The following is a 282,293-nucleotide window of genomic DNA, read 5'->3' on the forward strand; positions in this document are numbered from 1 at the left end:
CATGCTCTCTACTCAGATTCACTTCCCCAGCCCTGACCTCTACCCTCAACTCGTAGACCTGCATTTCCGCCTGACTGCTCAATGGCTTACCTTGAATGGCCAATAGACATCTCAGACTCGACATGGCCAGCTCTACAACCTTGACGTGCTTAGGCAAGGAGACCCCTCTGTGAGAACACATGACCTGTGCAGCAGAGGATTGGGAGCTTCAGAGCGGGGGCATCGGCCTGCGGGACAGAAGGAAGCCCAGGTTTGTGTACGGGGACCTACTGGGCACGGAAACCTCCAAGAGCATTAGGGTCTGTGGGGGTGAGGGGAGCTGCTGGGGGGGCTTTCGGGTCCTGTGGACACCCCGAGAGGAGTGTTAGTGCCCAGAGGCTGCGGAAGCCACTGGAAGTGGGGAGGGCCCACTGGGCAGAGGAAACATCTGGGAAGTGTGAGGACACCACAGGTCAGGGAGGCCTCCGGCCAGGGTTGAACCCCAGTAGCCGGGAAAGCCTCGGGGCAGCGTGAGGGACGGTGGGAAGGCTTGGGAGGGACGAGGTGAGGACTGAGGACACAACGAGTGCAGCTGAGAGGGCGTCAGGGCCTGCTGGGCAGCGGGGAGCCTCGAGTGGGGCTGTGGAACCTAACAGTCAGGGAGGAGTCTTCCGGGCAGCCCTCAGTCCTAGAAGAGCTGAGAGGGGGACTTTTCCAGGGAGCGTTAGGCCCAGGGAACAGAGGAAGGCTCTGGAGGAGCATGAGGGCCCTGCGGAGGGGAAAGCGGTGGGGACTGTGGAGGCTTAGGGGCCAGGCGGAAGCCATCCTGGAGGGATGATAGATCCTACTGCCATAGGGGAGCCTCTGGAGGGAGAATCTGAGGGCCCAGCGGGCAGGGAGGAGCATCTGGGCTCACCGAGGATATAGGGAGCCTCTTGGAGAATGTGAGGGTCTCCTGGGTGGGGGGTGAGCCTCTGGAGGGAGAATCTGAGGGCCCAGCGGGCAGGGAGGAGCATCTGGGCTCACCGAGGATATAGGGAGCCTCTTGGAGAATGTGAGGGTCTCCTGGGTGGGGGGTGAGCCTCTGGAGGGAGAATCTGAGGGCCCAGCGGGCAGGGAGGAGCATCTGGGCTCACTGAGGATATAGGGAGCCTCTTGGAGAATGTGAGGGTCTCCTGGGTGGGGGATGAGCCTCTGGGGCAAAATGAGAACTAGGGAACAGGGGGCGCTTCCGGAGGAGGTGGGACAAAGGGAACAAGGCAGTGCGGTGGGTGTGAGGCCTGTTGGACGGGGAGTACGCTTGCAGGGATGACCTGTGCCTCCTGGAAAGAGGAAGTCTGTGGGGGTGTTGGGGCCAATGGGGACGGGGAAGCTTCTGGGGAAATGATGGGGCCTTGTAGACAGTAGAAGCTTCTGGGAGGAGAGGGAGGGGTGGGGCGGTGTTAAGGCCCCAGAGTATCAAGAACAGGAATTGTCAGAAAGTAATGAAGGCAGAGAGGCTGTTAAACCAGGCCTGTTCTCTCTGCCTCTCCGTTTGTCCGCTTTGATGTTCACTGGGTCAGGCAATCAATGGCATTCTCCCTTCAGGAGCCTATCTGACATTGTCCATGGGCCAGGCAGATTGAATTAAGGTTAGGTTTCAGATTAGGATCAGTTGCAAAGGACAGGACCCCCAAATAGCGGGGTCTCCAGCTAGCTAAGAGGCTTATTTCTCTCCCATGTGAAATTTCCAGGGTTGGTGGTTGGGGTTTGGCTTGGCACTCCTCAAACTCAGTGTCAGGGACCCTTGCACCTTCTGCCTTGTTGCCTTCACCATCACTGCATCATTCAAGATGGCTGCTGGAGCTCCAGTCTTTATGCACAGTTCCCGCGTGCGGGAAGGAAGAAGATGTAAGAAAGTGCCCCTAGTAAGGGCACTCTCCAGAAGTTACACGTACCACTTCCACATATGCCCACCAGCCAGAATATAGTCACATGATCACACTCAGTTGCAGGGGAAGCTGGACAATGTATGTCCTAGGCAGCCAAGTATCCATTTAAAAGTTAGGGGTCTCTTTATGAAGGGAGAGCTGAAAATACGAGTTAAGGGAAATAAGGGAAATCTGCCACCCAGACTGAGTAAGCTGACCTGGGACACTCCAGAGAGCTTTGGGACCAGTTTACATGGTGTGTTAGTTATCTATCACTGCACAACAACTCACTCCCAAACTTAGCAGCTTGGAACAACAGGTGTGTTATCTCACATGGCTTCTGAGGGTCAGGAATCCAGAAGCGGCTTCGCTGGGTGGTTCTGGGCCCCTCACAAGGCTGCACTCGAGCTGGGGCTGCTGCCATCTGAAGGTTCAGCTGGGGCTGGAGAATCTTCTTCAAGACTTCCTCACACGGCTGCTGGCAGGCCCCAGTTTCTTACCGGCTGTTGGCTGGAGGCTTCAGTCCCTCGCCATGTGAGTCTCTCCATAGCGCTGCTCACAACATAGCAGCTTGCTTTCTCCAGAGCAAGAGATCCAAGGGAGAGAAGGGAGGCGTGGGGAGGAGAGCAAGCACCCAAGATGGAAGCCACAGTCTTTTATTTTCCATTCTCAGAAGAGACACACCATCAATTCTGCCATTTTCTTTTACTCACGTGGACCAACCGTGGGGTGATGAGAGAGAGGACTACACAAGGTATGAATGTCAGGAGGTGGGATCCCTATGAGCCATTTAAAAGGGTGGCACTAACCATGAGTAGGTAAATGAGAGCCAGGAGCTGGACACACATCATCAGTAAAGCCGGGAAGACTGCACAAGCTCAGGAAGGCTGGCTGGCTGTGGACAGCAGTGGGTCAAAGGTTAAGGAGTGCGAGAGAATGTTCCTGTGATTGCCTCCTGTCCTATCCAATCACCCTAAGGGACAAACCTTTCTCCCAACTGAGGTTTTCCTAGCATGTAGTAATCAGCATTATCCCCGTAGTATATCCAGCTCAAGCCTCCCCAGATGTGGGGCCAAGACCACAGAGTACAGACTGAGTACGGACACAGGGCACAGAGGGAAGCGAACACACAGAGGGCTTGGCCAGCTTCTCGCAGACCATGCCCGTCTTGTGAAGTCTCTGATGCAAGCAAGCTGGTCATTCCGGAGACTGACAGTCTCCGCCAGCCTGTTAGCTAAAACCGGGGACCCAATACCATGTGGATGTTCTGAGTCATTATAAATACAATTAAATATGCCACAGCCAGATGCTGACGTATAGGCCTTTGTGTGTGGATAACTTAGCTCTTTCATCAGGGAAAAAATCTTCAGTCTTATTTTCTCCCAAGCGTAGGGGTTACTCAGGAAGCCAGCTTCGGTGACTTGTACAAGAGGCTAATTTGTATATCCATCGGCCAAAACTAGGGGGGACAGTGGCATGCAAAGCACATTGCTAGAGACAGGCAGCCATTGAATTTGATCTTAGTATTCTAGTCCACGAGCCAGCAGTTGCACTAGAGCCTGGTTTAAAAAAAAAAAAAGGCAGAAAAAACCCACACACATTCTTTCAATTTCTAAAGGGAAATTTGACTCGAGCTGTAGAACAAAGGACGAAGAAATAGAAGTAAAAGAAAATCAAAGAAAAAGTGATTTGGATTCAAGGGGATCAGATGTTTCATTTATTGCAGGTTGGAGACCTTCAATCAGTCAAATGAAAGGAACGTTTGTATTAAAATCCTGCGAGGCAGAGAGCGAGCCTTGATCGGGCGCGGGAGAGTTAAGTTACAGCAACCTTGCTGAGGGACCCGAACCCACCTTCCAGGCTATCTGTTCCCAATATTGAAGGTTTTCTGTGTTATGAACCTGAGATGAAAGGTAGTTGTTTTGACGTCTGGGTCTGGAAGCCAGACGCTGAAATTAGCAGCCTTCTCGAAGTGTATGCTGCAGGGGTGGGGAGCCCAGGATGGGGTGAAAATGAAGCTGCTTTATTAACATGAAAAGATGTCAATGTAACACTGAGGGCCCAAGTCACCCATGCGGGCAGGGTGTGTGTGGGGATTGGGAAGGGATCCCAGATTCCCTTACGAGATGGGCAGGGGCAGGGAAGGGGCACTAGACGAGAATCAGGGGGCCTGGAGTACCGTCCATCCTCTGCGCCTCGGATCGTAGAGTCTTGGCCCATCTGGTTCACAATGCCAGGCATATAGGAGGTGATGGAGAGAGAGATGATAAACGAATGCATGAATGAGTCAATGAATGTGACCTTGGGTAAAGCCTTCTCTTCGGGCCTAAGTCTTGTAAAATGGGGGAGTTTGACTAGCTGAGGACTTCCCCAATGGGATGGATTCCATGATGGTTGGGTACCATATGATGGGTTTGGGTGATACACATACACATGGCGTTAAGTCCTGACGCACAGAGGGAGAAGGCTGTCACTTTGGAACTCTCTTTCAAGCTTTCCGATTCCCTCTGAGAGAAAGCTCAGTCCAAAGCTACTGTGGCCCCTCTCTTTAGCACCTCTCCCGCGCTCCTCAACCTCACTTCACAATGATAGGAGGCGAGGTCTCAGGCGCCCATCCCGCCTCAGACAACAGCGTCCAACTAAACTTAATAACATGATTTCTTTCCTTTGTACTTATGTTTATAGTTATTGACTTAGGGCAAGTGGTAGTAGTTTTTCCCATACAGAACTGATTTTTTTAAGGTCTCTTTGCCAGACAAATGAATATAAGTAGACATGAATTGACACACAAAAAAATATCAGTTCAAGAGGGATGTAGATAAAGCAAACACCTTGACGAGACCCAAATGCCTTTGGGTTGGGAAAGACTGCCCCCGCTGAGCTCCAGGTCCTTTCTAGAAACACTGACCATGTGAGTCTAGGGTCGCACACCTCTGGTCTGTGTGGAGCAGAGCAGCTGTCTCCAGCAAAGAGGCAGCTGTAGCCTGAACTTTATGGAGATGGGCCCATCATCCATCCACTCATCATTCTTTCAGTAAATATTTATCGAGAGCATACTATGTGCTCACTGCGGTTCCAGGTACTGGGGATACAGCAGGGGGAAAAAATAGACCAAAAAAAAAAAAAAATCCCTGCCCTCAGGGAGTTTCTATTCTAATGGTTTGAGGCAGGGCAGAGACTAGGTGAGGCAAACGAGGCACCAGGGTACAGAATTTAAGGTGGTACCCATGGTTAGGGTCATGCACAGCCTGGCCCGGCTTGAGGACAGTGCCCCATCCTCACCATAATTTGGTCATCACTATGTCAGCCATGGACTCTGCCTCCAGTGGTAATGGTGGTTGGTCTTGGGTGGGCCCCCAGAATCAGTATTTTGCCAGAGTTCTCCAGATGATTCCATGCACATCATGAATGAGAACCACTAGAGCAGGAAACCTCTAAAATTTATAATTTGGCATTTTTCAAAGGCCTCTAACTTCTTAATCAATAAATGTTTACCAAACCAATCAACCAGCACGTGAATAAGTCAATATGTTGCCACCACTCACTGTAATGACAACAGTAGCTCCTTTCTCTGTGTATTTACTAGGTATCAGGTGCTGCTTTGAGCTTTCACACTTCTTGACTCAATCAACCTTCACAACCACCAACAGGATGGGTATGATTGTCATTATGCCCCCATTTTGCAGATGAGGAAACGAAGGCAGAGAGAGTTTAAGAAACTTGCCCAAGGTCACCCAGAAAGCTATGCTTCTAACCACTGTGCCCAACTGCTTCTGTGGGATGGGCCTTGATGCCTGGGTCCTCAGGCGCAGGAGTCATGGGGAGAATTAGTGAAGTAGGGGGTCATTTTCACCTTAAAGAAAGCACATAGGAACAGTCATTACTTCCACCAAAAAATATGTCCTCTGTCGTTCTCCAAACATGAGGCCCACTCCAGTTTCATTTTGCTTCAACGTTTGTTAAAGCCATGACCATATAATAATGTTGTTCTATGTAGGAAAAACACAACAGTGCAAATGCAATACTACCTAGCATCTGTCCTCCCATGCTAGTGTTGGGGCAATCTTGGGGAATGGTGGGGAGTGTGGAAAATCGAGAAGAGGAGCCTGTCCAGTGTCTCCAGATCTTTGGACTTATCAAAGGAAACTTACTGCACACAAAAAATTGTGAAGTCTCCCAATTTCCACATGGGCTCTAACTTATAAATAACCATGTGGGGCAAATACGTGTTTTGTAAAACTTGATTGCAAAGTCTCCTGGGAAACGCAAAGCTGGAGAAAAGTTCCTCAGGATCGGGTCTAAGATCACTGTGTGATCTGGGACATGCATGCGGGTTTCTCTGGGCCTTGAATCTAAAGCTGTAAGAAGGATATAAAAAATATTTATTTGTTCTTCAACTTTTAGTGACAATTTCTATATATTAAACACTGTGCCAGATGGCGGATTTAAAGATTAAATCAATATGCTTATCATTAGAGAGAGAGAGAGAGAGGGACACACACAGGAAGAGTGAACTCTAGGCCCCCAGGGTAAGGGCTGCTGTGAAATAGGACCTGGGAGCGCAAAGGAAAGTCGGTGGTTCTACCTGGAAGAGAGGACATCTCAGCCAGGCCTGGAGGCTAAACGCGAGTCTCCCGGCAGCAAGGGCAGAAAGAACACGGCTTTCCTTGATCCCAAGTGCTCTGCATACCAACACGGCACGAATCTCTTATGAGTTCAGAAAACATGCACACTCATAAATGGTTTGTAGAATGTGCAAACTGATACTACAAACCCAAAAATGCATCTCTCTTTTGCATATTACTTATCTACATGTGAAAACAGACCCATTGGTTTTCCCCTGAGCTGCTCCCCCTCCTTCATCTTACTGGAGTCACCAGGGTCCAGGAGCCCAGGTGAGGCCTTTTGGTGTCATTCATCTCCAACCCTTTCCTCTTTGTCTTCCTCCACATGCAACCTGGAGAAGTGTCCGTCAAATCATGGGTGTCCTCGCTCACCGCCCGCAGCCACGCTGCCACCACCCAGCTCAGCTGTTTGTCTCCTGTGTGGACTCTTGGCTGTTGTCTTCTCTCTGATTCTCTTGTCTCTCTTCCAGGCTGTTTCCAAAACCCAGCTCTGACCTCATTGTTCTCTGCCTTTAAACCCCCAATGGCTGCCACTGACCTCAGGACAAAGCCCAGCATGGCATCCTCGGTCCTCACCCTCTGGGCCCCACCTACTCCTCCTTCCTTACCATCCCGTGGTCAGCACTCCCCTGAAGCAGATGTTCACAGGCGCCTTACATCCCTGCCCACCAGATGCTCCCCGGAACCTGCCTGGCATTGCCTCAGTGGCCTGCACAGCCTCTTCTCCCCTCCTGGCACGGCTTTCCTGCTGTGTTTAGCTTAGACCCAGGGCCATGCTCAAGCATTCTCTCCCCTGGAAGACTTCTCTGGCTGTCACCCCCACGCCAAGTCCCCTGCTGCCCCCACTGGAGCACAGCAAGCCGGGGATACAGCTGGAGAGTTAAGATGGGCGAGGTGGGCGGGGTCTTGAAAGTCTGGGAGGGAAAAGCCTTTCTGAAGTCATTTTTGCAAAAGCCTCAACCCAAAAAGTCATGTTTACAAAAGCCTCAATCTCCAGAATCGTCTCAGCAAGCCTGGAGATGCACCGCAGAAAGAAAGAGAAAGCCGTTTCATACATTGGAAAAAGGCCGGGGGCAGAAGAAATGAAAAGCCACTAGTTGGCAGTAGGTGCTACAGAGGTTGAGCAGGAAACCCAGATCAAATGAGAGGTTGGGATGTTTCTGGGAAGCATATGGGGCCCAGCCCTCTGCAGGCTGACAGTGGCTTCTGAGGGGCGGGGCAGCCAGTCCCCCAAAGGGCTCAGCCAGCCATGTGTCCTCAGGCCTAGTTCAAGGCCAATGAGGGGGAGGGGACGCAGGCAAGGCGGGCAGGCTGAGGACTTTAAGGCAGAGCAGGCTCATGACTGTGTCTGCGCCAGTCACCAAGGAGTTGAGCACTGCTTCCAAAAGGACGTCTCCCTTTCTGCCTTGAACATCCAGACATTCTCCTTGTAAAGCAAAGTCTCAGACTCAACCAACCGGGCCGGGCAGGAGACAAGACAGACTAACGTCACTTAGTAGGGACTAGGATGAGCAAACTGCGGCCATGAGGCAGGAGCCCTCTGCGCAGCTCCAGCCGGTTGTCACTAGCTCTGCTGACTTTTCCAGACATATCCGATATTGGAATTTTCATGGGAAATCTTCTATTATTAAAATGTTTGCTTAGTTTTAAAAAATACTGCATAGTGCAAAAGAAAGAAGGCCCCCAGTGTCTGAACTCTGATATACAGGTTCAGGTCAAGCTCCTTAACTCGGAGCAAATAAACACAGCCTTTCCGTCTGCATGCCTCCACCTCTGGCCGATCCTTGAGAGTCTGTCACTGAGTTGGACTTTTCTTAATATCTAGGTATTTGGCCTTGCAGCGACGAGGCTTCAGGACGTAATAATATTCACGATATCTCTCTGCATTCCCTGTGTATCTGTAATTTCATATGAGACTAGAGTCCGTATCTTTGTTTTTTTCTTTAATTTTAAGAGCAAGAAGAGTTCTTAGACATCGGCCGGACTTGCCTCTCCTCCACAATTTCACAGTTCAGGAAACTGAGGCCCGGGAAGGAGACAAGCTCGTTCGGGCCCAAAGGGCACGTTGGAACATCCTCTCCCAGCTCCACCCCTCCGGGGTCTTCGTGCAGCTTGGGCGTATTTACACAGCGTGCACACCCATCCGCGGCCGGGTGCGTGTTTTCCTGGTCCTGAGGAGGAGCCCGCCAGCAGGCTGCCAGATGTGCCGAGCTCAAGGCAGCCCGAGGAAGCGGTTTGCCAGCGGTTTGCCAGCGATGAGAAGCCCGGCCTGGGGTGTAATCTGGCCTTCCCATCAGCCTTCCGCCCACAGGCGGCGCCGGGAGGCCAGACCGGAGGAAGGCCGGCACCCAGTCACGAGCCCAGGAGTGGCTTTCTTTGCCTTCTTCCCCCCACAGGCATTGGCCGGCCTCCCCTCCCTCTCCTGGGCTCCGGCGAAGCCCCAGGACCCCCAGCCCACTTGTGAGGGAGAGGCATCCACTCTGGTAGTTCAGTCCCTTCCCCCTTCCGTCCATTTTTCGGGCTCTCCTCTTTCCTGGGGTTTGTGTTGAAGGAAAGCCCGCGAAGCATGCGTTTCTGCTATATGTGTCAGCTCTTGCATTTGTGAGAGAACCTGCAGTGGACAGGCCAGGCCCAACTCGAAGGCTTGGGGTTCTAATGCTGGAAGGACAGCTGTTCGGCTGTTTGGCTGAGAGGGACTTCCTGGTACATGTCACATGACCCCTCTGGAGGGACCCCTTACTCCAGCTCTGGTAAGGTGGCCCTCAGGCTCCAGGGGGCTCTATCTGCCTGTGCCTTCCTTGGCCCATGAGTCCCATTTATTTTCACGTCACTGCAGACTTTGGCTACTAGCACTGTATTTCTATATGTGTGCATTTGTGCGGATGTGTAACAGAGAGGGGAGAGCAGGGAAGGAGGGGAGGGGAGGCGAGGGGAGGAGAGTGGAGCACCCACATACCCTCCTAACAGTCACCCATCCTGTGAAGTAGGTTTCATTAAACTCATTTTCTGGGTGAAGCCCCGAGGCTCCTCCCTCCTCTCTCCCCCTCGCTTTCACTTCCTTCCCCTCCTCTCCGTTCCCCCTTTCCCCGCATCAGTGTTGTCTTCACTGGCTAAGTCCCGGTTGGTTCCAGTGTTGCTGGCACACGTGTGCAGGGCTGCAGGCCTGGAGTGCCTCCCCCCTGGGGTCTGTACAGCGGGGTTTCTGCTGGGATGGACATCTAGACTCAGAAGGTCGTGGGGATTCACGGGATGCTGTGGCCACGGAACAGAACACCACTGTGGTCAGGCAGCCCGGAGGACAGGAGCCCCAACTCTGGAGTCAAAGAGAGCCGGAGTGCCCCTTCTGGCTGTGCTACCTCAGGCTGATGGAGCAGCCTCTCTGTACCCATCAAATGAGGTAGTACTAACTAGTACTACTATTAACTAGTACTAGTACTAACAGTATAGGGTGGTTGGGAGGATGAACTAAGATAATGGAGTGTTTGGAGATTTACAGAGACCACAGATGATACTTAGAATGATTTTCCATGATGCTCAGACAAGACGTTCACTAGCAACCTTTTCTAACTCTCTGTGGACCCTTCTAGTTACATCAAGAAAGTCCCCATTTGAAACTGGTGTGTCCTTAACACCTAACATGTCCTGATTATTTTTATTGTTTTCTTTGTGTTTTTGAACAAAGAGAGAGATGTTTTCAGGCTCAGAGCCTGCTCCAGGCGGCAATACCGAGGCAGAATTTAAGAAACATTTTCTTTTTACCAAAGTAATTTGTATGGTTACCAGTTTTCTATTTACAATAGTGATATAAAATTTTCTGTGGAAGTCCATGGGTTTAAGTTTTTAAAGCAGGTCCATTTAAAGGGAAAAAAACCCAGATAAGCTTTAATAAGATTTCAATAAGTTTCTAAGGGGGGCCTGCAAGTGATAGAAGTTCTGGAATAATCCACGTCAAGGGGTTAGCACAGTGATTTTGATGGCTGTTTGGGTGTCAACTCGGGGGGTGCCATGGGTCCTGAGAGGCAGGACATGTTCCACATCCAGACCCTCTCCTCCGCTCCCCCCATCACAGGACCCAGATTGAAGAAGCCAAAGTTTGCACAATGTGGGCAAGGTCAGAAGTTGCACCAGCACTCCAGCAGGTGCTAGGGCCCTGGGGCACAGGAGCTCTGGCCTCAGCCCTGCTGCCTGCCCTCTCTGTGCCTCAGTTTCCTCGTGTAAAGCGGGTGGGACAAACTGGATGGCCCTTCCAACTCGGAGGACCTGCCAGTCTTTGCTTGTTCAGTCCCTGGTTTTTCTCTGTCGTGTTCAAAGCTTCATCCTTCACGAGGAAGTGCTCGTCCCACGCCGCCCTGGGATTCTCCCAAGGAACATCGCTACAGGAGGACATTTGATGCAAAAATTCTCTGGGGTCAGACAAGTGCACCTTTCTGAGGCTCACGCCTCGTCTGCAAAATGCTGGTCCTGATGGGACGAACCTCGCGGGGTCTGTAGATTCAATCAGATTACGTAATGTCTCACAAACCGTGGGAAGGCTGCCCTGAGATGTGTGTGGATGGTGCATGGACAAAGCATTAACTAGCACAGACTCATATGGCACATTTTCCTATCGCACCAAGGAGGGAGTCTCAGCTGGGTACTAACATGGTTTGAGCATTTCCCTGACACGTGCCGCTTAACCCTTTGCTTAGCAGAGAGCAAGGCGTCAGGCTCTTGGCGGGCAGCAGGGTCCAGCTGGAATGCTAGAAGGGTCCTCAGGGACAGAGTGTTTGCGCTGGGCCTTGGAGAAGGAGAAAGCTTCCTCCAGGCAGAGCAGGCCTGGAAGGATGTACACTCAGGAGGAAGGGCGATCCCCCAGAATCGGGGGGCCCTAGCCTGCTTTGCGACAGGGACCCCTCCAGGGAGGCCTGTGAAACCCTTTACAAAATGATGTTATTTTTTTAAATGTGGTACAAAAAATAACTTATTATTCCCATGGATTTTTAAAAACTGTGATAAAATATATATAACACAAAATTTACCATTCTAACCATTTTTAAGTGTACATTTCAGTGGCCTTAAGCATACACTGTCATGCAGCCATCACCACCATCCATCTCCAGAACTTCTTCCATCTACCCAAACTGAAACTCCACGCTCCTTAAACACCAGACCCCCCGCCCCGGCACCCACCCTTCTACCCTCTGTCCCTATGAATGTGACACGTCTGGGAAACTCCTATAAGTGGAATCACACAGTATTTGTCCTTTGTGACTGGCCTATTTCACTTAGCATAAAGTCTTCAGGATTTATTACAGGATAATGTTTTTACAGACATAAAATAAAAATAGGACTAAAAGAAAACAAATTATACTAAATGACAGTCATCCAAACAATTTCAAAAGATAGTTATTCATGTGTTTTTATTAACCTTTAAATTACCAGAGAGGTGCATCCAATAGTTATTATAATTTCAAGATAGTAATGAGTCTATTTCAAGATATCCTTTAACAAATCTAATGTGACATTAAATATCTGTGATTTCGATTGACGACAAAGGCACAAAGGCACATGTAGTGCTGATACAATTGGGGTTTGTTGCCTACGTGCAGAATGAAAGGAAATGCTAACTTTCAGTTAGAAATTAGCAAAATAAGTGTGTGTGTGCGCGTATAAATGTTTCCCATCCAAGCTCACAGACTCCCTGACTTCTCCCCGCTGGATCCTTCAGGGGGCTTCTGCTCCATGGAACCCAAGTTAAGGAGCCCCACCCCAGAGAAGGGATGTTTTCATTCTCCACCAGCTTTTTTCTATCTTGGCTCAGAGGTGGGGCAAATGCCAGATTCTCCCAGCTTCCACCTGGCCCCCAAAATGGACCCATTGGCGTGGACAGTGGGCTGCTGTCTGGATACCGAGCAACCTTCATTAGCCGCTCATCCCCGCCCCAGGCTTCGTGTTTGGGCGGCAGCCTGTGGAGGGCAGTGATTAAGCAGAAGACAGGTGTCTTCACTCTGAAAGCCCTTCCGTTTGGCGTCGTGGCTCATTCCATTTGCTGTGCAACAAAGGGCTGCATGAAAATGAGGGGATGGCCTGAAACACAGGAGACTCTCAGCGCGTGTAGACAGGGGTGTTCTGACCGGCAGAGGAGACGCACAGCCCAGTTCTTAGTAGCTGTTTGATTTTTCTCATCTGCAAACAGGCTTTGGATCGCCAACCTTTAATTAAGATGCAGTTTTCCTTTCAAAAGCAGTGTGTTGTAATAAATACCATCTGAGCTGGGGTGGGGGTGCTACAGAAGTTATAAGTGCTGCTGAAGACCATGCGACTTGCAGCAGGCTAAGCAGGAAGGCTTCTGGAGGGAATAGTTTCCATGTGCCTCGGAGAGCAGGGTGCGCCTCATGGACCATGTTCCTCAGCTTCAAAGCCAAGCCCCCATGCCGTGGGTTCTGCCTTGTTGTGTGGAGGGACCACAGGAAGAAGCAGGGCACTGGCCCTGATGACCTTGGCCCTGGCATTTGATGACTTTAGCATCAAGAAAGCACAGGGATGAGGTTGGAATTATTCTTTCTGAAGCTGAGACCCGTCAGCTTGGGAGAAGGGAGTTCCTGAAAAAAAAGCACGTCTGCAGACTGAAGTGTCTTAGTGTCCCTGTGGCTCCCTTGTCACCCCCTGCTTAGGGTGGCCAGATGAAATGCAAGATGTCAGTTACATTTGAATTTTAGATAAATAATGAATAATTCTTTGGTACAGGTATATCGTGTGCATATGGAGGTCGGCTTAGCAACATCTCTACAGTCAGCACAATGCTCAAGAATGAGGACTTTGGAGTCTTAAGAGACTTAAAGTGGCTTCCAACTCAAGCCTGTCACTGCCTAGTGGGTTGACCTTGAGAAGGTTATTTTCCCTCCCAGAGTCTCATCTTTGTCCTCTGCAGAATGGGGAGACTGAAAGGCAGGGCTGGTGTTCAGCGCTTCCCAGGCCAGTTGTTCAATAGCCTCCTAAGCCCCCCTCCATCTTGCCAGCCCCCGTTGCTCCTCTTTGACCTCCCCCCACCCCCACCTATCTTGGTCTTGTAACAATGCCTGGCCCGGACGAGGACATCCTGCTGGGCCCTGCGTCCTTTCTGATTGGCAGGTATTGTGATTTGATAGTTAAATAAATTGACTATCACTCCTTTTAAGAAGACCGACCTCAAAAGGTTGTTTAAGGGTTAAATGAAATGATGGAGAAGAGCTGTGTGATACAGGACCTGGCCCAGAGATCTCTCTCCCACACACACACACACACACACACACACAACCGCACGCGCGTGCACATGCAACGAATGAATGAATAAATGAATCCATACGCTACTGATAAGGAAGAGCCTTGGTTTTCTTTGTACATAGCAAAGTTCTCTCTCTCTCTCTCTACATAGATGTGTATGTGTGTGAGAATCACTAATTATACCGGCTTTAAGAAATCTTAAAGATCATTCTGGTCCTAGTTCAGCTCCTTCCACTTTTCACAGAGGAAAACCGAGATGTGTCTCAATTTACTGGCTTATCTAAACAAGGCCATCTCTACGCACTGGAGGGGAATTGTTTCCAGGGATCGTTGGAAAGATTTTTTGCTCAAAAATATCCCTTTCATCCAACTGCCAAAAGGCCTGAAATCCTGCCATTAGCATTTTAGCCATCTTTTAAAATTGAGCTAAGGCTTCTCAAGGTCCTCTCAAAGCCTGCTCTCTTTACGCTAGAAATGACCCAGGGTCATCCTGAGAGACAAGCGCTGAGCGGGTGGGGGTGGTAGAAAGGAGATTCTGAAAGAAGACCTAAGACTTGCCAAAGACACATATGGCCAACGTTAAAACTTTGCGACAGGCGGGCAATGCATGAAATTATCCCACTGTGACAGTGGTACATTTGTGCTGTTGCATAAAACAGAAGGACAAAACGCATAAATACTAACTGATCATTTTATTCAAAAGAGCTCCGACAGGAAAGCCAGGCCCCTTGATGCTGGCTTATGCTAAACAAAGCTAAAAGTCTTTCTTACATTGTTGGTCAAGGGTTTTTCAACTGGGTGCCTGGAAATGTTTTCCACAGATCACAAAGCCCGGGTGGTAAAACAAAGCTTCAAAATAACCCGGGGCCAAAACGAAGCTGGGACGGTATCTGTTCATACACACAAATTGGTCCCACCACTTGGGTTGACGTTAACTGTTGGAAGTCAGCATCCCTCACGTCTGAGTGTCTTCATCTGCTGTCGGTTGAGTTCAGTCCACCTACACTATCTTAGGGACAGTTGGTGAGAGCTAAACAGTTGCTGTTACAGACTAGACTGTTTTCTCCAAAACATCATAAACACCAACTCCCACTCCCATAATTCACTTAGTTTGGATGATCAGGTCCAAGGAAAAGAAGAAAGAAACTTCTAGAAAAACAAGGGTTAAAATTCTGGCATTTTTTTCCAATATCAATATTTGTGACTTATTAATTACCAATGGGCGATCACTACACGAGGCAGGAATTTTCCCATCAGAGTCTAATTAGTTTCATTGTCTTTTCTCTGAATTCTATTGTATTCCACTCTTCCCTTCGGCTGCCTGTTTTAATTAATTTCGCCCTGCATTCAAAGGTTTGGCTTTGGTGCCTCTCTGTTTGATTTAAATTCCTTTTTGCAAATAAATAAATAAATAAATAACTATCAAAGCTAATGAGACTCTGAAGATTTGAGATGTAAATACCATATGCAGATTCTTTTTTTGGGTCCCAGCTCAGCAGAAGACCAAAAATAACGCTTGGAAGTTTGATTAAGAAATCTCAGGCTCCCCCTTCCGTGCCTCCCTCCAGGCAGTCTTTCCGCTGGCAATTTCAGTTATTTGACAAAAAAACCATGCCCCACACACTCGAAACCCCAGGAGCAAGTTCCTTTCAAGAACAGCTCAGATGGGCATAAGATGATGCCGAGCTGCTATTGGAGATCTCTTTCCAGCCGACCGATTCGTGTCTCCCCTGAGAGGCTTCCTTCTGTGTGGGTGTCTGTGTGCACACTCACAACTCACACTCAGACAGACTCACACCTCCTCTACACACAGATACATGCACCACCACACACGGATTCATAGACACGTTCTGTGTATACACACTGTCACACCATACATACACAAACGCGCATGCACAACACATTCACATACACACAATCCTACACAGTCACACACACAAACTCACCCATATTCATATATACAGAGTCTCACACACATACATTCTTTAGGTTCCAGTCTCCTAAAACCAAACTCACAACACACATGTGCACACAAACTCCCACGCACATACACACACACGTTCATCTACACACGCACATAGTCGTATGCAAACCCATACACATGCACATACTCTCTCACACGCCCAACACGTGGATCTGGCTTTGCACACAAGTCGAACAATGCCTCCAGCATCCTCCCGGAAGACATCTCTGTGAGACGTCCAGGGACCCCATCCTTGGAGGTGTATCATGAGGCTGCCCGGCCCCAGTTATTAACCTGTATCTGCAGAGCTGTGACGTTGTGCAATCTGCTTTTGCCCAGGATATTTGTATCCTTTACTGAGAAAGTCTGATTCATTTCCCAGAAATGTTCATCTGCTATTAATCTTTCAGGATATAGTTAGTGTTGTGATATTTTCAGATATTGTTTTCGGGGGGCAGGGGGAGGGGAGGGCAGGTCTCACGTGGCTGTCCCCTGGCAGTTTCTGAGATTACTCAGTGCTTATAAGCAGCTCAGAATTGTGTGACAGCATTCCATGCAAGGGACTTACAATCATGTTTCATTAATTCGACGTGAATGAAGCCTCATTTCTGGCCTTGAGGAGCTTAAGATTTATGTGAAATTAATAACAGAACAGATGTCTTCACAATTTGGTTCCTCTGGAAAAAAAAAAAAAGGAACCTGATTACTTTGAAAACTTCAATGCTTGAAAATGCCGACCCGGGGAGTGTTTACTCCAGGGTAAAGAGTTATGCCTTGATATCATCCACATCTCAGAACTAAGTGGGATTTAAATGTCAGATTTATATTAAATAGTCATATTCCCCATTATGACATATAATAAACAACAGCTTATTACTCTCATTAATAAGATGTGTTGGACATTTAAAGTAAAGCTTCCGAGATAAAGCCAGCACCTCATAAGCAGGAGGCACTGGGGAGCCGTGCGGGAATACAAAGCAGCCTGGTTTTTAGCTTGGTTTCTGATAATTTAATCATTGAGTCCTGCTAGGATAACAAAATACATCTGTGCCCACACAGAACGCGCCACTTTCTAAAGCAGTTGAGTCATCTTCCGTGGATGTGTGCGCCAGGAGCCACATGCTCTCCATTTCACAGGACGCTTTAAGTCTTGCCTCTTTATTTTATTTTGTCCTCTTGTCTGAAATCCTTCCCTTTATCTAGGCTTCCGGCGCACTAGCTGCCTCTCCAGCTGAATCTTAACACTCCTCCGGGCTCAAGTGTGGCTGCCCGCCAGTGGGGGCTGGGTTTTTACTCCTTAAAGTCCGAAGAGGGAAAGTGTCCTGGAAAGATGACCCACAGGCCATGTTGTTCTGGAAGAGGGGCTGAGAGAACAGAGACCCCCAGGCTCCAGCCAGGGGCACCCCCCCCCCCCCGACAAAGCAAGTCAACGAAGTCATAGTGGGTCGGGGGCGTTAAGTGGCAAACCCTAGAGTTAAGGTTCGAGGATAGGGTCCCTACAACCACCCTGATGATCCTTTTTTTCTATTCCAAACTTACTGTGTGTCCTTGAACTTGTCACTTTCTTGCTATCCCCATGGAGAAAACAAGAGCATCGAACCAAGTCATCTGAAAGCTCCTTACTCGAACATTCTCCATCTACACTAATTTTTGGCTTCCTTGACACTTTTTCTCTTCTCTCTGTATCTCCCTTCTTTCAAAACTGGACCAGGTTGGGGGTCCCACACTCCAGGCACTTCTGCTGGCTGATCCATAGATGATGGTCAAGAGACGCTCTCTAGGGACGGCGCCCATCCCCAGCACTTCCTACGGTTGTGGCCTTGGGCAAGACATAGGGCGTGTTGGACCCTCTGTCTCCTCATCTGAAAGGGGACAGAATAACCCCCACCCAGGGCTGTTGTGACAGTGAGATGAACTGATTCACAGAGGGCGCTCGGGACCAAGGAGCTACCGTCAGTATTTCACAGCTCCTGGGGGATGAGAATCACTGGGCCTTAGGGAGACAGAGGTATCCAGGAGAGACTTGAAACTCTGCAGGCTGCCGCAGTCTCCACGCCCCCACTGAAAGAGGATGGAACAAGTCCTCTCTACTCTTGCCTCCTATCAGGTTGCAAGTGCACAGCAGTGGGGACCAGGCTGGAATGCAGAGGGCAGGCCCCGTCTAAGTGGGCAGGGCTTCTCAGAGTCAGGCACTTGTCACCCGGGGGTGTACACCAATAGCACCGTGGGGCAGCCGCAGACCTTTTCACCTCTGAAGAAGCCAGAAATGTGGAATTTTATGTGAAAACTTCCAGGTTTTGAGTAGAGGTCACTACAGGGCCACAAATCCTCATCTGAAACTGTTGGGGCCAGATGTGTTTCAGTATTCAGAAATTCTCAGACTCAAAAAGATTACACAATGCAACAATGTAATAACCTGACACTCCTGAGTGGGGCCTGGGGCAGCACATCACAGTCAACTGATCAATATCTCTGCATCATAGGACTTTCCATCACTCCCTTCTCCCCAGAGGGCAACAAGGCAGGCCCCCTCCATGCTGGCAGAAGCTGGAAAGTGGATGATCCCCCTGGTTGAGTCTTCTGGTGCAGTGGGACGGCGTGGTTGAGGCCTTGCGACCCAGTTTCCTACAGCCAGCCCCGCTCACTCTAGAGAGGCTCATAGGAGTACAAAGCTTTGGGATTCCTGAACTGAAAGGCCAATGATGACACTCAGCTCTAAGTGACGGAAACCCAAATCAAATAAGCTTGAGCAAATAATCACCATAACAGTGAAGGTTACTAGTTCATATAACATAAAAGTACAGAGGTGTCTGGCCTGGATCACCTGGATTCAGGTGATTTAACAATATCCCTAAGACTCAGTTTCTCCTGTCTCTCTACTTCACTTCTGATTGTCTTGGTTCCATTCTCAAACAGATGCTTTCCTCATGGTAGCAAAATGGCTGCCAGAAGCTCCAGCAACACATGTTTCTGAGGTTGGGTCCTATGGGAAACAGCATCTACTTCTGCCCAGAAGTCATGACAAAAGCCACTGGGCCTCTCCATGGCTCTGATGGGGTCACTTGCCCATCCTGGAGCCAATCACAGTGGCCAAGGTTGCATGTCCACCTGGAACTGGGGATTGACTCCCCTTGGGCCAGTCTTCTTGGACTTGAGAGTGGAGTCTTCTGAATGGAAGCCCAGGGCAGGGGCAAAACCATAGATGTCTATTACAATGGTGACCCAGCTGGAGCTCATTTCAGCAGAGGGGATGGTGGAACTAAGTGAGGAGGGGAGGCCTGGCCAGGATCACACCGGAAGGCCCCAGCAAAGCCAAAACTCTTAGGAATCCCTTTACCACACCCCAAGGGCTGCCAGAATAGGTGGTGGGTGGGACTGAGCACCTGGGGGCCCCCACCACCCCAGGCTGCTCAAGGGGGCCTGCTCCCCACTTCCCACATCTCCTCACCTCTCAGGCTGTGCTGACGGAGGAAGAGGTAAGGGGAGCCAATACTCGAACAAGCACGCACATGCACACAGCACAAATAAGGGGCAGAGCCCTCCATCAACTGGTTTATGCTGGAGGAGCCACCGCTTATCTTTTCTTCTTCTCTTGTATCTTCCAGGCCTCAGGACAGGCCTCTGCTGAGATCGGCACACTTACAGCTCAATACGTATCACCATTGTTATTATTATTATTCTTTCTAGTACCATTATTTATTCTTACCCACACTCTCCTTGGCCAAACCTCTTCCTTTGCCCTGAGGTACAAACGATTAAGAGCAGAGGGAGCGTGGACAGCCAAGCAGAAGAACCAGAGAATTGCATTTTTAGCAGGAGCCAAGGCCTGAATTCATCAAAAGGCATGAAAACCCTCATGACGACGAATGTGCACAGCTCTTCCCACTTTCTCATCCGTTACCTCCCTTGGCTCTTAAAAAACATAACCGAAAAACAACTCTGGGAGTGAAATCAGGGTGAAAAATCACCTCCATTTACAAATGAAATAACTGAGCCCCTCCTGCCCAAGGAAACATTTATCTAAGGTTTCTCAGGTCCTAAATAGTAGGATTTACATAGAACCTGACTCCCAGTTCAGAAGTTTCTCTACTAACTACGTGTGTATGTGTGTGACACACACACATCTCCATGCACACTCGTACTGTTAGAACTCAGAGATAGAGACACAAAATGCCTACAAAGTCGCAAACATTCATAGGGTCTCACATTCCCGAAAAAGTATCAAAAACTCCCTGGACCTAAGCCCTGTGTGAGGTGCCCCGCCCTCCCTATCTACATCCAGTATTTCTACTCTCTGCTTTCCTTTCGTCACCCATCCTAGGACCACCACACTGACCCCTTCCCCTACCTCTGCCTTTATTTATCTCAATTGTGACCAAGAGGTCTCTCGCCCCTTTGCTAATAAGAACTTGACTCAATTCAATTAGCATTTACTGCTCCCCTAAGAGGGAGATATTATTATCTCCATTTTACTGCCCAGGAAACAGAGACCCAAAGACTTGAAGTCACGCGCCTGACATTGTACAGCTAGATCCAACCATCTTGTCATCCTCTGTCCCAGGTGGCCTGTCATTTGATTCCACCCAACTTTCCTCTTTGCGAAACAGAGAAGACAGGGTGTTCAGGCCCTACCCTTGAAAGGAGTGGGAAGAAAGTGGTCCCTTCTGGTCCACCTTCAGGCTGAGTCCTGTACATTCATTCATTCAATGATATTTACTGAGTTCCTACTAGGAGTTACTGTCTTAGGCCTGAGGTCGTGAGGGGTTTGGAGGGCAGAGGAGGAAGGAGAAGGGAGAACAATCCTTGTTCATTAAAGTATAAATTGGTTCCAAAATGTTTGTTCTTGCGCTAGAGCCTATACTGGCAATCATGGATGGAAGAGGGAGTTCAAGCATCAAGCCAGCTGTATGTACGTGTAGAAGCAGATGTAGATGCAGATGCAGATGCAGATGTGGATGCAGTTATAGATGCAGATGGAGATGCAGATGCAGATGTGGATGCAGTTATAGATGGAGATGCAGATGCAGATGCAGATGTGGATGCAGTTATAGATGGAGATGCAGATGCAGATGTGGATGCAGTTACAGATGGAGATGCAGATGCAGATGTGGATGCAGTTACAGATGGAGATGCAGATGCAGATGTGGATGCAGGTGTAGATGGAGATGCAGATGCAGATGTGGATGCAATCATAGATGGAGATGCAGATGCAGATGTGGATGCAATCATAGATGGAGATGCAGATGCAGATGTGGATGCAGTTGTAGATGGAGATGCAGATGCAGATGTGGATGCAGTTGTAGATGGAGATGCAGATGCAGATGTGGATGCAGTTATAGATGGAGATGCAGATGCAGATGTGGATGCAGTCATAGATGGAGATGCAGATGCAGATGTGGATGCAGTTACAGATGGAGATGCAGATGCAGATGTGGATGCAGTTACAGATGGAGATGCAGATGCAGATGCGGATGCAGTCGTAGATGGAGATGCAGATGCAGATGTGGATGCAGTCATAGATGGAGATGCAGATGCAGATGTGGATGCAGTTATAGATGGAGATGCAGATGCAGATGCAGATGTGGATGCAGTTACAGATGGAGATGCAGATGCAGATGTGGATGCAGTTGTAGATGGAGATGCAGATGCAGATGTGGATGCAGGTGTAGATGGAGATGCAGATGCAGATGTGGATGCAGTTGTAGATGGAGATGCAGATGCAGATGTGGATGCAGTTATAGATGGAGATGCAGATGCAGATGTGGATGCAGATGCAGATGTGGCTGCCATCATAGATGTAGATGCAGGTGCAGGTGTCGTTGCAGCAGTAGATGTGGATGTGAATGCAGATGTGGATCTTCTATTTTAGTAGGTGATACATACATCTGGTAAAAAAATTTTAAGCTATGAAAAGCACCTCTCACATACATCACCCACCCACCTAGCTTCTCCCTTTAGCTACAATGACTTTAGTTTCTCATAAGTCCATCCAGAGAAGGCAAAGCATGTATCAGTGAGACTACTTATTTCTCCAGAACCTCCCCAAAACAATGTATTATCAAACTTTGTGATATTTGCCACTCTGATCAATGACAGACATTATTCCATTTGTCTTGACATGCCTCTTCAGTCTTGGAACAGTTTCCTGTTTAGTTGTTTGACTTTTTCTTATTCATTTATAGGAACTCTTTATATATTCAGTAAATTTATCATTATATGATATGAGCTACAAACATTTTTCTGTGTTTAAGTTGCTTTTAATGTTTATGTTTTTTGGTATGCAGCCTTGAAAATATTTCGTTGTAGGCAAATTGATCAATGTTTTCTTTTATGGCTGCTGGTGTTTCAGTCATATTTTGAAAACTCTTACTCACTTAGAGATTATTTTTAAATTTCCCCATATTTTCTTCCAAATGTTTTATCGAGTGTATAAAAACATGGATTCATCTGGAATTTATTGTGGGGTAAGTTATGAGGTAAGGATGAAACTTTATATTTTTTCCACATGAGTACCCAGTTATTCCAAAGAATAACATTTATTAAATAAGCCATCTTTTCCCCCACTGATTTGAAATTCCCAAATCTTGGTAGCAGCTGCTATTTCAGCATTTCTCATTTATTTCATTGTTTGGAGGCTAGATAATTATTTCAGACTCATAATAGCACTCATAATGCTTATGAGAGTCATTTTGCACCCAATTTAGGTGGCACAGATTTTTTTTTGGCTGAGGAAGACTGGCCCTGACCTAAGATCTGTGCCAATCATCCTCCACTTTATATATGGGATGCTGCCACAGCATGGTTGACAAGTGGTGTAGGTCATCACCTGGGATCTGAACCCAGGCTGCCAAAGCAGAAGGTGCCGAACTTAACCACTATGCCATGGGGCCGACCCTGATAAGACAATTTTGATAAGGCACAAGGGCTGTAAGCTTACCCCAACTGGAGAGCTACATCAAACTGATGCTATGAATAAAAGCATGGTGGGAATACTTCATATCATGAAGCTCTGATTGTGTTCAGGTTTCAGCCACGAAGAGGAAAACTTTGAATACCAACCCAGGTCATAAAAGTACGCAGCTCTGTGGACAAAAACTTGTGACGCGACGGCTGAGAAGGTTCTCACGTGGGATGCAATTCCTGGTCCACGCAGGCTCACCCCCAGCTAGGACAGCTTCTGGAACACGCTGTTAAGTTAAGGCTGTGATGTGACAGCCACGACCGCACAACTGCCTCCTCCTGGGATCCCACCTCACCCTTAGCTGCAACAACTTTGACTCCCAGGGCCGGCCTTAAGCTTGAGGTGACCCTGGGACCTCCTTCCCATGGGGGAAGGCCTGGGTGCCCTTTAATCTTCTTAGAGCAAAATCCACTGAGCAAAATTATAATTTGCTATGGCTGCACTTAGCCAATAGAAACTCGTAAACCGTCTTAACATAATACATCGTGAAAAAGAATTGCTAAGTACCATGAAGCATGTGAGAACCCCAGGCCTCCATTCATCTCTAGCTTTGTGCTAGGCAGCATATTAAAGTGATTTCAGCTCCAGAGCAGAGCTCCCCAAAGAGCGCTTCAGTCTTAATTAAAATGTCAATGAAATACAAAAGTGCATGAGGGACATTTCCAGAGATCATCCCCTTTTACTTCCAGCTGGCTGGCTGCTCCTTCCTGCAAGTCTGCCTGCTTGTCCACTCAGCACACACACTCAACCCCCTTCTTCTCTGCCCGGGGGCAGCCCTTGTCCAGACCCTTCACCATCCCCTTGGGAGACGGGAGGGGCATGGACTGCAGAGGCCCTGCTTGAGGCGTCTCTGTGTCTTGAGCTGCTGGAGTGAGAAGGCATGGATTAGCACCACCTGGGTGCACAGCCCGGCACTGTAGAGTGAAGGGTCGGGTGGGAGGGTAGGGGGAAGTAAGAGGAGAAAACCCCAGCCTCACACTGGCTGGGTGCAGCGTCAGTGAACTGAGGGACATAGACATTTTTTTTAACTCAGGAGTTGAAAATGCAGATACCTAATGGGGACAGACAAGTGACATCACTGAGGATGTGGGAGAGGTTCAGGGTAGTAGGGAGTGGTGGGGATTGTGGTGAACTAGAAATCATTCTCCCCTCAAAAGGGGCAGTTGCTACTCAGCTTCAAAACTGTTTACATGTGGGAATGTAAGCCTGGTGTCACGATGTCTTCTATTTTTTTTCCAGAGATCTGCATTTTTTTAAAATATGAAATCTCCTGATTTTGTATTGGCTACTTATTAAATATTTAAAACCCTTGTGTGAGTCAAGTCAATGACCAAAGTAAAACCTGTGTAGATGAACTCTGGCCTTCGGTCTTGGGAGGGGACTATTAGGCCTCAGCCTTGTCCCTTCCTTAATTTCAATATCCATCCATCCATCCATCCTTCCATCCATTTATTCATCCATCCATCCATCCATTTATTCATCCATCCATCCATCCATCCATCCATCTGTGTCTCCATCCATCCATTGAATATTCATTAATGCCTCCAGGTGCGAGGGAATGTGATAGAAACAAGAATGAGTCTAACCCCAAGTCTATTCTTGTCTCCAGCCTCATTCTGGTCGTATCTTGACTTTACAGAGGAAGGCAGCCAGATACAGTTTTTAAATAATATTGTGTGTTTGTGTTTTAAGCACAGACTCGGGGTCAAAAGTCAAGATCTTTAGAGCTGCCATGTCCTCTAAGTTGCATGTGACCTTGGGCTATGCTATCCTTCTTCAGGCTTCTCTTTTCCCACAGCACAGACTGGAGAAGCTTTCAGGAGACTTTAGGGTGCCATGGTGACCCTTTTGGGGCTGGTTCTCATTTCAGGCCCCAGGCCCGTGCTAACCTTTGTGCTGACATCACCTCTGCCCGGTGAGCTGATCTTAGCAGGCTCATCTGCCTGAATGATTTCCTCCCTGGGCCCTGCCTGGACCATAACCACAAGAAATGCCACCATAATTGCTGAAATTGCTGCACTTTATGGTTTTAGCCAAAGGGGAACATAGGAAAGGGCATCCAGTGTCTCCTCAGCCAGGGCTGCAGGCAGCAGAGCTCCTGCTGAGAGGGGAGCTCCTCCTGGGTCCACTGGCCCTCCTGCCTGTCCTGTGTGTGTAGGCGGGGGTGGGGGAGTGAGTCTTTTAATAACACGTGCAAGGCAGTCCTGCCTCATAGGTAGTGGCCTTCCTTGTGCACGTAAGGGCCCTGGGAAGACATCAGTCCTAAATTATCTCCACCTGATGCCACTGATACCCTCTGAGGGCAGAGACCTTGACCTCTCACTTCTGTATCCTCATCTAGCACAGAAACTGCACACAGTAGGTGCAACATCTGCAGATTAGCTGACCCACTGGGGAAAAAATCGTTTTGCTTGGGGGGGAATCAAGGACCAGAGAAGAGAAGAGACCGGCCTGAGAGCTGTTCCTCTCTTCTCCCTCTCACTATTCATTCACGGACACACACACACATACTCAGATACCAGACCTACATACACGCATCCACATCCAGACAGACACACACACTCACACAGAAACATGCGCACCCACACTCAGGCTCCAGACATACACATATAGATACACATGCACACACAAACACATGCTTACACACACACACACGTACACTTAGACACATGGTCATAAACAGACACAGATGCACACATACAAACACATATTCATGCACGGACCTGTGCAGACAGACACACAGCCACACACAGACACATGTATGCACTCGCACATGCAGAGACACCGAGACACACACGTACTGACGCGCACATACTTGCTCCCTAACTGTGGCTCCCAGAAGCCTCGACTGCAGCAATTCACTCAGGCCTCCTGCTCAAATTCACTGTCCCCAGTGAAGAGCCGTCCTTCTCTCACACCTCTGTCAAAAGGTACCCAGGTTCACGCTGAACCTCTGACTCCTTCAAGTTGCCCCTCTCAGGAAAAGTTACCACCTCAGTAGGCACCTCCTGGCCTCAGGCAGAGGACCAAACCCGGGAGGACGTTTCTGCTGATGGGGAGAAAATTCCCCGTCGTTCTCGAAATCTCATCTTTGAGGGAGCGTGACTTCTCTTGAGGCACGAGGAGGGAGCACACCCACTCCTGGTGCATCCAGCCTTGACCTTGGGCTGGGTAACAAAACATTAGCTCATTTATGTCTAGAGATGCAAAACTGCAACATGCTTGTAGACTATTCTTTATTAAAAGCTCAAGATGGTGCTGGGGACCATGAGTCCTGCTCGCTCTGTGTCTGTTTCTCTGAGTTCAAGCCTTCCACGTTCTTTATCTGCTTATCTTTTCCTTTGTCTCTTAGGTCGTGGGTCTGTATATGTCTCCTGCATGTATTACTAATTTGGGGCCTTTTAGGGCCTGCTTTCTGATCTTCCAGCCTTGCGCCTTCATTCAATTGCTTTTCAAAATGTATGGGTCTGCATCTTCTCCAGCAGACAGTTTGCCCATAATTTAACATTTATGTTTTTTCAACTATTTCCAACATTCTTCTTTCCCGGAGCTCGCTGCCCTTTGGGGAGGCAAAGATTGGGGAGACAGACTTAGGTTTGCTCTGTCTTTGAGTCTGTTCCTGAGAAATAGTGTATATATTGGCCGTCTTATCTGTCTGTCCAGCCTTTCATCAATAGCAGGGTGTGTGTTTCTTATATAAGAACTCACCAAATTTATTCAACATTAATTTACCTTATTGACATCGTATGAACAGATAATCCAGAAAAGAAAAACCACTTTGGATTTCTTACAAGTGAATTTAATTATGAACAGTAGTGTATGCTGGAGAATTATAATTATGAAAACTCATGTTCTCTAAGTCTGAAATGACAGATTATATTTCAAAGGCTTTACTGCAGAGGAATTAAAGGACCCAATTTATTCGTTGTAAATGTATGATTATTGCAGCTTTGCTTAGAAAAACCCCACACACGATCACAGCACATTCTAGCTGGATTTAGGGTGTCTAATCCTTTCGACAAGAAGTGTATTTTGCACCAAAAGCTGCCACTCGATTAATTTGTCTGTGAGACAGAGACGGGCAACTAATCTCTGTCTTCTGACCCCCAAATGGCAATGATTTCAAGTACTTTGTGGACATGTTTTGCATCCCTCTCTCTCGTCCTCGTAAAGTGATTCAGACGTGGACATGGATCAAAGAACAGAAGTAGTGTTGTCAGGAAGGAAATGGAGTGGGTCTCGTGGATGCTGGCAGGAAGGGTGGGGTGGGAGGTGTAGAGATGGCGAAAGACCTGGGCTGGCCTAGACGTACTCACGCAACAAATATTCGCTAAGCATCTACTAGGTCCCAGGCGCTGTACTAAGCATAATCTATGTGTTGCCTCAATTAAGCCTCTCAGAACAACCCCTTAGAGGAAGACACATTGTGAATTTCTTTTACAGATGGGGAAACTGAGGCTCAGAGAGCTGCTTAAGCAGCTTGCCCAGGGTACTGAGCTCCTGAGTGGTGGAGCCAGCGCGTCAGTGGAGGTCTGGCTGGCCGGAAGCCTCTCCACTCCTCACCCTGATGTGCCTCACAGGGCGTGAGAAGAGAGAAAGAGGGCAGGCAGCGGGCGTGTCCGCAGTAGCACCAAGTGGGCTGAGAGGGCTGTGTTGGTAGCACTCTTGCAGACAGAGGAGGGGAGGAAGAATTAGTGGTGCTGGGTCAGGATGGGGAGTGGTATAGGGGAGGCCCAAAAGGATCAGGCAAGACCTTGCAGACATGACATTGAGCTGGGCCCTGAAGGACGAGTAGGTTTCCGCAGGCAGAGGAAAAGCATTCCCAGCAAAGAAAGAGCCCGTGAAGCAGACAGATTCTGAAGTGTACACACAAAGAGTCTTGTGCTTGCAAATGTGGGATGAGGGTTTAGGGAGCACAGCGGAGAGGGATACTGAGGCAGAGGCAGGAGATGAGCCCGGAACTGTCACAATGGAGAGTCTTCAATGCCAAACTAAGGCGCTTAGACTTTCTCCCGTAGACAATGGGGAGCCATAGATGGTTAGCGAGCATGAGCTGCTGGTTGAAGGAAGAAGTTGCCAACTCACTTGGGGCCAGGTGGGTCACACGGGCCTGGAGAGATTGTATAAGTCAGAAAAGGACAGCCTGTCTAAAGGGGTAGCCAGTCCACCGTGGACAGTGGGAATCCAGACCCCCAACTTGAGAAGCCAGAAACTTGGTAGATTGGTGACAAAATCAGGCCCATCTCTTTCTTTATCCATACCCTGCCTACAGTGACTGTGGACTCCTCCCATCAGACGCGGAGTCCATTCCCCCTCAGTGAATCTGCTTTGAGCGGCCGAATGTGACAGAGAGAGTGTACCTGCCCTGACCTGGGCTTCAGGTGGCCTTGCGCTCTGTCACTGTCCCCCTGTCCCCATGAGGACGAGCTGGGCCAGCCTGCCAGAGGATCGGAGACCACGTGGCACGGAGCCACGTCATCCCAACCTGGCCCACCCCCAGCCCAGCCACCAGCTCTGCAGAAAAAAGAGGGAGCCCAGCCCAGCGCAGCAGAACCACCCAGCCAGCCTGCAGACGAATGGAAAATAAGGAATATTTGTTGTTTTAAGTGTTTCAAGCCACTAAGCTTTGGAGTCGTCTGTCAGGCAGTGATGGCTAACCAATATGGTACCTAATTCAGATTTTAAAAAACAACTCTACGCTGATGTTGTTCTCTACCCCCCTAAAAAAACGGAGGGATCAGAGACTCAACAAACAGCATTGCTGGTTCAACAGCATCAAAGTGTTCAGTTCTAAGCTGCTGGGGTGGGCGGAGGAGGGGAGGCCTAAGGACATTTCACACACTGCCACCTGGTCTGTCCTTCCCACGGGAGGTTGCACCGATGGTTGAGTCTGCTGTGCCCTCAGGATCCCTAACTCATGCAGACCACCAGGCCCACCTGCTGGCCCCTTGGACAGCCCCCAGCCTCCACCCAGCTCCTGCCTGTAGCAACTGCACTCAGTGCCCTCGCAGGCCCCCGTCTGGCCATCTCTCCCTCGGCCTGACCCCACTCCATTTGTCTGGGGCCGGGACACCCCCTATGCATTTCCATCTGGAATCTCTCCCTTCTTAGATCCGACGTGTTTTGAACACCGTGGACCAAGAGGGCTCAGGCAGGCTGCACGCGTTCCTCTGGTCCAGCATGGCTGCAGACAGAGTCCTCGCTCCAGGTCCTGCATCTGAGGCTCAGTGGACGGCGAAGGATCTGACAGCTGGATCTTCCTGTCACCGAGGCTTTGCTGCTGCAGGAATTATAAACGGTCCCTCCAGCAGACACAGCGTGGCAAGGCCTTGTCTCAGCTGGGTATAAGCCCCGCTCAAGCCCCCAGGCAGGGCCCTTGGTTCACGGTTAAACATGACACAAATTAGAACGGGGACCAGCCCAGGCTTTCCAGACCCTTGTGCCCCAGCTTGGAATGTTCTGCCCCCTCCTCAGCCTTCAGGGCTCCACGCCAGTGATGCCTCCTCTGGGAAGTCCTCCCTGATCCCCCACCCGACTGAGGCGATCGATCCTCCTGAGCCCCCTGATGCTCTGGGAGTCCCGCTCGCCGGCTACTGCCTTGTCCTGGGGGTCTCTGAGCCCTGTCACTCATTCCCAGCAGGCCGCAGTCTCCTTCACGGGCAGGGAGGGGTGCTCATCTGCGACCCATGTGGGTGACCATGGCTGTGTGGCAGGAGCCCAGGGGGAGAGGTGATGCCAGTGAAGGAAGCTGTTGGAACTCCCCCTCCCTGCCCCTTCCCCACCCCCCTACCCCCCCCCCCCACACACACACACACAGGGCCAGTGACGGGTCCTGGGGTGGGGTCCTCTGGGAATCTGAATGGGAGGAACGCAGGGACTTAGAAAGGAGGCCAGCCTCGCTCTTTGCACAGCCCGGGGTGATGTGCCTGACGAGTACTCCCTGAGGAGGCCGGGGCACTGCCCGCAGGCGCACTTCAGAACCCCCATCCCTTCCCAGGCCTCCGGGGAGCCCCTCCCAGCTGCCCGCCTGCAATTCCACCCTAAGTCACTCTCGGCTCCCGTGAGGGAGGCACTTTCCTCCCATGAGCCTCCACCAGGTGAAGGAGGGGGCAGTGGCCTACCGTCAACCCCTTAGAGCTGGTCACCCAGGGGCAAGGCAAGGACTGGCTGAGTTTGACAAGAGTGGACACAGGACGTGGGGAAAGTTCCAGGGTTGGAGACTGACTTGGGCATCACAGCTGGGGCTCTAGGAGACCCCAGATGGGAACTTATGGGTCTCTGGGCTGTGGCTGGGTGGGTGGGAGACTAAAGTCAAGCTGTGTCCGTTTTCCTTTTGAATGGAGAAGCGGGAGGGGGAAGTCGAGGCACCGGCCAGCAACAGGGAGGAGGCAAGCCGCGTCCATCGGCCAACCTGGGGGGAGGATGGGCCCTACTTACAGGAAAGGGGATTGACAGGATTCCTGGAAAAACAATAGCCGGGCTTGTTGCTGGCGCGGGAGGATTGGGGTCACCAGCTGCTGTTTGATACTGTGATTGGTTCCTGATGCTTTGGAATTCAGGGGGGACCCACTAAACCCCGGGCTCCTTTGCCCCCCGCCCCCGCCTGGGTCCCACCACATGTAGGCTGTCCTGATTGTCCGCTTGTCCTTCCTCTCACCTTACTCTTCTTTCCCTGGACTGTGCGTTGGGGTTAAAGTCTTAGAGGCATTTGTCTGCACCGTGTGGAGACCTCCTGGCACAGAAAACAGACAGACCATCTCGGAATCAAAGCCACTGGCTTCCCGCTCTTTGCCTGAGCACCCGCTGAGGGCAGCCGCCTGCCTGGCTTGGGTGGGAAGGGAGACATTTGGGACGAGGACTGCTGGAATGAAGACATCCTGCAGGCGAGAAGCCACCGACACACAATCAGGATCTCAGAAGAGCCCACAGGACGCCCCTCATCCTCAGAACACACTCCAACTCCTTAGCTGGGCCAACCAGCATGACCTGGCCCTGCTGTCACCCCAACGTCATCTTTCTTTATTCCTACACTGCATCGTTAGGGTTATCTGGGTGTAAGCAGCAGAAATAAATTCTGGCCATCTGAAGCAAATGGGGGTTATCGGAATGATAACAGGGGTGGAGGGAAAAGCTGCACACCTGGGGCAGCTGCTGAGATGAAAACCAGGCCCACAGGGCCTACAGCTGGCGTCTTGGGCTCCCAGGGTTCTGTTTCTATTTATGTCGTACAAGATTCCGTGAGCATCTCAGTGGCTGAGCCTGGATCCCAAGCCCACCCCTGCAGAGGAAGAGCCAGGCCCAAGAAGACTCCAAGGACCCGACTGGCTCCTGAAGAGGGATGGCAGGTACCCTGTTTGCCTTCCCAGCAACACTGTCCTCAGAGGGGAAGGGAGGACTTCCCCAAAGGAAGAAGGGACAGATGCTTGGTGACCAAACCCACCAACGTCCATTGTGCCTTTCACTCACTCTGCTCCAGCCAGTGGCCTTTTCTTTGTTCCTCGAATACAATAAGCTTACACCTACCACGGGGCCTTTGCACCTGCCATTCCCTCTACCTGGAACACTCTTCCCTGGTTCTGCACATGTCTGGTTTCTTTTCCTCCTTCAGGACTCAGATCTAACATCAGCTCTTCTGAAAGGCCCTCCCTCACCACTCATTCTCAAGCTGTCCCCCGCTCCGGTCATTTTGGTCCCATCCTTCACAGGTCTTCCACCGTCTAAAATGACCTTGTTTGTTAATTTGCTTTATGCTGCCTGTCTCCCCCACTGGACAGCAAGCCCCCGGAGGGCAAGGACTGTACTTACTCACAGCCGGATATGCCATGGCTGGCACAGGGCTCACTGAACACTTACCAGGGAAATCAACAAACAGGAGCAGAGAGAGGCAGGATGGGGAGCGTGGCTTGGCCAAGGATGCCCAGAGAGGAGCCTGTGAAGTCATCAAGGGCACAGATGCCAACCTTTGCCTACTCTGGGGCCCCGGGTGGCAGCTGACTTGGAGCTTGGACCTGGAGCAGGCTGCCTGGGTCAACGCTCACTAACCGTGCCTCAGTTTCCTCATACATAAAGAGATAATCACGATAAGAATACATTCTCAGGGGCTTGTTTGTAGGATCAGAGGAGCTAATACATATAAAGTGCTTAGAACAGGGCCTTATCTCTGATTGATAGGTCAGTGCTCAACCCGTCCCTACCCCAACCACGACAAGGACAGGCCAGCAAGAGAGTTAAAGTAATAATCAGACAGACAAATAAACGCAGCGTCCTAGGACCAGGTGCCAGGAGGTGTCGCCCCAGTGACTCCGACTCACCCTTGCAGAGCCCTTGACGTGTGAAGTGCAGGCACAGGTCTCCGATGGCACAGAGCCTCCTTCCTGCTCTCGCACCTGCCCCAGAGCTGGGGGACGGGGCCGCTGGCTCCCTGTGTGGTCCTGGTGAGTGACTGCCGCTCCCTGGACTTCAGTTTCCTGCCCTTTAATTGGAAATGAGAATCCCAGATGTGAAGCGGGTGGCAGTTTTGTCACTGCACAGGTGGCGAGCAGGTGCAAAGGCATCCGGAGAAGGCCCTTTAAGGTCATGCTTTGCAAACGTACAGGTTCCCCCAGTTAAGAATAACCTGGGAATTTTTTCTAAAATGCAGTTTCTAAGGATGCACCCCTTCCCCAGTTCTGATTCTGTGACTCCGAGAGGGAGTCCTGGCGTGTTTTAAGAACCTCTTCAGGGGCATTCCCCGGGCTGAGAGGTTGAGTTCGGATGCCCTGCTTCGGTGGCCTGGGGTTCTGGGGTTCTGGGTTCCGATTCTGGGCGCTCATCAAGCCGCGCTGAGGCGGCATCCCGCATGGAAGAACAAGAGAGGCTTACAACTAGGATATGCAACTATGTACTGGGGCTTTGGGGAGGAAAGAGAAAAAGAGGAAGATTTGCAAATAGAACCGCTTCGGGTGCCTCTGAGGTTGGAGCCAATGGGATGTAATTGTGCATTCGTGCCACGAGATGGAGCCACGAGCCCGGAGAATGGTCTGACCCAGGCGGCTCCGAGCCCCGACGCTGCGTCACCAAGAATGGCCACCAGATGGCGCAGCCCGCCGGCAGGAGGGGCCGCTCCCCTGGCAGGAGGTGACGCCGGGACGGCCTCGCGGTGCAGCTTCCGTGGTTCCAGCCGTACACACGTCCTTCCCTGCGAGGCGGTTCAGCCCGGAGGAGGGGCCCTGAGCCAGGGAGGCCCGGTTCTGTTTCAGGGTGACAGGCACCTGCCCCCCGTCACCCGTCCCCCGTCCCCGTCAGAGCCCCCTCTGTCAGTGTTCTTGGCACTTGCTGTCAGTGCAAAGGCTCTGCATTCAGCAGGCGCTCAACAAAGGCTTGACTGAACAGGTACGCACATGCACACACACACACACACAGGCCTGCTTGGTGAGCTCTGCCGGGAACACAATTATTATAAAGATAGAGGTCAATCAATTATTAAGTGCCTACTGCATGCGGGCTGTGCATCCAGGCCCCGTGTTAAGTGCCAGCCTGAGAGACGATTATTACAATTGTTGGACAAATAAGGGCAGTGGTCCTCCATGAGGCTAGGTCACCAGGGGTCACACCGGCTGTACTTGAACGTGGTTGCAGAACCAGGGCTCTGAACCAAGGAGGGCTCCCTGGAGGTGAGTTCTGAGCTGCCTTTAAAGGTTGGGTGGAGTCATGGGGGGCATTTGGAGAACATTCCTGAGCAAAGGGCAAACCAGTGAGCTGAGGACAGCCGAGGGGTAGCGGCGTGCTTGGTTGGAGTGGGGCTGGAGCGGGTGGAAGACAGTGGGGCTGGGGAGCTGGCTGACAGAGGACCCAGCAGCTGGGGAGGTAGCAGCTGCTGCGGGGGAAGAATCAATAAACAGGTTCCAGCACCACCCTTACATGCTGTGTGTCCTTGGTCAAGCTGCTTAACTCCTCTGGGCTTGCTTTTCCCCTCACATTCACAGCCTAGTCGCAGGTTCATTGGGAGGACTGACTACAGCCACCTGTGTGAAGGTGCCTGCCACAGTTGCTGGTTCAAAGGGAGCCCCTGGGGGTTGCTGGTTTTCTTCCCCCTGTCGGGTGGCCCGGGGAAATCCTTCTCCGTGCCTCAGTTTCCCCATTGCCTCAGGGCAGCCGTGTGGTGTGGTGGTTGGGTGCAAGGGCTGTGGTGGCAGAGAGCCCCCTGAGGCTGGGTGCATGAGCGTGAGCAGCTCCTCCTCTCTGTGCCTCAGTTTCCTCAACAATAAAACGGGGATGCCAACCACGCCACCTGCTTCAAAGGAAGACCGTGGCAATTCAACGACCATAACAGCCCGCATAGCCGGGCCATCTGTGCTCAGGCTCTCCCAGGGGGGCCCTCGTGGGTCAGGGAGGCGTCAGCAGACCACGTGGAGGGTGCACCCACACGCTGGGGTCCTTTGGTCAGCAGCCTCTTGCTTCTTTTTTCCTTCCTTCCCAGCCACTCCGGTCCTGTGTCCCCCATTAGTGACCTCTGCTCTGCTCCTGCTCTGGGCCTCCCTGTCCCCAGACCCGTGTGGCCTCCTCCCGTCCCGCAGGAAGGCCAGCCTACAACACAGCAAATGTGTGGGCTGTCCAAGCGCTCCCCTCCTCCGGAAAAGCATTGTCCCCACGCCCCGGGGGGACAGCGCCCTGGCCCGGGGGCCCCTCGGCTCTGTGGGGGACGGTGGCGGGATGGATGCCGGGGAAGCCCGGAGTCCGAGGTGGAAATTAGCATGAGGTCTCCTGAGACCACGACCCGTGCGGTGGGGGGGGGGGGGGGGGCGGAGTGTGGGGAGCGGGGGGATTGCGGAGACGGGGTACGCGGCGCGGGCCTCATCCAGACTCACGGGGACCTGGAAACGGGGGGACCTGCCGCTCCTGCACCGCCCGTGGAAGCGCACGCGGCCTTGGGGGGAGGCTGAGCTCCCCGCAGCAGCCGGGGGACAGGCGCTCCGGCCCAGGGGGACCCTGGCGGCACGTCACGCGCCCGCTGCAGACGTCATTGCCCCGGAGGAGTCCCCTCTTTGGCTTCTCTGGGGCGGGGCCCCCGCCGTTTGAACACCTCCAAGTACGGGGAGCTCACTGCCCGGTTTCCACCTGCCTCCCGGGAACCGCGTTTCCCGTGTCCCTCCTCCTGGGTGACGCTCTGCCACAGGGCGCCCCGAGGAAGACCCGGTCCCCGGGAGGGGAGGGAGGGGTGTTTCTCCGCCTGCACACAGACGGACTGCCGCCGTCACAGCCTGACCGTCACAGCGGTCCTTGGCACAGCCTCATCCCCTAGGGGCTCTGCCTCCCAGGCTTCGATCTGCTGCCAGAAGCAGCTCCGTGGGGGGCCTTTCGCAGTGTCACACGGATTACCCTGCTCGCTTGCAGGTACAAATGACAGAAATGCTACCCACATGCATTAAGTCTAAAAGGGCTCATCGAACTGAGAAAGCCACGAGGGCCTGGTTTCAGGTAAAGCTGGATCCGGGGTCTCAAACAGTGTCCCGGAATCAGTCTTCTGCTTTCCCCTCACTCTGAGGCCGGCGGTGCCCCCCCTCATGGACGGAAGCCGTAAGAAGCTCCTGTGCCCAAGGACTGGAGGCCCCCACTGGCTGGGCCCTGGGCCACGTGGGAGGAGGGCAGTTTTCCCAGGAGAACGGAGTGTGCTGTGGGCAGAAGAATGGAGAACGGGCCACAGGCGCAAACAACAGCCCAGCCAGAGGCCACAGTCTGGACAGATCAAAGGCTAAGAGCCCAGCAGGGTGGGGGGCGGGGAGCAGAGCCCTGCAGGAGGCAGGGACCCAGGGACTCAGAGGCCCCACGTGGGCTGGTGGAGAGAAGATGGAGGGCCAACAGGCAAGGAGGGGGGTGGCAAGGAAGGAAGCCATCGCCCTCTGTCCTTCCCAGCACAGCCAAGATCTTTAAGTGGTCTGAAGGTCCTTGTGTCCACACAACGAGTGTGGGCAGTTGTCTCAGGCCCCTTTAAAGCCTCATTCCTTCTCGTCACTGTTGGGAAGTCCTGCCTGGAAGCTACCCTAAGTTTCTCCTGCTGTTGATTATGAATCAACAACTCTGTCCTCAGGCTCCCCAGAGTTTAAAGTGGTCTCTCCTCACCTGACCTCCACATGGCAGAAAGGGAAGACCCAGGGTGGAGCCTGTTCCTTTATAGCACAAGGAAAGCCCCGGAGTTCTGTGTCATCCAAAATGACTCGTGGATACCCAGGTCAGAGCCCTCTGTGCTCATTCTGGCCTTTCCTTCTCCTCGGGGGGCCACCTTACCGTTCCCACCTCTGGTGACTCAGCCTGCCCAGCCATCTCCCCACATCTAGGGGAGACCATTAATTTGTTCAACCATTTATTCAACCAATTATTGAGTACCTACTATGTGCAAAACCATTCTAGGTACTGGGGCCACAGCTGACATTCTGGAGGAATGGCCCGAGTCAATAAACAAACAAGAAACTAAAGTAACAAGATTGTTTCAAGACAGTTGTAGCTGCCCTGGAAGAAATAACACAGGGAGCAGATCATTTTGGGAGATGGTCAATCAAGGAAGGCTTCCCTGAGGAGGCGCCATTTGAGACCTAACAGATGAGAAGCTTTACATGCCAAGGGTACAGGTGTGTCTGTTGGGTCCTCCAGGAAGCACATTCTGAGATGGTGTGAGGAGTTCTGCTGGCTCCTCCAGAGGGCGCTCCACCTCCCAGCGGCCCTGGCACAGCTTTGGGCCGGGGGCGCCCAGCGAGGGATCAGAGGGCCGGAGGAGCCAGGATCGGCGGGATTTAGTCCTGATCTCTCCCCAGGAGGTCTCTTGGGCTGGTTGCTTTGTTCGAGGCACCTGTTCCATGCAATGCTCTCCCCTTGGGTTCCCGTATCTGCCCTGTCCTGTCAAGCCTCTGGGCCCGTGATGGTCACCGTCCTGGAGCTTCTGGCCCAGGTTTCTGCGCGGGGACTGGCTCCCCTTAGCCCACACGCTTTGGACTTAATCCCTTTGTCAATAAGCTTTCCTGGCATTATCCTTGTCCGGGAGCACCATCTGCTCCCCGCCGGGCTCCGGACTGTTCCGGGAGGTCACGGCAGGTCAGGGGGGTGCTGCGGGCCGCGGCGAGGAAGTGGGGTTTATCCTAAGAGTGGGCTGAAGTTGGCAAGCGGTTTTAGGCAGGGAGTAGCCAGGCTGCTGTGCCTGGGCCTGGGTCCCGGCAGGAAGCTCAAAGGTCCCTCGTTCCCCTGGCCCCAGAGAAGGTCCCACCTCTGCTCCTCTGGGACTCCGAGTGCTGGCACATGTGTGCCCCTCCGAGTGCTCCTCAGGGCTCCACGAGATGAGAGGCAGACTACTCGAGGGAGGGCGTGCCCTCAGCAGAGGCTGACTGGTCCTGGCTTCTCAGCTGCGTCTTTCACCACATCAGGCCGGAGGCTCAGGTTGCAGGTGACAGAAATTCAAGCCAAACAGGCTCGAGCAAGACAAACAAAACACAGAGTTGGGAGGAGGGGATGTATTGGCTCGCGAACTAAAAAGCTCAGGATGTTACGGAAACCAAGGCGGGTTCGCTCCTCGCGAGAGAAATCAGACCGTCCACCAGAAGAGGTTGTCTCACCAAGTGAAGTGTATTTGTGGCAAATAGGGGACCAGGAAGAATCATTTCCAGAGTCACGGTGTCCCCCAACAAAGGGACATTTATTTCAGATGGGGAATGAATATTCCAAAGGGAGAGGCAGGGATTCGCTTCCACATCCTCTGCAGGTGATGGTAACAAGGCCTAAGCTCCTCCTGGAAGGATCTTAGCGTTCAAAATAAGGCCAAGGTCATGGGTGGAGCACTCGTGCTGAGGCTGGTCTGATTCAGGGTGGTTGGTGGTTGCATTCCTTAACATGACAAAAGGAGAAAGAACAATTTGGAAAAACAGTTAAATGCTTCTGAACCCATCCTTGAGCTCCTGGGGCAATCAGTGGGTGACAAGGATACTCTGGCTGCAGGCAGGGCTGGATCCAGGAATTCAGCTGCCCTCGTAGGAGCTGAGTGTCGCCCTTTCTGCTCTTCTTGGTGTTGCTTCATCTCAGGAAGCCTCTGCCCTTAAGGGCAACTCCATTGACTTCGTTTATAGCTGACGGCGACGGCTGCGTCTCAGACTCCTCCAGCGAAAGTCTCGATTTTCACTGGCTCCCATGGACTCACCAGCCCATCTCTGAACCGTCACCTAGCCAGCAGCACTGGATCCGCTTCTTAGCCAGGCTTGGGTCACATGGAGCAAGGAGCCAGAAGGCAGGTCACATCCCCTGAACCTCAGGGACCAAGACCTGGGGAGAGGAGGCTCCCCAGAGGACAATTAAGGGGCAGCTACACGAGCGGGAGGGCAGGGTCCTGGGAAGCCATGGATGCCACTACCGCCCCTGGCGCCCGTCTTCTTATGCTTGGAGCCTCACCTTGTCCGCTTCCTTCCTCATCAGTACAAACTTTATCTTGATGCAGCTGTGCCCCAGCACGGGACGGTGTTCATTAAAGCTTTCCTGAATGAATGAATGAATGAATGACGGAAACGTACGCCATATCCTGGCATCTCCTAGTTGCAGCTTGTGCTCATTTCCCAGGGCTGCCGTAACAAAGGAGCACAAACGGGTGGTTTAAAACATCAGAAATGTGTCCTCTCCCAGTTCCGGAAGCTGGAAATCCAAAATCAAGGTGTCTGCAGGACCACGCCCTCTCCAGACTCCAGGGAAAATGCTTCCTCGCCTCTTCCAGCTTCTGGGGCCCCTGACAATCCGCGGCGTTCGTTCCTTGTCGTGTAGCTGCCTCCATCTGGTCTCTGCCTCTGTGGTCCCAGGGAGTTCTCGCTGTGTGTTTCTGTGCAAATTTTGCCTCTTATAAGGACACCAGTCATTGGGTTTGGGCCCACTCCCCACACCCATCCACTATGACCTCATCTCATCTTGATTCTATCAGCCGAGACTGTTTCCGCGTGAGGACACACTTACAGATACTGGTGGTTAGGACTTGAACACATCCTTTTGGGGGGGCGCGATTCTGCCCACCCCACAGACCCTTTGCCCCTGTATTAGGATGCCTAAAAGACGCGGCCGTGATGAGCGTATTTCCAAATCTCAGTGGTTTTTCAGGGAAAAGTCTAGTTTTCATTTGCAAAGTCTACCAGGGGTCTGGTTGCTTTCATTTTGTGATCCCACCACATCAACACGGGTTTCCAGGGTTACCACGGCCGGTTAGCTTGGCAGAGAGCTAAAGGGGTGCAGGGACCCTGAAGTGTGTCTCATGTGCTCACCAACAAGTCCATTACCACAAGATACTGTCTGTGCTCTCCTAGGACCTGGCACCTCTAAATGGGCACTAAGCACCCATACTGGACACTGCCGCCCTTGGAATGCCAAAGCTACACAGGTTGGGCAGAGATGCAGTCAAAGCCGCCCTCTGCCAGAGGAGCCCCAAAGAAATGTTGTGTAAGCCCCAATATCTCACAAAGGCTTTTGGGAAAAGTTTAAACCTCAAATGGGGCAAGTGATGTAAATAAGCAAAACCGGGCTGAGTCACATGCAAGGCAATAGAGTATGGTGGGGACTGTGGCAAACCAAAGTACGCGCCTCATCTGAAAGGGGCAGCTGCTATTTGGCTACAGCTAATTGTTGCCATGTGGAATCTGGCACTGAGAATTGCCAGATTTGGGGGAATTTTTAAAAGAAAACCAGAAAGTCAGATTTTTACATGAAGTTTCCCAAATTTCAAAATGCTACTCAGGCTGGATTCAGCCCACAGGCCACGAGTTTGCAAACCCTGCTTTAGTGAGACAACTTTTTCCATTTTCACTCCCAGCTCTTGGCTCTCCAACTTGGCTCTCTGGCTATCCACAGGACATGGACAGGAGCCAAATGGGGCTAAGCCAGGAGGCAACCCCCCGCCCCCCACTGACCTCAGATTCATCCTTCTCCCATCCGCCAAGGTTTCTCCCTGGGTGAGGCTAGGGGGCCCGGCTCCCTCCTGCAGGGCAAAGGCCCTCCCAAGGGGCTCCTTTCAGGCTGACTTCTGGCAGGCCAGTGCACGCCTGCCAGACAAGCCCGTACTTGTCCGAAGCCCACAGAGACCCAAGCTGCAGAGGCTTTCTCATTCTTAAGATGAAGACCAGACTCACCAGGACTCCACGGTTCTCACAGGCAGCCTGCTGCTGACCCTTTCAGCCCATGACTTTGCTCCTCAGGCTGGTCCCTGCTGACCCCCAGGCCCATCTCCTCCCCTTCCATGCGGGTCCCTGCTGACCCCCAGACCCATCTCACCCTGTCCCCACCCTTTTCAGAGAGAGGGAACCTCCTGCTCCAGTATATCCTGCCACCTTTCATCTCTGGACCTTTGTTTATGTTGTTCCCTCGACTGTGACTGAAACACCCATCTCCCTGCGACCCCCTCACCCAAACTCCTCCCCCCCAACCCTCCAATGTCTGGTAGCTCTTCAGATCTCAGCTCAGAAAGCCACTTCTTCCAGGAAGCCTTCCCTGACCATCTTTACTAGTTTAGGAGCTGAGGTCAGGTGTCCCCACAGCCTGCTGGCGTTCCCCATCACAGCGTAGCACTTAATGAATTCTGTTTCCTGAGAGAGGGAGGGAGCATTCCTCAGGGACAGGGACCGTGACTGCTGAGTTCCGATTGTGTATCTAGCACCTAGCATTATGTCTGAGGCCAGGTAAATGCTTAAATATTAGCAGAAGGAAGAAGGAAAGGAGGGAAGAGAGACAGAAGGGAGGAAGGAAGGAAGGAAAGTTTATCCACTTTGTTTCCATCTCGCTGCCTCCTGCCATTTCTGTCCATCTCTCTCATCTCTCTCCGTCTCCATCTCTAAACACCTAGAATCTCTGTCTCGGACCACTTATCCGTGCAGCTGACCACCTGGATCCGACCCTTCCTCCCCATCTCTGACCCTTCCTCCCCGAGAGTGCAGGCAGTCCTGTCCCCCAGGCGCCCCTGCAAGAACCGTGGCTCTCCAACCTCAGGACGTCAGGCGTCTGGAGTGGTCGCCCCAGATGTTTCCCGTAGGGGGTCCTTAGGCTTTGTGCCCGGACTAGGGGGTGGAGGTAGAGGTCGCGCACCGATGGTGCACGCAGAGGCCTGGAGCAGCTGGCGGCGGGGAGGGGGGAGGCTGGAAAGAGGCGGAGAAAGGAAAAGAGAGGAGAAAAGAGGAGGAGGGCGAGTGGGGGAGTGGAGCGGAGAGGGGCGGGCCTGAGTGCGCCCCCCCTCCCTCCTCGCACTGCCAGCGCCCTCCCAGCCCAGCCGGCCACATCTGGCGGCCGCCCTCCCTTGTTTCCGCTGCATCCAGACTTCCTCCGGCGGTGGCTGGAGGCTGCGCATCTGGGGCTTTAAACATACAAAGGGACTGCCAGCCCCGGCGAGAACAGGCGGCGGCGGCGCGGGCAGGGGCGCGGGGGCCGGACCATGCGCCGCTGAGCCGGGCAAAGCCGAGGCGACCGAGTCGAGCGGCCCCTTGGAGCGGCAGGCTGCGCGGCGGAGCAGGCGCCACCCAGGCGGCGACGCGGCCACACGCACCGAGCCAGCGACCCCCGGGCGACGCGCGGGGCCCGGGAGCGCAATGACCGAGGCGCGAGCGGCCCGGGGCGCGCTTGCCGGCCCTCTGCGGGCGCTCTGCGTCCTGGGCTGCCTGTTGGGCCGCGCCGCCGCCGCGCCGTCGCCCATCATCAAGTTCCCTGGAGATGTCGCCCCCAAAACGGACAAAGAGTTGGCTGTGGTGAGTAGCTAGGCTGGCCTCAACAAGCCAAGTTTAAACAAACTTTGGAGGCAGAGGATGGGGTGTCCCTGCCCCCCTCCCCCCACCCCGCGTCGGGCACACGGCGTCGGGGAGGGGCTGCAGTCAACAGCTTGGGGGGGCTTTGGCAAGAGGAAGGAGGGATCTCTTTTGCAAACCGTAGGGGAGCTTTGGTAAGAGGAGAAGGCCTTCGATAACAACTCGGCAAGTTTCGGGACGCAGGAGGGGGCGGGGACCAGCGGGGGAGGGGCGGGGGAGGGGCGGGGGGCGCTTTGGCAAACATCTGGAAAGGACCCCTCTCGTAAATAACGGGGACATTGTCTAGTACCTGGGGGATTGGGCAAGGGGGGCGCCTTTGTAAACAATTTTTGGACACATCTGGGGGTTGGCTAACAAGGCCCCTGGCAAGCGTCTTGGTACGTCTTTGGCAAAAGGCCTAGAGGGGTCTCTTGCAAATAGAGGAGGATCTTTTTAAACTCCTGTGGGACTTTGGGAAGAGGGTCCTTTGGCACACACACAGTGAACTTTTGCACACGTGAGGACGGGAGCTCTGGGCAAAGCGGGGTTGGGCAAACCTTTGGAACCTTCTGGGCACCTTTGGCGCACATCTGGAGAGGGCCCTTGGAGAAACCGCGCAAAGGAAGCTTTTGGCAAATATTTGGGGCAGGAGGGCAGTGGAGAGCGCATCTTTTCCGCCTGGCCCAATGGACAAGTTGGCCAGGAGGGTCAAAGGTTGGACCTCGGAAAGTTTCCTCGAGCTCCTCCGAGGGGATAGGAGCACAGCGGGCGAGACTGGCGGCGGGCGGGCGGGCGGGCGGGCGGAGGGAGGGGCGGTCAGCGGGGGCCGGCGCGTGGGGCGGGGGCGGACGGAGCCGGCGCAGGTCGGAGCGCGGCCAGCGAGCCCTCCCTCCTGGCCGGGCTCCGAGCTGCGGCTCAGATGTTGTTTTGCGCGAGCACGCGCGCCTGGCTCGAGGGGCGGCTGGAGGGGCGCCCTGGCCGCAGCGGTGGACAGGCGGGGCTGGGGCAGCGGAAGGGCACGGATCCTCACCCTGCAAGCGCTCTGTCTCAGGACCCCCAAGATGTTCTTTCCAGCCCACAAGGCATCTGCCCCGATTGCTTCAGCCACCCTAGAAACCCCCATTTTCCTTCAGACTGGTCCCCGACCTGCCCAGGACAGGATTCCCAGGCCCTCTGGTCACCCTGGGAACCCCTTCTCGGGATGTGACACCCACACTTTCCAGCATCCAGGCCTCTGCCTCCTCTGGATAAATGGGTTGGGAGATCTTCCATTTTTAGGGAGCTGCTTTTCTCAAGGGTCTGGAACTGGCGGGCGTGATGTGGCTGTTGGTTGGGGGTGAGAGTGGAGCTTTGGAGCACTGACAAAGCTGCCTGGGTCCCCACACGTTCTGCATGTTATGGAAGTCCAGGTTGCCCAGAGGCAGTGCAGTGGGCAGCTGGTGACCATAGACAACCCGGCTTCAACCCAGGGAGTGCACTAACCAGCTGGCCTGGTGATCTTGGGCAGGTGGCCTAATTTAGTCTCAGCTTCTTCTGCAAACTGAAGATAATAATGGGACCTGTCGCAGGGTTAAAAGGGAGGGGATCTTAGACTCTTCGAAGGTCCCTGACAAATGGTAAGCTCTCAGTAACTGTTAGGCATTATTATTATTGTTGTACCCTCTCCTACCTACCCCCCAAACAAGGTTAGGGCCCCTGGAATAAGCTCTGCTGGCTGCTTTGACCATTCCAATGCAGCACCTATCACGTATTTCAGTTAGCGTTTATTTCTGGTCCATCAGCCTCCCCACACTCGGATTTGAACCCTAGAGACTAGAAACATCTGTCGTGTTTACCAATTTATCCCCAGCACCAGCACAGGGCTTGGCACATGGCAGGTGTCAAAAAGCCTTTGTTGAACAAATAAGCATGTTGGTTGGTCCCTGACCCTCTGTGGGGGCCTGTTTGGTCTTGGCCTCGGTGTGGGCAGAGCCAGCCGTGCAGCCCCCGAAGGACAGGATCATTTTCTTTTTGGAAACGGCAGAGCCAGGATTTGAACCCAGGTCTGTCTGCTGCTGGAGCCCAAGCACATAGCCCTTGAATCTCCTTGTAAGAAAAGTGAGGAAAATAATCCCTGTGTCCTCAAGCAGTTAAGTGGATTAAAAGAGATGATGGAGGTAAAGCCGAGTGGTAGAGAGTTATACTTCCGAGCATGGGCTCTGGAGCCAGATTGCTTGGGTCCAAATCCAGCTCTGGTATTTGTGAGCTGCGTGATCTTAGGCAAGTTTCTTAATCTCTCTGTGCTTTAGTCTCTTCCTCTGTATGATGGAGATAGTAATCATATCTACATTATAGAGTTGCTTGAGTGTTAGATGAGTTAACACTTCAGTGCCTGGGCATATAGTAGGCACCCAAAATGTGCTCCTAAGCCATGCCCCCTACAGCTTTCATGTCACTCAGCTAGAGAGTGACAGCGCTCAGTTGAGAACCCGGTACTCCGCCCAGTACCCTTGGGCCCCTGCCCGCTTTGGTCAGGACTCTGCCATCTTAACACGGTTCTTGCCTCGGGTGCTCGTCTCTTCCAGCAATACCTCAACACCTTCTACGGCTGCCCCAAGGAGAGCTGCAACCTGTTTGTGCTGAAGGACACGCTGAAGAAGATGCAGAAGTTCTTCGGGCTACCCCAGACGGGTGACCTCGACCAGAGCACCATCGAGACCATGCGCAAGCCGCGCTGCGGCAACCCCGACGTGGCCAACTATAACTTCTTCCCCCGCAAGCCCAAGTGGGAGAAAACCCAGATCACATACAGGTGCCAGGGCGGGGCGGGGGAGGCGGGGGCTCTGGGCACTGGGTCTCCTGGGGCCCCAGGAGGTGTCTTGCGAGGGCTTGGCACCTTAAGGAGTTTGGAGTCAGACAGACCTGGGCTCGATTCTCGTGCTTACTAGCTGCGGGGCACTGGGCTACTTATTTTCCGGTGCTCTGAGCCTTGGCTTTCCAATCTACAAAATGGGTCCAAAACAAAGCCTTCCTCATAGGTAGGTGGGAGCTAAGCTGGATCACATCTATAAAGGGCTTTCACAGTGTCCGACACATAGTAAGAGTGCAGTAAATGCTAGTCATTATTGTTATTAGATGGGGTCACTGGGGCGGGCGGAGGAGCTTGATGAGTGGTTGCTAAGTGGCTTTTATGTCGTATTATAGAGTTGTTATCTTTGGTTGTTAATTGGGCTAAGAGCTCTGTTCTGTACAGTTCATGATGGATTCCAAAGATGGGATCTCTGGCCTGTGCCCCATAATGCACTATTTATGCCCCTGCCCACGCCCCCAGCCATGAGTGAGGGATGAGACCTGAGACGGCCTGAAGCTGTGGGCTGGTCTAGGACTCCACTCCATGGGACCTCAAGGCATTCTGGGTGGGCTGTTCTCCCAGTGAGCTCTGCTCAGCGTGCACACACATATACCTGCACATGTGTACACACTTAAATTCACACACTTGTGCACACTTCACATGTGCCTACACAAACTCATGCACTCCTCACATGATTTTGCACACTTAATGCACATACCCTTGCACACATTTGTGCATGCTCACATGCACACAGTTGCATGTACACACTTACACATGCGTACACACTCACATGCATATGCATACTCCCATTCCATTGCACACATATACACATTCACATGCATGTCTGCTACCTCCAGGATCATCGGCTACACACCTGATCTGGACCCTGAGACGGTGGATGATGCCTTCGCTCGTGCCTTCCGAGTCTGGAGTGATGTGACCCCACTACGGTTTTCTCGCATCCATGATGGAGAGGCTGACATCATGATCAACTTCGGCCGCTGGGGTAGGCAGGAGAGGGGCCAGCAGGGGGTCCGTGTAGAGACGGGGACAATCTGGCTGTCAGAGAGGCACGGGGGTCCTGGGGACAGCTTAGTAGAGTAGGAGATGTAGACGCTAGAGTGGTGTAGACGGAAGTGGATACTGAAGAGCCACCTTAATGTGGTGGCAGATGACGTGGCCCTGGGTATACCCTGGAGCAGCGTAAGCCTGAAGCCAAGTGGTCTAGCTGCGCCCTCCAACATGGTAGCTGCTGGGTACATGGGGCTGTTTAAATTTAAATTAGTTAAAGTTAAATAAAATTTAAAATTCAGTTTGTCCGTCACGCTAGCCACATTTCAGGTGCTCAGTAGCCACATAGGGCTAGTGGCTGTTGAACTGAACAGCACGAAGAACATTCCCATCATCTCAGAAAGTTCTGTTGGATAATGCTCGTAGGCCCTGGGCAACTCTAGATATGGCAGTGGATCAGAAACAATGGAGCAGTGTAGACATGAGAGTAAGTGGAATAGAATCTGGGGTCAAGGGCACCTTGTGAGTTGGTGGTATGAACACCGGCAGTAGTGTAGACATGAAGGTAGGTAGTGTAGACATTGTGAATGTTGTAGCGATGTGAGTAGATGGCAGAGGAAATGTTGAAGACATGTGAGTGGGTGGTATGGACCTGCGTGGCAAAGTAGACGTAAGGGTTAGTGTTGTGGATTTTGGTGATAATATAACATGAAGGTAGGTGATGTGGCTAAAAGGGCAGTGTGGATGTGAGGGTAGATGGTATAGACGCTGAGGACAATGAAGGTGAGTGGTGAGGATGCTGGTGTGGCAGTGTAGGTATGTGGGTAGGTGTCATGTCATCCATGGTAGTGTAGACAGTGAAGGTCAGTGGTAGAAATACTGGGGCCGTGTAGACTTGAGGGAGTAGTGTAGGCCACAGGATGTTAATTATCAAGTCAGCAACTCTCTACTCATTCGCTATGTCCCCAGTCCTGGGTAACCCCAACAGGACAGGGGAGGGGCCAGATGCTAGGTGGGCTAAAGGTCCCCAGCCTTGGATCGGGGTGTGGCTGGGTCTTAGGGCCCCACTGGGGCAGCTGGAAGCTGAGACCCAGTGTGTTTCAGAGCACGGAGATGGGTACCCCTTTGATGGCAAGGATGGGCTCCTGGCTCACGCCTTTGCCCCGGGCCCTGGTGTTGGGGGAGACTCCCACTTTGATGACGACGAGCTGTGGACCCTGGGAGAAGGGCAAGGTAAGAAAGGACCATTCGCATGCCCCACGCCTCCTCTCTCGTCCTCTGCATGCCTCCCTGCCCCCTAGCAACAAGGACTGTGGCTTCCCTGGCAACTTTGGGCACTTCCATTTGCTATGATGGTACCGGAGAGATGGGAGGGGGAGGGAGGCCACACCCCTAGGTGAGTCAGAATCCTGGTCATCAAAGAAAGGCCCAGAGAGGTTCACCTTTCCCCCTGTGTTGCTCCAAGTGGTCCGTGTGAAGTATGGCAACGCCGATGGGGAGTACTGCAAGTTCCCTTTCCTCTTCAACGGCAAGGAGTACACCAGCTGCACCGACACGGGCCGCAGCGACGGCTTCCTCTGGTGCTCCACCACCTACAACTTCGACAAGGACGGCAAATACGGCTTCTGCCCCCATGAAGGTGAGCATCCACCTGGCCCCAGGCTTTCCTCCTCAGCCTCCACCTCCCCAGACTGCCATGCCTCTGCTCTCCACGCTCCTCAGGCCTGGCACTGCCAGTCAACCAGCATCCTCCCAACTTCCTTCAGGCCCCACTGTTCCAACTGGAGCCACTGCTGTGTCCGTCTCACCTGTATACCTATTTACTTAATACTTTCATTAAATCAATTCCATTTTTTCGAAGTCTCACCATTAGCAATAACATTTGTGAAGTCACAGGTTTGATGTGCTAATTATTTTTTTCTAACATGCACTAGAATGAACTTAGAACTGTTAAAATGCCCAGTGGTTCTCGCTAGAACCACTCTCTACCCTCTGGCAGGATTAGGGGTTCAAGGGCCTGGAGAGAGGGTTGGGGATGCATCAGAAGCCAAGCAGTGGGAGGCAAGACTCAACACTGAGGCTGGTACCTGGCTTGGGGACACCGACCCCGTGAATTTCAGCCATCACTCCTGGTTCTGATGGTGACCCTGCTAGTGTGTGTGTGTCTAAGTCTGGGCATAGGGGCTGTTCCCTCTGACTTTCTTGATCTCTGTCTACCTTTTTGTCTGCAACTGTGTCTTAGCAAAGGTGTTAGGCTTAACTAGGTATTTGTGTGTGTGTTTTTGTCAATGCTTGAGAGAGAACATTTTCAGGTATTTTGAAGCCATATTGAAGGAGAAATTTAAAGGAGTAAGGGTATTGACATACACACTCCATCCTTTTTTAGTATCCTTGACACACTTCATACTCATAAATCTTAAAAAGACAGTATGTATAACTTCATACTCTGTCAAGTCATCACATTTGATGATTCTAGAGATTGAAAGCCCAGAAAATTTGGGGACAGTGGGAGACAGTCCAGAATTTTTTACAAATACTTCTTTCTTCCCCATCCCATAAAGACTCCTTGATCTATATATGCAGTCTGTCTTTTTGGCTGTAATGTTACATGTTTGTGACTCTCTCAACCCATTGCAACTGAACGTGGAGCACCAGCCATCTTGACAGAAGGAAAGAAACAAATAGCGAGTTAATTGTGTTCCTGTTTACACATCTAGTACCAAAGCTCATGTGATGCTTTGTATTAAGTAAGAATTCCAGCCATTGCCCATTAATGTCAGAAGTTTTTAAATAAAAACATCTACGTATCTTGCATTTCCCAGTAGGGATTCAGGTGGCGTTAACCCTCTGTGTCAACCCCTGTGATGAGAACAGAATGTCTTGATAATAGAGTGGAAACAGCTGTAATTCATAAGTTTGGGAAGGTTTCCCTGTATTGGACATTAGCCATCGACTTGGTCTTCAGCCAGACGCAAGTACGCACAACATGCACGTGTCTGGGTCTCGGGGCAGAGGTTCTGGTTACTCAGCCTCTCCTGACTGCTGAGTCAGTGTCTGCGTCTCCATCCTTGTTGGGGGTAGAATCTACGAGGAGATGGGGCTTCCTGGGTGCTGGAGATACCGCTCATTGGAGGCCAGAGGCGGAGGCTGACCCCCGTCCAGCTTAACACTTTGCCTTTCCCCACTCCGAGGCCACCAAAGCATCTGGCCTCAGTTTTGTGTCTTCCCTTAGTCCCATTGTTTCTGGCATTGCAGGAGAAGGTGTCTTGGTTAGGGGGAGGGGACCAGTGAGGACACAGGGCCACGAGTCCTGTCATGGGGAGCTGGGGACTGGGCTACATTCTGGCCGTGGTGGAGTTAACGGGGGCTGGTGAGGTCACCTCTGGCGCCGTTGTGCACAGATGGTCCTTGTTACGCACTTGTGGTTTTGCTAGTTGGCAACTCCAGAGACACACCATTTTGTAGCTTTGGGGTGGATGAGGGGATGGGGGAGCAGGGGCAGAATCCAGGATAGTCAAGCCCAGACTCCGAATCCCACTCTCTCCCCGAATTCCCTGGTCATGGCCCCTGTCTTGGAGAGATGAGAGTGGGGGCCCAGGGTGGGTATTAAAAGCTTCCCAAAGACACCGCCTCTCACTCTCTCCCTCCTCCTCTCTCTCCTGTGGGGACCACAGCAGGGCCATCCTGGAAGGCGCCTGGGGTTGAAAGGAGGAGAAGCTTCCTCTGTTCGTGCGTGTGTGTGTATGTGACAGAGAAAGAACAACAGAGAGGTTGAGACTAGCGTGTTTTGTAGCTTTCCGTGAAATCCGCATCCCGTTCTCCCATTTATTTGACCATGAGCAGTTCTGGAACAGCTTTCTCAGAAGCGCAGTTTCCCTGTCTGTCGACTGGAGAGACTCCTGTGGTCCTGCCCGCCGTGGATGATCTAGTCAGCAATCTGCGCGGTGTGGGCATCACCAGGCAGGGTGGAAGTGGCCTTGGGGCTGGGGTAGGCTTCTGGCTGCCCCCTGCTGTGTGCCCGGTGTTAACCGTTCATTGCTGGGAGACTCCATAAGTTTCCAGGGGAGGGATCGGGTCTCCAGGAGCTCCGAGAAGCAGCAATTTACCTACCAGAATAGATGGTTTTTAATACACGAGCAATGCTGCAGCTCTGTGCGCAGGCAGGCGCCCAGCTGATCCAGGTGGGCAGGTGGGTGGTCTCTCTCACATTCGTACCCCATCTCTCTCCACGCCCAGCCCTGTTCACCATGGGTGGCAACGCCGACGGACAGCCCTGCAAGTTCCCGTTCCGCTTCCAGGGCACATCCTACGACAGCTGCACCACCGAGGGCCGCACCGACGGCTACCGCTGGTGTGGCACCACCGAGGACTACGACCGTGACAAGAAGTACGGCTTCTGCCCCGAGACCGGTGGGTGTCACCTCCTCTCCCTGCCCCTCAGGGCCAGCACCCTGCCCTCAGATAGAAAACCCCCCAGAGCCCCGTCCCCTCCCCCTTTCCCCAGGACAGGGGTGCTAACCAGCACACTTAGCAGCTGGTCCAACGCGGGCACCAAATCGGAGCAGACGTTGGGCACCAACAGCTGTTCAGCCAAACTGGTGATGCCTAATGTCGGGCCCGCCCAGGCCCCTCTGAATGACCCACACTCTCTCAGCCTCCCTGACAATCGCTTCTCTCTCCCTCCAACTTTGAAGTCTCTCTTCCCTGCCTTTCTTTGCCCTAGTTTGTATCTCTATCTTCTGGTCTATTTTCAATAAAGACTCCTTTCCTTTCTTCTCTCCATCCTCCCTTCTTCCCTCCCTCTCTTCCTTCTTTCCTTCCTTCTCTTTCTTCCCTCCTTTCCACTCTCCTCCCTTCCTCCCTCCAGGAGGTATTTACTGCGCACCTGCTTTCTGTGTGATGGAGCTCCCAGTCTAGGGATGTGCACTGGCACCATCAGCTCGGCCTGGCCCCCTTTGCCCCTGACCCCTCTGTCCCATCCACAGGAGGCCAGTTAAAGCTCTGAAATCTGGCTGCCTGGGTCTGAATGCCAGCCCTGACACCTCCTACCAGTATTCGCTGAGACAAGTTTCGTCATCTCTCCGAGCTCCAGTTTCCCCATCCCCACGAAATGGGGTGACAGGGTCCCTACTGCACAGGGTCATTGTGGGGGCTGAGATGTGTATAAAGCACTGGATCCAGCTCCCAGGACTGGGGGAATACTCAGCAAGCGTGGTTTGTTAATGTCCTCATCGTTCCCTGGTGGTGGCCTTGCCGCCCCGTGACCCATGTCTCTACTCCCACAGCCATGTCCACCGTTGGCGGGAACTCGGAAGGTGCCCCCTGTGTCTTCCCCTTCACCTTCCTGGGCAACAAGCATGAGGGCTGCACCAGCGCGGGCCGCAGCGACGGGAAGATGTGGTGCGCGACTACAGCCAACTACGATGACGACCGAAAGTGGGGCTTCTGCCCTGACCAGGGTACGAGGCCCTGGCCCGTGAGCAGAGACACTGGCCACCCTCCCCATGTACACGTCTGGGCTGGAAACCTTCCTGAATCCTCGCCCACCTCAGGCGTAGACACCGCCCCCCAGACACTCACTTACCCTGGGAGAGATGCTGCCTCTCCATGGCAGGGACACTGCCCACTCGGGACCCACCACCCGGCAGAGATGCTGGCCATTCATGGGGGAGGCGGGTTCCTGTTTAGGCCCTGTCCATTCAGGCAGAGACGTGGCCTCCAAATAAGACCCCCTCCACTCTGGTACCTGCTTCCTGGATGGGAACCAGCTGTCTGGGTGGGGCTGTACTACCCAGAGTGTCTCAGTGCTGGGCACGGAGTACCCTGCCCCAGAGACGTGATTCTCCTAAGGGCGCGCCCCCTCCAATGGAGAGCTGCCTTCCAGGTGCTGGGTGGGTGGGAGAAGAGAGGAAAGCAGGAATCGCCGCCTCCTTGCTCCAAGCCCCCTCCACGCAGCACGGAAGACCCTTCAGAGCCCCCCTGCCCCATTGGCACCACCCTTTGCCAGGCTGTGGGTGGGAGTTCTCACCAGGGCTCCATGCTGAGGACACAGCCGGCTGGGGCAGCTCTCTGCCCCCAGGACGCCTGGGCTGGGGCCAGAGAGTGACCAGGAGACAGGCCATGCCCTCATGTGTGGTCAGTGTGGTGAGCAGGGTGCCCGGGGTGCTGTGCTGACTCCAGGCTGCAGGGCCCAGGGTCATTGGGCCCACGGATAGCCCAAGATGGCCAGATGACAGGGCTGTTCCAGGGCTGGCCAGAATTAGGTCAACCTCTCTCTCTGTTGCTTTTCTTCTTTTGTACTCATAATGAGATGGACTTTGGAGAATGCTGGCTGACAGAGCCTGGCCACAGGAGTTTTTCCTATCTATGCTAGGCCATACCCTGACTTGACCTTCTCTGCTCCAGCTTCTACCTTCAGGTAGATTCAGTGGGATTCGTCCTCTGCCTGGATGGTTTAAGGCCCAGAGCTGACGTGGAGCGCCTGGATGGATATTCTCTGAGCTCTGCCCAAACAAAGGGCCACAAACTGGGTGGCTTGAACAACAGACGTTTATTGTTTCTGGAGGCTAGAAGTCTGACGCCACGGTGTCTGTAGGACCTCCTTGCTGGTTCCCCCTGAAGGCTGCATTGCTCCACTCTCTGCCTTTATCATCCCGTGGCCTTCTCTGTTTGTCCCTCCGTATCCTGTCTTTTATAAGGACACAGTCACATTGCATCAAGGGCCCACTACTCCAGTATGACCTCATTTTAACTTACACCTTAATTACACCTGCAGAGACCCTGCTTCCAAATAAGGTCACATTCCCAGATGCTCGGGGTCAGGACTTGAACATATCTTTTAAGGGGCACAACTCAACCCCAACAGCGTGTGACACAGAGTTTACCCGCTGTCTGTGGCTGAGCCTGGCCAACCACTCCACTTGGGAATAGTTTTTACTGCTTCCCTGGGGCAGGAATGGTGGGCCCGTGGGGCCAGCCTGTCCTTTCTCTCTTACCTCCTTGGTGACCCTGTTGAGCAGCCTTCACTCCAATCTTTATAGAGAAACAGAAAAAGCCAGGAAACATGATTTTTAATAAATGGGACTTCGAGGAGGGGATTTGCAGGTGCTGCTTTTTCTCCTCGGTGGCACACATGGAGCCACCCTGAAAAGGCCAAGGGGACTTTGGCTGAACCTACTTGAAAGCAATAGGCATAGTCTATTCATTCCAGAATTCTCAGGAGAAGGAAAAATCAGTACATGCCACTTCCAGGGCTGTCTGCCCCACCATGCGGATGCCCTCAGAAGACTCCTTCACTGGGGCTGGGTCCTGACTCCTCTCCTGTCTCCCTCCCCTCCCGCTCTCGTTCTGCCCCCTCCCCTTCCTGCGGCCCTCAGGGTACAGCCTGTTCTTGGTGGCAGCCCACGAGTTTGGCCATGCGATGGGGCTGGAGCACTCACAGGACCCTGGAGCCCTGATGGCGCCCATTTACACGTACACCAAGCACTTCCGCCTGTCCCATGATGACATCAAGGGCATTCAAGAGCTCTACGGTAAGCCTCTGCTTGGGGGCTGCTGGGCTGGGGTCTGAGGAAGTCAGGCAGCCTGGGATATAGGCCCAGGGCGCAGAACCAGCAAGGTCCTATCTCTCCAGGGTTGCAGGAGACAAGGGCAGGAGGCAGGAAAATTGACCTGGTCCAGGGGTGACAAAGCAACACTCCAAGGGAACCCTTGGACAGTCTGTTTCTTTTCCAAATAACACCAGTATGCATGCCCCTCTTGGCTCCCGAGAGCCATGCTGTGAAGCAGGTGGGGCAGAAATGGACTCTCCATTTTCTGAGCAAGTAAACTGAGGCCTGGGAAAGGTAACCCTTCTGGCCCAAGGTCACTCAGTTTAATACCCAAGTTAGGCTTGGAATCCAGGAGAATTAGCTAAATAAAGGGTAGAGTTTCCCGGGGTATGGAGTGACCTTAATGATACAGGGGTGAAAATTTCTGGTTTTCATAATGATTCTTTTATTTTAATGTGTAATAGGAATAATACAAGTTGAAACCAATGATTTATTTATTAATGCTTCCAGTGAGCCTAGAGTAAGTCCATGTTTCTTTAAAAAGTAAATATATAATGGTACAGATGGTACCTGGACCAAACCAAAATAGTGACAGTGGTGCTTGAGTGACAAGGCTTGGGGACATTGGACTTGGGAAAGGACCTGAAACCGAGTGAGAGGCCCCAGGTGTCAGGGCTGCCTCCACCACTCACCGGCTGCAAGAGACTGAGGAAGCTTTTACCTCGCTGGAGTCAGTTTCTTTATCTCTAACCTGTGGCTGGTTGTCTTGAGAGTAAAGGAAGGAGTCCTTGAGAAAGTGCCACATCCCCAGTGCTCGACACTCGGGTGGCCTTCTGACTGCCCTGAGAACCTGAGCTTTGGGTTTGAACATTAAATCACTCAACCTTTCTGGGCCTCAGTTTCCTCATCTGGAAAATGGGAGTAAATAATGATGCCTGCCTCCCAGGGATATAGAGAGGACTGATGCGGCTGATGTTGGCGAAGAGCATTTATAAAAGTGCCATGGGACTCTGGCTTCTCTTCCTTCTCCTCTCGCCGTGTCCGGGCACCGTCTCCCCATCTTACCTGGGCTTGCACTAAGGCCAGAACACTGTTTCTCCTGACCCTTAGCCAGTTGGGTGGGCCGCCTTGGGGGCTCAGCATGGTGGGGAGAACCCCTGCAGCTGGGGAGAGTCTGAAGTCCGGTGTCCTCCCCCAGGGGGCTCCCCTGACACTGGCACCGGCACCGGCCCCACCCCCACGCTGGGACCTGTCACTCCTGAGATCTGCAAGCAGGACATTGTCTTTGACGGCATCTCTCAGATCCGGGGGGAGATCTTCTTCTTCAAGGACCGGTGAGTATGGCAGCCTGCTTCTTGCCCTGTGCCCTCTGCTACTTCCCTGTTATTCTTGTGCCCCCACCCCTTGCTAAAGGACCCCACTGGGGGCTTCACAGAATGGCCTGAAGGAGACCGTTTTTCCTGCTTATCAGGCAGCCTCCAGATCTCAGTGCTGACCACAAAGGGCATTTCTTTTGCTCTCTCCTAAGCTGAGGGTCTTCCAGATGTCTTGGCTTTGGACTGTAGTTTGGGTTCAAGTATGCTCTGCATGTCACTCATTCTCCTGGGATTAGCAGCTGCTTATAGAGATGACACAAGCACGAGAGGCCAAATCAAACCACGCAAGCACCTTTAAAGCCTCCTCTTGCATCATGTCTAAGAATATTCTTTTGACTGAAGCAAATCACATGGTCAAGCCCAACACCTCCTCAAGGGGGTGGTGATGGAAAGTCACATGGGAAGCCCATGGATGTATGATTCTAAAATAGGGATGGAGGGAAGAATTGGGAACATTATCCGGGCTACCGCAGGGCTTCTCCTGGAATGGTCTTGACCTCAAATGGCCAAATTGTTCTATGTAGGGGGAGCAAGTAACCATAGGATAGAGAGAGGTGGTATCCTTCATGCTATAAAGGCCCCCACTCAATCCATCAAGGTCTGAGACTCACCCAACTGCCTTAACCCTCCTGGAGAATGGCAGACAGTACCCAGGACTGCATTAAAGGGTCCATCCATCATACATACATACGTACATACATGCTTATACACATCCATCTGTCTATCCTCTATCTATCCATCCATTATCTATCCATCCATCATCCATCATCCATTCTCCATTATCAATCCATCATCATTCATTTATCATTCGTCCATCCATCCATCTATCCATCCGTCCGTCCATCCATCTGTCTATCCATCCATTCATAGACTATGGTAGTTGACAGGGTGAACTCTGAAGCCAGATTGCCTGGGTTAGAATCTTTGACCTGCTACTTATTGGTTGCATCATCATAAGAAAGCCAATTATGTACCTTCTTTCTACCTCAATTTCTTCATCTATAAAATGGGACTAATATTCCAACCATCTCATGGGGCTGTTGTAAGGATTAGATGAGCTCAGTGCTTAGAACGAGGCCTGACACAGGGTAAGTGTGTTCAAGCCTACTGGCTGTTATTATCAACAAATCATTACTTGGCCTGTACTGTTTTGCCAGGCTTTAGGAGCTGGGAGTGGGGATGGAGTGCTGGGAACAGAGGGGCTGCTTAATGCCTGGATCAGTGTTCTCAAAGAGCGGTCCCTGGACCTCCTGCCCCAGGACCACCTAGAGTGTGAGTGGTAAATATGTGGCCCTGTGACTGGAATGTCTGGGAGTAGGCCCCAGAAATCTGCATTTTAGAAAATTCCCCCAATAATCCTGATTCATGTTAATGTTTGAGCATCCCCATCCTGCTTGGGAAACAGAGGCATAGAGAACTGACAGTGTGCGTGACAGAATGAAAGAAATGTGATTGCAGACGCACTAGCAAAATGCTTTTTTGGCACATCCGAGTCAAGGAAGGCTCCACAGATAAAGCAGCACTTGAGCAGGCCCTTTATTTATTTATGTTTTTTTTTTTTTTGTGGAAGATTAGCCCTGAGCTAACATCTGCTGTCAGTCCTCCTCTTTTTGCTGGGGAAGACTGGCCTTGAGCTAACATCTGTGCCCATCTTCCTCTACTTTTTTATATGTGGGACATCTGCCACAGAGTGGCTTGCCAAGCGGTACCGTGTCCACACCCGGGATCCAAATTGGCGAACCCCAGGCCACCGAAACAGAACGTGCGAACTTAACCGCTGCACCACTGGGCCAGCTCGAGCAGGCCCTTTAAAGAAGCAGATTCAGATGGACAGCGGCGGGGCTGCCAGGTTGTGAGGGTGTTTGTGACAGGGAACTGCAAAAGCAAAGCCATAGAGATGTGAAAGTTCTTGGCTTACACTGGGAGGAACAGAGAGCCTGTTGAGGCTGGAAGACATCCCTCAAACTTATGTGAAGAGCCTCCTCTGCTGTAGGCACTGGGCTAGGGGCTGGGGGACAGATGCCAGCAGGGAGATGGCAAGAATGCAGAGAGAGATGAGACTCAAAATGCAATGACAAGTCAGATACCATCAGGCCTCGAACGCGCAAACCAGGCTGTGTAACTGTAGGTTCCGATGCTGTCCTGCAGCCCTCGTTACAGGGATGGGGGAGAGGTGAGTCAGGGGGCCCCCTTCCCTGCCACCGTCCTTAGCCTGGGGCACTTCCCACTAAGGACGCCCTGACCACACTTGCCCGTGTGAGAAGTGTAGACCCAGGAAAGGGTGCAGTGCGTGGGCCCAGGTTGGAGCCCTCCCTGGCCTGACACATCTCACTTTCTAAAGGAAGTTGATGAGTGTTTAATGGGCTCATTGAATCCATCAGTAAATGTTTAAGTACCATCCATGTGCAAAACTTGGTGCCAGGCACTTGGGGGGATGAGAAAGGCAATACAGCAAGACACCTAATCTCAGACTGTGGAGTCAAATCTGGATTCAAATCCTGGTAATACCATAACTCTCTGAGCTTCATTTGCCGAATAAGGATCTTGATACCTTCCTGTATCAGGATGTTTTGCTGCAAGTAACAGAGAACCCCAGCTCAAACCAGCGTAAACAACGGAGAGAAATTGCTTTCACGTGGTATGAAGCCTGCCTCCAGGGTCAGAAAGAGGGTCAGTGACTCATTGATATCTTTGTCCACTGCCATCCTCTGCATTGACTTTGTTCTAAGACTGGGTCCCTCATGGTCACACAGTGGCTGCCAGTGGCAAGTGGGTCTACAGGCTTCCTTGCCCACATCCAGCAGGAGAGAGAGAGAGAGATCTCCAGATGTGAAGTGCAAGTCTATCTGTTCAATGTTATTGTGTCAACAGAAGTCACAGTCGGCAGCTGCCGAATGAGTAACAGTTGCCAGCTCTGACAGGCTTACACCAGCAGTTCTCAAACTTTGGCACACATTGGCATCATCTGGAAGGCTTGTAAAAACAGAGTGCTGGGCCCCAAGCCCAGAGAGTCTGGTCCATAGATCTCAAGTGGGGCCCAATCATTTGCATTTCTGAGTTCCTAGGCGATGCTGGTGCTGCTGGTCTTGGGACCCTAAACTTTGAGACCCAGGGGCTTAAGCTAATCAGAATGGGGATTGGGTCCACCAGTGGGGAAGCAAGGATCATAAATGTGAGCGTTCTGGGAGGAAGGATGATAGGGAAATAGATAGGTAATAGATGCTGGGTGGACCGCCAAGAGTGCATGTTATAATACTGTGAGGATTACATTTTACAAGGCACATGAAGTGCTAGACACTTAGTAGGCCCTCAATAAATGACAGCTCTTACTCTTGCCAAAGTGCACAGATCCATTCCATTTCAATTCAGGGAATGCTTTTGAGTGCCATCAGCCCGTGCCTCAGTTGGCTTCTAATCTAGTCAGAGAGATAAGACATTTAAAAAACAATCAGGGGCTAGCTCCATGGCCGAGTGGTTACGTTGGCGCGCTCCGCTTCATGGCCCAGGGTTTCGCCGGTTCGGATCCTCGGCGCAGACATGGCACTGCTCATCAGGCCATGCTGAGGCGGTGTCCCACATGCCACTACTAGAAGGACCCACAACTAAAATATACAACTATGTACGGGGGCGATTTGGGGAGAAAAAGCAGAAAAAAAAAAGAAGAAGATTGGCAACAGTTGTTAGCTCAGGTGCCAAAACAAGCAAGCAAGCTCTTCCAGCTGCTCAGGGCTGATGATTTTTGACAGGCTCAGAGGAGGGAGAACACAGTATGGACAGAGGGAGTTCGGGAAGTCTTCCTGGAGGAGGGAGCAAGAGGTTGCTTCTCAGCCCCAGCATCTTGCAGAGACGGCGCTGCCCATTCTGCAGTCCTTCTCCAACCTTCCTTTGATCTTGCTTCCAGGGCTTAGAAAGGCATGTGTGGTTACAGCTGCAGAGTGACTGAAGGTGCGGTTTCCTGTGTCCCCTTCCACCCCCAGGTTCATTTGGCGGACAGTGACGCCACGTGACAAGCCCACAGGGCCCCTGCTGGTGGCCACATTCTGGCCTGAGCTCCCGGAAAAGATCGATGCTGTGTACGAGGCCCCACAGGAGGAGAAGGCTGTGTTCTTTGCAGGTGTGTGGGAACGGGTCCTGCCTGGCCCCAGGCTCCACGGGGCTCTGCACCATGATTTCTGTACACCTGTAGGTGCCCTTTCTCCTTTATGGGTCCATTCTTGAAACCATCATTTCCGAAAGCGTGGGATTCGTCTGGGAGATTGATTCAGACACTCAGCATCAGATAGCATTGACCCACAGAGTGAAGGTGCCATTTCCTTTTCTATAAGGAAAGTTACAGCTTAGTGCTGGTGTCTCTAAAATCTTTCTAATGCTAGAGCCTTTGGTAGTCAATGCTTTTAGTTAGAATTTTTTAAAAACCTGTTTGTTTTCATTTTTAATGTTTAAAATAAATTTATCTCTATAGCTTTCAAAATGAATTCCTTGACAGCAAAATATTAAGTAAATAATAGTACAAGAAGTTTCTATAAGTGGTAAAAATCACCAAGGTCGGGTCTTATGGCTCACGCTTGGGAAGCCCTGCTCATTCACCAGTTATCTGGGCACCCCCATGTACCAGGGATCCACGGCCCTGCTCCCTTGGAGTTCACAGCGGGGGCAGGGTGGAGGAGGCCATGGAAGACAAGCAGGCTGTTAGGAGGGAGAGCAGTGAGGGCTGTGATGGGGAGGGAGGACCCTCAGGTCCCTGCCATGGTCTGAGGTGGGGGCACAGGGGCAGCGTCCTAGAGAAGCTGAAGGCTCGGCCAAGACTGGGTACATGTTCCACCAGCCGGCTCCTCATCTGCTCCATCCCAGAGTAATTATGAGCTGTGGCCACGGCAGCTACTGGCCCACAGGTCACATTTGTGCAGATTAGAAAAAGATGCTGCTTCATCGCATGCGTGACACTTAGCCTACAAGGCTTGTTGAGTAGAGCAAGGGCTGGATTTGTCCCCCACTCACCTCCTTGGCCAGGCCCCTTCCATAACCAATTGTAAAACAGTGTGTGTGAGTCCCAGTTCTGGGCACCAAATCCAGAAGGGAGCAGGGACTCCCTGCTGAGTGCCTGTTGAGAATGGCCACAGGGGGGCTGCCAGCAGACGGATGATGGGAGGGACAGGCTGGCCCGGGGGATTTCCACACCGGTCACCCACACGACCTTTGCTTCCGCTGCAGGCAATGAGTATTGGGTCTACTCAGCCAGCACCCTGGAGCGAGGGTACCCCAAGCCGCTGACCAGCCTGGGGCTTCCCCCCGATGTGCAACGAGTGGATGCTGCCTTTAACTGGAGCAAGAACAAGAAGACATACATCTTTGCTGGAGACAAATTCTGGAGGTAAGGGAGGGAGGTGGGAACGAGGGCAGCACAGCTCGCCCCAGGGACATAGTGAAGACACTCTGTGGCTTCTTGCCTCCTGGGTCAAGGTCAGAATTCGGTGGGCCTTGGATGCCCCCTCTCTGGTGTCTAACCTGCCAGGGCTGCAGTCCCCTTGAAAAGCCACCAAAGAATGAACCATCCTTGTGTACACTGCTGAATAATTCTGGTTGGAACCTCCTTTCCCTTCTCAGAAGTCTTGATTGGGCCCATATTTGTCTGGTCTGGAGCCTCACATTCTGGGGTGACTCACTGAAGAAAGAGTAATAAAAATAAAGATAATGGCTGCTGTTACTGACACTATGTGTCAGACACTATTCCACAGGCTTTATGAGCTGGGTATTATTACTATTCCCATTTTACAGATGAGGAAACTTGGATTCAGAGAGGTGAAGCATCTGGCTTAAAGTCGCACAGCCAGGTCACAGCAGGTTGGGATTTGAACCCTGGAATTCTGGCTCCCAGAGAACATGCTATTCTTCATACTCTACACTGTACCTGAGATAGTGGGGTCCCAAGAGATGGAGGTGGAGGCAGGGGTGGCAGAGGGCGACATATGATGAAGACCGAGAGATGGGTGCACCAGCTGCCCACAGGAGCCAGCATCTGCATCAGGCCCCATTGGCAGCAGCAGGCACTCTGGCACGTCTGCAATAGGTCCAGTGGCTGTGGGCACAGGCTGGCAGGGGCCAGTTTGGAAACACGTAGCTCTCTGCTCCAGATCGTCTAAAAAGGGCTGAATTCTGGGGCACCATGGTCAGTGCTGAGGGCCGGGGAGCCCAGTATCCAGGTCAGCAAGCGGCAGCCCAGACCTCGAGAGTTTGATTATAATGCTTCACACTTCCCAATTGAGGAAACTGAGGGCCAAAGAAATTAAATAGCTTGTTATTTATATGTAAGCGTGTTGGTTTCAGAGCCAGGATTATAACTGCTTCTCCTGTCCTCTGACCCTGTGCCCCTCCACTGTACCCACAAGGGTCACTTGTCAGTGGGGAGGGGTAGTTGGGTGTCTTCGCCACGCTCCCTCCTAGTGCCCCATGGTCTTCCTGCGCTGCCCCTGCATCTGGCCCTTTGTCTGCCATCCCTGAAACAAGCCTGCTCCCTCCCACGGCCCCTCTCTCCTCCCCTCCCCCCATCCCCGGCCTCCCTGCATTCAGAAGCTCTGTCCCAGGCTGCCTGTGTCTGGGTGGAATTCCAGACATATTGCTAAGATACTTAGCAACTTAAGCTGATCGACGTCTCAAGCCTCCAGAAAGAAAACAGTCAGCCAGGAAACCATGGAGCAGGCTTTCCGCCCACACACTCCAGAACATTCCAGGCACACGCATGTACTGCAAAAGGCATCTCAGCATGGCAGGCACTGGAATCTCCAAATCTTAGAATCGTGCACAGTGAGAGGCACAGATTGTCAGAAAACGGGATCTTAGAATCAAAGAACCCTAGTGTCTTAGAATCATGGTGTAGACAGGACTTTCATAATCACCCTCCAATGCACCCTGTGTATGTAAACACACAGGAACAGATGTGTCCCTGTGTGAACGTGAGTGTGTGTGCATGTGCACACACACACGCACAGAGGCTGTGGCAGTGTCTTGCTGGGTTTTGGGCAGAGTTATCTGCCTCCGAGTCATTTTCTGCAACAGTCCTACCTCCCAAAGCCAGGGTCCAGGATGGACAGATTGCTTTACAGAGGAGGCTCCGTGACACTTCCTTAAAAGATGCAGAGCCGAGGGACCGGCCTGGTGGCGTAGTGGTTAAGTTTGCACGTTCTGCTCCGGTGGCGTGGGGTTCAGGTGTTCGGATCCGGGACACAGACTTACACACCACTCATCAAGCCAAGCTGTGGCAGCATCCCACATACAAGATAGAGGAAGACGGGCACAGGTGTTAGCTCAGGCACAGTCTTCCTCAAGCAAAAAGAGGAAGACACGCAACAGATGTTAGCTCAGGGCCACTCTTCCTCACCAAAAAAAAAAAAGTGGCAGAGCTGAAGGCCCAGTCAGAGGCTCTGGGCTGGGTTTTCAAAGGTGACAGATCTCTCTCCCAAGAGAGGCAGCTAATGAGCTTGAGGTGCTGGTCCTGATGTAGAGTCTGCAGAGGTTCCATAGGCCTCCTTGCTGGAGGAGAAAGAGCCCCAGAGTGATGGAGGACGAGCAGCTGCCTCCAGCCTGGGCATTCCCTAGTTTGCACCAGGGAGTGCTCAGCCCTTGCTTCTGGAAGCTTCCACTAAGCCCTCAGATATATATTCAACATCTCCTATGTGCCAGGCACTTAGCTAGGTGCTGGAGGCAGTGGTCAAGAAATAGTCACTCTTGCCTCGAGCAGCTAACGGTAGAGGCAGGGAAAGCATAGACGCATATTTGAATAAAATACTAATGGCTCTCCTGAGGGGCCCTGTACCACCTACCGGGGCTGAGGCTGTGCCTCTCACCTGTGTTTCTCACTTAAGGTACATAGTATTATTGGCCCCATTTTCCGGGTGTGAAACTGAGGCTGAAGTGCCTCAGGGACACACCCATGGAAAAGCCGGGACACAAATGTCTGTTCTTTTTTTCCCTTTTTTTGAGAAAGATTAGCCCTGAGCTAACATCCACTGCCAATCCTCCTCTTTTTGCTGAGTAAGATTGGCCCTGAGCTAACATCTATGCCCATCCTTCTCCACTTTATATGTGGGATGCCTGCCACAGCATGACCCTTATGATAAGCGGTGCATAGGTCTGCACCCGGGATCTGAACCAGTGAACCCCAGGCTGCTAAAGCAGAATGTGCGAACTTAACCACTGTGTCACCAGGCCAGCCCCATGTCTGTGTTCTTAACACCTGCTGTACACTGCAATTTCTACAGTCACAGAGGACAGAGTCACAGAGAAAGCTTTCAAAACAGTGTACCAGGGAGCGGGAAACACTATAGGAGGAGACTCTGCCCACAGGAAAATGAAGAGACGTGGTCCCCTTCAGAGGCAACATCTTCTGATGCCCTGATGCTGTGTTCTTCCTGGAGGAGAAGAACTCGGAAGCAAATTGGTTCACTTCTCTGAGCCTCAGTTTCCTCATCTATCAAATGAGGTTGATTCCCAGCCTCCCTACCTTCTGTGGGTAGAGTGAAACAGAAACGGGGGCGAGTTCAAGGACACGTAGCCCCGAGCCATCCTTACTGCAGAGGATGAGGTGTGAGTGGTCCGTGGAGGTGAGGTGGATGGAGCACTGGGATTTTGAGCTGAAACTTGCTTTTGGGACCCCAGGTCATGAGGAAGCACATTAGGTTCTGCAAGAAGAAGTCCTGGGATGGAGCTGGGATTAAGGAAGCTTCCATGCAGTTCTCAGGGTGATGGGAAGACAGAGACGACCCCTGTAGGAGGGAGCTCCTAGGAAAAGCTGTGGACGTCTAGGGTGGAGGTGGTCGGACTGGCCAGGAGGAAGAAAAGCCACTGTGAGGCACTGCAGAGGGACTTTGGCTGTCGCCAGGATGGCACTCAAACACAGACCTGTCTGGAAAATTAGTACCACGAAGGCAAGACCTTACGTTGTTTACTGCAATATCCACAGGTACATAGTGGGAGCTCATTAAATATTTATAGAATAATGAATAGGTTGAGTGTAAGTGAAGAAGCGAAGGAATCAAAATGACCCCAGCATTTAAAAAGGTGTCCCCAGGGGCCAGCCTGGTGGCATAGTGGTTAAGTTTGTGTGCTCCGCTTTGGCAGCCCAGGATTCACAGATTCAGATCCCAGGCGCAGCCCTACACACCGCTCATCAAGCCGTGCTGTGGTGGCATCCCACATACAAAGTAGAGGAAGACTGGCACAGATGTTAGCTCAGGGCCGATCTTCACACACACACAAAAAGTTCTCCCTCAAATTAAAAAGACCGAGGTATTGGCAGCAAGGAAGAAGAATATGCCAATTAATACTCAAAGTATTAAGTCGGACTATCCATGTCCTGCCAAGTTAAAGGCAGGACCGAGGATCACTATGCACCCTGAGAGCTGCAGCTGGCACTGAGGTGGCAGGAGGTCCATCCGGTGACTAGCAGGACTTGGACTCATGCGCCACCTTGCACTGTAACCTCGCTGTCCCAGCCAAGATCATCTCCCAGGATGTGGACTGTCATCTCCACTTGATGGATGAAACAGCAGCAATTTGTCCAAGCCCCCCAGTGAGAGAATGATGGGTGGGACCCCGTCCCTGGGCTCCCGGTCCAGTGCTCCTCATTCTGCAGTGTGGATCAGAGTTTGTAAGGGAAGTAATATTTCCCAAACGCCTACCAAGTACCAGATACGGGGGTGGGCACTTTGCGTATGTTATTTTATTTCATATGTACATTAATTAAACCATTAAATTAAACACAACCCCATCTTGCAGCTGGTAAAATTGAGGCTCAGAGAATCCTTGCAGCCCTGGAGCCAGGCAGGCCTGGTTGGCTGCCACTGAGGAGCTGGGTGCCCTCTTTAAGCCTCTGGTCTGTTGAGTGGGTATTATGGTAATAACTGTGTCATACGATTGTCGTAAGAGTTGAATGAGAAAGGACGCTTGTGGAAAGTGGTTGACACACTGCTTGACCGTTAGCAGTAATTGCAAGCTTTTATGAGACTCGAAGGTCACATAACTAGTGAGTAGTGCAGTTGGGATTCCGAGCCAGGTCTGATCCCTGCCCCTGCCCTCCAGCCGGCTGCCTCCCTGAAGGGCTGAGTCTGGTTGCCCAGGCCCACCCAGGAACCATCAGCCGGGCCCTCCCATCCCGGCTGGGAGGGCTGGCCGTTAGGGAGGCGTGCCAGTTTACCACGTCCGTTTCCTTGTAGATACAATGAGGTGAAGAAGAAGATGGATCCCGGCTTCCCCAAGCTCATCGCGGACGCCTGGAACGCCATCCCCGATAATCTGGACGCCGTGGTGGACCTGCAGGGTGGTGGTGAGCTGCCCAGGGCTCTGTCCGCTTTCTAGGACTCCCGCCCCCAGCCCAGGGCCCTGCTTCTCGCAAGCACACACTCCCTCTTTGTGCAGGGAGGCAGGCGGCCCCGCGGAAAACAAACCAGCCCCTTCAGCCCGGGGCTGGGAAGGCGTCCAGACCCCTGACCTCTGCTCACTCAGCCGGCTTCAGGCAGTAAGACCCAGAAAGGCCCCTCACAGCTGCAGGGCCTGGAGCCAGAAGGGGGAGGGCGGGAGGGCGGGAGGCCTGCCCGGGGCCAGGAGCCTGGGCTCTGTGCCTTGGATTCATTCTGGGGTTTGCTCCAGGCCCTTTTGGGTTCCACAGGAGGCCTTGTGACTGCCTCCCAGGAGCAGAGGGCTGGCCCCATCTGAGACAGGACCGACTCTGTCATGCCCCATCGCTGACATGGCAAAGATGCCCCACTCAACTCCTTCTGCCCTTGCTGAAGAAAACACAACCAGGATCCTCAGGGATAGAATTTGGAGTTGGAAAGCCATATTCTTGAGGAGGCTTCTGTGAGCTCTCTAGGCCCCTGGAAATGAGTCCAGTTTGGCTTTTTAGAGGAAATGTCAATGAAATTCCACAAAGACTTTTTTGAGCCCCTGTCATATGCTAAACACAAGGCCCCGACTTCCAGTGGCTGAAGGTCTTACATGTCCAAGAAAAAGCAGTTTACAATCAGGTGCTAGGTTAAGGATTATCCGCAGGAATAAACATCTATTGAGCACCTACTAGGTACCTGGGTTTTAAAGGAAGTAAATGAGCTCATGGTTGTCAGGAATCACAAATTGCAAAGCCCATAGGGGCCAGGCTGGTAGCACAAATGAGTGAAGCAGGCAAGGAAGACAATAGGGAATAGTGGGGTCTGTGGTGAGCCAGAGAACACATGGCTCATTTTCAGGGGATACTTGCTTCTCTGCTTCTGATGACTGCTGCCCTGCAAGAACAGTCCAGTGTTATTAGATATTCTAGCTGTTTTAAAAAGAGGTAAGAAATCTGTATTTTTATCTGAAATTTCTAGATGTCGACATGTTGGCAACTTAGAATTCAAAGCAAAACAAAACAAAAAACTTGTATGAGCCAAGTAAAACCCGTCTATGGGCCTGATAGGACTAGCAGCCTCCTGGTTTGCCACCTCCAGTATGTGGAAGGTGCTTGTGCTCAGCAGAGTACTGTTTATTTATATTATTAATAGTATATATTATCTAATTTAATCCTGACCACAGCCCTAAGAGGTTGGTCTCTTTATCCGCATCTTAAAGATGAAGAAGCAGGCACCTAGAGAGCTTACTTCCACAGCCATTTCCCTTCCTCCAGCCTCTGGCTTAACTCTTCTGCCCCACGGCAGGCGGAATCTCCTTGCTCCCAGGAACTTTGTGCCGTGATGTCTGAGGTTGAGGTGGTCAGAGCCTCTCCTCTTTCTCGTCCCAGGTCACAGCTACTTCTTCAAAGGTGCCTACTACCTGAAGTTGGAGAACCAAAGTCTGAAGAGCGTGAAGTTCGGAAGCATCAAAACCGACTGGCTGGGCTGCTGAGCTGGCCCCGCCTCCCACAGGCCCCGCCTCCCACAGGCCCCGCCTCTCCATCGCCTTCTGCACACCGGGCCCTGCTCACCAGGGAAGGACCCGGATGGGCCTGGCAGCCTTCAGCTCTGTTAACCGGCCTTCTCATCTCCACCTGGTAATTGAAGAATCTGGAGAGTGGCTCTGCCCTGTGCCCAAGGAAAGGTGCTGATTCGTACCCCTCCCAGGGGCCCCTTCCCCCTCCCTGTGCCAGCAGCCCTCCAGAGCCACCTGCAAAGAGATGCTTTGATACTCTCCCTGCAGCCCTGCCTTGGGCTGCCCTGGTGCTGCCACCCTTCAGGCTCTTCTCCCTCCACAACCTTCTATGGCTTACAGCACCTTCGGAGCCAACAGAGACTGTCTCAAGAGGGCACTGGTGGCCCGACAGCCTGGCCTGGCACGGGGCAGTGGGATAGGGGAGTGGCCCGATGGCCACCCCAGACACCTGGCTTCTCACTGCCGCTGCCTTAGAACCTCCCCTATGTTAGCAGTTCGCTTTGTATGCACTTTGTTCTTTTCTTCTGATCTTTGTTCTTTTCTTCTGATCTTTTTTACTTTTCCACTTTGAAACTGCATTTCCTGACCGAGGACTCAGGGCGTCCAAAGTCACTGCACGACGCCTCTCAGCCCACATCGTGAAGGTTCCCTTGTTCACTCGATTCAGTGTGTCCCCGCCCCGTCACTTCCTCCACTGGATGGAGGAGAACCAAGCCATGGCTCCCCGCTCGGCCCTCCCCTCCTCTCCCTTCAACAATTCCCCATGGGAAATGTCAACAAGTATGAATAAAGTATGCCACCAATGGAGTGGCAGTGTTTGCCGGCTGTTTGCTGAGAGCCGAGAGAGGGTGCAGCCCCCCTAGGAGAGCAAACATAAGACGGCTAAATCTCTGCACCCCGCAGGGCACAGGTCACATTTGCTGGAAAGGTCAGAGCTGCCCAAATAAACAGCAAGAGCCCTTGGGGTGGCTGAGCTGGAGTCCATCTGTCCTGTGGAAAGAGTGCGGCCAGAGCGCGAGTCCGTTACTTTAACCGCAGGGTCTTGTTCAAGGGTCCCTTCCCCTGAAACTCAGTGTCACCACTGACGATGATACCGATTCTGACGCTACTACTAATGACAATGAACCACAATAACACCCCCTTCCTTTAATAAAGTGCTGCCACGCGCCCTGCACTTTACGTGCATCACTTAATTTAAGCTTTATAGCAACCTAAAGAGGGGAGGCTATTATTAGCCCAGTTTTTATTGGTGATGACACACACCCAGAGAAAAGTGATTTGCTCAGGGTAGCAGAGCTATGGGTAACAATCTGAGTCAAGGTCAAAGATGACCTAGAGGAGGAGCTTTAGCCCGCAGCCCAGAATCGCCATCAGCAGCATTACCTGCCACCACCCACAATGCCGCCCTAAGTGAACACAGCTGGGAGAGGGGGTGTGCGCTTTCTAAGCACAGCTTCCACTAATGGGCAGGTTCCTTGCTCCTCTTCCCCCCAGAGGGCCTAATCCCCTACCCCCTCCTATAAGAAATTTCGGAGCTGCTGCAACACGCATTTAAGGTCTGGAAGTGTTTTCAGAGGCCCCTTCTGGCTCCCACGGTCTGCTGCTTCAGGCGTCTCATGGTGGAGCTGGTCAGGAAGGGGGCGAGGAGTGGACAGGACTCTCTGGAGGTGACTTTGGTGGGCCCAGAGTCATCTTTTCTCCTCCTGTGGCCTGCCCACTGTCTCAGGTCCCTGCGGACCCTGGAGAGGCAGCTTTGTGTGCAGTTTTATGGCTAAGAGCCACAAGGGTCTGCCAGCCCCGACTTGATCCATGAGGCTGGGGGAGCTTCATGGCTGTATTACACTGTCATTAAAGCGCTTTGTTCACTGATAAAATTCAGCTGCTCCACAGAGTAATAGTACCTAAAAGGTGCCATTTCTTGAGTGCTTTTCTGTGAACACTAAACACGCCTTATTTTATTTAATATCACTACAACCCTATGGGGGAGGAATTCATCTTTTCCCCTTCCTAGATGAGGATACAAGCTCAGAGAGGTTAAGCGAGTAGCTGAAGGGCACACGTCTATCTGGCAGGGTTGGCATTCTGAGATCCTACAGTGGGTAAGTTTGAAGGAGCAACTGTCCCAGGGTCCAGACGCAGATTCCCACCGTGGCCTCCAGCCCGCTGTGAGCAGTGATCAGCATCGCCATCCTCTGCTTCTCAGCCACTCAGGGCTTGACTAGTGGTCTCAGGTCCTGGGAAAATCCCTCTCCTCCCCCTGCCCAACCACCCAGATAGGTCCAGACAGGCCCTTGAAATTTCTCAGGGTGAAATGGAGCCACAGCCCAAGTTATTTCCCTTTTAGGGGCCCGGTTCCTCATCTAGGAAGGAGGGCAATAGCTGTTTTTGCCTTTTTCTAGTAATACCTGAATTTCCCTTTGGAGAACCATCTCCCCTCTGTCAATCCATGTTGTGAGCTAAACAGATTTCACTCCTGGTATCAATTTCAGCTGTAAGTGATAAACATCCAACTCAAACTGGTTTGAGCAAAAACAAAACATACGCCAGAAATCAAACACATAAAACAAAACCCACCCCGGATATATTAACTCACTTTAATGGAACAGCCTAGGGATTGCTCCTGGAGTTGCTGGATTCAGGTTCTGTTTATCCAAGTTCTGTTTATCCACGTTTTACAGAAGGGGGCAACTGAGGCTCACGGAGACAGTGATGTGGCCAACGTCACTGAGCCAGTAAAAGAGATTGGTAGTCCTGGTCGGCCTGACCCTCAGGCCGAGACTCTGCCTAAACTCTCACTGGGGGGGCGTTGCTCTGTAGCAAAGACATTCGCTTCCAAGGGGCGGAGCTATGTTGCCAAAGAGGAAGAGCCGCATACCTAAAAGGGTGGGGCCAGCGCTCAGGGGGTGGGGCCAGGGCCTGGGTTCCGAGCCGGAGGGGCGGGGCGAGACCCGGCTCTTTAGGTAACTCCGGCGCCTGCGCAGCGGCGCCTCTGCCTGGGTTCCCGGGCAGCTCCCGCTCGCGCCTGCCGCTAGCTCTGCGTTGGTCCAACGCCCGGCTTGGCCATGAGCAGGTGCGCAGAGGCGGCGGCGGTGGCCGCCACGGTGCCAGGCGCGGGCGTCGGCAACGCGGGGCTGCGGCGGCTCATGGTGCCCCGCCAGGCGTCCTTCTTCCCGCCGCCCGTGCCCAACCCCTTTGTGCAGCAGACGCGGATGGGCACGGCCAGGCGCATCCAGGTGAGGCGCGTGGGTCTGGGAGCGGAGCCAGATCCAGGTGAGGATCGTGGGTGTGAGAGAGGGGACGGATCCAGCTGAGGGGCGTGGGTCTGAGAGAGGGGACGGATCCAGCTGAGGGGCGTGGGTCTGAGAGAGGAGGCAGATCCAGGTGAGGGGCGTGGGTCTGAGAGAGGGGACGGATCCAGGTGAGGGGCGTGGGTCTGAGAGAGGAGGCGGATCCAGGAGAGGGGCGTGGGTCTGAGAGAGGAGGCAGATCCAGGAGAGGGGCGTGGGTCTGAGAGAGGAGGCAGATCCAGGAGAGGGGCGTGGGTCTGAGAGAGGAGGCAGATCCAGGAGAGGGGCGTGGGTCTGAGAGAGGAGGCACATCCAGGTGAGGCGCGTGGGTCTGGGAGCGGAGGCAGATCCAGGAGAGGGGCGTGGGTCTAACAGGGGAGGCAGATCCAGGTGAGGTGCGTGGGTCTAACAGGTGAGGCAGATCCAGGAGAGGCACATGAGTCTCACGATGGAAGCAGATCCAGTTGAGGAGCATGGGTCTGAGGAGGCAGATCCAGGGGAGGTGTGTGGGTCTGACAGAGGAGGTGGTCTGAGGGGGGCGTGAGTCTGGGAAGCAAAGGCTCTGAGGAAGGAAATGTAGATCTGAGAGGGGGGGCTCTTTTGAAGGGGCCCTGAGTCTGCAAGGGGCGCAGATGTGGGTCTGAGAGTTGAGGGCACGTGGAGGATGGTCTGAGGGTGTGTGTGAGAAGAAAAGTTGCAAAGAACATGTGGGTCTGAGAGGCGGGTCCTAATCTGGAGGGGGCTGAGCAGGCCAGTGGCAGAGGAAACATTCCCTGCTGAGAAGGGGAGTAAACGCATGAGAAGAATTTCCACTCGAGTCTCTGAGAGAACAGTGGAAGACCCATCTGCCACAGGAGAGTGGGTTTGGGAAGTCTTTTCTTAAGGAGTCAGTCTGGGATGAGAAAAGTAAGGGAGAAGGCAGAGAGCCCAGGTCTGGAATTAGAACAAGTCAGGCTGGGTTGATCTAGCTAAGCAGGGGCATCAAGGGGAGGAAACCGGAATCCGGGAAAAGGGATAATGTGGGTCAACTTAAGGTGTTTAACAGTTTTTGGTCCTGAATCAGTCTTCACCCAAACACTTCTCCTGGATTCAAGGAAGAGAGGTAGCCCAGACTTTCTTCCATTCTTCAAAATGGCTATCTGCAAAAAGGAAGTTTCTTTTCCTTTCCCTTTTCTTGTAAAGTGCTGCTTTTACCATTAGCAGTTACGTTCGTGTTTTGGACTTCCTCTTTGTGAAGTTAGTGATCAAAGAACAAGATAGACTATGCAGGCTGTGTGTGTCCTGTGTGCTCTGCATGCAAAGATGGTTTTGATGTTTTCCTGTCCATCTCACACATTTCTTTACTTTGGATTTGAAATAGTGTAATTTTTGCACAGGCTACATGTGTGTACTGAGACCATTGTCCTCTACAGTGGAGGCAGGTTAAGTGCTCGGCTAGGCAGTGTGGGGTGGTGGTTAGGGTCGTGGTAGTTGCATGTCCGGTTGAAGAAGGGTGTGAGAGAGGAAGAAGATAATGAATGTGGTAATACCTCTTTGTAAAGAAACGAGTGTTTAAAAATTTGATCTTCAGGTCTTTAAGTGGATAGATACTCCCTTTATATCTTAAAACTTCTGAAACACTTCTAAATACATTATCATCCAAGATTAATTTTCATCTGACTTAGTCCAATCAGTCATACTTAAATGAAAGTATGTCTATCAATTTGGCTTTGTATTTTGGAGGAAGGATTAAAGTGGCATATTTATAAGTATTGGACCTAGAGTAAATTAAGGTTTTTTGTAGTATGGCCATTATTGTTTAGAGAGCACTTCCAAATAGCTCTTTAAGAGCTGTGTGTTAACGGAAAGACCACTAGTCTTAGTCAGAGCACCTGCTCAGGCCCTGTTGTTTGTTACTTGTATGACTTTAGCCAAGTCATTCAACCTCTCTGAACTTGACTTTCCTCATCTATTAAGTTGGAATAATAATACATCGAAGAGTTAAAAGTAAGTGAGATAATAGGTGAAAGAATCTGGTATTGTTTGCTGATCTTATATTAATAGTTACCATGTACTATTTTTTGTCTACAAATTGTATACTGTAGTTAAAAATTCCTACTAGGATTGAATGGAATTGCATATAGTGCGGTTATTCTTTAAAAAATTAAAAATCTATATAGATCAGAAATACCAAAGGGATTTCAGTGGCTTCAATGGTCTGAGTAAGGGGAAGATTTAAATAGATATGATTGAAAAACAATGTTGTCTATATTATCCAGTTTAAATGATGGATATACTTTCATTTAAGTGTGACTTAATATGATTAATTCAGACTAAATTTAATCTTGAATGATGATCAGTGTCTTGTTTAAGGACTCTTGTCACTTTTGCACCTCATTATAGGGCTTAGCTTTGCACCTCCCCTCCTCTTCTTGACTAAGGGTCTGCTACTTAGTGGTGTGGAAAGTAATGGCCTAGGTTTCATTTTCTCAATAGAATATGGAATTGAAATGTTTGGTTGTAATTGTAGGATCATTTACCATACCAAAAATATTTGTTGAATGCCTGCTATGAGCCAGGCACAATGCCATTCTCTGGAGGTATAGCAGTGAACAAGAGAAATAAAGACCTCGCCTATCTAAGCTGATATTTCACTGAAAAAGTTAGCCAAATTCAAAAATATATAATTCCGTGTTTTAATAAGTGCTATGAGTGAAATCCAGAGAAGAGGGTAATCCTGATAGAGTGTTAAAAGAAGCCCCCCCTATAGAGATGACATATTATCAAATGGAAATACGATGGAGAATCCTCTTAAGTTATCAAAGAGTTACTCAGAATTAGTTTATTAAGTACTATTAGTTGTTGCAAACCTGGAAATGGCACAGAAAAAAAGAGTTGCCTGATATTTGACAACTTATTTAATTAAAATCCATAGAAGCTGCTCATTGTGAATATGAGTAAATCTTATAGGAATGTGTTATAGCCTAATTTCAACTCTCTCTTCAAGGTCTATGCCATGGTCGTTTCTTGCAGTCAGGATTATTTTTTGGTCATTTGCAAAGCTATCTTTATTTGACTCTCCTTGGAGCTCACCACTGCAAATGGTCTTTTCTCCAGTGGTCTTTGTCAAAAACAATCAGAGGCAAATGCCTAACATCACAGCTGTCTGAGGCAGTGAATAGTGACTGGAGCAAACAGTAAGCTAACCAAAAAGCTTACAAGAAAAATCTAGGGAATGAGATGTCCATAGGGGACTTTGGAAAACTTTGAAATATTCTTGGGAATCTAGAAGGCCATCCAAATGCATAGGCCTGTGTGCATGCCCATGGCTACACACATGCCCTGAAAAGACCCAAAGATACCCTAAGCTCTCACCTCTGGCCAACCTTTAGGCTCTGTTCAAACAGGAAGTAAAAGCTAACACAGAGTTGGGAACTTCCACCTGGCTGTGTTGAAGGTCCACCCCAGCATGTGCACAGAGACCCTTTGCAAACACTGGGAAACTTATTGGCTCCGTGAACTTAAGGAAATCTCTATCTAATCATTACCTAACTACTAAGCTATCTGATCAGAGATTTCAGTAGCCACACAGGACAAACAATACAGACTTTACGGAATTAGTTCATAAAAGTCACTAAACAAACAAATAGCAACAACAAACAGCCTGATTTTCAGTTTCTGTGTTATATTCTTTAAAATGTTCAATTTTCAACAAAAAATTGCAGGATATGCAAAGAGCAATAAAAATATCCCATATATAGGGAAAAAAGGAGTCAATACAAACTATTACTGAGGATGCCTGGATGTTGTACCTGCTAGCCAAAGACTTTAAATATGTTTAAATAACTGAAGGAGACTATGTCTAATGAACCAAAGGAAAATATGAGACAGTGTGCCACCAAATGGAGAATATCAATAGAGATAGAAATTATAAAAAAAGAACCAAAGAGAAAGTGTGGAGTTGAAAAGTAGAATAGCTGAATTGAAAAATTCACCATAGGGGCTCAATAGCAGACTCGAGCAAACAGAAGAAAGAATCAGTAAACTTAAAGATAGGTCAATTGAGATTATTTAGTCTGAGGAACAGAAAGAAAAAAGGATGAAGAGAAATAAACAGAGCCTCAGAGGCCTGTAGAACACTGTTAAGTGTACCAACATAAGCATAATGGGAATCTTGGAAGGAGAAGGGAGAGAAAGAGACAGAAAGAATATTTGAAGAAAACTTCAAACTTTTGGCTGAAAACTTGCCAATTTGATGAAAAACGTTAATCTGCATATCCAAGAAGCTCAACGAATCCAAGTAGAATAAATTCAAAGATATCTACACCTAGACATGTCATAATCATTATTGAAAACCAAAGAGAAAGAATCTTGAAAGCAGGAAGAGAAACAATTCATCATACAAGGAATCCTCAATAAGATTAATGTCTGATTGTTCATCAGGAACCAGAGAGGCCACAAGGCAGAAGGATGACATATTCAAAGTGCTAAAAGTAGAGATTGCCAACCAAGAGTTGTATAGCCAGAAAAACTATCCTTCAAAGATGAAGGAGAAATTAACAAAAGCAGAGAATTTGTCACTGGCACACATGACCTGAAAGTGATACTAAGGGGAGTCCTTCAGGCTGAAATGAAAGGACACTAGTGAGTAACTCAAATTACATGAAGAAGTAGAATACTGGTAAAGGTAACTGCATGTATAAATATGAAAGAGAGTATACATATAAATTTTTATTTGTAAATCCTTTTGTCTTCTAACTGATCTTAAAGACAGCTACAGGAACCACCTCTGTGGCCAAGTGGTTAAATTCACATGCTCCACTTCAGTGGCCCAGGGTTTCGCCAGTTCAGATCCTGGGCATGGACATGGCGTGGCTCATCAAGCCATGCTGAGGCGGTGTCCCACACAGTGCAATCAGAAGGACCTACAACTAGAATATACAACTATGTACTGGGGGGCTTTGGGGAGAAGAAGAAGAAGAAAAAAAGAGATTGGCAACAGAGGTTAGCTCAGGTGCCAATCTTTAGAATAAAAAGACGAGTACATAAAGCAATAATTATAAGTCTCTGTTGATGGACATATAATATATAAAGATGTAATTTATATGACAATAATGGCAAACAGGAGTAGGGAGGGAATGGAGCTATAGGAGCACAATTTTTCTGTACTATTACAATTAAATTGATATTAATCCAAACTGGATTATTATAAGTGAAGATGGGAACACTTAGGGCAACCGCTAAGAAAATAAATTTTAAAATATAGTAAAAGAAATGATAAGGAAATTAAAATGGTATACTAGGTAATATATATTTAACATAAAAGAATGTGGCAATGAAGAAATAGAGAAATGAAAAAGACAAGCTATACAGAAAGGAAATAGCAAAAAAACACATATAAATCTTACCTTATCAGCAATCACATTAAGTATAAATGGATTAAACTAATTAAAAGGCAGAGATTGGCAGAATGGATAAAAATACGTAATCCAATTATATGCTGTCTAAAAAAGACCTCAGATTCAAATACCCAACTAGGTTGAAAGTAAAAGGAAGGATAAGGATATGCCATACAAACAGTAACCAAGAGAGAACTGGAGGGGCTATATTAATATTAAATGAAATAGACTTTAAGACTGAAATTGGGGGCCAGCCCTGTGGCCAAGTGGTTAAGTTCGCACGCTCTGCTTTGGCAGCCCAGGGTTTCACCGGTTCAGATCCTGGGTGCAGACATGGCACCACTCAGCAGGCCATGTTGAGGCAGCGTCCCACATGCCACAACCAGAAGGACCCACAACTAAAAAATATACAACTGTGTACTAGGGGGATTTGAAGAGAAAAAGCAAGACAAAAAAAGATTTAAAAAAAGACTGAAATTGTTGCTAGAGATAAAGGAGGACATTTTATAATGATAAAAGGGTTGATTCATCAAGAAGATATAGCAATTATAACCATATGTGTACCTAACACCAAAGCCCCAAATACACAAAGCAAAACTGACAGACGGAAGGAAGAAATAGACAATTCAACAATAGTAGTTAGAGACATCAATTCCCCACTTTCAGTAGTGGTAGAACAGTGAAGCAGAATATCAACAAGGAAATAGAAGCTTGAAAAATGTTATAACCTACCATACGCAGCAGATGTAAATGAAACAGTTCACCCAAAAACAGCAGAAAACACATTCTTCTCAAGTACTCACATAACATTCTCCAAGATAGGCAATTATATTAGGCCATAGAGCAAGTCTCAATAAATGTAGACAGATTGCAGTAATACACAGTATGCTCTTCAACCACAATGGGTTGAAATTAGCAGTCAGTAACAGAAGAAACTTCACAAATATGTGGAAATTAAATCACACACTCCTAAATAACCAGGGGTTCGAAGCAGAAATCATAAGAAAAATTAGTAAATACTTTGAGATAAATGAAAATGAAGACACAACATACAAAGATATATGTGGCTAGCATTACCTGATACTAAAACCTGAAAAAGATAATATAATAAAAGGAAATTGTAGACCAATTTCCTTCACAATCACAGATATAAGAACCCTTAGCAAAATATCAACAGGTCCAATACAGCCATATGTGGAAAGGATAATATATCCTGTCCAAATTTGGTTAATCCCAGGAATACAAGGTTGGTTTAACATACAAAAAGTTCTATTTCAGTATAATTCATATTAGCAGAACATACAATAAGAAGCATACAATCATTTTAGTAGATGTAGAAATTTTGTTAACTCATTTGACAAAATTCAACATCCGTTAATGTTTAAAAAAAAAAATCTCAGTAAAATAGGAATGAAAGGAAGCTCTCTCAGTGTAATAAAGGGCATCTATGAAACACCTACAGCTAACATCATGATACTGAAATATAGAAACTGTTCCCCCAAAGGTTGGGAACAAGAGAAATATCTTGTTCACAGCTTGTATTCTACTTTGTACCAGGGGTCCTAGCCGGTGCAATGAGTTAAGAAAAAGAAATAAAAGACATACAGGTTAGAGAGGAAAAAGTATAACTGTCTTTATTCACAGATGACATGCTTGTATATGTAGAACATAATGCAATCTAAGGAATCTGCAAAACAGCTACTTACTAGATCTAATAAGTGAACTTGGCTAGGTAGTGGGACACAAGGTTAAGATTTAAAATCAATTTTATGTCTATATACTGGCAGCAAGCAATTGCAAAGTGAAATTAAGTAATCTCCTTTACAATAGCAATAAAATAACATTAAACACTTAGGAATATATTTAACCAAAAACATGTAAGACCACTACACTGAGAACAACCAAATGCTGTTGTGAGAAATTAATGGAGATTTACATTAATGGAGAGATACAACATGTTTATAAGTTGAAAGAATCAATAATGTTAAGATAATTCCTCCCAAATTGATCTGTAGATTCATTGAAATTCCCATAAAAATTCCTACAGGTTTGCTTTGTGTGTGGAAACTGGAAAAGTAGTTCAGAAATTTATGTGGAAATGCAAAGGATCTAGATTAGTCCAAAAAAGTTTGAAGAAAAAAAGTTGCAGGACACATAGTACTTGATTTCAAGACTTAATACAAGCTACAGCAGTTAAGAGACTAGGGTATCGACAGAAGGATAGATGACTAGATCAGTGGAACAGAATGGGGAGCCCACACATAAATGTTTGACTGACTTTTGACAAAGTTGCCAAGAAAATTCACTGGGGAATGTCAAGTCTTTTCAACAAATGGTGCTGAAACAACTCGATAAATCTATGGATAAAAATGAACCTTGATCCCTACTGCATACCACACACAACAAAGTAATTTAAGAGGGATTATAGATAGAAACATTAAAAACTGAAACCATACAGCTTCTACAAGAAGGAAATATTAAATACCTTCATGACCTTGAGGAAGGTAAAGATTTCTTAGAAAGGACACAGAAAACTAAACATAAAATAAAAATTGACAGATTAGTCTTCATCAGAATTAAATTCTTCTCATCCAAAGATACCATTAAGAAAATGAAAAGGCAAGCCATGGAATGGAAGAAAGTGTTTTCAATACATATACTGACAAAGGGCTTCTATATAGAACATATAAAGAAATCCTACAAATTGATAAGAAACAGACTAACAACCCAATAAAAAGGGATCAAAGACTTGAACAGATACTTAACGTAAGGAGTTAAAAGAATGACCAATAAGCACCCGGAAGATGTGCCCAAGATAATTGTTCATCAAGGAAATGTCAATTAAAGCTACAACGAGATAGCATTTTACAACCAGTTGCATGGCTACAGAGACTGACAACGTCGACTGTTGGTGAGTGTGTGGAGCAGTGGGAACTTTCACACTTTGTTGGTGAAGACATAAAATGGTACAACCACTTTGGAAAATGTTAGAAACGAAAAATCCAGCAAAGATGCTCCCAATTCATAGACATTTAATGGAATTAGTTAGAAGCAGTTTGAAGTTTCTTACAAAGTTAAGCATACCCTAACCTAACATATTCACTTCCAAGGAAATGAAAATGTGTGTCCACACAGAGACTTGAACATTAATGTTCACAGGAGCTATGTTCATAATGGCTAAGAGCTTATAATAGGACTAATGTCCATGAACGGGTGAATGGTTAAATGAATTGTGACACAGTCATACAGTGGAATAATACTCTGCAGTTAAAAAGACTTTACTACTGATACATCCAACAACATGGTTCAATCTCAAACATATTGAGTGAAAGAAGCCAGACATAAAAGAACATATACTGTGTGATTTCATTTATATGACAATCTAGAGCAGGCAAATCTATGGTGAGAGAAAGCCCATCAGTAGTTGCCAAGGGCCAGGGAGGGTGTGTTGACTGCAGAGAGGCACGAGGGAACCTTTTTGGGTGATGGAAATGTTCTATATCTTGATTGTGGTGGTGTTTGCAGAGTGGTGGTGTTTGAAAAACTCATAATTTATGTACACTTAAAATAGGTGCATCTTATTTTATGTAAATTATGCCTTAATGAAGTTGATTTTTTAAAAATACTGCCAAGACCAAACTTTGTCATGGATGTACAATGACTGAAATTCTCAGACATACACTTTAAAATGATACTTTGGAAAACTCTTTGGCAGTTTCTTATAAACTACATCTAGGACCCAGCAATTCCACTTCTAGGTATTTACCTAAGAGAAATGAAAACAAATATCCACGAAAAGGCTTCTACAAGGATGTCCGTAGTGGCTTTTTTGTAATAGCCCACAACTGGGGCCTATGTTCAGCAACAGGATAATAGATAAGCAAATTGTCATATAGTCCCCCAGCAGAATAATACTCTGCAATCAAAAAGAATGAATTACTGATCTATAAAACAACATAGTTGAATTTCAGAAACATTATGTTAAGTGGAAGAAGATAGATACAGAAGAATGCGTAAGGTATGATTCCATTTAAATGATGTTCAAGAACAGACAAAACTAACCTATGGTGATAGAAATTCAGCCTTGGTTGCCCAAGAGGGTAAGGACTGACTGGAAGAGGCACAAGGCAGCTTTCTGGGTGGTAGAAGTTTTCTGTATCTTGATTGGAGTGGTGGTTACAAGAATATACATTCATGAAAACTTGTTGAATTATACATTTAAAATTTATACATTTCCTTGTATGTAATTTTTACTTCAAACACACACACCTGCACACAAATAATTTAACAGATTAAATTATATCTGTCAATAATTTGACAGATAAGTAGAATGTTTCTGGTGTTTCTCCTAAATTATTTGATGTGCTCAGATTCATATTAAGGGCCAGTAAAGACAGAAGAAAGACAGCACTGTTTGAGTAGTGTAATTGGCCAATAGAGAAAAAAAGATAATTTGATGTACATAAGGACAGCTAATTTCACTTAAAAGCCACTTAGTAACTGTGTGATCTTATGCAGTTTAACTTAACTCTGTGCCATGCACTTTGTTGTATGTAATAAAACTTAAGGCTGTAAGAATCAAATAAGTTACTATGTACCAAGTGCTTAGATTGCCTTGTACATAGTAAGCATTCACATATTATTTGCTATTCTTATTTACTTAGTTTTCATTCTTATTCTTACTTTTTTATTATTTTTATTTTTTCCTCCCCCATAAAGGACAGGCAGGTAAATAAAATGATGCATTTACTTCTTCACACTCTAATGCCGTTATTAACACCCTCCTTCAATTTATAGCTCTCCAAAAGCTATTTGCCCCTCTTACTTTGCCAGCTTCTGCTTGTCTTTCAAGACTGTTCAGCTTCAACTCTTCCCGGAAGCTTATGCCTGACTGCTGCGTCAGACATACTTTTCTTTATCCCCCAGCATCCTCTATTCACTTTCATTGGTCAAGTTGTCTTGTAGTACTTGGTTTTCTTCAGTTTCTTTTGCTACATAGTAGACTTTATGAGGCCAGATACAAAGTCTTACTTTTCATTGTGCTCAGATCCTTGTCTGGTACAGGGTAATCCTCAGTTATCCTGGAGTGAGCGCATGAGTACCATAAAACTTTCCTCTTGCATGTTTCTGTTTGATAGCCACAGCATTAAAATAATGTCGCTTCATCTATTTTTATCAACTTTGACTTTCAGATTTTCTTTCTTGGAATTATCCTGCTTCCAATTCGTGCCTTATTGGTTGCATTAATTTTATTACTGGCATGGCCATTTGCTGCGATTTCAACAGCATGCTGTCCTGAAAAGCTGACCCACCCAGTAATTGGTTGGAGGAGGTAAGAAATAGTTATGTCTAAATATTAGGTAAATCGAGTTAAAGAAGAGTCTATCATAGTTTAGTCAGTGATCAGTAGTTTTATCTAACTGCTACCCATTCAATTTGAATCATTTATTTTTCTCAGGTGAAACTCTTCTTAATTTATCTTATGTAGAAATTACTGCCCAAGCACAGTATGATTGAAATTATAATTTCCTAATATCAAAATATTTTGTTTTCTGAGTTATTGCCAAAAAGTGGTAGATCCCTGGTTCTGAAAGACTCAATTAGTGTACCTGAAACCAGTACAGCTGAAACATACCTGGCTTTCTTTTGTCCTTCCTCAGTTTTCACATTTGATTTTGTCCCCCTATAATAGCTACATATTTTCTGCAGTGGTGTAATTAATTGGATCAATTATATAGTGATTATTAATAAAAGTTTAATTATTATTATAGCCTAGCTTTTTTTTTCTTTTTTGGTAAGGAAGATTGTCCCTGAGCTAAGATCTGTGCTAATCTTCCTCTATTTTGTATGTGGGACACCGCCACAGCATGGCTCGATGAGCAGTGTGTGGGTCTACACCCAGGATCTGAACCCACGAACCCTGGGCTGCCAAAACAGAGTTCACGAACATTAACCGCTACACCAGTGGGCTGGCCCCTAGCCCAGCTTTTTAAAATGTTAGCATTGAGGCAAAATGGAACTGCTTCTCAAGCTCTATCTAATTAGCATGGTATTAGAAAAGAGACTGATGGTGAATTAACAAAATTACTGGTAAAAGTTCATTCCTCTTTGGCAGAACCAAATTACCACCATCTGTGTGTCCTGAAAGTGTGAGCTCCTACTGTGGACTCCGTGGATTTCATAGGAATCCATCTGTGAAATCCATAGATGGGTTTTAGGGTACTGTTGAACTCTGAACTTGCACATGTTTTTTTTTCTACATAAGCATTTATTCCTTTCATCCAAACCTGAAATGAGAATATGTACTCCAAAAATTTTGAAAAACAATGTTCTAGAAACTTTTCAAGAAATATGCAGTTTGCTGTTCGATTCATGTTCTAGTAAGCAAATGTCAATATTAAACACAAGGCTGGTTTGAAGTGAAGCTGAATCTGATGCTGGTGATGACCCCCAGAGAACTAATGCCACCTCAATCCCTGAAAATCATGTTCCTTTGTTTTTTTAAAAAATAACATTCACGGTTGCATGTTATTAAAAAAAAAAAAAAAAAAAACTTCAAGGGCTGTTTTCATGACCCACCAATTCCTTTCAATTATTTCTTTGGTGTCTATTGTTAATGGGCTATGAAAACCTATGATGATGGAAGAAACAGTCTAAGAATCCAGAAAACAGATGTAACAACTGTTAGAAAAGAAAGTTCTGCTTTTGTTAATTAAGCCAGGATCTCTACCTCGTCTCAAATAGGTAACGTTGAAGTTATTATGCAGCACCAGACTTTTGGTCACTTTTTAGACATTTAAATAAAGGTGTTTATGGCCCTGAATTTGGGATACTTTGGAATGTAGTTGTTAGAAGCTACATCACTATAAATCAAAAGTAGGCGGTATGGAAATTCTGTGAAGGGGTGAGCTTTTTATTCTTACATAGAGATCTCAACTCTAAACTACAGGACAAGAAGGCGGGTGCGGTTATTTCCCTGTGCCCTCCGGAAAAGCGCTTTGGCTTTCTGTGTCTCACTTCTCCTTACTGTGAAGTAAATGTCAGGGGAACTTCCTCGGTAGTTAGTTGCTTAATAGCTCCTCCCTATATTGTGATAAGAATGTCGAGAGAATTAGATAGGAAGCCTATTTGTAAACTTCTCATTAGGTGTCTTATGGGAGATGTACGTATTTTATTTTTCATGAAAAGCTATATGCTTATTCATGTACTGAGATGTGCATCCCGTGTTTGCATTTCTACGAGTATGTTTTTGTTTCCCTTGATTGAGTTTATCAAGGACAGAGACTGGCTTTTACTTGTCCTGTGTGTCCAGCGCAGTTCCTGGCACAGTTTGATGAATGAGTTAATCCTTAATGATAGATTTCTTTTTAAAGAGTAAACGGTTAGGTTTCTGGAATTCAGTGCATCTCTGTTCTAAGAAGGCGAGTTAGCAAATTCACTTCTTAAGATTCTTGATGATATCTAAGAGCTGTAATGGTATAGATAACAAACCTTACTTTAAAAAAACTTTTTCCTCAAGTAAGTCGGAGAGAGTTTTAGCATGAGAGTTCTGAAAGTGTTTTGGGAGATAGTGCATCTTTGTTAAGTAAGTGGAGATTCCCAAGGTGACTTCTCTGAAGGGCATTACTCATTTGGGTTTCTCAGTGGGGGACATTCATTCTTGTCACTTTATAGTCACAGAATAATGGAGATATGTATTAGCCAGATGTCCCTGGGAAAATTACTTTACTTCTCTGTGCCTCAGTTTTCTCAGCCATAAAATGGGGGTAATCGTAAATAATACCTATTTCATAAAATTGGGCTGATGATTAAAGACATGAAGCACTCTAAGGTATTCAGAATAGTGTCTGGCAGCAAGAGCTGCATGTAAATGTTAGCTGTTTTTAGCTACATTTTAAAATAAAGTGTTCTGACATGTTTGTTTTGATATTGTGTTTTAGAGTGATGCCCTGCTGTTAGCTACAGTTAGCCAAGCTAATTAGGTCTTTTTTATATTTCTTTCCAAAGGAAAATTACCCAGCCGGTTTTGAAGTTCCTGGGTCGTGCCTTGTTCTTTTCAATGGGATTTATAGTTACTGTGAAAGGAAAGGTCGCAAATGCTGTGGAAGCCCCAATTTTTGTGGTTGCCCCTCACTCAACGTTCTTTGATGGGATTGCCTGTGTCATAGCTGGCTTACCGTCTATGGTGTCTCGAAATGAGAATGCACAGGCCCCTCTGGTTGGCAGTAAGTACTTGTAAGATAACATAGATAAAACATTTTCCTGCTCAGGCTTTCAATTTAAAAAATCATGTATTTCATTGGTAGACTTTTAAAAAACTTTAAAATAAAACATTTCAAACATATTTCCTTTGTTTTAATGAGGCACCATATTGAAAGAATGAATTTAATCAAAAAAGATTAGAGACTTCCCTATCTGTACCCTTATAATCTTTTTTCTTAAGTCTTCCCTTCATCAGTGAACCGTCACCTCTTTCTAGTCAGATCAGTTTTCAAACACCAAACATACTTGGTTTTTCTTTAGAGAGAGAACTGAACCAAAGAATTTTCGAAAACGCAGGTTACATGCTATTTCATGAATTTCTCTTCAGGGTATTAGGCTGATAAACAAGCTAAGTCTTTTCTCCTAACTCTGTTTTCTTCGTTATTGCCCCCAAATCTCCATGAGGGACCAGTGTGTAACTCTTTGAAAATTATGATGTGGAAGAATAAGTGCTTCCTGCCATAAAAAATAATGAAGCAGGGGAAATGTTTTTCCCACCAGATTCTTTGGTCTGTCCCTAAGGTGTTAGTTTCCAGGTAACTGCTCTGTGTTGTCCCGGGGTTACTGCAAACATCCAGCGATGAGAGAGTGGGTGTGAAAGGCCTCATGCTGCCTTGGTGCTCTGCAGAAATAATAGGAGTTCTTGCAGCTTTGTCATTCAGCTGAGAAAGACACACTCTCTCTCTCTCTCTCTCTTTTTTTTTCTGCGTAACCACTTTGCTTTGTGTAATATGGCATTTTCCTGAAAAGTAGTTAAGCACTAGATTTTTGGTGAATTGAGGTTGATTTTGCACATCCTAGGAAGTAACCTACTCACTAGACTGTTGTGCTAAAAATTTTAGTGAAATCAATATTAATTCCCGCTGCTTATGTGTACTGTGAATTCACATAATCAGTTTTCAGGATATTGCTAAAATAAAACAAGATATTCTGGTAGTATATTCCACAGGTTTAATGTCAATTGAGGAAGAAGACCCCGAGAGAGAAAATTGCCTTTGCTTCTTTTCGTATTCTTGCTGCTAACCTCTGTTAAATCAATGAAATCTTTCTAGGTGTAAATATCCACCTCTCCTTTTGAAACCGAAAGCTATGTTGTAGTAAAATTTGAATTGGAATTTTTTTTTTTTAAGTTGTCCTCTTTGATTTGCTAAATTTTAATTTGCCATAAAATTTGTTTCATGATTTATCCAGTATCATTACTGTGGTAGCTTTAGCCAAAAAGAAAAATGACTTGGGTGTGACTTTTCATTTGTTTTAAAGGACTGTTACGAGCTCTTCAACCAGTGCTGGTGTCCCGTGTTGATCCAGATTCTCGAAAGAACACAATAAATGAAATAATAAGGCGTGCCACTTCAGGAGGGGAATGGCCCCAGGTAAAAAGCAGTAGATGTTCATTTAAATATATTGAGAGTTTATTTATTTTACATTTGTAAATGTACTCATTTGGATCCACAGATAGCAATATGTGGGAACACTTATGCTAGATGCCTTTTGCATAATAGAAGCAGAAAAAATGAGTGAGTGTCAAGAAGTCCCCTTCCCATGAGATACTCCATGGACTTAAATGTATCATTCTTTTGTATTCTTCAAACCCTTGGAACCAACTTTTATTTTGTATCATGAAAAGTAATTCTCTACCTGTGCCTTCATTTGCCATTTTAAAGATGAGGTACTGAAGTGCAATATACTCGACAGTAGGGTGGGTTTATTGAAAAAGTGATTAAAACGTTATATCTTATCTGAAGTATGTTCAGATATGCTTTTTAGTTCGGGAGGTGTATCAGAATCATGTGTAGAACTCATCCAGCTTTACCATCTCACCACCCTTTCCCCTGAAATGCCTTTTGAAGATGAGGAAGGGGCAACTTTCATTGGATGGAGAAAGCCTCATGGGTGATTCTGATGTGTCCCTCTACCTGTGCCCAGGTGATGTCTAGCAGAACTAATGGTTTTGCAGTGACTTGGTCACCCATGATGATGTGTGATGTCAAAGCACCAAGAGCAGTATGACCAAGGGGTTTTGGAAACCAAAGCATATGAGGAATGATTTAAAAAGTAACTGGGAAGAAAGGACATTTGGAATAAGGGTTTGATTTCTCTCTTTGGATCCAAGTAATATATCTAGGACTGGGAGGGGAAAGTTCACAAATAGATAGATTTCACCTCATTTTACTCATCCTGAGGAACTTTCTGTCCAGAGGTAGAATGGTCTGATGTGGAATCCTTTTCTGGAATTTTCAGGCATTGGCTAAGCAGCCACTTGGGGGGGATATTGTAGAAAGAATTCAAGCATTAGAAATACTCGATGACTTTTAATGCCCCTTCTAGCTCTGAGATTTTAGGATTTACTCCCTATCCATTCCTTGTGAATAATGTAACTATGGAATTTCCACTGAATGATTTGTATTTGATACTGTATCTGATTGTGAAATCAACCCATTTTTTTAAATTCGGGAATGGAATTGCACCTATTCATAACTTTTATTTTACAGATAACTTCTTTTTATGGCAATTTAGCCTAATAATGCTTTCCCTCTCTGTTATGAAATACACTAAGTAAATACACACACTAACTACAGTGAGTGTAGGAGTTTTCTTACTTTATTTTATATACTTAGCAATTTCCTCATTGCTAAAGCCTAAAAGCTGCAGAAAATCAAGCTGCTGTTTTATTCACTTACTGGGGAAGCTAACTCTCCTGCAGTCCTTCATAGGAAAAACATGAAGGAGTATGTTAAAAGCTAAAAACGCTTCCTCAAAAAAAATTAAATTGTATTCCATATGTCAACTAATTCAAATAAGCATAAGGCCTATTGTAAGCATTTCCCCCTTTGTCCTCCATACTTCCCTAAACTATATGTTGTAGGAGTGAATAGCAGTTAGTAGGAAAACTAAAACACAGAAGTAGGGAACGATTTGGTTAAGGATGTCCAGGAGTAGAAGACAGGATTTAATGTACGCTTTGACCATCACTTAGGGTCTGTGTCCTCTTTTAAAGTTATTCAGATCATAGCATCATCATTAAGAAACATTTACTAAGTGTATTCCCTATTCAAAGTTTTAATCCATTTTCTAATTATCTTAATGACCAGACTCCACTTCTTTTAGAGGAAAACCGAATAGTCTAATTCTAGCTTTCATTAGTCAAGTGTTAGCCTTTTATGTCATTTTTGTTTTGTAAAGACTGGCAGCTATTTGTGAAATCATAAGAAAGCAAGTAAAGAGGTAATCTATTAATTAGACTGAAATGTTAAATCTTTTCCTTTTCTCCCAAGATGCTAGTTTTCCCAGAAGGTACTTGTACTAATCGTTCCTGTTTGATTACTTTTAAACCAGGTGAGAGAAATTAAATTATGTATCATGACAAAGTAGTGTGGAAGGTTTCTCAAATGATTTGACAGCAATACACACAATGACTTGTTAGTTTGCTCTGAGCTTTTCTTCTTTTCTGATTAAAAGTTTTAAATGTTGTGAATCTACTCTTTTACTTTCTCTTTTGGTATCATAACCCCTTCTTCCTTGGAGTGTCCTGGGGGGTGTGTGTGTGTTTCTGTGTGTGTGTGTGCCTGTCTGTCTGTCTGTCTGTCTGTGTCTGTTGTTTGAGCAGGAACCACTGGCAGATTTTTCTTTTCTTCCAAGGATCCCCTCACAGACAGCTGGGGTCCTGTGTCATCAAGTAGGAAACCGATTTCAGTTTTCATTATAATGCCTTCAAATGCCTTCTAGAGTTCACTCCTTTTTTTAATATTATGAAGTCATGAATTTCATAGTAATGTGTAATTTCATGGTAATTGGTGACACTTTAAGACATTTTTGTGTTGGCTGCTGGAATGCTCAGCCAAAGTTAGAACTGACTTCCAGCAAGTGTGCTAGCTCTTGCTTTAAGCACTTGGTTTCACCTAGATTTTCTTCTCCTTATTTTCCCTTTGTCTTGATTTTATCATTACTTTTTTAAAAAAAATCCTGTTGAATAATAGGAATTTGGAAAATGAAAACAAGTGGAGATGTAAACTAATAAATATTTTAAGTGACTTAGATACATTTACTATTTTGCTTACATAATTCTGAATTTTAAAAATCTCATTTTGGTAGACACTAGGGATTTACCAACATATAGCAGATTGTTTATGTGTACTCTTAAAACATTCAGTATATGTGTGCCATTTGTTATTAATGTTTTCTTTATTGTAAAACTTGTATTCATATAAAGAACATGTCATAAAATTTCTGTGTGGCTACAGGGGCCTTCATTCCAGGAGTTCCCGTTCAGCCAATCCTCCTCAGATACCCAAACAAGCTGGTAAGCATAGCACTTTACTATGGGAAGAATTGCACCATCCCAAACAGCGCAAATTCTCTAGGACATCTTTTTGTATTTGAATAAAGGTATGAATAGATAAATGGTGGAAGCAGATGGATAGACTCATTTTCTTTGCCACATTTAGTTTTCGAAAGTTTTCAAGATAGGCACATATTTGTTGATATCAATGTTACCTATTGTTTTTGCTCTTACTAAGCTACAGGAGGACATTTCCTCAGCTGCTGCTCTATTGTCACTATGATGGGATGATACAGTCTCAGACTCAGGATCTCATTAGACTGGATATTAGGAAAGTTGCATAAATTTGTGATTTTCGTTAAGCCTAGAAGGAAACGTTTCCAGATTCAATCCATGGTCATTACTGGTGGAGAAGGATTGAATTAGTAGCATAAATTTGGGATAGGCTTGGTGTTTAATTACTAGCTCAGTGCTTGCTAGCTGTGTGACTCTTGGCAAGCAGCTTAAATAAGAGACTTTCTGAAAAGAACCTAACATCCTATAGAAGAACCACAGTTGGCTCAGAGCCTCTTCTGCTCCAGCTGGCATATTGTTGTCTTCTGGATATTAATTGTGCCACCATTTTCCCAAAGAAAGCTTTTTTGGAGGATGTTTTGGTTCCAAAAGGAAACTTCTTTACTAGAGAATTTGCATAAAAAGGCAAGATGTAAATATTAATTATCTGTGTATTGAAGATTAAGACTTCTTGATCAATTCAACTTTCTGTTCAATGGCTAGTTTCTTAACCTTAGACAACTATGGCTAAAAAAAATCTATCAAACTTTTATTTGTTGTGTTTCTGCTTATGGGTTTGCATTTGTCATTTTTTCACATTCTTCCACTGTGCGCTACTTTAATCTTTTTTCCTAAATCTTTTTTTGTAAATAACTCTTTTTTTGGAGAACTGATGTCTTCTGGTTTTTGTAGGCAAATTAGTTATCCAGATATGTTCATATTAGGAGAAAAAGAGCTAAGCATGCACAATAATTTAAAAAAACAAATTCAGAGCAACTTAGTTCTGTAAAAAGATGGGTGGCTACCTAAGGAAGGTGGATCTTTGCTATGCAGATACGTAATCTGAGCATTCATAGGTCAGTTCACTGTTGTCTAACAATAGTAATATGCTTGTTTTACTTTTCAACATATTGCTTTTAATTCAGAAAAAGTGCATGAATCCCAATATTAAAATAAGGTTTTTGTATTATGGGGTAATTTTTCTCTGGACTAACAGTTTAAATACTTTTGTTATTGTAGGATACTGTGACTTGGACGTGGCAAGGATATACATTGTAAGTTGCTTATATCTGTTATCATTATATATAGATTTTATTCTAGTGGAGAAAAGTAAAGATAATTTATTTATTTACTTTTAAACCTTGTGTTTGTAAAACTAGAGATTTCTAATCAGATCCTTAAATCTTGCGACTGAGAAGTCTCTAGAGAGAGGGTAACTGTCCTGCCTGTTAACCACCAGAGTCTCTGATGTACAGAATTCGGGCTGTCTGTCATGTTCTAATGGGTCTCAAATGTTTATCTCCCAATTCTTAAGAAGCGTTCCAGTGACCCAGTTTGCATCCTGCTCAGCTTTAATTTTGCAGTTTCACTTGCATCGCAGATTCGGCATCACGCAGTGTCTCCACCGTTGTTTTACTCCTGCTTTAAGCAGGCCAGGGCAGTTGAGTCATATGGGCTGAAATAGTTGTGATTTGTCTGACTTGAGGTGAGAAAATAGCTCACTGAGCTTTCAGTTCCGTTCTTGGATTTTAAAGGCCGAAAAATCAGCAGTTTCTACAAACATTTAAGAGAGGAGAGGAATACGGTTTCACCATTAAGCCAGCTGAGGTGAAATAGGGCTTTGAAAAAACAGAACAGGTAGAATCTTGCTTTCTCTCAAGAAGGTCTTTTGTTTAGTTTCCACGGGAAAAGTCTGAGCCTGTTTGCCTTTTGGTGAGAGCCCTGTGAAGCACCGGGGTTTGAGGCTGCCCTGGGGCTCACTCACTGGTGCCTTTTGATGCTGTGATATCCAGAGTTCGGGTAACATTGTCAGTGGGTAGGTGACAACCACTTGGAAATATTTAAAAGGAAATCATTATTTGCCTTCAAGTACATTATGGGCTTCCCTCTATCCTTGTTAGACAATCCAAACAGCTTCTGAAAGTCGGATTTTTTTATACTGCGTATTTATTTTCTCCATTTTGTGTGTGTGTGAATTGCTTTGAAATAACAATTTAAATCAGGACAGGTGATTGATGGGCCCATTGCATGTGTTAATGTTTATTAACATATGAGACATTTATATTCCTGTTATGCTTTAGTCCTTGGTAATTCAAATTAAGTAAATGACACCAAAAGTAAAGAACGTACAAAGATGATGTGGATGCTATGTTATCTTTAGCTCTTCAGGAAATCAGTTTATTCATTTGGCAAGAATACATGTTGTATGTCACTGCTGATTTTGAATTCCTGGTTTTCAGCTTTTATACAAGGGAAAATTAGGAGAAAAAAAGTAGTATGAGAGCATTTTAGAAAAAGAAGTGCCTAAAAATTGGGTGGATAGTGTATTTCTATTTCCTGAGGTGTGTCGTTCATGGCGTCTTTACAAGTTAAGTTCCTTATGGAGATGGTGGCTTTGGGTTCACTGTGCAGTCAGTATGACTTTCTTTTTGGCTTTGCAGTAGTCTAGGTAGGTGTGAACGTCAAATAGGAGAAGTCTTTTCTGGAAGGGGGATCAGGGAAAGAAAATAGCGTGGTTTGGTTAATCTGGCCTTCTAACCTGGGAAGTGTGTGATAAAGGGAAAAAGAAAATAGGAGAGAGAATTCAGAAAAGAGGAAAAAAAATTTCATAGTTAAAGGTTTCTTAGGATGTATAAAGAAACACAAAATCTTCAAAGGGCCCAACTTTGTTCTGTCCAGATGCCACATTGCGTTTCCTGTGGTAACCCTCATTTCCACCTTCACCGTCTGATCTGCTTCGTGACGTGTTCAGCACTGTGTCTGTTCCTTCTAACTCAGTTTTCTCGCTTGCCCTTGCTCTCACTGCTGCTCTCCACTCCGATTCTAAGGAAGAGACTCTACACCAAAGGAGGTTTCCTCGGAGAGGAGGATAAACTTAGGAAGTAAACTTCGAGAGGGGCGGCTGTGGAAAAGCTGTTTTGTGTCAGTCGAAAAAGTGTTTGTTTTGTGTGTCATGTGGACAATGCAGGTTGAATGAGATCTTATGTGTGGTTTCATTTTTTTTTTTTTTTACAGCATTCAGAATTTACAGAACAGAATTATCTATTCAAATGCCTGAATTCCAAAGCTCAGTTTAAATAAATAAAGATTGATTTGCTTTATGGTAAATAATATGGATTGACTTGTTTGCTTGGGGTTGGTAGTGAAAGATTTTTTCCCTTTCAGATGGAAAGTTTGAGAACCAGTACTTATATGAGCAATTCATAATTAATTATGGAATTGGTAAATCTATTTCCTAAATTCTTTCCTTAAATCTCTTGTTTCAATTCCTAAATTGCTTGTCTTAGGTAAATCTCTTCAAGTAATTTTTACAGATAAATCATATTTTAATTTCTTAATAGCAAAAAAAGGTTGGTTGATTGTTTTCTTAAATATGTCATCTATTCCCGTTTGAGATTTCTGGGTCATCTGTCTAAATGAGGCTAAATAAAAATCCTACAGAAATCTTATCAGGGAGTCTAAATATATACCAAAAATCTGCAAGTAGGAACAGCTGTTCCCAAAATTATCTTTGAGGGGATTGGTTACAACCACTTGAAAGAAAGCCTTTGTCTGGCTTTACAATGAAGTTTAAAACTCTTCAGGAAATTTCCCCGTAACTAAAACATTTATTAGTAAGTGGGACAATTATGATAAAGTTTCTGCTTTTAAGGGAAGACCCACTGATTTTTTTTTTTTTTTTTGATATCAGAAAAGAGTTGAGTCATGTAATCTACTCAGGAGTTTCCTGTAAACACATTTACGTACCTTAAAATGGGGCCTTGGGTAGTTTCTCTGGGGACTTAGGCCTGTGAGTGTGAATTGTCAAGGAGATTCAAATGTGGGGTTTAGTCTGCAGCTCTGACTCACAAATACATACTTGGTATTGCGTTGGGTGGTTTAACTTTCAACTATCAGGAATGGTTGTCTGAGCCCAAGAAGTGTCATAGCTGCAGTGTAGCACCTATAAATGCAAAATGCAAATGACGTGTGACGCCGGGGTGCTTGTGCGTAAAGAAAGGATTGTTGAGTAACATTAGATGGTACTGCGTTACCGTATAAAGATGGCCTTCTCTTTTTTTCTCTTCAGCATTCAGCTTTGTATGCTTACTTTCTGCCAGCCCTTCACAAGGGTGGAAGTTGAGGTAAGTCATTCAAAATGTAGCCTTGGAACTTGAGATCTGGCTTTTCCTTTTGTTTTGAATTTCTAGTCTAGGGAGACCAGGTGTATAAAGGTTAGAAGTTAAATCCACCACATTTAACATGAGCCTGGTCTTTCACAAACTGCCTATCTGAAGCCAGGTTGTCAGGTGAAGCCCTTGGAATTATATTGGGAAACTCTTCAGAACTGCTGGGAACTTCCAGCATGTAACCGCCTGGCTGGCAGAGTAGCATCGCCTGCTCCTGTCTTTTGCTTCGTTTTATGCTGACCTCTGCCAAGCCGAGTGGTGTGCCTTCACATGCTGACAGAGGGAGCCCCACAACCCCGGGAAAAGTATGTTCTGTGAAAGCTGAGAAGTGCTACTCGGGGTTTTGAGAGAGACACCGAGCTCAGGGCCCTCACTTTTGGAATCACTCTGCACGTGGAAAGCCTGAGAAAATCATACCTGGGGGGCAGCTCGTGCCGTCCTCCACAGGGCAGTCTTCCCGTCTGAGATGCCGTGGCAGGTGGGGAGTCGGGGAGTAATTAGATCTTCCTGAAAATTCTGACCAGATTTTTAAGACTCTGAAGGCTGGTTCCAGCACGACTCTTAGATTCTAGGAATGATGCAGAATGGACCCCTGAACTCAGAATCTGGTTGGTTTTGGTAATACCCTCAGATAGCCTCTGAAGAGAGGACCAGAATAGTGGGTCCCCAGCTCTTGCTGGATTTTCCAACGGCATCCATGGATTGTGCAATGAAAACCTTAAGTCTGCATATGTGGTTCAGAGTCTTACGTGGGGGCCAGTACTCCACCTGACACAACTGTGGAATTTAAGTGACGAGAATATGATTTAATTTTGCTGAATAGCCTCGTCGTTCAGCCATTTCGAGGTTGTCAGCAATACCAAAGCACAGGAGGGCAAACTGTATTTCAGAATGAGTTTAACTTCAGTGGAATTCTTCTTGAGACTTGCAGGTTGTCTGCCTGCCTTGAAATATCTGTTTATTAATTATGTGCCACACCGCCCCACTTTTAAAACCAGCTCCGTATCTCTCAGTGTGACCAAAAGACGCTAGTTCTTGGAGTATACTTAGATATTTCTAGAGAAAAAACTCATCCACGTCCTAATCCGTTTAGGAAGTACCAAGATAAACAAAATGAATCAAATTTCTTTTCTCAAGACTTCTCAGTGCCTTTGAAATGTTTGACGACAAAACCCCCTTTTCTCTGGATATTCCTTGGAGCCAATGTTCTACAGAATACACTTCAGAAAGCCCTGTATCATATTGTTTCTAAGCACTCTGAGCACTGCAGTTCCTTCTTTGATAGCTGTTCAGATAGTCTAGCCCTGTTTCCTTTCTCTAAAAGAACAGGAAAAACCCAACTTAAAACAGCCATGCTATATCTTCTCTGCAAATTCGGAAGATTGCGTGTGTGCGTATATCTGTACAAATCCACAAAGAATGTGCGTAGACCGGTCCATAGCATGCACACAGAACTGTAATTTTTTGTCTAGCAGGTGTCTCAGTGGCCAAACTGTATTACAACAAAGGTGTGCAAATTCCTCATTTTTTTGCCCTGACTACTGTTACCACATTTCCTTCCTGTATCCAGGCTTGCTTGCTTTCTTTTTTTTCAATTACAATATTTGCATTCTCCAGCTGCTTCTTAGACCTGTTTGGATAATATTTTCTGGCAAAGAAAAGAATGTATCCTTTGTTCGATAACTTCACAAACAAAATGGCTTTGAACCACTTTGAACCAGTTTAGTGGCTGGATGCGTGGCGATCTGACGGGTTAGGGTGTGGTGCAGAGCAAGAGGATAAGTTGTGGACTTCAAATTGAGTATCCTTATTTAATTGTATTTATTTTAGATTTATGATGCTACCTGACATCCAGAGGACTGCTAACTATGTTACCATTTTTGGATCTTTTGATTCCCCACTGTTCCGATGGAACTGGAAATGCCCCAGCAGTCCTCTGGCACTAAGTCTGTGGACACCCTGGCCTGACGGGCTCAAGAGCTGGGCGCTGTGTCTGGGCCTCCAGCCTTTCCACCACGTCTGAGGGGACCCAGCCTGAGCGGCCCCACGTGTAGCTTAGTTAGAAGTCTCAGTGCACTTAGTTGCTTCAAATTCGATTATCTTGGTTGTTCACAAGCACTTTCCTCTCTTTCCTATTTCTTTAAAATTGGTGGAGAGCCTAGTTATTATTTTTAATGTATGTTTTTAGAACTTCTTGATTATTAATTAGGTAAACCTCATTCAAGATGTATTTCGGGAGACCGTGGTCTTAGTTTTATGGAGTGGATTATTAAAGTGCCCTTTAGATACTCTGCTGTCATGAGTCACAAGACATCTCAATATGTTGGCTGCAGTTTCCCTTAGTTTCGCAGCTCTCCCTTCATTAATGATGATTATCAGACTCTTGAATTCCCAGAATCATCAGATAGCTAAAATCTAGAGAATGTGATATTGTGGAATATTTCCTTAAAGCCTCTCCACCCTGCCTCTCCGTTTCCCCAATACAGAGGCTTATCTTTCGAAAGGTTATCATTTTCTTGACTCTTGGATTTAAAAAATACAATAAATTCCAAACCTCATGCCCAGTGTGATTGGTCTCCTGGCATCCTTGAATGATGATGCATGTGGGTCTGCAGAATGGTTCTACTGAAAGTTATTCTTTGAATCATAATGTGGCATCATGGGTGTCCTTAAGGAGTCTTGTAGTGATTACTTTTATCAGCCAACTATGTCACAAGTATCCTTAATAAGCATATGGTTTAAGGGCGTAGGAAATAAGATAACTAGTAGAGAACATCTCACCATATGATATAAATTAAGAGCCTGCTGGTTTATCTCATGAGAGAGAGTACATCCAGTCAGACTATGTAGCACTATGTGGGCGCAGCTAGTTTATGAATGGAAACATGGCGTGCACGTTGACTGCAGCGTCAGTTTCCTTCTTCATAGACTATAGCTCAATTTGCATTCAAAGCATGTTGACTTTAAAGCCATCTGTTATAATACAGATACATAAAAATGACTTGTCTGTAGGCATAGAGACATATTTTGCTTTAGGAAAATTCCTTTGCAAAGCTTCTAGTGAGCTTCTAGCGGCCACCATTAGACCTGCAATACTTTGTGATGGGCAATTCATTGTCTTAATAATAGAAACTTTTTAAAATTATTATTTAAAAAAATTCTGGTTTAGAAAAGGATTGTAATTAATAATGAGTGTTGTGGTCAACACCAATAGATTTATATCACTTTTAAAATCTCCAAAGAACTAATTGCTTAGGGAAGGTTCAAATACATTTATAGAGTTTATTTAAATCTCCAGAAACATTCAAATGATTTGTAGTTTTGAATCTAAAGTGAGCCTTTTAGAAAACCTCCATAGCACAAAGACACCCCCCTCCCCCACGCCTCATATGTACTTGTTCTAACAAAACTAGTTTCTCCAGGAACTTGCTAGAGTTCTGGAATTTGTAAATAGTAATCTAGAGATGGAGTGTTTGCAAAGAGGATTAGCTGGGGCTTTTGTTTCTGTTCTGCTACTACCTACCTGGATGTGCTGGAGCAGATTCCTTAAGCCTCTCTAAGCCTGTGGTCTTACTGGTAAATGGGGGGATAAGAGGACCTATTTTATAGGGCTGTGTGGGTTTCATAAGGTTACCTTTGTGCTGACACGTGGTAAGTGTTCAGGAAGCGTTAACTTTTATTTCCCTTATCATCTAGATTTTTGGGAAGGAAACAGCCAATGCCCATAAATACCTTCATTCTTTTGCATTTTCTCTTTCTGAAGACTTAAAGGGAGAATCATGGGAAGAAATGGAACTACGCATTTATTAAGATGCATCTTTTAAAATCCTTTTCTGTTACTTGGGAAAAAGAAAAGATGGATCGTAGTATCATCACTCATCAATCTTTCTCCTCATCATCACTTATTTAGTAGAAAGGAATGTGCTTGATGTGGTCAGGAAACAATGAATAAACCAGTTCTTGGTACTGTCTCCTCACGTGAAGGACTGGCTCTGGGTAATGGATAGTCTTAAACAATAGGCTGAGGAATTTTGGCTTTATCTTGTGTGCAGTCTAAGGCCCAGGAGGAGGTAGGCGGCTCTGGGACCAAAAGCACAAACAGGGGGTATTGGTGTGGGAAACACGTTAATTAGTCTCCTCTTCGGCTGGGTCAGGTCAGCATGGGGTAGGAGTAGAGAATGTTGAAGCGAGGAACAGGATGGAGCTGTGGAGCCAGGCCTGGGTGCGGTGGAAAAGGGAGTTGAAGATGTCCACGTGGGCTGTTGTAGGGACGAAAGACTTTCCTCTACCCCGCTGTGAAGTGCACTGACCACAGGCGGATCAACAGGTGAAAAGGCATACAAATTTATTAATTTTTAATATTATGTGCACCAGGGCATCACAGGAATAAAAAGGGAATACTCAAAAAAGTAGTGAGATTTGAAAGCTTATATGCCCTCTTAATGGGTGAAGGAAGGGAAGATAGAGGCCACTTAGGGGAGAGTAAATGATTTTTAGGAAAGATAGATGGGTCTTTAGGAGAACAGATGAGAGAGATGATAGTGTGTGATGAAGCTCGTCTGGGTGTAATGTCGACTTCTGGTCTGCTCTCCCCTGATAAGAGGCGGTCTTCCCTGGCTGGTGGAACTCCCCAGGAGGGTATTTGTGACTGCCGAGTTCCTTTTGAAGGATCAGACTTTAGGCGGATAAGGGGAGTTCGGAGAAAGCCTGTCCCCGCATTTGCTGTTCTTCAAGTACCTACAGCTCAAAATAATCAATATACCACACGGGCATACTTTGGGGTTGCATACCCTGAACCCCTGCATTGTCTCCTTTCTAAAGTTGAAAGCAAAGTGCCATAGAGATGAAAAGTGGAGTTGCAACCTGAGAAGCAGGGATCGTGTTTAAAACAGTCAAATATGATGCCAGCAGGCCAAAAAGGCTATAAAAGGGCTGCTGAGCAGCAGCGAGGTTCGGTTTAAGGAACTTGATCTTCGCCTGTTGCGTACACATTAAGGAAATAGACTCAGCATTAAGATCACATATTTTAGCACACCTGCACAGTTTAAAAAGACAAGGGAAGATCTTTGGCAAAAATAAAGCAAACAAAAAACTATCTATCTATCTGGAGGCAGTATGACCATCTTAGGAAGTAACATAATTTTCAAGCAGCTGTGAGGAGCCCTCTGAACGTTAACATGAATTTGTAACAGCTTCAACCAGTAAGGTTTCGTCCCTTTGTTCAGTGTCCCTCAGTGGTCTCTAACACGAGTGGGAAGGTAGGATCAGGAGAGGTGACTGAGGGTTTGGGGTCAGCACCGTGGGAGTGGCAGAAGTGAAAGATTTTAGGTGACAGGCCATATGGAAGTGTCTGACTCCCCAAGTCCAGTGGAGAGAGTCAGCCAGAGGTTGCCAGGATGGAGTGGATACAGAGAGCCCTGTAGGTCGCGGCAGTGACCATCAGGCCGTCGCAGTCTGTGCAGAACTGGGTAGGGGAGAAGTGATAGACAATGATGGAGAATGAGGGGAACTCACTGAAGAGCTTGTCAGAGGAGGAGGCTGGAGACATGTTTGCTTCCCTGGCGGGCGTGGAGGTGAGAGGACTATCTGTGGGCACACGAAGGGGCAGTGAGATCCGGATGTCAGATGGGTCATCAGTGTGGATGCTGGGGATAATGAGAGGGGATGAACGTGGAAGGGAGAACATGGGGTCCTGGACGGGGACAGTAATAGATAATGGCAATCACATTCCTCTCTCTCTGGTTGATCTTCCTTCCCCAGTAAAGGATGTGTTCCTGCTGTGAGCCTTGAATGACTTGTACAAAAGGGAAACATGGGATAGAGGTCAAGGGCTTATCCAAGGAGAGGTCACTTTTTATTAGAATTTCCACTGAATCGCTTCTCAGGAGGCCTAGGGGCTTCCAAGGGCTGTGAGTGTCAAGTCTAGGCTTTTAATTATTTTGTGCCCTCAGTGGGATTTTTTTCCTCAAGAGTAAAATGCCAAGCCAATATGAGATTATTAAAAATCTTGTCGTGGACAATATTACCTGCCCTGGAATGAACCAAACCCACAGTTCACTGGATTATGTTTGCTTAATAGTGTAGCAGCCACTTATTTTCAGGGTTTTCAGGATGTGCTTTTATGACCTACCAACCAAGTGTATTATAAATGATCATTTGGCTTCTTTTAAAAGTGAAGAATTATATGGCAATTTAAAACTTTATTATGTTATTTTGTTAGAGGTTTTCTGAACATTGATTTTCACGTGCTGTTTTCTTCCCTGGATTTCATACTCAGCAAATATAAGAGATTTTTCTAGAACAGAATGGAGGGAATTTTTAGAAATATTTATTTGCAAAGCTAGTTTATTGCTCTGGATATGTAAGTGATGTGGGGACCTCTGGTGGCTTAGTTTATTTTTCCATCTTAAAGAATAACTGGACATGAAGTGGAAAGCTAGACACAGGATTCCAGTTGGAAAGGACCTTGGAGAACATCTAGTCAAACTTTTTCATCTGCGAGGAGTGGGAACTGAGGCCCGTAAAGGCTGTGAATGACTTTCCCGGAACCACACGGCAGAGCAAGGCGGCAGCCCTGCTGAGTGCCCTTTCTGCAGCCTGCCACGGCCTCCCTGGAGAGGATGTTAGTAACAGACGTGTGGATAGTGAAGTGACATGCAGCACATCCTGCTGTCCTGCCCATCCATTTTACCCTAAAAATGCCACTTCATCCGTGCTGTCCTCCACATCCTCACTCCCTCCGTTCGTGTCTGACCGTCTCTCCTAGGCTGACTGCAATTCCCCCGCTCCTTCCTCTTTGATTTATCCACTCCCCAGCTGTGAAGTTACTACTCAAAAGCTTGGACCTGGTCACGCTACCCACTTGCTCAAACTTCGTCTCTGAGTCACCATTGCCCATAGGCTTCTTAGCATGAGTAACAAGATGTGAAAACAGGTCCATGTGAGTCCATAAGTGGTGTTATTTTTACAGACCTCTCTTTTTCTTTCAAACTGTGGCCCTGACACTTGTGTGTGGCCTTCACTCTAAGGTTTATTCCCTTCTTGCCCCTTTCTTCACCTATCAAGTGGAAATGGTAGAACTTGCTTCAAGGAATTGTTGAGACTTAATTATATAAAACACCCAGCACACAGTAGGTGCTTATGAACAGTAGCTCCTATTGATGGACTGAGCTCCTCTTGTCATAAATCTCTACCCACCCCGTGGAGAGCTCTTGAGGGCAGGGACGTCGTGGTTATGTCTTCAGGGCTTAGTGCAGTGCCTGGCACACAGTAGGAGCCTAAACAGTATTTGTCAAATGGAAATGAGCCATGAGATCTTGAGCAAGTGGTTTCACCTTTGTGACCTCCAAATCCTTATGACTAAATCGAGAGGATTAATGAAATGAAATAATGCCTATAGAGCGTCTGGCACGGCGCCTGCTTCACAGTTATAATTCAACAAATAATAGCTATTGGTGAAATCATGTTTATCCTTAAAAAGCCAAGATCGAGCATTAGCTCTTCTGTAAAACCTGTTTGGCTGCTCTTCCCTGCCCCCTGGACAAATTAATCATTTCCTCGCTGCTTCATACTCCGGGAAGGATGGTTGAGTGGGGAAAACGAGATTTTAGAATCTGGTAGACCTTGGGCTGTGACTGTGACCTGGTAAGAAGGGCAGCAGTGCTCAGTGCTTGCTGCATTGTCTGTCCTCTGGATCCTCTGTGGATCTCCTTTAGAGCAGAATAGGGGCCTGTCAGTCTTGCCTGGCGTAGAGTAGGTGCTCAAAAAATATGTACTGATTTAAAAATTACACCCAGCCTTGTTCATGTTAGCAAACTATAAATAAAAATGAGGTCAGTACAAATGAGGCATCACAGAATATCAACTGGAGAAAAAAGTAAACTTTTAAATGATAAAGCAAAACATGGTGTTAAGCAAAATCTAGAAAGCCAGTACTAAGGGTTTAAAAAAAAAGCAGAAGAAATGACAAAACAGAGTTTGATCAAATGATAAAAATGTGGCTGATATGGGAATGGATGGAGAAGACAAACTATAAAAGACAAAATAATGATAATAATAATGATATTTCACACAAAGAGGTGAAAGTAGAAAGTGCAGCTCTGAGAATAAGATCTTAGTAGCTATAGCTTTAAGCTTCCAGAATTCCAGATGTTAGCTCATTTCATCCTCACAACAGCCAGGGAAGTAGCTGATCATAGCCCTGTTTTGTTTTTGTTTTCTAGTGAGGTGCCTTTAAAATGTTTTTTAATTTATTTTTTACTTTTTTTTTTAGCAGTTGCAATGTTTATTATTAAATAATACGTTGGATGACATACGCAGTTCTTTTTAACTCATTCTGCAGGCACATGCCCCAGGATCTTTGCACTGACTATCCCACACTGTTAAATCCACTTCCCTATATGACCTAGGGATAGTAGTTCGTGGTTAGGACCCCAGGATCCCAGCCCTCTTTTTAGAGCTGAGGCAGTTCAGAAAAGTTAGAGGGCGGACCAGTTAACACACAGGCTGACCTGGGGCTTGGACACAGACTCCTGAGCCCACCCTCCATGTTCTTTCCCTGACATCATATAACCTGCACTAGAAAGGCAGGCGCTTAATATAATGATGGGTTATAAATTAATTTATTCAGCATTTAATGTTTGAGACCTAACGATTGTAATGGAAGGATATATTTGTCTTTCAGTTTATGCCAGTTCAAGTACCAAATGAAGAAGAAAGAAATGATCCGGTCCTTTTTGCCGATAGAGTCCGGAATTTAATGGCTCAGTAAGTGTCTGTATGTGATTATAATCAGTAAATAGTTTGAAAATTATTGGTAAGCGACATTTAACATAGTTTTAAGGTTTCATTGTTTTTTTTTTTTTTTCTGAGGGCCTCATTCCCCAACTCGTTTTGGTAAATACAGTAATGTGCCCAGGAACGTGGTCAGTCAGACAGTCTTGTAAATATTTCCCCAGCTGCAGCCCCAAACTAATGGACATGTGTCTTTGTTGGAAGCGGGGCCAGGAGGGTACAGTTACCTGAAGAGACCGGCCAGTGCCATCTGCGGGGCGGATTCTCCCAGGCTGGCCCATCGGCCTCAGGCAAAGCCTGGAGATGGTCTCAGCACTTCCTATTAGGGCCGCCTGCTGTCCCCTCAGCCTCCAAGCTGCCAAGGCTGGGTGTTCCGAAGGCATGGATGATTCTAGCACCAGGAAGGAGAAAGTTTGCAAGGAAATGCAATAGATGCATAGAAAAGGGAAAAAGTCACCCCCCTTAAGGGATAGCTGTCAGCTTAGGATTTAGAAACTACAAAACATAGGCAAATGTTTTCCTGCACTTAAGGGAGTTTTAACTGGCTCCTTGTCTAATTGGATAAGTCACCTCTCGTCCTGTAATGAAGGAATGTGTGTGGTACTTTCCCACCACCCAGGCAGCCCCAGCGCCCTCCAGGGGTGCCCCTCCTCCAGATACACTGCCCTCAGGCCTTCCCCATGTAGGTTTGGAGCTAATAGGCCAGCAGTAGTTAATCTCTTGTAAAAATTCAGTGGGAACTCTGCATTTAGCTTCATAGCTGAATTTGGCTGTCTAGCAAGAATATATATTTTTCACATATATGTATGCACACATATATATTCATGTTAATATATATGTATATATACAAGAATATATATATATTCACATATATACGTATATATTCGTATTCATATTTCACAGCAGAATAACTTCATTTTCAAAAAGGAATAAACGTTGAGCAAAAAAAAAAGTGTTATTACTGTGTACTTAGCTTTACTTGTTTTATCTAGTTTCTAGACCAGCGACAAAGTTTGCTTTTCTATTGTTTTCTTCCTTATGCTTTCATACTAGCTTATGTCCAAAAGCCAGGAACGAAGATAAGTAGTAGGAAGTGAGAGAATTTATATCAGATAGTTTGACTTCTCAGCTTGTGCCTAGAACCAGTGGACGGACTTGTTTGGCAGGCTTTCTCTGAGTTTGGAGGCATGGAGGTCCACGGGCCGGGGAGAGGAGTCGGAGAGGCCTCAGGGAGCTGCGCCCCACTGCACAAGCCCCTCCCAGGCTCCTTTTCCTCGTGTGCGAAGTGGGAATTGTAGTCCTTGCCTGCCTTTCTCGTGGTTGGGGTTATTCGGAGACTCACGTAGGAAAGTCCATGAGAAAAGCATTTGAAAATAGTGAGGAGCGAAGTGATGTGAGGCAGTGCTGGTCCTAGTACTGCTGAGTACTTACCAAGTGCTGTGCTAGGTCTTTTCCTCGTGTCGTCAGTCTTAGTCCTCACGGCAGCTCCTGAGGCAGGCGTGGAAACTGAGACTCAGGCGGCACGTCGTCGGCCCAAGATGGTAGCCGGGAGTGAGGGTCTGGGCTGAGACTGGAGTCCACATTTCCTGCTACCTAAGCCCAAGATCTTAACTGTTATGCTGTACGGTTTATTTAAAATTTTTATTTTCCTGAAACATTTTTAATTTTTATTTTTTTCCTATATATCCTTACAGCAAAATGTATATTTAGCAAAAGCAGCCTGATTGCAGATAGAAAAAAGTGACTTATTCTTGCGTTCATTGAGAATTTCATGTTCTCAGCAATGACTCAACGAAATCAAGTATCGTCGAAGACACAATTTTATGATTTTCACTGAATATTTCTGAATAAAAATTTAGTGGGGAAGGACCTTCAGGAAATGATTTTATGTGTCACACAGCCTTTCTTCTTGGTATTCAGTGTTTTTTCAAGTTCTTATTCATATACGTGTTTTCCAAATCTAGGTCACTATTATTAGATCTCTGAGCAGGAAGGAGGTGGAGGGGCTTATGGTCTCCTTTGAGGATGGAGGATGTTTAGGTTTGGAAGAAATATGAGCTTCTTATGGATTCTCTTCGGTATTTTTAGAAGATTGCTATGTAGCGAGAAGGTGATCCTCAGTTTTAAAAGATGTAAAAATGCAGATGGCTAGTGAGTTGAATAGATTGTTCCCTTACAGTATGTACAGACGCCATTCATCTTTTGTGACGGTACTTCCGCTGGCATTTTATAATGAGTTTGTCCTTAGAATAATCCTCTGGAGTAAGGAATTACTCCAGTGTCCACATGAGAAAAGAGGAGCTTACTTTAAATGCCAGAAGGTCCACAGCTGGTAAAGACTCCACCAGGGCTTCAACCTGAGTCTTCTCATTATTTTCCATCGACTGAAGCCAACTGTTATTATTGTTATAGTTAAAACACAACTCAAAAATGATCAGCTCACAGAAGCATGCAGACACAAGGAGATTAACGTGGCCACAGTAGGTCTGTGAAGTAGAGAAATATGTCTCTTTGGCAATAAGAAGCCAAAGCTACTGGTTTAAAAGGGAGTAAATACTTTTCCATTGACTGTTGTTTGTTGACCAGTTCGGGCCTCATGAGAAAATCATTCCCTTTTTCAAAAACATTGAATTATTTGCTTTTTCATCCTCTTAGAGCTCTGGGGATTCCAGTAACAGACCACACCTACGAGGACTGCCGACTGATGATTTCAGCAGGACAGCTCACGTTGCCCATGGAAGCTGGGCTGGTGGAATTTACCAAAATTAGCCGGAAGTTGAAGTAAGCATATTTTAAAGTCACTACACTTTCATAAAGGTGTCCAAAAGACCCCTGAAATCCTGTATGTTTATTTTCTCTGCTTTCGTTAATGCTCAGCTCTAGAACCTAGGTGGTGTTTGTTAAAGAAGCTAGGGGTGTGAATTTATCTCCCATTTAGTTCATCTGGTTTTGTCTTTTCAAGAACAGTTGACTCAGAAATATGTGTATTGGTCACAGGAGGAGACCAAGCAATAGTCAGTGTGGGTCAGCACACATCTGCCTCCCCACTCGGGAGTGTCTCGGCGTGGTCAGCCCTGCTCCCTGCGTACAGGAAGGGTGACGTCGCTGGGTCATACTGATATGTGGTGGTCACAACTGCTCACGTGAAATATGAATTGACTTGTAGAGTAGCAGTTGTGACTGTCACTGAATTTTAAACACTTAAACCCTAGATCTACCTTTATCTTCTGGGTATGTAATTTTTTTAAAAAGGTAAAAACACTCCTTTGTGCTTTTATGATCTGGTTTAAACTATTTAGAATGTTCCCTTTGAACTCTCTGGTATGAAAAGTGTAGCCCCATGTGCCCCTCTTATTGCAGTTCATTCTGTTTCACCCTGTTAGGGATTTGCAGAACCCATTGACTAATAGACCTTGGCCTCCTCTCTGGGAGGGAGCTGCAGAACCAGTTACCCTATTCAAGTTCAATATTGAAAATAGTATTTTGATAACCGATAGAGCAAATAGTAGTTATATCTTCTAGGTAACAAAAATGTTTTGCTATGTTCAGAAATGCTCCTATAGATTTGAAAAGTTTACATAGTCACTGCAATTGCATAGAGAAAGAGTATATGGCAAGCCAGCTGTTTAATGCTGTAAGACAAAGACAGGATGTGCTGTGAGCCACAGTATATTTTCCAGTGTTTTCTAATTAATATTAGAGGAAGTGTGTGTAATCTCATGAATCTCCCTATTACAACATTTTGTGAAATATGAGTTTATTATGAGCCTAAAAACTCCATGAAAGCAAGAATTGTATTTTTTTCAACAGCTTAGTAAGTACTATTGACTTACTAAGTGATATTTAGATTAAAATGTGATTTCTTATTTTCTTCTCATGAGTCATTTGTTATTCTGCCACATTGTCGTTCTTCTCAGTTACTTTTCTTTCCCTCAGATATTTGGGATAATTACAATTATGCTAGTATCCTTTAAAAAATTAGAAGCCTGTTTACATGTTCAATATGCACTTTAAAATACCCATTTTATTCTCCTCCTCAAATTTAACACTTCAAATATTTTTCTCTCAGACAAATGAATAAAACAATGTTCATAAAATGTCCATGTGGATTATACAAGCTAATGACATGTATTTATAATTCTTTGTTTGTTTAGATTAGATTGGGATGGCATTCGTAAGCATCTGGATGAATATGCAACCATTGCAAGTTCCTCAAAAGGAGGAAGAATCGGAATAGAAGAATTTGCAGAATATTTGAAGTTGCCTGTGTCAGATGTCTTGAGACAACTGTTTGCACTCTTTGACAGGGTATGTTAAAATTTAATCTTTACCATGCAAACGTTTTTGCTCTGCCGGTCCCCACAGAGCAGAAATCAATATGGCAGGCACTGGAAAAACTTGTTAGGTCACTATTAGAAGAAGCAAGAGCGAACCTGTGGCTTAATTGCATGATTTTGTTCTTTCCCCGTAATAGTTCTAATAGTAGTGGTAATAATAATAAAATAATAACAATTGTGTGTGTATGTGTGATGCAACAGTTATGATAGTGTCTATTTATTTTAAACACCTGGTCAGAAATAAATGTGGTTCTGTAACCGTGTTTATAATATGGAATTGGAAAGGTTTATATAACTGGCAAGAATTTAAGAAATTATGTCAAAATTCATACATTGATGACGTGGGTGTTACTATTCTATTCTGAAGGTTTCTGGACTTTCCCCAAAATGTGTGAAGACCAAATAGATTCTATTTTCAAATAACGTTTTATAACAAAGTTTTCAATTAAAGCTTCGCCATCTGCCATTATATTGGGGATACAGTTTTCTGCTTATGAATATGTAAGTATATCCAGTTAAATAATTGTCAAAAGTTTCCTTAGGAAAAATGTTTTAAGAGTTTAAGTTGTCTATTTTTTATTTGTTTTTTAGTATATAAAATTGACAAGAAGATTCACTCTTTTGGTTACAGTTTTATGAATTCTAACAAATGCATGGAGGATTATAACTACTACCACATGCAAGATACGCAACAGTTGCAAAAAAAAAATTCCCTGTAGCTCTCCTTTTGTAGTCAAGCCCTTCCTCCCCCAAACCCCTGGCAATCACTCCATCCATATAGCTTTGCCTTTTCCAGATGCCATATAAATGGAATCATACAGTGTCTATCCTTTTGAGAGGTTTCTTTCACTTAGTATATTGCATCTGAGATTCAGCCATGTTGTTGTGTGTATCAATAATCTGTTCCCTTTTATTGCTGACTGACATTCCCTTGTATGGATGTACTGTACTTCGTGCCTGCATTCATTCCCCAGTCGAAGAACATTTGGTTTGTGTCCACTTTGGGGCAGTTATGCATATAACTGTTCTAAGCACTCATGGATAGGTTTTTGTGTAAATGTAGCTTCTCATTTCACTTGGATAGAGACTTAGGATTGTGATCTCTTTATTTTCCCCTGTCTGAGAGTGACTATTTTGCATTCAGTCCTGAGGAATATTTTTGTTGTATATGGAATTCTGAGTTGATGGTTCTTCCCTTTCAGCAATTTAATACTGATGTCCTCCTGCCTTCAGGTCTCCGTGATTTCTCTGCCCTGCTGGGTTTCTTCAAGTTTTGGCTTTCCTCACTAATCTTCCTGCTATGGTATTTTGTCCAGAGGTAGCTGCTTTTGGTATTTTGATCAAAGTTTCTAGTTGTCATCAGAGGCAGAGATAGGCTCAACTGGCTTATTCCATCCTAGCAGGCACCGGAAGTCCTGGTTGTCTCTTAACTACTGGGAAAATAGATTTTGCAAAGTAATTATAGCTTGATGTCAGAAACCAGGACGGGGCTTTTTTTCTTTTTTACCCAGAGCACGCTAATGTTCCTAATGACCTATTCTGTGGTCTCTTAGACCGACTGTTCTTTAACATGATGCAGTCAGATAGCCTTCTTCTGGAGGGACTGCCCAGGCCTCTCTTCTAGGCTGGCTTGCAGCCTGCCAGTTATCTTTCCTTGTGCATGAAATGATACTGTGTCACTGCAGCAACACTACTATAAAGTGTAATAAAGATTTAGGGGAGGGGAGAAGTAAATTATTGGATGTAACTATGTAAGTTGGGAAAATAGAGGATCTTGTCACTTGTGCTATTACGAGTCTTTCTGTGAGATCTATGTAGCGTCTTCCAGTATGGCTCTAGAAACCACGCAAGTCATTTTAAATAAAGTTTCTATAAAAATGAACTTGGCAGACAGGGCGGAATACGGCAGGGACATACAAATAGAGACAGGAGATGGAGAAATAGGAAGTGACATGAAACAGACCGAGGAGGAAGTTTAGAGCAGACCTTAGACTTCTTGCTCACCAGGATTTCTAATCAAAATTGAAAATCGTCTCTGTAGAGTTTGCCCTGTCTTTCAGGTGTCAAACTGTCATAATTAGCAGTTACAGGATTGTTATGGCATCAGTTCTGGCTTTTGATGGGTGCCGATAACTGCCAACAGCCTCGTTGTTGCTATAGCACTGTTCACTATGGGAAGCTCTGGGTGTGGAGAAGGGAGTATAAACCAAGGATTCAAATAACTCCTAGTGAGCCCAACTGACTCACTCTGAGCCAGAGAATATGGGTGGCTCCAGGCAGTTAGGGGACCTATGAGCCTTTATAGCCAATTCGATCAATCCTCTTTCTGCATGGACTGCTTCAGTCAGCTCACCTATCACTATCACTGTGAGTTTTCTTCGCTTTTTTGTATAGTGTGACTTGTCTTTAGATATAGACCATGAGCTGTGTTTTAAGGCACTTTTTTTTTTGATTTCCAGCATACCGGGAGGTAGAGAAAGTAGTCTGGAGAATTAATGACCAGTGTGTTTGACCTTCCTTTCTTTCCTCCTTTCTTTTTTCTTCTCTCTGTCTCCTCTGTGTGTCTCTCTTTCCTTTGTGGTTTTTAACATATCTGCATCTCGGTGCCTGTGAAGATTTGCTTTGTTTGGAGAAGTTGAATGATGCAATGGCTGGCACGCTCTGTACCCATAGCCACTTCCATGCTAGGCTTGTTTTATCAGTCTCTTTAAGGGATTTAGCTGGGGATTGTTTGATGGGAAAGACAAGGAAGTTCAGTCACTTGGGTTTGTTTCTCTCAGAGTAGCTTATCTTGCTAAACTCAGTGCTTAATGAGGGTGGCGCTTTGGGGGCGGGGAGGGGGGAGGAAGGGCTGGAATGAGAAAGGGCGGGGTGTTCCTGTTGCACTTTGAGCGGCTATACAGTTTTGCAGCACAGACTGCTCCTATAAGCCCCTCCTGTGTTCCTTTCTCATTTATCTGCTCTGTCCTCTCTTACTCTCTTCCCAAGTCTAGTGCAATTGTGGTTGGTATTTGGGGAGTGGAGAAAGCCCTGAACCTCTCTCCGTATTCCTTTACTCTTTCTTCCCACATACGTTCCTGGCTAGTCTACAAAAACTTCATAATGGTTTTCGTCTCAATTTGTCCTAAAAAACAGTATATATGTTATTTCAGCTCCCTCTGATATTCTGACATGTTCTTTTAGATTCTCAGATATTTGATGGCAGGTAAGGTTCAACAGAAAGGTGGCATTTGTGCTCCAAAGCAAGGCATAGTTCACTAGTTCGGGATAATTTCCTTTGGAGAGGTCATATCTCCTTAGAAAACAAAAAAAAAAGAAAAATGCCCCTTTTCATCTTTAGGTTTAATTTAGCTTTTTTATTTTCATGAATGTATACTGAACTCTCTGGATCAGAGGTGAATTTGGGATTGGTCAAATGTCCAGAGGAGTTAGCGTTGAGGACTGAGATAATAGTTTAAAGCAGTGGCTTCTGAACATTTTTTATATTTATAATTCAGTTTGAAATACCAGATTTTTTGTCAGCACACTTGAAAGGATTTAAACACACTTAATGGGATTAGGAAACAACTTTGGCTAAATCAGAAATAATTATAACAGTCATTTTTACAGTTATAACAATGTCTCGCAGTGTCCATAACAGCATCGTTATTCATTTCGTCCTCCTTCAGCGCTGTGTTATTGTGCAGAGCTGTGAGCTACGCTGCCAGCAGTAGCTTACGTACCTGTGAGACTGGGTCCTCCACTGTGTCAGTGTGCGTGTCATCTTTATTGCTAGCTTGACAATATACCATGTTGCCTGCCTCTCGCCTCTTCCTAGTAGTGTGTCATGTCTCCTCTGCACTACATCTCATGATACATTCAGCTTACTGTTCCATCTGAGATGCATCACTTAGCAGTATGCGTCCTCACTGGCAGCAAAGCTATGTTTCAGGGGTCAGCACACTTTTTCTCTAAAGAACCAGATAGTAAATATTTTTGACTTCGTAGCACATATGGCCCCAAACTTTCAAAACAACTTATACAACTTAGTAGAAATGTTCATCTCTTGCACTCAGAAAGATTTCTGTTTATTTCCAATCACTTAAGCCATATAAGTGCCCTGTCCTAACTCTCAGCATGAGCAGAAGCTCTGCATACCACAGCATCCTACCTTCTCTAACAGGAAAGGGCAAGCAAGGGTGCTTGTTATTATTGGCACTCATGATATAACACTTGAACTAATATCAAGAACAAGGCAGACAGGAAGGACTCACGATAAAGAAGTGCATTCATTCCACATCTTGTGAAACAGTAATAAAAGATCTGCAGATGTTTACAATAGCCAAAAATGCTGGATTGTCAAACTGCTCAAGTATACACACACTTTTCCTGTCTAATAGTTAAACAAAGTACATAGTAACGCCAGAAGAACTAAGTACCAGTTACAAGGCAGAAGTGGGCAAAATCATGACAGTTTTCATGATTTTTTTTTACAGAATGAAAATAGTAACCATCTATCTAAATGTTATTAGTCTACGGTACGTGCACAATGGTATTGGTAAAAAGAGAGAGTGAGCGTATGCCAGACTATAGGTGAGAAATTAGAGATTAGTCTCATCTGTGAAGATGGAAGATAAAACCACTAATTAGAACTGTGGAGGATGTCAACAAGAGGTAGATTAGTGAAGTATAGAGATGCAGCGTGGTCCCCTTTAAATCAGATGTGGAGTATCCTACAAATTAACAATGGTCACCGTAAGCACCGACTGCAATCCTTCAATCCAGTCCTTGAACCTTACCAGCATTCTTTGTTTTCATCAGTTTAGGAAATATAGCAACGGTTGGCAAACTACAGCTGATGGACCAAACCCAGTCTGGCGCCTGTTTTGCAATAAAGTTTTATTGGGACACAGCCATGCCCATTCGTTTATGTATTGTCTATGGCCTGCTTTCTCACTACAGTGGCGGAGATGAATAGTTACAACAGTGAAGGCGTCTATCCTTTAAATTTCCAGTTTAGGTTTGATATGTATTATAGTATTTCATAGCTCATGTGAAAAGAACTCATCTTGATTCCAATCTCACTTAATCAGGATTTGTTATATGGAATCTACTCTATAACTTATATGATAGAATTTGCAGAAAAAGGCTATTACTTTCTGAGTGGGCTAGATTAATTTTTCTATTAAGTCATACAAGTTGTCTTGAAAGTTTGGTGGTTCTGTATGTCTGACTGTTTCTCTCTTCAATTCTCAGGTTGACATACCTCCCCCATTTAGTCCATCATAGTATTTTCTCTCACTGAGTGTTGTTGTACTAGAAATATCCATTTATGCATGAGAGTTATGTGCTTGAATTTTGGCTTCTCGATGCTAGTATACCAAGGAGATGCTTAGAGGAAACAGATAGGAGACTGCAACAGTTAAACCTTAACTTTTTTACTAGAGCAAATGAGCAATTATTGGCCTCCACCAAGAGCATAAGGAAGTAAAGAACAGGGCTTTGTAAAGAACAGATTGTGTCAGAACAATTTAATTTCCTCCAGTGACAGAGCGACAGCCCACGATAATAAAGAAAAAGAAATAGATGTTATCTGTATAGAAAGGCTTTTGATTTCATCCAACATGACAGTCTCATCAATAAATTAGGAAGGTCTGGTCCAGATCATGTTGCAGTTAGTGAAAGCCCCACTCGACAGAAAGGCTTCGCTCAAAGTGGGAGCTATGACTCCTTGTGTCGTGCTAGACCAGGTTCAGGCCCCCTACCTTGGAATTCTGTTCGGAGAAGCAACATGCCTGATAGGTTGCAATCCAGGGAATACTTTTGAAAACCAGATAATATGTCAAAGTGGGGATCAGGGAAAGTAAACATGGTAAAGAAAGATTGAATTAAACTAATATATAGTATAAAAAGACTTGGGCACCAGAAGGAGATTAAATGCACAGTAAGCATGATGCTGCTGTCACTGTTTCAGGGCACATGAAAATCTAGACTCACAGAATTTGAGAGCCAAAAGGACCTTTGGTGTCGGATTGCCCATCTTCCTCATTTTGCAGAGGGCTGCCGGCCCAGGAGAGGAAGTTACCTGCTCAGGCTGCACAGCTGGCTCCTTGCAGGGCTGGGACGAGAGCTCCTCGTTCAGTATTCTTGTTACTGCGAAGTGACTCTGTTGACTTTTTTTAAAAATAACTTTCTTGAGGCATACTTTACATATCATGTAATTCACCCATTTCAAGCATACAATTCAATGATTTCTTTTTAGTAGATTTACCAAGTCATGCAACCGTGACCATGAATCAGTTTTAGAAAATTTCCATCATACCAATATGACTCCTTGTGTCATGAACTGTTAATTCTTGTCATCTCTACCTCTCCCCAACCCTAGGCGACCACTACAGAGTTAAGTCCTTCTGTATCACTCTAGACCTGGTCTAGAATAGAGACTAAAGCCTTTCTGTCCCTACAGATTTGCCTTTTCTGGACATTTTGTATAAATGGCATCATACAGTATAAGGTCTCTCATATTCTTTCACTTAGCATAATATTTGTGAGGTTCACCCATGTTGTCACGTGTATCAGCATTTCATTCCTTTTTATTGCCAAATAGTACTCCTTTATATGGATGTATCGCATTTTCTTTATCCGTTCACCAGTTGATGGACATTTAAGGTTGTTTCCACTTTGGGGCTTTTATGAATAATGTTGCTAATAGCATTTATGTGTCACTGTTTACTTTTTAAGTTTAATAACTCTTTCCCCTCAAATTGGAGTTAAACTTTCCATCAGATGTAGCCTCTTTCCCTACTCTTTTTCTCCAGATCTGCACAGTAGGGTTCCCCCAGACAACAACCAAAGTTGCTATGAATGTTCTAATAAATAGCCTTAGGGGATTAGATAGTCCAGAGAGGAAAAGGCTTGTTAATCTAATGATAATCTTCTATTCTGTGATGGCTTATGAGAAACTGTTAGCCGAATGCCTTCCGTCTTCACAGAAAATAAATGAGAGGAACTGGATTTCAACCTCAGCAAAAACACTTCAGATGTGCATAAGGAGGCACATTTTATATGGCAGTGGATGCTATCAAGCTAATTTGCAATATCATAAAGACAAAGCCCATGTAATTTGCTCTGAGAGAAGCTTACATGAATGGATTTAAATCTGTCTGAGGCCGGATGGCCCCCTGTGATCCCCTAAAAGGAAGACAGTCCTTTTGTGGTGCTTCTTTTGTGAGGTTTAGGAAGACATTGGCCTTTGGAGTTCACAGAGGCCATTTCATTGTGCCCATGAGAATGGTTGTTGGAGTCACTGTGCCATAAAACCAGTCATTGGAGGGTTTTACACAAACCACTGGGTGTAGCAGAAGGAGACATTGCTCCCGTGTCCTCAACAGAGCAGTGTCCCCTAGCTGCTCTTCTCTCCCTAATAATAGCTAGAATAATCTTTATTCAGTTCTAGAATTGTGCAGTTTACAAAGTGAGTTCACATCTAATCTCCTTCTGACTTTGTATTTGAGCCTTAGCACTTCCCACAGCGACCCGTGAGACAGACTCCGTCACAGGGCAGTTCAAAGCTCTCTCCAGTCTGATTCGATCCTGTTGACCTGCCTTTATCTCCCGTCATTCCCAGCAGTGGACTCGCATCACATTGGACTATTCACCGTCTCTTGAATACCACCCGTTCCTTAGTTCCTCTGTCTCTTCACTATACTGTCCCTTCATATCCCTTGTCTGTTTGGAGACCTCTGCCTCAGCCTATAGTCGGGCCTGCATGTTATCCCTTCTGCAGGTAAATGTTTTCCCTTCTTTGCCTTAGCAGAATTTGTTGCTCCCCTTTCGGGCACCCATAATGGTTTGATAATACAATATAATGTATTGACTGTATGATCTTTAAGAAGTAGCTTAACGTCTCTGGTTTTTCTTTCCTTATTTCAAATACTTTTGTGTCTTTCAGAGGAATTCTATGAAACCTAAATACCAAAGAATATTACATAAAAATGTAATCGTTTAGTATTAATAGTAGAAATGTGAACATTGAGTTCAGATTATAATTAGAACTAGTTTTCTCTGGGTCTGCTTGATGCTTGAGCACAGCAATCCTGATGTGTTCATCTTTGTATCCTAAACACTCAGCCCCTGTCGTGATAGGTAATAAATGAGATTGGATCATTATAAAGTAGGCAGGGAAAATACTATTGTCATAATTTTGTAGACTTGAAATTGAGGCCCAAAATACTAAGTGATGTAATGACTTAATTATTATGTCTTGGCCACCTTTCCCTGAGTTCATCAATAGAACTTCCAGAGACCTCTGAAGGACTTGTACCTGGCTCTACCTAGTATCAAAGGTACGTTTTCTCAACATATTGTCTGGGACTGCCTGTCGTAGACTGACTTCTGAAGATACTTATTAAAAATACAAAATCAAATCTCACAAATGTAATTTTGAGCAAAAAAATTAAAAAAACCATACTCTTATCAGAAGTGAGAGGACAGTACTACCAATTTTACAGAACAAATATAAGAGGATACTGTGAGAAACTATGTGCCCACAAACTGGATAACTTGGACGAAATGGACAACTTCCTAGAAATGCACAACCTACCAAGACTGACTCATGAGGAAACAAAAAATCTGAACAGACCTATAAGTAGTAAGGAGATTGAATCAGTAATTTAAAAAAACCAACAAACTCCCAGCAAAGAAAAGCCTAGGATCAGATGGCTCACTAGTGAAATCCACCAAACATTTAAAGAAGAATTAATACCAACCCTTCTCAAACTCTTCCCAAAAATTGAAGAGGAGGAAACACTTCCTAACTCATTCTCTGAGGCCAGCATTATCCTGAAACCAAAGTCAGAAAAAGCTACTACATGAAAACTACACACCAATGTCCCGTATGAATATTGACGCAAAAATCCTGAACAAAATACTAGCAAACAGAATTCAACAGCACCTTAAGAAGATTTTACATCATGACTAAGTGGGATTTATTCCTGGAATGCAAGGATGGTTCAATGTATGAAAATCAATGTAATAAATTACGTTAACAGAATTAAGGAGAAAAATCACATGATCATCTCAACTGGTACAGAAAAAGCATTTGACAAAATTCAACACCTTTTCAGACAAAAACTCAGCCAACTAGGAATAAAAGGAAAGTACCTCAAAATGATAAAAGTCACATGAAAAGCTGACAGCAAACGTCATACTCAATATTATAAGACTGAAAGCCTTTCCTCTAAGATCAGGAACATGAAAAGGATGCCTGCTTTCACCACTTCTGTTCAACATAGTACTGGAAGTTCTAGCCAGAGCAGTTAGGCAAGGAAAGAAAGAAAAGGGATGCAGCTTGGAAAGGAAGAGGTAAAATTATCTCTGCTTACAGATGACTTTTATGTTAAAAAAAACTGCAGATCTTGTGCATACACACACACCCACCCCCCCACACACACACCCACACCCACCTACCTGTTAGAAATAGTAAACTAATTCAGTAAAGTTGCAGGATACAAATCAACACACAAAACTTAGTTGTATTTCTATACACTAACAATAAACAATCTGAAAAGTAAATTAAAAAAATTCTATTTACAGTAGTATTAAAAAGAATAAGATACTTAGAGGGGCCAGCCTGTGGCCGAGTGGCTAAGTTCACACACTCCGCTTCCACAGCCCAGGGTTTCCCCAGTTGGGATCCTGGGCGTGGACATGGCGCTACTCATCAGGCCATGTGAAGGTGGCATCCCACATAGCATAGCCAGAGGCACTCACAACTAGAATATACAACTGTGTACTGAGGGCTTTGGGGAGAAGAAAAACCAACAGCAAAAAAAGATTGGCAACAGATGTTAGCTCAGGTGCCAATCTTTAAAAGAAAATAATGGACAAAGGACTTGAATAGATATTTCTCTAAAGAAGATATACAAATGACCAACAGGTATGTGAAAAGATGTTCAACATCACTAATCATAGGGAAATACACATCAAAACCACAATAAGATATCATTTCACACCCACTGGGATGGCTGCTATTAAAAAAAAACCCAGAAGATAACAAGCGTCAGCTAGGCTGTGGAGAAATTGGAACCCTTGTGCATTGTTGCTGGGAATGTAAAATGGTATAGTCACCATGGAAAACAGTCTGGTGGTTCTTCAAAAACTTAAGAACAGAATTACTGTATGATCCAGGAATTCTACTTCTGGGTCTATATCCAAAACAACTGAAAGCAGAGACTCCAAGAAATACTTGTATACCCATGTTCTTAGTTAGCAGCATTGTTCACAGAAGCCAAAAGATGGGAGCAATGCAAGCATCCACCAATGGGAGAATGGATAAACAAACTGTTATATACAGACAGTGGAACGTTATTTAGCTTAAAAAGGAAATAAGTTCTGGCACAGGCTACAACACGGATGAACCTTGAAGAGATTATGCTAAGTGAAATAAGCCAGTCACGAAAGGACAAACACTGTATGATTCCACTTCTCGGAGGTTCCTAGGGCAGTCAAATTCATACATATGTAAAGTAGAATGGTGGTCACCGGGGCATCCTGGGAGGAGGGAATGAGAGTTATTGTTTGATGGGCACCGAGTTTCAGTTTTGCAAGATGAAAAATTCCTGGAGATGGATGGTGGTGATGGTTGCACAACACTGGGAATGCACTTAAAGCTGCTGAACTGCACACTTAAAAATGGTAAAGATGGGGGCCGGCCCGGTGGGGTAGTGGTTAAGTTCACGCCCTAAGCTTCGGCAGCCCGGGGTTCATGGATGTGGGGCTCAGTTATCAGGTGCAGACCTACGCACTGCTCATCAGTTCACACTGTGGCAGCATCCTACTTACAAAATAGAGCCAGGCTGGCACAGGTGTTAGCTCAGGGCCAATCTTCCTCCCCCCATCCCCCCTCAAAAAAAGTGCAGATGGTAATTCTTATGTTACATGTATTTTACAATTTAAAAAATTTTTAACTAAAAAATTTTTAAAACCACACAAAAAAGTGTATACTGTATGATTTAGTTTATTTAAGGTACAAAAAATGGATCTGTGGTGTTAGACGTCAGAATAGTGGTTACCCTTGGGAGAGGAGAGTAGCTGGAAAGAGGCGGGAGGAAGCTTCTGGGGTACTGGTGATGTTTTATTTCTTGTTCTGGGTTTTATGGCAAGGGTGTGTAGAGTTAGTGAAATTTTGGGGGTTACACACTTGTGATTTGCGTAGTTTTCCATATGAATGTTACACTTCAAAAAAGATTCCAAAAATGCCGATTATGAGCCCCATAGCAGACGACAGACTCAGAATCTCTGAGGATGGGACCTGGGGACCCCGCAATTTAAAGATTCCCCTTCCAGGTTTTTCTTAAGAACATTGGATTTGGGGAATGTTTGCTAAAGGAAGGGGATTAGGTGAAAATCCGTCCCATGCCCAAGAATTCTTCAATTCTAACCTATTAATAAATATTCCTTAGAAAAGAAATTCCTGATATACTTGAGCCATTTACCTTCTCCTATTAGGAAAATGCACGTCATCTTTCAGGTGCTGAGAAAGAGAACTAAGACATCAATGAGATTTGGAAATGTTGAGTTTAATATATTACCTTTCTTCTAATTTGTCATACATACTCTAACCTATGAACGAACATTTTGAAGCCCTCTGAAAAACGGCAGGTGCTAGGACCTGATGGCATTCAGGCAAGTTCAGAAGGAGGTGAGGGGTGACACCGCGGGGCGTGGTGCTGTATAAACAGGTACAGAAAAGCCAGTTCTTCCACATATAAGCTACTTAGACTCCATTGCAGCTCCTTGCTACCATCTCCAAGACTGTAGCAGCCTGATCACTTGCTTATTAAACCAAAACATGTTTCTTGCAAAGGCTTTATTGGAAGGAGCAAATGGAGGCCTTGGAGAAGCTCTTGGAGGCCTTCTTGGAGGAGGCGGTCAGAAAAGAGGAGGAGGAGGAAATATTGGAGCGATAGTTGGGGGAATTATGAATTTTATCAGTGAGGCTGCAGCAGCCCAGTATACCCCCGAGCCGCCGCCATCCACTCAGCAGCATTTCACCACCGTGGAGGCCAACGAAAGTGAGGAGGTGCGGCAGTTTCGGCAACAGTTTGCGCGACTGGCTGGACCCGACATGGAGGTGGGTGCCACTGACCTGATGAACATTCTCAACAAAGTCCTCGCTAAGCACAAGGATCTGAAGTCGGACGGCTTCAGTCTTGACACCTGCCGGAGCATTGTATCCGTTATGGACAGTGACACGAATGGGAAGCTGGGCTTTGAAGAATTTAAGTACTTCTGGAACAACATCAAGAAGTGGCAGTGTGTTTTCAGGCAACATGACACGGACCGTTCCGGGTCTCTGAGGAGTTCCCAGCTGAAGGGGGCTCTGCAGGCGGCAGGTTTCCAGCTAAACGAGCAGCTCTACCGAATGATCGTCCGCCGCTACGCCGATGAGAATGGAAGCATGGATTTTAACAACTTCATCAGCTGCCTGGTCCGCCTGGATGCCATGTTCCGTGCCTTCAAATCTCTGGATAGAAATGCAAGTGGCCTGATTGAGGTGTCTATCCAGGAGTGGCTGCAGCTGACCATGTACTCCTGAAGTGGGCACTGAGACGGCAGGACCCTCCCCGGATGGCAGGACTGCTGAGGACCTTGCCATGCTGTCTGCGTGATCGCTGGTCCCGCGCCCAACAGCTGCCGTTTCCTGACGAGCTCTTTCACAGCGCTGCGTGTTTTTGAACTTGTGCAGCCCTTTACTGCTTAATTAAAACAGATTTTCATGAACAGTGTTCTGAGTGGTTTGTACATTAGCTTTTTGAGATACTAGATTTATATGCACTTATATGTGTGCTGGGGGTGCTCATATGGAGCTCTAATGGAGTAGATTTTCAGAGGTCATTGCTTGTTTGGTGAATGAATTCCAGGGAGCCGGAGATTTGTTGTTAATGAGATTATGAAAAATCTTGGAATAAATCAAAAAAGCACCCAAGAGATATATTTTTCCCTTAAAAAAGTGAGGAGGAGGAAAGTTTTAAATCTGTTTTTCTCTTAATTTCACATCTGACCTTTGTATTATATTAAAAAAAATGAAAAGTGCTATCCTGGAAGTGTATTTAACTGTATAGAAACAGGTTCAGAAATGTGAAATTAAGCAATTTCTTATAGGGTAGTATTTTTTTTTTTAATGGTGGAGTGACTTGCTAAAATTCTAGAATTCTTTAGTTCCGTTTCTCTGGTGAAATAAGCATGTAGCAATTTTGTTTTGTTTGATATGTTTATAAAAAAGGTCAGGGTGTTAGGGAAGGAAAAGATGTCCCCTTAGTTCAGAATGTCTCTGGCTGCCTTTGTAAATCAAAATAATCACTCTTACATGTGTCTCAAACAAAATCAGGCATGCCCAGCTGACGTTAGCCAGCTCTTGTCATGTCTTGCCCTGCCTCGGAGCAAGGAGTATTCTTGTGTTCCTCTTTGAAAACTCACACAGGAAGATAGTAAACAAAGAAAAAAAAGGAAAAACTTCCAGAAATTGTCATGAGTTATTTGGTATATAGAGCAATATAGAGATCTGTCAATATTGCTAACTTTATTGCAGTGTTCCTCAGCCCTGGCTGCAAGTTAGAATCCTGGGGAGAGCTGTGTAGGAACGCTGATACCTGACTCCCACTGCAAATGAGTTAAATAAGCATCTTTCGAGGTGGGGCCCAGAGATGAGTGTGTGTGAAGCTCTCCAGGGCATTCTAATGAGCAGCTGAGGATGACAGCCACTGCTCTTAAGCAAGGCTCTCACTGTATTTTTCAAATTGGTCTCAGCTGAAACTGAGGCCCAGCAGGAGAGTCAGAGTGCCAATATCCAAGAGAAGGAAGGTGGGAATACAGAGAAACTGCGATGTGTCGTCCTGGTCTGGCTTTATCGTTTCGATTCAGGCGGTTATGGCTGGGCAAGCAGAATCCAGAATCCCCATGCGAGTAGACCAGCGAGAGAGGCTGCATTTCCGAGCGCTCAGTTCCCCTGCCTGCTGCTTCCCTGGTTTCTACCCCTCCTGCCTCCCTGCTTTTGAATCCATTCCCTCTCTCCCAGGCTGCTTTGGAGAATCCTCCTGAGTTTGAAGGTAAATTCTTCCTTCCTCTTCTGACTCATTTAGAGGAAAGTTTAACTGTTGCAACTGGCCTGTTAAAAGCCCTCAGCTGCCTGTGAGAAATCCCCAGTGAAATTAGGAGGGGTTGACTTCTGACCCCTGTGTTCACCATCCTCACCATCATATAATATTTATGAAACACCAGGTGCATATAATTCTGCACTGAGTCAAGCTCAAAGATCACGTCCTCGAGGGACTTGTAATTTACGCTTGTTCTGGTGTGCTGCTTAGGCCAGGTATGGCTGTGGAAGGAGGAGGCAGCTGCCAGCAAGCACACATTAATATCAGGATCCCTATTTTAGAAGAAGCCCACTAATAGGTTAGGCATGGGTGTAGGAATGTAGTCAAGAAAGGGGAAAGCTGCCAAGATGCCTTTTAAGGTCTCAGAATATTAAGTTCATCATTTAACCTTTCTGTGTGGTGCTTGTGGAAAGAACAATGTAGCCACCCTCTTTTTTTCTCACTTCATTTTAAATATTTTATGAAAGTTGGGACAATGACCTCGCACTAGGGTTGGTATTAAGCGTTTCTCTCACTCCTCAAGCTAAGGGATCCCTAGTTCTGTGATTCTCTTCCTGCTTGCACAGGGCAAAACATCCTGAAGTTACCTAAGTTTCTCTTCTGAATTTGTATACAATTTGTCCACATAACCCTAGTCGCTAGAGCGGATACCAGAAAATTCAGTCCAAACTCTGGATTTTTTCAAGTACCCAAATCTTTGGCATTATGTAGAACCAATAGCCTAATGAATGATTCAATTTCCTAGTTTTCATCCAACAGTTGATGTCTTAAGGACACATTTTTAATATAAGATATTTACCTGATAGTTTTTTTTACAATTTTGCCATTTCTACTTGGAAGACTACTTTTAGCCTAAGATGAAGATCTTTGATTCATATTACTGCATCCCATTATTTTCAAATTTCTGTCGTTAAGCAATACAATGTAGTAAGTTGAAAATAGTACTCAATGATCTAAAACAAATGTGAAATTGTACCATCTATATATTTTTTTTTTCAGGAAGATTAGCCCTGAGCTAACTACTGCCAATCCTCCTCTTTTTGCTGAGGAAGACTGGCCCTAAGCTAACATCCGTGCCCATCTTCCTCTACTTTATATTTGGGACACCCACCACAGCATGGCATGCCAAGCACTGCCATGTCTGCACCCGGGATCTGAACTGGCGAACCCCGGGCCACCAAAGCAGAACGTGCGCACTTAACCACTATGCCACTGGGCCAGCCCCCGATCTACATTTTTAAATTCAAAGTATCCCATATAATTTTGAAAAGCACTTTTATCTTGATATAATCTGTTGAATTCTGTAACTGTAACAGCAGGAAAAAGAACTGTGTGCTCTGAACCTAAGAAAAGCAAACCTCCAAAAACGTTGAAAATTTGTATCTCGTCTTAAAGGTCACCTTTTAAATATTTTTTTAGGAATGGTGCATGTGTTTTCAAAGGTTGATTTAGGGACCGACCCCATGGCGTAGTGGTTAAGTTCACTCTTTCCACTTTGAAGTTCCGCTTTGCGCTTTCCGTTCACAAGTTCGGATCCTGGGCATGGACCTAGCATTGCTCGTCAAGCCAGCTGCCGCAGCATCCCACATAAAATAGAGGAAGATTGGCATGGGTGTCAGCTCAGGAGCGATCTTCCTCACAAATAAAAAAAAAAAAGTTGATTTATATAGCAACCTCAGTCAGAAATTTCATCAGCAGTATTGCACAACTAACCTGTAGCAGGGCCTTAAAAACTATTTGTGGACGCACCTCCAGGGCCCTGATATTTAATGTGCCTGTTGATCTGGAAGAGCTTTCAGAATTACTTTTTAAAAATATTTACTTTTAATGCAAAGTGGGGTAAAACAATTTAATTTCTAGAAAATTGGTAATGCAATTATGTATGTGGGTAGAAATATGCTCTTAATAATAATATTCAGGTGAACAGATTGAATAATAATACTCCATTGGATTTGGAGAGTATCTTCAAAGACTCACTCCCTTTTTCTGTTGGCTGCTTCAAGGAAGGTTCTGTTTTCTGTAAGCATTTTTAAAGTATTTTGATGGCGTTGATTATCTCTCATTTGCAAGGATGTGTCAATGAAACACAACAAACAGAAAATAGTCCTGGTCCTTGGGACGCACCATCTCAAAACGTATTTGAAACCATTTCCTTAAATGTTGCTAGACTTAAAAAGTTGTAAAAAGTATCCGATTCCATAGGAATAAAAATGTTGAATAAACTCAACTATGAAAAACCGTAGGGAACTGATACCTGAGAATGAGACACATGAAAATCACCGTTTATCCCTTCTGGAATTTTCAATGATCCGTGTGGGAACAAGTGGCCAGGCACTTCCCGCTGGTCCTGGAAGCCAGTGTGGTGTGACTGTGGGGTGGTACCAAGCCAGCAGTGACCCCAGCCCTCCCTTCTGTGCCTTTCTGGTCCCACTGACTGCCGGGGAGGGGTGGGGCCCGCTGTCTCTGAGTTTCAGCAAGGCTGACTTACCTCTTATTTTTCTAGCAACTCACTGGAGCTCCTTGGTTCCAACTCGGGCTGTCCTGGCCTCCAGATTAGGACAGATGCTGGAGGGATGAGGGCCCCTTCCAGAAAGCTGGCTTCCTCCTTTGAAACGTAGCCCTGAAATCTTTTCAAGTCTAGATTTTTTTTTTTTTTAATTTCATAATTCTTCATGAGGAGTTCAGTGGGTTTTTAAAGGAAAGAATCATAGAGTTGAGGAATACCTTTTTATCATGGAACTGATTTGAAATTGGAAAATTAAAGGAATGTATTTTGCCATATACTTTTTTATTATCTGTTTTTGAGTGTATTTTATCAAGCTCCTTGCTTTAATTTGAGTGATTGGGAGTCAGATTACCTACATTTTAATTGTAGTTCTGGCAGTGGCGAGTTTTACAACCTCGAGTAAGACTTATGTCTCAGTTTCTTCATTAGTAAAAATGAAGAAGTTGAATAGATGATTCCAAGATTCCTTCCACTTCTGAATTTTATTATTCTGAATTTGGAAACTGAACAATGTATTTTTTTCCTAACCCAACAATATAATCTCTCAGAGTAATTTTTGTGCTGTTTTTCCTCACTTCACTAGGATGAAAATTTATCATTTCTCATGTGATTGATTATCAGGGCTCTGATGTAACATTCTTTTGTCAGTTAAAACCACTCATATATGACCGCTAATGAAAATCAGAGGTCTAGAACATTATCTTGTTTCGTGAATAGTGGTAATATCAGGTGTCCTCTGCATTTCTATTTCTCCATCTGAAAAACAGATTATACTTGACTTGTGTTATACATAAGGTTTGGTAGTAGATATAAAAATTGGATGTCTCAATAAAGATACAACAAAAATTCAAAGGAGTATTTCCAATCATTCAATCTATGACTATCTTCAGTGTCCACAGATCAATCTTATATGTATTTTCAGAGCTTCTTCTCAAGACTTGTATTTTGCTTCTTGGAGAAAACCGATTGCAGAAGAAATTTCCTGATATTGAGCAATATATTCATGGGTCAGTAAGCTGCTCAACCTCTAAAGCTAATGAAAAACAACCCTCTATAATGCATAAGAAAATTAAATGGTGGCACAAGAAACAAGTTATGTCCCTTAAAACTCTACCATCTCCGAAACTTCTGGGGTGATGAAAGTGTTGTCGATATTGATTGTGGTGTTATATATATTTGTCAAAACACATCAGGGGCCGGCCCAGCCGTGTAGTGGTTGGTTTCATGCTCTTTGCTTCCGTGGCCCAGGGTTCGCTGGTTCAGATCACGGGTGCAGACCAAGCGCCGCTTGTCAAGCCATGCTGTAGTGGCATCTCACGTAAAATAGAGGAAGATTGGCACAGATATGGGCTCAGTGACAATCTTCTTCAAGCAGAAAGAGGAGGATTGACAACAGATGTTGGCTCAGGGCCAAACTTCCTAACCCCAAAAAGAAGAAAGAAAGAAAGAAAGTCCTAGATCCTGCCTCCCAGAGGAGCTCCCATCAAGGCTGAGCTCAAGAACCCACACTGGGTGCCATAGAACCACTCTAAGTGAGCCTCAGTGATAAAATGTTTGTATTTATTGCTAAACAGAAAAAGAGTTTTCTTCCTTCTGAGTTGAGAATGGATGGGCCACTTGCGTGCTCTTCCATCTCAGAGCGAACTTTTCTCCAATAGGCTGAGCGGATGATGATGTGGAGCTGTTCAGCACTCCTGAGTTTCACCTCGTGCGCTGGGATTAATAGTACTTCAACTAGTGGCCCTGCTAATTGATTTCTCCCCTCCTCCACAGAACCATGATGGCAGTATCGACTTCCGAGAATATGTGATTGGCCTGGCTGTCTTGTGCAACCCTGCCAACACAGAAGAGATCATCCAGGTGGCATTTAAGGTACTGTCAGCCCCACTGAAAGCATCTTGGTCTGTCTCGTAAACAGGTGTTGACTCTAAGTGTATTATTTGAAAATCAGTGAATCTATTATGTGAGTTTATGGATCTGCTGTGACATGTACACGAGGATAATGTGATTAAGACAATTGCTGCTGAGAATGAAGCAAACACAGCATCAGTTTAAGCAAAAAAGCCTTTGGAAGCAGCCTAGTTAACAGCATCAAGATTGAAGAGCAGGTGATTTGACAAATTAGCTTAAAAAATTATGTCTTTCCAGCCTCCCCATTTTGAAACCTCTAAGTGAGGTTTATAAATAAGCACCACCTGTCACTAGTCATCCTAACTCACCATGCGGAAAGTTCTGATGCATCCTTATTTTCTCTCTCTGTATATCAGAGATAGTTTAAGTGGTATTTTCCTGATGGAATTTATTGTGTTGTGGTGGTGTCAGGTAAGCATCATCAAAAGATCCCTGAGTTTCCACCCTGTATGTTTTCCTGTCATATCACATTTATTTTCACTGCAATATTGAGGGGGTAGATGAATGAAAGTCCCCAGCAGAACTTGATGGAGGTTTGAATTGTGAGGACTCAGACTCCATTTATCAACTACATGCCCAAAAGAAGAGGGAAGAATACATTCCCTCAGTATGTTGTTGGTTCTTCTGAGATGGGAGGCGCTTCATCGAATTCATATTTAATTGGCATGTCCACTTTGAGTTCTAAGCTTATGGGGTCTGCTCTGAAGTAAAAGGAAAACTTAATCCCCCTCCTTGTCTTACCAAGCCGTGTATATTGACTCTTCCTGCTCAGCCGCTTGGTGATCTCTTTGCTTCCATCCACCATGACATCTGAAGACCTTCCCTATTCTTCTTTCTTACGGTTATCTCTTCCTGATTGTCTCTGAGAAGAATATCCCACTGTGACTCCAGCAAGTTGGTTTCTTTTTTTCATCTGTTACCTACAAGCACTCTCTTCCTTCACGAGTTCTTTCTCACATCCTGGATGACACCAGGGATAGCCTCAGGAATTTTCATGTGTTCTATCATTGACAGAGGAGTCCCCAGTTTTGCTCTTTATTTCAGATTGGTTTAAGCCGAGTTAACTGCTAGGCCTATAAAGAACCCTAGTGGTTGATGCATAGCAGATGGTCATAAAGCAACGGCCAGAACGTTTTCCAAGTTTAAAACATTTGGCTTTTACAGACTTATTCATCATAAAACCTAAAATTATACACGTAACGAACTTATTCCGATCCAGATATTTCTGTTTCTGTTTTGGGACTGTATGTATAATTATAAGTTTCGTTGGGCCAATGGTCACTTTTGGTTTACCAATGAAAGACCTGATAGAAAATTTGGCCCTTACTCACAGTAATTATTGTTTTTAAAGAAGTTATGAGATTTTTATCTAGCCTAGACCTTGGTTTGGGCTGGGGGAAGGAGGAAACGAGAACCTGAAACTACAATTAGCTCTTGTCGGTAAGGCTGGGGTCAGGCTTCACAGTGGTTATTTTTTCAACCTTCCGTCTTAGGTGTGTTTTATGTTTTGGGAAATATGTTAGCATACTTTTCTTTTTCATTAGGTAGTATCCTATTATATAGGATCCATTCACATCCTTTTATTGGGGTAGCACTTCACGGTTAATTTCCCGTCTTTGATCTCGTTCCATCGTCACAGTGACCTTTGGAGGTAGGACGTCAGAGAGCTGCGGCTGTAAGCAGTAGGCTCTGCGGCAGTTGTAAGCCGTGGTTGTGGGCGTGGATCCTGGCTCAGGAATTCATTGTAAGGACGGGGAGTAGGCTCAAGGGGAGACTCAAAACCGGGCAGCTGCGGAGGCCCCGGCTGCAGGATCTGTTCTCCACGCTCCCTCCCCGCAGCGAGGTGGAGCGAACTCCAGCTCTGCTCGTCCTCCACATTCCAGGGAGGCTCCAAATGGGCTTGGGCCGTGTGCTTGCCAGGAAAGACAGAGTGTTTTGATTAAGAGGCCCACAGTATTCTCTGCAATGGGGAGATGTCATTCCCTCGTTCCCAAGGGAAACCGGGGTGTTAAACTTTCCACCAGAGCCCAGATCATGAGATCCAGGAACTGTGTGCAGGGAGACTATTGAGGATGATGAGTAATTGAGGGAAATTTAGGGCTTTAGTGCGGGGAGCTATCTGGAGCAGTTGTGACAAAGGACAGATGGAGGGAGAGGAAGTAAAAGTCCCCAGCAGGGATGCGTGAAGGGAACTTAGAAGTGAGAGCCACTGAAGCACTGCGGGATGAGTTGGTGAGACTCATTGAGGAATGGAAGGCCTTGAAGAAAGCTTGGAGCTGGTGAGGAGCGGGGTGTGACTGAATCCTGGCACTTAGTTTGAAGTCCAAGGCCCAACGAGAGCCCTGGGACTGCAGGTTGTGAAAATAAATGCAAATTCACTTTTCTCTTTCCAGCTGGCTCACCTCCACTTAGGGACTGAGTGGTAGAAAATGGATTATAAGTCAGTGCTTTGTCAGCTGGGGGAAGCGACCACAACTTCAAAATACTATGTTTTCCTCCTCCCAATCCTCGTGGACCGTTAAAGCACTGTGCAATATGTGCTTGTTGTTCTTTTCCCGATCATCACACCTTATCGAAGGCCTGTTCTTTTTCTGGTTTTGATCATGTATTCGATCAGAAGTAGATACCTTAACAGCAGGAACTCTAGATATTATCTGCCTGGATTTGAATGCCAGCTCTCCCTCTTGCAAGTTGTGTGACCTTGGGAAAGTTGCCTGACGTCCTTGTGCCTGTTTTCTCGTCTGTAAGATAGGGCTAATAATGGCACCTGCCTTACGTAAGACACTTGTCAGGGTTACATGAGTTGATACATGTCGAGTGATTTGAACTCTTTTGATCAGTGCCTGCACAGTCAGTGCTTATAGCGTTACAAACTTGTAATAACCGGGAGAGGATTGAATATAGGGTATTAGTTATCTAACTGTTCCCCGTTTTGCTGCTTGACTTTCAATCTATCCCACTCCGCTGCTTTTTCCCCTCCACCGATAAACGTATTCCGTCTCTCCCTTCCGAAGGACAAGCTCCTTTTGTGCTTGGCTACTTCCCCATTTATCTCCTTTCCTTTATTACATAATTTCTTAAAAGGAGAATCCATGCTTGTTGCCCCCACTTCTCCCCTCTCTTCCTTCCTTGATCCCCATTATCATCTGGCTTCCAGGTTCCGGAAACTGTCTTTACGTCATCACTTCTTCAGGATCTCCTAACTGCCAAACCCAGCAAAGCTTTTTGCTTCTCGCTTGGCCTTTCTATAGCATTTTACTCCATTGGCCGTTACCACTGTCCAAGTCTCTTCCCCTTTCTTGAAAGCCCTCCCTTAGCTTCTAGAATGCTTGCTCTTCTTTTCTGGTTCTCCATCTCCGACTGCTGCCTCCGAGTCCTGTTTGCCGGTTCCTCCTCCCTACACACATCTCACCTCTGGCTGTTCTCAGGGCTTTGCCTTACTTTGTACATTCTCTACAGATAAGCTTCAAGTACACCCATAGTTCCAGTTCCTACCTGACTGCCTGTCACAAGCCTCATCACTCTCCTGAGTTGATATGCTGAATCAATTACTTCCTCCTGGCACCTCTGACTCAAATTTAACATCTCCGGGTCCAGCTCCTGATCTTATTGGGCACCTGTGCTCCCGCTCTTGGTGATGTAACCACTTTCACCCAGCTGTCCAAGCTAGAACACTTCAGCCATCTTTGGCTCCTTGCTTTCCATCACTACAGACCTCTAACTGATATGCAAGTCTTGTCTTGGCTTCCTTACAGATTCTGTCCCTTCCTGGCCTTCCTGCTTCTTCACCTAAGCCTCTTAATTGTTTTGCCCACCTCTTGTCTTTCCAACCTTCCACCCTCCATCCATGCTGCACACTCTGCCTCAGAGAGTTCCCTCAGTTCGCATCTGATCTCACCACGTCCCCTCTCATCCTGTCCCTGCCGGGTTAGTGGAGGCACTGTGTCTCCATCATGATCTGATTCCTGCTTGTCCTTCGGTCCTGACTTGAGCCCCCAGCAGCTCCCTGCCAGTCCTTGTACACACTGGGAATGTCTCTTCGTGTCCTGAGACGCAACTGAAATGCCAGCTCCTCCTAAAGCTCTCCTGCCCTCTCCGGGTAGGACTCATCGTGCTCTCTGCAGGACCCTCACGTCCCTTTGTACTCACTATAGTTGTGGCTCCTATTTTCACTCTGTATCTTTCCACCACTAAACTATAAGTGCAGTGAGAGTGGCGGAGACCATGCTTTCTTTACATGCGTATCCCTAGCCCCTGGCACTGTAAATGTTTGAATTAGGAAAGAACTTATTTTCCAAGATTATGCCGTACCACCATTGTTCTGAGGGAGCTAATTGTTACGTTTTGTTTTCTTTTTCCTTCAGCTCTTTGACGTGGATGAGGATGGCCACATAACGGAGGAGGAGTTCTCCACCATTCTGCAGGCTTCCCTTGGAGTGCCTGACCTTGATGTTTCTGGTCTCTTCAAGGAAATAGCTCAGGGCGATTCTGTGTCGTACGGTGAGTAGGCGGTTTGGCTCCTGATTCAGTTTACAAAGCCGGCATCCGGTCTCTGGATTGACCCTCATACAAGAGTGTTGTTTCTTCCCCTCCACTAATTACATGAATAATAGACGTAATAGCAATAATGATGATAGTAATAATAGCTAATTATTGACAACTTGCCATATGCTAAATACTCTTCTAAACATTTTATATCTGTTAACTCATTTAATCTTTAACAAGCCTTTAATCAATCCTCTTCATTATTCTTACTTTACCGAGGTGCAGAGAATTTCAGTAACTTACCTAGGATCATCCAGCTAGAGAATGGCAGAGCCGGGATTCAAACCCCAGACATCCTGGCTTTAGGGCCCACCCCATTGACCTGCACACTTAGTGCCCTCCTGGAGGGCCTTTTCCTTTCTGCTGCCAGTGTGGCCAAGCAAAACGGAGCAAGTTAACCAAACTGGCTGGTAACTGCAGTAGAAGGCTATGGACTAAGGTACCAACAATCATAATAGTGGCTAGACCTCCTGTTGATGTTTACTGCTAGCACTTAGGTAAGCTTTCACTTTCCTTATCTCATGTCGTGTTGTTGGCATCCCTGTGAGGTAGGGACTATCATGGCGGAAGACCTGGCAGCCAAGTGGCAGGTCCATCCGTCAGTGACCAAGCTTCTTCCTGCTGGCTCGAGTCCACACATCAAAACAGGCTCTGTAGGGCTGAAGGACGTACGTCACTTTCACATATTTCACAGTGCAATCGTTGGGAAACACACCACGCATCAGCAGCTGCAGAGAGGCCTATGTGACGGTTGCCCAACCTCGGCTTTGATGCGGTCATAGATGTCAAGCCGGCTTGTCTTCCCCAGCCTTTCCCCTCAGGCTGGAGGGGGAGTCCTCGCGAATGCCTTTTTCCTTAGGATCTTCAAAGAGCCCCAGCTTGTTAACTTTGCTGGGATGGGGAATTAGATCACATTACTCTCTGTTTTTAATTACTGTCATTTTGGCTGCCCTTTATTCTATTTCAGGTAATTAAGTGCCTAGGGCGCTTATACTCTAAGTTCATAAAAAAAAAAGAAATAAAGTATAAAATGAGGAAGTATTTCCTGAGATAAAATTTGTGAGTCATCAACCCCATGTGTGCTAATTCTCTGACCGTTTTTCTTTCATGAGTAAGACTCTCTGTTACTCTCAGCTACCAAATTTTGAAAAAGTACTTGGAGTAACTATTTCAATGGAAGCTAATATCAAAATTTATTTTTAGGTAGTCATAATTTAATGACTCTTAATCGAATTAATCAAATTATTAGAATTAATTTCGATTTTAATAATTTTTTTAGGCAAATCTTTGTTTTTTGCAGTTTGATCTTTTCCCTTTCAGAATACACAGGATATCTTCTTTTCCCCAATATTATGCATGTACATTTTTTTTTTGCAGGAATGTTTGAGGTACGTAAACATGATTTTATCAAAGAATAGGTATTGAAATGTATCATAAATGTGACCATTTAAATTGTTTCAATGTGATCATTTAAATTGTTTTCGTTCTTGGTTTTCTATTAGCCAAGTTAATTCCCAAATTCCACTTCTAGCCAGTTCACAGCACTTCTAGAAATGAGTTATTCTTTAATGCCACTGCCATCCCCAAAGAGAACAGAGCAAAATCTTGAAATTAAAGCTTTTGGTTTCAGTAGATCGACTCTCATGCTCACTTATCTTAGAAGTCACTTATGTCCCCTGTGTCTCCATCATTGAAATAGACTCATGCAGATGAACCTTGATTTTGGATGTTAAGAAAGAACAATTAATAACTTACCTGATTTGGAAAGACAAAATTGTCTATTAATGCTAATAATGTTGCAGTTGCAAAGAATGATTTGGGCTCAGTCTGGTGACTTCCTCATCACTAAGACCTATTTTTGTCTTCAGGAGTTGTTAGGTGGTCTAATGTACCATGAAGCAGACTCTTGGTTATCAGAGGATTTTAAAGAAATGAGTGGATAAAAATAGGATGTTGGGTTAAAATTATTCTAGAGTCAGATAGCAAGCTGAGTGCAAGACTAGGCTCCCTTTGCTCTATGAGCTCAAGAAGATTTTCTCCATCCAAACAGAAGAGGATAGAGAAGTTTCAAAACTGAGGGTAGCATCATATTTCAGGAACTCCAGGTTACTGGAAGCTTGATGTTCAAATTCTGAGGGGTAACGTGGTAAGCCTTCTGTACCTCCACCTCGGTTCCTGAAGCTGGACCCCTTGAGATGAAGAGAGATGGGCTACTCAGAGGTCTTGCAACATGATGATTATGTATTAGGCGCCCCACTTGCCTTTAATGATCATAAGTCAGGGCTCTGCTTTTCAAGACTGTATATTTCTATACCAGAGTTAAGGGTTAAAATAGTTTTAAAAGCCGGTAATAGAAATTCCTGGGTAATAGAATCTTTTAAACTTTTTATTACGAAAAACAACAAAAATACAGAAAACTGAATAAAACATAAACAGAGCATAATGCAGTTTCATAAAGTGAACATTCACATAACTACTGCTCAGATCAAGAAATAGAGCTTTATTGACCTGACTTAAAGAGGAATCTCTACCTTGCTCGACTTTGGCATTTTACCACAAAGTACACATTTTTAAATATTATGTCTTAGCTTTGCCTAAGTTTTTGAAGTTTATGTAATGGACTCGTATAATATGTGTTCTTTTGTATCTGGCTTTTCTCATTCAAGTGGCTTTAAGATTCATCCATGATGTTACAACACAGCTGTTCATTCATTTTCATTGCTGTATAGCGTTGTTCCATGAATATGCCACAATTTATTTATCCACTGCTACTGTTGACAAACGTTTGAGTTGTTTCCATTTTTTGCCTCTTATGAATAATGTGGCTGTGAACGTTCTCATACATGTCTCCCAGAACACAGTATGCACAAATTTCTGTCCTTTGGAATAGAACGAGTGGGCCCTTCTGTACGCATGTCTTCAACTTGACTGGATCACGGAAAAACTATCTTCTGAAGCAGTTGTACAATTTGTGAGGGATGAGTAATAGAATTTTGCAATAATTGTATTATTAAAGTCATATGTTAATCATCGTGCCAAAAGAAGATCCACCTCAATTTATTGGTTTTTGTTTGTTCTCTTCTTCTAGAGGAATTTAAAAGTTTTGCCCTAAAGCATCCAGAATATGCTAAGATATTTACAACATACTTAGACCTCCAGACGAGCCATGTGTTTTCACTGCCAAAAGAAGCTCAGGCAACTCCCTCATTCACAAGTAATAAAGTCAGTCCTGAAAATCGTGAAGAGAGCGCCTCAGACAAGAAGGATGACTGACAGTACATTTTCCCAGCAAAGTGAACGCGTGGCTCTTTCTTGAAATTGCAAAGACATTTATTGATAGTGTTTTAATTGTGATTGTTGAGTAGTGACGATGTTTAAGATGAAAGCTTTTTTCTTTATTAAAAATGATAGACTTTATTATTAAAATGCTTTTAGTCTCATGTGTATATCAAGTAATATTCCTTTTATATTATATTGTGCTGTCCTGATTGGTTTACTGGTGATAAATATGTTTGTATGCATTTTCCAGTTTAATTTGCATATCCAAATGAATGAAATGGTCTCACTTAGTTATTGATCAGCATTATCAACACCTAGAGCTTAAAAACTGTAAAACACTTTTTAATCTACTTCCCTCTAAAGAAATAAAGTAATATTCTGTTATCTCTAATCTTTCTCATTTCTGAAAATAAGAATCAAAAGTCTGAGGAATGTTGCAGGATTTTATACCTTTAACTTCATAGATGCACTTTTTTCTATTTACATCTCAGTTTCTTGGATCACTGACTATGGGTGCATTAGAAGGGAGAGCTCTGTTCATTACATGACACTTCTGAAAAACTTATATTCTCTTTATCATGCATACCTATTATGGATTTTCTTAACCACCTGCTAAGGAAATCATACCCTTTTGCATGACCTACAGATTTAGAACGTTGCTTTAAAGGCAATGGCTATGGCCAAAAGCCAAGTGGCAGTTGCATTATTGAAGGTAACATTGGTTGCCTAATGAGAAAATGAATTGTTTGCCACAGAGTTTAATTTGAGTTGGATAGTTCAGAATGCAGTGCTTGCCCAGTAAAGGAATTATATTTGCTCTATTTATATAATATTAGAATTAATATATTTTAGGGGGCTGGCCCAGTGGTGCAGCAGTTAAGTTCCCATGTTCCGCTTCTCGGCGGCCCGGGGTTGGCCAGTTCGGATCCCGGGTGCAGACATGACACCGCTTGGCATGCCATGCTGTGGTAGGCGTCCCACATATAAAGTAGAGGAAGATGGGCACAGATGTTAGCTCAGGGCCAGTCCTCCTCAGCAAAAAGAGGAGGATTGGCAGTAGTTAGCTCAGGGCTAATCTTCCTCAAAAAAAAAAAGGAATTAATATATTTTACCTTCTAAGTGGGTATTTTGTTAAGTGTCCTCTCGAGTTTTAGAGCTTGTCTGAAATATCTGCAGGGAAAACACAGAATGTTCCAAAATATCACTGAAAATTAGGGAATCCAAAACCTACCTTTTAATCCAAGACCACAGTGTAACCCCCAGGCGGGAATTGCACAATGACATTTTTCCTTTCGGTTAAGCAATAATTTCCCTCAAGTGCCATTTTTATTGGATGTCATGTGTGCATGCATATTGTTAATATCATTTATGTTTGAAATTTTGAACAAAGAACCAATTTATTAATATAATGTACAAAAATAGTTATTTCACATTCTGAGTTGTCTTTGAATTCAAACTCTTTGTTTTGACTGTGTGTCTGAATATATTGGTGATAGACCCTGAAGCTAGTTTTTTAAAGCCATTTTAGAAGTTGAGAAGTCTCATGAGAGGTGTCGGAGTTTATATTTAATCGAGTCATGATTTCAAACTAGTTTTACATGTTAAGTAGTTAGTATTCGAATTTAATGAGTAAATATGTATTTGGATAATTGATTACTAAAAACTTTGTGTATATAAATGTTTGCTTTTTGTATGTCTTAAAGCTATTTAGACAAAGCATTGAATGAGCTGGAAACAACTACCTAAGCAAAGTACATTTATATAATCGTGTCTGTCTTATGCAATTGAATGTATGTAATACTCAGGTACCATGATTGTTTTTTCTCATAAAAAAGCCACATATTAGTCATGAATGAAAAAGCATTGTAAAATAAAAGCTTTCTATGAGGCTCTTGAAAGTGATCCTATTGTTTTCCTGTTTTAAAGTAATATTTTATGCTCTTTAATTCCGCTTCTGCCAATGTAATGTTCCTATTCCTGTTTTACTACTTGAATAAACAAACTTGCTACATAAAATTCTTGGCAATTACAAAATTCTGGTTTTGCCATTTTGTCTCGAATGTAATATACCTTTTTAACATCGGGGTTTGAATATAAGTTTGCATATTTATGAATGTGATTAATCATTTTTGTTTATATTCAAGCTTTATGAAATGTCAGACATGACTAATGAAAAAGCCAAATTTTAGCTAAAATAGCAATAGCATTCCTAAAGAAGTTGACTTTTGACTGGTGGAGTGTGTGTAATAACGCAAGTCATGATCATCAGTATTACTACAGACTAGGCCTCTCTTTTTATGCCATCTTAACAAAGAGTTCCTTCAAAGATGAGACTTCTTAAAAACTCATATTGAATTTTTTCCTCTTAAGATTTAAAGTAAAGAATTAAATTTCATTAAATCGGTAAAACACACTGTGGTATTATATAGTAGGTTCAAAAATGTGTTACTCTTTGAAATTAGAAATATTAGATCCTAAGACGTATAAACCATAAAAATTTCAATCGGAACAGTTCTACTGAAGGATAACGACAAACCGAATGCTTCTAGACCAGGTTGCTTGCCTTATGTGTATTTAATTCTCCTCTGCCTCTGCTTTTGGAGTTTTGGAAGGCTGAGTGTGCTAGCTAGGAGTGGTACCTATAATGGATATTTGAAAGAGATTACCTCCCTGTAGAAGACACATGGTCTGCTCTCTGGACGGGGCACAGCAGTACAGGCATCTCATTCCCAGACTCGGGAGCTCCCCTTGCAGATTGTAGCAAATGCAGGGCAGTTAATTGACGCTTTATTAAACAGAGGGACATTGACTGTATTGGACCAGATGGGCTGCCTACTGCAAAAGTCCTTGTATATTTGTCTTTACAGCAATCACTAAAGAGGATAAAGACATTCTAGTAGGAAACCCATCCCGAGGAAAGCAGACACATTTACAATCTTTTTTTTCTTTTCTGTTCCCTTGGATGAACTTTTCAATTTTGTTAAGTTGTTAGACCAGAGTATTAAATAAGTGTTACCTTGTGGCTTGTTGGAGATGAGCACCCTCAGAAAGTTCTTGATATATATCCAATATGCAGTCATGAATCACTTAAGAATGGGGATACATTCTGAGAAATGTGTCGCTGGGCGATTTCATCATCGTGCAAACATCATGGAGTGTACAGAAACCTTACACAAACCTAGGTAGTATAGATTACTACATTTCTAGGCCAAATGGTACTGATCCTATGGAACCACCATCATATACGCGGTCCGTCGTTGACCAGAACGTCGTTATGCAGTACATAACTGTATGTATCATGAACTTTGGTAAATAGGATAATAACCTGAAGATCGCTTGTCCTTTTTATCCCATTTCATGTAACCTGTTTCTAGATAATTGTTCTCTCCCAACAGACTTCTCAATTGTCTATGTAAGGACCAGCATGTTAGAGCAACTTGTGTCCATTACATTTTAATGCCCAGCTTGCTGTTTTTTCTAACATGTTAACCTTAATTCCTAATCATTCTTACAAAAGAATCTATGTACATTAGAAAAGATAAAAAGAGAAAAGAATAAACATAAAAAAGTCACGTTTACTTCCACTATTCCAAATTGACCGTTATTAATTTTTTGACATTTTATTTTACCCTTTTTTCTAGATATTCTTATATTCTCAAGATAACATTGTATATGGTATTTTACATCTTACTTTTTCATTTGCAAAGTAAAATTTCGCAATGTCATTAAACCTCTCTGTAACTTTTTAAAGTGTACCTAAGATTCCAGCAGATAGCTATAATGTAGGATATGTAATCATTTTTCTTATATTGAACATCTGAGTTTGATTTTCCTTTTGGGGATATTAAAAATATCCAACCCAATACTCCATAATATCCATAATTACAAATAGTTTTCTAAGGGACTTATTTATACTTTCTGAATTCCAAAATGAAAAATTCACTAATGATTTTATAATTATTAAAATTTGTTTTGAACTAATTTTATTACAGGAAGAAAATTGAAATTATTAGAATGCATATAGAAGTTTTAACTTCATGTAGTGGTTAACCTGTTCATATCATTTAAAGATAAGGAGACTTCATCTTTTAAAAAGTATTTATCTTTCCCTTTGTAACAGTAACAATAATTATTACAATAAGTAATAATAATAATAACTACCAGTTTGGAGTGCTTGCTGTGTATCGGCATCGTGCTAAGTGATTTACGGGCATCAACTCATTTAAACCTTCAACGAAGCATAGATATCGTTGTCCCTAGTTTAGATAGTCTAAACAAAATTTAGAACTATCCTTAAGTCACTCATTAAGTGGCAGACCTTGGCATTAAGCCTAATTTTGTCGGATTGCAAAGGCCATGCTTCCAATCATTTATCTAAAGCCACATAGCTGCCTGGTTTTAGAATTTATGGATTTGGCGTCTGCTATATATTTTCCTCCTTATGGGTTCGAGAGATCAAATTTCGACTTCGTTCTTAAATGGAAGAGAGACGGAGGTGGTTCAGAATGGTGCAGAGCAGTGGTAGAGATGGGAAAAGATGCGTGAGCCACAGCCTCGCAAGGGTAACACTCCTGCTGGCCCAGAGCATGACAGCTGAAAATCCTGAAACCTTCCTATGTGAGGAATCCAAGTTACTGGCAACCACAGGCGAGGGGAACTTCAGAATACTACCGCGATCTTTGTCCTTCCTGGGCCGTCGTGGAGCGTGAATTCTCCACTTCTTATGGACCCCTCCGCTGACGTGGCCTTTTCAGCCACATCTCTGCTCTCAGAATAAAATGCATGATCAGCAGAGTTGAGGGAAGCGAGGACTACCCCAACATTGGAATATCTCAGACCTTCGTTGTAAATGTTGTGGACTGTCCTCTTTGCTGTTCTCACTGCTGATACTTCTGCTGTCTTACAAATTGTCTTGCACAGTGATCATTTCACGCATAAACCACATATCGCTTCTCCAGTTAAATTTTTTCAAAGGCTACCCATTGCAGTTTGGATAAAATCCCAAATATTCAACGTGGCCTGCAGGGCCTTACGGGGGCTGCACTTCCTGCAGTCTAGAGCCCGACTGTCCCCAATCTCCTCCCTCACTAACTCCCACCACCAGTTTTTTGTCCCCAAACGGACTGCAGCCCCTTCCAGGCTCAGAGTCTTTGTACTGCAGTTGCCTCTGGCTAGAATGCCCTTTCCCAAAGATTGTCACCTGGCTTTCTCTTCTTCATTCAGACTTTTGTAAAAAAGCAGCTTCATCGAGATATAATTCACACACCATACAATTCATCCATTTAAAGCAGACAATTTAATGTTTTTTTAGTAGATTCACAAGGCTGCACAGCCATTGCAGCTAGTCTTAGAACATTTTTTTACTTCATTCAGGTTTTAAATCAAATGTCATGTCATCAAATAGGAACACCCATCACCTAATCAAATAGCCCACTCTGTCTCTACAGACATTCTGAATCCATTACCTTTTTTGTTATTGCACATAAACTTATGCAAAATGACTTGTTTGTTTATACATTTATTGTGTGTTATTCCTCGCACTTAGGAGGTGTGCTGGACACATAGTAAACACTCAATATTTGATGAATGAATGAATGATTCATGATAACATTGTCTTTCACTTGCTGTGCTTTGTATTATATTAGAATGGAGATAATCCTTTTTTTTTTTTTGAGGAAGATTAGCCCTGAGCTAACATCTGCTGCCAATCCTCCTCTTTTTGCTGAGGAAGACTGGCCCTGAGCTAGCATACATGCTTATCTTCCTCTACTTTATATGTGGGACGCCTACCACATCATGGCTTGCCAAGCGGTGCCATGTCCACATCCGGGATCCAAACCGGTGAACCCCGGGCTGCCGAAGTGGAACGTGCAAACTTAACCGCTGCACCACTGGGCCGGCCCCAGAATGGAGATAATCTTGATAACAACTTGGAAACCTGGGATTGTGATCCCTAAAACTCATGTAGCAATTAAGGCTCAGAGAGATGTCGTCGCTTGCTCAGACTTACATAACGGTTGAGTGCCAGGGCTGGAATCCAAACCGAAGGCCGTCTGGCTCTAAACGCGGGGCCTTTTGATGAGGCCAAGGTAACCTGAATCCACAAAACAACTAGAGAATTATATGACAGGCTTCAGGGTCCAGAAACATGGAAACTAGATAATCTGAGAAACTTCTGGCCACAAAACCCCTAGAATGATGAACAAAATATCACAATCATATTTGAAATGTGTAGCTGAGCATGCAAGATACTAGGGGAAATCCCCAAAGGCCAAGCATGAAAAGGGAGCTGGAAACCAGGACGGTGTGAAGGCGTAAGAGCTACAGCTGACCTGTGGACATTCGTCGATCGACCTCATGAAGAGGCTTGTATTTTGGGGCTATGGGGAGACAAAAGACAAGGTGTTATGTGAGGTAAGATCTAGAACTGAGATCTCAGGGAAGGAAAAACAGACATTTGAAGGACTACGCTCTTAGTGAAAGAATGAACTGGAAATCTGAACAGCCCGATTACTAGTAATGAAATTAAATCAGTAATCAAAAGCTCCCAACGAACAAAAGTCCAGGACCAGACAGCTTCACAGGTGAATTCTACCAAAGATTTAAATAAGAGTTAATACCTATCCTTCATGCTCCCTGATTGCAAACTATACTACAAAACTATAATAATCAAAACCATATGGTACCGGCTCAAAAACAGACACATAGGGGCCAGCCCCGTGGCCGAGTGGTTAAGTTCATGCGCTCTGCTGCAGGCGGCTCAGTGTTTCGTTGGTTGGAATCCTGGGCGCAGACATGGCACTGCTCATCAAACCACGCTGAGGCAGCATCCCACATGCCACAACTAGAAGGACTCACAACGAAGAATATACAACTGTGTACTGGGGGGATTTGGGGAGAAAAAGGAAAAAAATAAAATCTTTAAAAAACAAACAAACAAAAACAGACACATAGATCGATGGAACGGAATAGAGATGCCAGAAATAAACCTGTGCCTATATGATCAATTAACCTATGACAAAAGAGGCAAGAACATACAAGGGGGAAAAGACAGTCTCTTCAATAAATGGTGTTGGGAAAACTGGACAGCTACATGCAAAAGAGTGAAACTGGACTACTTTCTTACACCACACACAAAAATAAACTCAGGCAGGGGCCAGCCCCATGGCATCATGGTTAAGGTCACCAGCTCCACTTTGGCAGCCTGGGGTTTGTGGGTTCAGATCCCAGGCATAGACCTACACATGGCTCATCAAGCCATGCTGCAGGGGCATCCCACTTACAAAATAGAGGAAGGTTGGCACAGATGTTAGCTCAGGGACAATCTTCCTCAAACAAAAAGAGGAAGATTGGCAACAGATGTTAGCTCAGGGCCAATCTTCCTCACCAAATAAATCAGTAAGTAAATAAACTCAAAATGGCTTAAAGACTTAAAATATAAGACCTGAAACCATAAAACTCCTGGAAGAAAACGTAGATAGTACACTCTTTGACCTTGGTCTTAGCAATAGTTTTTTGGATATGTCTCCTCAGGCAAGGGCAATAAAAGCAAAAATAAACAAATGGGACTACATCAAACTGAAAAGCTTTTGCACAGCAAAGGAAACCATCAACAGAACAAAAAGGCAACCTACTGAGTGAGAGAATATATTTGAAAATGATATATTTGATAAATGGTTAATATCCAGAATATATAAATAACTTATAAAACTCAATATCAAAAAACCAAACAATTGGATTAAAAAATGGGCAGAGGATGGGCTAGCCCTGTGGCCAAGTGGTTAAAGTTTCACACACTCTTCTTTGGCGGCCCAGGATCGCGGGTTCGGATCCCTACTCCACTCATCAGCCATGCTGTGGAGGCATCTCACATACAAAATAGAAGAAGAATGGCAGTGGTTAGCTCAGAGCCAATCTTCCACAAGGGGAAAAAGAGGAAGATTGGCAATGGATGTTAACTCAGGATGAATCTTCCTCACAAAAGAAAAAAAATGCCCAGAGGATCTAAATACACAAAGAAGACATATAGATGGCCAACAGGTACACGAAAAGGTGCTCAGCATCACTAGTCATCAGGGAAACGCAAATCAGAACTACAATGAGATATCACCTCACACCTGTCAGAATGGATATTATCAAAAAGAAAACAAATAACAAGTATACACAAGGATGAGGAGAAAGGTGAACCCTCGTGCACTATTGGTTCACATTGAGGGAATATAAATTGGTGCAACCACTATGGAAAATATTATGGAGTTGCCTCAAAAATAGAAGTACCATACCATCCAGCAATACCACTTCTGGGTATTTATCTGAAGAAAACAAGAAAACTAATTTGAAAATACATATATACTCCTATGTTCACTGCAACATTATTTACAATAGCCAAGATATGGAAGCAACCTAAGTGTCCATTAATGGATGAATGGATAAACAAGATATGGTATATATATACAATGAAATATTACTCAGCCATAAAAAAGAATGAAATCCTGCCATTTGTGACAACATGGATGGATCTGGAGGGTATTATGTCAAGTTAAATAAGCCAGACAGAGAAAAAAGAATATCATATTATTTCACTTATATGTGGAATCTAAAACAAACAAAACAAATGAATAAACAAAACCAAACAGAAACAGACTGGTCGATAGAACAAACTGGGGTCACCAGAGGGGAGGATGTAGGGAGGTGGAGGGCGAAATAAGTGAAAGAGATTAAGAGGTACAAACTTCTGGTCATAAAATAATAAAGTCATGGGGATAAAATGTGTGGATAGGGAATACAGTCAATATTATAATAACTTTGTATGATGACACATGGTTACTAGTCTTACCAGGGTGATCATTTTGTAATGTAAATAAATGTTGAATCACTATGTTGTACACCTGACACTAATACAATGTTGTATGTCAGCTATAGGTGAATAAAAAATAAAACAGTGAACTGGAATTCTGGCAGAGGAAGTCTATGAGGAATTTTCTGTCTTGGCCTGGATTCTAGGTTGGGGGAAGAAAAATTTTCGCCTAATCATTTTCTTTTTCATTTCAATTTTTTAAGATATTTTAAGACTCATTTTATGGCTCAGCCTATGTGATGATTTGATGAATGCCTCCGCATGTACTTCAAAAGATGTGTATTCTGTAATTGTCAAGTGTAATGTTCTGTAAATGTGGGTTAGATCCAGCTAGTTGATAGCGCTGTGTAAGTCCTCTCTATCCTTAATGATTTTTTTCTGTCTACTTGTTCTATTAATTATTGTAAGAGGAATGTTGAAATCTCCAACTATAATTGTGGCTTATTCAACTGTCAGTTTGTCTGAAGCTCTGCCATTCGTTTCATAATCATGTATGATTTTTATGTCATCTTGATGATTGACACTTTTATCATTATGAATTTTCCTCCTTAATTCTAGTAAAACTCATTCTGTTATTAACATAGCCCCTCCAACCACTCCAACTTTCTTATGATTAGTGTTTGGGTGATTATCTTTTTCCATCCTTTTACTTTTAACCTATCTGTGTCTTTATATTTAGTACTCATCTCTTAAATGAGTATTTTGTGGTGCGTTTGAGTCTTACTTTTTTGTCTTATCCGACAACTCTAATTGGAGCATTGAGTCCACTTCCATTTAATGTAATTATTTGTATGATTGGGTTTGAGTCTACCAACTTGCTTTTTGTTTTCTGTTTGTTCCATCTGTCCTTTGATTTATTTCCCTCCTTTCCTAACATCTTTTGGATTAATCAATTTTTTTAGTATTTTATCAGTCTATATTTTCTTTTGGCTTATTAGCTATAGTTATTTATTTTTAGTGGTCACTCCAGAACTTACAATATGCATCTTTAACTTAATATAGCCTACTTTCAAATAGTATATTTTTTCACTAACAACATATGAATCTTATACCGATATACTTCTATTCTGCCTCGATCTGTCATTTGTGTTATTGTCGTATATCTTCCATGTGTTTTAAATCCCACAACACACTTTTTATCATTTTTGTTCTAAACAGTCAAAAAATTGAGAACAAACATCTATTTATCTACAAGTTTACTGTTTGTGGCACCCTTAATTTCTCCGTGTAATTCTACGTTTCCATCATTTTCCTTTAGCCTGAAGAATGTCCTTGAACAATCCTTGTGGTGCAAGTCTCCTGACAATAAATCCTCTCAGCTTTCTTTTATCTAATTATGTCTTTATTTTGCCTTCATTTGTGAAGAATATTTTTGCTGGATACAGAATTCTAGGCGGACTTTTTTCTTCAGTACTTTAAAGATTTATTATCTTCTTCCTTTTATTGTCTCTGATGAGAAGTCAGAAGTAATTCTTTTCATAGTTCTTCTGTATATAGTGCTTTTATCATCAGGCTACTTTTAACATTTTTTCCTTAGTATTCATGTTGAGAAATTTCATTAGGATTTGTCCTGGTGTAATTTTCCCTGTGTTTATCCTTTTGGGTTTTATTACACTTCTTTGATCTGTAGGTTTAGCATTTTCATCTAAATTAGAAAAATTTCAGCCATTATTTCTTTAAACAATTGTTCTACCCCTAATCTTTCTCTTTTCTCTCCCCAATTACGCATATGTTAGACCACTTGGATTGTCCCACAAGTCGCTGAGTCTTTTTTTGTTTGTCTTCCAACCTTCCTTTCTCTGTGTGCTTCAGGTTCGGTCATTTCTGTCATTCTTCCTTCTAGTTCACCGATTGTTTCTTCTGCAATGTCTAATCCACACTGTAAATGTTTCACTTCATAGATTGTATCTTTTGCTTCTAGAATTTTCCTTTGGTTCTTTTCATAGTTTCTATTTGACTAATGAGAAATCCCTATTTGTTCCCTCATTATGTTCACAGATTTCTTGACATTATGGAATATATTTATAATAGTAATTTGAAACTCCTTGTTTCCTATTTCATCATCTCTGTCCTTCCTGGGTCTATTTGTATTGGCTGATTCTTCTCCTAGTAATGGGTCATGTTTTACTTCTTCATATGTCTTTATACAAATTGCATTGTATACAAATGTGTACCAATTATTTATATGAATAAATTGGTATTATATCCTGGACCTTATAGACGCCACTCTGTTGAGTGTCTGGATTTGGCTGTCATCCTTAAAGAATGCTGAGTTTTGTTCTGCCAGGTAGTTAATTTACTTGTAGATCATCACATGAATTTCAACCTAAACCTCACACTCTATACAAAAACAAACTCAAAAGCATCACAGACGTAAATGTAAAATGCAAAACTATAAAACTTTCGGAGAAAAATGTATGAGAAAATCTTTGGGCTCTATAGCTAAGCAAACAGTTTTAGACTTGACACCAAAAGCATAATTTCATAAGTGAAAAATTGATGAATTGGATGTCATCAAAATTAAACTCTTTTTCTTCGTGAAAAGGCAAGCTACACATTGTGAGAAAATATTTGCAAATCACATGTCTAACAAAGAAGTATCTAGAATATATAAAGAACTCCTGAAGCCTGAGAGTAAAAACAAAACGAAACAACCCAATTAGAATATGGCAAAAGATGTGAACAGGCATTTCACGACAGAGGATGTCCTGATGGTTAAAAGCATGTGAAAAGATGTTCAACATTATTAGTCATTAGGGAAATGCAAATTAAGACCACAGTGATATACAACTACACATCTATTAGAATGGCTAGAATAAAAAATAGTGACAACACCAAATAATGGCAAGGACGTGGAGAAACCAAATCACTCATTCATTGCTGGTGTGAATGTAAAATATTATACAGCTGTTGTGGAGAATAGGTTGGCAGTTTCTTTTTTTTTTTTTTTCCTGCTTTTTTGTCCCCAAACCACCCCCCACCCAGTACATAGTTGTATATTTTAGTTGTGGGTCCTTCTAGTTGTGGCATGTGGCAGTTTCTTAAAAAGAGAAACATGAATACTCTAAGACCCAGCAGTTGCACTTCTGGGCATTTACCCCAGAGAAATGGAAGCTTATGTTCACACAAAGGCCTGTGCATAAAGGTTTATAGCAGCTTTACTCATAATAATACAAAACTGGAAACAACCCAGATGTCCACCAATGAGTGAATGGTGAAACAAACTGTGGCACATCTGCATCATGGAATAAAAAGGAACAAACTCTTGATACAATCAGCAACCTGGATGAATCACTAGAAAAATATGCTGAATGAAAAGAATCAATCCCCTAAGTGCTACGTACTATACAATCCCATTTACATAATGTTCTTGAAATGACAAAACGGACATGGAGAAAAGATGAGTGGTTGTCAGAGGCTAAGGGGGAGATGGGAATAGGAGGGAAGAGGGCGTGGCTATAAGGAGCAAAACGAGGAAGGCTTACGGTGATGGAAATGTTCTGTGTCTTGACTGTATCAATGCCATTATCCTAGTTGTGATATTGTATAATAGTTTTGCAAGATGTTACCATTGGGGAAAACTGGGTATAGGGTACACAGGATCTCTCTGTGTTATTTCTCCCAACTGCCTGTGAATCTGCAATGATCTCAAAATAAAAAGATCAATTTTTAAAATCCCCTAGAAAGATTGATTAAGAGAAAAACAATTTTAGAAACCTAAAAGTGGGCCAAACTGCATATTGAAAGAGAATTTAAAAATCATAAAAGAAGACTCTGAAACACATTCTGTCAGTATATTTGAAAATTTCTATCTAATGAATATTTTTAAGAAAAATCTAACTAATAAATCTAGTTTAAGAAGAGAAATCCTGAATAGCTCTATAATTATTATAGAAATTTAATTAGCAGCTTAAAAATCAACCACCCAAAATAAACCCCAGATGGTGTTACAGACACATTTTAAATGTTGAAGAAATAGATGATCTCAATATTATGCATACTTTAACACAGAAAAATACTCTTGATAACCAAAACCCAACAAGAGCAATTTGAGAATGATCAGTAATTTTTCTGCTTTGCGTATGAATATAGTTCAATTACCAAGTGCAATCCAACAATGTATAAAAAAATTAATTCATGATCAAGCTGGATTTATTCCAGGAGTGCAAGGAGGGTCTAATATTAGAAAATATTTTTACGTAATTTAACTAATACTGTGTTACTTTTCTATTGCATCTATAACAAATTACCACTAATTAGTGGCTTAAACAATATAAATTGATTATCTTATTCCAGACATCACTGGGTCTCACAGGGCCAAAATCAAAGTGTCAGCGAGGCTGCATTCCTTCCTTCTGGAGACCTTAGGGAAGAACATTTTTCTTGCCTTTTGAAGGAGGCTACCAACATTCTTTGGCTTATGACCCCTCCATCTCAGAGCAACCAAAGACAGAATTTTTCTCACATCACGTAATTCTGATCTCCTCTTCTACTCTAAAGGGAGCACCAGGTCATCCAGGATAATCCATTTATTTTAAGGTCAACTGATTAATAACTTTAATTCCGCCTTCAATCCTAGTTCCCCTTTCCATGCAAGGCAGCATATTCACAGGTTCCAGAAACTAGGACACGGACATCTTTTTGAGAGGCCCTTATTCTGCCTACCACAAATACATTAGGAAACAAAAATCGTACTATCATCACAATAGTTTCAGAAAAGGTGTTTTATAGAATTCCGCACTTACTCATCATGACCGTCTAGGAACGGAAAGATATTTCTTTAACCTAATTATCTACCAGAAACCTCTAGCAAAAATCATACTGAATTTTGAAAGCATTCCTATAAAATCAGAAAGAAGGCAAGAATGTCTGCTCTCTCTGCTTCTAGTTTCCATTGTAGTGGAGGTCTTAGCAAGAACAGGAAAACAGGAAAAAATCAAGAAATGGAAGAAGAAAATGTAAGGTATGAACACAACTTAAGGGACCCTACAGATAAATTATCGGCATTAACAAGAAGGTTAGACTGATATCCATAAACTGCATTTTTACACACTCGTAATCAGCCATTAGAAAATGAAATACTTAAAAGAAAGATATCTGAGAATAAATCTAAAATAGATTTGTAAGAACTTTATGGAGAAAATTACAAAATATGATTAAAACATGTTAAGTAAGGGCTAAGTGAAAAGAATAGGAGGGTCTGCTTAAATTCACAGGCTGACTTGATATGATAACCATGGAAGTTTTCCTCCGATGGTTCTAGAAATTCCAAGCGATTACAGTAAACATCCCTCTGTAATGTGGGGGGAGGGGTGTGTGTATGTGTACAATCGACAAGCTGATTCTAAAAAACTTGTAAACGTGTATAGAGGTACAGAGGGTTACAAATAAGAAGAAGTTTTGAAGACAAAACAACAAATTGTATGTGTTTCATATGGAAGACTCGCCATACTTGATATAAAACCCTATTATAAAGCAATAGTCACTGATGCAAAGTGAAACCATGCAAGGATAGAGAAGCAGACGTAATAAGAAGAAGCCTGGAGAAAGATCTCTACACTTCTTACCTTCTTCATTTATTTAAATTCCTTTGACAAATATGTATTGAGCACATAATTAGTGTCAGGTTCTGATATAGATACCAGGAATACAATGGTGAACAAGACAAATAGGCCTTATCCTCCTGGGACGCATGGTCTAGTGGAGAAGACAGGTCATTAAAAAGTAGCAATCAGACATGAGATGAGGTTACAAAAGGGAAAGTTCAGGGTACTTTGGGCAGAAGTGAAAAGGGAACTGTAACCAACGTCGACAGAGGAAGTCCTCTCTGCGTCAGGAAGGATGAGCAGAAGTCAGAGCGCAGGAAGCAGTGTTTCTTCTAGAAGGAACGAGATAATGCAGGAGAAAGCAAGGCTTGTTCACGGAATTCACAGACATCTCGTTTGGTTGGCATAGAAAGAGAAGGGAGACTGTGACCTCTGAAAATTAACCTGCATCGCTTTCAGGAAGACCTCTTCTTCATTTACATTTCCTGTGCTTTACAGAAAAAAAGCATACTTCTCGCCTATTCTGAATCTTCAGATCATACCTTACCCCAGGGTGTAGGAATTTCCTGGGTATGGAACAAAGGAACCGTCTGAAAGACTGATCAAGCTATCGAGAAAGTGAATGGGAAGATAACTGGGTGACAAATGCTTGTGTAAAACAGATGGTTTTAATTATTTGCTTTCAACAACATTGAAGGGGGGTCCAATCAACTTGTTGGCTGGTGGATCATTACAAATAATCTTTAATAATAGATTACTATGTGATTGTTGGCTAATAACTTGACAGTCATTCAAATAATTTTCTATAACAAATCCTCCTGTTCCTACTCTTAAATATGTAAATTTTTTTAGGATTTACATCTATAAAAATAAAAATGGGTGTAGTACTAATGATGAACCCTGAATCCTTTTAGCAATAAGTAATACTCACAAGCAGATAATGAACTAATTAGAGAGAAGTCTACCCGTCTTATTAAAAGGTTAATATCCAATGAAATTTATATTTGATATTAATTTCCTTTTTATTTAATATTAGTAAAAACGTATAATATGTTAATTCAATATAGAAGGCATTTTAACATTTATAGGCTTAAGTCACACATAAAAATGAAGAGTATTGTGATAAGATGAGCAATAAAAGATTTTTAAGCATAAACTTGTAAAATAGAAATACAAAGAGAAAAAGAATATTATAAAATTTCTGACTATTAAGAAAAGTTTGGTCGTGCATATTTATTGTCATTTTTACATTTATTTCAAGTAAAATACATGCTCAATGAAATGCACAAATGTAAGTGGACACATTCATATAAAGCACACCCCCACCCCAAAGCTCCCTTAAGTTCCTGTACATTCAATAATCCCGTCACAACAGAGATGACTACTGTTTCAGTTTCTGTCTCCACAGATTAGCTTTGTCTGTTCTAGAAATCTATAGAAATGAAATGATATTGCATAATATACATGAGGTTTTGCATAATGTATCTGAGATTCATCTATGTTGATGAATACTATTAAAGAGTAGGATTCTATTGTAAGAATATACCTCAAATATCAATATTGTAAGAGTATATCTCAATTTATTTTTTTTATTGTTTTATTGAAGTCACTTTGGCTTATAACATTGTGTAAATTTCAGGTGTACATCATTATATTTCAGCTTCTGTATAGACTGCATCACGTTCACCACCAAAAGTCTGGTTCCCATCTGTCACCATACATATGTGCCCCTGTACCCTTTTCATTTTCCTCCACCCCCTTCCCTTATGGTTGTCACCAATCTGTTCTCTTCATCTATGTGTTTGCTTACTTTCCACATGTGAGTGAAATCATATGGTATTTGTCTTCCTCTGTCTGATTCATTTTACTTAGCGTAATACCCTCAAGGTCTATCCATGTTGCTGCAAATGGCACATTCATCTATTTTATGGCTGAGTAGTATTCCATTACGTATATATACCACATCTTTTTTATCAGTTCGTGTGTTGATGGACACTTGGGTTGTTTCCCAGTCTTGGCTATTGTGAATAATGCTGCAATGAACACAAGGGTGCATATATCTTTCTGAATTAGTGTTTTCATGTTCTTTGGCTAAGTACCCAGAAGTGGAATAGCTGGATCATATATATACCTCAATTTCTTTATCCATTCTCCTGTTGATAGACATTTGAGTTGTTTTGAGTTTTAAAATTTTTTTTGAGGAAGACTGGCTCTGAGCTAACATCTGCTGCCAATCCTTCTCTTTTTGCTGAGGAAGACTGACCCTGAGCTAACATCTGAACCGGCAAAGCCCGGGCCGCCGAAGTAGAACACGCAAACTTAACTGCTACGTCAGCAGGCCGGCCCCTGTTTTGAGTTTTTACTATTATGAATAAAGATGCTTTAAATATTCATTCACAAAGCTTCTTGTGGACACGTTTCACTTCTCTTGAACAAATACCTAGGAGGAGAATTGCTAAATCACTCATTTGAGTAGCTGTCAGTTTAGCTTTACAAGAAACTGCAGAACATTTTTCCCAGAATAGCTTCTGGGAAATCTACATTCCTATCAGCAGCGGGTAAGAGTCCTGATTGCCCTACATTCTCACTAGCATTTGATGCTATCAATACTTTTAATTCTGTAAGTTGTGGTTTTTCAAGGAAATCGTTATTTTCATCAAAGCCACTGACCTTATCACAATAAAATTGTGCATAATATCCCTTTGTTATCCTTTTGATGTCTGTACAATCTTAATGATATCCTCTCTTTTACTCCTAACATTGGTAAATTGTGTTGCCTCCTTCGTGATCAGTATTCCTAGGTTTTTTCCAAGAAAAAATGTATTATGAGAGTCAAAGATATTAATTTATCTTTATTAATAGATAAAATTTATGGGCTTATTCACTTTATTGTTTCAAAGAATCAACTTCTGACTTTGTTGATTCTAACTGTTGCTTATTTTCTTGTTGGTTGAGTTTTGCTCTCTTTGTGAGTTTCTAGCCCTAGTTTGTTTTCATTTGCTCATATTTTTCCCAGCTACTTAACACGTATTCTTTATTTTTAAATTTTAATAATATATTTTATTTAACCCAATATATCAAAAATATTATCATTTCAGCATGTAATCACTGTAAAAATTATTAATGGGATATTTTACATTATTTTTTCACACTAAGTCTTCAAGATTCAGTTTGTATTTTATTTTATTTTATTTTATTTTTTTTGTATTTACCTCCATTTCATTAGAGTTGTTACAGTTTTTAAATATATATATATTTTTTTAATTTTTATTTTTTTCGGATGTACATCATATTTTGAATTCTGTGTACATTACATCATGTTCACCACCCGAACACTAATTATAGTGCATCCCCTCACATGTGAGCCTAATCACCCCTTTTGCCCTCCCCCCTTCCCCAATGGCAACCACCAGTCCAATCTCCAATGCTATGTGTGTTTTTTTTTTGTCGTTTTTATCTTCTACTTATGAGTGAGATCATATGGTATTTGACTTTCTCCCTCTGAATTATTTCACTCAGCATTATACCCTCAAGGTCCATCCATGTTGTCACAAATGGCCGGATTTCGTCATTTCTTATGGCTGAGTAGTATTCCATCGTGTATAAATACCACAGCTTCTTTATCCATTCGTCCCTTGATGGGCACCTAGGTTGCTTCCATGTCTTAGCTATTGTGTATAATGCTGCAATGAACATAGGGATGCAAGCATCTTTATGCCTTTGTGTTTTCCAGCACGTATTCTTAAATCATTGATTTTAAGTCTTTCTTCCTTTCCCTAAATAGGCAATTAAATCTTTAATTTTCTCTCTTAACACTGCTTTAACTGCTTCCCACAAAGTTTGTATTTGTATTATAATGCATTTCTAATTTTTTGAAAAATTCTCTTACAATTTCCTCTTTGTCTCATGGGTTATTTACAAATCTATTATTTAATTTTAAAATATTTGGAACTTTTCTGTATTTTTCTTTTTTTTGATGAGGAGGATTGCCCCTGAGCTAAGATCTGTATCATCTTCCTCTATTTTGTGTGTGGGTCACCACCACAGCATAGCTGACAAGTGGTGTAGGTCTGCGCAAGGGATCTGAACCCACGAACCTGGGCTGCTGAAGCAGAGCGTGCGAACTTCACCTCAACGCCATGGGGCCAGCCCCTATAGTTCTTATTTTTAATGCTTTCTAATTTAATTCTATGTGATCACAGAACATACCGTATAAGATAGCAATCTTTAGAAATGTATATATATTTTTATGGTCCAGCAAATGGTCTATGTTGGTGAATTTTCCCATTTATACTTGAAAATAACATACATTCTCCAGTTATTTGGTATAGTCTTCTCTAAATGTCATCTAAATCAAGGTGGTTGATGGTGTCCAAACCTTCTGCACCTTTACTGACTTTTTTGTCTCAGAAATTGCTGAGAGAGGGTTATTAAAATCTTCAACTATGATAATGGATTTATCTATTTCTCCTTTTAATTTTGTCAATCTGTGCTTCACATACTTTGAGGTTCTTTTATGAGGTGAATATACACATAATTGTTAGGCCTTTCTGATGAATTAATGCTTTTATCATCGTACAGCCTGCTTTTTTGTCTCTAGTAATACTTTTCTTGAAGTCTGTCTTTTCTGAGACTAATATAGCCACTTCAGGTTTCTGATGCTTACTGGTTGCATAGTATATATTTTTCCATCATTTACATTCAACCTACTTGTATCTCTGTATTTCAAGTATGTCTCTTACAGATATCATATAACTGGGTCTCCCTTTCTTTTCCAGTCTGACATTCTCTGCCTTTTAGCTTGAGTGTTTAGTCCATTTACATTTATTATAATTATTGCTATGGGTGGATTTAGGTCTACCATTTTGCCAACTTTTTCTTTGTTATGTATTCTTCTTTTCTGTCTTCTTTTCAATTAAGTGAATATTTTTTAGGATTCCATTTTAATTCATCTATTGATTTATCTATTGATTGCATTATTTTTTGGTGGTTGCTGTGGGGCTTATATTATATAACTTATCACAGTCTACTTAGTATTGCAATACTGCATGTAAAATATAGGAAGGTTCAGCATTATAGCTCCATTTACATCCCCATTCTTTGTGCTATTATTGCCACAAATATTATATCTATATTATTGTAAACCCAGTGACTCTTCTTATAATTTTTGCTTTAAAGGGTCCTGTGCCTTCTAAATAAATTTACAGAAAAATATAAATACAGAGTTTTATACTGACTTACATAATTACTATTTCCTCTGCTCTTTATTTGTTCCTGTACATCTGAGTTACTGTCTGGTGTCATTTCTCTTCAGCCTGAAAATTTCATTTCATATTTCTTGTAATGCAGTTCTGCTTGTGAAAAATTCTCTGTATTTGTTGACCTGAAAATGTTTTTATTTAACCATCAGTTTTGAAACAGTTTCACTGAACGTAAAACTATGGATTGGGAGGTTTTTGTGCACTACTTTAAATTCATCATTCCCATTATCTCCTGGCCTCCATCGTTTCTCATGAGAAGTTAGCTGTCATTTGTATTATTGTTTCCCCTGTATGTGGTCTGTCTTTATACTCAGACTGCATTCAGTCCTGGGAGGGTGACCAGTCTAGACTATATTTCCCCTGCTCTCCTATGTCCTGTTGGGTTCAGCCAAGGTGTAGACTTGGCAGGAGATAAGAGGGAGGGAAGAGCATGAAATCAGAGTATCTATCACCCTAACTTCCTCCCCTCAGTGTTCTCCTCAGGCTGGCTACATCCCTTTGCTGAAGATCACAGCTCCTCTCTACGTGACTCTCCTACCTGGACTCTGATAACTGTTTTCTCCCCTTACTGCCTAGGGGTGCTGACAGCCTTCAGTGTTCCTCATGCCATGGTACTGCATTATCCCATGTGGTTTCTCTATATCTTGCACACACCTTTGTGAACCAGACCTTTATGAGGCCCTCCTCAAATTAGCTTAATTTGTTCCATCTGTTTTCCTCAGGGATCCTGACTGACCCACAGGTCATTTAGAATTCAAAGTAAGCTCTCAGTGCTCCAGGAACACAGAGTGATTTTACTAAATCTGGCCTCATGAGAGAGGCCTGGAATGTTTTCCTAAAAGAAGCAAAATCCAAGCTGAGTCCAGAAGCTTCATTAGCTGGGTAAAACCAAAGGAGAGCTCCAAGGGGGCTTGGAGTTCCAAGTGCTGAATACAGTTCGTCTGACTTGGAGCATAGGAGTCCAGGAGTAAGCGAGAGTCAGACATGAGAGCACGCTCGTGAAAGGCCTGTGAGCTGCGTTAAGCAGTTTTACTGAAAGCTGAGGAGAGTGAAATTTAATACTTGGTATCTAAAATAGATTGCAATTATTAACATCTCCAGGAAGCTTGGGAACTTGTATGATTTACAGGCAGAGAAATCCTATACATTCTATCATCTCAGAAAATCCTAAGAATTAATAAATGACTCTTTCTAACAAGGCAGTAGTAAGATATCCTAAAGCAATTAATGCCCTGGGATAAAGCACTACCCCTTGCATATTTGTACCCTGTTGTCAGGCCAAGGCTTATCAGGCATGGAGCCGTACTGCCCTTCTTTTGTGTGCAATGCCTTTGTGTGTGTGTGTGGTCTCCTTCTCCAGCTCTTCTATATGACTGATTCCCTAGTGTTTGGGCTGCCAGACTCTCTGTACCACCATGAGAAGGTAAGAATCTAAATGAGCACTTCAATTACCTTCTCTCTTTTCCTTCCATTTACTATAAAACCAATGCCCACATCCACTTGTTCCAGCAGCTGGAACAATCTCAAAGGCAGCCTCATGCCTAGTCCCAAGTGGCTCCAAGTGAGAGTGAGAGAAAGTGGTACCTCCTGCCTACGCCCATCCCACCCAGCAGCGTGGCTCAGCACAGTAGGAAAATGTAGTACAAAGAATATCACTTAATTAATGTGATTATCAAGTGAGTAAGGAGGGGGCACTGGCTAAACCCTCCAGGGAGAGGCCATCCCTTCCTTTCCTGTAGAGCCAAGAGTGGGAATGGGAATCAAGGAGAAGCCTTTCAGTTAATTAAGAAGATTGGACTAGAAAACATCTGGGCTGCCTTTTGATGTGGATTAAGGCTGCCCCAGCTAGAGAAGCCCAAGGTGACCTGGCCTACGTGCCAAACTATACGACCCAGTGGACTTTTTTTATGGTATAAATTAGGACCGCCCCAGGGAGAGAAGCCCAGGGCATCCTCACCTACATGCCGATCTATATGGCCAGATTCGTATCTAAAGTTATATGACCGCACAATAACCAGACCCCATCTGCACTGAAATCATTTAATGACTTTTTACATCATCTTTTCTTTTCTCCAGTAAAAATAAGTCACGTACCCATGCCTTATAAAATTAGCCCTAACCCTCAACTAGGGGCAGCAGCAGGAGCTCTGACTGCCTGTGGGTCTTGTCCCCACGCACCAGCTCTGCCTGCCCATGGGTCCTGTCCCCATGCCAGCGGGGGCAGCAGCAGCTGCTCTGCCTGCCCATGGGCCCTGTCCCCATGCCAGTGGGGGCAGCAGAAGCGGCGGCCGCAGAAGCTCTGACTGCCCATGGGTCCTGTCCCCATGCTATTCCACACTATTCTCTAAATAAAAGAGCACTACTGCCAGATCTTGCGAGTCAAAGAAATCTTTCTTTCGACTCCTCGGCTCACCGACCCCGCATCACCTTTTATCCCAGAGATTCTGTGTTTCTCAGACTGGTTTTCCCAGTAGGTGGCTTCATAAGTTGTTGCATGTGTTTTGCCATGTAGCAAGGTAAATCTTACGTATCTGATGGAGAAGCTTCAAGTGGATGAATTGAGTGATAATTTGGGGAGCTGGCAGAAACTTCCAACGCAGTTGCTTGCATTAGCATTGCTGAATCGTAATTCACTTCTATATAGTAGAAAAGCCTGAAGTTTCCCCTAAATTTATTTTACACACACACACACACGTTTTCTTCGGTGAAAAACATGCATAATATAAACTTGCAAGTTTTCCCAGATTTCTTGGATTCAGTCATCTGCTTGTCAGCGACTGCTTATCAGTTTTAAGCTAAAAGGCACTCCAAATTAAATTGAGATAATTGATGCAAAATCTCTGGGCTCGGCATAATCGTTAGGAAAAAGCAATTTCCTCTTAAAGGTAAACACAGGCCTTGTGAAGGCATGGGGGGGGGCGCCTGCTGAAATCACTTCTCACTCTATTCAGGGTAACTTTCAGATGCATAGGCTGGAGGAGAACAAAGCGTTTGTCAAAGCTCAAATAAAATGCACAGGGAAAAGTTTAGGAGGCTAAAAGGGATTTCTGATGCAGCTAATGTATTTGAACACAGGCATTTTCTCAGAAAATTGGTACAACCTCAATAAAGTGCAACAGTCGTTCCACAATCCCCCAACCCTAGCACGTTGTGTCAGCTTTGTCCTTACACATTACATCTTTTCATCCAAATTCTGCCACGTCTGTAGGCTTCATATTACCTCCTCAAGTCTGCCATGATATTTCTGGACAAATCAGTAACTGAATACTCTCAACCTCGGAGTTTCTTGGTGAAAAAACAAAACATAGAAATCCTGAAAGAGAAGTGCTGTCACTTTCCCCAGTGACAATTTGGCTCTTTGTTTATATTGTATGTAAACAGAAACCCAACCTGCTGGTAAGCTGCCTTTAAATCTGCCCAAAATGCCTCTATCCCCATCATTGCCCCGCAACGCCTGCGTCATGGACATTTCTAACAAGTTTGGCAAATGGAGAACAGTTGTGGGAACATTTAAACAGAATCCATAAATGGCTCAGAAGAGAAAGAACCAGATAATTGGTCCTGTGGTATGTTCCACGGCTCTCTGCTCCTCAGAAGACATTTTTGGAGGGTGATTTTGTTTTCTAGCTTAAGCTCCCTCGTAATACCCACAAATAGACCTCAGCTTTGTCTTCATTCATACGTTGATTCAGTAGGTTATTCAAATAATGGGGGCAGAAAGTTGTTTGGTGGTTTTTTGGGTTTTTTTTAGTAATTCTCAAAGTACTGTCAAAAAGAAGCTACCATTTTGGACCCTGGCAGTGTCTCAGAAGAAGCAATAGCCCTCTTTCACAAATGACGAAGCTGAGACTCTGTGCAGTGAAGTCACTGCTGGGCCCAGCTCTGGGGCAGAGGTCCCACGGTTCTGGGGGCAGCAGTGGCCTAGGATCCCAATCTCCTAGCTCATAGGTCAGCTCTGAATCCCACCTGCCACCACTAAGCCACTTCAATCTCTCTGAGCCTCAGTTTCATGGCTTTGTCTACGGCGCATGGCCTTGGCAGGGAGCTGATGAGACAAGAGATAGGTACTGGCTCCGGACCCTCACGAAGATACACAGAAGGATAGAAGTGGTAACATGACCTTGAATGGAAGCCCCTTGCTCTTATCCCTCACATGGCGCCCTCGAGCCACATCAAAGGCCTGTACTTCCTCAGCCATTGTCTGTGCGTTTATGGATGAGTTCCTGCGGAGGTCACCCGGCCCCAGGGCATTAACAGTAATGACGCATGGCTCCTGGGGTGGGGTCGGCGGAGAGGGGAGACTGAGTGTTCTGGGGGCGGGAGGAAGAGCCTTGTTTATTCCCAGAGAGCTTGATTGCCAGGCTTGGGGCCAGGGCTTCTGTGCACATTGGAAGCAAGGGGAGGGCTTCTGCACAGTGCAGGCGAGTCCGCAGAGAGTGGAAGCACAGAAGGAACCCAGGAGGCGCCTGACCTAGAACTCAAGACTTCCCTATCCCACCCTCCATGTTTGCCTCAGCTTGCCTTCCTCTAAGTGGGCCTGTGATGCAGAGAAAAGCATGCCAGGGCCAGGATACTTAAGTTCTAGTCCCTGTGTTCATCCACTGACTACTGTCACATCCCTTACCCTCCCTGGGACTCAGTTTCTTCATCTGTAAAATGGGGATGTTACTTCATCTACACACCATTGCTGAGATTTTGTGAGTCAGTTCAGAGCACACTCCTGTGTGTGTGTTTGTGTGTGTGAGTGTGAGTGTGCACATGAGAGAGAGACAGAGACTGAGAAAAACCAAGACAGAGAGACTGAGAAAAAACCCTGCGAAGGGTAACATCCTATGCAAATGCAACGTGTGTTCTTGAAAGCTGACATTACTGCCTGAGCTTTGGAAAACATGGAGACTTGGATGGATATAATCTGATATTTTTCTCCCAAAGATCTCAGGGCTCAGCAGAGGTCTTGCCTAGTTTGTCCTTCTGATACCCTGGGCCCCCCATTTTACAGATGTATGGAGAGAGGAAGTGGTAGGACCAGGGAGGTTGGGAGAGATGGGGTGCTCATCCTCCCAGCCACCTCCAAACGGCAGCTAAGGAGCAGCAGAATGAAGGGGCACTCTTTGACTGGTCCCAGGTATAGTCAAACGACAGCTCCTAATGCCGTGCATGGGGATGGGCGGCAGGGCGTGGGCGTGTATTAACTGCTTACTGTATGCTGGGTTCTCAGCGTCTATTGGCGACTTCTGATGAGTATAACTTGCCTCCCTCAGAACAAGTGTGCCTTCGGTCTTATCAAATGGGATACTTCAGAGAAGTGAACCAGAACTCCAAACTGGAAAAATAAACCAACTCATTTCCCAAAGCTTGAATCAAACTGGTTATTTTTCTCCCCCTGAGTTACAAAGGAAAGTGGACTTGTGGCTTCTTGCTTATCCCAACATCCGCTAATAAATCCATTCCAACAGGAATCAACTTTTTCTTTTTTTTCTATAGCTAGTGTACCAGAAAAAAATTCAAATGTCAATATATCATCTAAACTGAATGGATTTGGTCCGCGGCTGAGGTTTTGTTGCGTAAGAAAAGAAGAGCACTCCCAATTAAGATGCCACCAGAGGTCCAGGGTCCTTAATCTGAGGTCAATCAGGAGAAGCCACCAGAAAGCTTCCAGCCTACTTCTAGAATGGCTCACAATGTTCACTCTTCTTTAGGGAGAAAAAGTAAATAACAGCTCTCAAGGTCCTGAGCTTTGGAACCCAACCACATACTGCCCTGGTAGGCTGGTGCATTATGTGGCACCAGGCACGCTCCGACATCCCGGCCAGAGCAGCACCACACAGATTAAGTGGCATTAGCAAATGCCACAGACAGCATCCACATTTGTCCCTTAGTGGACCTCTGGTGGACCAGAGTAGGTGCGGGGCCCTGTTAGTCTTGGGTCATTCATAGCAGCATCTCAATTAATTTAGTCATTGATACCATCCTTCAGCCATCAGCTTGGAGATAGCAACGGGTAGAAGTGAAAGAGATTTTTAACTTCTTATGGATTGAATTATGTCCTCCAAAAAAGATACGTTGAAGTCCAAACTCCAAGTTCTCAGAGCAAACCTTATTTGGAAACGGTGTTTATAGATGCAATTAGTGGATTTAAGACGACGTCTTTAGGATAGGCCTTAATCCACTCTGACTAGCATCCTTATAAGAAGAGAGAAATTTGAACACAGACACACCCAGGGAGAAGGCAGAGATTGGAGCCGCTCAGCTCCAAGCCAAGGAACTCCAAGGACTGCCTTCGAATACCAGAAGCAGGAAGAAGCAAGGAGAGATTCTTTCTGAGAGGCTTCAGAGGGAGCAAGGCCCTGCGAACACCTTTGTTTGAGATTTCTAGCCTCCAGAACTGTGAGAGAATCAATTTCTGTTGTTGAACACCACTGGTCTGTGGCACTTTGTTATAGCGGCCCTAAGAAATTAACACATGCTTTTTCGTAAACGTATTGTTTCCAAAGATGGCACTGAACGCAATTCAGCAACAGCCCCCCAGATTCTCAGGCCTCTCCTGGAGAAGCCTGTCACCACACTTTCTGAGGGCAAACGGGCAATGCAGGTTAGACTGGCAGTCCACAGGGTCCTTCCCCACTCCCTCCTGCCTGTCCAACAGATCACTTTGTCAGGCCCAAATGTCAAATCAGGCAGTCAACAAACCAGGTTGGTGCCAGCACTGTGTTAGCGGCTGGGGATGTATCATGAACAAGACCTGGTCTTGCCCCTCAAGAAGCTTATACTCTGGCAGGGAACATGGATGTTAATTAATGGCATGTGGGATTAGCCTGTGACTAGAAGGACTGTGTGCGACAATAAGGACCAAGACATCTGACCTGGTCTGTGGGGTCAGACGAGTTGGAACAGAGACCTGAGGAAGTGGGATTTTCCAAGCAAAAAGGAGAAAGAGCTTCCAGGCAGAGGGACCAGCCTGTGAACGGTGGAGGAGCAAGGAGGACCAGTGTGGTAGGAGTGGAGGCTGTGAGGAGAGGGGAGGGTGAGAGAAGTGCCTGGAAACACAGGCAGGCCCCCAACCTGAAGGAGCCTTGTGGGCCCAGTTGGGGATTCTAGACTTTATCCTAGGTGTTGAGTGACTTTGAGAACTGACGGCTCACGACCTCTGACTTCCAGCCAAGGTCTTGACCAAGCAGAACAAGGTGTCAATTTCTGCCCCATCTTTTCTCCTTGACCAAGGTTTCATTCTTCAGGCTTTTCTCCTTGTCCTCAGCAAAGAGAAACCCTTTGCCAATTGCCCCCCTGCATCCCCCACTCTATGTGTCTCAGGGTGAGGCCAGGTTCAGCACTGTGGAAGCTTCTCCAAGGCAGCCCAGGCCTCAGGGTGATGGAGTCCCCCCAGGAAGACCTCAGCCTTGCTCCTGGCCACAGGCTAAGCAGGCAGCTAGATGGGCTGTCACTCCTGCCCAGCTGGATGGCTCAGCCCAGCCCTAAGGGTGGGAGGGCACAGTTCTCACCACCCCTTCCAAGACCTTCTTGCTGGCTGTGGTCGGGGCTGGGCTAGGGCAGGGAGTGTCCGCTGGCTCGTCACAGGCTGCCTCTCACTATGCCCAACTGTGGAGACACCTCTGAAGCTCGGCTTCACGGCCGCTCGACCTACCTCTGATTTAAGCCTCAGCCGCAGTGGAGTCCTCACCTTTTGCAGGCAGCGCACAACCTCAAGGGGGCGCAGCGCACCTTTCTGCTCTCTGCTCAGGGCCTCCTGGGATGCTGGGAGCCCTCTCGGCCTGTGGACACTCTGAAAGCGTGGGGGAGCTGATGCCCTTAGCCATAGCCTCCAATCAACAGGGGCTGAGGCCTGCTGGACAAATGTCCTGCCCTCATCCTTCAGGGGACAATGCTGGGAGCAGTCTGTACACAGAGCTTCTCAGAGGAACTGGCAGAATTCAGCCCCGCTGCTCAGCACAACCCTGGTAGCACCTCCTCATGTTGGCTTTTCTTCCCTCCCTGGGTCCCTTGTCCTGTTCTGTCACTCCTGCTTCCTGAGGTCACCTCCCAAATAAAACTGCCTGTGCGCGAATCCACATCACAGGCTGGCGAAGCAAACGATGATATCAGTTTAAGATTTTACTTTCTGAAACTATTAAAAACCCATGTCTCTTATGAGGCTTGGAGACACAATCTTTCTGATGAATCCCAAGATGGGCTCCTACATCCAACAAATCTAACCTGCTGGCCACCTGTCACCTCACCCTCTGGGCCACTGCCCCAGCTTCTTCATTCCTCAGGCTGCTGCCCTGTCTCCAGGCCTCTTTGCCCAAGCATGGAGACTACCGTTCCCTGGTTCCTCAAAGCATCGTTCACACAAGAGGCAGTGCTTAAGAAATTGTTCCTGAGGCCCTGAGGCCCCTAGGATGGAATGAGTTTGCAGAAAGCCAACACTCAAAACTGGCCCCAACCTCGCCACTCATGAGATCCTTCTGCCCTGAGGGACCACCTTTCTGGGCACAAGTGCCGGCAGCCACCGCACGGCTGTAGGGCAGCTTCTCTCCCTCAGAGAGGAGGCCCCACAACTCTCCCCTCTCCTCAGGAGCCCAGGGAGGGAGGAGGGGCATACCCCGCCCAGCTGAAAGCCACTTCCATTCCTCTCCTGGGTGGTGCATTGGAGCACCCATCTTCTTCAGGGGTGCATCCCCCGTTATCCTTCAGGGCCCAGGCGAGACAATCCCACGAGTCCCTACAGTCCCCTGAACCTGGCTCTCCCACCGTAGATGAGGCTGGGGAGCGATGCAGCAAGGCAAGTTCAGTTCCTTCGACAGCCCCGTCTTCAGCAGAGGGAGAGAGAGGGCGGGGCCTGCAGGCCCTGCTGTGTGCACCTCGGGGAGGGGGCTGCTGGGTGGGAAAGCCTTCTGCTCCTGTCCTCTGTTGTGAGCAAATACCTAAAAGCAAAAGCACCACCGCTTCTCTTCTTGCACATTTAGGAGAAAAGCAGTCAGTCTACAAGGCAAGGTCTTGTCAAGAGACACCCATTTGTGGTAATGTCTCTCAGCCTTGAACATCTGCGTTTGGGTTTCTTCACTGGTTCACCCAAGAACAATGGGTGGGACTTGCTTTCCGTCAGTCCGGAAGGCTGAGAATGGCCCAATTGTTCCCTCTGAGAGCAAAGCGTGGGTCTGGCCCCAGGAGAAATGCCAACTCCAGCCTCAGCTTGTAACCACCAAAGGGGGTCTTCTACTGGCCGCAAGACAAGCCAACAGCCCAGAGGCAAGGTGGGGGAGAGAAAGGGTCTTTTTCTTACAGCTTGCCAAAGGGGGAAGATGGCAGAGTAGTGTCCTGAAGGACTGTCTTAAAACTACAGAATTTTGAAGAAGTTATAGGGGCAAATGGGCTGAAGGGGGAGAGTGTGTCTTGGAATGTTGACCATCTGGTGTTGGAGTCCTTGAGACTCCAGATCATCCCTTTTTTTTTCTGTCACCAGTGACAGATACCAGCAGAGGGCTTTTTCCCGAAGGTTGTTACGCCCCTGGAAAAGCTGAAAGGACACAGTATTGCCTTATCGGAATAGGGAGGTCTGTGTGTAAGTCAAGGCTGCGAAGATGGCAAAGCACGTGTGGTGCTCACAAGTAGGTGCGTACTTATCTAGGCAGCGTGCAGACTGAAGCATTGCTGACAGGGAAAGGGGGTGTCTTGTGGACCGAGGTCATTTACAGTCCTAACATGTTTTTCTTCTATAAGGTGGCTTCCCTTAGGCTGACCTGTGCCAACCATGGGCTGGATTTATCTTAGTTGTTCAGGGAGCACTAACAAGCTTGGAGAAATTGCTGCTGTGGGCCCCCCAAATGGTGGAGGCCACACTTCCATGACACACATTTCTCCTCTGGCGGCATAAAGATGCTGCTGGCAGGTTTGAATTTGTCCAGTTTCCCGGCCCATGGCTCACTTGTAAAAGCTGCCTATTGCCAAGTACTCCCAAACTGTGGTCTGGGTACCCTGGGGAGGCTGTGTTTCCCAGGTCACCTGGGCTCCGAAGTGTAGAGGCCCTGGATCCTGGGCTGGGTCCCTGAGAGAGCTCACTGTGCCTGCTGGGCCTCTCCAGCCATGCTCTTCAGGAAGCAGGGTGTGCTGAGCTGGGTCAGCCCTGGTCTGGCTGCACAACCTCCAAATACCAGGCCCACCTGTGACATGCACAATGTCCCTCCCTGAGGAGGGTCACACCAGGATCTTGTTCTGGTTCGTCTAGCCTGTCTCACATTTTGTCATTTGCTTCTCTAGTTTATATTTAGGTGATATTAGAGGATACGATGGATGAATGTGCATTAAAAATCTCAAGTCCTTTAAGGGGTAACAATAGTGGTGATTTTTTTGTTGTTGTTGAGATTGGCCCTGAGCTAACATCTGTTGCCAATCTTTTTTTCTCCTTTTTCTTCTCCCCAAAGCCCCCCAGTACATAGTTCTATATTCTAGTTGTTGGTCCTTCTGGTTGTGCTATGTGGGACATCGTCTCACCATGGCCTGATGAGCTGTGCCATGTCCGCGCCCAGGATTCGAACCGGCAAAACCCTGGGCCGCCTGCAGTGGAGCGCACGAACTTAACCACTCGGCCATGGGGCTGGCCCCCCAGTGGTGTTTTATCAGAGCATAGTTTCTTCTCTTGATGTGTAGACCTGTGATCACTAAGGAGAGGTTAAGTTCTGCTGAGGACAGGGGCTGTGCTTTCTTTGCTTTGTATGTGGGAAAAATGCAAAAGGGAACCCACCTCTTGGACAAAGCTCAGGGAGGCCAGCGGAGGGAAGGCCCGCAGGGCACCTTGCTTTCAGAGAAAGGGCGTCAGTCGGAGCTGATTACGCAGCGTGGGTCTTTGTTTAGCAGACAGTGGGGTGGCGGGGGAATTACGCAGCGTGGGTCTTTGTTTAGCAGACAGTGGGGTGGCGGGGGAATTACGCAGCGTGGGTCTTTGTTTAGCAGACAGTGGGGTGGCGGGGGAATTACGCAGCGTGGATCTTTGTTTAGCAGACAGTGGGGTGGCGGGGGAATTACGCAGCGTGGATCTTTGTTTAGCAGACAATAGGGTGGCGGGGGACAGTGGGGAGGCTGCCTTAGGCAGACGGTGCAGGAGGTGCAAAGACCAGGAGGGCCAAAGGCGCTTACCTGGTCAGGAAACACCTGGCAATGCTCACATAGGTAGGTGTTCAGATGGAGGGCCAGAGAAGGCTAGGGAGGTGGGTGCAGGTGGAAAGCCCCAGGAGGCAAAGTGATCACTCTTTTGGGAAAGATCACTCTCTGGGGGCAACGCCGGTGTCAAAGAGGTCGAGTGCCGAGGGCAGGGCTTGCCAACTGTCCGACATCACAGAGTCGGCAGAAAGGCAAGTGAGTAAGGCTGTCAAGAAGTTCCAAGGAGTCTGCGGTCAGCTGGAGAGCTTGTGCCCTCTCCAAAACTCAGGGTGGCCAGGCAGACCTCCCGATGCTTTGTGAGAAGCCAGAGACTCAGATTTTTATGTGAAGTTTCCCGATTTGTAAAGCAGAGGATGGGTCAAAGGAAGCACTGAGGCCTCGAGCTGGCCCACAAAGCGCCGATTGGTGCCTCCCCATAACAGAGGTAACTCCTTCCACTATCCACCCTGACAGCTGGCTGTGCAGTGCCACCACTGCTTTAGGGACCCCTGGGCACCTTCCTGAGTGGTCACAAATGGTTACGGCCTGTCCCTGGTGCGAGAGAACAGGCAGGCCTCTCTGGGGCCATGAAATGGTGCAAATGTTTGCATTTCACTGAGATGCGATCGATACAAACCAGATCAAGGGAACCTGAGAAAGTCAATGGCTGTGGAGGGGAAGAAATGTGTCCCCGTGGCCTCTTAAGCAATTAGCTCTGATGTCCCTAGCAGCTGCTAAATTCCAAAGGCTGTTACAGGAGCCATGATTTGGAATCAGTCTCTTAGGACACACGGACAGTCTTGGGGGCCAGAGGCTTGGCCCAGAGAAGAGAAAACCCAAGGTGTGTGGGGGTGGTGATGGGGGTGGGAGAAGGAGTTGCTATTCCTGGCCTCAACATCTGCAGGGTCATTATGTAGAAGGAGGGAATCTACTTCCTTTGTGTGGTTACAAGGGCTGGCCCTAGGGCCAGCAGGTAGAAGCTATTGGGAGACAACTAAACCCAAAGGACTCCCTAACAATCAGAGAGGTCTGAAGGTGGAGCCGGTTGCCTTTGGAAGAAGTAAGCACTCCATTCTGGGAGGCAATCAAGTGCTTGTCAAATGGCCACTGTTTGGGGATAATATGGTGGAGAGAAGGGCTGCTTTAGATCAACTCCGGAGTCTCCTCTGTCCTAGAAATTTTGTGATTTATCTTACTTGCTGCAGCTTGTCATGTTCAACTGACCTGCTTTATCTGGAGTCTTTTTTCTTCTTAGAAAATATGCAGAAACTTCAAAATTCTCTTTCCACTGTAGAAATGGGACTTGGAGCTCGCAGCACAGGAAATATGACAAGTGGGAGGTAACCCAGAGCCACAGTACTTGAGAGATGAAGGTAACAGGGAGTCATTGGCAGCGGCTTAATTCGTGGCTGCCCAGGAAGAGTTAAAGTGCAAGGCAAGCTTCTGAGAAAGAGGGAGGAGAATGGGCAGATCGGCACGGGAGCCTGGAATTAATAAGAAGTCAAATGGCTGAGTCACTGAGCTAATCTCAAAGTCTGAAAGTAACAGGAAGAAATAAAAGCAAGAAAAAAGAAAATCAGACAAGTGGAAAGTAATGAAGGCTTTGCAGAGACCCCAGGTGACCAAAACAACAGGAGAAGTTGGGAAAATGTAATTCTAAACCGACATGTGAGTCCTCTGTGGCAGCCAGAACATCCTGCCCCTGGGCCTCCCCTTGCATTTGATTCCTGCCTGGTCAATGGCAGCCCCTCATCCCAGAACAAAATTAGACGGGCATGGGGCTCACCATTTGCTCACAGTGGTCTCCTTCACCCCCCATTAGAGTGCCGAAAAGTCCACCATTCATCGCGCCCTCCCAGGAAGGACATAGAACATCAGAACTGAGGTGAACATTGGGAATCATTTCACCCATTATACAGAATGGAAAGCTGAGGCCCACAGAGAGGATCCCGTGCTAAGCGCAACGGGGAAGACTGAGGTGTGTTAAGAGTCAATTCATTTTCTTTCCTGAATTAACAGAAAAAGAAGTTGATACTGCTAAAGTTAGAGATAGTGCCTCTGCTTTAGAAAACAACCTCTCTGGGAATTCATACAGGACTCTCTCCAACTCAATAACTGGCTTTTGAGGAATGGAGATTTCTCCTGTCCCACATGCTAAAAGTCAACTTCTTGTTGACAGAGTGTGGTTTGGGGATATACTGAAGAACCATCAAAATCTGTGTTCTGCCCTGTTCACAGACTCATCCAGGGGGCAGGCCCATTCCTGGGTGGTTCAGGGGCTGGCGGCCTTTGAAGCCGATCCAGTTTGTCTGACTTTGAAAGACAGAGAGAGACCCCAAGGTGGTCTCCCAGCAGGACCAGGCAAGTTAGGCAGTTTTCTGAGCCAGGGCAGTCATATCTGTAAAGAGCTAGAGGGAGCACGTCTGATGACTCTTTAAGTATTTAATATTTTTTCAGGATCAGAAAGTGTTCCCAGAATGTTCTTTTGGGGTATGCTTTAGACTGGTCTTTACAACCACCCTTTGCTTTCCTGCCTGGGAGGAAAGCCTCAACCTTTCCTCAGCTCCCTCCTCTCTCCAGGTGACTCCAGAATCTCCTGACCAGGTGCCTGCTCCACCCTGCCCACTGTTCAACACACAGCAGCCTAAAAGCCCTCAAGGCCTTTCTTACTGTGTTAGGAGTAAGCACCATCCTCCTCAGAGTGGCAGAAAGGCACCTTAAAATCAGGCCGCAGCCCACCTCTTTTCATCCTCTCCCACCAGTCCCTCCCTCTACCTGAGTCTGTGCTCCCTGCTCTCTGCAGGGCGGTGTCCTTCTCATCTTCTGGTCCCTCGGCTTGGGAGGTCTTGGAGAGAGCTTCTCTGAGCGTCCGACTAAGGACCCTTCCCAGCCTTTCTAAGCTGACCCGCCACTCTGGTATTTTCTTCAAGCGCTTGTCAATATCTACTGCTACCTTATTTGTTTATTTGTTTCTAGACTTCTTCCCCTGCTTGAGTTTAAGTTCTCAACTGTCTTGTTTACCACGATAGTCCTGGCTCATAGAACTGTTCCTGACACATAATAGTTGCTCAGGAAATACTTGTGGGAAGGAAGAAAGGAAGGAAGGAGGGGAGAGAGGAGAAAAAGAGAAAGGATGGAGGGAGGGAGGAAGTCTCTTGCATTTAAGTATTCGAGTTGGTTTTTAGCCTGAAGAGGTAACACTTAAAAGGATTAGAAGCAGCAATATTTGGGGGCCCCTAAGTCTCACCTTCCAGGCAGCCACCGATGTCACTAGGGGTAGGGACAGACACAGCTAAGGGAGCTGCCAGTGGGGCGTGATGGAATAGTTGGAGGAGGTGAGAAGTCTCCGCCCTCACAGGTTTGCAGGACCTGCCCTGCCTGGGGGACTCTTAAGGGCAACATCTGCCATTTTACGAACAGCTCCAGGGCCTGCCTTGCCCCCAAATAACCGAGAATCGATGAAAGGGTTGGTGGAATGCAAATATTTAGGCCAGAGAGCTCCTTGGAGACAACACTCGGGTCTGCTGCTGTTCTGCAAATGCAGCCTTTCCACTCAAGAATTGGCCTCGGGTTGGCGCTTCGCACACAATTGTGCAATGATAAACGATGGCAAGGGGAGGGGGTGGAAGCTCGTCCCAGGGAGCTGGGATTGCACTGGGCCCCGGTGTTCCAGACGGCAGGACTCGTGTGGGTGGACACAAGCTACACAAAAGCAGCTGCCGGCCACCCGCACAGAAATCTCTGCTGAGGGCAGACACTGGATGGCCTGCTGGGGGCGCATGAGCTCCCCACACTGAGGGGCTGAGGAGAGCAAGAAAGGCTCAAGTAGTCCGTAGGGATGGTAAGGATGGTAGTTGGGGGTCCCTGCCAGACCTCAAATTCTGTGACGCCCAGACCAGGTCCATTTCCTGCTGATGCCCATGTGGACTCTCAGAGCCATCGGGAGGTGCTCAGCTCATCAGGGAAAAGTCAGTTCCCTCGGGCTTTGACTTATAACTCTGTTTGCAGATAGCGAGCCTTTTCCGTCCGGCTCCTCATCTCCATCCTTTCTGCCCGTAACAATCACATTATTTAATTTAGACGAGTGAAGTTACCTTAGATCAATTATACTTATTTTTCCTGTGTAATTTCCAAAGCTTAATATCTCCATTCAGGCCCAGCCTGGGGGAAAGGTTGTCTAGCAGAGTCCTAAACGATGTCAGCCCCTAATTCAATTGTACTTTTACCACAGCCCGGGCAGTGAGCGTAATTCTTTTATCCCTAAGACGTCTCATTAGCAATAATCTAATAGCACATATTAAAATATAGGTCAGCGAGGTGGGCTGCCAAGTGGAAGACTTGTCATAACTTTGAAGGCTGGACAGCTGTCCTGTCCCCCCCACACCACACCGCCCCCATCCCAGGCTTAATTCCAAAACCATCAACTCAACAAAAACAGTTTACTTTCTGCACTTCAAGGTTAAGAACTAATCCTGGCTGGGAAATAGAGTTGATATCTGTTGCCGTGGGGTGGGGCGGACATTTCTTGCCAACATGACATAGTGGAAAACATCTCTGGCCTCAGGCATTTGGGGCTCATCCCAGTTGCGCGTTGACCTTGCAGAGCGACCTTGGGGTACCCCTCTTACTCTCTCTGGCCTCAGTTTCCCCACCTGTGAAAGGAGGAAGTAGTGGCCTTAGAACCCACGTTTCCTAAATTCTGGCAGCCCGTTTCCAACTTGTCTTAGAAGCATGTGATGTTTTCCTTTCAATCAACTCACTCTTCTTAATTAAATACATTTGTTTTAAAAAGGAAGTGCGAATATCAACATGGAAAAATCTCAAGGACATTTGCAGAAAGATTCTTGCAGAATGATACCATTTGTATAAACTTTAAACCTGCACAAAGTGATTCTTTCTATTGTTTCCACAGGCAAAACTAATCTATGCTGTTAGAGGTCAAGCTAGTGGTTACCTTGGAGAGGAAAGAGGAGATGCTGATCGGGAGGGGTCCAAGGGGGACTTCTGGGTGCCGGTCATTTTTTTTTATGGCTTGGGTGGTGATTATATGGGTATATTCACTATGTAAAAAGTAAATTTTTACTACGCACTATGGAAAAAAGTAAATCACTATGTAAAAAGTGCACTTGGGATTAGTGGCTTTTCCGTGTGTGTTAAGCCTCCTAGACACACGTATACATACATGTATACACACACAGATATATACACACACAGACATATACACACAGACATATACACACACAGACATATACACACACAGACATATACACACACAGATATATACACACACAGATATATACACACACAGACAGATATATACACACACAGACATATACACACAGACATATACACACACAGATATATACACACAGACATATACACACACAGATATATACACACACAGACATATACACACACAGACATATACACACACAGATATATACACACACAGACATATACACACACAGATATATACACACACAGATATATACATATATATTATAATTTTAGGAATACACACATATGGTTTTAGGAATGTATGTATGTATGTATGCACATACCCATATATATTTCTGTATATATCCATATGTATCCCTATATATAGCTATATCTCTGTATCTATCTATGTATCTGTCTATCTATCTAGTGAAAGCAGAGATGCACACTTGGGAACAATCAGCACTATGTCAGGATGGTGACTGGCCAGGGGAGGTGGGATGGAGGGGAATACAGTGGGGAGGGGTACACAGAGACTTCAATCGTATTTCTAATGTTTTTGATTCTTAATCAAGCTAGTTTTTTTGTTATATGATTGTCAATATTTTTATGAGTCTGAGATATTTCATAATTTTAAAATCGTAGAGTTAAAAGTAATAAATAATGAACAAAACTTTATATCACTATCGTAAATGGAAAACTGTATCACACGCCATAAGTAGATGGTGAGTGCACAAATAAACGCAATGAGAAGAAAGTGCTGTCACTAAGTTGTGCTCTGACACTAGAAAACTCTGACCCCAAGCCTGGCTTCCCTCTGCCGAAAGGGGGATTGGCAAATGAGAGAGCGGCGCTTCAGATGTGTTAGCCCGGGCTAAGACTGGCTCCTGCAGTAGTCAGGGTGGAAGGGCCATGGAAATGGGGTCGAACTTCCTTCCCACATGACTCAAAGTCACTTAAAGCAGGGTCTGCATGGCCCTGAGCCATCGGCCCTCTCACAGACCCGCTATGCCTCTCAGGAAGGGCGGCAAAGTCCCTCTGAGCTCTGGTCATGCTGGCTTCTAGGTGGTCTGGGGAGTAGGGGGAGGTCTTGTTAGGAGTGGGGTGGGGGATGGGGAGAAAAAAGAGGAGATACTGTTATTATTACCAAAATGATTAGCAATGACTAGGAGAATCTGGAAAACCTTGAGGAAGATCCCCCTTCCCTCCCACGGCCCCTTCCCCAGCCTCACGTCCTGGGAAACCGCCAGTCAAACAGTCCACACAGCGTGATGTCTTCTCACGCTGAGGCTCAGCCTGGAAGCCTCAGGGAGCGGGGCACTCACTCCTCGGAGGGCGCCTGTTCCATCCCTGACACAGCCCTGTAAGCTCCTCCCCATGTTCCACTGGCTGGGGTCTGACTCCATCAAGCGTACATTTATGGGCTCTGGTCCCGCTCTTGGGCCACACGGACTATATCTGCGTCTTCCCCGCTCTGACTGCAGGTCCCCGCTTAAGGCCAGCTGGTCTGCCCCTCATTCTTCTTCTGAGGCCACAAGTCCCTTCACTATCACCCCTTCTCGTGCTCCTGAGCACAGATGCACGCAGAGACGTGTGTTATATGGTGATGGGGGCTGAGCATCTGGACTGACTTCAACTCAGCAGCCCCCATCTATCCCTGGGCAGTGTTAACTGCCTCCCCAGCCTCCTCACGAGGAAAGTGGTACATTGGAAGGTTAGCGTGTGTATTTCTGTGTCCCTTGGGAAAGGCAGGGATGGCTGAATGATGACCTCTTTTCGACTCTGTCATCACCCAGAATCCCACCTGACCTGGACCCTCCTCCAGCAGGGTCTTCCCAGCCTCCTCATCTCAGCTTACCTGTCCTGTGTCTCATTCCTTCAGGCTGTGTCCACGGAGAGGACATGGCACATGGGAAAAGCCCTGGACCACATGTCAGGAGCCAGGGTATGAGTTTTCGTTCTGCCACTAACCTGTGTGACTTTGAGAGCTGGGAGGGAGGCACAGAGGCAGCGAGTGGAGGGTTCTTCCAGCTACCTGGGAGGAAGGGAAAGAAGCATGATACAGCACTAAGGAAGGGAGGATGTCATTGGCTGAAGAAGACGTGGACGGGTGGGTAGGATGGAGGGAAGGGGAGAAGAAAAATAGAAGAGAATCAGGGTGGTATTTGGGGCAGGTGCCAGAAGTGGTGGGCAGGGCAGGTATAAGGGCTTGGGGTGGGAGGATATGAGACTTGGAGAGAGAAGGACTCCAGCTCCAAGGAGAAAGGGCCAGAGAAGGTGATGGCTACAATGGACAATGCTGGGATTCAGAAATGCATCAGCCACAGCCTCCAGGTTCCCAGCCAAAAAGGCTGAGGGGCCCTGCTGACAGTGGGGAGCTGGAGTGGGGAGGAGGGAAGTGAGAGGGTGAGGAGGATGAAGTGGGTGGGGACCAAAGAGGGAGCCACTGAGCAACCAGGAGAGAACAGCGGTTAAGAGCATGTGCCCTGGAGCCAGCCTAAATCTGGGGTCAAATCCCATGGTCTGTCCCTTCCTACATGCAGCCCTGGGCAAGACATGTAATCACTTTCAGCATTAATTCTTTAATCTATACAAATGGGATAATAGTAGTAAGTGTTATATGAATTAATACTTAGCATGGTACCTGGAACCAGTAAATGTCCGATGAACGAAAGGACTGCCAAATATATAGCACATATCTACTGTGTATTTAGTATGTGCCAAACCCTGCTGAAGACTTCACAATTCGTGATGTGCACAAGTCTTAATGCACTTAAGTCTTACCATTACCCTAGGAGATGGATACTATGATGAGCCCCGTTTTAGAGAAGAGAAAACTGGGTACACCTCAGCCCAAAGTCACATAGCTGGTAAGTGACAGAGCCAGGATTTGAAGCCCCAAGCAGCTAGTGTAAAAGCTGAGTGCCACTCTGCCTGCTCGTTATATTAAGGAGGCCAAGAGGTCCAGGGCCTCCTAAGAAACCAGGAGGGGAAGGTGGAATGTGTTTACCATAAAGAGGGGCTGAGCAGAAAATCGCCACCTGAGCCTGGCTCTCTAGTTCCCTGTCCTTGCCCTAAGACCACTCAGCTTTCATCTTGGGGGTCAAGGTTACAGGAGGAGGGGGCACCAGGCTTTGCAAGGACATGCCTCAGCAGGCGTTCTCTGTGTGGTCCGCAGTGTGGACTACTGCCTGCACTGCCATCCCCAGTAAGCTCAATCTAATTGAGCTTCCTGGGCACGGGGCAGAGGAGGACCAGCCCAGACTGGGGGCAGCATCCCCCAGCCCTTTGGCTTCATTGTGGAAAACTCTGTGTAGAGGCCTCATGGCGACCCATCTGACGAGGGTGCAGTTCCACCTGCCTCCTCTGTCCCATCCCACACGCCTGCTCTGGGGTTCCCTGGCTGCTCCTGCTACTTCCAGGACTGTCCTCTAAACAGTGAGCACGAAGCAGCTTTTCTCCCTTCCGTGCCCTAGAGGGCACCCGTTTACATCTCCCAGGGAAAAAGGTAGCTCAGCCGGGAAGTGGCTGTGTGTTTTTTGCTAAGTGTGGCCAGAGCGAAGGGAGGAAGCACCAGTGCCAGGGAAAGAACGTGCTCAGGTCGGGCAGAGCAGGGTAAATCGCTCCAGGTAAAAAACCTGGGACCATGGTTGTGAAAAATGTATCCCTGACATGTACTGGAATTATCGTACTTAAACAGGAATTAAATATGTCTCAAACACGCAGACTCCTGGTTGCCACTGCAGATCCACTGATTTCAAGTTTCTGGGTTGGCGCCCAGGAGTCTGCAGTTGGAACAGTGTGCTAGACTGATGTGAGCTGGGAAAGTGGCAAAGAGGCGAAAGGCCACAAAGTGACCTTCTTGAATGAGACTGCAACTGGCATCATGGAGCCTCAATAAATGGTCCCCTCCGCTAGTATTACCAAGGTCCTTCCCGTTGGTTATCTTAGTTACAGGTGTTGTTATCTCCATTTTACCGGTGGGAAAACTAAGGCTCAGAAGCCAAAGATCACCCATTAGGTAAATGGTGAAATCAGGCTTTCAACCCAACCCAGCTTTTTTTAATTTGAATGCCACACTCATAATTGTTATACTAGCCCATATTTGCTATTTCATCCCACTCTTGGAATTTGAAGTCAGATAAACCTAATTCATAATTCTGGAGAAGATCTCTCCCTCCCACAGACAGAGAAATTAAACTTTTTGAAACAACAACAAGAAGAAGGAACATGTCTGCTGTGCCAGGCACTGTTCCAAGTGCTTTACGTGTATTTATTCCTTTAATCTTCTCAACAATTCTAGGAGCTAAGTACCATTAGCATCACCATCTTACCCATTTCACAGATGAGGAAACTGAGACACAGAGAAGCAGGAAAGCTTGGCCAAGATTCTACGGAGCCTGGATTAAAAATCAGGCAATGTAGTTCCTAAGTCCATGCTTTTGGTCACTACGCCTTTCTGCCTCTCCAGGCTGCAGAAAAAGTTAACTTGGTAAGTTTCCAGGAATAGCTATCAGAGGGCCAGTGAGACAAGCGGGAAGGTGGAGTAGGTAGCTCTAGGTGGACTTGGGTCCATATGGACTACTGGGGAAACCTTTGGAAGCGTTTCCTGAGGAAAGAGAAAAGAAAGCACAGAGACTAGCGGGTAGTGATTTTAAGAGATTCTGAGATAGATTTCGTGCAGGAATCTGCAGATGCCCTAAAACTCTATTTAAAATGCTGTGTACATTAAAGAGGACAAATACACAGACATCCGTACTGTGTCCATGGATAGGGAGATCGAATACTGTAAAAACGTCAGTTCTCCCTAAATTGATCTATATATTCAATGTTGAAATTCCAAAGGGATATTTCATGGAACTCAGCAAGATTGTTCTGAAATTTGTAGAGAAGAGCATCACCAAGACGTTTCCAAAGAAAAAGAATCAGAGAGTCTTGCCTCACCATATAGAAAAACTTAGAAAGCAATGTTGTTTGTTTGCTTGTTTTCCCGGCTTTATTGAGGTATAATTGACAAATAAAATTATATATATTTAAAGTGCACAACATGCTGATTTGGTTTATGTATACATTATAATATGATTACCATAGCTAAGTTAATTAACATATGCATCACTTCGTAGTTACCTTTTTCTGTGTGTGTGGTGAGAACACTCAAGATCTACTCTCTCAGCCAATTTCAGGTATACGGTGCAGTATCGTTAACTATGGTCACCATGTTGTCCTTGATCCCCAGAATGTATTCATCTCGTAGCTGAAGGTTTGTACCTAGAAAGCAGTGTTGTTTAAGACAATGTGGTGTTGCTCAGGCACAGACGAACAGACCAGTAGAGCAGAATGAAGAGCCCAGAAACAGACCCAAATGTACAAGCAAACTTGGTTTGCGACAGAGCATTCTCTGCCAGTCAGAGCAGAAAAGATGTAGCTAGTTAATGAATGGGCCAGGACGATCTGTTATTTGTTATTCACATGAAAAATAATGAAGTGGAGTCCCTACCTCACACCCTACGCAGAATCAACTCCATGTGGATTGAAGATGTGAATATGAAGGACAACTCCCAAATTTTAAAATACATTTGGGAAAATCTCAGGAAGGGAAGGATTTCTTTTTTTTCTTTTAAAGATTTTATTTATTTATTTTTTTCCTTTTTCTCCCCAAAGCCCCCCGGTACATAGTTGTATATTCTTCGTTGTGGGTCCTTCTAGTTGTGGCATGTGGGACGCTGCCTCAGCGTGGCTTGATGAGCAGTGCCATGTCCGCACTCAGGATTCGAACCAACAAAACACTGGGCCGCCTGCAGCGGAGCACGCGAACTTAACCACTCAGCCATGGGGTCAGCCCTGGGAAGGATTTCTTAAACTAAACATAAACACATAAACCATAAGAAAAGATTGCTACATTAAATTACATTAAACTAATAAGCTCTATTTGCCAAAATCACCACATAGAGAAAGAAGACTTACAGTACAACCAAGAAAAGATATTTGCAACACAACTGACAAAAATTCATACCCAGAATATATTAAGAATTACTGTGAATCAATAAGAAAAAGATAAACAAGCCAATAGAAAACTGCACAAATGACATGTCACCATTTCACAGAAGAAATAGAAACACCAGTGGCTTATACGCTCGTGAAAAGATGCTCAACATCACCAGCAGTCAGAGAAATGCACATTAAAAGCACACCTAAACGATTGGCAAAAATTAAAAGCCTAGATACTACTAAGGGTTGGGGGGATGTGAAGACGTCAGAAGTAAAGAAATAACACTGCTAGACAGAGTTTCAGTTGGTACAACCACTTTAGAAAATAATTTGCCATGATTTGATAAAGATGAATAAATACGTAGCCTACAAACCAACAATTCACTCCCAGGTGTAGAGGCTGGAGAAATCCGAGCACGTGTGTATAGGAGATATCGACGCAAAAGTTCATAGGCAGCACTGCTCAAAATATTAAAAAACTGGAAACAATCCAAATGTCCTTAAACAGTTCAACGAATAAATGAACTGTGAACATTCACACAATAGAATAAATGCATACAACAATGAAAATGAGTGGACTCAGCTACCTCCATCATCATGGATGAATCTCAAAAATGTTATATTCAGCCAAAGAAGTCACAGAACAACATCTGCAGTGTGATTCTTTTTACATAAAGTACATGGGGCCAGCCCTGTGGCATAGTGATTAAGTTCACGTGCTCTGCTTCAGTGGCCCAAGGTTTGCAGGTTCATATCCTGGTCGTGGACCTAGCACCATTTGTCAAGCCATGCTGTGGTGGCATCCCACATACAAAATAGTGGAAGATTGGTACAGATGTTAGCTCAGTAACAATCTTCCTCAAGCGAAAAGAGGAAGATTGGCACAGATGTTAGCTCAGGGCCAATCTTCCTTACCAAAAAAAAAAAAAAAAGTGTTCAAAGAAGGACAAAAGTTAGTTTTGCTAGGAATAGATTCATAAGTAGACATACTGTAAAGAAAAACAAAGAAATGATTATTTGCTAAATTCAGGATAGTGGTTACATTGCAGTGGGGGAGAAGAGTGAGGGGATATGCTTAGGGAGGGGCACACGGGCTTATAGGGGATTGGAAATGCTCTATTTCTCGGGGGAGGTGGTTCTTGTATGTTCATATCACTACTATTGTTTAAACTGTAGACTGTTGACGCATGTTTGTGTATTTTTTCTTATGTTTGATAAATTTCACGCTAAAATGAAAAATGCTGCGTGGATGTGCATATTTGTGGTGAGTTCACGTTTCATCAGATGCCTGACCTTCTAACAGAGTGCACGTGGGCATGAAGATGTCTCAGGTCCCGTGCTGCTCTGAAATTCCCTGAATGGACAGAGTCTGGTTATGGCTCATCCCTGTCAGCTGACCACAACCCTCCTCTGCCCCGGAGAGGGACACGAACCAGCTGTGAGTCCGCTGTCACCACAACTCACGTGACCACCTGAAGGCCAAAGGATGTCATTGGGAGCTCACGCAGAGGAGGGAGGTCCTTCTTTCCTCCCAGGAGACCGAGTCCCTCTGTCTTGAACGCCTCCTTTTCTTTCTCCCTCCTCAGCTCCTCTCCTGATATGGCTTCTGTTTGTCTTTCTGCTTCTTATGGTCCATCCCCATCTTGCTGACGGACTTGGCCATTACTGCAAAGGCCAAAAGCAGCAGGACAGGAGTCAGGGCCCAGGGCGCTGACCCCCAGCCCCGTGCTCTTTCTGCCACTTCACCTGCCATTTCTGTTCTTTTTGCCCGCAGCGCCTCGGTCCCCGCCTGATCCACTATCCCATGGGGGCCACAAGGCTTGGCCGGGCTTGTGTTGGCAAGTCCAAAAAAATATGCTTTTACTCATTCATCCATATCACCCGTGGAAGGACTTTGGACGTTATTCTGAATGAGATGGGAGCCATTGGAGAGAGCGAGGGATAGGATCTGAATTTGTTTCCGAAAGGTCTTTCTGGCGGCTATGTAGAGCTTAAACTTCAGAGAGCAAGGAGAGAGATGAGGGGGGCCATTCAGTAATCCTGGTGAGAGATGGTGTGGCCTGGACCAGGGCAGTCACTGTGGGGGTGGGGAGATGTGCTATGATTTGGAGCCAACAGAGTTTGCAGTAGGACTGGATGTGGGAGTACATGAAAGAGGAGTCAAGGCCGACTCCAAGGTCTTTGGCCTGAGGAACTAGAAGGAAGAAGACACCAGCACCTAGAATGTGGGAGACATGGAGGAGTGAGTCTGTGGGAGGTCAGGAAGGAGAGGTCAAGAATTCTGCTTTGGATATGGCAAGTTCCAGGCCCCATTTATTACCCAGGCAGAGACGTCCAGGCTGTAGTTGGATCCAGACAGAGGATGTAAGCGTGGACGTCACTGATGGATAGATGCTCCTTAATGACAGTGCTGGATGTGGTCAGTTGGAAGGAGCTCGGTAGAGAAGAGTCGAAGGACTGAGCCACATCTGGGTAGGTTGGGAGCCTCAAGGACCCCCAGAGGCCTTCAGTGGGAGGCACCGTGAAGGACACTGATTCCAGCTTGGTGGGGTCTTTTATTGAGGGGACTTACATGCTAGTTGTAAATGCAGGATAGCTTATACCAATGACCAATGACCCAGGGCAGGTCAGCTGCAAGGACACATCGGCCTAATGCTCCCTGATCCAAAACAAATGAACAAACAAGAGAAAAAAGAAAGAAAGGAAGGAAGGAAGCAAGGAATCAGGGAAAGAAGGAAGAGAAGGGAAGGAAATAAATACACAGGCAAACCACCCCTCCCCTTAGTCCCCATCAGTGCAACGGAGGCACTGGTTCTGAGAACACCCTCAGGACATGCCGGGACCCAGCCCCTTGGATTCCAAATGTCCTCCAGCCCAGCCTTTGTGTGTCAGGGCTCGGTGTCTGCAGGGAGATGGCTAGAGTGGGACTGACAGCACCAGCTGTCGCCTTGTGCCCATGGCCTGTGTCACCAAGTGCCGTGGTAAGTGGAAGTGACGCCTCCCCAGAGAGCATGCTAGCTCTGATAATCCTGTAGCCGCTGCCCACCCACTTGCCCTCAGGCCACCTGGAGGGGTAGGATGCAGGGCACAGAGAGCAGCCACATGGCCCCACAGCTCTTGGAGCTGTGGGCAGGAAGTCTGGGCCAGAGATGGGAGCGACGCCTTCCCCTTCAGCCCAGCCACAGCCTGGTGTCCTCACTGCTGTGCCCCAGGAGTCTCTGAAACCACAAGGTGGAATGCTCAGGGCTTGATGATCGGCCCTCCGACAGTGTGCACGTGTGTGTGGGTATGGGGGTTGGGGGTGCCCAGTAGCAAACACTTCCCGTGCCCCGCCCACCCCACCCCACTCACTGTGTCTGCCAGCACAGACCTGGCCCATCAGATTCCTACTGCCAGTACCTGGGACTCTGCTGGAAGCATTTTTCCGGCTACAGGAGCATGCTCAGCCCACACACCAGGCAGGCAGCAAATGCTGGGAAGTTAGCACCCTGGGGCAGCCTTAATGGGGAAAGACTCCTGCCTCCTTGCCTGGGAGTGAGACAACAGAGGCACCCTCTATGCGGTCTCCCAGAGGCTCCCAGCAGGACTGAACACCAGCTGCCCATAGCTGTAACTGCTTCCTTTTGTTTTTAATTTAAATTTTAATATGGTCCTCTTGATAAGCTCCAGGCATTTAAAGGTATGCTTTGCTTTTTTTTTTCTTTTTGGTGAGGAAGATTGGCCCTGAGTTGACATCTGTTGCTAATCTTCCTCTTTTTATTCTTCCCCAAAGCCCCATTCATAGTTGTATATCCTAGTTGTACGTCCTTCGAGTTCTTCTGTGTGGGATGCTGCCCCAGCATGGCTTGATGAGCAGTGTGTAGGTCTGCGGCCGGGAGCCAAACCTGTGAACCCTGGGCTGCTGGGGTGAACTTAACCACTCGGCCACGGGGGGCTGGCCCTGTAACTGCTTCTTAATGTCCCCTCTATTGGTTTCCTTCCCTTTTTGTGTCTCACCTCCCTGCTCCTCTACTAGTGCTTCCAGGAATTGCCTCCTAAATAAACTACTTGAATTCAAATCTTTGTTTCAGGTTCTGCTTCCGGAGGAATCTGATATAAACAACCCCAACCAAAGACATCAAATGCAACCAGCGACTGAGATCTTTCCTACTTCTGTTTTATACACATTTCCAGAGCACAAGCTATGTAACAGGATGCATCAGGCACTGACCTGGTCCTTGGTGGGGAAGTCACACAGATAACTGTACTAAACATGGAGGTGGTTATTAGGGATGGCTGTAGAGTGGAGACGACATCTGAGGTTTTGAAGGATGAATAGGAGTTCTCCAGGTGGACAAGAGGAAGATGGAAACAGCACATTTAAAAATCCAGAGGTGTAAAAAGGCACAAGGGGTCCAGGGAACCACTAGTAGTTGAGGATCTCCCATGTTGCCAGAGAATAAAGCATATTTTAGAGGTGGTAAAGGGTTTGTAGGGAGATTGAAGACAGAAGTAGAATAGCAAGAGATGTGTTTAAATAGACAGGCAGAATCTTGTCTGGACTGCTGAAGGTGTTTAGATGTTATCTTGGAAAGATTGGAGGATTTGAAGAAATCATGGGTTATCTTTTTCTGATTGCATAAGTATCAAATGCTCATTGTAGAAAAGTTGGCAGATAAAGAGAAGGATAAAGAAGGAAATACAATTACCTCCAATCCAGGGTTAATTAAATCACGTGGATGTGTTGTTGTCTCTCAGAGGAGTTTTAGGCCGAAGAGTGAGGTGATCAGACTTGAGTTTTAGAAAGCGCTCTGGCAGCTGGTGAATATCATGCGGCTGGAAAGATACTGGACATGGGGTGATCAGCTAGGAGGCCGTGGCAGGGAAAGGTGACAGGGGTCCTCCGTGGGGATGCTGCAGCAGCGGGAACACGGGCGCTCCGCAGGGTCTTTAGAGATGGGAGTCTCAGGACCAGTTGGATGGAGCCTGGGAAAGAGGGGAGGAGGGAACATGATTGCTGGGGAGGCTCTGAGTGCCTCCATCCATAAATTGGGGGAGGGGGTAGAGACGGGCAGTCAGGAGACCTTGCTTCTCATTTCACCTCGATCACTTCCAAGCTGTCAGACCTTAGACACGTGCCTTGAATCCTCAGAGCCACAGGTTCCTGACTTGAAAAATGGAAAGAGGACTTCATTCTTGCTCTCCTCACGGGCTTGTCAAGATAGTCCATGGGTCAGAGGGGATTAACGTCCTTGATGGATGGGAACCTGTGGTTCCAGCCTCTCCTCCTGAAGTCTTTGCTCAATCCTTTCCCTGACCTTCTGCCTCCAATCAGCAGCCCCCAGAGACCAGGGCAGACCCATCACCCCACTAGTTTTCCCTTCCTCTCTTCTCTGCTTCCTTCACAGAGGACACTTGTCATGCTGGTCTTTCTGGTGAAAATGCTTTAAACAACCCCATGCACCATTATTCATTCGTTCTCTTTACATACTAATTGATGCCCCAGTATGTTCCTGCTGGGAACACAGTGTTGTATAGACCATTCAAGGTCCCCAGCCTCATGGAGCTCCTCTGTCACCCAAGAGGAGACATATAACAAACAAATAAGTAAATTTGGATAGTGATGTAATGAAGGGAAGAAAAGAGTGATGTGATAGAGACTGAGGTGTCTTTTAGATCTGAGTGGTCAGGAAAGGACCACTAAACGAGATCTGAACAACTCAGGCAGAGGAAGCAGCAAGTGGAAAGGTCCTGGGGTGGGTTTGAGCTTGGAATGTTTAAAGAACAGAAAGCTCAGCTTGCTTGGGCTTATGGAAAATCCTACTCATCCTGCTTAAGTGTTGTCACCTCCCTGAAGCCTTCTTGGATCACCACCCCACTCCTTACTAGTTGATTCAGCTCCACCCAATTCCCACACTCCTGTGGTCACATCCTGACCACCTTGGGTTGTGATTGAGTCTTTACACACTGACTGTTAGCTCCTTGATGGCAGGAACTATCTCCATAGCTCCACTAGCTGGCACTATTCAGGCAAATAGCAGATGATCAGCATCTGTTTGATGAATGAATAAATTAGCCAATAGATAAATGAGTGAATGAATAAAGGAACACCAGGTCCAAATGGCTCACTCCTTTACTAGTTTAAATGTCACCTTCTCACATACCAGATAAGGTGTTTATTCATTATGTTTCTTGTTTTCCCCTGTCTTCCCCTGACAGAATGTAAGCTTCATCATGTCAGGGATTTTTGAGTGAGCCATCCACTCATGTACCCGCAAGAGCCTAGAACAGCGCCTGGCACATAGCAGGCAGGTGTAGAAACAAATGAATGAAGGAGTGAATCAATGAGCGAATGAATGAATGAATAGCGGTTCTCAGCCTCATAGAATAGAGGTCACAACTTCAAATGCCTTGCTGGCCTGCCCATAACAGAAAGGTGGGAGAACGCGCTAGGTAGTGACCTTTCAACCCAGAGCCAGCCAAACAGAACCAGCCCAAGGGCCCACCAGCATCAATTTGCCGTCCTCGATACGGAGCAGAACATCCCCACTTAGTAGACGGAGAAACTCTGGCAGGGTAGTTTAAGTGGCCTGCCGCGGACGACAGAGCTGGGATGAACCGAGTCATTCGCTCCCCGCAGTCTTTTCCGGGCCCCCTCTCGGACGCGACTCAGACCCTAGTTCTGGGCGTCTCGCTCTCTTCCCGTGGTCGGAGGTCAGAGCCTGGTGCCCCCGGGAAAGGGAATGGGCGCCCAGGTCCCGCGCGTTGCCAGGAGCGGGGCTCCCGCCGCCCCCTGAGCCCGCGCCGCGCCCCCGCCCCTGCCCATCCCCGGCCGCGCTGTCAGTCTCCATTAGTGCTAACAGGCTCCAGACGGAGCGGGCCCGGCGCTGGGTTAATGCAATCGGCGCGTTACCTGGGGCGCAGGCTACATTACCAGCCCGGCCCCCGCCCCGGCGCGGCCAGAACCAGCCAGCCCGCGCCCCGCCGGCCGCCCAGCGCCTCCAACACTCCTCGGGCCGCGCCCGAGCGCCACGCGGCGGAGCCCAGTTCCAGCCCGCGCCCCACAGCCTGCGGAGGCGAGGAGGGGTCGGGGGCAGGCAGGACGCGCGGCACCCAGGGTCCCGTCGCTGCCGGACACGTGAGTGCGCCCTGCGCGCGGGACTGGCCTAGGTGTGCCGGGGAGGCCCAAGCTGAGACGCACAGAGCTAGAGGGCCGGCGAGTTTGAAGTGCAGAGGTGTAAGTGCCCGGGGAGGCTCCTGGGGCTGTTGGAGGTGGCGCAGACCCGAGCCGGGGGTGGGGACAGCAAGCTGCACCGGGCCAGCTCACCGCCCTCAAACCTCAGCCTCGGCAGCTCGGCATGTCCAAACCCCGCCGTTTGGGGGCGAGAGGGAGCGGGCGAATGAGGGAAGCACTGTGGGGTCCCAAGCCAGATCCATAGGGCGGGCAGAGGCGGTCCCCACCTCTGAGTTCCGTCTCAGTCCGGCGCGCCGCTACCACTGTCTCCAAATTTTTCTAACAGGCGCGCGCCCTTTTCTGGGATCCCTGCGTCTGCTCAGCGCGCGTTGGCCACTGTGTCCCTGGCGCTCTCGGGAGGTCTTGGGAGGCGCAAGCAGGGCGGAATGGCCCAGTGACCACATCTTTTCCCTTATCCAAGCAGAGCCTCGGCGTGCTCCCGGGACCGCTGAAGTCCGTCTTGCCAGCCGCACCCATGCTTCTGGCGCGGATGAACTCGCAGGTGCAGCCCGAGAACAGCGGCGCGGACCCGGGTCCCGCGCAGCCTCTGCGGGCGCGCAAAGCTGCGGAGCTGTTGGTGGTGAAAGAGCGCAACGGAGTCCAGTGCCTCCTGGCGTCCCGCAGCAGCGACGAGCAGCCCCGGGAGACCTGGGGCAAGAAAATCGACTTCCTGCTGTCGGTGGTAGGCTTCGCGGTAGACCTGGCCAACGTGTGGCGCTTCCCCTACCTCTGCTACAAGAACGGCGGCGGTGAGCCCCCTAATGGGCTGGGGGTGTGGACAAGGGAGGCCACCTGTTGCAGCCGAGGCTGGGGAGAAGGCTGGGACGCAGGAGGGAGGAGAGCAGGAAGCACACGGGCATGTCTGCGGTGCAGGAAGGGACTGGACAGGGCTCTCGGAAAAGGATTGGGGTCCCCGGCAGAGGGAAATCAAGGCACGACCTTAGACATGATTGATGCATGGGTGGAAGGACAGAATCTGGGCACCAAGTTGGCTGAGGAACCCTGACCTTTCATAGGCCACAGGAAGGAAGGTGGCGATTTGGAGAGCTCTTGAAGGGGCGCCAGAAGTGCACAGGATATGACAACCAGGTGTGGCGACCCTAAATCCAGCACTCTGAGCCTGATAGAGGACTTGGGTTCCCTGAAGGCGTTGGGGAGGCCCTGCCCTCTTGGGGACAGAGACTTTGGAACAGAGACACACAAAGAAAAGCTAGCGTCAGAGAGAAGTCCACCTTAGGTTCGTGGCTGATTTGCTGGAGGGGCCAGAGTGCACAGACTGGGTGGGTTGTGTCAGTAGGGACCAAGAGCTGGCCTGTCCTTGAAGCAGGAGGCCTGGGTGACTGGGATGAAGACTCCATCTCCTGGAATCCTGGCCACATTGTGGGATGGAGTGGGAGTGGGGGCTGGAGAAGACTCTGGTGGAGTGGCCAGGCTCTCTCCCCTTCCCCCTGCTGGGTGACAGATACCTGCCCACCTAGGCTGAGAGCCTAGAAGTCAACTACAGCCCAGTCAGGGGGCAGAGCCCTGGGGAAGCAGCCCAGGGGGAAGGACACCGGGTCCTAAGGCTCCAGCTCCTTCCTGAGGGCCTTTTCTACTGGAGTGTCCAGACCACCCTCATTCTGCCTCCTTTGCTGGGAGGAGCTCAGGGATGCCCTGCAGAGAGCTGGGAAAACGACCCGGAGAAAGAAGTTAGAAAAGGGTGATGCAGCTCTGGAAACCTCTCTCACTGGGCCGTTCTGCCCAGCAGTGGCTCAGGACTCTGGGGGTCAGAGGGAGTCAGGATGAGGGTTTGGAGCTGGGTAGAGGGAAAGCTTGTGACCTCGTCCCATAGGGGCTGGAACCCCGCTGTTTGCCTCAGTGTGTACGGTGGACCTTTGCTTTGGGTGAGAAATGGGAAACAGATGATCCAGAGGTGAAACTTTTCCACATTTGGCTCCTGCAGCTTCTCGAAAGTTTCTGCTCAGGTTAAGCATTCTGGCCCCTTGGACCCGGGGAGGGAGGACATGCAGATTCTCGGTATTTTTAGCAGGCTGGGAGACGATGAATGACAGACAGACTGAGAGACCCTAGGACGCGTCATCCAGCATGTCCTCAGTGACTGTCTGAGACTGTGTGCCCATAGACAGAGGAAGGCTCCATCATCCATCAGCAATTATTTATCGGTTCCTCTCAGTGGGAGGCACAGTGCTAGGCTCTGCGGGAGTCGCCTAGATGTATTGACCACCACGTCTGTTTGCCAGGAGCTTTCGTCACCTAAGAGCTTCATTGTCACACTGCTACACATCATTTCCGTTGTTATAAGTGTTCGTTGAAACTAAAAGCACCCCAGATGGCCAGTTGGACGCATCAGCTAGATGGATATTCCGTGGCTTTCACTGACACTGTATTCTCACTTGGCGCCTGCTGTTTGCAAGGTGATATACAAGGGGTCTAGGGTACAAAACGGAGCACATTTGTCACATGTTCCAATTTTTAGACAAAGCTGGCCGGAAGCTCCCTCTCCTAGGCTTGCTTGCCCCTCACATCACCCGTCCCGAGTTGTCTGGTCTTTTGCCTCTTTGCAGGTCTGTTTCCATACCGGCCTGGGCACATTGACAGCAGAGACTGTGTTTTTTTTTATCCCTATATTTCTAATGCCCGAGATAAGGCTTAGATTCTAGAAATGTGGTAGAAGGTGCCCAACAAACTTCTCTTGAGTGAATAAATTAAAGAAATGGTCCAAGCCCTCAAAGACCTAAGGCCTATCCAGAAACAGTAGGAGCCCCTGCAGTAACTGACCAAGTGAGGCAGCGTGCGCTGGCGGTGGGTGGGGGGAGTGGGGGCGGCTGGCAGCCTAGAGATTAGGAGCCTTGACTGTGGCATTCTGGGTTCCGACTTCTAGCTGTGTGACTTTGAGCAACTCTGCAAGCCTCAGTTTCTTCATCTGTCAAATGGAATTACAGGCGTGCGCTGCATAACGACTTTTTGGTAAATGATGGACTGCATATATGACGTTGGTCCTGTAAGATCTAGTACCACGTGGCCTAGGTGTGTAGTAGGCTATCCCATCTAGGTTTGAATAAGTGCACTCTGTGATGTTTGTACGAAAGTGCCTAATGACACATTTCTCAGAACATATCCTGTTGTTAAGCGATGCGTGATTGTGATGGTGTTCAGCTCTGAGGGATATTGCAAGGACTAAAAGTGCTAATGCCTGGGGAGACCCTGGCATGGAGTATGGCCTTAGTGCAGGTAGCTGCTGCTTCTTAGTAACATCGTTATGATGACATGTGAAATAGATGGGAGAGGTGACCAGTGCTCTGAAGGCCTGAGGACTGCTGCTGAGGAAAGACTCAGAAGAGGTGGGCTGTGGTTGGAGCTCAGCTCCTCGGGACAGGAGAGGCGTGGACAAGCTTCGTGAAAGGAGGAGGTAGTCTAGCTGTGCAAGAATGCACGTGGATCATCTCAGAAACGAGGAGTGCAGCTTGGCTGAAGGGCAAGCTGGGAGAGATAAGGGTGGCGAGGCAAGTTTGGGCCGGGCTGTGGAGACCTTGAATGCCAGGCTACTGGGTGGGGATGTTCTACCGGTGAATTTCCATTTCTGGCTAGGATGTCCGTGGTTGGCATGATGGAGCATGGCAGCCCCCATCTCACGGTCCGAGGCGGCTCCTTTTCTAACTTACTCCTCATCTCTCTGAGGGCTGCTCAGCTGGCCTCTTCTGGGCTTTGTCTCTGCAGAGACTTCCTGGCCGTTCCTTGCAGATCAATTCTCATCCAGTAACTCTAAAGTCAGCCCCAGAGATGGGCAAGCGGGCTGGCAGTTACAAGGTATTCCGTAATTGTGGAAGCAGCCGAAAGAGCCGAGTTCGAATTCCAGCTCTGTGAGCCTCGGCATGTCACAGCCCCTCTGTGACCGCACATTCCCCGCGACAGCTGGAGGTAAGCTTAGATGACCCCTGAGATCCATCTGTATGCAGTGACCTGGCTCAGTACTGCACCCAAGCCAGGACTCACCCACCCTACTCTTGAACAGCCTGTACGCCTTTCTGGGGCCAGTATGAACATGGGAACCTCCAAGTCCGGCTGTTCACACTGGCTCAGGCTGGAGGATGTTATGAAATGATAAGGGTGTCAATCATTTAGGCCACTGGCTAATATTTTCTGAATGAATTACTAAGAAAGATCAGCCTGTCTGAACATCTTCCCAGAGGCCAGCTGCTGGGATGCAGGAGGGCAGGAGGCTTCGGGTGGGAAAAGCTACTCTCAGAAGTTCCAGGCCTTTGTCCACAACCTTCTCAAACAGGGAGGCAGTGCCTGGCGGTGGAGCTGTTTCCAGGCTTCTCGATTCTCCCTCTGCACCTGTGGTCTTGGGCCTGGCTTGTGCTGGTCCCCGGGGGGTATTGGGCAGATCAGCTGGGTCCCCACATCTGCCTTCCTGCCAGGCAAGGGGCCACTGTGAATTATCCTTTGCAAATGGCTACTTCTATTCGAGACATGTCCTGCTGACAACTCAGCTGTTAGAACCGTGGCCTTTAGCTTCAGACAGACCTGGGTTTGAATCCAAGCCTGAATCCAGGAAGTGTGGCCTTGGACAAGTCATTGATCTTCTCTGGGCCTCAGTTTCCTTGTGCGGAAGAGGAGAATAATGGTACCTTCCTGTGGGGTGATAGGACGTTAGAGGTCAGATGCGCATGGTACCCCACACAGTGCCTGGCACGTAGCAGGAGCTCATAAATAGAGTTTTTACTATTACTGTTGTTGTTCAATGATTTTTGACTACGGGTTAGACCCAGGAGCAGGGCGGGCTCCTGAGTTTCGAGGGAGCAAGATTGCTTCTAAGAGGACATTGATGAAGGGAAGTGAGACTAGAAATTGATCGTGCTTTGCGCCTGGGGCAGCAAGAATCCAGAGCTGGGCTTTGCCCTGTATTCTGACAGCCCAACCTCCTCTCGCTGTAGTCTCCTCACCTGGAAAATGGGGATTAACATTCCCACATGCGGTCCCAGGAGAGATGTGGTTCCGGGTCACCAATGGGGTTCCCCCCTTCCCCAAGTAAACTCGTAGTCTCAGGTACTCACAGCCCTTTGGGAACCCTCTTGGCCAAAATATCTGGGGTTCTTGAGGCCAGGTGTGAGGTGATGGCTGGAACAGAGGGCAGGAGTTTGCAAACTCAGTGCCCTCTCATCTGGCCTGGCTGTAGGGGGCTGTCTACACCCAAGCTGGCAGAGCCCGACACTGATTGTTCAGCGCAGCTGCACATGAGCCAGCCAGCTGGTGTGGCCCCCGGCTGACAAGTATGCAGGAATGAGGCACTCGCTGGGGGCTGGAGCTGAGACCTTGATCTGGGGTCACCAGCATGATTTGGCCCCTTACTCTGAGCTGGCCAAAAGGATCCAGAGGGGCTGCTTCCAAAAAGATGGGGTTTCATGGGGCTAAATGTTACATCCTGCCCTGCGGTCCAAGCCCAGCTGCCTAAGTAAGGATTAGGCCACAGCAGGAGTGGAGAAAGGCCCTGGGGCTTTCATTAGCGGCATCCGCAGTGTGAGTCACTGCTGGGATCCATTTATTTAACCAAAAAGCATTTACTAAATGCCCATCATATGCCAGGAATATAGAGTTGAGCAAAAGGCAGTCCTTGCCTGTAAGAGACTCATAGTCTATTGTAGTTATCCTAAAAGTTAATGTCATTTTGGATTCTGTTATTGGAGGTATTATGTCTGAGATGAGGGAGGTGAGCTCCGTCTCTGTTCTTTGTGGATCCTATTTCCCTCTATAATGTAGTTCTGAGCATCCAAAACGTCTAATTTGTTCCTCTTAAAGAGACCAGGATGGAGGAGATGGGAAACCAGAACTTTCAAGGAGCTATATGGAAAGTGCAGATTTATTAGTAAAAATCAAGTCCAGATCCTGCAAAGTTGAGAGCAGAGGGAGGATTGTCATGTGGGGAGGGGTCGCCCCGACACTAATTTCCCTGAATTCCACCCACATTGCCCTCCTTAGAGGGGTGGGGTTTAATCTTTTGGGGAGGGTGTGTTTCCTTGCTTGTGCTGTTCCCTGGTTTCAGAGATAAGGCCCAGATGTCAGCTGGCAGGACCCAAAGTGAAGGTGAGGGAGTGACTCTGGAGGGGCCAAGACAGCTGGCTCTCATCACTTTGTGCAGAATCCGCCCTCTCGGAGCAGCGGCACTTGCACAGGGGCTTGTCTGGCTGCTCTTTGTGGTCTCAGGGAAGCGCAGGGGAAGGGGCGAAGAGGTACAAGATCCCACGTGGGCTGAGGTCACAGGGACCCTGAGGCCACTGGGAAGGGGCCCACAGTGGTCATTGAGGGCCCCAAGGAGAAGATCAGTCTTGGGGAGGAAGACACAGAAGTTGGCACCACATGGCTCAGCTACCCTACCCCGGGACAGAGTCTCTGGGTTGACAAACTTGAGTGATCTGGGCTTGGTCTACTATAGGAACCAGAGTGTCTCCCTACAGAAATGGCCACGGAGCCAGCTGTTGAACAGGCAAAGACTTGGAGGCAGACCCTACGTCTGACACCCGGAGCTCAAAGAATTGCTTTGAGAAGATGCATTTGTTTTGCTCCCCATAGCTCTGAAGGACAGAGCGAAGGCAGCAGGTGAAGGCCGCAGCGGGCAGGATTTCGGGAAAAGGGGAGGCAGCACTGCTGGCCAGATGGAGAGGTGGGGCTGCCAGGTTCAGCAAAGCCTCAGCTGACCACAGGGACCTCTGGATCTGGGATGGCATTCTAGACTTGTCCTGAGTTGAAGTGAAGGGGCCGAGACTGCATGCCCCAGTGTCGATCAGTCATTGGATGCCCGCTGCCCTGAGAAGGGGGTGTGGCCTTGGGGTGTGGCCACCTGGCTTTCTTCAGCTAAGGCAATTTCCAAAGGCTGATGGCTGAGGCCAGAGCAGTCCCAGCTGCGGGGGGAGCAAGTCCTTCATTCCTGGAGGGGATCCGGGCAACACTGCGGAAGTCCTTTTTTGGTCATGGGGTTGGCAGTGGCCTGGAGAAGTCCTTGGCCTTGGACTTGCTTGTGGCCAGCAGTCTTGTTTGGCCACAAGAGGGAGTAGCCAGCCTCACTTGGGACAGGGACATGAGTTGCCCAAGGGACTGCCTCAAAGTCCTCCATGCTGGCGAGCCTCCAGCAGGCGTTGACGGCTGTGCTCTGTGAAGGACCCAGCCACCTGCAACCACGCTGTCCATCCTCGGCTTGTCTGTATGCCCTTGGGATGTTTGGTGGGGGGAGGGACAAATCTGGCTGCTCTAAGCATTGACCAGGGTTTTCTTGGGACTCTGGTGAAAGCTGCAGGCAGTGACAACCTGTAGCCAAGCTGTGGGCACCCAGGGAACAGTTCTGAGGGTTTTCACTTCTTAATATATCAGAGTGTGGCCAGAATTCAGTTTGAGGAATCCTGCCCTCAACAGACTGGGAACCCGGTCCAGCTCGGTCTCAGGGGACCCTCCTCTCCTTCCTGCAGCCCCTCCGTGATCACACTGCCTCTGTTTCCCTCCGATTCTCCACCAGGCCTGGACCATACCACCTCTTGCGGTGCCCCCTCCCATAGGCACCCCCTCCCCTTTCCTGGGGTCCTCCTTACCTGCCCAGGGTCCGCTCTGGCACACCCCACTTGGAACTTAGTGACCACTGGGCTTCCCTTCCTGAGGACTTGGCATCTGCACAGAAGATTCCAGAACCCCTCTGTGACCAATAGGGTTCCTCTCTAATACTGGGGTATCTGGCAGTGTGCCTTGGGCCAAAGGTGATGGGATAGGTGCTTTTCTTCCTAAATTCATCCAAAAGCCACTGGTCAAAATCCCTTTCACAGTTGACAGTTCTTTTCCTCGTGTGTTTGTGTGAGTGTGTCGATGTGCAGAAGTACGTGTCTACCTTTGCATGAGAGTGTACAGGTGTGCATTTGTATACATGCACATGTGTTGGAGACTCCCAGGAGCTGAGACCCTGGGGAGGTCTGCCCTGCCTGCGTTTTTCTAGGTCAGACCAGAATCTACATGGCCAGAACATTCCAGAGCCAGGATTCCGGGCTTGTGGCCTCTGAGGTTCTCAGCTCTCAGGCCTTGCGTGAGGCTGGTTGCAGCTGGCACCGCCACACATGGAGACGTAGCAGGGCTGTGGGAATGTGGCAATTATGGGCCTTGCAGGGCGGTAACTTCTAGGAAGTTTGCAATCCAGCCTCGGTTTCCCAGGAGCTGCTTCAGGGCTGTTTGTAAGAGAGGCATCCTCGGTTGGCCTCAGTCACCCCTGAAGCCCCGTTCTGACTCTTCAGCTCTGCCCTGGCTTCCTCCAGATCTTTTTGCAAGGAGATGTGGGCCAGTTTGCTGGTTGATGTCCTCTTTGAGAAGAAGGCACTGGTCACTCGGCAGCTCTCTGGTTTCACTCATACTCAGCCATTTCATCATTCTTGCGTGTTCTTGGTCTGTTTCCACCCGAAGCTTTGGCTGGCCCGCATCAAACGCTCTCACAGAGAAGAGCCTCAGGCTTGTGCAGACCCATCGTCTCCCCTCCTTCTCTCCCACTGCTGGGACTCCCAGCCAGCACAAGCGGAGATGAATCTCAGACTGGGCAACTTACCTATCTGCTGGCTGTGCCACCCCGCGGGTTGGAGTTAAGGAAACTGGCCAGAGTGAGACACCTGGTTAATTGGCTGGTGTTGCTCTTTCTCTTTGTTGTAGAAGATAACATCGAGTCACCAGTGGCAAACCACAGTGCCAAGATCTGAGCTGTGACTCCGGGCTTCTCCCTTCCCCATAGAGCCTTGGGCCACTGACTTTAGTCTGTCAGACCTATTAAACAGTTTCATACATCTGTTTCCCCTACTCTCTGGCTCCAGGCCGCCAAGGGGAGTAGCAGGTGGTTACAAGGCAGACTGGGGCTCAGACTGATCCAGATTTGAAGCCAAGTTGCATCCTTACTAGTTTGGACAAGCAACTTGATCCTTTTCAAAAAGGCCTCAGTTTCCTCATCTGTTAAATGGGATTAGTGGTAATTATCTTTCAGTGATGGTTTTAAATTAATAATTATGTAAAAGCTTAATGTGGTTTGGCATATAGGAGATGCTCTACAGATGGTGCTTATTACTTTCACCAACCCCACCATCACCACTGCCACCTACCTCTGTCACCAGCATCACTACCATCATCACCACCACCTACCTCCATCAGCATCACCAGCATCAGCACCACCACCACCATTACTATAGCAGACGTGGGGTGCCGTGCCAGACCAGGGTGTCAGAGAGAGACAAGGGGAGAGATTGAAAGCAAGAAATGAAGAGAGGAAGGGAGAGGTTGGCATGTGGCTGTTTCAAAGAAGTCCAGTGTGGAGCAGCGGCTGGAGCATTGAGTCAGCCTGTGACCAACAGATCAGGTGGCTTAGCTGGCCCCAGATCCCCAGTTTCAGAACGCCCCCTCTCTAAGATTCTATTCAGACTCACGACCTTCATCTAGGCTGGAATGTTCTGGAGTCTGCAGAATATGTGGAGAGTAGCTCTGAAGCTTTGGAGCCAGGCAGACCTGGACCCAAATTCCAGAGCCACCACTTAACAGTGGAGTGAACTTGGTCAAGTAGCTTCATTTCTCCAAGCCACAGATTCCTCCTCTGAAAAGTGGGAATAGCAGTTGCTGCCTTGGATGGTTTCTGGGCGGGGTGAATGGGGTCACAGATGTCCAGTGCCCAGTGCTCTGCTGGATCCACAGGAGGTGCTCACTTCCTAGTAGTTTCTTCCCTACCGCACCCTGCTGGTCCACCTCCTGCTACAAAAGGGACTGGGTCTCAGAACATTGGGGCCCACCCTTCCTGGTTTGTCCCTAAGAGCCCAGGGCTGCCTGAGGAGAAGCCCTGCGAAGAAAGTGGAGACTGACAGTTGGAGTAGCTGGGTGAGTTTGACCCTGGGTGTCATGTGACTGCCACAGTTCTCTGCTGGCTTGGAGTCTCAGTTTCCACATCTGTAAAATAGAGGTAGTAGCCATCTTTGCATTTTAGGATTTGTTGTGAGGACCGAATGAGACATTGCATGGAAATTGCTGGTGCACAGTAGGGGCTGTTATATTCCTAACGTTGCCATTGCTATAATATTTCCCGGTTTCTGCACTTTCCTGGTGTGGGCGGGTCGGAGAGTGTTTGGTTTCCAGGGTGACGGCATCTCTGCCAAAGGCCAATGGCGGGAGGAGTGTGGATTTGGCCTGGCCACCTCCAGCTGCGTCAGGAAAAGGAGCTGGCATTTCGCTCCGGTCACGCTTGCAGCCTTGCAGCCTGGGCTGACGTGGCTTGTATCCCAGTGAGTCACCTCGCAGCGTCAGAGCCCCCCAAGCTCACCCCAGGCTGCCAGGCAGCCTGAGAAGTGTCTCTGCAACTCAGACGCGTCTCATTCCACCAGGAAGTCTCCCGGGGATTAGTTTCTGCCCATTGCCAAAGGGTCCCTGTAGTCTCTGTGACGCTCGCGGTGCCATCTTCCCGGTCAGAGACTCAAGCCTCTGGCCTGTTTGGTCCCTCCAGCCGCCTGTAAAGAGTGAGTCCAATGAACACGAATGGGAGTCCTGCTTCTGTCACTCACCAGCAGCACAAACGGGGCCAACTGGATTCCCTTCTCTGCCTTCAGTTTCCCCCGGAGGGACATTATGACCCTGTCTGACTATGTCTGCGAGCTGCTGTGAGACTAAGAAGAATCCAGTGGGATTGTGTTTGGGAAAGCCCCACGTGACCTTAAAATGATGGAGATATGAGCAAAATTAGAAACCCAATCGTATGTAACTTTGGGCACTTTCTCCCTCTCTCGTCTCAATTTTATTACCTATAAAAGGAAGGGTTTGTGGCAATTGGCCTTCCCCAGAGTGATGACTCATGAAAGAAAAGATTCTGAGTTTAAATAAATTTGGTAAAGACTGCACCTGCCATTCTGCTCATGGCACTTCACAGTGTGTGCTTGTGTATCGAAGACTAGGAGAATCCTGTAGGAAACAAGCCTGTTTAGCTTTGATTAACCCAGATTTTACTAATTTGACTGCAGAACCTCATGAGTATGATTATGGTTATCACTACCACCACAACTATTAACACGATGATTTGTATTAATTGCTCAATGTACCTTTATTTACCTAGCACGAAACACCCCTTGGGAAATGGCCAGGTGAACAGATGAATGAGGACCCTCATGGCTCTGGCAGACATTGATCTGAGCCCTCTGAGGGGCAAGCCCAAGGCCGGTCAGGGGTCTTGGTGGTCACGCTCTGCCTCTGTGTCCTCCAGGTGCCTTCCTGATCCCATACACTCTGTTCCTCATCATTGCTGGGATGCCCTTGTTCTACATGGAGCTGGCTCTGGGCCAGTACAACCGGGAAGGGGCAGCCACGGTGTGGAAGATTTGTCCATTCTTCAAAGGTAAAGAATGGGTCTGGGGGAGTCAGAGGTTGCCCAAAAAGACTTCTGTGAGCCACTGGAGAATCTACTCCAAAGGTGGGATCTGAGGTGGAACAACTCTCCTGTCATTCACAGGTATTGCCAAGGTCAAGTGCGTTGACCATTCAAAGTTACATGGAGAACATTGGGTGTGTCAGGAGCAGCTTTAGCCTAGAAAAGTCTAGAAACCTGGATTCCAGTCCAGGCTCTGTAGCTGAGTGACCAGAGGGAGTCGGTTCCTTTAGGAGAAATATTCACGGAAGTGTCAGAAGTACCCAGCACACACACCACTACTCTTCCCTCTCGTTTCCATGGCAGACATGATAAATTGATCACGGACCTTTTTTGGGCTCAGCCGGAAAGCTGCCTCATAATCCTTAATACAACAGCCACAACTAATTGATCACAGCTGGGATATAAGAGGAAGTCTGTTGGCATTCAGGACTTAGAGCACATCTGGATAAAATGGCCATAGCAACTGCTATTTCTTGGCCCCGATACCACTGTGAGGATGTGGGGTAAGAATTAGTGTCTCCCAAGCACTAGAGAGCTGGGCCCAGATGGCACTGAGGGCCAGTGTGACTGCTGTGAGCCTCTTCTCAGCTGGCCCGTCTCTTGAGTACCTCCAACATACTCAGTCCTATAATAGATACAGGCTGGGAAAAGAGGCTTATGTGACATGTGTATTAGTTAGGAGTTTTTTTGCTTAATTTCCAGAAATCCCCTCAAAGTGGCTTCAATATAAAAGAAAATTTATGGGCTTATGGTACAGTAAAGTCTAGGAGTTTTTTCTAGCTTCAGGTACAGCTTGATCCAAGTACTTAAATAATGTTATTTGGAATCTCTCGATCTCTCTCCATCTCAAGTCTGTTTTCTTCAGTATTAGCATAGTTCTCAGGCATATTCTCTTCAGGTGCTAGCAAAGCTGGGCATCAGCAACAACAAGATTAAATTCTACCAAGTTTAACAATAACAAAACAAAACAGAAACACCTTGTATCATCATAGCTTCATTAAAGGTCCCAGAGAAGACTCTCGTTGGTTTGACTTGAGTCATGTGCTCTTCTATCAACCAATCACTGTGGCGATGGGGAAGCAGAACTCTGATTGGCCAGGCCTGAGTCACGTGACTACAGCTAGCTCAAGGAAGCAGGGGATTAGCCTCATGCGAACCTCATGTGCTAGGAATGCCTGAGGTAATGCCGGGGAGGCAAAAGCACATCTGCTATAGGAAAAGCCATAGAATTAGCCCTAAAGGGGCTTCTGATACATTCAGGAAGATGAGATTGGTACATGAAGCAGGTGGTTGAAAACAGAACCCAGAGAACACACAGGACTGAAGGTCTAAGCAAGACGTGCTTCCTTGGGGTTCCCCAGAAGCAGGTCCTGAGACAAGGATTCCTGTGTAAGGGTTCCAGTTGTTCTGGGAGGTGATCCCGGGAAGTGCCAGCAGGTGATAGGGGAGGGGAGGCAGCCAATAAGCCAGTTCCACCATGGGCAGGGGGCTCAGTCCCACTGGAAGAGAGTGTTACACGCCTCGGTATCATCCTGCTCGTGGGGCGAGGAGCTGGGACATTTATGCTCCAGTGGCTGACCGGGCTGATCTTGGGGGCATTAAGGTCCTGGCACATCTCACCCACCCGATGAGTGAGCGGAAGGGGCTCCAGTGGCAAGAGAGAGCCCTCAGGCAAAGGGGTGGTGGTGTATGGGGACACAGGCAGGGCTCTGACAATCTGCTACAGAAAAAGAGAGGCATAGGGGTTGGGGAGTGCAGTGGTTGGAGCCACCTCCCTGGGAGAGGTGGCTCCCGGGTGGGCCCGGGAAGCCCCTGCCTGACCCCCGCTGCCCCCCACCCAGGAGTTGGCTATGCCGTGATCCTCATCGCCCTCTATGTCGGCTTCTACTACAACGTCATCATCGCCTGGTCACTGTACTACCTCTTCTCCTCCTTCACCTTCAACCTGCCCTGGACCGACTGTGGCCACGCCTGGAACAGCCCCAACTGCACTGACCCCAAGCTCCTCAACGGCTCCGTGCTGGGCAACCACACCAAGTACTCCAAGTACAAGTTCACGCCGGCAGCGGAGTTTTACGAGTAAGTTATTGACCCCTCGTCCTGTTCACCTGGGCGCACCGAGACCTGTGCTGGCAGGACCTGAGCCAAACGCTAAGGAAAACCGCAGAGAGCAGGGGAACACACCGGTCATCGTTGGTAATGTGTACCAAGCAGCTACCCCAGGCCCGACCCTGGGCTAGCAGCGGAGGACACAGCTGTGGACCAGGCAGCTGCAGGAGCTTGTGTTCTGGCACAGGGCATGGGGATGGGGAGACAGTACACTAGTAAACAGCTCAGGGAGCAGGAACGTTTGAGACGGTAGACGTGACCTCCAGTAAAAAAACCCCCACATTTTAGAGACTATAAGTGACCTTAAGAAACTAAAACCAGGTATGTGGGAGAAGGTGATTGTGGGGGGAAAGGAATTTAGTGCAGGTGGTCAGGGAGGGCTTCTCTGAGGAGGTGTCAGAAGAACAGATGCAGTCAGCTAGGGGACCATCTAGGGGCCCAGCCAGCATGTGATGGAGCTCAGCTTGCACCCAAGTCGATCTGATCCTGAAGCTGTCGTCTGGCGGAGCCTGTGCCGCTGTCCCTCTGGGGCTTCCGCGGGGCAGAGCAGCCAGGGCTTGTGAATGACACTCAAGAAACGGGAGGCAGGCCGGCTCCATGCAGCTCAGGGAAATTAGTTAGACCACGTGTGTGTGAGAGGCACTGACTGGTGGTGGAAGACAGAATGTCTTAAAAAAAAGACAAGTTTTAGGTTGAAGTCATTTTACACTGAGAAAAGTTGCACAAGTGGTCCACAGAGCTCCTGTGTACCCTTCACCAGCTTCCTCTAATGTTGATGCCTCTTCTGACCAAAGAGCGACGATGGAAATCAGAAAATTAACACGCATATGCTACCGACTAACCTACTAAAGACCTTTATTAGATTCGCTAGTTTTCCCACTAATGTCCTTTTCTGGTCCAGGATCCAGCCTAGAGTCCCATTGTGGCACTTAGTTGTCATGTCTCCTTGGTCACCTCCAATCTGTAAGAGTTCTTTGGTCTTTTCTTGAGTGTCATGATCTTGACACTTTTGAAGAGTGCTGGTCAGTTGACCTGTAAAATAGCCCTTAGTGTGGGTTGGTTCGTTCTCTCTTGATTAGACCGAGTTTAGGCATTTTGGCAAGAATATCACAGAGGTGATATTGTACCCTTCTCAGTGCATCGTGTCGGGGGTGCAGGTGCTGGTCTGTCTTATTATGGGGGATGTTAATCTTGATCACGTCTCAGGTGGTACCTGCCAGCTTCTTCCTGTTCAGAGGATGCCTTATTTCCTTTGTAACTAATAAGCGTCGCCTGGGAGCTACTTTGAGGTTATGTAAATACCTTGTTTCTCATCGTACTTTTACCCACAATTCTTAGCATCCTTCAATGATTCTTGCAGGCAAGGATTATTATGGTAGTGTTTGTCTAATTGTGATTTTCTAATCCCCTCATTCCCTCTGGATTAATTGATTGGAATTCTATAAGGAAGAATTGTCTCTTTTCCTCTATTCAGTCATTCATTCATTTACTCACTCGTTCATTCGTTTATATCAGTACGGGCCCATGGATATTTATTTTATTTGTGGTTTTAATCTGTAACCATCATTTATATTGTTGTTCCCTTGAACTCTGTCAATCTCTACTCCATTCTTTTATGTCCTTGAGGTGGGTGATGGTCAACTTGTTTTCGGTCTGCTAATTTAAAATGTCTGCGTGGTGGTCTCTTCAGAATGGAGCATCTGTTATCTTTACTCCTCAGATGAGTCCCATTTTAGCAATGCCAACACAAGTGTTAGCGGATCAACAGAAATTCCGTGTTATAAGCTGTGGGGTGGGACAGGTAAACCCCTCTCAAATCCCACCCCCCAGGTACACCTGGTCTAGAGTAGGGATTGGCAGACTTTTCTGTAAAAGACCAGATAGGAAATATTTTGGGCTCTGCAGGCCGTCCACATCCCTTGCATATTCTTCTTTGTCTTATTTTACCATTTAAAAAGATAAAAACCATTCTTAGCTCACAGGACGTAACTAAACAGGCCACAGCCCGGATTTGGCCTGGGGGCCGTGGTTGGCTGAGTCCTGGTCTAGAGCGGTGCTGCCGGGTCAAACTTCCTGCGGTGATAGAAACGTTCTGTATCTGCACAGTCCAATACAGTGGCCACTCACCACATGTGGTCATTGAGCAGTTGAAATGTGTGGCCATTGTGACTGAGGAGCTGAATTTTTAATTTTATTTAATTTTCATTAACTTACCTTTAAAAGCTACATGTAGCCAGTGGCTACCATGCTGGATAGTGCAGGCCTAGAGCATAAGAAAAGACAAATTCATAAGCAACAAAACTTCAAGGTCAGTATTCTTCAGTCCTATACATTCCCTAAGCCAAGGACCTGGGACTGAGTCCTGATTATCCTGAGATTGGGGTCACTTAGGACCACTGCCATCCCTGCCATCTCAGTGCAGTGGGGCAAAGGAGATTCAGTTTGGCTAAAAGTGGCCTCTGGAATGTCTGCTGTCTCTTGGGGCTAAGAGTTCGCTAAGGTCCTGGACCTGTGTTCCCTAAGGATTCCAGCAGGCACGTGCATGCAAAGTTGTGTGTTTGTAAATTTGTTGGGAGAGGGTCCACAGTTGTCACCAAATTCTAAATACGTTTACAGCCCCCAAAGGCTGGGAATCATGGCTGTTACTTAAAGCCAGCACCTGTTTAAGGAACAGCATCCTCTGCATCTTCCTATCACATGAACGGCTCATCGCTTACTACGAGTGGCAGGCTTTCTGCTAGCTTCTTTGTGTATATTCTGTTGATTGAAGCCTCCCACCAGCCCAATGAGCTTTCTTTGAACCCAGGCAGGCTGGCTCCGAAGCCCAAGCTCTTCACCCAGTGATTCTAAATCTTCTTGCATGTCAGAATCACCTGAAAAGCTTTAAAACCCACTGATGCTTGGAGCCTAGGCCCTGAGATTCTGATTTCATTGGTCCAAGCCAGGGCATGAGGGATTTTTATTGACAGCTCCCCCAGCGATTCTAACATCCAGTCAAGGTTGAAAGCCCCTGTCTTAGGCACTGCTCTCTCCTGTCTCAGACAGAACAAGATTCTCACTGCGGTCAGGCTGACACCTCCACAGTGTCATGTCATGGAAAATCTAGGACCTTCTCTGCTCTCCTGAGGGGCAGGGCCTCAGAAAAATCCCAGAACCTTTGGAGAGCTTGTGGGGAAGATTTTAGACCTTCCTAGTTTATGACTGTGGTTTGGACCTGCAGGCGGGCAAGGAAAGTGGGGCAGAGGGCGCTGCTGATAAGTGTAATTGGTTTCATGCTTTTCCTTTATCGTCTTCTGGTGAAGGAAAAAGCATGATTTTTTTTTTTTTTTTTTTTTTTGCTCTTGGCAACCCTTGTCCTTATAAATTAAACTGGAAAATGATAGCCTTGTCTCTAGTCTAGTTATTATTTGATTCCTCCTCTGACGTCTTAATGGCAATAGATCTGCCCCAGCAGAGACATCCGGCAGGAGGGAGGTGGGTGGGGTTTGGAGACTCCGGGTACTTTAATTACAGCCCGAAACTTCCTCCTGCTCAGCTGTGGGCAGAATGTGGCAGAAGAAGATGACATTCCTATGTGCAGGGCTGCAGGGGATGGGGGAGGTTGTGGAGAGCAGAATCCAGGGCTATTTCGGCAGCTTCCTGCCCTATGGAGACCCCATCTCACCTTTTAAGACCCCCCCAAGCTTCATAGCTACCATGAGCCGGGCACTAACTGTCTCTTTGTATCTAAGTCCCCTTTAGTCTCCACAGTTGATGTTGGTGGAAATTATTCCCATTTTACAGATGAGAACGTGGAGCCTCAGGTTTTAGATAAGTGGCAGAGCCAGGATCGGAACCCAGGTTCTGACTTGAGGCTCTCACCCCGTACATGGGCCTCTCTCCCGTCTTTCTCCTCCATCCTGTCTGAGTCTCCAATGGGGTGTATTTGGGACGGGAGTACAGGAGTCCCTGAGGGTAGATAGGAGCCTGTCTCTTTCTCACCGTGAGCTGTTTTTGTGAGCTTCTAAGTCGCTAAGCCATGAGCTGCCTCTGGCTTTTTTTTAGTGGCACATCTAAATGTTTCTGCTTTAAAATCGTCACCCTATCTCAGTCTGGGCATCCAGCAAGTAGGACCACCAGTGCCTACGCTGAGGAGGGTAGGTAGTTTTCTCTCTCTCCTCAGAGCCTGCTGGCCAATGCTGTTGCCATCTTGTACTCATTTAAGCTGATGGATTGAACATATCATTCGAGGGAACAAATCCTCTATTCTCCCCAGGCTCCAGGCCTGAAGCCAAACAGCCGGCGGCTAAACGAAACTCTGATGCTCTGTAACTGTGTCTGAAAAAGGGCCCCTTGGTGAACACGTGCCAGCGATAGAACGCTTCTACCCCCTGCCTGTTCCTGGTGGGGAAGAGAACTCCCCCGCACCCCACCTCTGACTCTCTGTGCTTAAATGTCGAGACAAACGGAGCCCATTTGGCCCGTAGACTTCGGAAAGTCTGGACCGTACACTTCACGATGATTCATTTTCATTAAAATGCTGGAAAATGGCAACAAACCCAAGTTACTTGTGCTAAACCCCGAGGCTTGGGCCTGCTCGGGAGAGGAGGCTGGATTCACATTCCTTTTCTTGGGAATCAGTTCGCGAGTCCAGCCTTTTCTCTGAGGAAATGTCTAGACAGCCACTGCGACCCTGCAAGTGGTCTCCACAGGCATATGGGGTCACCTGGGCCCATTATGGGGCATTTCAGCCATCTGATTGGACACTAGAGGCATTTTAGCAAATTTCAAGGAAAGCGCAGTTGGTTCAGTGCCTTCTTTTCATAATTTTAATAGTCACTTTGGGCAAAGGGTTGTTGACACCATTCAACACAGGGCCCATAAAGCAACGGGAAGAAGAGGAACTAAGTGTAAGATGGGTTCACCACCTGATTCTGGGTCTCTCTCTTTTTAGATATGCCCACTCTCTCTTCTCTTCTCTTCCCTTCTCTCCTCTCCTCTCCCTTAGGGCATAGGAGAAGGGTCCAGGTCAGTGCATTATCTCTGAGTTGAGACTAGCAGGTGAGAAGAAGTTTGCCAGGCAGACAAGCTGGGCTGGGAAGTGTGCTTCAGGCTGAGGAACAGAAGGTTCCAAGGCCCAGAGCAATGAGAGCTCCGTATGATGGGGGAATGACAAGGGGCTGGCCATTGCTTGGAGCCAAAGGCAGGGCATGCACTTGGCACGGGACGATGGTGAAAGGCCTCGGATGCTGAAAGGCTTATGTTTTTGTCCTCTAGGCCAGCATTTCACAACTTGGACTCTTTTGACGTTTTGGGCTGGATGATTCTCTGTTGGGGGAGGGGCCGTCCTGTGCATTTTGGATGTTTAGCTGCGTCCCTGGCCTCTGCCCACTGGATACTAGCAGCACCCCCTCCTCTCCAGATGTGAAGGGACCACACAGGAGACAACCAAAAATGTCTCTAGATGTTGCCAAATGTCTCTGGGGAGGCAGGGGCAAAATTCTTCCCATGAGAACCACTATTTTAGGTTATAAGGAGCGTTTTGGGGGCAGGAGAGTGACAAAGTTAGAAGGGCACTTCAGATGGCTAGTTCTACAGCAGCACAGACGGTGGATTTAGGGGTACTGGAGGCAGAGAGACCAGAGTCAGGGGAAGATGGGGACTTTATTTATAATAGTCCCGGAGGAAGAGAATGTAGGTCTGGCCTGGGACAGGTCCTAGAGGGTGGGGGTTGGGGGAGCAGACTAAGAGACTGGATTTGGAGGGACCAGGCAGAGGGACTGATTGCAAAGGGAAGCTGGTGCAGGGTGAGTAGTTTAAAGCCACAGCATCCTTCCTGGGGGCTGTGGGGATGGGGACCATCTGGGGAGGGGGATGTGGGCCTTTGTGGGCCTTGATCGCCCACACAGCGCTGCTCATTCATTCACGCATGCTCACTTGCAGAAGCCCTATGCCTGTCCACATCCCCCCTCCCCATCTCTCCCTCTACCACACCTGTGCACCTTCTCTCAACTCACCTGTTCTTCTCCAGGTCGGGCAAAGGCACCAGCTACCTGCTTGGCAGAACCTGCCTGGCTGACTCCCACTGCCGAGTTTTCTGGGCACTCCCTAGCTCCTTTGCTGATGCCTGCTGCTCCTGGAAGCCTATCAGTGATGACAGTAGTTACAGTTACCATTTGTTGAGCGTTTCCTGGGTTCTGGGCATTTTTCTCACATTCTATAATTTAATCCTCATGAGAGCCATTTTCCTGAAAAGGAAAAAGTCTCAAGATGGGGAATGTTTGCACCAGCTCTTGTCCCCTTGCCTGGGAACTCCATGTGTCCGGACCCATCACCTGCTTGTCCACAGCCATGTCACGAGCTCTCAGCACACTGCCTGGCTCACAGCAGATGTGCAGAAAGTGTTTGTGGCAACGGTGAAAGGATTCAGGCCACACATTAGCTGGTGGCAGGGCCAGGATGGGAGTTCAGGTCTGTCTGACCCCAGAGCCTGGATAATTTCTGTGCCACATTCTTCTGTTTTCCTTCACATTCTTGCAAATATTAGACATCACTTTTAAATGAATGAACAGATGAGTAAATGAATGAATGAAACTATGCAGTGTCAGTGGTGGCCTCCAGACTTTCACCTGTCCAGGGACAAATATAAATTTCTTCCCAAGGATAAGCTAACTAAGTTTCCAGACTTGGGGTTCGTGTTTTCCTCACAAGTCTAGCATCTTCCCCTGTCTTTTGCACTGCTCCCAGTGAGGGCAGCCGTCGGCCTCTGATTCTGCGGGCTCATCTAACGACTCAGGCTTCCAAAATATTTCAAGCCCACTTGTTATGAGCCTCTCTGGGATTTTTTTTTTCCCTTAGGCACAGGGAGCCAGTTTTATTTTGCCAGGAAAGTAAAGAGTTTCTGGAAGGCTCAAGTTTGTTCTAAAAGAAACCTGTCCTTTGAGCCGGCCTCTAGTTGGGTGGGTCTTGGCTCTCCAGCTGCCCAGTAGAATCAGCTGGGGAATTGAAAAGACACTGGTGCCCAGGCCCCATGCGTCAAGGGTTCTAACTTAATTCATTGAGGGTGGGGCCCAGATACCAGCAATTTTTAAAAAGATCTCCAGGTGATTCTAATGTGCATGTTGAGAAGTTTCTTCTTATTGATAGGGCTCAAAATTATGTTCTTCCTACCTCATATTTCTCTTTGGGAAGGTGGGTAAGGAGAGAGAGGAGGAAAGGGTGGAGGGAGAGTGGGGAGACAGACAGAGAGACAGACAGACAATTGACTGTCCTCTAGCTTATGCATTGCAGGTGTGTAAAATTTTGCCATCAACATGTCCTTCTTTCGGATTAAAGTACTACTTCAAGGAAGGACAATATATTAAGCTCTTTTTGTCTTTCATACTAGTGTGAATTTATTAATCAGCGACTTTCTGAATGGACTCCTGGCTGAGAGCAAACCCCTGTAGAAGGAGATACAAGGAGGTTAAGTGTCTCCGTGGGGAAATGGATGATTCCCCTGGGCAGTGTGAAAGAACTGGACAGAAGGGCTAGGAATTTACCATAAGTCAGAGGAGGAGTTGCTAAGAGAAGCAGTGAGAGTGTGTGGGTGACTGACCCTCTTTCCTTCCCAGTTCCCCTTGGGGTGGTCCTGGGTCTGTCTCATTTTTTCTAGAAGATGGATTGTTGGGTTTAGCCAGCAAGAAAGGTTGTGAACACTTGTTCCTGATCCAACCATCTGCTGTGAGCTAACAGGCCTAACTGCCAGGCTGGGCTTAGCCATGGACCCAGGGGTGGTGACTCCACCTCCTCATCCTGAGAGCCTTGTACCCAGTCAGCCTAATGTTGCAGGAGCAGGCTCTGCTTGAGAAATGAGCCAAGAGCCACAGGAACTGAAAGGGTTGAAAGATTCCTATCAAGAGTGATCACACAGGCCTCCCAGAAGAGGTGACATTGGAGCTGGGCCTTGAATGGTGTCAGGAAGTTTGCAGCTGACTGTACCCTCTGAGCATGAGGCTCAGAGGGGGACCAGGCAGAGACCAGTTCTGGGGGTCCTTGCAGTTCTCTTGGCCTTCCCCACACTTGTCACGCTTTGTGGTGATTGTGCATTTAATAGAATGTAAGTTTCCCCAAGGCAGGGCACTGTGGGTGGGGAGTTCCCCGCTGTGTGTCCGGGGCCCAGGATGGGCCTCTCCCAGCTGGCACTCAGTGAGCAGCGAATGATATGGGTGCAGAGGAAACACCACCCCAAGCTCTTCCCTCTGCCATCAGAACAGTTCTGCTTTCTTTATCCTGCAAGGATGTAGAATTGTGGGGGGAACCTCCGTCCACTGGGACCCGGTCTACCATTTTATCGGCTGATCTTATTTCACCTTTGGTTAGATCCTGACTGACTTTGATTAGATTCTAATTAGCAAATGGTCATTTTGTTTGCATGCTACTTACCATTCCTTCATTGCAGATCGTACGAGGGACCTCGATATTCTCAGACCTCACAAATGTTTGTTCTATTTGTTTTTATTGAAGGATAAAATATTATAGACAAGTGACTATCATTAAGTGACAGCTCAGTGGGTGTCACACATTGGACACAGCCATGTAACCAGCACCCAGATTAAGAAACAGAACATGGCTGGTCCCTAATGTGTCCCCTCCCAGTCAGTAACTCCACCCCTCACTCCCTAGAGTACATCTTTCCTGATGTCTAACTCCTTAGGTTAGTTGTACTTTATATCAATAGAATCAGACAGAAAGAACTCTTTTACAGAATTATGTGTGAGAGATTCATCCATATAGAGCAGTTGCTGTATAATGTTCTATTTCATAAATATATCATAATTTATCCGTTCTACTGTTGATGAATATTTGAGTGCTTTGCAATTAGGGATTGTTCTGAATAATACTGCTATGAATGTTCTAGAACATGTCTTTTGATGAACATGTGTACACATTGCTGTTGGGTAAATACCCAGGAGTGGAATTGCTAAAGCACAGGATATGCATACTTTTAGCTTTAGTAGATATTCCAGAATAGGAGAGAAATATTTACTTTTGTCTCTATCTCTAGACCAGGGATTCATAACCTCAGCAATATGGAAATTTTGGACTGGATAATTCTTTGTTGTTAGAGGCCATCCTGTGTATTATAGGATGTTAAGGCTATTCTGTGCATTCTAGGATGTTGCCAGTCTCTATTCTCCAGATGTCCGTAGCACAGCCCCCTCCCCAAGTTGTGACAATCAAGGACACCTCCAGACATTGCCACATGTTCCAATGTCCCCTGGGAGACAAAATTGCCCACCAATCCTGTTGAGAACCACCGCTCTAGGCTGTGAGCTCTATGAGGGCAGGGACCCTCGCTCCGTTATTTACCACCACCTCCCCAGGACCTGGAAGGCAGGTGGCACTCAACAGGTTTTGTTACCTTGAAAATTTTTGTTCCTGTTTAAAAAACAACCTTGAGTGGGGAGTCTCCCGAGCCAATTTGCTGGCCCAGGGTAGGGAAATCCTAGACATAGGCCGTGACTGCACAGAGTAGGCCAGAATGATGCAAGGCAGCGGCTAGGGCAGCCCACAGCTCGTCCCCATTGGTGTGCACTGTTGGGCACTGGCCTGTGGTCAAGGCCGTGGTCATCCTCCCTGACACTGTCTTCCCTGGTCCCTTCCCTTCTCCTCCGGTCAGGCGTGGCGTCCTGCACCTTCACGAGAGCAGTGGGATCCATGACATCGGCCTGCCCCAGTGGCAGCTCCTGCTCTGTCTGATTGTCGTCGTCGTCGTCCTGTTTTTTAGCCTCTGGAAAGGAGTGAAGACATCAGGAAAGGTAATATCTTTGTTTCACTTTCAGTTTGGAGATTGGCCTCAAAAAAACCCCATATATATATTTTTTTCTGGCTATAACCAGGTAGTTGGTGAAAAGAATAAGAGGCCGCGAAAGTAGAAAGCCTGAGTTTGCTCCCCAGCTCTGCCACTGGCATGCTGGGAGGCCTGGACAAATCCCCTCTCGTCCCTAAGCCCAAGGCTCCCAGCAGGAGGGTGAGGGTGTGTGGGTGGATTGGGCCCCTCAGAGTTTTCCACCAAAGCTCCAGTAATAGCAGAGACCCAGGAATGGGTCACCCCAAGGGCCTCAGGAATAAGCTTGAAACAATCTATGAATGTGCATTTGATAAATCTTGAATTCTGGCCTAAAACTTTGTGCAAATGTTGCTCCCTTCTCTGGAATAGAACCATTTGCTTCATTATAAAACCAGTCTTTCCCTCCTCTGAATTTTTGAGTAAAAGAGAATGCTCCGGAAGCTATCTAGATGTATCCCGGGCCTTTGTGCTTCCTCTGACACAGTGCTGAGTGTCCCAAGGGTCTTGGTGTCCTGGAGAAAGGAGCACAGGGTTAGATGACCTAGGGGGGGTCTGCCAGGGTTGGCATTCTGACCTGGGTGACACTGCTCCCTGCAGTCAGCCCCTCAGGAGTGGAGTATGCTCAGATCATGGCTCATGTTGGCTCTAAGGCTGAGGAACGTCATGGGAGCAGCAACCCCATTTGGATCCTATGGGGTCCATGCGGAGCTTGACTGTGTTCAAGAGGCTGTAGTGGGAAATGTTATTTGCAGGGTTTTGGTTAGGCATTGCTGTGTTACAAACCACCCCAAGATGTAGTGATGGAAAGTCACAACCATTTTATCATCTCTCATGATTCTCTGCACCGACTGGGATCAGCCAGGTGGTTCTTCTGCTCCATCTGATATTGCCTGGGCTACATATCTGGGGGTCTAAGATGGTGCATACTCATGGATGGCAGTTGCACTGGCTGGGGGCTCAACTGGAGCTGTCAATCAGAGCGCTTTGGGTTGTTTCCACATAGCCTCTCCATGTGGCTTGGGCTTCTCACAGCGTCGTGGCTGAGTTCCAAGAGCATGTTCCAAGCAGACAAACCCCAATGCGCAAGTAGCTCTTCCAGTCTCTGTTGGCATCATGCTTGCTATTGTCCCAGTGGCCAAGATAAGTCTTGTGGTAAAGCCTAGAGTCAGTGTGGGAAGGACTACACACAGATGTGGTTTACTCGAGATCACAAGGCATGAATCAGCTAGGCATGAATTTGTGAGAAGCTTCATTAGGCAACTGATTTTGGAAAGTAGGGTGCATCAGGGTTCTTTCTGGCACTCCTAGACACCATGGTCATACCGTTGAGAGCAAAGCTAATGGCAGGGGCCCAGCAGCCAGAGGGGATGAAATTTGTCAAGAAGAAATTGAAGTGAAACTTCCTATCAGCATGTTGGGGACACAGTGTCTGCCCCAAAGAAGAACCCAAATTAAATGCAGACCAGGGCTGGGAGGAATTCTAGAATAGAGCGAAACCAGTCTAGGACCACTACGGTATTAGCAGGTGGCACATAGATCTTCAGTGAATATTGATTGAAGGGTCAATGAGGAATGGATGGAAGGTAGGAAGAAAGGAAGAAGGATGAGTGGGTAATGTGGCGAACTTCAATGAGTGTTCTTTTCAATTCAGTTCAAATTATTAAACATTTATGGACTCCTACCATGTGCCAGGCTTGATGCTAATGCTAGTGATGCAAGAATAAATAAGACAGATTCCTCCTTCAATTGCTTATAGTCTTATGTGTATTACACACAGGTTGTGGGTCAACCAATGTCACTAGTTTCTTGAGTCTCCATCCAGACATGTATGTGTATCCCCATTTAAATAAATGCCAATGGTCACAAACTATATACCCTATTATTTATCCTTTTTTTTTTTTTTGAGGATGATTAACCCTGGGCTAACTACTGCAAGTCCTCCTCTTTTTGCTGAGGAAGACTGGCCCTGAGCTAACATCCATGCCCATCTTCCTTTACTTTATACATGGGATGCCTACCACAGCATGGCTTTTGCCAAGCGGTGCCATGTCCACACCTGGGATCTGAACCTGCGAACCCCCGGCCGCTGAGAAGCAGAACGTGCGAACTTAACCGCTGCGCCACTGGGCCGGCCCCCAATCTTTTTTTAAACTTAACTTTACCTTGGATATTTCACATCAGGTAGTCAGGTTGAGCTTTCATAGAAAGACAAACTGTGAGTTTTTAAACTGCTATTAAATCAATTTAGTGCGTTGCCACAATTTTTAAAAATCAAATAGGCTGGATACTAACAGAGTGCATTGCCCTTAGTGATGTAAGAGCTGTCTTGTGGAATTCATGCTTCAGTTATAGCCATCCATATGTTTGTGTATTTTGTCTCAATATATAAGGTTTTTCTTACCATGAGTTGTCATACTCAAAAAGTGTGAGAGGCTGCATTAGTGGAGGAAGCAAGCTCTTTCAACTGGCGGGTCTGCAAAGACTGTGGGGATGGTGGCGTCTGGGCTAGGTCTTGAAGGACAGGCACAGGTAGAGATGGGGCAGAGGGAAGGGATTTTCAGTGGAAGGAACTGCCTGAGCCAAGCCATAGAGGTGCAGAACCCCAGGCTGGCCTTGCCCAGACTTTCTGTACCTTTCCTGGGTATCAAGCAAGAGCAGGGCTCCCCTGGCCTCTGCAGAAGGCAGACCTGCAGAATATATATGAGATTTACTACTGCTACTTGCCTGGGTGTGGGGCCACCACATGCTTCTAATGTTGTACCCCGAGATTAAGGTCCTCACAGGCATCACCAGAGGAGTAGAGCCTGTCCCAACCAGTTTAGCACTTGGCCAGAGAGTAGCACGAGTTGTCTGCAGGAGGGTTGATGCTAAAGAGAGAGGGACGAGTGGAGCTGAGCATGCTCTGTTCCTCCGTGCAAAGACAGCTTTGGAGGCGTCCTCTCCTCCCCTGGGGAGTGTGATGAGGAATGTTGCTCCAGAGAAGCCCCCCAGGTAGAAACATGTCAACTGAAGCCACAGCCCACATTTCGTACAAGTGCCCCAGCGTTCTGGCAGCTGAGCAGGCAGGGGCCCCCTGGCAGTCTGTGGAGAGGGGCTTTCTAGAATGGGGAGCTTCCCTCAGGACATTCCTGTGCCCTGTCTCTGTTTTTATAAACTGGCTCATGAGAAAACCGAGAGCATGGCTTATTTCTTCCAGACTGCGTCTGGAACAGGATGGGGAGCTTTTCTTAACAGGCTTCCCCAGCCACGGAGCCAGCCTGAAATGAACTGCAAATGTTCGTGCTCCACATCCAGGCAAGTGAAGGCTCTGTCCTTGGGAAGGTGGCTGACTCCACAGCTGGGATGGTGGTGGGTAGGGTAAACCAGGGAAAGGGGTTATCCGAGACCACACACTCTGTGACCTTGGCCCATTGACCAACTCAGGGTGGAGCATGAAAGTTTGAGTCAGAAATTATCCCCCAGGAGCTAGGCAAGTATGTGCATACCATTGCTTGCCATTCTGGAGTCCCCCTTGCCTCCCCCATCTCAGGAGTCCTTGGCTGAACCGGCACTTAGCAATTACAGGCCCAGGAACTGAGCCTCTAACTGTTGAGCTAGAGGGTACTTAAGGGCCATCTACTGCAACCTGCTTGCACACATGGGGAAACTGAGGCCCAGAGAGGGACAGGGTTTCACAGCAGTCTTCAACATAGCTAGGAGTTAAACCTGAGTCTTAAATATACAGTAGAACGAGTGCTTAGGCACATGGCTTTGTGGTCAGACCACCTGGGTTGGAGTCCAGGCACCATCATTTCCTATGGAGTGACCTCAGGATTAATGATACCCCCAAACTTCAGTCTCCTCACCTGTAAAGTGACAACAATTAATGATGGTGCCAGCCTCCAGGGCTATTGGGTGGGAGGAGCGAGAGATCCTCAGTGCAGGGCTGGTAGATGGAAATTGCTCAATAAATGATCCTCGTCTGTCTTTGTCCCCTTCATCAGCACCCCTGCCAGTGCTCTGTCCCCACCTCAGTGGTTTTCAAACTCTGCCAACTCCCTTTGAGTCTTGGAGGAGGGATGGCCCAGGCTCCCACCTGCTCTGGTTTACATGTTGGACTAAACTTTCAGAGACCTTGGACTCCCCTATGCCTGGAGATGAATCCAAAGAAAAGAACTGGCCAGGGTCAGCTACGGTGGTCTGCCCACTTCACGGCCAGGCTCTGAGCTGTTTGGGGGATGGGAAAAGATTGACCACCTCTTGAATTCTGGCAAAGGTGGTGGGGTTGCGGAGGGAGAAAGCCGGACCAATTCAAAGAAAACCTGAGTTCTAGAATATTTAAATAGAAAGGTCGTTTTGTGACTTTTGAGTTCAAGTCGTAATTCTAGGCAAGTCTTCCCACTAATGTGTTGATACAGGCTGGTTTTGGCTTGCTTTAGTGACTTGATTGGATCCAGTTATAACGAGCAGCATCATTTGCATATGAGTAACAAATGTGCTACAATATTTACAGCTCAGTGTTTTCTTACGTAACGTCAGTGCGTGCCCCTCACCCCATAAATCTTAGTATGTCTTCATTATTGGTGCAAATGTCCCTAAAGCCCAGTTCAGAGGATCACAAATTCTAAATCATTAGAGGTTAAATTAATGGGGTTTTGTAGTGAGAAAGCATGGGAGTTTAACACCTCCGTGTGTGAGTAGACCTCAGAGGTGACCCCGAGCTGTGATTCTCAACCTTAAATGCATGTAGGAGGGGCTGGCCCCGTGGCCGAGTGGTTAAGTTCGCGCGCTCCGCTGCAGGCGGCCCAGTGTTTCGTCGGTTCGAATCCTGGGCGCGGACATGGCACTGCTCATCAGACCACGCTGAGGCAGCGTCCCACATGCCACAACTAGAAGAACCCACAACGAAGAATATACAACTATGTACCGGGGGGCTTTGGGGAGAAAAAGGAAAAAATAAAATCTGTAAAAAAAAAAAAAAAAAAAAAAGAATAGGAAATGTTTAAAAAAAAAAAAATGCATGTAGGAATCACATGGAGGGCTTGTTAAAACTCAGATTCCTGGGTCCCTCCTTGAGAGTCTGATTCCGTGGGGGTCGGAGGAGAATTTGCATTTCTGACAATCTCCTAGGTGATACTGATGCTGCTGGTCCATGGGCCTCACCTTGATCTACGTAATCCTTTGCCTAATGCCTGGATCCCGAGCAAGAGTCACATACCTTCAATGACAGTGACCTCTCCACCTCTCTGGGTAGCTCATTTCTTCTTTAGAGAGCTCTGTTCAATAGAAAGTTTTTCCTTTTATGGAGCCAAGATCTTCCTCATTGTAATTATCGCCATTGGTTTGAGTTTGGCACTCTAGAACCACACAAATTCTAACCCTTATCCATAGAAATGCAAGGTGGATAAGAAGTTGGATTTGAGGTGATAGAAAGCAGTGACCTCCCTTGGTGACTGAGGACACTTGCCAAAACCAATGGGCTGCTCATTGTTGTCTTCATCTTGTGCTCAAAGATGGACTGAGTCTGGCTTCTCATGGCGAGAGATGCATTGCAAGTTGAAATTTATAAAGCAGGTAATCCTGGGGTGGAGATGACAGAACCCAAGTGTCCCTTCTCTTTGCCTAGTGTGCATACAGGGCACATATGACTATGAGCAAGCTGTTGGCCAAGGAACCAGGATCCTCCCTTTTCAGACAAGATCTTAGGCAGCTGAACTCATATCTGCCATCAATTCTGAGAACTTTCAACAAGACTCAGATGGTTTCACTTTGAACACATGTTCATGAACAAAATAAGCTCCCCTTTCTTGATGACTGACTGTAGTCAGTTAGCTCAGCCGTAACCTGATGCAAGCATTGGGGAGATTGAATCCAAATTTAACTTGTGGCCAACACAGGGCTGCCTGCAGACCCTGTGGGAGATTCCTGGGGGTCAGACCTGAGACATTGTTGTTTGATGGGTGGAGTGTGGTGTCACTTAGTCTGCTGGTCTGGGCCATGGGCCTGCAGCTGTTGACAAGAGCTGTAGGGGAACACAGCAGTTAGGACTCAACATAAGCATATGTGAGAGTTCTTCCTTGTGCCTGTCACCAAGGAGTTAGACCCACTTGTCTCAGTTTGGGAGAATAAATCCAGGATTAATGTGAGGCCACACAGCTGCAAGGGCTTTACTTTCTAAGGCATGTTTTTCTCCTCATTTGTTTTTGGCAATTTGTCCTCCTTGTTCCTGCCCCCCTGAAAGAAAACAGAAGCCTAAGGCCCACACCCACAAAGACCCCACTCTTCCCAATAGAATAAGGGAGTGATGGAAGAACAGCTGGATAACGTGGAACAGAGGAGCCTGGTTCATCTTCTGATTCCCTCAGAAGACATGCCAAATCATTGATGCATTTAATTACTCCTTGACTCATTTGCTCATTCATTCACTCATTCTTTGACTAACTTAGTCATCCACTAACCCTCTGATTTATCACTGACCCATTCATCCTTCTATCCATCCATCCACCTAACCATTCACCTTCCTAACCATCCATCTATCCATTTAACCATCTACTCAACTATATATCCACCCATCCAATTATTCATTCATCCATACATCCATCCATACATCTCTCCATCCATCTATCCATCAAGCCAATCATTCCTCTATGTAACTGTCCAATCATTCATCCACCCATCCAACAAACATTTTTTAAAGCACCCATGTGTGCCATGTGCTGGGGAAACAAGATTGAAAAATGTGGGCATCTCGCTTCTAAGAAGCTCATGGTCTAGTGGGAAGGACAGACAAGGAGGACAAATCCCAGTCCATCAACATAGATATGGGAAACATGTGACTTTATTTTCTGTATCTCAATTTTTGTGTTGAGCCCCTATCTTTCTAGGCTAGCAAAGAACTTTCCCTCAGACATGTTTCAGGTCTTCTGTTTTCTCCCCAGGGATGTGTGAAGGTTTTTGGGGCTGCCAGGGCTTTGGGAGGAGAGGGGCCATCTGGTCCTAAGTTGTGTGTCCTCTGGTGTCTCAGCTGAGTCTTCTTTGGGATTGGCCACCCCAGCCCTGAGTGGATTTTCTGCTGCGGGCACAATCTTCTTTCTCCAAGGCTGCCATTGCTTCATCTGCCTATAGTAGGGATTTTTAACCTTGTCTACGTTTACATCAACTAGGGAGGCTTTTAAAACATATTGAAGTTCATGCCCCACCCCAGACCAATTATAGCAGAAACTCCAAGAATGGGATCTGACCTTTGACATTGTTGTCTCTAACTTGCCCCAGAGTATTCTAATGTGTAGTCAAGGGTGAGAAGGAGTAGGGAGGAAGCCCACGCAATCCTCCCCTCTCCTCACCTTTCTTCTCTGTTCCTCCACCTTAGGTGGGGAGAAGGGGTCTCCTTTTACTCTGGGATCATCTCTTCCCTTATGGGTTTCTGGACAAGACAGTTTATCTTTGTCCCAAATCTGTCCCCACTAAGATGAAGAATGACCAGAGATTCTGCTTTCTGCCTGGCCACATCTCTCCTTGGGCAACTAGCTTAGAAGGATGCTTGAATGAAGGTAAAGCAGAGGGAGAGAGAGAGAGAAGGAGGAGAGGGGAAGGGAGAGAAGAAGGGAGAGAGGAGGACGGCATAAAGGTGGGTGTGCTCAGTTCTACCTGGGGCAACTTGAAGGGGTCAGGAGAGGCGGCTTGTAAAGGAGGAGGTGTCGGGCTCTATGAGAACCTAGCCTTTGTCCTCGCGCCCTTAGCTCTCATGGCTGTGCTGTGCCCAGGGCGGCTGACTCTCCCACTCAGTTCCGAGCTCTAGGGTGCGGCCTGTGTCTGTTCCCTCTGTCTTGGAGCCTGGCCCGGGGCCTGGCCTAGAGATGGAGCTCATGGCATGTGTACTGTGTGAAGGAGGGTGGGGGGAAGGAGTGACTGGCTCTCTGGGAGAGGACCTGTGCCCCTCCCAGCCCCCCACCAGGCCGGGGGCAGAGTGAGTCTCTCACGGTGAGCTTGTCCACTGCCAGGTCGTGTGGATCACGGCCACACTGCCTTACTTCGTGCTGTTTGTGCTCCTGGTTCACGGTGTCACGCTGCCCGGCGCCTCCAACGGCATCAACGCCTATCTGCACATCGACTTCTACCGCCTGAAAGAGGCCACGGTCAGTGCCTTGTGACCACCCACTGCTGGGCCAGGGTTGGGGAGGGCTCTCGGTGCATGCACTGATAGAAAATTTGGTCCCAGCTCTGCCACAAACTTGTGGCATAGCCTGGCACAGATTCTTCCCTCTCTGGGGTGCAGCTTCTCCATCTGGCTGAGGTCGATTTGATTTGCACCTGATGGCCTCTAAGAGCCCGTCCAGCTCTGAGGGTCTGGGATTCTGTTGTTCCACATAGTGGCCTTTGCAGACCCCTCTTTTCAAGTAGAGCAATACCCTGTTCTGAGTCCTTACACCTGCCCTGTGTCATGGCCTCCTGGCCCACCCCAGTCACTCAGCCCGATTTCTACTCTCTAGTCCCCATACCTGGGCTCTGCCACCATCCTTTGATGTTGGCAAGAGGAGAAGCATGAGCCTCAGGAGAGCTGGACCCTGCTGCCTCTCACCTGCAGCCTCCTCCAGCTCACTGTCCTGTCCGGAGACACAGGTTACCTTGAAGGTGGGGCGAATCGGAGTGGAGTCCAGTCCAGAGCGGTGGGGCAAGATTGGGAGCAGAGACAGTCTTGGAGGTACCCAGTGCCTTGAGAATCTTCAAATCATGGCTGACATTATTTCCAGCCTCCTCCCTGGGGCCTACCCCAGTGACAACACCTCAGTACTTTCCCTCACAATTCCCAAAGGCCTCTTCACACTCTATTTGAAGCCACAATAATCCTCGCAGTGTGGGATTAGGAGGGACACATCTCAGTACACACCTACCATAGTTATAATGTTCCAACACACCACAGCCCAGTAACCAAGAGAAAAGCTCATTTCCTTAGTAACAGTCAGAAAGGTAACAGGGCATAAGAACGCGAATCAGCCTTGTGAATTGTGAAACAAATCAGAGTTCTGTTTGTTCTGCAGCTGTTTAAATCTCGTAAGTCTTTCCGATATGTAGAAACTGAGCCTGAGTGCTGTCTTAAGGAGCAGACCTTTCTTCCTCCAACAGATTGCTTCTCTCATTACACCCTTTGCTTTCAAAGTAGGGGAGGCCTAGGATAATGTGACTGGGACATGACAGAAATCTCACAAATCCGAATTGTGGCTCCTAGTCTGGGTGGGCTAGGCGTAAGTATCTCCACTATACAGAGGAGGAAACTGAGGTAGAGAGAGATGAAATCGACTGGAGCTAGACCAAGAGGCAGAAGTTGGAGAGGGGCTCAGATCTCCTGCCATGTGCTTTCATCACCCAAAAGATGGAATAAATAAACCCCATTGGCCCCCAAGGACTCACCACTGTCTGTGGGCTGGTAGAAGCTTCTAAGAATCATTACACCTTTCTGAAGATGTCATCTCCGTAACTCGTGAGATGGTCATAACCACTTATCCTCACTCCATCCACGTTCTAGCCTAGAGCTGTTAGTTTATTAACTTTCTTTGAAGATCAGGACATCAAATTGAGCCAGTGAGTTCCTCCAGGGTGAGCTCACTCATGACCACCCAAAGCTGGAAGATGCTGGAGAGACCCTGGCCTCTCCCCACAGCAATTTTGTACAGTCCTCTGGGGTGGAGGAGTTGCATGGCTGCCCTCCTTGGGTTCAGACCTATTTCCTCAGGTCGCAGAGCATCTCGAGGCTTCCCAGCCCTTCTAGAGCATTGAGGCGGTCCTCTTCTCTAGGAAACAGAGGGTGATGGCTTCTGTCTGCCCATTTCAGGTATGGATTGATGCCGCAACTCAGATATTTTTTTCCTTGGGGGCTGGATTTGGAGTCTTGATTGCATTTGCCAGTTACAACAAGTTCGACAACAACTGCTACAGGTAAGACCCTTTTCAGGGCTCTTGAAAGCTCTAAATCCTGGGGATCAACCCTTGCAAAGATGGGAGAGAGGGCTCTGGTCTGGGACAAGACAACTTTCTTCTCGAGTTTCTTCCTCTGTGAAATGAGGCACAGTGGACCATCCTGGGTGTTCTATGAACTGTGACATGGCCTATGGGGGCCCTGATGAACAAATTTCAATTCAGGACAGATGCAAGGTGAGGGCCTGGGAAAGTTGGGGTCACTAGTGCTGAGAGATCTTGGGGATGGGTAGCTGGCACAGAGGGCCACTGTGTGGCTTTCAGAGCAGACAGCACTGCTGGTCTGCCCCATCTGATGCCCAGGCAGGCAAGGATGGAATATCTAGGCTGGTAGTAGGAGAAGTGAGGGCCTGGCAGGTTCAGAGGTAAGATCTCAGAGCATGCTCCAGCCCAGTTCAGTAAGCATTGACTGCTGCCTCCTGGGGGCCCAGTGCTGTGAGGTCTTCAGACATGGGCACAAACTGGATCTGCCTCCATCACTCTCTATTAAAGGCTTGAGACAGAATCACAACCCTTCTGGTACAAGACAGAGGAGGATGAGTGCATACCAGCGGGGCAGGCTCTAGGGAGGCTAAGAAAATGGAATGATCAGCCCTCTGATGGGGGACCAGCAAAAGCATGGAAGTGAATCTGAGGTGAGCCTTGGAGGATGGTTAGGATTGTGACAGGCAGACACGGAGGGCAGCATGCATGGTGGGGAACAACATGAACAAATCCAGGGAGGTGGTGTGTTTGTTGGCCAGCAATTTGACTGGTTTGGTTCGTTCAAAGAGTACATGTTGGGAAGTCATGGAAAATAAACCTGGAAGGAAGGCTGGATCATCTTAGCAAAGCTCTTGAATGCCTGGGTGAGAAGTTGAGAGGTCCTAGGAAGCCATGGAAAGTTTGTTGAAGAAGAAGGCTGGTGACTCGATTCCCCAGCACGAGTTTGATACCAGGGCACTAGGGTCATTGTGGCAGCAGGGAAACTGAAGAGAGGGATGGCATTTGAAGCTGCGGATCCCATAGATGGTCCAGCGGTCAATGAGCAGGACTGGAGAGAGTCAGGAGACTTGAACCAACAGTGCCTCTCTCCCCCAGGGACGCCCTGCTCACCAGCACCATCAACTGTGTCACCAGCTTCATCTCTGGATTTGCCATCTTCTCCATCCTCGGCTACATGGCCCATGAACACAAGGTCAACATCGAGGATGTTGCCACTGAAGGTGGGTGGGCAGCCAGCCCACTGAGGAGGGGAGGGCTGAGATATGCACCTCTTTCTTGGTTGTGCAGCTCACCCTTGGCTGTGGGACTGAGAGGGCTTGATATCGAGTTTTCCAAACTGCCCATTGGATGGACTTTCTTTGAAGCTGTCATTGGGAATTCCAGGCAGTCCTGGGCCCTGAGAATATAACGGAACCTTCCTCTGAGTCATGCCAGCAGAACAGATTTTGGAGCATCTAGTCTGTACCAGCTCCTGTGCCGAGCGCTTGACATACCTTCATTTAGTTTCCATAGTGCTGTAAGGCAAGTGTTAATAGACCCACTGGCAAGATGAGAAAGCTGAGACCTAGGCTATATGAGTTGTCCAGGGTCGCCCAGCTAGTGAGCAATGGTGTCAGCCCTCAAGCCCTGATCAGTTCGACTCTGGATCCTGTGGCCTTCCCCACTGCTTCCCATATTCTTATGGTCACAAAGAAGCTGAGACCTGGGGAGGGGCTGCCTCTAATGGGATCTGATGACCACAGGCTTTTGAAAGTAAGAAGATCCCACACGGTGTGCAGGAGGTGGGGTTTGTGGCATGTAGCCTACAGCTGTCCAGGCGAGGCTCTGCTCTCTGGCCTGGCTGTTGGAGGTCACCCTCCTTGGTGCATGGGTGAACTGCAAGGTGGAGCTGGCTTCATCTGTCGTCTTCAGACCCTTGGTTTGCTCTGTCCACGCATGGCTGACCAAATATATTGGGGCTGTGCTGGGGCTGATCGGTTTTCAAAATGCTCCCCCACCATCTGCAGCTCAGATCAACATTCCCAGTCATTCATGAGGTCCTTGATGTTTCTTACAGGAGCTGGCCTGGTCTTCATCCTGTACCCAGAAGCCATTTCCACCCTGTCGGGATCCACATTCTGGGCCATCGTGTTCTTCATCATGCTCCTGGCTCTGGGAATTGACAGCTCCGTGAGTGACCCAGCTCAGAATACTCACCCCCTCGGGCACACACGCCATTGGGCCTGGCCTCCTCCACCACGACATAGACACACACTACTTAACCTAAAGTTCCCACTCCTGACTCAAACTCCTGATTAGTAGGTGTTTCCAGAAGGCCTCATTTAAATGCAAACAAGGAAGTGAATCTTCACTCAAAAAGGCAAGACTTAGACCAAAGCCAAGAACCAAGAGAAACCCCATTGACATCACGGAAATCTACCTCAGAAGGGACCTCAGATAAGCCAGCCTAAGGCTTATTCACATGGGGAAACTGGATTCAGAGAGAGCATGGATAGAATGCTTATTCTCTAACCAAGCACTCTTCCCATTATCTTTCATCATCAACAGCCAACAAAAGTGCTTAAAACCTCATTATTTTTTTAGAAACTAATTTTTTTAACCCATATGGTCCACCTTTAGTACATCATGCCTGGAAGTTTGCAAGAAGTCTTAGGGTAGGGCTGGCAAGTAGGTTTCCTCTCACTGCCTTTTCTGTTCAATTGTTAGATCTTCCAGGAGCAGTGTGTTGAGAAGGATTCTGAGGCTGCTTCCAGGCTCCTAGGAAGGGTAGAGGAGACATACATGAGGTGGAGAGCAGTGGCATGTGTGCTTCTTGTCTGCCATCCCAGGCTTGGGGTATCGCTTAAGTAAATGCATGATTCTTACTCATATGAGGCCATAGTACTGGCCTCATAAAGAACGCATTTGCCCGTAACTGTGGGATATGAGAACCTTCCAGACTCTGAGGGTGCATTTTGAGGTGACCACTTGCTTGACAGTTAGAAAGGCCCCCAAAATCCTTGTCAGAAACTGCTTCCTGGAGTTCCCACCGCTAGAAGTTCTTCTTGGCAGTTGTTTCTAGAAGGCCCTCATTTACGTGCAGATATATTATGCAGGTGTTTTGGCGTCTTTGCCCCTTTCACTCTCCTGTTGGCTCCTCAGCACCTGCTCAGGCTGAGTGAGCGGGATGGGAGACAGGTGCTGATGATTAGGGAGAGACAGGCATTAGTCCTACACCCGCCCACGTAGCTTCTGAGATCTGAGAGTGGTCGAGAACAGGGAAGAAGTGGGGTTAGGATGGAGAGGAAGGCAGGACGGGCTGCTTTCTCAAGAGACAGCCAGGGAGCATGAATCCTAGGCTGCGGGGGGTCTGAGGTGGTCTGGGCCCTCATCCCTGCACCCACCTGCCTGGTTCCCCCAGATGGGAGGCATGGAGGCGGTCATCACGGGCCTGGCTGACGACTTCCAGGTCCTGAAGCGACACCGGAAACTCTTCACATTTGGTGTCTCCTTTGGAACCTTCCTTCTGGCTCTGTTTTGCATAACCAAGGTGAGGAGGTCTGGGCTCCGGGTCACCTGGAATTTGTGGGGCTGCATTTCAATCCAGTCAGACATAGCCAGCCTCAGAGCCGGGTGGGTAGGGCTGAGGGTGGCTGAGGTCCGGGGAGCCATTGCAGGACCCTGCGTCCTCAGCCCTGTGGCCTGATCTGCTAGGGTTACACACGTTGTCTTCTCCCACCTCTGAGCCTGAGGATTTCCAGGCAAACCTTTTAACTGATTATTGGTTTGATAGGCAGCAAAGGTCTCTTTGAAACCCATTTCATTTTTGCACTGGCTGAAAACCCACGCATAGACCCAGTGACTCTCAAAGGCCTCTGGTAGAAGGCAGGTGTGTAACAGCAATGCAGTAGCACGACTTCCCTGTTACTCATGTTCTCAAACTGGGTTCTCAGTGAGTGGGACAGGGGACAGGTAAGTGTTGATGGATGTAACAGTCGGTGGCCATTTCTAGCCAAGATGGGCTCAACCTTCTCTGTCCTCGCCCCAGGGTGGAATATACGTGCTGACCCTGCTGGACACGTTTGCGGCGGGGACCTCCATTCTGTTTGCTGTTCTCATGGAAGCCATCGGAGTCTCCTGGTTTTATGGTAGGTGCTGGGATCTGTGTGTGTGGAAAAGCCTTGGTCTCCAAAGCTCCTGGAGCCTTTTCACCTGGAGATGCTGAGGGGCTTTCCATCTCCAGGGCAGCCACTGGCTGACTCCAGAATTGAGCAAGTTCCTTATCAGGGAACAGCTCTCGCAGCCCTCTTTCATCTTTGCATGAACTCCCTTTAATGGGAGGCCACAAAGGATCCCAAACGCATCCAGTGCCAGCTTTCAAAGGGGATCTCGTAGGAAGCTGCTGTTCCCTAAGCCATGTAATTCATTCTAGAGTAGGGTTGCCAGATACAGCAAATAGAATACAACATGCTCAATTAAACTCGAATTTCAAATAAACAATGAATAATTGTTTTAGGTCAAGTATTTTCCCCAATATTGCATGGGATGTACTGAAACTAAAATTTTTTTTGTTGTCTATCTGAAATTCACTTGTAGCTGGGTGTCCTGTATTTTATCTGGCAACCTTAGTCCAGAGCTGAACTGGGAGAACATGTGCAAAGTGTCAAATGTGATGTCCAGTAATTGTTCTTTTTTTTCCCCACGTGTCACATCAAAGTGTTAGTCCTGTTCTCACTCTTTTCTACTAATCAGAAAGAGACTTCAATGTGAGTCTGAGCTCTCCTAGCAGATTAGAGGCAGGGAAAGCACTGAATACAAAGTTGTTCTTGGTTTAAGAGAGAGTGAGCAAGAGGAAAAAGTAGAGCTTTGGAGTTTGGGGGACCTGGCTGTGTAACCTGGCGCAAGTCCCCTCCCCTCTCTGAACAATGAATTGGGGGGCACATAAAATGTGATACTCTCCCGAGTGTGTCCTCTCTTTTTGATTTGCACCAGCAAAGTGCCTATCCCCAGCTCTCCTAAGTGCCAGGGTGTCACCGTCTGGCCTCACTGCCCTGCTGTCTGCCGGGGGCCAGACCCTCCTGGGAGGGCAGCAGGGGGTAGCCTGTGACAAGCCTGCCTTGTATGCGCACAGGTGTCGACAGGTTCAGCAATGACATCCAGCAGATGATGGGGTTCAAGCCAGGCCTGTACTGGAGACTGTGCTGGAAGTTTGTCAGCCCTGCCTTCCTCTTGGTGTGTAGTGTGTGGTTGGGCATCCTGGGGGAGGGGGCGTGTCTGGGTGGGGGTGGGGTGGGCATATTTGCTTCTTATGGGGGGAGGTTCTGTAGGCAGAGCCCTGGTCATGCAGACAGGACGCGCGGGATGCTCAACCCTGTTGACACCATGGTGGGTTTTCACCTTAATGGGTTCTCCAGTCTGGGGCCAGGTCCCCCGGGGCTGTGTATGTCACCACTCAGCCCTGCCCCAAGGTCACCTTTCTATTCTTCTTTTCCTTTTCTTGCTTCCATTGTCTATCTCCTTTGTTATCTCTTGCTTCTTCTCCACCTCATCCCTCTTTCCTTTGTTCCCTGTTAATCCGTCTTGCTCACTGCGTCTTCCACTCAATGCTCCTCATTTCTCTCTGATCTTTCTCTGCTTCTCTCCCTTCCTCCCCCTCATTCCCTCTTTCCTGTCTTCCTGTCTCCTCCCTCTTCTTGTCTCTCTTCTCTCTGTTCCTTCCTATGCGTTCCCTCCACCCCTCTCCCGCTCTTCTCCCCTCCCAGTTTGTGGTGGTGGTGAGCATCATCAACTTCAAGCCGCTCACCTATGATGACTACGTCTTCCCCCTCTGGGCCAACTGGGTTGGGTGGGGCATCGCGCTCTCATCCATGGCCCTGGTACCTGCCTACATCATCTACAAGTTCATCAGGACGCGGGGCTCCCTTCAGGAGGTGAGCTCTGGCCAGCTGGGCTGTGGGAGAGCAGGGGCGGGAGGGGGCATCCTGAGTCATTCTTGTTGGGATGAGAGAGGGGAGACAGGAGAACATGGACATTAGAGCAAGACACCTATCACACTGGGCAAGTTATTTACCCCCTAAGCCTCAGTTTCCACATCTGTAACCTGGGGATAATAATATGGGCCTTGAAAGGGAAAAGGGACGGCTTAGCACAGTGCCTGGTACATATGAGATGTTCAACACGTGTTACCTCCTGTTATACGTCCTATGCAATAAATGCTCCTACTGCTATTCCTACTGTCATTTATGTGGGAAGGTGATGCTCAGTCCTCAAGTCCTCTAAGGATGAGCTAGACAGACTGTCTTCATTGGGCCCACTCCTGTGGTCATTCTAAGGTTTGTCATGACCCCAAATGTCCCAACTGTCCCCATCCAAGCTCACGGTCACCTGGTATCTTGGTTTTTACCTGCCTCTTTCCTAAACCTGGCACCTGATTAGCCTAAACCAGAGATTTCCAGAATATATTTTCTTCCTTTACCTGTATGTGTTGCAAGAACATATATAAATGGATAAGTATTTGGGAAACAGTGATCTTTACTCTGAAATTATTCTTTCCTATTCTTCAATTATTACAATGCCCTTTCTTTTATAAATAATAATGATAGTCTTTTCCTCTTGTCCTTACTTGGCAAGATAGAGATTTCATTCCTTCATTCCTTTATCCACTCACTTCACAGATATTTACCGAGAATCTATACGGGCCACACAGTCTTCTCAGCACTAGGCAACACTTCCTGGAGCTCATGTTCTGATGAAGGGGGAGATAGAAGAGTGAGGATGGGGAGGGAGCCAAACAAGAACTGAGGGAAGAGGGACCCAGGGAGGGCTGTGCCTACCTCCTCCCCTAGTGCCTTCTGATATATTTCCTGTTCATGAAATCTCAAAGTCTGATAGCCTCTTGGTCACTGGGATGATCCATGTTCTGTGAGCTCATCCTGGACGTGGGAAGCAGAACCTGCTTTGAGCATTTTATTGTCCACACTTCGGGAGCATGGAGGGCTTCCACCATCTAGTGATGACTCGTTGATTCCAATTATGTTCTCTGAGTCCTGCCCTGTGTCTCCACCCCAGGGAGGCCAGCCCGCTCCCCAGGCAGGGCCTGTCCCATCTCCTGTGCTCTCGCTGCACCCTGAGCCCGTTCTCTGCAGCATTTACTCCCATTGTGGATTGAAAATTGCCTGTGTGTTTATTCGTTCAATGGCAGTCCCTTCCATGAGCTGTAAGCTCCCCCAGAGGAGAGACCATGTGAGTCTCCTTCAAATCTCACTAGGGCCTGGCTCAGTGACCACAGTAGTTGGCTCAACAAACATTCACTGGATGAATGACTCAAAGTGAACTGGTCAGCTTTACCAACAAGGGTGAGGAGTCTCGTACAGACCTCATACTTTGTCCATGTGGAACTTCAGGGCCAAATAGCAGGTGACCCTTATCTAGGGGTGGCTGCTGGACCACTAGGGGGTGTCCTTGGATCTAGCTGAGGCCTCCTCTACTTCTCCATCCTCTCTTTCACAGAGACTGGCCTATGGCATCACGCCAGAGAACGAGCATCACCTGGTGGCCCAGAGGGATGTGAGGCAGTTCCAGGTAGGAGCAGCCTGGATCATTCTGGGTGGGGGCCAGGGGTGAACCCTCACTGCTGCCTGCTGTGCACTGGCTGCCCAGGGCAAGACCACACACCACACACCAGAAAACCCGGGCAGCTGTGGGCTGTAGCTCATGGGCATGTGGTCTCAGGATTGGAGGAGATGGGTCTGTCTTCTGCCTTCTACCCGCTTCCACCTGCTTCTCTGCTCCTTGGTCACGGGATGCCAAATGCCCAGACTGTCCTAAACTCTATTCTCCCTCTATGAGTTGTCACCATAGAGTCACTAGTCACCAAACAAGGCTGAGGATTTCTTATTTTGGAGGAAGACCAGCAGTTTCATCACTAACACATTCACCTGGGTCCTATTTTCTGCCCCATAAAACCATCAGGGTTGGGGGATGGGGGGATGTCCTGGTGAGCCCCCTGCCTCAGACTTGCTGTGTGACTTTGGGATGCTCCTCTGCCCTTTCTGGGCCTCAGTGAAAATTAGGAAATCAGCCTGCATCTTCTCCGGGTCTTTGAAGGGAGGGAGTATGTTTTCTGCCCGCTCTGTGCTTTTTGCTACCCTTCTCAGCTGGCCCTTCATCCCCTTCGTCCTTGCCCACCCCAGTCCTGGCATAACAGCCTCACCGTCTTTCTCTGCAGTTGCAACACTGGCTGGCCATCTGAACCTGGCCCCAAGGAGGAACCCCGCCACGCCAACGTCCAGGTCGAGGGCCCCGGATGCTCTTGGGATTCCTCTCCTGGAAGACGTTCTTTCCGACCCCTCTTCCTCCTTTCCCAGTTACAAATGATTCAGTAATCTGGTTTTCATTTACCTTCTGTTCATCTGGCCTAGGTGTGCGCTTGGACTGTTAGGCCTCAAGGGAGAAGAGGAGGGGAGGAAACAGGAAAAACGATTTCTGTTGAACCTCTTTTGTTTTGGGGAAGTCTCACCCAATCTGGGAGCTGTCAAAGCCGAACTTTATGGCTCCTGCAGAATTCCCCACCATGTTTGCTTATATTTTGGGCCAAAGAAGAAATCCTCTGCCTACCAAATCAGAAAGAGGATGTTAGTTTTGGTCAAAAACACAAAGAAAATTCCTGGCTGAGTTTGGGGGGCTACATAGATCTTCCCTTTTTTGTCCATTCCAGTAAGCGCTCCGCTGTCTGAACCTCAGTCCAGGAGCTTGGGTTTGTCTCTAAAATGAAGTCTGTGGATAAGTGGTTTGGGGGATCGTGAGCAGATAACTTCATAGTTTTCACTCTGGCTAACCTGAGTGTGATTTGTGTTCTGGAACCTTCTTCCAGTTTCTGGTGGTCAGATGGTCCAGAGCCATGGGTGTCACAGAGAAGAATATAGATGAGTCGCAGTGAGTGGGTTCTACAGAAGTACCAGACAAGCCTGTAGAGACCACATGTGGGTCACCCTTTCAGGCTCATGGAGCCCAGAAACCCATCTGTGGCTCCTGGAGCCTTCCTGGGAGACAGGGGGCAGGAACCCAGCAAGGCGAGATGTATGTCTTCACTGTGGGTGTCTCTGCTGTCTTCACGGGGCCAGATGGTGCCCACGGGCAGTCTGAGAGGCTGTCATGTTTATTTATTGCTCACGGACACCTGCAAAGCCTTTCCCTGGAAACCCCACCCAGCGCGGACCAGGGGTCCTGAGTGATGGGGAGTTGGCCCTGAAAATGCCCTTTATCTTTCTTCATGGGCTCGACGTGGCATCTTGGAGGACAGGGTGGAACCAAGCACACAGCAACCCGGTCACTCATGTTAAGGGGGAAATATTCTTAGTTGGTGGAACAGGTTGGTGGTTGCAGACAATTTCCAGGTTGACCTCTGACACCAGCTCCTGAGTGGTGCCCTCTGGTGGTGTTAGTTAGTTTCAGCTTATTCAGAGAAACAATTCATAGTTTGGTAAACCGGCGGCATCTAATTGAGGATTCAGTTTATGGTTTGAGTCACTTACATCCTCCTTGGAAATCTAGACTCATGGGTTCCTATCCTGACTCTGGGAGCCCCTCTTGCAGAATCTTGGGACAACAAAAATAAGAGGCCACTCCACTTCACACTGGGAGTGTAAGGAGACACACGTCCAGAAGGTGCTTGTATAATACTAGAGTCACTGAGCCCAGTCGATCAACCATGCAGTCTGTGGAAGAGGGTTAGTCGGGGCCAGCTGAGGGCCAGGAGGTAGTTTTCTCTCTTAAGGCTCTGAGTGGGTCATGGTCCTGCTGAATCAGGGTCCTGGGGTCATTCTTTAGAGAAAAGAGGGAAAATCAGGAGACTTTTGATCTTTCCATATAAAAAGGCAAGCTCAAAGTCTGGACAGCCCAAGTGGCAGGTGGGGCCTGGGAGCATCCAAGAGAATGGTGGGGTCTGGGAGATGAGGGCAGGGCGACCGCCCCTGATGGAATCTGTCCCTCTAAGTGACTTCAAATCTCCCGTGAAGTTTCATTCCTCCCCAGGGGTTAGAATTGCTTTTAGAAGCACGTCCGCCCCCGTCTCCTCCCATCCGCCCAGCGGGGACTGCAGGGCTGGCTTCTGTTTCCCCATTTCCCAGTAAGAAAAGCAAGGCCCAGCATTTCGGTCACTGATGCTCAAGGTTTCTCGGCTTCTAAGGGGTCGAGTTGGACCCTCGAGTCAGATCCCCTGCCTCTCAGCCCAGAGCACTTGTAACTTCCCTACACGATATGGTTCACCTCACCCAAGGCTTTCATTAAAATAAACCTAAATCCAGTCAAATGCCAAGGAGTATTTCTTAGCAAAAGAACAACGTGTTGGAAGAAGGGGAGAGGCTGTCATTTATTCTCCCCTAGCTGCTTCCCAGAGAGGAAATTATTTAGCTGCTCTCTTTTGATGAAAAGAATCACTCTGAGGAACAGTGGGATGTGAAATGCGGGGTCTACTTGACTGAAATGGGAGCACGTGGCCAGGAAAGCCTGTGTGTATCGGGGAGGCGCCCTGTGCGGAGAGAGCCTGCACTTTCTCTTTGCCATCTGCACATGGCCCTGCTGCCCCCGGACTTTTGTCCCAAGGGTGAACCAGAGACGTGGTGCTAGCTGAACCAACACCAGACCAACGCAATGGTGCTGCCTTGCGGAAGTTGGCTCCTGAGCCTGGGGTGGGGGACTGGCTCCAAGCCCCGGGCCCCTGGGGGGAGGGGGACCCAGGAAGCTCTTGGAAGTTCTCGTGCTGGCTGACCTTCAGGTTTCACCTTCCACCCACACTTAATGCAGTGTGTGCTTTATCATAAAGGATGTTTGACTTCTTTTTTGTGGCTTTTCTTTGATCGTAGAGGTTACCTGGGAAAAGCGTGCTCCTGTGTACTATATATGACACTTTTACTATTTTACCAGATTTTTAAAGAGCTATTATTTTCCACGGAATGTAAAATACCTGTTTAAGACCACCATGTTAACATCTACTCAATGTCTGGTTACTTATCGTCCACCTGTTAGTTGTTTTTCATTCTAGATGCAAATGAGACAAAAGAGAAGGGAAACGGACAACTCTTGCCAACTGTCCTGCTGATCAGAAGTTCCCAAAGCTGCCTTCTTAGAGGGGCTTCCTGCCCACATGGGAGCCAGTCTCTTCCCGTGTGGTCGATTTGCAGCCCTGGTAACATGAGACTGAAGCATTCTTACCAAAGAAGTCATTTCTTAGTAAGGAAGCCCGCCAAGCTTATTCCATTTGTTTATTTCCTTTGAAAGCCATGGAAGGGAGAAGAACAGAGAGGGAGTGTGGTGCAGTGGAAACAGCACAGCATTTGGAGTTGCACAGACCTGGGTCTGCTGCTGACTAGCTGGGTATCCTGAGGAGAGTGGCTTCACCTCCATGGACTTCAGAATTCTTTGTAAAAGCAAGGGTTGGATCAACTAATCAAAGGTCCCCTCCAGTTAAAAAATCTCGTCTCCATTACAACGTTCTTGTGCTAAATTTACAGTGAAGGAAGCACATCTCTTACTGTAGGACTTTCCAGAATGACCTGGTGACCAATAACCTATTGAGCAGAGAAATGTCATATTTTTGGCTTCCAGAAATTTCATTTTTGTGGACTTTCCGTAATTACTCTTTCTCCAGTATTTCTTCAACTGATGCCAGAAACACTTGGGATTTAAAAAAAAAAATCCAACCTTCTGTTCCAAGATTTTGAGGGTAACACGTCACTCCCTGTAAGCCCCAGGTTGCTCAGCTCTGTGGACATCCAGCACAGCCATGGCTGCAGTCGCAGGCGTCTCTGAAACACTGGAGAATGGGAAGTTGCTTCCGGGGTGCGCGCCCTCATCCCTCGGTCTCTCCACCTCAGTGTAAATAAGTGCTGTTTCAGTGGTGCCCTCTCTGTGTCATGGACTGTTCCAATGTCATGCAGATTTCCATGTCTGGTATGGATTTATTTAAAAAGCTGTTCTCTTCATGGAAAAACAAGTGTACAGAATAATAAAGAACATTTCCTGTGCTGTGTATCTGGCAGCGGATTCTTTTTGCCATGAAGGTAAAATGCTACAAATTATGTGAGGCAAAAGTGTTTGTCTATGATCAGCCCCCAGCTAGTAAAGAAGAGCTTCTGGTCAAAGTGGCCCCCCTTTCACCCAAATAACTTTTTATAAGCTAACAGGTAACTGGAGGAGGGGAATGTGAAATCTGTAATCCTAGGTCTGCGATTGACGTATATTTTTATTTACACTGAAAGTGGATACCAAGTGAGACCACGCTAGTTATCCAGTTTTGCTTTTTCATTTCTAAGGCTTAATTTCAAGGGGATAGGAACCTCCAGTTGGATTGCATTCAATGCACAATTTAGTACATGTGGGCATTTTTCCAGGGAGGGAGATACATTAGCACTTAGATCTTAGTGCTAGGTACTGTTATTGTTTGGGGAAGGTGTGAACTTATATTATTAGTTTGAATGCAAGTCAGCAAGTAGACAGTGACAATAATATAAATGAGGTATTGACAAATAACATTTCACTCTGTGTCTTCAAACATTCAAAGGCAGTCATGGAGTGGGTGGTGGGCCCAAGGGCTGAATTAGGGCCAATGATAGGAAGTCCAGGAACAGCTTGCAAGAAGATAACACCAGAATAAAGAATGGGGTGTTGATGTAAGTAGTGAATTCCCCAGCAATGGGGATATGCAAGCAGACGTCAGGCAGAACCTCTTAGGGAGTTTGCAGAGGGGACTCAGTGTCAGGTAGTTGTGGGGAAGGGAAGTTGCGTAGCCTCTAAGGTCCCTTCCCTTTGGAGCTTCTGGGATTCTTTCTGGATAGCCATGGGCTGAGTCTCGTGCAGCAGCACTGGGGCACACAAATACGCTTACGCCAAAGATCCTGGGGTGGGAGTGGTTTGGCCTGTGGGACTGAGTTGGGCAGACATCCCACAGGGGTTGTTATTGTTCTGATCATTTGCTTTAACTCCAGAATTGGAGTTAGGGTTTATTTTAATGAATCAAACAAAAGGCCACCACCGTTTCCAGCCTTCCCTCAGGCCTGCTGACATTTAATGGGTAAGTGGCCCCGAGGAGATCGAGGAGGGAGGTTGGGCCAGACGGGGAAAGGGCAGCTCTCCTGGGAGCGAGGGGGGATCTGGCCGCTGCCCTGTCCTCTGGGCTGACACATGTGGTCGGAGAAGCCCCATGGGTGAGCCCCACTTTAGGCAACTGGTGGACATTTGAATTTCCTACCTTTGGAGAAACATAGCTTCATTTCTGTCTCCTTCCAAAAGGCACTGATGTGTGCAGTCTCTCTCTAGACCTCAATTTGTTCATCTGTACAATGGGTCAGGAGTTATTAAAACTAGTGTTCATGAAAAAAGTTTCAGAGTCTTCTGAAACTAAATGCAAATATTTTGGGGGATCAATTCATATCTACTTTTCTGGGAGAGAAAAGCCATACGATCATCAGATCTCAAATGTTTAAGACTCACAGGTACGTATTACCTTCAAAAGCCTCTCTCTTCTGACACATGGTGTCGGTCTCTGTTCTCCACCCTAAATAAATTAAGATGTTAACAGAGCTTATTTCTAAATCTCCATCACTTCATATTCCATTTTTCATTTGTTTACCTGAGAATGCTCCTCTGAGATAGGCAGCAATAAGAACAATGTGCCCTCCCGGCAGATGAGGACATTGAGGACTGCGCTCGAGAAGTGATCCACCCAAGGTCACACAGCCACTGAAGGACCAAGTCCATGCTCCCCTCGTTGTGTGTGGTGCCCTCCGGAAGTGAGGAGGGGGTGGGATCATACAAGTCCCAACAGGTGCCCAGAGCTGTGGGAAAGGACAGCAGAGCCACGAGGACTTCACTTCAAGTTGAGGCTGGTTGCAGAGGACTGGGAAGATCACTTTGTCACATGACCTTGAACAAGACAGTTGAGGTGGGTCCATACCATTAGGAGTCAAGGCCAGGGAAATGTTTTGGATTCCAAGAGTCCGCTTGAGACCAGCTACTCTGAGGTTATGACTGAGTCACACTGGAAAGTCATCACTAAACCTTGGTTTCCCCGTCAGAAAATGAGAGGGCCGGATTAGGTGATTCCTTAAAGTGGCTTCTGTTTTTGACTCTGTGAGAACTCTCAGGGAGCTGTCACAGAGCTGGTGGACTAGTTCATACTCAGATGAGAATGACTACCTTATAGGCAGACACTGAGAGGCAGAGGTGGGAGGTGCTGCCTTTCATTCATCCTGCAGGTTTAGTGCAGGGTCAGCAAACATACTCTGTAAAGGTCTCTGTCACAACTACTCACCTCTGCTGTTGCATCATGAAAGCAGCTGTATTTACAAAGAGGTGTGGGCTGCATTTGGCCTGAAGTCTGTGGTTTGCTCTGGTTTAGTGGAAAAACAAAGGGCTTGGAGTCAGACCAGACCTGAGTTTGAATCCCAGCTCTTCCACCCACTGCTGCGGCATCTCAGACAAGTCAGGAAAAACCTCTGAGGCTTCCTGTTTCTGAAGGGTGGGAATAAGGCTGCTGAGGCTCATCAGGAGAATCAGGCAAGATGATGTGCACACAGAGCAACTCTCTGGAGCCGCAGTGCCTGGACCCTAACCCTGGTTCCATCACTCAGCAGTGTGAAAGCTTGGGCAAGGTACTGAGCCTCCCTTACCTCAGTGTGTCATCTGCACAAGGGAATGACAATAGTGACCACTGACGGGGTCACAGGGAGGAGTAACTGTTAACAGTCCATTCAGAACAGTGCAGGGTGTTATGACAGTTAGTACATATCAGCTACGTAATGAATGTTTCTTTCCTCTCCCTCTCTCCTACCTCGGCCCATTTCAAAGGCAGCTACTGCTCTGTTCTCATGTAGCCAAAACAATGTCTCTGTGCCCTTGTCCCCTCCTCAGGTTGGCATCCCTGAGGTTTGAATTTGTGTCTGGGCAAATCTGAGTCTCTCTGGGCCCGAGCACATGTGACCAACTGCACAGGAAATTCCAGCTTTGGGAAATAGCAGCCTCCATGGGGCTTGTCAGGCAGCAGCCAACTTCCTGCAGGCCCGGGCTGCCCCACAAGCCCTCTGCTGTCAACCCCTATCAGGCTGATGGCAAGAAAGATGCTCTTCTAGCTGGCTATGTCTCAGGCAGGCCCTGACCACAGCCGTGACCCAGAGGAGGAGGAGGTAGAAGTGTGGTGACCAGGGACTCTGGAAAGAGCTGGCAAGTAACTGGCTTCTGGTGTCCTGCTAGTCAGTTGCTGGCTCTGTTGTCCTAAGGCCTGGGCTGAGTTGGGACAGACTAGCAGGGCATGAAGGTAAGGGGTTGGGCTTCAGGAAATCAGGGAAGACCATCTCTGTTCCCAGAGAAGGCCCCAGCAAGGGCCATGGCCTGGACATATCCAGGAGCCAGAGATCCACTGTTTCTGAACAGAGAATGGCTATTATACAGGGCATGAGTCCCCACACATCCTGCAGCTTCAGGCACCAGTCTAGAGTCCCAACCTGGGACGGGATGATTCAGAGTCAGAAGAGGAGAGGAGGCATCTGAAGTGAGCCCAGCCTCTGGCCCCAGTGGGCCTGTTACAGACTTGAAGGCCATGTTCAGCCCAATAACAAGGCACCTGTCTGCTGCCCACCCTGAGCCCATTTCCAGGTCCTTGTGAAATTTCATTCCTACACTACAAGCCTGCAAATTCACCTGGTAGTTGCCATTGAACCCTGAGCCCAATCTCCAGTCACTTACTAGTAACAGTACTCCACCAATGGAGAGGAGTGAGAGAGCAGGACCAATATTTGAGATAAGAAAGGACTTTGCAACTCTGATGTTTAAAATGAGATGCAGAGTCAGATTAGGGAGCAGCAGAATCAAGATTAAAATTCGTAGCTAGACAATTAAATTTTTAGAGGCCCTCACCAGAGTTTTGGAACTGGAGGGGAAACATGGCACAAGGAGTACCTGGCTTTGTTAAAAGAGAGAATGGGGCCAGCACAGTCTCACAAGCCACGGATTCCTAGGATGACTGGGACCTTAGGAGCATCAGCACCTTGGACAAGGCCAATGCCCTGAGCTGACATTTAATAAGCAAAGAGGTTGGCTTATCCTGTGCCAGTTACTGTTCCTAGTGCTTTATAAACTGCAGCTCATTGAATCCTCCTAATGAGTCCATGAGGTAGTATTATTAATCCCATTTACAAGTGCGGAGAACTGAGACATAAAGAAATGAAATAAGTTACTAGGTGGTGAGACTGGCTCCAGTCTGTGCTCTTAAACACTGTGATATGCCATCTCCCTGGTCCCCAGCCATACAGGCATAACGTGGTCCAGATGGTAGGGACATGGGTCCTCAACTAGTTCCAACACCCTCTTCATTACAAATGTGTAATACATATAAAAATGAATACATTAATTTATATATACATATATGTAATTGTACATATATCTGTAGTTATATGTATATACATACTTAAGTATATATAATTTATATATAAATGTATATGTATATATGTAAGTGCCTATAGTGTACTAGGAAGAAATGACTTGTCCTATGTCACGTAGTAAGAGAGAGTTAATCTTGAACAGAGTTTTCCTGTCTCCCAGGGGAAATACCTTTACTGGCTTCCTCCAAGCACACCCCAATCCCATGCTTTCTTGTTCCTTGTGCCAGAAATAGGGTCCATACGGGCTCACTATCAAGAACCAAAAAGATTACACACACAGCACATATGTGTACGGATGACAAGTGGCTGCATGTAACACATCTAACTATGGTCTCAACGAATGGGGTTTTCTCATTTTGTGTAACACGCAGGCAATGTATCAGGGAGAGAGGTGTTCTTCAGCAGGAAGAAGAGAGAGAGGTGCCCTTGGTTCTGGAGAAGGACTTTAGTGAGGGTCTCTGCCTGGACATGCACAGAAACCTGGGAACGCTCTGGAGATGCTTAAGAAAGTTGTGAAAAATTTGGAATCCTTCTAGCTTCTTGTTCCACCATCCATAGCATGTGGTTCTCATGCTCATGGAGAGAAAATGGCTAATCCACTTGCAGACATCTTGCCCACCTTTCAGGCAGGAGGAAGGGAAAAAAAGAGAGAGGGAAAAAGGCAGAAGCCAGGTGAGTCTGTGCCTCTTTACTCTGGAGAAGACTAGATTTTTCTAGAACACCCGCATGTTTGCCTACATCTCACTGGCCTGATCTTTGTAACATGGCAACTTCTAGCTGTAAGGGACTCTGGGGGGCGGGGTAAGAATTTGTAACTTGAGTACATTGCTTCTCTGACAGAATCAGGGTTCTCTTAGGAGGAGGACAAGAAGGATATGGGGAAGATGCTGGTCAATGCCTCCCTTCCCATAGCTTCCTCACCCTGGATTCCATCATCTGCTGAGAAAGGTGGGGAGGGATGTTGTGGAAACCATGGAATGAGACCCATAGAGAAGGGGTTCTCTGTCCCATGGGCTATCATTATTCTCTTGGGCTCAAGTTATGGGGATTTAGGACTCAGTTCCTGCAGAGTGAGGACATACAGACCCGGGGGTGGAATTCATAGAGCACCTCTAAGCTGGCTGAGCAGGTGGGTATGTCTGCTGAGCAGAGCATTTCTCCCCATTCCAGGTTCCCTCTCCCCTTCTCTGAGCTGACAGTGTATCTTAGCAACAAAGGAAGCTGATTACAATAGAATATGGGCACTGTGGCCGCCAGGTGGCACCAACACAGGGTCCTGCTGCCAAGCAGAGGCTGAGGGAAGCCAGGAGGACTGGAGGTCTTCGTCTCTGGACGAGTCTCAGAGACTGTTTGAACTTTCCACTGGGGAGTGAAAAGTGGTTCCTGTCTGGATAAAAAGATTCATTTGGTTTCATATTGTTATAATTTGAGAGGATTCATTCATTCATTCATTCATTCACTCATTCATTAATTGATCGGAGTCATACCCAGTCCTACTATGTACCTGAAGGAACTAGAGAACACAAAGGTCAAATAACCCTGTCCTCAAGAACTCTCGGTCTGATGGAGGAGACAGCTGGTGTGCTGATCAGGAAACACATATTGAGCACCTCCTGCATGCTTGTTTGAAGTCCTCTAGCGGCTTCCCGTTGCCTTCACGTAAATCCAAGTTCCTCAGCCTCTCCCTCCTCATCTCACCCCGCCTCTCTGCCCCAATCGCCCTAGACTAATGCAGGTGTGTCACCCAGCACGCTGTGGGCCCTGGGCCTCATCCCTGGGCCTTTCTCCATCTCTCTGAAACTGGCTAAGTCCTATGTGTCCCTCAAGATTTCACCCCTAGAAGAGCCTTCCCTGACCTACGCCTGTCAGTGCACTTACCACAGTTTGTTGACATGAACTTTCAGGGGCCGGCAACTTTTCAGACAGGAGGCACAACCACTTACTTCTCTGTATGTCTCCAGAGTCTAGATGAGTGTCTGGCACATGGTCGGCCCTCAGGGGATGGTTGGGTTAAAGAGACAAGTGAGACAAGGCCACCTCACAGCCTGGCAGAGAAATCATGCACAGAACCCCACCCAGGGACATCAAAGAGGGCTCCCCATAACAGGTGGCACTTGAGCTCAGTTTTGAGGGTAATTCTAGGTCATGAGACAGCAAAAGTTACAGCACAGAGGCGTGAAGCAGTACAGGCAGTACATAGGTGTGCAGAAATTTGCAAGGTCTGTGTGGACAGGCTGCAGAGGAAAGTAAACCAGATGAGGGCCCTCCTGTGCTGGGATGAGGAGATGGAACTTTTTCAAGGGGCCCTGGGGAGCCAGTTGGAAGTTTTAGATTGGTGCAATGATATGATCACACTTGGGTGTTATATAGTGTATCAGAGAGAATGCTGGGAAACAAACCATCCCATATCTTAAAACAACAACAATATATGTAGCTCATGAGTCTATGGACCACCTGCCTTCCACAGTTCTGCTCATCTGGACCAGGCTCAGCTGATCTTGATTGGGTTCATCCACGCATCTGCAGCTGTGGGTCAGCTGGAGGCTGGCTGTTCTGAGACAGCCTCTCCCGAGATGGCTCCCCTCCATGTGGTGTCTCATTCTCCAGAAGGCTAGCCTGGCTTGTTCACTTGGCAGTCATGTGGACTCAAGAGAGCAAGTAGACACACGCAAAGCCTCTTGAGTCCCGAGCTGACAACTGGCACACCATCACTTCCCCCACATTTTACTGTCAAAGCAAGTCAAAGAGGCCAGCCCAGACTGAATGAGTGGACCTGCAGAATCGCATCACAAAGGGTGCGTGTACAGAGAGGTGATGACAGTTGTGGCCGTTCAGATGCATCACTCTGGCCCTGTAGGGTGGAGAACAGAGGCAGGAGACTTGATAGGAGTCTTAGACCCGCCCAGGTGAGAGGCAGAGGACAGACGCTTTGCAGAGAAATGCTATGTGAGTGGAGCTTCCTGAGCACTTCCCAGGTGCGGGAACTGGATTAGTTCTGTCTTAGAGGCTGGGAGACCACTTGGGCCTGAAGGAGTTTAGTCTCAGTTTGAAGGAGGAATAAGATTTGGGAAGCTCCCACCCAAGCAGCCCCTGCATGGCTAGGACTCCAGAGGCTGCAAGAGCCAAGAGATTACTCTGAATGCCGTCCCTGGATGTGTCAGCTCAGGCATGGTCACACTGTTTGGGGACGTGGTGGGGAGTCTCGGCCTGGGGTGCAGACCTGGCCCCATCCCCGAAGCAGGTGTGGCTGCATGGACTCTGCCCACAAGAGGGCAGCAGAGAATCATCAAATCGGTGCCTTTGGCCAGAATCAAGGGGTGAAGATACAGATGAGGAGGGGCCCAGAGGTGGATAGTAAACTGTGTCCTGCGCAGGAAGGAAGGGTTGCTTTGCACTTAAGGACTCAGGCTCTGGAGCCAGACTGCGAGGTTCATATCCCAGCTCTGTCACCAGGGCCGGCTTCATGGACGTGAGACCTGTGCAGTCACACAGACCCGGCTCTCTGAAGGCCTCCGGAGGCCTTAAATGCTTCTCTGTAACCAACATGAAATTCTTAATAACTTTTAAAATGAGGATTATTTGTACTGTGCACAACTAAAATCTGCAAATTACATATTTGTCTTTGCATAGTCAATTAGGTAATTGGTCCTGTCTGTCACTTACCAGTTGAATTTTCGTATGCCTTGTGTTAACCTCAGAGAGTTGTTGTGAAGATTATTTGAAATAACATGAAATGTACTTTATTATGAAGGCATATAATAAATATTCAATAACTTTTAGTTACTATTATTTGTTGAGAGTTCAAGGTCATAATCAACAGGTCACTGAAGGCTTATGACCACTTCCACCTTATAAAAATCCAACTGGCTGGCCATCTATCCATTTGTGCATCTAGTCCCATTCCCAAGCGCTTGCTAGGGGACTATGAAAATGAATCTGACCTTGGTCCTGACCCAGAGGAGCCCCAAGTCTAACAGGAACCACTCTGGTCATCAGCCTCCTTGCCTTCACATTTATTCCTGGTGCCAGTGCACAGAGGAACACCAATGAGCTGATGGCACAGGGACTGATGGACAGGATACATTTGCTGATCCTGGGCTCACTGTCCATCCCTCATCCAGGCGCTCACCTCCTGGACTGACCAGGGAAGCTCCGGGCAGGGCCTGCAGTTACGAAGGACCAGCGTCAGAAAGCTGCCACTCCCCAGTGCCCTTGTGAGGTTGAGATGTGGGCTGCTCTGCTCCCCATCGTGTGGGCACAGCTGCACAGTCCAGAGAAGGCACCCAGGCAAGAAGGACTAGTGGGCACAAAGCCACACCCTGGATAGGATGGTCTCTATGGGAGGGTGACTGAGACAATCAATCAGACTTTCTCAGGAAGATTGAAGTGAAGTGTGCAGAGAAAGCTGGAGCTCAGGCACAGAGTGCAACACGAGGTCACATGAGCAGAAACCTGCATCATCATACCCAGAGACATCAGCAGGAGCCATAGAAGCAGAGGCTCAGAGGGGCTGAGTGACCATGAAAGAGGACCTCCAGGTTTGGGGAGGTGGTGCTACTGCAGGGGAATTGACACAATGACCCTGTTGTCATGGCTTCCTCGGGTTCATCTCCCAGATGACATTCCTGTCCCCACAAGGCCTCGTCAATGAACCGCTTTCCTTCTTCTTCCTGCATTCTGACCACAAGCCCCGGTCACTGAAGAAATCCTGGGTGGGCTCACATGTTTGCAATCCCCAGGCACCTGGCAAACAACTCCTTTGCCTGCCTGCTCCTGCGTTCAGCCGTGCATGCCTGCCTGCACTCAACACACGCTCTGTGCAGGGCCCTGGAGATGCAGAGACCTATAGAAAGTGTTCCCCACAGTAACAAACTGAGCAGGTGAGGAGTTTTCAACCCTGGCTGAACACCATCTTCCCAAGAGGAGCTTTTAAAAACTCCTGATGCCCAGGCATCTCCTCAGAGGAAAGGAATCAGAGTCAGGATGGGGCCCGGGCAATGACGTGTTCTAGAAGCTGCTCAGCTGAATTCAATGGCAGCCAGGATGGCGAACGTATCATTTAGTGGATTTCTTTCAGCCTCTGCAGGTTTTTGCTTCTTTAATCCTGTATTTTCTTATCTCCATCTTTCTTTTTCAGGTTTTTTCTCCTTTCTTTTTCTGCTTGCTCTTCCTCTATTTTATGTCATGACTTGTTGTAGATCAGGCACCAGCTTATGCCACCATTTTCCCCAAAGATTAGTTAGTCATAATTATTTAAGGGAAATGTCCAAAGCTGTAAATTTCACAGCCTTCGCCTCTCACAGCTGCCTGGAATGTGGAGGCAAAGAGTGTTTGATAGGGTCGGTTTCACACCCTGGAGCTGGTCAGGGAGGGGGAGCAGCTGTAGGCAGATGCAGAGGGGAGAGGAGTGGAGTGTGGTCAAGAGGGAAAGAGGGTGAAGGGGGTACATGTGGGGGTGGCCAGGCAATGCAGTAGAGAGACCCCAGCTTAGGGGCAAGGAGGCCTCAGTTTGGCTCCAGTAGTTTCACCCATGTCTTCTGGGTGATTTGAGCCAGTTCCTTCCCCTCTCTGGGCCTCCTTTGTCCACATATATGGGTGGTCAAGTGCCGTCCCTGGTGCCCTTCTACGTCATGTCGTGTCCTTTTCCTCTGGTTGCCTTCGATGTTGTCTCATTGTGTGTCTAGATGTGTGTGTTGTCCTGTAATCCTGCTCGGAGCTGACTGATCTTCCTGGATCTAGGCTTTGGTGTCTTTCATCATTTTTGAAAAAATTCTCAGCCATTAGCTTTTTAAATATATTTTTTTGCCTGTTCCTTCCATCTTGTACTTCTGGGAATCCAGTTACACATACGTTGGACCATTCCATATTGTCCCACCTCTTAGATCCTCTGTACTGTTTTGTTCCCACACCTTTTCTAATGTAAGTTCAGTAGTTTATATGGACCTCTCTTCAACTTCACTCATTCTTTCCTCAGCTGTGTCAAATGTACTGATTAACTCATTGAAGGTATTGTTCATCTCTGTTAGTATTTTTAAAAAATTTCCAACATTTCCATTTTCTTCTTCCTTCTAGTTTTTCTCTCTGCTGAAATTACCCATCTGTTCAGAGAAGTTTTCCATATAGTTGTTTTAGATCCCTAGTCTGTTAGTACTAACACCTGGGCTGTGTCTGAATCTGGTTCTCTTGACTGCTTTGTCTCCTGTTAGTGGGAATGATTTTCTTGTTTTTTGTGTTTGTAATTTTGGATGAGAGATGTAGAGTCTCCCTCAGCAGCATGAGTAAGAGAGCAGAAATTAAGTAAATAGTATTTATGACTGGAAATGGCCATGCCTCTCCTTCTGTTAGACTGATACTCTGTGTGTGCGTGCGTGCATGTGCATGTTTGTGCGTTTAGAGAATTGAGTGCATTTATCAGGAGTGGAGCAGGGCTTGAGTTTCGTTGTTGCTGTGGTTTTCTTCAGTCACCACCCGATTCACATTCTTGTAGTGCTACCTTGTGCTTAGGGTGAGAGCTGCTCAAAAGTTTTCCCCAATATTCCTGTTCCATGCTCAGCTGTAGCCCTGCCCTGTGCACCTGCCCCTCAGAGAGGGTCTCTCTCCACACTGTCTCCCCCCTCCAGTGGTACATTTCTGCTGCTCAGTCCCTGGTGTGTGCTAACTCAGTGCTGGCATCCAGGAGTGGTCTCTCTTGTCCTGGTCAGACCTCAGCCTTAGGGAGACCCTCTGTCCCTTGGTCGTGGAGAGTGGGCTTTCTCATTGGTTCTGCCCCTCCCCAGCAGTAAAGGACCTTTAATGAAAAAGACCCAGGATGGTCTCCTGAACCACGCCCAGGGGCAGATAATTTTTAAATTTTCCTTTTCCACGGCCTGAATAGCTCTCCCGCAGGGCCCTGAGGGAGGTGGGTTTGCTGCCCTTGCCCCTGTGGTTTAGGGAGTTTGTTCCTTAAGAGAGAAGTGTCTAAGCAGGCCTCACGCCTGCATCCCTGAGGCAGGCTTCCTCTGGTCTTACTACCTGCTCCCCATCTTTCTCAGGAGCCTCTGATGGAGGTCCATGGAGAAGAGTCTATGTAAACTGCCCTGTGGGTCTGTGGCTCCCGAGGACTTTATACACTCGTACCAGCTCTCATGGAGCCTTTGTACTTGATTAGAAGTTTTAGAGTAATTCTGCTCACACCCACGGTGACCCCATCTTCCACCTGTAGGGGACGGTGAGTCAGCATCCATACCCCATCTGTGCTCCAAAGTGCCTGTCTTCCTGAGACCTCAGGGTAACTATTCACCTGCAATCTCAGCTCTTTGAATGGCTCAGGAAAAGTCATGATTTTGAGGATACTCCAGTGTTTTCTTGCTGTTAGGGTGGGAGTGTCACTCCCTAGAGTTTTCTACATCACAGTAGAAGCCAGAAGTCACACAAGGGATTCTGCAAGAGGCAGTTTTAGGGTGACACTTGAGGGATCACTCCAAGGTGGTCACTGCTTGGCCCTGAAGTGGTCCAGGCTGCAGAGGGGGCTCAGACGAGTTGTTGGAAGTTATGGCCTTAGGGAGGGGCCTGAGAGGATACTGTGCATGTTGAAGAAAGACTTGTAGGCCTGTGGAAGGGTCAGTAAGGGGCACGCAACCTGCCACAGGGTCACTAAGGCACCACCCTCCCCCATTGACTCCAGGTACATCCTCAATCTGTGCCACCTCCGCCTCTACAGGTACTTCCACAGGGAGGACAGGGACACTGCACTCTGCACTCCACATGCTATTGTTGGAAGTTGCTGTGGGCCCATAGACGTGGTATAGATGTGGATTCCCCCTCAACAATGGCCTGGGCCCCGTCTGCTGGACTCTGCTTGTGCAGAAGCCAAGCCAGACCCACCAGAGTCACCTTCCTGCCAATGATGCCCTCTCTCTCCATCCTTCTCTCTCTAAGGAGGATGGTTTTATATCCAGCCCAAGACACAGATACTAACTTGGTCTCCAAAAAAACACATTTATTCCCCAAATTGAGGCCACAGATACAGAAATTCTCCCTCCTCACCCTCTCTCTACTCCCACCAGCAATTTCCAAGCATCCACAATAATATGTCTCTTTGGCCCATAAACACCCTCTGTAGAATACCTCTGTGTGGGTTCTCCCCGGACTCCAAATCCAGCCGGGCTTCCTGTTCACAGCTCAGTGTTCTGTCTGGGGTGGCTCTTCCACTGCCTTCTGGGCCAGGAGCTCGGTCCAGAAAGCCACTTCCTTGTCTTTCAGCTTCTGGGCTGCCTGGGTGGGGATGCCAATCTTCAGGTACCCTTCATTCTGGTCGAATGCTGGCCAGTGGGGCAGCCCCTCACCACTGGGGTCCCTGGGAACAGAATCAAACAGAAACCCCCCAAAGCTGTTGTGTGGTACCAACAACCATCTGAGATTTCAGGGACCCCCTAACTTCATCTCAGAAGAAGATCAGAGGCCTCCAGAGATAGGGAGCTCACCATCTTCTGGGCAGCTTGTCCATTTTTAGAGAGCTCTCATATCAGAACTCACAGGGCCAGAAGTTTGATCATCAAATATTAGAAGCTACCCCTTCCCAATATCTATCTATCTAAATCCATCTTTTCCACGAGGCTCACCCAGTCCGAGCAAAGTTGCCCGCGAAGCCCATCGTTATCTTGCTGAGATTGATCTCCTCTTCTGAGGCACCCTCTGTGGGGAAGGAGATGACAAGATTGTGCTACTCAAAGTGTGGTTCATGGTCCTTCAGCAGCAGCATCACCTGAGAGCTTGTTAGAAATTCAGAATCTGAGCCCTTTCTCCGGACCTACTGAGTGAAAAGTGGCACTTCAATAAGATTCTGGGACATCTGTGTGCATTTTAAGCTTGAGAGTTACTGATCTAAGGCACAGAGAGGGGCTGCAGTCAATACTTGAGTGGTCTGCCTTTGTCTTCTGTGCCCACCAGCCCTCGACCCTCTCCCTTCAGGGTGGCAATGCCACACCCCAGGGTTTCCACTAAAGCAAGCCCACCTCCCAGGATTGCTCTCTTTTGAGTCTTTCCACAACCTTCTTCACCCACCCACATATGCACAGAATCTGAAAAAAATAACAGAGCTGCAATGGCCCTAAGGCGTCGCCCCACCGGGGAATGCCTTGAGGTGGGTCACACACAAGTTATCTGTTATTGCATACAGTTAAGGCATTGAAGACATTTGTGATTCTTTTTAAATTATCATATTCATAAATTTAATAAGATATGAGTTTTAGATAGATAGGTGATCTATAGACAGACACACATTAGTCCTGATTCAAAGACAATACATATTCTAACCTTACCCTCACTCATATTCTCATGTGCTCTTGCCAGTGGGAAGTGAGTGGTGGCATTCTAGCCCTTGAGCAGGGCCCTGCAGGTGACCCACCACCTGTCATATTGATGCCCAGGTCTGGATTCTTAGAGTGATCATGAATGAGGGCACATGGGTACACCTTCTCCATCATATATGTTAAAATAAGAGAAATGTTGGGAACCTTCACAGTTCAACCGTATTATGGAGAATTCCAGAGATTAAGGCCTAGAAAGAAGAAGGAACTTGTCCAAAGCCACCAAACTGAGACCTGTACCCAGATCTTCTAATCCTAAGTTTGTAGTCACCAAACTGCCATCACCTTTTAAAAATGGGGCCCCGAAGAGTGAGAAGAGCTCATCCCCGTGGTCCCACATCACCGTCTTGGGTCTCATAACTGATGAGAAGCTTGGGCGGTGCTGAAACTCATACACGTAGGTGGAGGCTCCGGCATCTGAGAAGACATAGATTCATGCACAGTTCATTTTACCTGATGCACACCTGGATGGTATCAAGGTCTCTGGGGGCCCCGAGCACTCGGGGAATTGGTGGCACACCTGGAACCTGAGTACACAACAACGACAATATTAACAACAGCTGCCATTGTGAGTGTGTGTGTGTGCTGGACACATGTGGCGCTGCAGGAAACCCCTGTTTATCAGCATAACATACTGTTTCAGAAAAGTTCTGTGACTTGCTTAAGGGCAGATAGCTGGAACTGGATTTGAGCCAGGTGTTTGTTGAATGAATGAATGTTGTTGAAACCTTGGGTAAGTCTTTTCATAATAACTACCATTTTGGGGACACCAGATCAATTCACATGAACCCCTTTGCCTACTGATGCATCCACACTCAAGAACATCTACATACATACAGTTTACACTACTGGATTTCATTGATAACAGGCTAGTCTTCATTCCTTTTGTCTCTCTTGCTCCCTGATAACCCATCTGATCCTATGCTCGGCTTCACTGTACCCCTAGCTCCACTAGGTAACAAATCAGTTTGAAGCTAGCTCTGACCTTGGAAACCTTCCAAGACACATCTTCTAATATGTGCTCTTTGGCCCCACGGACCACAAAAACTTCAGGTGAGGAGTCCTTGTAGCAGATGGTGTTGGTGCCTCACCACATCCCCTACTTCTGGAAATGCCAGACTGACTTCCACCTCTGGCATCTGTCGCTCTTTGCCTGAGGTCTTTGGCCACCAGAGACCCATGTGTGCAGCAAGTCAAAGCACCAGAGAATTAACAACCCCTTGGGAATAGGCTTCAACCAGTGAGTCCTGGCAGTTGGAGGATAAATACCTGAGCTCCCATGCTGTTCACCCCGGATAACCCTGAGAATGTCTTCTGCGGGTTTCCCAGAGCTCCCCAGCTCGAGTGTCTACATGGATACTTGCTTGACAGGGCAGCATGGGTTGACTTCCTTCTCCTTCCCATGTCACTTCTCCACCCTTCTAAAGGTGTTTTCTGGGATCATCTCCCAAATAAACTACTTGTATTCAGATCTTTTTCCCAGAGTTGGCTTCTGGCAGAAACTAAAATAAGACGGTGCCCCAGCCCAGGCCATGTGGAATCAGCCTTGTAGGCCTGACTCTCAGCAATTTCCACATATCTGTGCATGCTGAGGAGTGGGCAAGGCAGACAGCAAAGCTAGTGGGGTCAGTGGCCCTTTGCTGTCCGACTTCAGGGACTTACCTCTGTGGAGCCGGGCCAAAGTTATAATTGGGACACCAAACATCAAATCCCCCATCAAGTCCAGGAACAGGTCTTTCTTTTTGACAGGGTTGTCTGTCCCTCCTAAATACTTCTCAACGGCCACTGGAGTCAGTTCCTCAGGGATGTGCTGAAATGGATCAAGAGTGAAAGTGACCCCACTCCCTCGTGAGTGACACAGCTTCTCTTCTTGCATTAATGGTGAACCTCTTGATTCCTGTGAAACCACTCCTTAAGCCTTGTGAGAGGAATAAAGCAGAAAAAAGGTGGTAGAACCCTCTGGCCCCAGTCTTCATTCTGTCATTTAACTGGTCTGTGATTTGGGGCAAGCACCTCCCTTCTTCGGGTCTTGGCCAGTTCGTGTGATTCCCTAGACTCTTACCAGGATGGGGTTGGCTTTCTGCAAGAGTGACGTGGCCGTCTTCTGGTCCAGCTTGCCTTCAGAGAGTGGGAAGCCCATCACCTGTTAAAACAATGGCTAATCAGTTGTGAATCATTGGGAATCAGCAGGAAGAATCAAACTGACCAGCCAACCAAACCAATGGAGTGTGAAGGTCACCTTACCACGTCTTTATGTGCAAGGGTCTCTGATAAGCTGGGCAAAATCAGTGAATCAAATGGACTTGCTTTATCCAGAAATTCAATGAAAAGAGGTTAAAGCGAATGTTAAGAAGAGCTGTCCCAGCTCTTTGCAGTATGTATGTGTATATATGTGTCAGACTAGAGTCCCCACAATGGCCATCAAGGCAGAGAGGGAAGGTTCAAGCCAAGTTAGTGTGGAATTGGAGGGCTCTGGGCAGAGGACACAGAGCTCATAAATACCCTCCCTGTCTCAGCTGACTGAGGAAGCCCCAAATCCTGCCATTCTGGCTTTGGTCCTTCAGTACAACCTCTTAAAATGTTCCAAAGTAAGAATTGAAGAACTCTGCACATAAGAACTCTAAGTAAATCTCTATAGTAACAGACTTGTCAAAACTCTATGCAGACTTCTAGCAGTTAAGGCCCTGTCTTTAGGATGACCCCAGCTTCCCTTAAAATGCCTGCCTGAGAAAGCTCCCTGCTGCCAGGGGAATTTACTGTTTGTTCCAGCCCAAACCTGCCGATCAGTTGACAGTTCCCTGAACACTCTCTTAAAGCAGCTACTTTAGAAATCTTTCAATTATAAATCCTTTCTCTGTCTTTGAGACGTAAGTCTACCATCCAACCTGTTTCCTCAAGGACCCGAGAGCCACCTCTTTGAAATGCAGACTTCAGGGGATGACCCTTGCTCTCTCTCAGTCTCTGTGGGAGGAGAAAGACTAAACCTCTTTGGGCACCTTGCTCCAACCTATTCCACTGCCTCCTGTCATAAAGACTAGAGGGTTTGTTGCTCCTCTGGGTAGGTGCCAATTAACTAATCCTGGTGGCCTAGACACATGAACAAACCTCCACTCCCACCCCACAGCCTTTCTTGAGTGCATCGAGCCTTTAAATAGACTCCAGCCTTTAGTTTCAGGGACTTAACCTCAGTTCACGCTGGACTCTTTTCCCCACTGCAGTGGTATAAATAATAAAACCTGTCCGCACCACTTACACTCCTGTTGGCTTTATCTTTGGCAGAAGGGACAGCCCTTCCTAGCTTGCAGCAGTCATTTTAACTCAAGAGGAAGTGAGCTCCTCTGAATCTTTGCAGTTGGATGACTAGGAGCATGTGTGAGGTTTATGGAGAAATCATGAAGGCACCAAGCCCAAGGGGAGAGGCTGCCAGGCCCCAGCCTCACACTCCTTCACCCCCGAGCTCCTTCCCTTTCCAGGCCTCGGTTTTCTCATCTGCCCTGTGATTGTCTCTACAGGCCCCCAGCATTGACATTTCAGGATTCTCGGATTGGGGAACAATCAGAGAGGGTTTGGGGACAGGTGTCCCCAGGGCCACACACCCACGTGACAGCTGGGAAATCTCAGAGAAGGTTTCCATGGATATGTCAACTTGTGTGAAGGGGATGGCTGCCCTGGACCCTTAGGGGGGTCTGGAGGAGGAGGAGCTCCTGTGGCCTGAGACGGGAGAGGTGATGTGAAGGGCAGGGGAGGGGAGTCTGAGAGACCAGCACATTCTCACCGTTGGAAGAATCCAGCCAAACTCGTGCTTGTTGAGTCCGACGACGTAGGGAACAGTGTTGAACGTCTTTTCAGCCAGAATCTCCTTAGGCATCTTTGGCAGCAGCACTCCATCAACCACAGTGGCCAGGAAGGGATAGCTCTGGGGAAGAGGCAGCATAGTGTTGTGCTTTCCCCACCTCAAGGAAACACCCACCTCCCCCCTCCGCCTATCTGAGTGTGAGGCCAACACCACAGATCTGCGTGGATTTCATCTGTTTAGCCTGTTTCGCTCCTATATCCCCAGCTCCTGAGTCAGGTCCTGACACTCATTAAGCGCTAATTAAATCTTTGCTGAATGACGGAATGAATCTCATTTAATCCGTACAACGCCTTTTAAAGTAGTGCTACTATTTCCTGGGAGAGAGCAAAGAGAACAGGATTGTATGGTATTGCACAGGTAATGTCATCGGAACCTGGCAACACCTTAGAAGGTAGGAGGGGAGGATGAAGGAAATGGGGAGGATGCTGTTGGAGTTTCCTGCGTGTCTGGGCGTTCTGGTGCAGTCCTCAGGACTGAGACGCTTGGCTTCCTTCCTGATGGCCCTGCAGACAGTGCAGCTTGCACAGCCAGTCAACCCTGCAGCCTCCCATGAGAATATCTGGGCTCCTCAGTGAAGGCTGCTGAAGAAACCCCTTATCTAGTTATCTCCATCTCCCCAAGGGGGAAGCTGTTAGTCCAGCCTTCTCCTTTGGGGGCAATTTTAGGAGCAAGAAACGTAATGAAGAAAGGGGGTAGTCTGGGCCCAGGGGACACAGAGTTGATGACTGAGAGCCCTGGACTGGGAGTCAGGGGAACAGGTTTCAGTCCTACGTCTGGTCCTCCTGGCTGTGTTATCCAGGCAAGTCACTACCCCTCTCTGGGCCTCAGCAATATGAACACAAGGAATTTCTATGACTCTACAGGGAGGATTCTTTCATTCATATTCAATTTTAGCTTAAACATATCAAGACTTAAAACTGTAATCAAGAAACCAAAGGTCATTGCCTCTCTGGAATCCCCAGTAAAATCAAGCATGAGAAATTTCTGTGAAGACAAAGGCAGACGATGTGGGTGAGAAGCTTCCTGGAGAAAAGCCGGACCCTGGCTGCCCTGGGCATGAGCACAGGGTGTAGGTGTAGGACAGGGGAGGGGGCTCTGGAGAGGACGTCTGTGGTGGTGCCTGCCCCGCCCTCCATCCATTTCCCTTTCTTGTTCCCTCAGGCAACAACACCCCCTTTTTCCTTTGAGGGGCCTCCTTCTTCCCCACTCTCAGTCCATGAATCCAGGCCTCTATGTGTGACCTGGGGTGCCCCATCTCCCTGACCACAGAGATTAGGTCAGGGATGGGCACAAGCCATGTAAGTCCAATAGAATTTACCCCAAAACTTTAGCTGGATTATTGGGAAAGAGGGTTTCCAAGCAGATAGAATATACTTCTAGAGTGCTCTTCTTGTCTTTAACCTCTCCAGGGGACACACCTGCCTGAGAGTGAAGCCAACACTGAGAGATAAAAAGCTGAGAGACAGAGACATTTAGATTCTTAATAATATCATATGTGCATCTGGATTCAGCCATGCCTGAAGCCATCTACTCCTGAACTGTAGTTTAGTTTTCAGTTAGTTACCTGAAGAGTCTCTTACAACACATTGCTTTTTCTTCTCTATGCACTTTGAGATGAGTTTTCTCATCCTCCATTAGAAAGTCCTGATTCATGTAAGCTCACAGAAATTCACCCCACCCTACACTTCTGTTTGTTGTGTGTTCACCAAGATTCCATTGATTGTAATGTTATGCTATAGCTAACAGTTCTGATCAGTATACAGCAAGCGACCAGTAGAGTCCCTCTATTATGTTTTGCAGCTCTACCAGCCAGGGGTGTGTGCGTGTGTTGTGTATTGAGGAGAGTGGGTAATCAGGGAAACATTTCCACATGATCTCAGAAAATCTCAGAAGGATAACATGGGCTCTTAGATTCTTTGAGTTTTCTCAAAGTCACCACTCTCCCCTTATAAGATGAGTCCTCTTGAGCCATACGGAGAATTGCTGAAGTAAATTTGCTTTGTTCCAGGCATCAGAAAACAGTTATGTTTTTATTCTTTGAACACTTTGGTCACCTCATTTGAGCCAGAAAAACCTGGATCCATGCCCTAGGGCCATGGTGGAGTTAACCCATGGAAACAGAGCAGAGGCCAGTTTCTGGGGGCCCAGGAGTATCCTCAGGATCCCATTGTCCACATGGAGAGTGCAGGGGCTCAGGCTACTCCTGAGTTCATATCCACACCCTCCCCAAACCCTACAAAGGTAATAATTTCTGGTGGTCCTAATGCTGTATTCTCCGGGTGTCTGGTCCTGTGATGACCCACTGCCATAGCCATCCATCAACACTCAATTTCACCTTCTCTGTGAAGCATCCCTGCTGACTATGTGGAATGTTTCCTGTCTCTATACTACTATCACACTTAACCCCCAAAGTATATAACCCACAAAGTATGGTATGTTTCTCCTGAATAATTTCTTGTGAGCAGGGACTATATTCAATTCAAGTTTGCATCATCATCCCTTTTACCACCCCCTCCCCATATACCTAGCATGGATGGATGAATGAATGGATGGATGGAGTTGGTCAATACATGGAGTATGTGTGAATTGGATAGATAAGTGGCTAGGTGGATGATAACTACAGATAGGTGATGGATGGATCATTGATTTTAGAAGGAAGAATGATGGAGTGAAGATAATATGGTGGCTGATGATGCATGGATGATTGATAACAGATGAATGAAAGTCACAGATGGATTGATGCTAGATTGATAAAAGGATATCGATGAATTGGATAGAGTTTTGGATGGATAGATGGATAATAAGATAATGAGTGGATAGATGGATGGATGAATTGATGGATGGTTAGTTGGATAGATTAATGAGTGGATGTATGGATATTTGAGAATCACAATCAAGGAAGAGTCTCTGAAAATCTAGAAAATTGGGCAACTATTGGGTTAATTTAGGATTCTAAATTAACTGACATAAATTGTGATGACCTTTCTGAAAATCTTTGTTCTTAATGTCCCCGCCCCCCAACATTCACGATGGTAGGTACCTCCGGGAATATGTAGTGTTAAACTTCTTAAAAATACATTTGATGTTCAACATCACTAATTATTACGGAAGTGAAAATCAAAACCACAATGAGATATCACCTTATGCCTGTCAGAATGGCTATTATTAAAAAGATAAGAAATACCAAGTGTTGGAGAGATTGTGGAGAAAAGGGAACCCTCGTACAGTGCTGGTAGGAATGTAAATTGGTGCAGCCTCTGTGGAAAACAGTATAGAGACTCCTCAAAAAATTAAAAATTGAACTACCATATGATCCAGCTACTCCACTTCTGGGTATTTAGCCAAAGAATGTGAAAATATGAATTTGAAAAGATATATTCCACCCCTATGTTCATTGCAGTATTATTTATAACAGCCAATACTTGGAAACAACCTAAGTGCCCACCAACAGATGAATGGATTAAGAAGATGTGCTATATATATATATATATACATATACACACAATGGAATACTACTCAGCCATAATAAAGATGAAACCTTGCAATTTACAACATCATGGATTGACCTTGAGAGTATTATGCTAAGTGAAATAAGTCAAATGGAGAAAGATAAATATCATATGATTTTGTTCACATGTGGAAGATTTTAAAAAATACCAAACACATAGATACAGAGAACAGATTGATGGTTACAACATAGGAAGGGGTGTGTGGGGAGGGGAAAAGGGGTAAAAGGGGATAAGTGTACAGTAACAGACGGAAACTAGACTTTTGGAGGTAAACACGATATAGTCTATACAGAAGTTAAAATATGATGATGTACACCTGAAAGTTATGTAATGTTGCAAACCAACGCTACCTCAATTAAAGTGTATATACACATCTGAAAACAAGAATAGTTTTAATACAGCTGGGGGATTATCACACATTTGTCCACTGTGTTATTTTTTGACTTTGCTAATGTTTGAGATACTTCATAACAAAAAAGAAAAAAAGAAAATTGTTATTTCAGATCCAGAGGCTGACACTGCTCCTGAGAGAGGAGACAATGTTCCAGGTAGTTTTTCCAGGGCAAAGGGACAACTGAAATGTTGAAGCCTGAGGCCAAGTTTACAGGGTGGGGGCTTGTGTGGCCACAAGAATGGATGCACCTACCATCTTCAGTGATGCCTCCAGGAGCTCCTTCTCTGACTTCTGGCGCAGGCAGTCAACAATGACAGCTGAGGTGGTGGTGTTACACCCAGAAAAGTTGGCAAATTGCTGCAGAGATCACAGGCGACAGCAGGATTCAGGAGCCACGTCCCTTCCATCGATCAATAAAGAGGCGTTCCATCCCACCCTACCTGAACTGCAGCCCTCATGTAGTCATCAGCCACAACAGCAGTGAGGGCCACGCCACTCTCCGAGATGGCCCGATGGAAGAGGTCCTTGGCCAGTGGAGATAACACCTGGGAGGGGAGTGGGAAGGAAGAGAGTTTATGCTCACAGGAGGGGTCTGCAAGAGCTACTCCCATCCCAGCTCTGCCCTGGACCCTTCCCCTGGAGACCCTGGGGCTCAGTGGACATGACTGGTCCTCGCCTGGCCTGGCCTGCACCCCAGGCTGATCCTGGGACTCAGATTATCCAAGGAAACCTCCCTCAGCTGGAGGCAGCCAGGAACACAGAGTGAAGGATAGAACAGGAAGTGTGTGGCATGCATGCTGATTATAGCAATCAAGAGTATCTGAAAGAATCTTAGAAAGTCCTAGCAACACTTTAAAGACACGGTTCTGATTCTGCATTTCCATTACTCAGAATATATCCTTAGAAAAATGACTATGGAGGCGTACAACGATTTCTAAGAATGCTCATTCTGTTCAAATAGTTAAAATTGTAAATAACTCAAGGTTCCAATATTATGAGATTGGCTGAATAAGCTATTTTTCATTTTTACCATGGGGTACTATGTGACCTTAAAAAATAATATTATGGAAGAGCACTTAATGGCTAGGGAAATATTTTATTATAATGCTAAGGAAGGATTTTCTTTGAAAAAAATCATAGGTAGATGATAGATAGATGGATAGAGTGGGTCATGGAAAAAAGTCTAGAAAAATATGTCTCAAGATGTCCATGGTAAGTATCTCTGGAATGAGATTGTGGATGACAATTTTCTTCTCTGGGGTTATCTGTACTTTTCCTTTTTCTCAACTGTATAAAATATAGAAACATTTCCCTTTGAGTATCAACTATGAAACCAATACATGTTTTAAAAGTATGGTAATAGGGCCGACCCTCTGCTCAACTGTGAGGCAGCTGGAGGGGTCTTCACAGCTTCCAGCACCTTCTAATCTGGTTTTCTATCTTTGCTTCTCTCAGTGTCTCCCTCAGCCCCATCCCCCTCACCAGGTTCCCAGGTCATGTCTGTGTCCCATATCCCCTGTCCCATCCCTCCCCATCCCACCTTCTAACCCCTCCTTCCTCTTACCTGCTTCCCTCAGCCCAGCTCGATCACTCAGTCCAGAGACTGCTGCCCTCCCTCTTGGGCATGGACTAGACATCAGACCACCTGAGAGGAGGCCCCTGAGCTGTTCTTAGTGCTCGTGTCCCCTTGACACATAGATCTGGCTTCAAGCAAAACCACGACACTCTGCCCAACTCTCATGGTTGCCTCCTCTCATTCAGAATTTATACCTATACCTAATTCCCAAGAGAAGGAGGTGAGTCCTAATGTCAAAATGATTAGAAAGGAGAGAGAAGCTCAACCAAGTGAGAAGAGAGGAATGCCTTTGTAGCAGCAGCTGCTGGAGATTCTTATGGACCCAGGATGCTAAGCTGAGCTCTGAGCTTCCTGGGGGCCAAGGAGAGTTTTGCCATTAGCTCTGCACCATCTGAGGCTGTGCAAGGTGGGGTCAGCCTTAAATCCAGGTCTTGTAAGTACAGGTGCCCCAGGCTAGATTGGCTGATCTGTAAAGATCCCATCAGGAGCCACATCAGAACCAGGAACACTTACAAGAACAGAGACACTTGCACCTCCCGCTGACTGTCCGAAGATGGTCACGGAGCCGGGGTCCCCTCCAAAGTTGGCGATGTTCTCCTGGACCCAGCGCAATGCAGCCAGCTGGTCCAAGTGACCCCAGTTTCCCCGGCTGTGTTCATCCCCTGTGCTGTGAGTAAGAGAACAGGGTGGGTGGAAGCAGAGATGTTGCGGCAGGGCTCTCAGGACCACAGATGGGGCTGGGGGATCTAGGTGAGCCTTCTGGAATAAGACGGGGCCTTCACAGCCCTGACACAGGGCTCTCCACCTGCCTTCCTCTCCTGTAGCATTGTTCTGTTGTTGGTTCTACATTCCTTCATCCAGCATCTATTCATCGAGCATCTACCATGTGCCAACGCTGTTCTAGTAGCCAGGAGCTCTTCTGAGAACAAAACAGGTAAATCTCTGACTGCACAGAGCTCACACTATGGATCATAAACAAATAAAGAGAAAAGTATAGAGTATATATCAGGTAGTGAAAATGCTTTCAGGAGAAATAAAACCTGGTAAAGGAACAGGCAGAGGTGGGGCAGTGGGATCCTATTTGAGATCACATGACCAAGGAAGGCCTCTTTGAGGCTGTGGCATTTGAGTAGAGACCTGAATAAATGAGAGTATGAGCCTCGCAACTATCCAAAGAAGGGAATTCCAGGAAGAATAAACAGCAAGTGCAAAGGGCCCGTGGTCCAGTGAACAAAGTGTGAGTGTAGGACATGTAGCTAGAGAGGGCCCTGTGGCCCTTGGTAAGGACTGGATGTCATTGTAAGTAATGTGGCAAGTCACTGCAGAAGGACATGATTCTCTTTATGTCTTAAATGATCACTGTGCAGATCACACGGAGTATAAAATTAGCAAGATTATAAAAGTAGCCGTTATTACAATAATCCAGGTGAGAGACACAGAGGGCTTAGCTTAGGGTGTGTGCAAGGGAGGAGGTGAGAACTGACTGAATTCTAAATGAATGTTAAACGTGGAAGCAGAGGATTTGCTGACCAACCGGATGTGGGGTATGAGAAAAAGGGAAGAGTCAAGGCTGACCACAGGACCTTTATTCTGAGCAAGCAGAAGGATGGAGCTGCAGGAGCTGAGCAGGAGGCGCTGTGGGAAAGTGGGAGTGTTTTGGGGGAGGGGCAGTGGGAGTCAAGAGTTGAGTCTGTTCATGTAAAGTGTGAGGTGCCCTGTAACGTCCAGTGGAGACAGCAGGATGTAGAACGAGATAGTTCATATGCGCATCTGGGTTTCAAAAGGGAAGTTGGAGCTCAAAATAGAGACAGCGAATGTGCCCTCTGAGGTTGCTCAGGGCAGTAGTGGGGATGGTGAGGGACACGAACACAGAGGCCCGAGGTCAGGGAGGACCAGGATGCAGTGAACGAGCAGTCCATGAGGTAGGAGGTGGCCAGGAGCTGAGAGAGGAAGCATTTCAAAATGGTGTGAGTGATCATGTGTGGATGCTGCCAAGACTGTGTGTGGTTGTTTGCCAAGGTTGGGCCAAGATCTGGCGGGTCATTGGTGACCTTGGCCAGAACTGTCTGGTGGTGTAGTTGGGGTGAATACCTAACTGGCATAGGTAGAGGGGAGGCTGGGAGGAGAGGACGTGGGGAGAGCCAATGTAACAGTTTTACTGTAAAAGGGAGCAGAGAAAAGGGCCATGGGTGAAAGGGATTAGTAGTCTTAATGAAGCCGATACATCTCTGGACTCACCTGGGATAACTTTCTCCAGCTCCATAGGTCTTTCCAGAGAGTAGTCCCCGCCCGCCCCCCAGCCCACCCATCAGCCATCTCAGGGTCAGAGATGCTGGGGCCAGTGCACTCAGAAAAGGCTCATGGTAACTGTGTCCTGCAGGAAACCTGGTTCTGTTTCCATGGAGACTTGACGGAGAAGACTCTAGGCTTGACTCATGTGTGTGCCAAATGCAGAAGGAAATAGGATGAGAGGATCTGATATTCCCTGGGAGGGCTGTGCATTGAGATCATATGCTCTGACAACCTCTCAGATCTAGCCAACCATTCCTCACCCACAAGCATTCCCTGAGCTCCCATCATGAGTCTGCTCCTGCCTTCCTTTCCCATGAGGTAAGATGTGTAAGCCTCTAACTGCTGTGCTGCATGCTAACTGTCACTTTAGAGGTTGCAACGTGCTGGGGCAGCACAGGTGAAAAGGAGATGAGTATTTCTGAGGAGGTAACATTTGAGTAGGACCTTTCAGAATGCATAAGAGTTTGTCAGGTAGAAAAGGCATTCTAGGCAGAGGAAAAATCACATGCAAAACCTCAGAAGCAGGGGACCAGTGTGCCTGGGGAATGAGGAGGTGGGTGGAGCGCAATTATGAAAGGACTTGCAGGCCTTACTAGGGAATTTAGCAAAGATCCCCTTGAGCACTGACATGACAAGAGCCGAGTCCTAGCACCCTCACTTTGGGGGCCAATGTGGAGTGGGCGGAGTCCAATATCTTACCTGAGGAATCCCCAGATGCCCAGGCGGTACTGAATGGTCACCACCACCACGTTTTCATGGGCAGAGAGGACCCGCCCATCATAGGTTGATGCTCCACCTAGAACCAGCCCACCTCCGTGGATCCACACCATCACCTGGACAGGGAGGAAGCAAGAACACTGGTCATAAGCAGCAGAGTTGAGAAGGACCTCAACAGGCCGTCTGCTTTGGTCGCCTACCTCTTAGCAATGACTCAAGGAGCCCTGAAGTCCAGCAGTCCCCAGCCACGTTGGAGCAGGCAGTTGCTCTCCTCCCCCACTCTCCCAGCTGGGGCCCAGGCCACCACCCCACTCAATGCATCCTCGTTGCCCCTGCCTGTCTCCCCAGCCTCAGTGCCTCCTTCTTCCAGGGCTCTTCCTGCTGAGAACACCATCATGGGAACAGCCAAGGCTCAGAGGGACATCTTCTCCCCAGCACTCCCATCATCCTCATGCCTGGACCCCTCACCCAGCTCAATATACTCTGCGTGTGGCAGCCCTTGTACTTCAGCTTCATCTTAGTTATCTCCTTTGCAGTGAGTTAAACTTCTCTCATGTGTGAATGATTATCTCAAGAGACACACATGCCCGCAGTGGTGTATCTTCCAGATAGGATTTCCCTCTGCCTCCTCCCGATTCCTCTGCATCCCCAAATCCCACCGATACTCCAAAGCCCAGCCTAAAAGCCACCTCCTCCAAGAAGTCCTCAATCATTTGACTAACATGATCTGAGAACCTACTATGTGCCAGGGATGTGATGAGGATTGAGAGTGGTCACAATAATATGTAACATGTGGCTCTTGCGTTTAAAAAGCTCACATAGCAGTAAACTGAGAATGGCTAACATAATAGCATTGCAATAATTTTGTTAATAAAAACAGTCAGAACACGAGGTATGTGCCAAGTATTGTTTGAGCATTTGAAATTAAACCACCCATGAAGTAGGGACTGCTATTGCCCCATTTAACAGACAGGGAAACTGAGGCACTTAACCTGCCCTAGGTCGCACAGCTAATAAGAGGTGGAAGCGGGACTTGAACCCAGGCGGTCTGGCTCCAGATCCACATGATGGGCCACCCAGCGCACTGCAGCCAATGTCCAGGGTGCAGTAGGTCGGCTGTTAGGGAAGGAGGAAGATCTTCCCTTCAGCTCTAAGTGACGTGTCAGGAGCACTGTCCTGGCTTCCAGGCACTGAGAGAAAGCCTGATCATCGTCATTGAATCCTCATATGTGATTATTCTCCTTTTGAGGACAGAGAGCCAGGTGTCTCAGCTAGTAAAAGGCAGAACCAGGATTTAAACCCAGGTCCTGAAGTTCCAGCAACTGTGTCCATAGCTAGAGGTCTCCTGCCTGCAGGTTCCAGAGCCCCTGTTCCTCCCACACGTCTGATCTCCACCTGCCTCCAGGTGGAGCGGCTGAGTCTCAGTCATCTCTGAGTGAAGGCTGAGCCGAGGTCGGGGCAGCAGAGATTTGCTGAAGTTAGTGTTCGTCTGTGCAGCCCAGATGGCAAGACCCTCAAAGGCAGGGGCTGCTTGGTAATGCTTTGATATTCCTCCTTTCTCCTAACCCCCAAGTCTAGCTCTGTGTATTGGGCACTGAGTACAAAACAGAAGAATGAATGAATGAATGGATGAATCTTTGTTCCGACCTCTTTGGGCCAAGCATGTGCAGTGACGCTTCTAGCCGTGAGTTCACGGACACCCCCTCCACTCCTGGGCGTCATGCCGGCTGTGTCCCAGGAGGTGGCTGGGTGCTCGGAAGGGTAGAGCTGTTGGCTTGTCTCTAACATTCCTTCCAATTCCAAGTTTATTGGAAATTCTAATCTAACCGCTCTGGGTATCAGATTCCTAATCCAGCAACTAAGGGCAATCATTCTTGTCCCTCGATTAGTTTGAGAGAACTGGAAAAACTAAAATGTACACTACAGATTACAGCAAACTCCCCAGAGGTCCTATGTCTGTCATCAGCGGAAATTGAGGTGGGAAATCTTGTTTTTTCCTGTGGTCACGTGGTCTGGCTGTGGTGGGAAAAGGAAGCCCTGTGGCTCCTGAAACAGTCATGTTGCCTAATGCCCCCACCCCAAGCTACCTTCATCCTCTTCCAGTCTATACCAGAAGATCCTGGAGGGCTGGAACTCACCAGCCTTGACCAGTGGTATCCACTGCTTACCGGCAGCCTGCTCTCCTTCGTCAAGTCAGCGGGAGTGTAAATGTTTAGGTAAAGACAGTCTTCGGAAAACTGGACAGAAATGTTCTCCTTTCTGTTGGTAAAGAGGTCTGAGAGCATCTGCCCTGCCACTGTGTCCTGGGAGCACCTGGGAGGGGAGGGGAGAAGGAAGAACTCCTGAGGTTCAGTCAGAGCTGAGCAAGATGTCTCCTGCGGTCAGGCCTGGCCTTGGACTGGGTGGGTTAGACCTGTAACAGAGTTGCTCTTACCACATTCAAGACACTTGAATGGGCAGGAAGTTATCTCGGGATCTGGGAGGGGGGCCACGGGACTCACTAAAGTATTCCAGGACTGTGTACAGTGAGTCCTGGCACCTGTCCCCTTCCCAGAGCCTTTGGGCTGCCCTGGGTCAAGGAGAGGAGGCTGCCCCTACACCTGGGAGAGGACCATTTCCTGCATGCCTCGGACACAGCCTGGCTCTCCACCGGGCTCTGTGTGGTGGACTGCAGGGTGACCATGTTCCTCCACCAGGTAAACCAGGTGTTCTAGTCCACGAGGGACTTCTATAAACCACAAGAAGTCACTCAAATGGCAGACATTTAGTGTATACAACAGATCAGGGATGAAATATTTGTGAGGCAACATCAGGAGAACTGCATTCTAGTCCTGCCTCAGCCACCAATTTGCTGGGTGACCTTGGGTGAGTACCTTGCCTGGCTGGCCTGAATCTGGGAGGTCTAAGCGAGGGGAGTGATTTCCGTAAGGGTCTTTCAGCCCTGACATGCTAAGATTCTATCATCAGCGCATCCCAGGCAAGGGCTCTTGGTTGCCCTAATAACAGATCTTAAACATCCCACATAGATTATAACCGGTGGCATTCACTGAGTTGTCCCAGCATGCCAAACTTGTTTTAAGTTCTCCTGTGTACTAACTCATTTAATCCTCAGATCAGCCCCGTAACATAGGTTCTGTTGTTATCCTCATTGTATACTTGAGAAAACTGAGGGACAGGGAGATTAGAGAAACTGCTCAAGGTCACTAAGCCTGGTCACACAGACCTCTACTCTGTAGTGCTTATATTTCCGAGGACATTATAAGCAACGGTTCCTGATCTCAGTGCACCCAGAAGGCAGGCATCACTGCCCTGGTGTGTAGATGAGGTGGCTGAGGCGCTAAGGTGCTTGGACGTCCCAGCTGTCAAGTGGCAGAGTCAGAGGCTGCAAAGATGACTTCCTGATCTCCATCCTGGGCAAATTTCACTGGATCCCTGAGAGCAAGGGGCGTAATATTCATAAAAGAAGAAATTCCAATGTCAAAAAGGGAGAAAAGAGCTCAATACAATTAGTATTCAAATAAATAGCAAAATTATACATATAATTATGATGACAATAATAATTATTATTTTTCCTGTCCATTAACCAAAAACATTTTTTAATGGCCCCAGCATTGCCAAAGTTCTGATGAATGGAAGTTTTCATAAATTAATGGAAGAAGTGTAGTTGCAGCATTAGTGGAGGGAAATTTAAGAAAAGGTGCATGCTCTTTGACTCAGAAATTATATTTCTTGCAACTTCTCCAAAAATATTCATAAAAATGTATGAACATTTAGCTACAGGATGTTCATTAGAGTGCTATTTGTGTTACCAAAACATTAAGAACAACTTAATGACCTCAAATAAGAGATCGGGTAAATCGATTATAATTCAATTCTCAATGTAAGGCAGCTATTAAATGTCAGGCTGTGATATTTGATGGCACAGAATGATGGTCATTATATACTTATAACCGAGCAAAGCAGGCATCCAAACTATATGTATAGTGTGATGGGATATTGTGATTTATGATAAGAAGTATATATTTGGTTTTCATCCAGTTTCTGGCACAGAGCTTCTAAAATCCTTGGCATTTCCTAAGTGATGAGAACAATAAAGGTGTCTTTTGTTATATTAATGAGGTGACTTCTGGACTACACCTGAGGATGGATACTGGTTGCCAGGAGAACCAACCAGTGATTAGAGGTTTGGGCTTTTCGGTCCACCCACTGACCTCTTGGGAAAGGAGAGGGGCTGGAGGTTAAACCAATGATCAATGGCCGATGATTTAATTGATCATTCATATGTAAGGAAGCATCCATAGGAAACCAAAGGACAGGGGTTCAGAGAGCTTCCAGGTGGGTGAACCAGAACAGGTCCATGTGCCAGTGTGCCAGGCCCAAAACTCTGCAGGAATGGAGGCTGCTTTGTTCAGGACCTCACTCTATGTAACTCTTCATGTGGCTGTTGATTCCTATCCTTTAATATACTCTGTAATAAATTGGTCATCTAGAGAGTAAACTAATTTCCCGAGTTCTGTGAGCTGCTCTAACAAATGAGTGGAACCCAAGGAGGGTCTCGTGGCACCCTCTGGTTTATAGCCGGTCAGCCAGAAGCACAGGTAACAACCTCGACTTGTATTGGCATCTGAAGCAGAGGACAGTCTTGTAGGATTGAGCCTTTAAACTGTGGCATCTGATGCTACCTCCTGGTAAACAGTGTCTGAATTTAATTGAATTGTAGGACACTCAGCTGGTATCTGAGAATTGCTTGTCGGCGTGGGAAAAAAAACACACACACACTGGAACTGGGTGCACAATCTTCTACGATTCTGTTTCTAAGGAAGAAAATATGCAACAGATAAAAGACTGCAAAAATAGAATAAAAAATATGAGCAGCAGTTCTCTCCAGGGGATGAAATTGTATATGAATTTCATTTTCTTACCTTTACTTATCCGTACTTCCTCACTTTTCTGTAATCAGCATGTATTACACTTGTAACCAGAACTACAAATAGTGAATATTATTTTAAAAAGGAAGAAAGGATGGAGAGAAGGAAGGAAGAGGATAAGAGTAGAGAAGAGAAAAAAAGAAAAGAGAAAAGAAAAGCAGGCAGCAAGAGGTAGACCCTGGAAATTCCCAGAAATGCCTTACTGAGATGAGTAAGGTCTGAATGGATGCAGGTAGGCATCCCGGTGTCTTGGGGTGTGGTTGAGGGGCTTCTTTGCCAAAATTGACCAGAGTGAATGGGACACACCAAGCATTGCTCTGCTCCTGACTAGGTGGCTAGACACACCTGGGAGTTGAGAACTTGCCTGGTCACCACCCCAAAGCACTCTCTACTCACACACTGCCTGGCTTGCCCTACCTGCCAACTATGGCAAAATTCAAAAGAGAAGAAGTAATAGAATCATTACCTCTGATCCTCCTCACTGCTCAACGCTTTATTTTCATCAAAGCACTTACCATATTCTAACATATTACTAATTCATTTGTTAATTTTCATGTTGTTCATTACCTATATCTCCTCCTAGAATGCAAGTTCCATGAAGACAGGATCTTTGTTCTGTTCACTGATGGATCCCAGGACCTAGAACATGCCTGGCACACAGTAGGTGCTCTATAACTATGTGTTGAATAGAGGGCTCCAGAATGCTGTGAGAGTTCTGGAATGTCTCTAAGGATCTACAGTGTCTTGAGGATTCTAGAACAAAGTATGAGCCACTCGGAGGATGGCCTTGGCTCCTTCCTGCGTCACTTTGAGGCACACACCCACTGAAAGATGCCAAAGCCCCCCGGCTTACATGGGAGGGTAGGAGGTGGTGTTCTTCACGAAGGGCCATGGATCTGCAGGCTGCGGCGGAGCAAACCTCAGGGATCCCAGGGGGGGCTTGGCAAAAGGGACCCCCAGGAAAACGGCCACGGGCTGTGCAAATCCTTCCAGGCTGACGTGCTTCCCCAGGACCTTGCCCTGCGCGGTGTCCACCACAGGCGGCGAGGATGGGTGCCCTGCGGGACAGCGAGAGGAAATGAGGACACATCAGCAGTGAAAGGCTTGACCTGGATTCTGGGAGTCTTGCTGCTTTCAGCATGTGACCTTGAATGAGCCACCTCAACTCTCTAGGCCTCAGTTTCTTCTTATGTAAAAGGGAGAGGAGGTCAACTGTCCTTCCTAACTCCCAGGGCTGTCTTAAGGAGCAAAGTGGACATGGAGGTAAAACGGCATCAAGTGAGAAGGAAATGCAAGGAGGCGAGCTGCTGGGAGTGAAGCAGACATTGGGTTGCGCTCTCAGGAGCCCTGGAGACAGTTATCCACGAGGATCCTGGCGCTGAGCTGCGTGCTGGATGGGAGGATGGACAAGAGGCGGCCCCTCTTCTCAGAAGCTCTGAGCCTTGTGGGGAGAATGAGCCACATACATGCTCGACCCTACTGCTGGGGAGACAGTGGTCAGTGTCCTGAGAGAGGGACCAGTGGGGTCCTGCAGGAGTTAGAAGAGGGAGCGAGGGCTTCTGATTGTTGGCATCATGGAGGCGGTGACCTTGGAGCTGGGACTTGCAGTAGGTGAGACTGAGCAGGGGGAGATGGGCGAGGGGGTATAAAGGTATAGAGCAGAGAAGAGAATGTGCCGAGGTGAGGCTCTGAGACAGCAAAAGGCAAGGCCTGCCCGAGGAAGAGTGATGGCCCATGTGAGGCAGAGGGAGTCTATGGGGGAGTGGAAAATAATCTTGGGGTGAGAGAGGTTCACGTCTGGGAGGGCCTCGAATGCCAGGCTAAGGATTTGAGCTTTATTGTGGGTAAATGAGCATCAGTGAACAGCTCTGGAGTATGGAAGCGTAAGACCATCAGCTTGAGGAGGATTCTTCTGGCGGCTCTGAGCAGGGTCGTCCAGAGGGGCTGAGACTGGGGTCAGATCCCTGTCTGTTCCGTTCTTGTGGAGCAGACAGCTCTTCCTCGCTGAGCTGAAGTTCCTCCCCTGCAGCTTCCACATCAGCCCTGCTTCTACCTGCTGTGGCCCGTCCTGAGCTCCCATGTGGCAGCGGCCTTGCAGACCCCTGAGCCTGCCCATCCCTCAGGCCTCCTCTTGTCCGTCCTCAGATGGTTCCAGCGTTCCTCGTAGGAAATGATGTGTAGCCTCTCGTCCTCCCAACTGCTGTACTTTAGATGTAGACAAAAGGGCAGCATCTCCCTCAAAGTGTGTGGCCAGAGCAGAAAGAATAACCCAGATTTGTTCTTAAAGAAGAAAACCCAATGCTAACCTTCAGGAGAGATGAAGTGGACAGGAGCCAGATGCCAAGGGTGACAAAGTGGGCGATGGGGTGAGAGGCATCAGCCATAGTGGTAAGAGCAACAGTTACCACGTGTGTTACAGGTAATGTTTGTATACTGAGTACTTCCTATGTACTGGATGTGTATTCCAGGACCATTAAATTAATCTTCACAAAAGCCTTCCTAGGTAGGTGTTCATATGCCTGTTTTATGGATGAGGAAGCTGAGGAAATGCAGGCAACCAGTATGGACTTTCTGAAGATGGAAAAGGGACGGCCTTGCCAGGAGGTGAGCAGTGGTCATAACTTCAAACAGCCCTGAGGCCCCTGAGCCCACTGAAGTTCTTTAGTTTTCTCATCTGAAACCTGCTTATCCTGCCTCGCCCCTTCCTTCCCACAGCAACCAGGATGAAGACTCTTGCCCCCAATTCCTCCTCTTTCCTCTGCCTCCTGACCCCCCGGCTGCCTCACCTCATGGCCCAGCATAGTGGTGGCATGCCCCTCCCCTTTGGAACTGAGAGTAGCAAACTATCTTTTAAGTGGCAGTCGGCTCCTGCTCTAATGGCCATACCAGGCTTCAAATTTCTATTAATACTGTATAGTGAAACAATCCTTTTATTTATGAATCCTTTTGTTGCACTCTCTTCATATCAGCAAATATGCTTTTTAGAAACAACAACGCATTTCCTCCTCACGACAGCCCAACGAGGTACGAACTGTCCTCATCTCCATTTTAAAAAAGGGGCACTGAGGCACAGAAAAGTGAAGTAACATCCCTAAGGACACACAGCTAGTAAGTGCTGAGCTGGGACTTGAACCCACAAACTCAGCTCCCAAAGTCGATATTTATATTCTGCTAAGCCATTCTCCATGATTTGTCCATATCCAGATTAATAATCAAGGGGAAAATAAACTGAGCTGTCAAAGTTCGCATCTGCGAGACACGAGGATAGCTGTCTTTTCTCCTGTGCTTGGGGAAGGAAGCTGGGGTTGGGTGTCTATCTTCCCACGGCTGAGGCTGGTGGCTGGGCGCTCCATGTCTGGAGGGCAGCTGCTGCAATTCAGGACCTGTCATGCCTTGGTCCTGTAAGTATCTTCTTTGGCTATTCCCCAGAGAAGGATTTCCAATGTGCCCCACCATTTGTATTTCGGGAGGACTCACCCCAAACTGTGGAAATGGCCAGGGAGAACAGGACCAGAGCGAAGAGCCACATCATGGAAGGATCTCAGCTCCTCTCTCGGCCTGCAGGTTTTTGCGCCAGGTAGAGGGGCTGTGCAGTCAGCCCCACAGCCCTGCCCCTCAGCTCCCGCCCACCTCCAGCTCCCGCCCACCTCCAGCTCCCGCCCCATCTCTCACCCAATAGTCTAATCAGAAAACAGCAAAAAGACTCTCTCCGGGGGCTGGCCCCGTGGCCCAGTGGTTAAGTTCGCGCGCTCCGCTGCAGGCGGCCCAGTGTTTCGTTAGTTCGAATCCTGGGCGCGGACATGGCACTGCTCACCAGACCACGCTGAGGCAGCGTCCCACATGCCACAACTAGAAGAACCCACAATGAAGAATACACAACTATGTACCGGGGGGGCTTTGGGGAGAAAAAGGAAAAAAATAAAATCTTTAAAAAAAAAAAAAAAAAAAAGACTCTCTCCGTTCCAAAGATCACTCTGGGTGTCTGTTGGGACCTCTATGCGACACCTGCAAAAAGTTTACCCTCTTTTGTCTAAACAGCCTGAAATAAACTCTCCGATTACTGATAGCTACAGACTGGAGAAACAACTTGTTACGTAAGGGTTGCTCCCTTCCTGGACTCTAACCTCAGTGCACTGCAAACTTCTCAAAGGCAGGCACAAACAGACAGATGCCTTTAGAGAAGGGGACACTTGGGTCTGGGGTCCTCGGAATAAGCTTGAAAACTTTTAGAGCAGCTCCTAGCCCTACCGCTGCTCAGCTGGGGAACTGAGGACAAATCTCTTCTTTCCCTGGGCTTCTATTTCATAGGGTTCTATGCTGTCAGGTTTGGAAGCACCTTAAATTGCATCCAGTCTCCTTTCTGATGCCTAAAAAAACCTTTACAATATTCCTGCCAAGTGACTCAGCCTCCTTTCACACACCTCCAGGGTGAGGGAACCCATTACCTCTAGAGGCAAGGATCTTTGAGCAGAATTTTCTTACATAAACAGACTCCATCCCTCCATAGTCCTTGGCTCTCATTATCCATCCATCCTTCCATTTGTTCAAAACTCCATTTATTCATTCATTCTTCAAACATTTGCCAAATGTTGGGCAGTATGCTAAGTGTTATAAATACAAAGATGAATTCAAAACATGTGCCGTCTCCTCAAGGAGCTCACTGTGTAGTAGATGAGACAGATGGGCTGTGTGTGGGGGTGTGTGAATTGCAATGCATTGTGAAAGCATCAAAATAGAGGGATACGAAGTGCCTGAAAAAGACAACTAAGAAAGTCTCATTTACCTGCTGGAGACACAAGGAAGATACTCAAAGCCTATTTCATAGATTCACTAAATTTCCAACAATGAGGAATTCATTAAATACACTCTGGTACAGTTGGCTAAGGACATATGATGCATTTGCTCAAACTGGTGATGAACATCTATATTTATTGACAAGGAAAGGCAGTCATGGTTTATTGTGAAGGGAAGAGAACAGATTACAAAATAGTTATGACTGCTCTTTGGGATACAATTCGACAGTTCCTCAAAAATTAAACATGCAGTTACCATATTTCCCAGAAATTCCACTCCTACAATGTACCCGAGATAACTGAAGGCATATCCATACAAAAACTTGTATACAAATAACATTATTCGTAATAGTCAAAAGTAGAAACAACACAAATGTCCATCAACTGATGAATGGGCAAATAAAATGTGATCTATCCACACAATGGAATATTATTCACTATAAAAAGAATGAAGTATAGGGGCTGGCCCCGTGGCGGAGTGGTTAAGTTCGCGCGCTCCGCTGCAGGCGGCCCAGTGTTTCGTTGGTTCGAATCCTGGGCGCGGACATGGCACTGCTCGTCAGACCACGCTGAGGCAGCATCCCACATGCCACAACTAGAAGGACCCACAACGAAGAATACACAACTATGTACCGGGGGGCTTTGGGGAGAAAAAGGAAAAAATAAAATCTGTAAAAAAAAAAAAAAAAAAAGAATGAAGTATGAATACTTGTCACAGCATGGATGACTACTGAAAACTATGCTAATGAATGAATCCATACACAGAAGGCCACATATTGCGTGATTCTCTTTATAAGAAATGTTCAGAATAAGCAAATCCATAGAGACAGAAAGTGTATTAGATGTTGCTAAGGGCTAGAGGAGAAGAGAATGTGGATGACTGGTAATGGGTGTGAGGTTTTTCTTGGAGTGATGGAAATGTCTTGGGATTAGATAGAGGTATTGCTTTCACAACTTTGGAATGTACTAAAACCACTGAATTGTACTTTAAAAAGGTGAATTTTATGGTATGTGAGTCATATTTAATAAAATAAAGAAATACTTTCTAAAACTCCAGTCATATATAATATCCCATTTTATTAAAAATACATATCTTTATTTGCACAGGAAAAATTTCAGAAGGTTACACATCTAATTAGTATTACAATAGCCATTTCTTGCCTGTAGTATTGTGAGAGTTTATACTTATTAGTATTTTCCACTTTTCTTTGTTCAGACGTTCATTTGACAAATATTTATTGAGAGCTCACTGTGTGGCAAACACTGTGCTGTGTTTTGTTTGCAGGATCTCACTTAGACCTCAAATAACCCTGTGAGTTGAGACTATTCTCTCCTGGGGCTCAGCCTGGTCGGGAACTGGCCCACAGTCACACAGCGAGTACGAGGAAGAGCTGAGGGTTGAACAAAAGCTGCACAACATTACAACCCATGCTCTCAACCACACTGCTGTGGTGTCAAAACTTTTTGAGAAGCTGACTTTCTCATGGCCTCAGCACATGCTTGGTTCCCCTGTGGGTGAGCTCAGGTGGCCTCTCTCTTCTAGAATCTCCTCCACGTCTGCCCCTTCAAAGGGCTGTACCTTCCTGCTGACACCTCCTGGGTCCTCAGGCTGCCTGGAAGGCTGGTTGGAAACAGGAGTGCTGGGGTTCCTGGGAGAGGTAGTGACCAGGTGGTGGAGGGCTTGCTGTGATGGCTCACACTTGAAGGTCCCCTCTCCCAGTGTGGACTTATCACTGAGACAATGCTGCCCATCTGGGAACGCATGCCCCAGGCCCCCCACATTAACTGGAGTCATGAGATCCGTTCCTGCCAATGGAGAGTGGGCAGATGTGAAGCAGCGCTGTCTCCATGCCAGCGCAGTAAAGAGGCAGCTGTCCCTTCTCCATGCCCACGCTGCTTTCCCAATGTCATTGGCAAGCCTACCCTTGTCCAGGCTGGACCAATATTGACATCAGGGAGAATTGGGTAACCAGCAGCCGTAAAACACATGACAATCCCAGAAAACCTCATGGGTTCTTGGCCGAGGCCATAGGTTATAGCTAAACGAAGCTTCTGGAGAACCAAAATTCAAAAAGAGATGCTCATTTGCACTAATTCTAGACACTGCGGCAGACTGGTGAGGGGGAGCCCTGTGGTTGGATGAGGACTTTGTGACGGCATTAGAGTCAGTCCCCAGATCATTGATTCTGGAAAGATTGATCTGTTCTGTGTTCCTCTATTTTATCCAGGAAGGAAACACGAGTCATAAAGAACACCCTAGTGAAGAGCACCCCTATCTCTCTGCATATGGGGTAAGCTGGGTGGTCCTCATAGCAGATATCAAGGCTGTTTATAATCACTTAGCATACCACACCCCCTCCCCCCACACACACTCTCTCTCTCTCTCTCACACACACACACACACACACACACTCACAGACTCATAAACCTGTTAAGGAATAACAATCACACCTTACCCAGCTCCGGTGGGCTTTGCAACCTGGGAACATAGCCCTGGCTCCTAGTCTATGAAGATTGTAGGGTGCTGACAGCACATATAAAAGGCAGGGATGAATTATTTTCCCAACCCCCCTGTTCAATCACATGCCCACTTTTGATACCAACCAATTCTGCAAAGAGAGGAAGCCACCCCCAGATCTTGCTGTGTCTGGCTGCAGCCTGGAAGCTTTCCTGGCTCATGAAGACTCTGCAGAAGTGATGGGTGAGGCTGGAGTCTATGTAACCTCAGGCCAGACTTCAATTTTATTTAATATGTATAATCTCCCTAGGTCACGTTAGATATAAGTGATACAGCTTTTCTTGTTCCAGTGACAGTCAATTGGGATTATTGCTTTTCACTTGGGGAACTCCCTACGTTTTCCCATGTGGAAGTTAATGGTCTGAAGAATAAAATCCTAGAAATTGGCCCTAACTCCTCAGTAGTTGGGAAGGTCTTAGGAGAGAAGGCAGGTCTGGTTGCTCCACATTAGGTCCCCTAAACTTCTCCATCTCCATCAATTTCCTCAACAGATATATGAAGAGCACATCTAGAACAAGCACTGAACTAGCATGAGCCCCCGTCCTACTGGGCCCTTCACTTGACTTTGTCTATTGATCATGGGATTAATCAGGCAGAGCCTTCATGGTGGAGAACACTGCACTGGAAGCCCAGAGGTGAGGGAGCCTCACTGGGTGACATTCGGGGATCCTTTCTGGGAATGAGGTGGTTAGAGGCAGGAATGGCTATGGGTGAGGTGACCTCTCATGCACTGTTCACCCTGGATGAATATTCTGTGAATCTAGAATTCTAGTGATACCGACCCTGGTATCAGTTTCCCCACATGAAACCCAGCATATATGGGGTTAAAACCAAAACACTCATTCCCTGCTTACTCTCTGGCTTCCTGGCTCCAGAATCCGCTATCCTCCATGGAGACAGACACCGTCAAGGACAAGCACCTGGACCATCTCCTCCCCACAAAGAGATACGGGCTGGTGGGAAAGCTGCTGACCAGCAAGGTCACGGGCTCCCTCCTCTCTGCAAGTAGTCTCAAGGTCAAAGACAGGCTGGTGGGAAATCTCCGACCAGCAAGGCCATATGCTCCCCCTCCCCTACCCAAAGCCCCAAATAAAAACCCTTCCTTTTAGCTTTTCGGGGAGTTTGGGATTTCAGCATTAGCTGCCCTCTCTCCTTGCTCAGTGCTGTGCAAAAATAAAGTTCCTACTTTCTTCCACCACCCCCAGTGTCAGAGATTGGCTTGCTGCGCCACGGGTGAGCGAACTCACTTCAGGTTCGGTAACACTAGGACATTTTCCAAAGCAGCCTAGACATAAGCAGTGTTTCTGGAGCCTCAGTTATTCTCATAATAACATGCCTTTTTTGCCATTATAGCATATCATCTCTACTATTATGAGCAGTTTTCTTAAGTGGATTAATTCTTTTTACTTTCACATGCTCTTTCTGAAAGGAACTTTTACACCATTTCCATAAATGGAAGACCTGAGTAACTTACTGTGAATGATAGGTGTCAAACAAAATTAAACTGAATCAATTTTAAAGAGCTTATTGGCTTTACTCAATGATTCATGAATTGGGGAGCATCCCACGTAGAAGTCAGAAGGGAGCTCTGAAGAGCTGTACAAAATGAAAGACTTCTATAGGTGGAAGAGGTGGGACAAGGAAGCTACTAGCAAAGAGTGGATTGTCTGTGGCAAGCTCAATTTTCTTTCGGTGATGGCAGGGGTCTATCAGGCAGATTACCTCACTAATATGACCAGGTAATTCCAGATTGACTGGTTTAAGATTCTGCTCCTGGGAGAGATTGAAACTGCACTTATGTTAGGTATTAAGCCTCAGTTTGGTGATGTGAGCTTAATACAAGTGGTTCAATTTGGAGTTTCTTGTCTCTCTCTCTCTCTCTTTTTTTTTTTTTTTTTTAACAATTTTCCCTTTTGATCAGACTCTCAGCTTAACTGAGAGATGTGATCAAAATCTAAGGCATTAGCGCCACTCCCAGCTACCATCTGAAGTTCTTACAGTTTTTGCTGATCCTCTGTGTGGTATTCAGAGGTCATAACTTCAAGTTCACATATTTTTAGTCTGTCATTCTCTTTGTTCCTTTTCTGATGTTCCAGTCTTAGGGATCATTTGCTTGGTGGTTAGCTGCTGCAAACGCGTATTTAAAGCTTTTGAGAGAATGCGGTGCACCAGGGAGATTACTGTGATTATTGTAACCAGGATAATTCTCAATGTCTAGAGTACACCTGGGAGCCATGATCCCAAAGACCCAAACCATCAAAATCAAATAAGTCAAAGAAAGACCCTGTTGAAGGAGTCCCTTTCTTAAGCCAAGTGCCTTGTTCAGTGATTTTATGTAGCTGAGTTTCAACTTCCCTGGAAATGTTAATTCAGGGACAGCATGTGGTGTTGGCCACAGGACAGATACCTTCTTGTTCAGCTAAAAGTTAATCAAGGCCTATCTTATTATCAAGAACAACCTTGACCAGAGTCTAGGGATTGTTTTTGTGTGTGCAGCTGTTGATTTAGCAGCAGATTCTGCAATACTTTCAAGAATTAAGGAGAAGTTCCTGATCATAACCTCACTTGTACTCACTCCTAACCTAGGAAGTAGGGACCTGCCAAAGGAAGTGAATCATGAACACCTCCTGGTCGATCCTTTCTAACTTGATGTCAATTCTGTGGAGTTTACCAATGAGGTGTTTAGGTTGATTGTGGACATTTGGGGCACAGTTAGATAAACTAAGAGGCATTTCCCAGTTATGTGCCAGCCATCTAGGCATTCATAGACCTAAGGAGAGTGATAACCACGACAGACAAAGATAAAACCAGTTGAGGCACAAGTCTTTCTCACTAAGATGGCACTGTTAGTGGATTCATTTGCAGGCATTGTTGTATTTGCCTGTTCAAACCAGGAGTCAGTTAGGTTTTCAGCCCATTCAGGAAGTAAAGCTCCTTGATTGAGATAAAAGGTTGTTCTAAATTCTTTGAAAAGATGGTTACTGCTGTGATCTTTTGTGATTGTGGGCAGATCTGATGTAGATAATCACAGAAGGTCAGGGTGCAAATGTGCTATGATTTGCATGGGTATTTGTGTCTAATTGGGAAGGTATTGTTATAATTGGAGAAACACAAAAACAAGGCCCTGGGTGTTCTAGCCATAAAAGTCGGACTCTGTGACTCCCAAGGGGAGTCAATTATAGTTATGGTGACAATGGGAATAGAAGCAGCATTGGCCACAGGGAGGACCAGGGATTTTCCTTCGTCATGGACAGATTGAAGTTGTTAGCGACAAATCCAGCAGTCCAAAAGGTTACTCCCCTTTAGCCATGGCCTGGGAGATACAGATGATGGCATTACGTATCCAGATCAATGCCAGAGTAAAGGAAAGAAAGAGAAGAAATGGTTTCATGTTTAGTTAAAGTATGAATTCTTGATCTGGCATCTGGGTGGAAGCAGTCTACCGCAACATCAGCTACTTCTCTGCCTAGTCAATGTGATTTGGAGGTCTCCTGCATTTGTACAGGACCAGGTGCAGGGGGAGCCTTCTTCAGCTGTGAGATGTGTACCCAAGGTTCAAGGCCTTCTAGTTTTGCAGCAGTGTCCATGGTCAGGAGCACTTGGTAAGGTACTTCCAGTGAGTCTCACTTTTGCAAAAACATCAGAGTAAAAAAATAACTGTCTTTGAACGACAAAAGATTTAAAAATGCCTATTGTTAAAGATCTGATGATAGTTCATTTGATAAGGAAAGGTAGTTATTTCTGTGATATCCAATACTTTAAGATAATAACTGGAATTATGACTAATGACATTATACCAGGATATATCAGATCAGATACCAGGAATTTCATACAGTTTCTGGAACACATATAGCATATACTTATGCAAATACAGCATAAAGAAGGCTTAGTACTACTTCTTATTTGACAATGCTTCCCATGTAATTTAACACGTCAAATCAGCCTAATTAGTTTAATATCTCTCTTTCTATAAGGAGAGAGAATAATTCTTTTGAGATGTTCCAGGCGCCCTTTGGAAAACCCCGAAGTTAGTTCTAGGTCAAAAAGCTTTATGTGGAATTTGAGTTTTGGGAAATTTGTCAAAAATATCAAAAGGTTGTAAAACACTTGGTCAAATAGGATCATAGGTGACTGTGGAGCAATACTTAGTTATCCATTTAACCATAGTGATGACACAACACAGGCAAATACAGAATGTTAAGTAGTTAAAAAAAAACCTTAGCTCTTTTAATAAAGAAGACTCCATTTTCTTAAGTAATCAAAAACTTGACTAAAAACAGCATCAAACACAGAAAATTATTTTGATAAAACACAAAATCTTTGTTTGTTAGGAAGATTACTTTAAAAAGCAAAGAAAGACCTTTCACAATCTCTCATCAGGAGCAGACCAACAGTCCAAGAAAACTTTGTCCTTTTGGCATATAAAAGGAAATTAAGTTCCAGTTTTCTAAAAAACAAAATTCAACTGATTAAATTTTAAAGATCTTATTGTCTTTATTCAATGATTCGTGAATTGGGCAGCATTCCATTTGAAGATAAAAAGAAACTCCTAGGAGTTGTACAAAATGAAACACTCAGTTGGGCAGAAAGTAGCAGGACAAGGAAGTTACTAGCAAAGAGTGGATTGTTTCAGGCAGAGTTATCTTCCTTTGGAGGATGGCAAAGAGCTATCAGGCAGATCACCTCACTAGTCTGACCAGATAATTCCAGATTGACTGGTTTAAGGTTCCATCCTGGAAAAGGTTGAAATGGTAACTAACTTAAGTATTAAATCTGAGTTTGGTGATGTGGGCTTAATACAAGTGACTCGATTTGGGATTTGTTGTCTATTTTTTAACAATTTTCCCCTTTTGATCAGACTCCCAGCTTAACTGAGAGATGCGATCAAAATTGAAGGCATTAGTGTCACCCCCAGCTACTGCTCTGAAGTTCTCACAGTTTTTGCTGTTCCTCTGTGTGGTATTCACAGGTCATGACTTCAGGTTTCTATTTTTTAAGTTGGTCATTATCATCTTTCCTTTTCTGATGTTCAAGTCTTAGGGAGATCATTTGCTTGTCTGTGAACATCCCTTGAAAGCTTTTGAGAGAATACAGCACACCTGGGAGAGGATTACAATAATTATAAATGGAACAATTCCTAGTGTCTGAAGTGCCCTTTGGATCTGTGGTCTCCAAGACCTAAACCAATCAAAATCAAATAAATCAAAGAAAGGTTCATTGAATAAGTCAATTTCTTAAGCTAAGTGGCTTGTTCAGTAATCTTATGTAGCTGAGTCTCAACTTCCCTAGAAGTGTTAATACAGATGCAACAAGAGGAGTTGACAAAATCACAGATACCTCCTTGTTCAGTTAAAAGGTAATCAAGGAATATCCTATTATCAAGAACAACCTTGGCTAGAGAGTCTAAGGGTTTGTGTGTGTGTGTGTGTGTGTGTGTGTGTGTGTGTGTGCAGCCATTGCTTTAAAAGCGGATTCTGCAATATCTTCAAGAGTTAAGGAGAAGTTCCTGATCATAGCCTCATTTGCACTTGCTCCTAGCCAGGGGAGCAGTAATCTAACAAAGGAAGCTAATTCTGAATCAATCATGAATGTCTCCAGGTAATTTCCATTTGACTCTGTGGCTCATGACTGAAAAAAGTGATGTCTGTGGAAGCCAGTAAAATTTAAGGGTCTATAGACCACACAGGTGGTTTTATTCTGGTTAGCCTTGACTTGTGTCCCTTTTCTTGTGCAGAGCATGCACATAAATTGGTTCCTCAGTTTGGGATTGTTAACCAGAGACAGGCAAATGGACCCCCCAGGGTTAGGGAGTCTGGCACAATAGAGAGGGAGTTGTTTGTTCCTGAGAAACTGAGGCATTGGAAATTAGGGAGAAGTTTGTGGTGGGCAGAACTATAGAAACATCAGCATTGTGGCAAGTCCAACCGTTCTTTGGAAGTTGGATTACCCCCTTTGCAATGGCCTGAGAGGTACAAACAATAGCATTACCTCTCCAGGCCAGAGCAAGGCAAAAGGTTGACAAAAGAATCATAAAAGACCTCCACAGTGTAAGAATTAGGAACAGGACAGTCAGAGACGGAAGAAGGAATGGAAAGAAACTTTCTTGATCTGAAGACTTGGGAGGAAGCAGTCTACCTCAGTGTTGGCTACTTTCCCTCCTAGTCAATTTGATCTTTAGGTCTCCAGCTGGCGTGCAGTTCCTAGAATCTGAAGGAGCTCTTTTTAATTGGGAGATGTGGTTTCAAGGTTCAAGTCCCTGAAGTCTTGCTTCCATCTGCGTAGTGAGGAAGACCTGGTATTGTCCCTTCCTAGGAGATCTTAGGGCAGTCTTTGTTCTTAGTGATGCCAAATCAGAAGAGTAGGAGAAAATTGAAAATGTTAAGTTGGAGATTCATAGCCAGGTATTTGAGGCAACTAGAAGAATTCAGGATTCAGTTCAATTTACAGGTATATAACAAAAACTCAAAGATAATTAACAGGATTAGAATATATTATCCAGAAAGGTACGAACAAAATTTTTCACTCTTCAGTACCCCTGTTTTTCTCTCTCTTTTTTTTTTTTTTACCAAAGACAATCACAGAAAAAGTAATTTGTTTGCAATAAACTCAGCCTGATTATTTGCATAAGTGTCACAAGAACGATGGTAGACCATATAAGCTCTTTTCAAGACTGCTTGCTGAAACTTTTCATAAGGAATCTCAGTTTGGGCTCTTAAAAGAACTCTGAGATCAGAAAGCCAAGCCAAGATTTTGCCTGCCATACCTGTGGTTTGGGTAAGTTCCTCTTCTCAACGTACACAAAAATATCCTGAGGTTCCTGGGGCTGCCAGGAAGTGACCTTCATTACTCATCTGGTAAGGATACCAGGAACCCTGTAAGCAAGGTACTGGTCAAATTTTTCAAGGGGCTTTATTAGTTCCATTAAGTCAATCTCCATTCCTTAACACTCTCTGGTCATATCTGAGTCTATGTACATCTCTCTCAAATGTGACATTCCAGTGAAAGCCTTGTTAATTTAACAAATGTTTCCAATTGTGTTCTGTTGCAAGGAAAACAGATTCTTATTGAACTTATGTAAATAAGTAATTGTATTGCCATGAAAAGAATGTTCAAGATTTTCCAAATTCTGGAGGGGCCAGGTGGGGAGAAAAAGTAAATGTTTTATCTTTGTTTACAAAGCTATACTCTTCCTAATTGCTGTAAGTCATAGATAGCTTAAGAGAAAAGTTCGATTAATTCTGGAAAAACAAAACATTAAGAACCAGCAATCTTTCAAAACAGGATAATAAAAAAAATATAATTATCCTCCTTAATTAATTTAATCCCATGTCATTAATACTTGTTCTGTTTGAATCAAGTTTTTCCATTAGTACTGGAAATTCTTCCCCAGTTCAGTTGTATGATCTTCAAGTTATCAGAAACTTGTAATTGTCAAAGTCCTTTCCATGAAACAGCTTGAGGATGAGCACTTTGCAGGATCACCTTTGCAAATGCACCAGAGTAAAACAATAATTGTATGTGACAAAAGACTTAAAAATGGTCATGGTTAATTGTCTGATGAGAGTGCATTATAATGAAATCGACAAAGAAATATGGTTATATCTATGACATACAACATTTTAAGATAATAGCTAGAATTATGACTGATGTCATTATAGCAGGATGTACTAGAATTTTTGGAGTTTCATACAATTTGTGAAAGACTTACATTAATAAAGATCTATATAAAAATAAGATAAAGAAAGTTTACCGTTACTCCTAATAAATTAAGGTTATCTACTCAGATGGTTAAAGCTTTTTAGTATATTTGTGGAGAAGACACTTAAGATTTTTCATTTGTGTAAGTTCCAAATAACATTTTCCCTTTTGTTTTCCTTCTCATAAGAATTATCTCCCTCAAGTTTGTATTTCAAAGAGATGACCTAAATAAGTGTACCTGGAAAAGACCAGGGAGGATATCTACATCTTAAAGGCAAAGGGAAAGAATTCAGGTTCCTCCAAGAAGGTCTTTTGTTTCCTAAAGCCAGAATTTCTCCAATACTTATAAGCCTCTTGAAACAAATAGAGGAGGTTCTGGGATTGGTAAAAAGGGTAGGTGGACTTTGAATTGTGTCTAGAGTTGCATTTCTGTTTTTTAAACATGTGAAGATAAGAACAGTTGACTTAATGTCTCAAAGAATTGGTTTGCAGCCTAAATAATAACAAAGGGCTGATCTCCCCATCCAATCATATTATCTTCAATTTTCTTTCTTTCTTTTTTTTCATCAGGGAAAAGATTTTCTACTAAGATGGAAATCAAAAACGTTCTATATTCTGGGTTTAGAGCTGTTTGTCCTTAAAACATTTTAGTAAATCCTTTGACTAATGCTTTGGAAGGTTTTTCTTTTCCTCTGGGTACATAGTATTATTATAACTCAGGGTGAAAGGCCTAAAAAAAGTTCCTATCATGCTCTGAATATCAGCTTCAAATTTGGCCACCTCCTCACCACAGAGCTACTTAAGTCTTTTCAAACATCTGGTCTGTTTCTAGCCAGGACAAACACTAAATATTTCTGGCAGGTATTGAACAGCCCCATGGACCCAAGAGACATCCCCAAAGAGGGTGAAAAGATATTTTTCCCTCTCTCAACCAGGCACTACAGACAGAGATTTTGGAGAGTTTACTCTAGTAAAACTCTCATGCTGTGCTGGCTTCTGCCAGATTTACCAGGGTCCTATCCACAGGCTTCAGTATCTACCAAAATTTGGCAAGGTTTTCCACTAATTTTAACCTTAGTTTCCCTTGGATGTTCAAGGGAATAACATAGAAGTTTACCAGAAAATTCCTCAGAGCCCCATCAACCCTACAAGGGGCCCACATGGGGGCCCTCCTTCCTGAGCAGATATGGGGGTGTCTGTAAGGCCACCAACCTGATGCACCTTTATTTACAGCCATGCAGGCTCATCAGATTAGGAAGATAATTCAGACAGAGGATTCCTAGAATGAGTACTCAAATAAAGGAGGATAGAAGGGAGCCATAGATTTATGTGTTATAGACAGTAAGACTGTCTATAAGAGCCAGTCTTATAGTCTTTTGTTTTAGTACCTTTTATGTCTTTAATTTTTTATTAGCCTTTGCAATGAAGCTATTTCGGAATTTTGAAGCTTTTTGGAGACTTTTGTATACCACTTGAAGTAGGTATCCTATTCAGTCTGATTTGGGATCCCCTGCTTTCAAGTGCACTTCTTAGATGATCTTATCTAATTGGAATGTTCCTCATGATGGCCATTTTAATTCTGGTTTGTAATTACTTTCAGGCTGGAAGCAGTTTGGAAGGACTCTAGCTAAAAATGGAGTTTAACCCACTTTCCTGTCCAGATACATCTAGTTGCAAATGGTGTGCAACCCACATTTCCTTCTGGCCATATTTTGGGGCCCCATCTTGACAGTTACCAAACCGAGTTCTTACAAACTTTAGTAAGATTTTGCCATTTTGTAGATATCTGCATCTGTCAGGACCACAGTTCTTCCCATCAAATAAGCAGGTGTACCAGAATGTGGTACACTCAGCACTTTGGAACTTAAGGGTCCCATTTCGTTAACTAAATCTTGGATCTCTCAGACCAAATTAATACCTAAGAGGGAAACATGCTGAGTTGAGGACTCTGAGTTGTGGTGTTTTATAGTGTGCCTCATTGCACAGAAATTTTCTGGAGGTTGGCAGGCAATGTAGTGTCAATATAGTCTGTTCCATGACTAGATGTATCTGGACAGGAAAGTGGGTTAAACTCCATTTTCAGCTAGAGTCCTTCCAAACTGCTTCCAGCCTGAAAGTAATTACAAACCAGAATTAAAATGGCCATTATGAGGAACATTCCAATTAGATAAGATCATCTAAGAAGTGCACTTGAAAGCAGGGGATCCCAAATCAGACTGAATAGGATACCTACTTCAAGTTATATATAGTCTGTTCCATGACCAACTTATCCTAAAAAAGGAAGCTTCGAGTTAGGGGGTGAGTGCTCTAACAGCTTTCAAGTGCTCCACTCATGCCCACTGATTTTGTGGCTTTTGGCTTCTGAGGTTCCCATTAGCAATAGCCTTTGTCTCATGTGCACATTAACAGAAACCAACAGTAAACAAAGAAACAGGGCTGTGGACACCAACAATAACCAAAGAGATGGCACCACGGATATGCCACACACAAAAAAATAGACTTTCTTCCTCTTGAGGCTCAGATCACTGGGGAGAAATCTCATTGTAGTCACCCTCCTCAAGGCCCTAGATGCTTTCTTGTAATCAGGTGGTCAGACTCCCTAGGGTCGATCTGGTCCTAGGACTGAGTGAGGGAGAGCACCTGCGGGAAATTTTGAGCTGGGGGTGAGTCATGGAGGGGAGCACTGCCCCAGGGGCGTAAGTGGTCATCCTGCATGGCACTAACCACTGGCAATCAGGTCATCTGCATAAGGCGATCGCGCGGGGATGCCTAGTTTAGCTCCTGCTGCGTAAGAATGTACTGTGAGAGTGGAGTAAACTGTGGGAGCAAATGGGCCCAGAATTTCAGAGGTTTATTTCCTGCTTATGTAAAGTATTGGAGAGCTCTTTAGGTCTCAAAGTGGCTGTCCTCCACACGGTCATTCAGGGATCTAACCAAGAGGTCAGCAAACTTACTCTGTAAAGGGCCAGATGGTAAATATTTTAGGGTTTGTGGGTCATATATACTCTGTGGCAACTTCTCAACTCTACTGTTGTAGCAAAAACAGCATAGACAATTCCCAGGCAAATGACAATGGCTATATTTCAATAAACTTGATTTTAAAAGCAGATGGCAGGCCAGATTTATCTTATGGACCATAGTTTTCTGACCACTAATCTAGATCATAGCAGCTTTGCCATCTTTAACTCATGATTTCTAATGTTGTTACGGGTGTTGAGTCCAGCCAGCTGAGGAGGGGAGGAGCATAAAGAAATGAACATGGTGCACTGGGGTGCATTGTGGGGTCAGATGTGGATGTGGCCCTCCTCACTTCCTCTCACATTCCACTGGAAAGAACTTAGCCACATGGTCAATCTAATTGCAAGGAAGGCTGGGAAATGTGGTCTGGTTGTGCGTCACAGAAGGTAAGACAGTGTTTAACGGACAGCTAGCAATTCCTGCCACAAATAATACCCATTGAATTATAGATTTGATATTAGGGATGTTTTTGCTAATACGTAGCAAAATAAATATGTAACCACTATAAAATGCTTTGAAGTTTGTTTGCACGTCATCTAAAACAATCTTGCATAAGTCTGGGAGTAAGTGTGGTACACTTTAGTAAACACTGAGCTTTTTTAGGGGAGTTGTTGGGGGAGTAGTGGAAGGACTGGTACCTGCAGCCAGGGCCAGAGGCTGAGAGGGAAGAGAATTGGGCTTCAGGTTGGTGAGAAATGCCCAGAGTCCAAGGGCACCTGGAGGGAAGAGGAGAAGGGGCAGGGAGCCATGGGGGAAGGGGCTCCTTCCTGCCCATCTGAGGTGGGGTCCTATGGGCTTGATGGGATAGAAACAAAATCAGCAAAGAAAAAAGTGCTGGCCCCAACTTCTGTTCTGCCTGTGAGTTAATCATTTCAGTCAGATTCCTTAGGTAATGGATTGTATTTTTCCCCTTTCCAAATGTTACAGGGAAAAGGGACAACAATTAATGGTATTGGTTTGTAATTTAAGTATTTTGTTTGGTTCTCTTTTCCTTCCAAGTCTTACAGTATCACATCACCAGCGCCCCCTGCCCCCCCACCCCGGCGTTCCCCGCCCACCCCTGGGCGCCCCCTGCACCACCCCCCCAACCCCACGACCCCTGCCCCGGAATCTCAGATGGAGGGAAACTTTCTGTTTCCCCTTTTCTAACGCTTCCCTCTGCTGGACACGAGGAGACTCACAGGCCAATCGGATTTGTGTTGTCTCCAAAGTTTTCTTCTGGTTTGATTTAGTGATTCAGGTTCAAGATTATTGGGGAAAAACAAAGATTTTCTGTAAAAAAGAAAATTGTCTAATTTACAATAAAAAAGTCATTAAATATTTTATGTTTTACAATGATGGAAAAGCAGAGGTGACTGTGAAAGACATGTACCTGTGATGCTGAGGAGGATGAAGTGATGTGACCCTTTAGGGAAGTGAAGATGTGGAACACAAGGAGACAGTTTAAAAAGGGCATGAACTTTGACCCAGTCAGTCTCCTCCTGCAAATCCAGATGCAAAAAATAATTTTTAAAAGTAAAAGTACTCATTCCCAAAGTTGCTCATCAAAGTATGCCCATAAATGTCCAGGAGCAGCAGGTGGCTAAAGAGATTGCGATGGATCCATAACATAAGATATGAAACTGGATTTTTTTAGACGATCCTCTAGCAACGTTGAAATATATATGCCATGCTGTTAATACTCAGCAATTCTTAATCAGGGATGTGCATCAGATACCTACAAACTAGAAATACACATTTCCAGCTCCCTTCCAAGAAGATTCTGTTTGGTCGGACTGGGGAGTGGCCTGGGCCTTGGAATTTAGGAAAAGCCTTCCAAGAGAGTCTTCTATCTCCACCCCAGAGAAAATCCTGAATTTAATGAAAAAAAGAAGAATGTCAAGTGGCATTTATATTTCAACTTTAACTCGATGAATCATCTCATTGCATGTGGATGCGAACAAGGAGGGAAGACAGCCACGTATCTGGATGACTTAGAAATATGCTCCCTCTTGCAAGACACCTATTAAAATTAGACCCCTATTTGAGGAAGTGGGACTGGGAGTAGTATGTAAACAATACATGTAATATCTTTTAATATGCTGGTAATTTAGAAAATGAGTGTGGCATTTTATACATGTTAGTTTTGCCAAATATCACTGTAGACCTTAGCCTTCTGCAGCTGCAGAGGAAACTGAATTCCCAGCTTGCCTGCACTTGGTCTGCTCTCTCATCCTAGAGCCTTACAGTGCCCCAAGCATCCCCGATCCTCCCCTCCCGCAGCCACCTAAGCCAGAGACGATCAACAGCTTTGGACCATCTGCTGAGGGAGGCAGGCAGCGCGGCAGGAAGAGTCCTGCTCTGGAGAAACAAGAGACTCAAGGTCTGGTCTGGACTTGCTGCTAACTCAGTGAGTGATGCTGGGTGACTCCCTTCACCATTCCCCAGATTACTGTAAAATGAGAGGTCAGGGGTCCAAACTTAAATATCTTCAGAGATCTGGGAATATCAGGGAGTGCAATAGGCCGGGCAGAAGACAATGGGGATTAGTGAGGACTGCGGAAAGTTGAGACCACATGCTTTTGTAAAGGGGGCAGATCCTGCAGATCAGATGTCTCTGAGGGTCACTGAGAATAGTTGTACAAGTTGTGCACTGTACAAGGGCACTACTTCTGAGGTGTCATTCATACCATAGATGTAGCTATTTATCAATGACAGTTTCCTAGAAGAAGTCTGTAGAGGCATTTGAGGCACAAATGTGCTGTATGGACTGTCAGAAACCCTGGTTGCCATGTGGGAATGCAGCTTTAATGTTGCCAGATTTTTTTTTTCTGGAGAAGCTGAAAATATGACAAATTCCTCTACTTTAAAGTTAGCTGGAACCTAATTCCAAAATATTTTGGATATCATATGGGCTAAATAAAACACTCCATGGGGCCAGATTCAGGTGTGATTGGCGATTTCTGACCCGGATGACTCTGAAGTTACTGACATCCCAGAAACCCTCCTCCTCTGTGCTCCTCATGTGTAATCTTGTAGCAATTACAAAGAAGAACTAATCAACGTGGTAAAGTACATGGCCTTGACATGGATTACATGAACATGATAGGGGTGATGTGGACGTAAGAAATACAAGTGCATCCTTTGAATGAAGATACGTACAGCTTTCTGATTGCATATCATTTAGTTAACTTTAATTCATTTTTCTTAACATAAATGTTATTTCTCCAGAGAAAACCTCCCAAGACTTCAATCGAAGTTAGGTTCCCCTGTTACACTTTCTCAAAACACCTTACTTTTCCTGAGTGAACTTACCAATTTTACGTCATAAGATGTTCGCTTGTGTGAATGTTTCCCTTCTGTCTGTTTGCTCACCATTGGGTGGAGGGCGGTTCTTCACTCACCATTGCACCCCCAGTGAGGACATGTCTGGAGCACATCAGACGCCCATTGTAGATTTATTGAATGACAGATTAACGTCGACCCCATCTGGGAAATTTCTTTTCTCCTCAGTGTTTCTGAACTGACCTTGCTGCCTGGCATTCGACTTCTGGGTTCCTGCCCTTGGAGACATCTGACTTCTATCGCTGAGCAGGAGGCTCTCCAGCATGCCTCCCTCCCCCACATAACTCCTGAGCCAGAGAAGAGCCCAGCTCAAGCCAGTGATGTTCAGGACATCCGTGCTTGGCTTGTGGCTGAAACCCACCTGGATTGGGGCTGGAGGACTCATATTTCACTAACACACACAGACAGCTTCTCTGATAGAAAATCCAATTCATCATGGATTCTGTGGATGGGGAGAGTTTTCAGGCCAAAATAAATTTTATTCCGTGTGCATATTTTACAGTCTGATTTTATTTCCTATGAGTAACAAGATCATGATTATGCCCACTAATAGCCCAGCCCTCCTGCTTTACTGTAGAAATCTGGTAGCCTTCCAGGCAAACTGCATTTTTTGATGTTGAAAAGAATTCCCTAAGAATCATCCCCAAGTCCATAAAAGATCAGCAAAAGCAGCCGATTCCACAAAGTAGCTAAACTTAGAATGAAGCTAATGATTGCAGGAGAAATTGCAGAAGGAGAAGGAAAACCGAAATCGCACAGAGGTAACTTCTCAAGGAGCAAAAGAGAAAAAGGCAGGCAGGAGCAGAGACAGCAAGACTAAGGAGGAGAGAGGACTGAGGAGCGCTCTGGAAGTGGACATTATCAGGGGGAGGGTTTCCGTCCAAAACTCCACCTCCAGCTCCTTCAGACTCTGTCCCAGGCTCGGGGTCAAGTCCATCAGCAGGTACCACTTGGTTTTCCCCGTGGTTACCAGCCTCAGAGGTAACCATGGTTACCAGCTTCTTGAGCGCCCTCTGAAGGCAGGCTAGACAGGTACAAAGATTTAAGCAGACTTTTTACATACTCAGTATAATACGGACACACATTTTTCATCTTCCCTTTTTTACTAAAATTGTATATGGGAGATAGTTCTATATTGTCTCCTATAAACTATTTATTGTCATTTATTTTTCTATAAATATATAATATATAAATGTATTTATATGCAATTACATATAAATGTGTAATTCATGTATCAGTACTCTACTGATGGATCTTTACATTGTCTCCAATTGTTTGATGGTAAAAGCAATGCCTTAGTGTACATGTATATTATTGCCCATGTGGAAGTATAATGGCTCAAAAGAATCCCAGAGGTTGAATTGCTAAAGACGGTGCATTTTACATTTTGAAAGCATTTTCTATAAGGTTATATAAGGCTGTCTGATTCCTCACACCTGCTTGAATGCATTAAGTAAAATGTATTGTTCTTCTCAGCCTTGATCCATGAAAAATGATTCCTCAGTCAGGGTTAGTTTGCAATTCTCTTGTTATGAGAGATTGAGTGGATTTTCATGTTTAAAAGCCAATCATGTTTCTTTTCCATAAACTATCTATTTATATCTGTTACCCAATATTCAAGTGGTTTTTTTTTTTCTCATTGATCTTTGGAGCTTTTTAGATATCACGGAATTTAACCCTTTGATATACCCATTGTTCCTTTTTTTCCAGTTGGACAGTCCATGTGTCCATCACTGAGTACAGGCTCAGTGATGGTTGCTGAATAATAACAAGAGTAACATTTACTAAGCATTATTTAATGCTTATGACCACCTAGGAAGTAGTTGTGTTATAATCTGTATTATAAGATGAGAATGAATAAATGTAATAAAGAACAAACCACAGTGCACAAACATACTCTATGGGAGAAGCTCTGTCCTCAAGTTAAGAGGCCAGGATGAACTCTTTAAGAACCTGTTTTGTGTAACTTTTTAACTAGATATTTTAGTGATATCTCCTGTGTGCAGTTCCTATAATTTTTCTATTGATAACCTTATCTGATTAGCTTATTATTGTAGGCACAGAACAGCCCATAAATTCAGGAATAAATGAACTAACCTCACTAGTGACAGTTGGCAAGCATTTACGTTAGATCACCTGGGTCCAGCTTGGTTTTTTTGAGATTTTTCTTGATTGTTGAGGTAGGCCTGTATTGCTATAAATTTCATGCTTAGTACTGCTTTTGCTGTATCCCATAAGAGTTGTATGTTGTGTTTTCATTTTCGTCTGTCTCTAGGTATTTTTTTATCTCTCCTTTGATTTTTTATTGATCCAATAGTTGTTCAGTAGCATGTTGTCTAGTTTCCACATATTTCTGACTTTCCCAGCTTTATTCTTGTAGTTGATTTCTAGTTTCATAGCATTGCGGTCAGAAAAGATGCTTAGTATGATTTGAGCCTTCTTAAATTTATTGAGGCTTGCTTTGTTTCCCAGAATATGTTTTCACTTTGAGAATGTTCCATGTGCACCTGAGAAGAATGTGTATTCTGCTGTTTTTGGATGGAGTGTTCTATATATATCTACTAAGTCCATTTGGTTTAGTGTTTCATTTAAGGTCATTGTTCCCTTATTGACTTTCTGTGTGGATGATCTACCCATTGATGTAAATGGGGTGTTGAAATCCCCTACTGTTACTGTGTTGCTGTAAATTTATCTCTTTAGGTTTGTTAATAGTTGCTTTATATACTTTGGTGTTCCTGTGTTAGATGTATATGTATTAATAAACATTATGTCTTCCTTATGGAATGCCCCTTTTATCATTATATAATGCTCATCTTTGTCACTTAATTTCTTTTTTTATTTTGAAGTCTGCTTTTCCAATGTTAGTGTGGCTACACCCACTTTGTTTTGCCTGCCATTTGCTTGGAGTATCATCTTCCATCCCTTTACTCCGAGCCTGTTTTCCTCTGGAGTTGACATGTGTTTCCTGGAGACAGCATATTGGTGAGTCTTGTAATCCATTTACATTTAGAGGGATATTGGTATATGAGGGCTTAATACTGCCATTTTATGTCTTATTTTCTGCTTATTCTATATTTCCATTGTTTCTTTTTCCTTGTATTTCTAACTATCATTTCTGCTTGGTTGTTTTTGTGGTAGTTTTCTCTTTATTTATGCTTTGTGACTCTGCTCTGATTTTTTTGTTTTGTGGTGACCATGAGGTTTGTATAAAAGACCTCATAGATGAGATACTCCGTTTTCTGATAGCCTCTTATCTCCATTAACCTGAGTAGTTTCCATCCCTTTCCTCATCTGCTTCTGAATTATTGTTGTCACAAACTATGCTGTTTTGTGTTGTGAGTTTATGACTAAGTTGAACTGTTTATAGTTATTTTTGATACTTTCCTTCCTTTTATTTTTTATGTATAATTAAGTGTTTGCTAACCTATTCTGATAGAGAGTTGCAATTTTCTAATTTTGTCTATTTATCTCCTTGCTCAAAGCTTTGTAAACCTTTGCCTTTTTGTTTCAGGTAGGAGGATTGCTTCATCACTTCTTGTAATAGAGATCTAGTGGCTTTGAACTCCTCATTTCTTTTCTTTTCTTTTCTGTTTTGGAGAGGAAGATTGGCCCTGACTTAACATCTGTTGCCAATCTTCCTCTTTTTGCTTGAGGAAGAATGTTGCTGAGCTAACATCTGTCCAAATCTTCCTCTAATTTGTATGTGGGAGGCTGCCACAACATGGCCTGATGAGCAGTGCGTGGGTCCAAGCCTGGGATCTGAGCCCATAAACCCCAGGCTGCCACAGTGGACAGCACAAACCAGCCACCCTGCCACCAGGCTGGCCCAGCATCAGTTTACTTTTGATATTAAAACTCATTCATTCCAATCTTAGCCAGTCTTGACTGCACATAAAATTCCTTTCCCAAGATTCCTTTCCACAAACCTTTCAGAACTTGCATTTACATTGAGACTTTGTCCTATGTTTTCCTCTTTCCCAACACAAAATAACCAGCATTTCTTTAGGACAAAATAGCTTTCTTTTCCCTCAAGAAAATGCATTTCCATTCCTCATACCTTCTTTTACTTAAGCACACACCCTACTTTCCTTGCACATGAAGATGTTTCCCTTTTTGTTTCTAGCAGCTTTTGTTCACATTTTATTTATTTATTTATTTATTTTGAGGAAGATTAGCCTT

The 282,293-nt window shown here is 46.4% G+C and overlaps 5 protein-coding genes and 5 long non-coding RNA genes across 13 annotated transcripts; 5 read left to right on the plus strand and 5 right to left on the minus strand.

The window, feature by feature from the left end:
• Positions 1-25,915: 25,915 nt before the first annotated feature.
• On the minus strand, positions 25,916-34,859 carry LOC139082180 (uncharacterized). 3 transcript variants are annotated; one of them, XR_011537923.1, is made up of 3 exons: positions 31,992-34,443; positions 30,338-31,609; positions 25,916-28,960 (listed from the first exon to the last, which is right to left on the minus strand). It is a non-coding gene; the product is annotated as an uncharacterized lncRNA (long non-coding RNA). The 3 variants fall into 3 exon arrangements; XR_011537925.1 differs by lacking the exon at positions 25,916-28,960 and adding an exon at positions 34,527-34,859 and having other exon boundaries at positions 29,499-31,609; positions 31,992-32,152; XR_011537924.1 differs by lacking the exon at positions 25,916-28,960 and having other exon boundaries at positions 29,499-30,557; positions 31,534-31,609.
• Positions 30,917-31,767, plus strand: LOC139082181 (uncharacterized). The gene is made up of 2 exons (XR_011537926.1): positions 30,917-31,025; positions 31,289-31,767. It is a non-coding gene; the product is annotated as an uncharacterized lncRNA (long non-coding RNA).
• A 1,147-nt stretch (positions 34,860-36,006) lies between the features above and the next one.
• Positions 36,007-40,786, minus strand: LOC139082182 (uncharacterized). Its single transcript, XR_011537927.1, has 2 exons — positions 40,646-40,786; positions 36,007-38,503 (listed from the first exon to the last, which is right to left on the minus strand). It is a non-coding gene; the product is annotated as an uncharacterized lncRNA (long non-coding RNA).
• A 131-nt stretch (positions 40,787-40,917) lies between these two features.
• Positions 40,918-66,904, plus strand: MMP2 (matrix metallopeptidase 2). Its single transcript, XM_070611901.1, has 13 exons — positions 40,918-41,399; positions 44,000-44,226; positions 45,123-45,271; positions 46,381-46,509; positions 46,742-46,915; positions 49,513-49,686; positions 50,562-50,735; positions 52,653-52,808; positions 54,025-54,160; positions 58,180-58,316; positions 59,414-59,573; positions 64,411-64,520; positions 65,970-66,904. The coding sequence occupies exons 1-13, from the start codon at positions 41,244-41,246 to the stop codon at positions 66,071-66,073; spliced, it is 1,986 nt and encodes a 661-aa protein (XP_070468002.1). The 5' UTR covers positions 40,918-41,243; the 3' UTR covers positions 66,074-66,904.
• Positions 66,905-69,015: 2,111 nt separating this feature from the next.
• LPCAT2 (lysophosphatidylcholine acyltransferase 2) lies at positions 69,016-133,285 on the plus strand. Its single transcript, XM_070611902.1, has 14 exons — positions 69,016-69,330; positions 79,955-80,094; positions 82,770-82,987; positions 84,285-84,397; positions 86,300-86,360; positions 87,266-87,324; positions 88,597-88,631; positions 91,646-91,700; positions 100,429-100,511; positions 103,194-103,319; positions 104,693-104,846; positions 123,290-123,388; positions 127,792-127,927; positions 131,061-133,285. The coding sequence occupies exons 1-14, from the start codon at positions 69,160-69,162 to the stop codon at positions 131,243-131,245; spliced, it is 1,635 nt and encodes a 544-aa protein (XP_070468003.1). The 5' UTR covers positions 69,016-69,159; the 3' UTR covers positions 131,246-133,285.
• On the plus strand, positions 114,828-117,637 carry CAPNS2 (calpain small subunit 2). The gene has a single exon (XM_008523660.2). The coding sequence runs from the start codon at positions 116,706-116,708 to the stop codon at positions 117,450-117,452; it is 747 nt and encodes a 248-aa protein (XP_008521882.1). The 5' UTR covers positions 114,828-116,705; the 3' UTR covers positions 117,453-117,637.
• Positions 133,286-172,867: 39,582 nt separating the features above from the next.
• LOC139082444 (uncharacterized) lies at positions 172,868-181,071 on the minus strand. Its single transcript, XR_011538448.1, has 3 exons — positions 180,694-181,071; positions 177,942-178,218; positions 172,868-174,918 (listed from the first exon to the last, which is right to left on the minus strand). It is a non-coding gene; the product is annotated as an uncharacterized lncRNA (long non-coding RNA).
• SLC6A2 (solute carrier family 6 member 2) lies at positions 180,106-225,741 on the plus strand. Of its 2 annotated transcripts, XM_070613664.1 has the most exons (15): positions 180,106-180,370; positions 180,891-181,215; positions 191,712-191,843; positions 193,718-193,955; positions 203,626-203,764; positions 211,776-211,910; positions 213,605-213,708; positions 214,828-214,952; positions 215,789-215,901; positions 217,133-217,261; positions 217,760-217,859; positions 218,843-218,943; positions 219,474-219,641; positions 221,221-221,292; positions 221,939-225,741. In XM_070613664.1, the coding sequence occupies exons 1-15, from the start codon at positions 180,128-180,130 to the stop codon at positions 221,960-221,962; spliced, it is 2,148 nt and encodes a 715-aa protein (XP_070469765.1). In that variant the 5' UTR covers positions 180,106-180,127; the 3' UTR covers positions 221,963-225,741. The 2 variants fall into 2 exon arrangements, with proteins under 2 accessions (XP_070469765.1, XP_070469766.1); XM_070613665.1 differs by lacking the exons at positions 180,106-180,370; positions 211,776-211,910 and having other exon boundaries at positions 180,802-181,215.
• LOC139082448 (uncharacterized) lies at positions 225,302-228,156 on the minus strand. The gene is made up of 2 exons (XR_011538455.1): positions 228,020-228,156; positions 225,302-227,263 (listed from the first exon to the last, which is right to left on the minus strand). It is a non-coding gene; the product is annotated as an uncharacterized lncRNA (long non-coding RNA).
• Positions 228,157-238,101: 9,945 nt separating this feature from the next.
• LOC103553186 (liver carboxylesterase-like) lies at positions 238,102-260,421 on the minus strand. The gene is made up of 13 exons (XM_008523655.2): positions 260,241-260,421; positions 257,617-257,821; positions 254,004-254,148; positions 251,818-251,951; positions 249,340-249,493; positions 247,691-247,795; positions 247,503-247,607; positions 243,267-243,407; positions 241,554-241,634; positions 241,154-241,301; positions 239,777-239,908; positions 238,745-238,817; positions 238,102-238,479 (listed from the first exon to the last, which is right to left on the minus strand). The coding sequence occupies exons 1-13, from the start codon at positions 260,293-260,295 to the stop codon at positions 238,305-238,307; spliced, it is 1,653 nt and encodes a 550-aa protein (XP_008521877.2). The 5' UTR covers positions 260,296-260,421; the 3' UTR covers positions 238,102-238,304.
• Between the last annotated feature and the right edge of the window lie 21,872 nt (positions 260,422-282,293).

Source organism: Equus przewalskii, chromosome 3, assembly GCF_037783145.1.
Source record: "Equus przewalskii isolate Varuska chromosome 3, EquPr2, whole genome shotgun sequence".
NCBI lineage: Eukaryota > Metazoa > Chordata > Mammalia > Perissodactyla > Equidae > Equus > Equus przewalskii.

Coding starts and splice junctions, on each gene's coding strand:
- SLC6A2 (XM_070613664.1), top strand. CDS start 180,128: ATGCAATCGGCGCGTTACCTGGGGCGCAGGCTACATTACCAGCCCGGC. Junction 215,902..217,132: donor CTCTGGGAATTGACAGCTCC/GTGAGTGACCCA, acceptor TGGTTCCCCCAG/ATGGGAGGCATGGAGGCGGT. Junction 217,860..218,842: donor CGGAGTCTCCTGGTTTTATG/GTAGGTGCTGGG, acceptor GTATGCGCACAG/GTGTCGACAGGTTCAGCAAT.
- MMP2 (XM_070611901.1), top strand. CDS start 41,244: ATGACCGAGGCGCGAGCGGCCCGGGGCGCGCTTGCCGGCCCTCTGCGG. Junction 45,272..46,380: donor GATCAACTTCGGCCGCTGGG/GTAGGCAGGAGA, acceptor AGTGTGTTTCAG/AGCACGGAGATGGGTACCCC. Junction 49,687..50,561: donor CGGCTTCTGCCCCGAGACCG/GTGGGTGTCACC, acceptor CTACTCCCACAG/CCATGTCCACCGTTGGCGGG.
- CAPNS2 (XM_008523660.2), top strand. CDS start 116,706: ATGTTTCTTGCAAAGGCTTTATTGGAAGGAGCAAATGGAGGCCTTGGA.
- LPCAT2 (XM_070611902.1), top strand. CDS start 69,160: ATGAGCAGGTGCGCAGAGGCGGCGGCGGTGGCCGCCACGGTGCCAGGC. Junction 88,632..91,645: donor ACGTGGCAAGGATATACATT/GTAAGTTGCTTA, acceptor TTTTCTCTTCAG/CATTCAGCTTTGTATGCTTA. Junction 104,847..123,289: donor TGTTTGCACTCTTTGACAGG/GTATGTTAAAAT, acceptor CCTCCTCCACAG/AACCATGATGGCAGTATCGA.
- LOC103553186 (XM_008523655.2), bottom strand. CDS start 260,295: ATGATGTGGCTCTTCGCTCTGGTCCTGTTCTCCCTGGCCATTTCCACA. Junction 249,494..251,817: donor GGCATCTGGGGATTCCTCAG/GTAAGATATTGG, acceptor TCTTACTCACAG/CACAGGGGATGAACACAGCC. Junction 239,909..241,153: donor TTTGGCCCGGCTCCACAGAG/GTAAGTCCCTGA, acceptor ATGTCTTCTCAG/ATGCCGGAGCCTCCACCTAC.